Genomic DNA, 288,358 nt, shown 5'->3' with positions numbered 1-288,358 from the left:
AACCCTCTCCAATTTCTACCAGGCTTGGACCAGCACTGCGCAGCTGGGGAGGTGATTGGGCTATTGGGGGTTCAGTGTCTTGCTCAGAGATACTATGACATATAGCCGGGACTGGGGATCAAACCACTGACCCTGTGGTCCGTGGACGACTGCCTTTACCAACTGAGCTACAGTTTAATAGAGGTCACAAACACTGCAAAGACAAAGTTTACAGTATGCTGGCTAATCATAGTGACCACGCATCACTGCAGAAATGCAGTACTTAAACACTTCTTTAAAAAAGGTAATTAGCATTACAATTTAAAACTGGACACTTCATTAGGTACACACCTGTCCAATCTAATGCAATCCTATACAGCAGCTCTACTTTTAAAATTTTTTAAGTAGAAATGTGTTTATTAATGAGGTCATAGTGGGTGTTGAAGTCATATTAAAGTGTATAATATTAAAGTGGTTCTAATGTTTTGGGCCACCTCAATCATTTTTAAAGAGCATGGCCAAAACATCAAAATTGCCTTGTAGTATAATATACTGCAGTACGACTTACTTATAACAAGAATGATCGCTTGACAGTTTCTATCGAAACACCGAAAAATTATAACCTTGTAGAAGTACAATAATAGCACAGGTACTGTACTGAATCGCATAAGATTGTGCTGGCGTACGTGATGTGCCCAGTGAGTGTATGTTGCATGGATATGTACTGTATGTGTTCAGTGGAGTTTAGCTGTGGTTATAGCAAATCAGAGGATGTGGGGAATAAGTGCCATATCAGTATCTCTCTAGATTGTTTGATAATTATCACCATTTTAGTTGGATAACGAATACATGTATGAAGTGGTTTACTGGAGTGCAGTATTTTAAATTAAAGCTGCTCATTAACTTGTTGGTGTGATAGAGTGCAGGAGGCTTAATGTACTTTTTGTACATGCTGCTAGAAGTTTGTAAGTCAGTCTTATATTCCCATTCATTTATCCAACTTATAAAACCGACAACCAAGTCTTCATTCTAACTGCCTGATGGTCCTAAAGATTTAGTATTCTCTGGCGTTTTAACTTTGCCTTATATGGCCTACAGGGCCGTTGCTTTGAGGCTTAGACTTGGGCTGTGACATTGACGCCATCTAACATGTGAGTGCTGTAATTAGCATTTATTTTGGGGTAAACAACGTTGCACCTGGTCTTGACACAGCTACAGGAGATGACCGTGACTTTAAAGACACATGATGAGAGAGACCAATTAAAACCAGGGTTAAAAGTAAAGATCAGAAGATGTGTTACTTAAAATGTCACTTCAAAAATAACACTGCATTCTTCACCAATGGCACAAAAGCTTCAAAGAAATGTTATGTGGGCGGCAAAACCAACTGATAAAGAAAACGTGGTAAAGTACCAATTCAAATAGTAGTTATCAGACTTCCTACTTACACAGTAGATGCAGTTGTGTATATAGAGTCTTACCTGTGCATATATTTCACCAAAAAGAGGATTCTAATAACCTGTATATACATATGCAAATTTTGTTCAGGTTTCTCATAAAAGCATCCCACACTTGGACGTCTGTTCTTTATATTTGGGCTTTCTTCTGTGTGCCTACAGAAATCATTACACATCCCCGTGGGACACGCCGTAGCAAACCATGCTTCAGTTTTTGAAGATGACTCAGCGATAATGTTCCCCCTTTATCGGTTTTTCCTTCGGCGCTATTGGTTAACTTGCACAGGAGTCATTAAAAAACAACTAGGGAGACAAACAGAGGCTCCACGTAGTACTTGGGTTTTGGTATTGTGAAATGAGGAAGGGACAGCTTCTTATTAAATCCACACAAACACATCGAAGCAGAGGGAGTGAACTACTAAAGACGTATTAAATATTTAAGATTATTTCAGTTGGAAATTACAGTGGTGTGGTTTCCAGAAAGAAAACAGGAAAAGAAAGGATAAATATACATTTGGCTCCACTATTCACAGATTGATATGAGATCCAAGGCCATAACTTCGTAAAGATGTTAGTAAATGAAAAGCTTTTTCTGATACAAAGCTGGTCATTTACGTCAGAGTACTATGGGAGCATATGTGCATCAACACCTGTCAAAGACAATAGACAAGCACCTACCTATCTCAATGACATGCTCACAAAAGCGTGCATTAAAGTGAAAATAAGTCCTTCCTGTTGCTTTCCCCACACCTTTTTAACACGTCTTTGTCACACACAAACAAACATGCCTTCCTCAAACGGCCGACTCAGTCGTTCACACGCTTCCTTCATGTGCAACTAAAAGTTACAGAAGCACATAACACACAAACACGGTGGAGTATTTTGGAACTATAGAGTGCCCAAAAAAGACTGTCAAAAGGTATTCATTCATGCTTACTGAAGCGTACAAAGTGCTTTAAACAATGGGTGGAGTATTTTATTAGAAAAAAAATGGGCTGATGAAGGAGAGCACAATTTCCATTTTAACAGTTAAGATGACAAGTATAAATGACCCAGTGATCCATATGAATTGATTAAATGAAGGTATGACCGTAACCTCCACAGGCTCTACTCTTGGTCAACGTGGTCCATCACATGACATCATCTGAACTGAAAAAGACTCCTCCAGATGATGTCATCTGAAGAAGAGGGATAATTTCATACTAGGAGAGCATTTAACTATACTATACTATAATATTAAATTAAAAATATCAAAATAATCAAAGTTCTTTTGTTGTTGCAGTACAAAAACACTTTTTATAAAGAGTAGGGGTTAACCAGAAAAAGTCATTTAAAAGATTAGATTTAGCAAAGACGTCCAATCTCTGGCAAATTTACAGACGTATCAAGATCTGCTTCACCTTGTTTATCATTGATACTTACAGGTTCAGATTCCACAAGGAAACAACGAGAAGGTATGAATACTGTGTGTGTGTGTGTGTGTGTGTGTGTGTGGGGGGGGGGGGGGGGGGTGTTGTTCTTTAATTTAAAAAAGAATGTGGGTGTGGATGCCCTGTTTTTCTTCAGAAGAACTTTATCAGCAGTGATCTGACAGAGTTGGAGGTGTCAAATTACTATCAAGGTCTGCCAACAATAATTAATTTATGGAAATATTTTTCCTTTAATTTTCACTGTTTTAAAGCCCGTTGAAATTCTTGTTACGACAAAGCTTGATTTCAAACACGAAAGTGTCTTTTAGCATCTTTAGCAACTATCACTTTTACTAGCACCCGCACAGACACATAAACAAAATCGTTTTTTAATAGATTTATCAGTTTATATATATTTTTTTTTTTTTTAATCGCCAGAAGTACGTTAACAGACCAAAACCAACCATGTTCCTGTCAAGTTAGACAGGTCTGTCGCTTAACCCACAATCAGCCAAGTCACCTCCTCCACCTACTTCACCATATAAAAAAACAGCAGCCACTCTCATGTGCTGGTCAGGCCTGCTGAGATAACTATTAGCAAAGCTAATAGCTAAGCTAATAGCATACAACCTTGGTGAACTGGTACAAGAATCAACAGGCTAGCTAGCATGCTAGCAGCATACAAAGCTTACCAGCATGCTACCTGAGCAAACTTATAAACCAACCTTATTTTAGTAAAACATCAACAAAGCAAAACAAGTCACTTTTGCAACCTCAGGTTAGAAAGCAAATAGGCCAAAGCACAAGCCTGTTAGCAACAAGCTCTGACACCTTTTACACTCACCATTTTCATCACCCCAGATCCTGGCAGAGGAACTAGCCACCATGTCAGCCATATTTGTCAGTTCCTGTTTTCTTTTTTGATGTTGTTTTAATGTCATTTCCTGCTTTATGCTCCAGCCTTTAATACCCACGCGAGTTTTAAAACAAAATTATAAAAACACCCAGCTCTGTACGGTTTATTTAAATTTCTCGTAGAGTTTGTTTCACATCACAAAACTCAGAATTTGATTCGATTCAAGCTTCAAGGTCACAGCAGAGGACATTTGTTTAAGAATTTTTTTAACCATGATACAATAGTTTGTTGCCTGAATAATACTAAAAATAGATTTTTTTATTTTATTTTGCTATATAGAAAGAACAGTAGAGAGCCAAACCTTCCAATCACAACAGACCTTCAGGAGCTATTTTCATTCACTACAATTTGAATGCTTTTGAAATTTCAAACATATATACAGTGAGCCAAAAATGAATGCAAGTAGTTATTCAAAATCATCTAAAACATTGGTCTGTTCTGTGGCCTGTAAATGGTACTGTAAAAGAAAACTCTCCGAAAGCGAAGCCCTGATAATCACTATTCACTGTCACCTCATTCATTATGACGGCCTTGCCTGATATAAGCCCCGATTGAGTTTGAGCTTAAAGCCCAAAATCAAATTAACGCGTGATAATTAAAGCATGGATTGCAAAGGATTCCCTGCAAATTACAATTAATAAACCTAATTTAATGAGCAAGAAAAATTTTAAAAATTAATACAGAGGACTGTAGCTGACAAGGAATAAGGTGATGCATATTAGGGGTACATCAGTGACCCCTCTGTTTAAAAAGGGGCAACTGAGACACAGGTGCAGCATATGACACACATCACTGCTGTCAGGGAAAACCTGCGAACTCCAGTTGAAGGAACTGATTTTCAGCCTTTACTTAAGACGTCATGTATTTTTTATTACCCGCCTACCAATTTGGTGTTGAGGCTCTTTGTTGTTCCACAAAATATCAAGTTCACCCAATGCTGACATCGCTCATGATTGTAATTCAGAGGTGCAGTCAGACTGCGTTTACCTACACACTAGCTGCCACTGAACGGACAGCACACGTACACACGCACATCTGCTGACGCTGTTAGAGACGCTTTACATTCATAGCGGGGACATAAAACAAACTAAATATTGTGTTTTAGTGTCATCATATTTGCTTTTTTTTTTTTTATTAACATTCCCCCAAAATTTAATAGCCTAAAAAAAAAAAAAAAAAAAACACAGCAAGTTTCAAGTTCAACAAAAGTAATTTTATCAATACAGCTGTGTGTGATTAACACATAAGCACAGAAAAAAACCACACAACTTTATCAGTTTACACAGGCACAAAGCATTGGAAAAGAACTTTTTTGCACTGTAATAAATAAATAAAGCACAAACATACAAACATGGTGCTAAATATACATCAAAATACTGCCAATGTCTTGTCTCATCAGGAAACTACAACAATAATTCTTGCTTTATAGTGAGTGTTAAAAAAAAAAAAAAGATCAAGTGACACTTTAAGCATTGGCACAGGGACTTCTTTTTATAAAAAACATTCATGAGTGGTAGTAAGTAAATATACTATATGAATATTCAAGTGTGATATTTTACTGTTAGGCTGAACAGTATCATAAGACATCTTCATATCAGCCTGAATTTCAGGACATTATTCTCCACATTTTACAGCCTGCATAAAGAAAAGTTGAAAGGATTTGTATGAAGTAATGACGCAGACAAAATTAAAAACACAAAATAAAAAATACCCACTACAGTTACACCAGCTGCTATGCTGTACTAAGCCACAGTTGTGCCTTCAGCTAAATGCTAAAATCAGCTTGCTTACATTGCTCCAAATGCCACATGATGATTTGAGCAGCCATAGTGCTGACATGTTTACCATCTTGGCAGCATGATGGCGCAGTGGTTAGCACTCCTGCCTCGCAGCTGAAAGGTCGCGGCATAGAATCTGCGCTGTGTGGTGTTTACGTGGCCGCATGAGTTTTCTCCCACAATCCAAACACTGTTAGGTAAACTGGTGACACTGAATTGCTCATAGGGTGCCCATGTGAATGTGAGTCTACTATAAATGCTCGTCTGTTTATCAGTCCTGTGATAGACAGGCGATTCTTGCAGGCTGCCCCAATCAATTCCTTGCGAACATCAACAGGCTGAGTATAGATGATAGGTGAATATATGCCATCTGAGCTGAGCACGTTAACGGCAGAGGCGGACGGGAATGCCATCATGTCATCCAGTAGATGTCGAGACATTACACCAAACCAATGGCAACACTGCATGATGGAAACTCGTCCAACCGTTTTGAGACATTTCAGCTTGGACTAAAGCGGTCTGACAGACATTGCCAACCCTAGAACCATGCGCCCAGTGTGTCCAAAAATGAAGCCAATAAAAAGGGAACCAAAACTTTTGGTGATTTATACATTATTGCCTAAAAGTGTTTGAACTAACACAATCATGTCATCAATCTTCCTCCACCACAACTTCCTTTAACAATTGTGCAGGAACAGATGTGCTCGTAAGATGTTCGCTCACGCTTTTGTAGATAGAACTGACATATTAGCACAGCTGCAACATCTTTCTTAAATCCACATCTGTGCTTTTTTCCACTCAACAAGAAAAATGTGCTCCAGATAAAAAGAAATAGATGATGGTTACAGGCAGCAAGTCTGAAAAAGGCAGGCACCTCATCCTTCACTTCTAATGTTGCTTTGCTTTATCCTCAGCTTGTAAGTAAGGAGGGGCTGTTTGCTAAATGGAAAAGGGGGAGATTACTTTATGGCAAGTCAATCCCCTACTAGAGAGATGCAACTTGAGTTGTTTTTTCTGATACTGAGTATATGCGTCTTCTCCCTCTGTGAAAAATTTATAAATATAGTGCTTGAGGGACGAGATATGTGGGACCTGAGAAATGAAGGCAGTGAGTGATGGACAGTAAGTAGCAGAGAGGGGTAAAAAGTGTGGCTGCAGGGGTCCAGGCAGTCAATTATGACGCCCCCCAAACACACACACAAACACACACACACACACATAAAGAGACGTTTAACACACACTGGTGGTTTGAGCTAAGGTGCGTGACACGTTAGATTGAATCTGAAAGGACCACAGTTCCTTTATCTATGCTCCATGTTTCCAGTAACTCTCCACGACAAGGAGACAAAAAATAAAATAAAATAAACGGAACCCAATAAAATCTTGTGAAACATAAAAAAAAAAAACAATGTTTTTGCAGAGAAATGCTTTCTGAAGATGCCCTGATTTAGTTCTGGTTCCGATACATTATGGATGCCTTTATCTTTCTCCAATTGCAGGTTGTGTTCTTAGAGTCTAAAGTGTATCAGCATTCAGAGGTACACAATGGTTTCCTCCCTGTCCTCCTCCCCATCGCTGTCCGTTTCCAAGGAAACCAGTGCACGGAGGTCCAGCTGAGAGTCACTGGGGTGTGGAAGCACCAGATATGGGTCAGCTCCACTTGCCGATGACGACCAGGTCTCCCTGATGTAGCTGTGACTGTTATTATCTGTGTGATCATAAAAAACAAAACAAAAATGTGTATTTAGCTCTGTGTAAAAAAAAAGAAACCAAAAAGGAAATTCCATCATTTGCAGTAGTAACCGCAAATAAATAAATCAACCACAATGGGACTTGGAGCCACTTGTTTCATGAGCTCAGTCTAATTGTTTAGTCCACTCATCTCAGCATATACATCAAATATGCTGAGCAGATAGATTCTCTCCTGAGAATGATCTACAGAAGAATTTCAAGCAACCACTCGTTTCTCCTCCTCTTGAAATATACAATTTTTATCATGATCTTTTGTCAACATAATCACTCATCGTGGGGGGCAACCAATGAGACCGGCCTCTTGATCGTTAAGAAAAGATGATGAAACGAGAGCAGGGGATGAGGAGGGATGAACTATGCTTTCAGCCCCATAATAACAGTTTAACCACTTGAGCTGACAAACATATGCCATGTGACGTGAGAAAACATTAGATCCTCATCATCATTAGAGGAGTTATCTTTATGGCTCAAAGACATTATCATTAAATTAAAGGAGATCTGAAAGACAATGTTTTTATATTGTGATCGCGTTCGTACATTTCTGTGCATGGTGGCTGCTGTCTAGCATTAGGCCAGGTGTGCTATCATGGCAACAGATGGTGTGAACTATAAATTGCCTCATTGTGTCCCTGTAGGAAAGTCTCCCTGTTTGATTAATTATATAAGAGTCTGTTTGAGCAGCTCTGTTAGCCACCATAGACGCCTGGTTTCTGATAGATGAGACAGTGTGAAGCCAGGTGACAACAACACTCAATCCCTGTCTTAGACTTTATCCATGAGGTTATGCGAAGTTAGCATTATGATTAGAGTCCTGAGCCAGTGCGGAGGATCTCTATTAGAGAGACATGGACTTATTTTAATGGATCATCATTGGCTAAAACACAGCTAATGAAAGTCTGACGGGTCTTTACAGTACTCTAATGGTTTGTTTGTCTCAACCTGCTACCAGTGCCTTACTGCCGCTGTCCTTCACAGCCGGGCTCCAGAGTGCATCATCCTGCTGCACAGAAGTAATTTAGGCACAGCAGTGACTTACTCTGACACTGGGGTTGGCAAAACACATGGATACACTTAAAGTCTGAAGCTATTTCTCATTAGCAAACGGCAGTGTACAAGGCATTCAGCTTGCAGCTTATCCTTTTAACCTGACCATTGCACTAATGGTCAAAATGATAAACGCTGTCAGCGGCAGGTCATTTTGGCTGCCACTAATGAACATTAATTGGGGGGAAATTGTTGAAGTGCTCTCAGCAGCTAGTGTCTGTACACAGCTAAAGATTGTTAGTGCGTATTAGACTGTGCCATAGAATTTTAAAAGACAAAGATAAATAAATAAAAAAAAAATCAGTGACACGGCAGCGTAAGGTGACATGTTTCTTCCTTGTGAATGTGACCAGAGTTTACAGTAGAAAAGAAGCTCCAAAGGCTGAGACCGGCCAGCCGCTGGCAGCTCAGACAGCTAAACTCAGGCTCTAATTCCTTGTACTTATTTTCCCAGTATCGAGTGTGTAAGTGAAACGACCATTAGAATGTTTTAAGCCCAGTGTTTTGTTACAGTCACGAAGCCGGTTTGCGCATCATGCAGTATCTTAAGCGAGGTGTGAATGAATCTGCGTGCTGTGAAGAGCACCAGTTTCATCTCTCTTTTCTTCTTCAGCCTACTCACAATGCTCTCATCCTTTGTATGGAAAGGTGAGCAACAAAAACCTGATACGACTCATCAGATGAGAAGTCATTTCAAAAACATTCCAACCAACTGGTTTCCCTAGATTACATTGTGCAGGAACAAATTATGGAAATCCACAGGATGAAAGGAGGGTGAGGGAGGGTGTGTGTGTGTGTGTGTGAGAAGAATTTTTCACATGCTCAGGTGCGGATGAGAAGTGAGGTCATATTATGTACAATGGAATACTTTACATTTCAAAGAGTTTTCGTTTCTTTTTACATGAAAGAAGAAGAAATACCAGGTCCCTCTACATACCAGGCATCACATGATCCACTACGAATTTGCCTTTAAAATCTGGGACTGCACATAAAACACAAAACACGGCTCCTTAAGACGGTTTAAATTCAGTGGGAACAGTATGTGATAATTGGGAATTTTATTCTTCGTCCATGGTCATTTCATCGCAGCGCCGTCATGGGATCCACTTAGGAATGCACTGTGGGTAGATGTCTGCTGGAACACACCCAGTGTTATAGGTTGCAGCCAAGTATACACCCCAAGCTTGTTAACAAGTGACTCAGATTTCACAGGGGCTGGTGTGTGCTCAATAAGGAGGAAAGGTTAATAAGCTCATCAATGAGGAAGAGGCTGTGCAGCCTGCGTTTGCTGGCAAGCAATACCACAAAGTCAATATTACAGTGACCCCATTTTCGCAAGGGCTGAGGGACAAGTCACATGTAACCTGTAATTTTCCCCGCCTGGCCTGAATATCAAATTAAGCGCGCGCACGAACGGATTAGGAACGAGGACGGTCAAACACGAGAATACATGCCTGCGTCTCTCGTTCCTCTCCCCCGGTCACCTGATGCGATGACAAGTCATGCTGTAATGAGTTTTGTAAAGATTTTTTAGATCAATGTCCCAATCAGTCAGCCATCGCCTGTGAACTGTGATTCACATGGTGTCGTCTGCCCTCCCTGTCGATAAATAGAGAAACCATTGATTTTCTTTTCCTTTGGCAGGCTCAGGCTCCCTGCTGGTGCAGGTGGAGGTGGTGGGAAGAGGGGGACAATGATTAACTGTGAGGAAGGACATACATGGTTCACCAGGGACACAGCCTTGACACAAGCTTAAGTGTGTGTGTGTGTGTGTGTGTGTGTGTGTGTGTGTGTGTGTGTGTACAGTAGGGTCTCACATGCATGAGTGAAACCAGTGCAGAAGGTTTTGTTTACATTCTCACAGATTTTTCAGTTCTGTGGAGCAGCAGGGACAGTATGACAGCACCACACTACTGTCCAATCTCAGCACTTTAGATGTGCCGCTATTCTTTGTGTTTCCAAACCTGGGGTGTTAAAAATCACTTCACAAGAGGCTTAAGGGAACAACCAAAAAGAGAAACTCTCCAGTGTTTCCTCTTTTGCTGTAGCTTTTTAGCAATTCAGAAACGTATCTCGAATCTAAATGAGAAACTAAGTCAAAATTTGAATATTTTTAGGCTTATCAAGCCTGCAGTAGATACTTTTTTTAATTTTTGAAGGTCACAAGCATTTCTCTCTTTCTTCTTATTTAACAGACTGTAATTCTTACCAGTGGGCATGTGCTGCAGTCCCAGGCTTCGTGCTGGGCTGTAGAGGTATTCTGTCCCCATCTTCCATCCCTGGGACTCAAAGTGTGGATTGTGGGGTGCGTTAGCTACGGGGTGCTGTTGGTTGTTGGATCTGGCCAGCAGGGTGTTGAGACAGTTGTGTGCACTGGGGTCACTTCGTTTGTGGTGGATATGGCGGTTGTTGGTGCTGGCGCTATCGAACGCAGCCTCGTTCACAAACACGGAGCCGTGGTCCACAGACTGACTCAGTGCAGAGTCCTAAGGGAGGGAGAAAGCATCACAGTGGTCACTGACTTTATAGGTGGGAGCTGAAAAACAGGCATGTTCAGCTCACATTTTTGCACAAATTAACATCTACAGAAACGATCAACATTGATAATTGGTTGGTTTCTACACCGATGATACCTTAAAAATGAGACTATATAAAATTAGAGGTTACGTGGTGAAAGTCATTTGGGGGAACTGAAAAATGTCACATCCTCTTCTAACACCTCTCTCTCCTGACACAACTTCACATCAACATGGCCTTTCCTATGCTGGGCTGGGGCAGCACAGCCAATTAGAGTGGACCCGATAGCTGGTGTGTGTGTGTGTGTGTGTCATTCAATCTGTCTCTGACCCTGTGAACCGCTGCCTCGGGCCAAAACATTAGATAGAGGGACAATAGGACCTCTGCTGCCTCCGCGTGCCTTTGTCAGACCTGAGTTGTTAATGCAACATCCATACTGACTGGAAAAAAAATAATGAATGTGAGGAGAGCCTCATCACATCTTCCTGTAAAAGTCCAAGGTGGTGTGTAAATTAATGAGGGAGACAGGGAATATTGTAACGCGAGTCTTCTCATTTGTCCGTCCATTCGAGTGCTCGGTGTACATCGTTAGAGTAGTCACACCTGCTCAAAGCAGGGGCTCACATACTGTAGATGTATGTGCTGAATTAATTTCACCCCTGCCTCTTTTCCATCTTTATGTCCACTGGGGCTTAAAGGCCACGGAGAACAGTGCACCCTTTATCTTCCAACCCCTACAGCTGCAGGGGACATTTACTTCAGTGCTTTTCAAACAAACTGTCCATAAGTTAAGTCCTTTCGGACACGATTGATTATGTACTTGGGCTGCCTGCCTGTGGTTTTAATTATTTTGTTGGAGCTTTTATTTGCAACGGTTTAATTATCATCAATCATTAAGATGTTTATTGGTGAGTTGAGCTGCTGGAGCAATAAGACAAATGATGCCGAAATTGCTCTCATTATCGCAGGTCACATATCAAGAGAGGATTGAAGTGCCCTGTGTAAATGAGTGAAGCAGCGTAACTCAGGCTGACAACTGTCTGAGAAAAGCTTTTCATTAATGACTTTATCTAAGGAATACTCCACAGCATAAACACAGCACAGCTACATTTCACTAGAGCCTTAAGTCAGGAGCATTATTGAGTCCTTGGTTAAGGCTTTGGATTGGAAAATATCCGTAGACATAAAAAAAAAAAAAAAAAAAAAAGAGAGAGAGAGAAAGAAAATTGTGTGCCCCAGCACTACCTGCTTTCCATCTAGAGGGATGACCATGTGAGGAATGACAGCTGGCGGGCTCCTCTGTCTGCCATGCGTCAAGCTCTGGAGCAGCCTCTTCTGGTCCTCCAGGTGCTCACGCTCCATCTCCACACTCCTCTGACCCTCCCTGAGCCGCTCCATGCTTTGCTGGTACTCCTCCATTTGTTCGTCCAGCTCTCCCCTCTGACGCCGCAGCTTCCCGGCCTCCAGGTGGCACTGCCTCTCCCTCTCCTCCAACTTGCTCTCCTGCACCTCCTGCTGGATTTCCTTGGCCTGGCAGTCTCTCTCCCAGCGCTCCTTCTCTTGGTGCAATCGGTCATGGAGCTGTTGAGCCAGGTTACGTTGCTTCTCCTGTTCTTGTAGGGTGCTGCCCCGGATGCTTGAAAGGTGCGGTCGCCGTGGGCCAGAGAAAGGGCGCCCGGTCTCTTGGAGGAGGAGCCTCTGGACCTCATAGCAGCTGTCCTGAAGAGTCACAGCAGCCTACACACAGACAGAAATAAACAGAGATCAGGTCCATGAAAATGCAAAGGCTCAACCACCACTTTAACTACATGTGCCTTCTCACAACAGTCGGTGAGAGAAGGTAATTTGAATGGCAAAATGTGGTGGAATTTATAAACAGCCGCTGCTGGGTTCCCTGATTTTTCCTATATAAGGACAACAACATCCCTTTGATCCCACCACCATCCCCTGGAGGGTGGGGGGGCAGTGGTTTTTCAGATTCATATGTGAGAAAGATGCAGAAATTTGAATATGAAAATGGCAATGTGATCAGTACCCCTCACACTGACGATAAGCAACATCCCCTGCGCCAAAATTTACATTTTATGTGTGTGTGTATATAGTGAAACAAAAGACCCCTTTATGTCTCTCATCAGCAAACACATGAGAAGGATCCTCTTTCCTCTAGTTTGGTATCTTTACCTTCAAACAGCAGAGCAGTGTGTGGGCTCTGTGTTTGACTGATGCTGGAGCATGCAGGTATATGAAAACCTTCATCTCAACTGCAGATGATAACAACATTGCAAGCATTTGTTCATCTTGGGAACAGTGAAAATAAAAGTAGCTGGCGGTGGTTCTGCGAATGATGTACATACCTGCAGACTGAAGAGTAAACGGGTCAAGTTTTGGACACTTTGAGCAACCTGTTAACAAAAGGAATAAATAAATGAGCACAGAGACAGAGCGAACAGCCTGCTAATGAGCCCACTGTGTTTTTATGCACACTTCTGAAGATTTCATTTTGTTCAATTAGGAGTTACACAGGGAACTCCTGTGATGGCAAAGGACAGATCTGAAGTTGCATTCATGCAGTGTTAGCGCCCTCTTGAGGCAGCATGGTGCCCTGCACTATTTGGAGGGTTGAACTACTTGCAAAAATGATTTCCTCTATCACAGCCATTTACCTCACAGGTCACAAAAAGCCACAAATGGTAGCACAGCCGCATGGTAATTGGAATAAGTCTCCAAATCCATTTTTAATGGTGCATTACTTTCAGGAGCTAAATAGACTTCTTCCTTTATTATGAGCTTATCAATAATTCATCACATTGAGAGTGAAGTGTAATTCTAATAGACTGTGTTGAATTATTAAAACAACTGTTGGCTATCTTGAGCCACGGGGTGGTGAAGAAATGGAAAGAGATGATGTTCACACCCAGCCTATGGGAAGCTATAATAACCTATAATACCTCTGCAGCAACACAGAATCTCCACCATCACAACAATAGTAATTGGAAAAACATAAAATCATATTGCTGCATAAATATTTAAGTAAGAAAACACCCATTTGATGTATTTCATTTTACTGTATATCTTGAAGTAAAGCCAGCAGGGCCATAAACTTAATACATTTTACACAGCAGATTGTGTTGTACCTTGGATTCAATGTCAGTGGTGTCAGTTTTTTGTGAATCAGTTGCAGACGGAAGAACTGGTCCATCAGTCAAACCATCCTCATTGGCCTCCGGAATTTCAGGTGAGGCCTCAGAAGAATCTGAGAGGGGCTCTACAAGTGGAGCGAGGCTCACAGGAAACACGCAGTCTTTTTCAGAGTCCAGGCTCTGGCTGAATGGAGAACAGGTCTTAGATGACAGCGTGGCTTTCAGGTTCTCAGCTGGGAAACAAAAACAACACGAGTGTGAAACTGTGACTGTGGATTGGATTTTGTTGCTAAAATGTTATGCACGCATGTGGATTTCAAGTTTTAATCTAATTAGAAAAACACACACGATTTTGTAACTGAAATTCCAAAATTGCAATTCCCATACAATATAAAGACAATGACCTTAATACTACGACACCTAAGAAACAATATATACAATTTCATTAATTACTTCGCTGCATAACAAACATTTAATAAATATTCTAAAACCCAATATACTGTCACTGTAAGCAGATGTAGCCTCAGTGTAACAATTTATTCAGTCAGCTGCTGTACATAAACAGATAGAAAATTCATATATATAGTAAAATACAGTTTTAATACTGTAATATACAGCTTCACACTGTAAGATTTATGATTGTTATAATAAATAAATGTGTAAAATGTCTTTATATGTGCTTGCAAGTTACATTTTACTATATAGTTTAAATGAAAAAAAAACCCATTTAATAGAGTAAACTATTGTTCGACTCAGAAAAAAACACAAACAAAACTTCACAGCTACTTTCTGTGTTTGTTTCTACAGTATGCAGTATTCATAAAAGCTCTCACCCTCGTGCAGAGCTGCAGCCAGCAGTGCTCCAGCTTGAGGTGGCTCTTCTGACTGCGGCTGAACAAGCAGACACGGTTCGACCAGCGAAGCATCCATCCTCCCACTCAGAGCAGAGAGCTCTGTGTAAATCTGCAGCTTCTCCTCCAGGCTGGAGCAGATCCGCTGGTCCTGGCTCATCAGGCTCTCTGATACACAAAGTCCAAGCATGGTAAAAATGTTAATGCGGGGTAATAAACATTCAAGTGTGGGGGGGGAAGTGTGACATCACACGGTTCAAATTACCTTGTAACTTATAAATCTTGTGGATACGGGCCTCAGCAGCTCGCTTCTCCTCTTCAGATTCACTTGTGGATTCCTCTACTTCCTCCGGACAGCTAATCAGTGAAAGCAGTGAACAAAAGTTAGTCAACAAATACAATGAAGTCTGAAAATTTTGTGTTGACTTTCCTTCTTTTCCTCGTGTAGACACACACATAAAATACAGACATGCACACACACCTCTCCACTGCCTCCCTAATGAGCCTCATCCAGGTATTCCTCTCCTCTTTGGATGACGTGTGGACCTCGTACATTTCTGGCCCGGCGGCTGATGCACTGATCAAAAACATTCCTTTCTCCTCATTTGCAACTTCTCGCACTATTAACTTCTGCAGTGCAATGACTGGAGGCTTCTGGTCCTGGAGCATTTTAAAGGGGGAAACGTGTTATTTTAAATACGATGATAATGGCCCAACATGAAAAAGTAGGTAACAGGCTGAAACTTTCAAAACAGGGTAACAGCCACCCGACACAAATATTTAGTTCATACCACAGTGGCAAACGTATATTTCTGGTCTTTTTCTTGCAGGAGGATGAGAGCGTCTGTGAGAAGGAGTGCCATGACATCTGTGGAAGTGAGGATAAGTAGAAAAACACTGTCATGCACCTTTTTGTAAATTTCTGTCATGTAATAATAAAAACTCCAGCCCCAATTCAAAAGAAAGTTGGGAAGATGAGTAAAAATAAATTATAAGTCTATTTGAAATATTAGCTCATTTTGAATTTGATGGCAGCAGCATCAATATCTGATATTTTATCTGAGATAATTAAAACAAGAGCACGTCGACCGTAAGTCTGACCTTTTAATCGACCAGTCGCAGTCTTCCAGAGCAGTGGCCCCTGGTATTTGAGCATTTGACCGGGCCCCATAATGTCCTGCTTGCGAAAGGTGTATCCATTCTTCAGTTTGGCTGAGCTGCGGTTTTCCATGCGGTTCCACACCTCTTGCAACTTCTGGTGCAGCTCATTCTCGCTGACCCTCGAGTCCACAGCTGCTATCACCTCCCGGATCTGAGCCAGTGCTTTGGAGAGGGTGGCATGCTCCTCGGTTCCCTCTGAGGATTCAAGAAGGAGACACACATAAAGACTGAAAGACATGTATATGTTTAACTGAAATCTTGTCCTGTTATTGACAAAAATCACTGGGCTTTGGTTGCTATGTAACCGTGTTGCCAGCAGAGGGAAGCAGACAACCTACCTTCAGTATACTGAAGGATCCTCTCCAGTAACACTGGGTACTTTGTGATCCTCTGGGTTACCAACAAGATGCACTCTGGGATCTCCCTCCGTCTCACTAAAGAATTATTGCTCTGTTGCTTGAAAAAGAAAGGAGAAACATTGAAGGCCACCTCCGAGTTGGTCGAGACGTTCGTTTAAAGATATCAAAATGTGAAGTACCTTAATAAAGTTCTGAAATCTCTTGTTATGGTGCTGGAGCTCTTTGAAATAGCTGACTGCTTCGTTGTGACGACTGCAGAATTCTCCATATACCTGCTTTATTTTCTCGCCATTCTCCTCTGAAAACTGCAAAGAGGAAAAAAGTAACTGGCACCCTCTTTAGCTAATATCAATTACACCTAAAAGAAAGTCCCACGAAGATCAGCCAACCTGTTGCAGCAAGACGTCTCCAATTTGCTGGATGACGTAGTTCCTGTTTCCTTGTGGCAGTGCTGAGCTCTGCCGCCGCTCCTTCATAGCTGCGAAGAAGGCATGATGGAGGACAAGCAGCTGGTCCAGACAGGGGAAGACTCGCTCCACCGCTTCTGTGTCGAGCTGAACTTCCTCCCTCATACCTCGCCGGAAAACCTCGGCCATGATGTGGAGTGTTTGTAGGTGGTGAAGCTCGGTCTGCATCAGTTCTGCATTACAAGTTCAACAAGAAGTGCCTTAATGTGTGTTTCACATTAAAGCATGAGCTGCGTCTATTACACAATCGTAGCTAATTTCTAACAACTGTGTGTGGTTGGAGTAATTTTATATGTAATACTGATGCTTGCAAAAGAAAAAATATAACACATTCAAGTGGTTCTGTTTCACAACTCCAACATCTGCTTACCATAGATAACATCCTGCCTCTTGACAGCTTGTTTGTCCTGCTTCTTGCAGAACTTGTGCTCCACTGTGAGACTCCACGACTCGGCCTCATAATGCGCAGCATCAGCTGAGATGTCACTGAGGATACACGCATCCACACAGTCTATGGAGAAAAATATTACGCTTATTCAGAAATGCCAGCATTCAGTCTGGCTCACAGGGTCACGTGGAGAGAAAGTTGTACTGGTATGCGTTTGGTATGTGGTGTGTGTTTTTCCTAGCCTCTGATTCACAATGTTTCCTTGGGTACTGGTGGAAAACATGAACACCTGTTTTTCCCATCGCATACATGCAGAGCTTGAAAGGATTAAAGACGTCGCTCCCAAACACACAATAGCTTGTTTCGCTTTTATCTGACAATATGGAACTTGTATTTACATGGAATATTCAGGTGCTATTTGACTTCAGTTTTAGTAACATTAAATTCACTGACTGTACCGTTATGGTCAAACTAAGCACATTTCTTTAATCAGAGGTGTAGATGAGATTTTCAGAGTAACAATTTTAAAGAAATTCCAGACTGTTTTTCAAGCTTTTCCTGTTTTGTCGCTTACAGAAGATAGAGGGACTGTGACGCATTCGCATTTTCTTCACATTGTTTCTGTTCCTTTCCAATATTGGAAAATTTTCTAAGCTATGCTGGTTGCAAAGGGACCTCATAGTACAACACTTGTTGGTTGCATGGGGACATAAAATCTATGAAAAGGTGGGAACTAATCTTTTTCCAACACAAAAGACCAAACCAAATGAGGCCTATTCATCTCATACCTTCTCCAAAGGATGAGTCAGTGGAGGTGGAGGACAATGGAGTCGGCACGAGCTCTTCTGATGGGCTTGTCACCTTCAAGACATCAGACTCCATCTCTGAACTCTCACTGAGCCGACTGTAACCACAGAGAAGAACAAGAGAAGAATAAGCACTATACCGTTTTCCTACTAATAATTAACATATCATATTAGGTATTATCTAAACTCTGGGAACTTTCCAACCTGTCACTGTTGGGGAAACTTCCAGAGAGAGGTGATGACTGGGTCACAGTGTCTTTCTTCTCCTTTGGGGTCATGATGGGCAGAGATGTGGAAATGGGGATCACACGCTGAGGAGCACTGTCTCTCACTGTGAAATCTATGTAAAAAAAAAAACGAGTATTATTTAAAAGGACAGGCACTGGTTAAAGATTTCCTGCATGTCATTAAGAGTTCAACAATCAGGGCTTAAATAACAAGATTAAAGTCTGCTAGGAAATAATAGGTGATGCTTTTTACGTATGTGCGGGACAAAAGGCTGCAGAGCAGAGCATAGCGAATGGCTCAAAGGAGCGATGTGAAGCAACTTCCTTTTGATATCAAAGTCTCCCCAAAGGACAGCTTAAACAAACTAACACGACATGCCATGTAGAAGTCTAACTAAATAACTTTTCAATTCAGTTAGTTTGCACTATAACTGCCCGTTTTTTACTCAGCCCCACAACACAGCAAAAAAAAGCATCAGCAGGAACCGTTTTGTCACTATCCTCAGTGCAAGTTCCTAAACACAGTCAAGGAAACGGTCGGTGACGATTGATTCTTGTCTTGTGAACTCACTCTGTGGGAGGGATGCTGTCCTGTTCTTAACCATGGAAACGGCGTATTTATCCTGAAGTTTCTAAGTAATTGAAATAGAGGCTGGTTAGAGGGTATACACAAGCGATGCGAGGACAGATTCTTTGTCCAAATGAGCTCAGGACAGCGCTCACCTTCAAACACGGGGGCACAGATTCCTTACAACCTTTATGGACAATGACAGTGCAACCTAGGAAAGATTTTTGCAAAGAAAAATCAATGTAAGTTTTTATTTTGGTCATTTTTATAAACTAATTGTATTGTCCACAATCACTCTATACAGAAACTAATGCAAACACTGAGCCTTGCAGCCTGCAGCCTGAATCCACTCATTTGTTGATGCCATAGAACGCTGTTGTACTCGGTGATGTGTTTCTTCATTCCAAAAAGCAACATCCTTGTAAATATTGTCCACACTTTTAGGAGTCACTGGGATTGTGCCTTGTATGCCCGAAATACAAGGAATTGGCAAACTGAAGTGCTATGTTTGTTAAAAATAATGTCACCAATGTTGGAATAAAGAAATATGTAATCCAGTGGAGATGTGTGTCTGGCTGATGTTTTTTTTATATATATATATATATTTAATATTATATATTTAATATTTGTTAAACAGCAAAGGCCTACAGCAAAATTGAGTCCGGGCTGCAGGCCGACAACTAACCAAAGCGAGTAGAGAAGATTCAGTGTCAGCTTTAGTGTCTGAGTGGTGACTGTGGACAATAGCGTTGATTTAGAAAATGACCCAAATTTGTCTTTTAACAATTACTTACTAGAACAATGAAGCAACTCCCTCCCAGATGCTGATTTATCACACACCACGCACACAGTGGGGCCTAAACAGGACCCTGTCGCAAACCGATGTCCATTTGGCTGCTTATCCTTGGCTTCTCGGTCCTTCCCCTTCCCCTTCGAAAACCATGTCAGAGACATAGGCATAAACAAATAGCCGACAAAAGCAGAGGAAAAAAATGTCGTTGACAACTACGCCTAAGACATCTAAGCAAAGTATAGCACATTCATATTTCCATAAACCAGAAAAAAGATCTATTGACAGAGTGAAGTCCCCCACATGCAAGCACATAAATGATCCTGGAAGGAATCCCCAGCTTTTTTCGGAATCGTAAGAAAAGCCCGCTGACAAGGAAATGGAGCGTGGCATAAACAACAGATGCAGGTCGGGGAGGGCTTCCTTCTCTGTGCTGACTCAACACCAGGGGATTAATTATTAAAAGGAAAAAGGCTGGACAGCATGTTTGGTCTGTCACTCTGACCTTGGGTTATTCCCACAAACATTTCCTGGTTGTGTCTCCCGGAGAACAGAAAGACACAGTCACATGCACAAATATACAAAACATACACATACAGAGAAAAAGTATTTCAATATTCAATACCACAAATATTTTTATAGTAACCGACAATAAACTTCAGTCAGCCTGTACATAAACACCTGCATCTACAGAGCACGCAGTGTCTAAAATTAGGTTTAAGTTTAAATGGGTGCAGCAGCAGAGGCGTGGGCTGTTCGTGGTTTGGGATTACCTTTGACTTGTTGCGTGTGCTGGACATCCTGCTCTTGAGGAAACTGAAGGTGCGTATGACTTTGTACTTCTCTGACTCCGCCTTCGTTGGGATGTTGTAATTATCCAGCTCCTCTTCTTCAATTCTGCAGAAACGTTTAAGAAATGTGAGTGTAATTTATGACATTGCATTCTGTAACATACAGAACTAAAAAAAAACAACAAAAAAACAAAAAATAAGCTGTTGGGATGCTGATGTGTTAGTCATGCCATCTCCATTTTCTTCTTTCAGAGTCTACAAGACAACAAAAGCAAGTATCACAGGCTTGTGTAGAGGCAGGCAGAGTGTTCGTACTGTAAAGTGCACGGCTGTACGTGGGCAAGTGGTGAAGTTGTGGTTAGTAGACAAACATCATCCAAAAATATCATTTGTCTGATGTTCTTTCACAAGGAATTGTGTTTGTTCTCCACAACTCTGTAGAAAGTAGAAAAACATGCACATTGGACGTTTTGTTCGTGTTGTTCTGCTGTTAGAGGAAACAAGGAGACATGAGAGGAGACGGGAGGGGGCAAGGAAAGACGAGGAGAGGTGACCACACAAGAGCAGAGGGAAAAAAAACAACAGATAGGATAGGAAAGAGAAATATGCAGGGAGGGAAAAGAAGGAGGGCCAACTACAGAGAGCAGAGAAGAAAAGGTTTGTGGTTGGTTGTCATTACATAAATGCGACTGTATGTAGAGCTGTAGAGCTTTTAGGGTTAGTTTCATTGTTTCGGACAATTGAGGAAGGTCACAGCGGACAGAGCTACACCCCACCCCCACATACTCTTTGAGGAACTCAGACAAGGTGAGATGTTGGAGGGACTCTGCCAGCTCCATGCTGCCCTCATCATCAGCAGACTGGGCACGCCTGCGGAACCTAATCTCCCTGTAAGGAACGGCACACACGGACACGCTAATGTTTCCCTCCAAATGCTACAAGAGATACAAAGGATGCAAATCTGGTCGTGTGATGTGGTGCACGACTACACTACAAAACAAGCACAAAAGCTGAGGAACATTTTATTTTGTGTCTTTTGAAAAAGAATTGAATCTGTTTTGTGTCTTCCACTAGGGGGCGCTGGGGGGGGAAATGAAGCGCTTCAATTAGGGTTTATTTGCGGTGAAATGTCAGCTGACATTGTTCCTGATGGAACAAAAGTTAAAAGGCTGAGTGAATCAATAGAGTAAAGAACATTCGGTTTGTCCTCTTGGAGCTGAGTGAGGCCATATAAAGCTTCAACGCTGCATCTGCATCAAATCAGGAACCATAACCCAAAACGACTATTTCTAATGCATTGTGACACATGCACCCACAATGCAGCTGGTCATATGCAAAAATAAAATGCACAGGCCTGAGATGACAATGCAAGTCTGAGAGATGAAAAGCTAGGAAAATCGGCAAAGAAATATTGATTAGCCCCCCCACACACAAAAAAAAGGGCAAAAACATAGTTAATTATATTTGTACTGTACGTCACTACTTCTGTTTAAATAAAAGGATCCAAACAGCAGTAACACAGTCCTACTGCTTCACAAGCAGAAAAGAGCTTCATAAAAGACAGCGGCAAACTTCAGAGAGCAGTCACCAAGCAGCCTGGTAGTCATGGCTACCCACATACGTTGCTGCTGGAGCCGGGGATTGCATATGTGATGAAACACGCTGTCATTTTAATTAAGTGAGCCCGACGAAAAAAGGCTGAGTCATTCAGAATTCGGACAGACTGAGGACCACCGAGAAGACAGGAAGAAGCATCAGGAAGACAATGTAATCCAAGTAGGACTGAACCAATGAAAGGTAAAGGATACACACCTTTTCTCAAGTGACTGCTCTGATACAGCGGAAGCTCTTTGCTCTGTGAACATAAAGAACAGAAACAACGGGTTAAACGTGCTGCCCGACTAATACAGAGGAGCTGAACGGGTTTAATCAAAGCATCATATTGGCAAAGGGACAGAGATAATATTTGGTACAGAGCAATATGTATGAAGGCTGAGAAAGAGATGCAAAGTGATAAACCCCTCGGAGATGCGTCCTATCCCTCACCAGGCTGCAAAGCAATTAGTCGGCTTCTGATTTCATCACAGAGAATCTGATTTCTTCATGCACTCCCACTGTACAGACAATCATGCAAACACATGCCAAAGTAATTACAGTTCCATGACTCTAATTTAGCCCAATCCCCCCCTTTCTAATACCAACTTGTACTTTTGCTTTCTCAAATAAATATTTGCAGATCTGTGCGCGCAGACACACACACACACACACACACACACACGCACACACAGAAGCGCTGTGCTGAGCCTTAGCGCAGTGCGACGGCTGCAGGTGACCAGTACTTACTACCAGGGTGGAGCAGAGACAGAGATTTAGACAGAGAGAGGGCCTGAAGGAGAGATCGGCTGTGGTTGACACTGTGGAGGGCGGCATCTACAGGGCACAGTGCACAGACGGCTGCTCACACATAAATTACAGAGGGTGGCAGCTATCACCACGTACAGAACTGTTAAACTATAACTTCATGCCGTGCATGCATGTGGTTCAGGTTTACGGCCAAAATCAAGCAAACGAGAAACTATTTCAATTTGGAGAAAAGTGTTAAAGAAACAGTTTGACATTTTGGGACGCACACTTATTCGCTCTTTGGGAAGATTGGAAGTGAAGAGTGACACCACTCTCATATGTCTGCCTTTCCGATACAAACGTGAGCCAGAAGCCAGTTAGCAGAGCTTGGCATAAAGACAAGAAACAGCTACTGCAGTTCGGTCTAAAGCTCATTACTTCCACTGCATGTCATTTATTTATACCATTCAAAAAGCCGTTTAAAAACAATAACCAGTGTTTTTCTCCCGGAGTTATGCCAGACTATTTTTTGCAAGGCCTAGCAAATCTAATGGAGTAACAACAGTCCCAAGAAGCCACTGCTTCGAAGTAAGAAAGAGTCTGACACAACACGTCGAACCCTGACTTGCCATTGCAACAGTTCTTTATTTGCAAGGAAATAAATTCACGGGATATAAAGTGTTTATTTGCAGTGTTGGGCTTGTTACTCAAAAACATATTAGTCTTTTTCTAGCTGCTCTGTTAAAAATGTAGATTACATCAGATTTAACTCGCTATCAAAAGTAACTGCATTAATTTACTGCAAGCGTTGGGGGCGTGACAGTTGGACAGAGTGTCGGTAGCAGAAACGGGCGACATTTCATCCCTCACATATGCAGCCACAAGCAAGAATCTCACCACGACACGCACACAATGTACGTTTTACAATGTTCTTTTCCTTATTCATAATAGTCGGAACCTTCCCATCTGCTGAATATCCATCTTCCTCGCCAGTTTACTGCTTATGGTGCTGCTAATACTAATGTATGCAAGCGCGACGACGGCGAATACTAAATGTGGGATTTTTAAATCCACATTTGATGTGGTGAAAACAAAAGTAATGTTGTAACTAGTTGTTTTCGAGGCGATTAACTGTAATATTATTACTGAAATTTCATTTGTAACTTTTTTAATTACTTGTTACTGGGGAAAGTATTGTTATTAGAGTAACATGTTTGGCTCAACACTGGTTAACATATCAAGTGCTCCTAGGTGAACCAGTGCAGCTCTTTCAATCTTTATACTGGTCTAAAGTAACTGACTGTAAACACACACACACTCAAGTGGTCAAGAAAGCGAATAAGTATATGTCCCATATAGTCAAATTATGGCTTTGAGCACATACATACACTGGGAGTTGACTATACTTAATATTAGCAGAATGTAAAATACAATCAGCAGTTGCACCAACCAATCATGTGAGGCAGCTTTATTAGTGACACACAAAATGTGTTAGTAATGTTACCATTGTTAGTGGTGTGTTAGATTGAAATTCTAATAATGCAAAAGAGTAAAAAAATAAATAATTGACTGTTACTGACCAGGGCTGACATCTGAAGTTTGACCGACTCTGGCAAATCGTGCAGGAAGCAAATTGATTTTAGGGGAAGAGTAGGAATAGGAACGCAGTCGAATGCCCGGGTCACCCAATTCCTACACGGGACAAAAAGCAACACATCCGAATCATACACTTGAAAAGGAGAAGTGGAAATATTTATATCAATATATCAATGTTGACTTTTGTCTACTTTTGTAGTGGCTTCGCATGTGGAGGAGGCAGATTGGCTGCGAGCGCAAGTAAGGTCAGGCAATGGATGCGTGGCGTCCATTTTGTCTTCATTTTTCTCAACATCTGATGACAGTGGGGAAAGTGGAGACTTCAGCTCAGCGCTCTCCTCTCCACTGTCCACTTCCAGATCCACCAGACTGGGACTGGGAGTATGAAAATGCTTCATTAGACACAACCAAAACACTGGCCTGCAATAGGGAGAAAAACTGGAACCATATTTAATACCTAAGGTCGCAGGTGTCCATGGGCGGACTGTCTCTGCGATTGGTCTTGTCAAAAGAGGTACGACGATTCAGCCTGGCAAGGGCCTGATCTGCAGGTGAGAGAGGGTGAGAGCAGGCTTCATGAGGAAGGCGGACGTCTCCTGGAATGGGTGGAGGAGTGTCAGTTGCTAGCAGGAGATCATCCGAGTCCACTGTGTCCCATAATCCGCTGTCAGCCCCTGTGCTGTCCCTTGTCACTCCACTGACACTGTATTTGATGTCAACATCGTCTACCTGAGGCAAAAACACACAGAAGGGGAAAAGTGCACAGGAAAGGTAAGGAACTGAAAAAAGGAAATGTTCAATTCTAAACTTGAAGAGAATGGGTGGTGCAAAACCTGAGTGTGCTGGGTGAGGGTCTGAGTCCCACTGTTGATCACAGAGACCGGGGGGTCCGTAGCGCAGAGGGTGAACTGGCTCCGAAGTCCACCAGCATGCACTGGATGTCCATTTACTGAGGTAAACATACAGCACAATCGGAGAATATCTTAACACAGCTTAGACTACTTTAGGTTTTTTTTTCTTTTCTATGCTTTACAGATCTGTAATGTTTAGGAGACAGATGTCTGCTAAGAATTCATTTTCATCCTGCTGATCGTTGCTGAACTCAAGGAGAAGTCGCTTTTGATCGCTTTTATTCCTTCTGACATCAGCCAGATACCGGGCCTTGCTGTATACAGAGAGGAGCTCACACACATCTTAACCAGAAGACAAAAACACATCAACAACCAGTAATTTGGGACTTTTTTTTTTACCATAATTCATTGATCTTTCATTGCTTAAATGTCAAGGCTTAGAGTCCTTTGAAGGTCTGTTTTTGTATAAATCCGTCCACATAGCCCACTGGTGGGGTGCTATCTTTTGTCAAGACGATGTCCTGCATTCACAACGCTAATTAAAGTCCCAGTGAATAGCTCAAAAAGTAAAAGCTCATCACGTTAAAAAAAAACTTTATCATGTTTTAAATCTAAATAATGAATTACTTTAGCTACTGCTGGGGAGCTTGTGAACTGACTGTATTTTGGTATATTAATCTGAATCTAAAAAGTAAACAGTCCCTGTATTTATCAAATTAATGTGCTGAAGTTAAAGTAGAATATTTGTCTCTGAAATGTAGTGAAGTCAAACTATGAGGTGATGACATAGAGGTTGTGAACATTACCTGCAAAAACACACAGCATTATAACCTTATTTGTGGCCCTGTGATGAGGACGAGTGCCATGAAACCTTTGTTTGAGTTGAATTAGGCTTTGTGTACCAGGTTCTGTCAGCACTGTGGTAAAACCCCAAACTGCACTAACAGTCAAGTCCTTTAAATACTATAATAATTGACATCAAACTGTCATTTGTGCAAAATAAAAAAACAAAAAAGCAAAAAAAAAAAACATGCTACGCAAGAGAAGTTAACGTCTTTTTGGTCTGGGACGTCTGGCCAAGTTTCCAGTTGACAGAACCTCTATGCCATTGCTCTACATCTCCTTCATCGTTGCTTTGCTTTCTCTCACTATTAAATAAAAAGGCTCATTAGTAAAATCATTTGTACTCAAGTAAGCAGCCTTTCTGACCCCCATCAAATACAGCTAGTAAACAACGACGGTCCATCCTGTCTGACAGCCCCCGGGGTCTCTCTTTAGGCAGCCACTGGCCAGAACCTACAGATGTAAACAGTCTTTTCTACCTGCTGCTATCACAATAGGGAATTTAGAGGAAATGGTGATGCAACATCAAACCTGTTTTCTCATGTTCTCTATGTTAGATGGATTGTCTGTGTCTTTGTGTCCCTCTACAAAAACAATTGCCCTTTGAGGATAATAACAAATGATTCTGAGGTCTTTATATCTACAACAGGGCTCAATGGTGATTGTGGTAGTGGATGGAAAATTACTTCTCTTGATGAGATGCTATTTTCATAGCACTCTGTACACTTTCCGAGCAGACTTTGATGTCTGGACCAGCCATGCGTGCACTAATGTAAGGGAAATCCTGGGCATCACAGAGGCATTTCCTCTGAGTAGCTCTCACACAGTCAAGTTTTCTTCCTCTGCTCGCTGTACTTCTCTCTCTTTTTTTTTTTTCTCTCTATACGTGTCTGCCTGCTTGGATTTTTATCGCCTTAAATCAAACCGTCAGTGTGAAGCACTAGACTCAGCCGTTAGAATAATTGTCACACTGCTCTTCTCCAACAAAAACTAACACTGACGAGTTATGTTAGTGAAACCAGAGAAATATTTAAAATCAATTTGACAGATCTGGAAAAAAAAAAGAAAAGTAAGTCTGCCTGACAACTTTGCACCACAGCAGACTTGAGGCACTGTCATCACAACCAAAGTATTTAGCTCAACAGCGAGTTTGAGGGCTTACACGCAAATACAGAAGAAATCTGTAACATTCTTAAGTGGGAAACAATGTGGGAGATCAATGTCCGTGTGTTGTCACTCATAAGTACTTCACCAAGACACACACTTTAGTTTATAGTCACAACATTTACAAGCTCCAACCAGTCTCCACACTAATTCTGTCACAGAAAAACACAGGAAATTAGCATTTACAGTAACCATGGCAACGGCCAAGACCGCTTAGCATCCTCCTCAAGGTTTTTACTAACCAGTGATTGTGTGTGCTTGACACCCTTATACAATCCTTTGTGCATGTGTGTGTTCACAGAGAATCCAAGGTTAATATATGTGGCTCACCTAAAATGTCAGCTTTTATAGGCCGGAGACATTCGAGCGTGTTAGCATTCCCCCCTTTTGTTTTAAGTACCCCGCCCCACTGTATGACCCAGCAGATCTGGGGGAGGGGCTGGGAGGGCAACAAGCCGGAGGGGGAGGCATCTCCCAGTTCAGACAGAAGTTTTAGTGGGACAAGCCTGACCCCATTCCTGCCTTTGTCCCAGTGACAGGGCAGATTCCTGGATCTGGATTCAGACTGAGTCAGAGTGGGGGCCAGTTACCTTGTTAGGAAAGTCCGTGAGGATAATATGCTCTTTTAATCAAAGAAAACTGCATCTCTACCTCAGACAGAAGTGCATCTGTCTGTGTCTGTGAAGCGGCATTGATTTCCTATGATGTGACTCAAATTAGGGGTCTGCATATTGTGTCAGCATCATGTCACAAAGGATTTCAGTCGGGACTTCTCAAGCAGCTTATTATCCATTGTTCCCACACCCTGCTGCTGAGTACAGCCACAAATATGTTGTTGTGTTTTTTTTTTTTTTTTAATGGATTATACATTCATCATTTAAACCAGATGCCAGAGTATTATTGCCATAATATTAAAATGGAAACAGTATTTCAGTTGGGAAAAGCTGCTATTGTGTTGGCAGGGGACACAATGTTGAACAAATAAATCTTTCAACTAGAGAAGAGAAGAGAAGAGACGAGACGGAAAGAGGTTACCGGCTATTGAAGATGGGTACTCTTCATCATCATCATCATCATCCAAAGTCAGAACAAGCTTTTCTTCAAAAACCTTCAAACAAACGATACAAAAACACACAAAGTGAGCATGTTTTCCGAGAAATTCAAATATTGCTTACTTAAAAACAAGACAAATACACACAGTTGCATATGAGCAATGTTTTTAAGAGGCAGAACTATAAACATTTACAGCACATAACACACCCTGTCCCACTCTGACACGTGTGTATACACAGTATGCCTGGATGTATACTTACATTGTCCAACAGCACTTGCTCTTCGGCCTGTAGCTCCTTGCTGAGGCCTGTGCAAAACACAAAATATTTAAGTAAGCAGAGTCATGTGGATGGCACGACAACCCAGGAACAGAGAAGCACCCAGTGAGATGTTGTGCTCGTCCGAAGCAGCAGGTCCAGAAGAAAAGGACAGGCTCCCTGCTGTGAGGTTGTTATTCTAAGATTAATAGATGACAGCGGAAGTGGGGACAGGGTTGGGGTCAATACTGAGGTCCACGTCCTACTTCCCTTCATGAGGCAATAACACCATCTGCCATCTCTATGGTTACCAAAAGCAGAAGCCACAGGTTAAGCGAGAGCTACAGAATGTGTTTGTGCGTGTGTGTGAGAGAGTGAAACAGACAGAAAAAAAAAAGGTAGCGGCAGCACTGAACATCTACAAGGACCTTTGTTTTCTGTGTGTGGCTGCATGCCAGTCTGAGCATGTCAGCCCAGGGAAGAAAAAGTTCTCAGGGGGGACAAAAATACACTCATGCACAAGAGTGTGGTCCTTCTATGGAGCCTGTTGGAAGTGTGTTCTTAGCATCTTTAGGTATTAGTGATGTTTGCGTGAGTGAATGCATGATGGGCTGTTTCCCCCAGTCTTCACCTTTGTACAACGCCATAGACACACACACACACACAGGCAGCAAATATGAGCTGTTTGTACATGCAGAGACCCGGTGTGATGGCAACACCTCGGCTGCAACTAATGGTTATTTTTATTGTTGCGTAATCTGTTGGATTATTATTGTTTGATGAATCAAAGAGCATTCAGTTTCCATGGGCATCCCAGTTTCCCAGAACCCAGTGTGACATCTTTAAATTGCTCGTTTCATCTGACAAAACTGCTCAAAAATACTCGAATCAACAGAGGCTGTTTCATAGGTTTGAGTAAGAGACTAATTGTTGTCAATCAATTTCCTGTTTCTGTTGATGTCACTCTGTCTGTGTACATGTTTGCGTGGGTGTCCGGCTCCGTACGTCAGCTCATGTTACACAGCTGGAACATCAATGTGACGCGGAACATTAGATCACGAGGAACAACGCAGACAATGCATGTGCTTCTCATTAAGCTCATACATCTCCCATGTACAACAGGTGTACTGCAGGTAACCACACACTTGATTACAAATACTCTTTTTCAAGACCTGTTTCATTCTTGGCTAAAACCTCTTGTGATACATCAGTTTAGTTCAGAACGTTGCCTTACCTTCCGTAAGAGAAGGGACTTCATCTTTGTTTCTCTCGTCAACCCCTGAATCACCTCTGAGCACACTGATCTGAAAAAAAAATCAGATCCTCTGTCAATTTTACTAAAAAACCATCAGGTCATATGTCTAGAATTATTGGCATTTCAAAAACACCCACACATGCTAAAATCAGTACAATCTGACCTGCCCTTTTCATGTTACCCTAGCCTGCCCTCTGATTTACTGGCAACGGTACTTTTAAGTGTTCACTGTTACTTGCCTGATTCTTATCAAAAGGTCTGACTGCATGCGAAACAGCGTGAGAGTCAAGAACTTGGTGTTTACATAAGTACAAAAAAAAAACCTGTGCAAATGCCCTAATCTCAACAGCATTGACACATTACTTCATATTTATTAGTCCCGTATTCAGCTACAACAAATATTTTCCCCACGGTCTGCCCTCACCAGTTCGCAGACTTTGGGGTCTCCCAGTCGGTCTCGAAGGATCGCGATGCCATCCTCGGGCCGACTGTTGGGACCCTGGCGCATAGTGAGGCTCAGAGAGTCTGCGCTGGAACAAAACCTCAGCATGCGGTAGCTGTCGGACCACACACGCCACACACCTGGAACAGGGCTGACGACAGGAGCTGGAGGACTGATGAGGAGCAAGAACACAAAGTGAGGTTAACAGCAGCAGAAGAACAGAATCAGCCTTATCGCAAGTCTTCATTAGTCATCACATACTCTGCTCTCCCACTGGTGTATCAGTCTCCACGGAGCGGTTCTCAAGCTCTATCACTACAACTAATCAGTCTAGGTGGAAAAGTTGAGTAAGGCTTATCATACATCAGCCAGATTTTAGTGGTTTAAATGAACCTTTTATGAACATTTCAGTAGTTCCCAGTGCTGCATACATCTCCTGTTACCCTCTAACGGCAGCTGTCATGGTTTAAAGTATGAACACCTGCTGCTTGAACGGATTTCAGTCATAACTGTCTATCTTACCCTTAAAAGGCAGTTTTTCATGTAAAACTGTGAAATGTCATAGTTGTACTGGCTGCTGTATTTGGAGTCTACAGTTCCTAGCGTAAGCTTATTAAGATCCCTGCTGTATTTTGTCGTACCCGCTTTTGCCAAACACCTTCAATTACAATAGCAAGTTCTTATCATACAGTATCTGAAGTAAGGATCTCCATGTGCCAGAGTCTAAAGTCTAATTGTTTTCTGCATCACAAATGAACAACTTAACGAACAAAAAGGTAAAACAAACTCTTGGCCTTACGCTGCTAGCACCATGAACATGGCATGCTGTCCAGCGTTCTCAGCCAGCTGGAGCGGTGTTTCTCCTTCCTGATTGGGCGAGGTTAATGCCCTTAGACCTCTTGGCTGGTGAATTAAGAAACGAGCCAGATGGGGCAAACCTAAACGCACTGCCAAGTGAAGCAGGGTCTCCTTTGGGTGAAGCTCAGCAGCTAAATGGATATGAAGATATAGGAGAAGCAATCAGAGATACAGTATAAAATGCAGGCAACAAGATGTTTCACCTTGAAACTGCTGTAGAACATCAATCCCTCTGTCCTAAGTATGTAAAAGTAAAGCTTTCCATCAACACTGCGGGCGATGCCACATGCACACATGCAAACTTCCCTCTGTGCAGCTCATCGGCTGATTACTGTGTGGAATGACTGTATCAGAATGTGTCGAAAGGGCTCTGCTTTACGTAAGGGCTGCAATAAAACAATGATATTACAAACTAGAAAAACTGGATTTGTAAGCGAGCTAACACCTGCTGTCAACCAGCTGCCATGCGATCACTGGAGTATAAGCGAGCATAAACAAGAAGTATGGGGGTACATAAACAATTCGGCTTCGCTGAGACTCTGCATAATGATATAACACACTCTACAAGTGAAAGCAGCAGCACAGGGTGGTAACAGCTTGGCAACAATTATGCTGACTAACCACTGCTTAGGAAAATCCTCCATATACACCCTTGTTGTTTTGTAAGCACAGAATGAAGGAGTTTAAAAAAAAAAAAAAAAAAAAAGGAACAGAGGCCCTCTATCCTTGGGCATTCCCCCTTAAGCGTGGCGCCAACTTTCACACCTAAAAACATTGTGTAGAAAACTTGAAATTATGTTGTCTTCTTTCCCGGGAGCCCTGAGGTGAAATAAAACTGAAATTTTCACATCAGCGACGTCAACTGTGACCCAGCGTCACTGCAAAGAGTGAACGCTGAACGTGCTCTTCGCGAGGAGTTCAACAAACAAGAACATCTTTATCAAACTGACCACAAATATGGAGCATAGGAGGATGGATGGCTAACATCTAGTTTGCATACACACCACACCCATGTTCATGTTTTGCATGAATATTTGTTTTTGGCTTTTTTTTTTCTTAAGCAAGCTATGCAGTATATGCTGCTGGATAGTGAGATGACACACAATAAGGGCCTTTTTGTAACCACACAACTAAAAGTGCAAATAGGTGGGTCTTGGGTGCACAGACTGTGTGGGTATCAATACCCCTGATAGGTCTGGGGGTATGTCAATTAATAAACATCCTCTTAGTCGCTAACGTCCAATATCTCATTGCTCTGGAAAAAACTGTGCCACAGCTCAACAAATACTTCAAAACTAAACTAAACTTCAAATACCACGACTTAAAAAAGGAGACAATGATGCACAGAATCCCACATCCATCACCCACCAAACAGAATGCTAAGTCACAGTGCAGCAGTCCTGCGCATGTGTAGTCGATATGGAGTCGCACTTTTTTGCACATGATGTGAAAAACACATGGACCATTGTACGTGACGACACTGCGCTCTAGTACGGCATCTGCTGAATCGGAGGCTGCAGCTTTATCAAGCTACAGCTGCCACCCTGAGACAGGTGCCGGAATTTAAAGAACTAAAGGAGAAGTTGTGTTTGTGAAGGAGAAGCCTTTCACAGCTGTGAGGACAACCGAAACTAAAAGAGCCGCTCAGTTATAGATACATTCAGACTGATCAGACCAGAGCTCCTGCTTTAAACAAAATGAATTATCATTTTTTCCACAATTCAAACGGCCGACCGGAAAGTTTCTTCATTTACATTTTCGACGGAGTTCTGTCATTGCCGCACATTATCTTGCCAGGTTCAACTTAATTTTCTTGGAAAGAAAATTATGAAATCAAAAGATTGACATTATGCCAGAGATGGATGCGTGTCTGACAGCTTTAATCTCTGTGCAAAGTTTAGGACACATCCCCCACCAAAGTACTCCCTGCCTCATTTGAACAAACCTCAAGCCTGTTCTCACACCTGTGCACCAAGCCCTGTGTGACAGGCACCAAAGTACTGTGGAGATACACAAAGCAAAGGGTTTCACGGGCTGTATACAAGTGGCTTCGGGCAGAGTGCCAAACAGGACATGTGCATTTGTTGTGGGCTCCACGTCTGTCTATGGCCTCAGCTCCCTTTTTCGTCCAACGCTGAATGCAAAACAGTCTATGAAACAACTATATGTAGAAATCAATAAGCTCTGCAGTATGGGGGGAGACATCACTGCTTTAAGCTAAAGAAACATTAATAAAATCTGAGGCCAGATGGCAGAAGCAACTCTGACACAGCTGTCAGATAAAGGAGCTAAAGTGTGGTGCAGAGGAGGATGATTTAATAGACACAGAGGTCTGCAAGACAACTCCAATCTGACTGGGGAGGAATAATGGCAGTAATTGCTCCATCTTTGGAGCACACCACTCTCTGCCTGGCTGGCTGGTCCTGCACATCATGTGATTAAAGATTTGGACTGTACAGTCCGATCTCGTGCTGGCTTTAAAACCTGCTGAGGAGCAGAACGACATGTCAATAGTTCTAACCTGTTTGTTGTGTTAACAAGTCTGATCAACAAATTACAAAAAAATTGTAACTTTCCTTTTGTGGCTTTAAACTATGAAGATGGTTTTAATTAATTTTGATAAGGTGTTGAGTTATACAGAAGCTTCAGAAGGTATCTGGCACACTTTTAGTAATTGAAGCACTTTTAAAAGTATATTACTGTTTTCGCAGTATGTATGAGTGTCAAAACTGTATTTAGATTGTTTTTGCTTATTTATCCAAAAATTTTAAAAGATCCTAGTAGACAGAATTCTTCGCTATACTGCAAAAGCAAAGTAGTTCTTCCTATGGGTTTAAGCAACCCTTTAGGCTTTAGAAACATCTCATACAAAACTGCTACAACAACAAAATATGTAAAAACCTTGGGAAATTGCAGCGTTGCAGACTTTTTGCAACTTGTCCAAAAGGTTTCCTCATGTCTGCTGAGCAGAGCAGAATCCCTGACATTTGACCTCTATGGACGATCCAGGAAGCACGAAAAACAAAGTAAGACAAGTGAGCTGAGACCTGTCGAGGCCTCTCGGATTTAAGGTTTAACATCGACTGAGAAGCTCAAATTAATCCACACAGACACAGGCAGGTTTGGATTTGGAAGTTAAAATTATTTGTCCAGCAAAAAATATAAAAAATAGAATTTGGTTTGGTTTCATTTTTGGTTTGGAAGTGTCACAAAGCATCAGTGACACATTGTCGACAAAATTACCTCTGGCAAAAAAAAAAGCCCAATGAGACTTACACTCTCACTTCCTTGTTCCATTACCTTCTCTTGGCTGACTGTCAGTGAATTTCCACTGCTGAGGGTAATCCATATTGGCCAAGGCCTGTGTGATCTTCACATCCAGCTGCCTGAGACCAGAGTCATCGCCCGAACGCTGCCTGAACCGCACATCCTCCTCGACGTGGTCTGACTGTCCAGCAGAGAGCTCCTCATCTGCTCCCCGTGCCAACATGGGAAATCTCTTCACGACCTCCAGGTAGCTCTGTGCATCAAGCTTGTCGCTGTGTGCACTGATGTACTCTGCTACTTCCTGAGCATCATCCCTAAGGTACTCGAGACATGCATCGCCCACACCTGGCTTGACATTGTCGTCTTTGTAATAGTAGGATGTGACAAAGACATCTTCCACAAGGTCATGGCCTGTGAGGGATAGAGGAAACTGTAACAGACTACGGAAGGTAGTGAGGCAATAAAACAAAGAAAGAGAAACCTGACTGAAGGACCTACCGGGAACTGTGAAGCAGAGGGTGAGCCCATCATCTCCTCTTTTTGCTGCCGTCACATGTGTAAGCCTAGAGCCTTGCACGGCAACATAAAGCTCTGCGTCTTCAGGAGCAATGGCTTGTAATCTTACACAAGCCTCCATCTGTCCCTGAGAGAAGGAAAAGAAAATCCATAAATATCATCTTCTTTCATCTCAATGACTCACACCAGAATTGAGGCATCCTTCAATCATTTTTTTTTACGGTCATCATGCATTGAATTATGATATTGTAATGGCTCTGGTTTAAGGTGCACTAAGGAGCCTTTCCTTGGTAGGAAGATGTCTGATTTCCAATTATCCTGCTGATGCCTTCTATTCTTCAGTCAGATTCCCAAAGTTTGCTGTACTTATACTGGATGGAAGCAGGAACAATAGGCAGCAGGGAAAAACGAAGCAGGAAGAAATACAACCGTCATTTTCCCACAGTGGGAGAGTTGAGTGTCTCTTTAATAAATCTTCATAATGAGATTCATTATTTCTGTTATATCACTGACCTTGTTTCTTTATTCTTTTAACTGACCTCATGTACACTCAGATTTTCCCTGCATTGCCCCAAAGACCCACTCAGGACAAATCAGACAGAAAAATCTTGTGTATGTCTTCTCAACATTAATTGGTTTTAGCAAACACCAGAAGCCCCAAGCTTTAACTCAGCTCCTGACTGACATTTACAAGAGGGTGAGTACTAGCTTTCCAGTTCAAGAGGGACTGCATACTTGAGGTTCCATGCTTGTGCAATATGCCTATGTTTTCTTCTGCTCACTGCCCAGCTGGGGTTGGATACACAGGCGGGTTAGTTTGTAATCATCCCTAGTATTTATTAAGGCTAAGGGAAGGGGGCCCTGGTGGATCAGTGGGTTGGGATGCAGAAGACCGCGCGCTCAAATCCTCACCCCACCAGGTGTGGCCCTGCCCAGCCACCAAGGGCCACCTTGGTGCCGGTCCCGAGCCCGGATAAAATGGGAGCAATTGATCTTCGACTTATTAGGGCCAAGGCCATTGTGTTCAAACGTACCGTATTTGGGGGCATAGAAATCCGTTGTTCTTAATTACTGTAACATTTTAGTAAGATAGATGTACATACAAAATGCATCTTTTTTTATATAATTACAGGGGAAAGCTCTCTCTGCACAACCTCATAAATAGAAGCCACATTGTCCATGACCAAACAGTAAAAAAAAATTGGGCTAGAATGGGGTCAAAGAGTAAAACTGATATCAAATCCTTTTTTTATTAACTTCATCGTTTAAACTCTTGTAGCTTTCAAGAGGCGCTATTTGAGTCGAGTCAAATGGTTTGGAGATAGAAATACTTCTGGCCCCTTGTGTTTGCAGGCTATTGCTTTAGACTGATAATGGCTCGAGCGGCAGTTTCCCAGCTTGCTGTGCACACTAAGTGGTCGGCTACAGTGCCACACACTGAACACTTACCATTGTTAGTGTTATCGCCGACTGTTTTTCCACATAATGAAAGATAAGAGGTCGACCTGCGGTTTGTGCAGCCTTCCTGATATCTCACAAACCAATATAGCTAGAAACAGTGATTTTAAAAGCTGCAGAATTTAATTTACTTTATTAAAATTTGACAATTCCACTGGGAGGACTTTGCTCTCTTATGTTTTGGAATAAATTTAGACCTATTATAAGCTGTTGAGGCCAACAATTATCCACTCAAAACACAACATTTATTAAATTCCACATTTCTCAAGTTAGCAGATAACGGACTTAGTCTATGATACACATTTACGAATAGTAATTTCACAAACACATTCACCAATCAGTTCCATCAAAGTGATTCCTAAATCCACAGAACACGGTAAGAAACCGTGAGCCTCCCTGGCTACACACTGAACCTGTCAGTCCTACCTTGTTGCAGTCGCCACTGTCTTGTAGTCAGTTCCTTTGCTCCAGTTACCGTCTCTATCGTTGTCCACGTCTGTTCCTTTCAATAACGCTCTGGTATCAAGCCAATATTATGCACTGTTACCTTGACAACTGATTAGATGAACTATAAAGGCAAACATCAAAGCCATATGCTGTCATTAATGACATCATCAGTACGCTTATACATACACGTCTTAATCTAACTAACCTCAAAATACACAACATAAACCAAACCAGAGGGAAACCCTGCTTGGCTCATACATGCCCATTCTTCCATATTTTGTCCAATTGCCTGTCACATGATAAGTCATATTCTGATGAAACAGACATGATATGAAGCTTTATTTATTCCCCAAATTTGCTGTGTAATGTTTTGGGGATTGACCATAAAGAAACATGCCTGTGCCATTTTAATATCTTTTAATATTGCTTTCACTCCACCGAGTAGGCTGTAGTTCGACCTTATTCGTCCAAACAATTTGCGGCATCCTCCGAAAATATTGCTTCACAGAGGCACAATCTAATAGACAGAATTTGTTTGCGCCCAACTGTGTCTCCTCTGCCCTGGGGATGAGGAAGGAGGAAGCTGGGCTGTGATATTACATCAGACTGATGTGATCTACGGCCGTTTTTATTTATGGCGTTATCATGGCATGGCATCCAGTAACAATAAAATATTCAACAGCTCGTGGTTTTACCTCATGTATCCCATATGGGCGGCTTCTGTTCAGGTATAATGTTTCAATTATGGAACATAAACATGAGGTTTATCTCATATGTAACAGCAAATAAAAGGCAACTGTGAGCTGTAAGAATTACTCTACATTATTATAAAAAAAATTGTAACTGGTGGGTATTTTTTCCAATATTTGTTCTCATTACAACATGCCATCCCATGATGCAGTGAGCTTTTTTTCTAATCTCTATCATGTTGTTGTCAAATCAGTGGGGAACAAAATCACACTGCAGCTGGTGGTCTCCTGGAAACCAGCAGTCCTCAGCTCCAGAGTCCTTTCCCACAATCTCCCGAGTGCAACGCGTGTGACGTCAGGGGAGCAAGATCACTGCCACAACAACACCAAAAACAGCTCAAAGTCGATCCTCCTACTGAGAAGACCTCCTGAAGTCAACGGGGACACCATACGCAGGGTAGTGTACACTTTGTCTCATTCGGCCATTACGTGCTCAAATCCTTCTGTTGCAGTTACTACAATTAATTAGAACTTAATGGTTTGGCTTTGATCAAAACCCAACTGGAGGGCCAAGAACGATTACACAAACTCAGTCCATTTCATAAACATTCAAACATCAAGCATGAAATATTTCTATACACGAACATGTAAGCTAGTGAAATCTGATCTAAAAGAAACTCAGCACATCAGAATCTCACTGGAGTCCCAGGATGACAACTAGCACTGGACTCGAGCTTTTTTCTCATACTCAGCTGAGGCACATACCTCTGATTTAACGTGCTGTGCAAATGATACTAATAACTAGTACACGTCATACAAAAAGTGGGATGGTGCCACAAAGAATTCCTGTCAAAGAACAGGACTGAGCTGCCAAGTATAGAATCCCTGTTACGTAATGACACAAACGAGGTCCTGGATTTTCTGCCTGTTTACTAAAACTGGTAATTAGATGGATGTTGACATTTCACGTCTCTAATATTTATGAAAGCTGTTGTAATAAGAGGAAATATTTATTTAGGTCTTCTTATGATTAACTGGCTTTTCAATAAATGCCTGGCAGGGTGAGGCTTGGTATTGGTTTATATGACAAAAACACAACAAACACAATCACCACAGCAGCCTTTAAATGAGAACGACGTCAAACACCTGCCGGAAAACACGGTACAGCAAATCCATTGGTCAACACAAAGCTATAATGTACAGAGAAATTAGCTGTTTAAAAGAGTCTGTGATGCCATTGTTTAGTATGTCATTATGTTAACACTGGTAAATTAGAATTACGTACAAAGATGGAAATGTCCTTTTTGCTGGTGTTTAGGCTCAAACCAATGAGCTGGGGCATCCTAATAGCTGCGGCCATAAGCGCAACATATCCAGTCCAACAGCGGCTCATTTAAAAGATAATACCTAATTTATCAAATAGTCGGAGCTATATTTAATTGTTGGTGTTCCATAAAAAGGAACCAAATCTATCGTGTATATCTCACTTAAGATTTTGACTTGTCACATTTCGTTCACCAACATAAGCACAGGCTTCCTGCAAGGCCATCGGTTTTACTCACACATACACACCTGGAAGAAAAAAAAAAATCACTTTGGCAAAAAGTCCTGAAGTGGAGCTAAATAAAACCTCTTTAAGCACAGGAACTCCCACACTTGCTGCCCGTGCAGCCATTTATCCATTGACCTGGTCTAATGGTATCTGCCAAGGGCCTGACACAGTGGTGTATGTGTGGAGGTGTGCAATAAAACTTTACTGACCATGTGACAATAACAGCCTTTATATCGCAGCAGTGTGCCGCAGCTTGCCTATACAAAGCCCAGCATTGAAATCTGGATCTCATTCAACACCGAGAGTCGCCCCTGTTGAGCTGTGACCTTAGAGGGTGGAGACGCAACTTCCTCTTAATGTAGAGGTGTATGTGTAAACGGTAGAGCCTGTAATGACTCCCATGCCTCGGTTTGGGATGGGTCCTCAATCAGCCTCGATGAGTGGGGGTGGACTGGAACAAGCCCCCTTTACCCTGTGTAGAACTTCTGACACAGCAAAACAGAAATCTGGCAACGCTTCAGTGACTGGCCCACCCACGCTTCCACACAAACAGGAGAATAGAGAATGAGACTGAACGAGAGAGACGGCAGATATGGAGGATTGATGGGGGCAAGTAAGACGCAAGGAAGAAGTGCGAGGAACAGGCAGAAACAAAGTCCTACTATGTCTAAAAGGATTTTGAAACCATATTTCAAACACAGCTGCACACGCTTTCCAACACAAATAAGGTGCATTTATTTAATTCATAAAAAGGAGTCCAATGAGCAAAAAGCCAATGACCAAATATTCTTCTCTTATTGCGGCTCCCGTGATCACTGTGGAAGCTTTCAGTGGGCCTTGTCATTTGGTGAACGGGCTGTGTAAGGTCTGGCTTCCCCAGGGACTAAAGTCTTCCTGACTTGAGTTTCACCTATGAAACAAGGCTTGCCAGTAACCCACCGGACAGAGGAAGAGCCAAAACTAAGAAAGTAGAGGAATAGGAGAGGGAAAGGTTAAAGTGCCCTAATTCTGGGGAAAACACACAAACACGTGCATATACGCATTGGTCAAAATGTGGGAGACTGATCTAGATCGACCCCCCTTATTATAACACCAATGCATCAGAGAATCAAAATGTGTAAACACTTACATATAGAGGCACCACTCTTCTGTTCACCTCCATTTTCTCTCCATTCACCAAATGCCTGCAGAGGAATACTTATGTTATTCTGATATCATGGTAAAATCAAACAAATCCCTCAGAATTGTGTCCGTTTTGGTCAAAAGATGTGAATATTTGCAAAGTTTAACATATAAAACAGATATAAGTTGAAACTGCTACAGGAGTAAATATTCCACAATTTAATATATCTTGTAATATTTTATTTGGGACAGTTTAAAAAGTCTACAACATTTCTCAATGCCTTTATAGCCAGAGACAGGAGGAGCACATGTGTTGCAGCCTGAATAAGTTCTGATGCAAAAGGTGTAAAGCTCCTCTTGTCGCGCTTTCGGAACATCAAGATCAACATGGGAGACACTGTGCCAGCTACTACACAGTCCGACTATTCAGGCTGGCTGCAGCAGCAGAGGAACGAGTAACTGTATCGTCAGTACACACACCTGATCCTCTGTGACTTCACGCTCAGCTGTGAATAGTGCATGACTTTAACGCTGCACAGTGTCATCAGCTCTGCGGGCTGCACTTTCCCCTGGCTGTGCCACTCCACCATGCCTCTTCGTTACGCTTTTGTTTTCACATAAACTGTGTAATGCATAAACAATAAACTAGTCATAAAAATAGTTTCCAATTAGTCTTCCATCAACCCACGAATCCATTAATGGGGCAGTCTCTACGATTTTAATGCCAACGCATACATTAAAGAAATACAGCAAAATCAAGGCTTTGAATTGTTTGCGCTCACCGCAGAAACAGTATACGACATCAAAAATCATAATTGTAACGCCAGTAGGCACCATCCACTGAATTTGCGTTAATATGCTATTCTATGAAACCTAACAGGCAAACATCAAGAGCAGGATTCAGAGCTTTAACAGTGAAACACTCACTAACTGATATCCTTAGGGTTTAAACAGTCATATCACTATCATGTTTGTGTAGTATAATATTTTGTCTAAACACGTCTCATCAAATGCGAAGTGCGATGCCAGAGGCCTGGGTGTCTGTCTTTGTTTTTAATTCTACACACATCAATGGGGGTCACACTATTGAAATGTGGAACAAAAGAAGGTTTATGTGTCGCAACGTAGGATACACATTGTCCCATGTTAGCAGGTCACATCCCAGTATCTCAACCAACACATCCAGCATATTCTGATATCCTTTAATCCAAATCTACACGAAGAAAGGAATAAAACAGAGTAAGGTTTGAGTTCCCTACATACAAACACGAATTTTGAATCACCTGGGAGCAAAAATAACCACAAGTTGACCAGGCCACCAACATTAGGACACCTCGAATAGAAAGCATGCAATTTGAAATCCTGTAGGTTTTTTTTTTTTTTTTGGCCTACGGTGAATTTGATGTCAGTCATTGTCCTCAGCTTGACTTTAGCCTCTGACAAGTTCATTGTGAATACGAAACCTGAGCTGGCTGGTGGCCACGCACTTTAGAGCAGAGCGTGAGAAAAGAGATTGCACATAACAAGAGAACACAGGCTGTCAAAAAGGATTTGTGAAACTAATCAATGGGATGGCAATATGTTTATACGCCAGCCAGCTGATTTTGATTTGTTTTAAGATGATGCATGATTGAACATTGTAATTCCTCACACATAGGAATTCATCGGGTTGTGTGTAAAAGGTGTTTTTTTTTAAATCTTTCAGCCTGTGATTACTCCACTTACTTGGTGTAAAGAGATAAATAGGACGACACTGCTGAGAAGAAGATACTAAAACTAATGTAGGAAAACAGTGACGTGATGACGTGGGATGCTGCGGTGTGAAAACATCCATAACACAAATGTGAATAAGGACGTGTTTGTCAAGGGCAGGGATCAACACAGGCTGCAAACAATGAACTACAGCCTCTTTTTCAATAAGACTTCATGGGAAACCAGACACAGGACGGACGTGTGGATAAACCATAGGCTACACAAAGAAGTGAAGACAAGTTTTTTTTTTTTTTTTATAATAAGTATTAGGAGCACCCAAACATGTCATTGAGGGAACAATACGTGACCTCTACCGCTTTAACCGGGAAGTGAAAAAGCTCCACACAACAGTCAAATGAATATTGAGCGGATCCATCAGAGCAAACTTCACTTTTAAACAGCGAGAGAGGGTGAAAAAGGTTTGGATTCCAAACGCCGGGCTGGAAACAGTTTTACAGTTTGCCTGTGAACACACCAGCGGATCAAGTCAAGATGCCAAATTAAAAACGACCATGCGCGGTACTGTTTACACTCGAGGCTTTTGCCATTCAGTTCTCAGCTTTCCATTACCTGCTGCCGTTGCCCTCTCAGCTTTCAGTCGTGGCTCCGGGCTGTGCTGAACTCAAGACTATCGTGCACCTTTAAACCTGCTTAAACTTCCTCTGGTGCTGGAGACTCGATGATAACAATGATGGTCGTGACCGGTAAAGCTTTTCTCATCCCGGAGCCGCGTACAGTCACAGCTTCATGCGCGTCCTGGTTCCAGGAGAGTTTGGGAGTTTTGCAGTCTTTGCAGGTGTCGCTGGAGTTGTCTCCACTCTCTGCCGCTGCTGCAGCCTGATCCTCAGGTCCAGCCCCCTCACGCACCGGGGAGCGTGAAAGGAAAAAAAAAACAACGTCGTATTATGGTTGTATTTTCACTTCAACTTCATGCTCCGGCTTTATATATACTTCACAGTTTTACTAAAGGCTTTGTGTATTTCCGTGGACACTTTGTAATTCAGTTTTAACGCAGTTCTAATTTAAACTTCCTCCAATCAGAAGCGAGCGGTAGTTACGTCACTATCACGTTTGGAGCGTTGCATGTTGTTGCTGCTGGCAACACAAAGTTTGTGCAGTGGTGGAAACAAAGAGCAAATTTCAGGCACTTGACCATTATTTTTACTATTCCCATTATATAGTACTAAATACTACATTTTAGAGGGAAAGATTACACCTTATGTATCAGCACTTGCACAGAAAACACGTGACCATCAAATAACAGGCTATATAAGGTATCCATTTAAATTAAATATCGGACATTTAGATTTTAGCTGTAAAAAATCAATAATTAGATAAAATAATATAACATATACAACAAAGCTATGATTCTGTCTAGTGAATACTGAATTATATTTTTCTGATACCTAACGACTTTACTTGAGTTATAGAACTGCATTTCAATTTCTACAGTAGGAAATGTTAGACACAGATAATAATAGTATAGACACAGAGATGTTTGAGGCTGGGAGTTGTCACTATGTGTATTTAGGCTGTCACAGTAAAATAATTTATGAGTAATAAGATTTGCATGTGTCAGGAAAGTTCACTAGGCTGGAGAATTCACAAGAGACAGAGTGTTTTAACAAATGTCCAAACTGAAGCAGAAGAGCCTGAGATGCTGGTCAAGCTCCACTAATACTGAATCCTACATTTCCCAAAATTCATCTTGAACCTGAACATTTCTATCAACCACACCACCAAGATAGTAACATTTGTAACCTTGTATGGTAACATCAGTAAATCTGTGACATTTTTTGAAGATTATTATCAAAATGTAAAAATTAGTATACTGAAAGAAGGAAACAAGTGTGTGTGTGTGTGTGTGTGTGTGTGTGTGTGTGTGTGTGTGTGGGGGGGGGGGGGGGGGGGGGGGGGGGGGGGAAGCTGTGCTGTCTTTCATGTGTCAGTTGGACTGTAACCACAATGAGACAATGATACAGGAAAGAAGGTTTTCTTACCCGGCTCCCACACGTATGCTGCTGACCAAAAATGTCCAACGGACTAGATGTCTCCAAAGAAGCCAGGGCTGACAGGCTGCAATAATAGTCTCTTTCACACAGTCAGCAATCTCAGTTCATTTTACAGCCCCCCCCCCCCACACACACACACAGTTTTGCTTAACTAAGGAGCAGAGAGGATTACGGATCATTTAGGGGAAGAACATCAGTCAGATCAGTCTCCCAGAAGGCTGTTACACTAAGAGTAGTCTGATTCCTCACCAATGACATTGTGGTGTGTTACTTTTTCTGTTGACAAGAGTAAAAAGGAAACTGAAAAGTGACAGAAGCTACAATAGGGCCACCTTGTGGAATGATTCCATATTACATCCCAGGTATATTTAAATAACACATTTGCTTTTAAAAAATAACTTGCAAGGTAAACCACTGAGTGGTGGACACACACATATAATATAGTGCATAATCTGGTGAAGTCCTTTCATTTCACTCAGAAGAAGATGGCAAAGGCAACACACTGTGGATTTCACTGCACACACTGCGACTACCGTGCTGCCAGAACAAGGCATCTGAGACTGAGCCCAGAGTTGCATGTGATCTCTAAGTCAAGACAACTTCCTCAATGCAACTGACCTGGAATCTTTTCATCCCCGAGACCCCCTGTTGTCATCAGAGCGGTGTGGACGAGCCATGGCCTATGACCTCCTTACTAAAGACTCAAACAAACAAACAAACAAACAAACAAACAAACAAGTAAACAACAACTGCGCACAAAGAGGCCCCAGAACAAACATTCTTGTCTTTTTTCACAGTGGCTGGTGTTGTGATGAGGCATCAAAAAGCAAGAAACCAAATCACTAATATGAGAGATATAAAGGACGCACAGAAAGGTCTTTATCCCAGCACAGCTTAAACAGTTTCATTCTGAAGAGGCAGTGCATACACTGGCCAAGAATAACAACTTATGAATGACTGTGTGTACATTTTTACTAGAACAAACTCCCCCTCTATAACACCTCTTGTACCCTCAAACACATCATAAAAAATCTCTGCTTAACTAGAGATTGAGGATTTTGAATTCTGCTAATTTACTCATATTTTTTGTGTTCTTTGTACATTTTTGTCACAAAAACAAGTGCTTGCAAAGTGGTGTCCTTATGTATATTGTCCTTGGATTAACAGTTACACTATTCCCATATCCTTGTGCACATTCTGCACCAGAACATATTGTCATGCATAATATCATGAAAGTTTAGCTTGTTTTTCTCCCATTCAGCATTTCAGACCTTTTTTTAAGAGCATGTTTTCTCTCTCGAAGGCTGCTGCAGCCCACAAGCTTGACTAATATATGCCAGGATAAAAACAACCCTATTATTGATTTTTATAAAAACTGTTTTTCGGGTGTAAAGATGTATATATATGCAATGTTTCATAGTTCTACAGTTGAACCAAGTGATAAGCAAAGAGATTGAGAGCACTGAAGTGTATCCCCCTGAGGGACACTGAGAATAATCACGTGCTGAAGTTAATTTGTGTGTGTGGGTTAGGTAAAAATGATAGATGAGTGAGAATTTCACAGGCTTCAAAAGCATTATTTGCTTCAATAGCCGGCTAATAAATGGGAGCCTTTAGGTGCAAAACAGGATAGAATAAACAATAAATAAGATAACATAAATAAATAACAAAGGGCGCAACACACAGCCCCATGGGAAGCCGGTGCTGAGGCTGAGGGCCGTGGTGATGTGAGAGCCAACTCTTACCCTTTGGATGCGACCAGACAGGAAACTTTTTATTCACTGACAGGTGGACTATGGAACTCCAAGAACCATCAGTTTGGCTACCAGTCTGTGGGGAAGGATGGTATTAAAAGCAGAGCTGTAATCCACAAACACACATACCTCCCCTGCTGCTCCAGGTGGGACAGCGCAGCAGGGAGGGCAGTAGCCACAGTAGCCTCTGTTGTTGTTCTTGTGTGGGTCAGGACTTTGTGGGAGCCTTGCAGTTATGTGACTTTGGACCAGCTTTTCAAAACCCTTGATCACCACCCGTCAATAAGGCTGGAGATGTGTTTCTCAGGCAGAGGGACTATAGGTGAAACTTGTTGTCCCTGTGGTCTAATCGATAAAGGTCCTGTGCTCATACGCTTTCTCACAATAAAATGTTGAATTGTAAATGCTAAGGCGGTGCAGATTCATTCATTCTAACCACACTGACGTTTTTAAAACAGCGTGTAAAGAAGTGTGTCGAGAAAAAACACTAATCATTAATGCTATTGATATCGTTTTAGATAATTAAATAAGCACGTCTGTTTGGACGTTTGCTGGAACTAGATACGAAAACAGAGGGACATTAAAAGTGGATGCACACCGTTGCGGACGCGACGCATTGCGCATGCACGGAGCAATGACAACACCGAAATGAGATTGATGACTATGTGAACATGTTTAAGGAAAACGAAGTTTTATCTAGTAGGAAATGCTTTTGTTTTATGAAAATGGTCTTAATTGGTGTTTATATTTAATGTATTAACGTGATTAGATTTACGACTTACCGTTATTTAGTCTGGCTAACGAAAGGTTATGATAACAATAGGTAGCATGCTAGCTAACTGATAGCTAAGATACACAGACGTTGAAGGGTAATAAGCATCAGTACCTGCTGTGCTGAGCTTAGTGTGTATCCAGTTAACACTCAGCGAAAAATGATACGTGTTATATACATAAATGCTACATTATGTTGAAAGTCTCACTATTCCTTTTGTTTTTTAGGTGTGCAATGGCTTTAGTTTAACCTCAGTGTGACAGCTTAGTGATCAGACTAAGGACAACGTTGCAATGTCCGCTTCAGATGGGTCAGCGGCGTGTCCTCTTGTTTCTGAGGACATGGAGGGCATCTGTGTAATGCCAGATTTGAGTGCCATCAAGACTGAGCAGTCGGTAAGCGCAAGCCCAGATGACACAAGCACCCAAAATGTGGCCATGGGCATCAAGTTCATCCTGCCCAACCGCTTTGACATGAATGTTTGCTCAAGATTTGTCAAGTCGCTCAACGAGGAGGACAGCAAGAACATCCAGGACCAGGTGAACTCTGATCTGGAGGTTGCTTCGGTTTTATTTAAAGGTGAGAATTATGTTTATGTAGCAAAAATATATTCTGTTCATATTTTAATTAGGTTACCTTGCAGTGATGTCTGCTCCTAGTAACGTGATGCAACAAATACTGTGCCTCTCTTTCAGCCGAGTGCAATATCCAGACTTCACCCTCCCCAGGTATACAAGTGCGTCACGTTTACACACCATCCACCACCAAACATTTCTCCCCTATCAAACAGTCCACCACGCTCACTAATAAACACCGTGGTAATGAGGTTTCTTCCACACCTCTTTTGGTTCATTGTAAGTAGCACAGTTATTCTAACTCCCATTTGTCATCATGAGTCATTAAGTTGAGATTGTCAGTACTATTCTTGCATGTTTGGTCTTTCAGCATTGTCCATTCACCAACTAGCAGCCCAGGGAGAAATGGTGTTTCTGGCCAGCAGGATTGAACAAGGTAGCAAACCCATCCAGCAAATGTTTGGGATAAATCACTCAGATAAATCACAAGATGTGGTACCTTATATATATTAAGAGCAGTATAGATGTTAATGCAGTAAATATGTGCCATACCTTTTTCTAAACGTTAAGAAAAGTAGCACTGTGTATAAATGATGGATGGTGGTAAACATTTAGGTTGCGATAGTGTATTGACTTATTTTTATATGTGTCTTTTTTTTATAGAGACTGTGATCAATCTCCAAGATGAGGAAGGCTTCACCCCCTTAATGTGGGCAGCTGCACATGGACAAATTGCTGTTGTTGAGTTTCTGCTCCAAAATGTATGTATACAATTACTTTCTGTGTTATTTGGAGCTCGTGTTTTTCCCCAGTATTGGAGAATTCTTAAGTAGTAGTTGTGCGTCTTTATTTGCTGTAGGGTGCTGACCCCAACCTCCTTGCCAAAGGGAGGGAAAGCGCTTTGTCCTTGGCCTGCAGTAAGGGATACACTGATATTGTAAAGATGCTCATTGACTGTGGTGTTGATGTCAATGAGTATGACTGGGTAAGAGTATTGAGAGTTAATGTTTTCTGGACAAGTAGAAAATTGATATAGGGGAGATACTCCCCTCACTTTGTACTCACTTTGTAATCCCTGTGTACATGATAATCTGTGTGATTTGTTGTGACGTTACCTCTGTGGGCTTCAGAACGGAGGAGCCCCTCTGCTGTACGCTGTCCATGGAAACCACGTGCGGTGTGTCGAACTCTTACTAGGTGAGAGCAGGGCCTTGACTGAAAACTACAACTATCGTCAGATACTGCATATAGTTTATATGCTTATGTGTTTAGGAAATGTTCTGTATTGTGTCTAACATCAATAAGTACAGAGGTTATATGTGTGCTTCTGTGGCCTACAGAGAGTGGTGCCGATCCAACCATAGAGTCAGATTCTGGATTTAATGCAATGGACATGGCCGTGGCTATGGGCCACCGGAATGGTATGTCAAAAATAAACAAATGAGTTTACATTTAGGGCTAAAGTACATGCCGGTACTCATAGGCTAAATAATGTTGTTTTTTTTTTTTTTGATAATATGAACAAAATGAATTTTTATTTAAATTGAGTAATCTTTGTAAGAAAGTCATGTCTACTCAGGACCCCTCACCAGTTTGTGTATACAGATGCAATACTTTAGTGGTGCAGTGATAATTTTGGATGGTTATAAAGTATCTTAGAAAGACTTCATTAAAATAATCCAATTGTTTCTTTCTGTCCCTTGAAGTGTAAAGGATGGTCCCTTTGGAAGGCAGATATTTTCATGTGATTCTATGCAGCATCGTACGATGAATTACAGTACATTTATCTGTTTAGTTCAACAGGTGATGGAGGGACACTTACTGAAGCTACTGATGGGAATCCGAGAATAAACTGTGACACTTCGTAAAAAAATACTTGAGGGACAGCGCTAGGTTCTGGACAATCACGTAGCACTCCCAGGCTGTCGGCCAACAAGACACTTTGTTCCGTTTGCTGATATTTCAGCAGCATCCTGTCATTATCGTCGTGGCTTCATATTAACACTTTGTCATTGTGATGCACACAAAGGTTTTTGCTGTGTGGATTTTCAATTTTACCACTCTTGGAAACTATTTTAAGCTGCACTTTTTCACGTTGAATGTGGAGTAGCACATTTTATCAAGATACACATTTTAAAACTGAAAGGTTGAGTTCTTCAATATGCACTGCTCTCCACCTCTGTACTTCAACTAATCACAGAGGTTCTGTTTTTACTTTTAATGTCCTCCATTGCATTACTGTCATTAGCCGTTACATCCATTTCTTTTAATTCAGGTGTGCTTTAAACCAACCTAACCATAATTAACCGTTTAAAGCAATTTTAATATAATCTGTGGAACTGCTCCACGTTCATAGTGTCTGGTCCTCATAGTGAGCACATTTTGTTCCACTGCAGAAGACAGTAAGTTTTTTTAAAACAAGTTCAAAGCAAAAAGCACAGATCCTGTGCCACAAACTGTTGACTTCGACGTGTGGTGGTCAAAGAACATTGTGTTAGTTGCATTCAGTTTACTGTAGTAATTTAGATGTTTTGTAAAGTGACAAAATCCTCACTGATTTACTCCATTTTATTCCTTTGTATAGTGCTAATGTCCACACAATTATTTAAATGTCCCACATGGTTATTGTGGTGCTCTTTGCATGGTGTATCAAGAAAATAACTTGTACTGACCTCATTATCCGTCATCATTTTGTACAGATATTTATCTGATTGCGAGTCAAAAGCTCAAACCACTGTTTACTGAATACTCAATGAAATGAAGCTGTAATTTAATTAAAAAAGTTTTTAAACTGCCTACGACGAGTCCTTGCTAATATCTGTCCTTAAAATGATGGAAAATGCACTTTGTCTCCTTTTTAATTGAAAAGTTTTTTCAAATAAATGTCAGTTGTTGAAAGTAATAAAATTAGCGAATTGCAAAAACTGCGTACTGTAACTATGCAGCAGTGAAATATTGTTACTTATTCTAAGACATGGTTATGATGAAGCTTTGTTTCGCCGCTTATTTTCAGGTACATTTTATTTCCAGCAATTTCCAAAGCAATATTTTTATTTAGATTGCTTTTCTAAAGTCTTTAAAAACTTAAGCCAATTAAACCTCTTGAATTTTACAATGAAAAGTTGCATTATGATACAAAACCAGTATGGGACAAAAAAAAAATACAACTTTGAAATATGATGAAGCCTTGACGAAAAAATAAATGACCAGCAATAATTTGGCAATGTAAGTAAGATTTTCCAAAAATACTTTTTGATGCTAGCAGTTCTGTGCCATCCTTAAGCAGTGGCGATAGTATTTTAGTAAAACTGCAAGTACTTGCTTAAAAACAAAAACAAAACAAAAAAACACTACAAGTAGTACTACCCTTTCAAATTCTTTACTCAAGTTGAAATTCATGCTCTAAAATCTACCTTAAGTATAAAAGTACGAGTACAAAATGTTGGCTATTGATTCTTTTGGTGTTGGTAACACATAACTCCAGTCCAGGTCGGTTTAAACAACGAAGGATGAATATTATGACAAACATAAATTCCTTTACTTAAGACTTTGTGTAAAACAAAACAGCAACTGGTAAAGGTGGAGCTGCCTGTAACCACTTTGTGTGTACGGATGGTGTTAATCCATAATGACGCATCTTAATTTTTGATTGCCTTTAGTATCAAAGACGGGTGAAATGTACAATATAATGGAGTAACTTAATGTCAATGCAAAAAGACATTGCATTTCTCCACAATTCCATATGTTTTAATGTCTGATGTCAACTAATGTATAGTGCTTCATCTGTAGAATTCATACTTTAGTGACAAAATAAAACAAATTTTGTTCGCTATTTCTTGACAGTAGCAAAGGTTTATTCCAGAAAAGACTGTTTAGCGAGGCCACATCGAATGAAGGTTCAGTAACTGATGAAGACAGGAGCCTTCAACACATTTTACACAATCTCTTACTAACCGGACATAGAGCACAGAGCACAACAAGCACTTAAAGAGTCTGGTGACAAAAAAAAGAGGTGGGAGTGAATACTAAAATACCTCATGTTTAAATACCTCAACTGCAGTTTTAATACTTTAGTAAGTACTAGTCTACAAAATTACTCAAAAATAATTCATTCAAGAGTATGTCAGTACTTTGTTCAGGTGTTGCCCATATTAAAGATTGCTCACAGGCAAACGTTGATAGATGCATCCATCTTCTCAGGTACATTAACTTTCCACCTCTCAAAACAGACATTAAAACATCTTGCGCACATGGTCCTGTCAAGTTTGGACACTCCAGGGCGTCCCATTTACTCTAGTTTGCCTCATCCTTGGATGCTTCATCAAAATTCTCCACCAGATCTGAAACAACAAAAGATTCGGCAGTAAATTGACTGAGCTGGGGAGAAAGGAATGTCCATATGCACAAATGACTCTCAGAGGTGCTGGACATTATTCAGGAAAAGCGTGTTTATCTCAAACATAATACCACATGTAATACAACCCCAATTCGTTGCTCATCTTTCCCATTCCTATAGTCTACAATGTCCTTAACATGAGGCCCTCATAACTACTGCAAGCAGCTGTAAAAATTATACCGTCAAGCATAAAAAAAAGATGGCTTCAATTACTCTCTGAAATGTGAGAAATCTGCCCCTCTAAGTTTTGGCCCAGAGGGTCGAGGGTTAAAATGGGAACAATTCAAAAGGTCTGAGTAAACATGTACCTTCACTGGGAGAACAAAATGGAATCTTAATTCCAATAACAACATGATAGCAACGGCTGTTAACCCCACGCCATCAGGCTTCAAGTGCTCCTATTGCTGAATACATGTGTAATCATTTGTTATATCAGTAAGGACTGGGGGCTAAAAGCAAGACATGTCCTGGGAAAACAGCTCAGATTGTTGTAATGACAACCTCATGTGTTTGGTCTATTTTCATGACAAAGAAAAGCAAACTGAGTCTTAAGATCTTATAAACGGTGAATGAAATTCATATACAATACCCTGCAGTGCACTATGACCAAAAGTAACATACATTCCCTCCAAGGCCCCTTTGACAAGCCCCCAAAAAGGCAAAACCGTCATAGTAATTTAACAGAGAAAGCATTTTAAAAAACTGCATCAATGTGGTATTTCCACATAAAACGACAAAGCGGTTCGATGCCAGACAAACAGATTTTCTTGAGAAACAAGCTGTTGTGCATGAACAGTTAATGTGAAATTGAACATTTTAGCACCCACCTGGAACATCGTCATCTTCTTCTTCTACTGCTGCAATTGGTGCTTTTCCATCTGCGGCTGGAAGAATGCAAAACAAAATCTGTGAGATGCTTGCAAAGCCGTTTAAGCTCTCAGAAACAATCTGCGTGGAGACCTGAGGACGATAATCATCTCTCTTAACAAGTCAGCTACTTAGAGATGTGAGATATGCCACATCTTAACTTAATTCAACCTATACAGTAAGTTTTAATTTTTAAAGGTTACTGACTCTGTTTTGGCAGAGCCTCAGCGAGTCTCCTGAGGCTCGTCAGGCTGTCAGCTCCCAGCTGGTTCAGGATCCCAGGCAGCATCTCGGTCAACTGCTTGGTCTCTGCGTGGCCAGTGATAGTGAAGGTGTTGGCTGCGAGGGAGGCCTGCACTTTGGGGTTGTTGAAGTGGATGACTGTCCCTTGATTTGTGAACATGTTGACCTGTACGAGCGACGTGAACTATTAATGACAGATTTAAACTTTTAAATTACAGTGTTGAAAACTGGAGTGCAAGATTGCTGTGTACCTCCTCAATACCAGAGATGTTGTTGACGCCAAGTTTCTTTAAGGAGAACTGTAGCTTCTTGTCATCTGCAGTTGCTGTTCTGTGAACAACCTTCTTCTTTCTGCGAGCACTTCCCTATGTGGACATTCAAACAGTTTATAATATTAAATAGTCTCTTCAGTAATTTGTGACGTCCCTGAAGTATTAACACAAAGTTGCTCATTTCACATGTGAAGATGCTCTTATCGTGTCAGTTACCTTTCCGCCAATGCGGACTTGTGCCTGTAGTTTAGCTAGTTTTTCTTGATTCATAATTGCTTCTTTCATCTGAAAAGGAAAAGAACATTACATGATCTATGTACTGCAGACAAATTTATCATATTTAGCAATTAACTTCCATTACTGCATTTCACAAACGCATACCAAGTCCTGATGAAATCAACTACAATGAATTAACAAAAACAGCAAAGCCAAAAACAGTAAGATATGTTGTGTGTGACGTACTAGAGTTCATTCGGTTTCTGAAAACACGGCACACAGCATGCTCTGACCACACCATCTAGCTGAATAGGCAAAATTATAATACAACGATTGCAATACGACGATTATTTCTGTACAAAAACTTATTGAGAACAAATAAAGCCATAATATCACTACGGCTTATTTCTCCATTCAAAATGTATTGAATTAAAAAGAAAAAAAGGACACACCATATGTTATTTAATGTAGATTAAATTAACCTTTAGAACACTCATTATGGTTACACCACTTTTGCCCACAACCCAGCGATCTTACGCCCTGGCAGAAACAGTCATGTTATAAGTGAACACAAATTAATAATTCTAGCTGTACAGCTAGACTATTATCAAACCAACTCGCACACACTTGCCTCACTTGAGAACTGTTTAATAGACTGGTGAACACACATAGTTTCCTCTGGTAGAACCCAGAAGGTACTATGGTGATATAACATCAGGTACATTTCTCACATGTTGAATGAAGGGAATACATGCATAAGGTGTGCTGATAATTTTAACAAACAGGGTTGATATTGCAGTTTGTGTTGTTTTTTTTGGACACTGGATTACTTTACTCTAACACTGCACTAGATGTCCTCAGGAACCATCATCACTACTCAATTACAAAGTAACAGTGGGTTCCACATTTGCCACTTAATCATTTAACAAGTGTAGTGTGTACACAGCCTTGTGTTTAGGATACAGGGGACAGTACTGGTGGACCAGCGAACACCTTGCCTGTCAGCCGCTGCCATTTCAGAGTGAGTGTGTATGTGAATGAAAAGCAACGATATAAGCACGAATAGGCTAACAGCAGACATTACTACGGTGCTTGTACACATAACTTCACAGAAGACAGAGGAAGCATTTAAGAACATTTGTAGTTTTTACCTTATTTATTATATCTATATTTCAAAAGACTATTGAATCTCCCTTTAAATTATATTAAAAAACAATTAAGTCTACTGCTACATGTCACATTTTAAGCAAATCACGAACATTCATTGAATTTGTAATTTGTCCACGAGAATAAACCATTTTCTCATTTCATCAGCTCTAATATTTACGTCTAGACTTTGATATTACTGTGAAACTCGGCTAACACATCGCACTGTGTCTCTTTGGCAACAAGACAAATGATATGCACAGTGCATGCAAACGATGACAGGTTAGGAAATGCTACTTCACACACACACACACACACACACACACACGGGGGGGGGGGGGGGGGAGCAGAGATGTAGGTGTGGCAACATTAATTGACATTGCAGTCAAATACAGGTAGGTGACTACAGTTTGAAATAAACTTAAGTAAGGAGTTTTGTCATCATAGTTAAAACAAATGCACAAGTTAGGTTAGCTAGCAAGTGAGAGCTAATGGTTCCCTTATTTGTTACTCTTGTCTGTTATTAGGCTACGGACGAGAAGACAAAACAGCCAAGTGACAAGGGGCCGGAGGAAGCCCACCAAAATAAGCCACGGGAGCAGGTAACATCCACTCGTTTTAAGTTAGCGTTAGCTGTGCAATGTAGCCCACTGCTCCACCAAACAAGGTGTGGTTTAGCTTTTGTGCGAGAACTTGTAGGCTAACTGCGGCTAGCTTCTAAGCTAACTGCCAGATTGTGGAGAGGACGGCCCGTCACTTTCAGCCACACTCCGTAAGTAATATTAGTTTCTAACCCCGGCAGATTTCAGCCATCTAATCGAAAAAGGCTTCCGTTTACCTCTTGCCTTCGAGTCGGGGGAAAACAGTGCAGAGAAGAAGGTATTTAAAGCTCCTCACTGACCTGTAAACTAACGGCAGACACATGCGGGGAGCAAGATGGAAGCGAGAGAGGAAAGAGGAAGTGACGTACGGAACAAGTGCGTTGGCGGCGGCGTGTTTTTCCTGCCCCAAGTGCAGCTTTGCAGGCAACGCTTAACAAACTTTCCAGATCCCTTTAGCGTTAGGGCAAAAGGCTGATCCAGATTGAGAATGCTATTGTGGCAAATTCGGATGTATATAATAATGTTTTTTTTTTATCCTTCTAGAGGATACATTGTCATTTTCCAAAACAATAAAACCAGCGTGGGCACTCTGTCCGCGTCACTGTGTGTTCTGACACCTGACCTCCAGTCAGCGTTTACATTCTTACTGGTTTCGTGCTAAACCAGCTTTTCCGAGGGACTGGACCAGACGACTAACCCTTCCATGCACATCAGTGACTTGTGAGGCCCTGATGTTTTTTATGCTTCAAACATTTCAACTTTACAACCTGATTATTTACTTCCCGTTTAAATTTGTGTCACGACTTGAAATTGGCCTTTGTGCCATAATGCAGCAAGATTTTTTCAATCCCGATGGGATTTAATGTTCGATGTAGGATGCAGGAAGGGAACCAATATACACATTTACTTAGGTTTAACTAGTCAGTAGCTTAATTATCCAATACCATCTGACATGTGTATGTGGCGAAAAATGTTGAACAGCTTGATTGTAAAGCAGCAAGGAAAGTTTTAATCAGCATATTTTCTTTTAAAAATCAAGGATTAATCGACCAGCTTTTTTTAATTCTACTGTTCAGTTGCAAAATGTAGGAAGAAGCATTAGTGACGTGTATGAGGGAAGCTGCCTGCAAAGCTCAGTTGTAAGTGTTTCACAGTAAATTCACACCTATTATGTTTCATGACACTCTAAATTTTAAATTGTAAAAATAAATTGTATAAGCGCATCAACTCGAATGAGGTCCATCAAATTTAAATAGCCACCTGGCACTGACCCTCCCTCCAAAAACTTTCACCTGCACAACTCAAACAAAAATTACCCTCAGATCAGCTGTATTTTTTAAAGCAACCCTTTGCAAAGTTTCACTGAGCTGTATTTTAAAATTAAAAAAGCTCATCCAGCTCCGTTTGCCCTTCAGGTAGCCACTGGAGGTCCCTGCATGACTTTAAAAAAACACCTCATACGAACCTCTAGCACTGAAGAAGCAGAAGACAAATGCTGAAAGGCAAAATCTGGGTCTTTGTGACTGAATTGCAAACTCGTCTTTAATTGTGCTGATAACTGTGTAGAGTTAAAGACGAGATGGCAGTGGAAACTAACCTTTTCTCTTTGATTTTGTTTGTCCCCTTTGGTCTCTAAAGCAGACCTCATAACCTCAGAATCACTAAATGTATGCAAACTTTAACTACATTTAAAGAATTAGTAAGCAATATTTTCCTTTCTGTTCAAAGTACAAACAAACTATAACCTTAAACATATTTTTTACAGGTCGTATTAACAGTGAAGGTTAAGGGGTGTTTAATACATCAATAAAATAAGCATGTTCATTTATGCGAAGTCTACAGATTTGCAGAGGGCATATTAAACGACATTAATAATTAATTCGTAAATACAAATGCAAACACCTTTAAACACCTTTTTAAACGAGTGTGTTTGCCTGTGGTGCTTTCCCATGATGATCACATGCTTTCTTCCCTGGCTGAACAGAGCCGAGGCTGTACGGAGCCTTTGCTGCAGGTTCGTGTCGGACATTGTTTCTGAATATTTGTCGATACTTTACCCCCACGTAAAGTCTAGATTTGACACAGTCGTAGCCAAATGAATTATTAAATATCAGTCAAAATTGCATTCATATTTATATACCGTCACGCAAACGAACTTTCCCAAGATGCACAACTTTGAAGTGTTGGAGCGCCACTGCATAATTTGCTATAATCAATCGATTAAAAAGCGAAGAACTGAAACTGAAACAGAGGCAAGTGACACAGGTGACTGTACAGAAATCAGAAACTAACAGGAATATAAAACATTTTAAAATTTGTTTACGCGTATTTTGAAAATCTTTGCCTCAAAATATTTTGTAAGTAAACTGCAACGTGAGCGTCTGTTTGTATTACCGTAAAGACTGTAGCTTATTGCATGTAAAAACGTATTTCAAAATATGTATTTATTTAACCAGCTGTTCCAGAGACGCAGGCTTTTCTTTACTCCGCAGCTCGCGTATTTGTTGGTACCTTGTTTCGCCTCGTCTGCATGTGATTCACATTGATCACATGCTTCACAGACTCTCTCAGAAGGACCGTTTTGGTGACTTTTGATGATTTTTTTCTTCTTTTCCGTCTAAAGCAGGAGCCAGGCAGCCAGGGATCGCATCCCTTAAAGTGTTTTCTTGGTACCCCGTGGCACGGAGACAAACCCCGGAGAGCAGAGGAGGGAATTTAGGAAGACTTTGGAGGTGGTTTAGGACACAGGAGAGCGCTGCTGTTGTGTCAGGTCGAGTAAACTAGAAACCGAGAGAGAAAGAAAGAAAGATGCCAGACGGTGCATAAATAAAGAAAAAAGAAAGTGCACTTAAATAAATCTTAAATCTTTTTTTCTTTGCACTTTCAGTTGCATCATGCAGAAATGCATTTGGTTTCATTTTTTAATTTCGAATAACTCATTCAACAATTAAAATAACTAAGACATTACTCAGGGACCTTGTTGAAATATGTATTTCTGCATTCACCATGATAAAGTGTGACTCCCATCCACATACATCCACATCTTTTATTTGAATTAATGGTGGACAGTGCATACGGTCTGGTTATTGATTATCTATAATAGTGTATTCTTTTGTCCTGTCGGTTCAGGGTCGGCACAGCAGATCATTTGTCCGCATGTTGATTTGGCACAGTTTTTACGCCGGATGCCCTTCCTGATGCAACGCACCCCAATTTCTGCAGGCTTTGGACCTGCACTGCACGGCTGGGGATGAGGATGGGCTGTTTGGGGCTCAGTGTCTTGCCCAGAGACACTAGTGTGTGTAATGATCAATATCATTGAGACCACTAGCTACAAGTGTTCAGACAAATGTGCTGGATCCGTATAAATGAACAATAAACACATATTCATAAGCAATACTTTTTGTTGTTACAAAAACTCCTCAACTTTTATGAACAATAATGATTCATTCATGTCCATTCATTGAATTTCAAATAAGGCAAATAACTCGTTTAAAGCGTTTGTACGCTTGTCTTAGATTTTTTTTCTTCATATTTTGTCACCTATTAAAAGTCAGTAACGAAAGTTGTTTATTAAATAGTAAAGTGATAAATATTAAATAAACGGCAAAATGAATGCATGAATAATAATGACAATCCAAGCAGAAATTACAAAGAATTGTTTGTTTTTCCCTCCCTAACAATTTCCTTGTTAATTCCACAGCGCAACACTATCATGCTCAATAGAAAATTATTAATTATGAGATGAAGGCTGGAGCTTTGTGCCAGAGTTGTGAGTCAGAATTATTCTAAAACGCTAAGGTAAAATTGTTCATGGATTTGAAGGGAATACGCGCAAATGTGGTTGTTCCTCAGTTGATAACTTTCATCTTTTATGGGACAGAAATGTTTCATTTGTGAGACAAGTTCACCGCTAGATGGCGGTGGGCAAAGGTGAAGCTGTGAGAGTCACTGAGTGGCCGCACAGTTTGTGTGGGAAATAAAGTCGTTAAAAATACTTACAATATCACTGCAATGATTTTTATTAGAGGCCAAAATGTGTTTTAGCTCAACTGCATTAGGGACATTTTTCTGATAACCCATTTTGTTTTTAATCAGAGAAAATAAATTATAGGCTAAAGAAATTGAAAAGTTGTTTTTCTTTTGATAATTTCATTAAAACTCCCCGGAGTGCAGTTTTTTTTGCGAGTATAGCCCCTGTATTTGATTTATTTAGCTTCTGTTAAGGACTGTGTCTCCCACTATACCTGACCACAATAGAAACAAGTGAGAAAATAATTTGAAGTCTCACATCTACGGTCACATTTGAAGGCAAAGCTAAAGTGCAGCGAGTTGATCGAACCGGAGTAAAACACCATGAGTAGGCCGATGCATACTTCTGTAATTCCTCCCTTTAACCCATCTTGTTCTGTCTAATATTTGCTGTAAACACACTAAATAATTTCAAATTATTAACCGACGTTGGTTTAATATATATGCTAACGCGTTTTTGCTTTCATGTATACTTTATATTTTCAGTAGTTATGGGGCGGGTCAACACAAATAAACTAGTACGCATATTAATGTCACCCTCACAGCTCTTAAAAAAATGCAAGTAATAACATTATTGAGTATAATAATAATTATATTAATGGAATTAAAACAAAGCAGTACCATGCTCCAGACGCACGGTAGAGGCCTTATATCTGGGGCTTGCATGCTCTGCATGACCCGTGACTGATTCGACTTAACAGCTGACTCTTTTCCATTATAAATGGCTCGCGGATAATCTAGATAACTACCGGATCACGCAAACCGAGCGGCTTGGATACTAGCAGGGCCTTCAAAATAGCATATGGTTCGTGTTACTTGGTTGACTATAGTTATTTTCACGGTGCTGTTCTAGTCATATTTTTTTTTAAATTTTAAATTTTCTGCCGTGATTGGAGGCATTGTTGTTAAAAAATAAAAACGGAAATGTGCATGTGCGCTGTTAAAGTGGACTTTGACACACAGACCTAAGCCTATATAAATAAAATATCTGCTTCAGACCACACATGTATAATTAGCCTAAAGATTTTTTTTATCTTGTATCATGTATTTTTACACAAAACGCACGGGTGAAATAAAAGCTCCACATTAGTCATGTGCGGACTTCTCTATAGGCCGTTAAAAGAGATGCAGGCCACACCAAACTTCTTATAAGCCACTCACAGTTAATTTTCAAAGACCTTTTTTGTTCATTTTGTCTTTTCTTCTTTTTTTTTTCCTTCTTGCGCCTCGGTGACGTCTCCTCGCCACGTGACCGGGGCAGCGGTATAAATAACAAGGGAAGATCCGCCCCCTCTGTGATTCAGGTTTGGCCCCTTTGCAGGTTTGCCTACGCGTTTGTCAGCCTGGCATCGATGGGACCGTTCGCTAGTCGGAGATAAAACCTGAAAACATATGGAAGCAGCGAGCAAACGAGGGGGCATCTACCACTGGCGGCGACACGTGCTCCTCTCCTCTCCCCCTCCTCATATGAGTTTTTGAAGAGGGAGGGCAGAGCTGCTTGTGCATCTCATCGTCTTCCTCATCTGGCGTTGGAGGGCACAGCCGTGTGTTGAGCCATGACTCTGAGCTCAGAGATGTCGGATGCCTCCATCCTTTCGGAAGAGACCGACATAGATGTGGTCGGCGAAGGGGAGGATGGGGAGAACCAGACGCGCTCTTACGTGGACGAGGTGGCGCAGATGCACGACGGCATCCTCCTGGCTGGCTCTCCTCCTCCGTGCCTGGACAGCTCCACCTCCTCGAGGGATACCTACAAGCCGGCGGGCAAGAACACCCTGGTGAAGCCCCCTTACTCCTACATCGCCTTAATCACCATGGCCATTCTGCAGAGTCCAAAAAAGAGGCTCACTCTCAGCGAGATCTGCGACTTCATCAGCAACCGCTTCCCCTACTACCGGGAGAAGTTCCCGGCGTGGCAGAACTCCATTAGACACAATTTATCCCTCAATGACTGCTTCGTCAAGATACCGAGGGAGCCTGGCAACCCCGGGAAAGGAAACTACTGGACCTTGGACCCGGAGTCTGCTGACATGTTTGACAACGGCAGCTTTCTGAGGCGCAGGAAACGCTTCAAGCGGCAGCAGACGCAGGACTTGCTGCGGGAACACAACAGCTTTATCCCAGCCGGTGCTGCGTATGGGTACGGACCGTACAGCTGCGGAGGATACGGCATCCAGCTCCAGACCTACCACACACACTCTGCGCTTTTTGCTTTTCAGCAGCAGCACCAACAGCAGCAGCAGCACTCCAGGCATACACACACGGGAACCATTATCCCTGCACCGTCTCTGATGCCCACCACCACGGACTTAGCCAGGACTAGGTTTTATCCCCAGCTCAGCTCCAGCCTGGGCTCACCCACCGTGCAGGCTGCAGCCCCGGCGCAGAAGTCCAGCTCTCCGGTGCAGCGGTCCCCCTTCTCCATAGAGAGCATCATCGGGGGATCATTGAGCCCCTCCAGGACTTCTCCGGTCGTTGTCCCAGTCGTACCGTCCTCTCTGGGGTCTCCAGCGTCCAGCCAGCCGCGAACCGTCCACCCTGGAGCTGTTTTACACCCGGCTGAGAACTTTCCTAACAGAGTTGTCAGCGGTTCTAGCGGCTGTTAAAAGTCTTAACCACAAACTTTTCAAGAGTCTAAAAAACAGAAACAGCAACAAAAACAAAAAACGCCCCTCTTTGAAGGTAGGATTATTTTTGTATGTTTATTTGATAGCACGCAGCTGAATGACGGACGTAAAGACAAACACTATTTGTGCCTATATTCATGCTGTTTAAAAAGTTTTATTTATGTTCTTTTTTTTTTTTTTTTTTTTTTTTGTTCGGTGTGAATCAGACTTTTGACCACGAACTTTCCTTGTATTTCCCATGAAGTGATTCGCTTCTGTCACTGTTTAGGGCGTCTCAGGATAACTACTTAATGAACAGGTTATACATGATCACATGACCTATTTGTGCCAAACACATCCATGTTTTTGTTTATTAGTTTGGCAAATCAAAACGTTTTGAAGGTTTTGATTTGAGCTTTGTATTAAAAGACACAGAGAGCAAAGTCATACATTTATAATGATAATGATAATAATAATAATAATAATTATAATATGCAGTGTGTGTTTATTTCAGTAATAAAACATTGTACATTTTTGGCAAGTATTGTGTAATTGAAGTGTGATATTTTTACACAGTTTGTTTTTCAACAAGAATAAATTTCGTTTTGCAAAAAAAAAAGGTAATTTGTTTGGAAATAAATTCATGAACTAATCTCACGCGTCATGGCCTTAGTGTGACACTCAGGGGATTGTAGCCTGCTTAAACAGAAATTAGGGCAAATAATGTTGCCAAGAAACATTAAGATGGAATTGGTTAGGATTTCGTTGGCTCCCTACATTGTGGTAGTGTATTAATTGGCTAATAATAATAAGTGTAACTGGCTTTGAGTGAAGGGGAAAAAAGTGGTTGCTTTATTTTTTAAAAAGCGCGCGTGCACGTCATGGGCCACAAAAAGTGCTTCTAAATGAATTCGTTTTTAGTGTACAGTTGTAGGCTGCAGCTTGTTTTGCTGTTGCACGTTGGGACATGCGCACACGGGCTCTGCGTGTGTGTCTGACCTCTCTCACACTCATCCTCGTAATTACGGTGAGCGGACGGGAAGGTGTCAGCCGGGTGAGACAGGGGCTGTATTTTGCCTGCGTCAGGTCGGTGATTATACCGGTGCTGATGTGGACTCTTGAGAAAACACTCCTGATCCAGTATTTCATTATCTGCTCTTATTTGACATAGTTTTCCCAGAGAAAATGAAACGTTGCTGCACAAGGCACAGGAGCCAGCGGGGCTCGGGAACAGGAGGGGTTTTAAGGTTGAAAACCACCTTATTCCGCGCGCTGTTTCCTTGTGTTGATGCACTTTTATCTTGACATTTATTTGCCACACATAGGAAAGAACGTGCAATTAGTAGCGTGCGAGTAGCCGCTGACACAAAAAGCCAAACAGAGTTCCGGTTTTTACGCAAAACTGAAGAGAAATGTGCAGGTAATTAGACAGCGTCAAGAAATGTCAAAAGCTAAGACTAAGATTTGACTCTAAGTCGATTTCTTACTATCTCTAATCGATTTGCACCCATTATTTATCCGCCAACCACATACCAGCACTCAGCAGGTGCTGAAGCTGTGGACTGCAACACTCGCGTTTCCGCGATGCTGCAGCGTTGTGACTCGACTCCCGTTTGAATTTCCATGGGCTTCCATGTGTGTAGCCTATAGTGCGCAGCCCCGTTGCATCCGCGACTGGATGTGTGCGCCCGTGTCCCCCTGCGTGTGTCTGCCTCCCCTGATTCAAAGCAGCGTGTGCGTAGTAGATAAAATTGGTGCAGCGCTTAGACCCAGTTCACTAGGCCACGGTGGGACAGCTATTGCGTGATGATGTAACACGCAATGAGAGTCAGACAGGCACACACACACACACACACACACACACACACGCAGCAGGAAAGGAGGTCAGTTGTAGTCTACTGTATGAAGTTGTTTACAAATAGAGGAGCTAAACGTGGAAAAGGGTTATTAATGCAGTGACACATTAGGCTGTTATTATAGGTTTTGTCACAATAAGAGTCCGGTGGCTTTTGTCTCTCTGTCTGTATTGAATTCTAAATAGTGATACGCAATTTTCATGCTATATATAAAATCTGAGCATTCCACATAGTTTGATCCACCAAGAGTGTGTATTTCAATATTTGCACTCTTACCTACCTTGTGGTGTATGTTTGCTATTTTTATTACTTTCTAGCTTATAATGAGTTTCTGATCTCTAAAGGGTTTTAAACGTGGATCGTACTCAGAGTGATTTTAGGCCCAGAATTGGTAACGGCAGATGAAAAATAATAATAACAGGTCATAGCTGGGGTTTGTCAGTGCTAATGCGCACAGATACAGGCCACATTAAAATGCGCATCAATTGATAGACCTCTGTCCTCTTAGAAATTATTTTATGTCAGCGCTTTTATGCTGCCATTTTGACCCGGCGTCTCCTGTAACGGATGGCCCATAGCCTAAATCTCTGTTACTGCGTAACACTGAATGTTTAACCGATAACTGTTTAATCACAATAGTTAATTGACCAGTTAAATTCATTTTTTTATTATTATTATCAGACTTCTTTAGTAAATATTTTTTTACATTAGATATATTTAGATCAAACAGAGGCTATGGCCATCTTATTAAAATAACAATTAAAGCAGGCAGTGTTTAAGAGCACTGATTTTAAGTTCAAGTCAAAAAACACAAGTCCTTTTATTTCTTTTTCCTTTTCTTTTTCTTTCTTTTTTTTTTTTCAGCTAACGATTTTGGTTTATTGTTGTTAGGTTGTCGGATCCAAACAGTAAAATATAGGTATAACCACAGTTGGTTAAAAAAAAAAAAAAAAAAGAGTCTTTTTATGAAATGTCACGGATCATGTGGCCATCAGCCTCCCTGAGCATGACTGAAGCTCAGTTAGCAGTTTATCATGCCAGGTCACAGGTCATGAGGAGAGGGGATGAAGCACAACACTCAGCCCATAAAAGACATCAGGCTTTGGCTAAAGTGTGTTCATTCAAGACTGTGAGAATAATCTGTATTTCAAAGTTAGTCATAAAGACTGGTTACTTCAATTTCTCATCAAAGCCAATCTTAGACTGACCTTTTACACTTCATTTATCATTTGACACAGAATTAGAGAGGAAGAAGTACCAACACACACTTTGAATGAATTTCATACTGGTGACAATAAAAATCCAACAGCGTTTATTGAAAGTGGGATTTATACCTGTTGTATGGTGAAAAATATGCTCATGAACCAAATCTGAACAAATAGTTATATGGAAATTCAGGCTTTTTAAAAAAAATATTTTAAATTTATGACCGCATGAGGTAAAATAGGATTTTTTTTTCATGAGTAGTATTTCAAAAAACAAAAAGACAATAACTCTGTTAGTGCACAAACAGCAATTTAAAAAAAAACCTTCTTATAATTAATGAACGTTGATCGTTGTTAAGGTTTAGAATTTTTTTCTGTCTAGCTGGAAAAGTGTTTTTTGGCCGGGTCATGCCTCTCTAAAATGTTAGGATACGATTTAAATACTTATATTTTAAAACTAAACTTTGAATTCAAACATCAGTAAAAATCCTTTTTTTTATTTTTAATATACACACAATACAAGTTATGTTTTGATTTTAAAAAGAAGTTATCCTAACCATTAATTTTTCTACACTGATGCCAAAATATACAAAATTTAGTTTAACCTCAACTTTTTGTAACTATTAATCAAACTATTATATTTATTTATCTGTGGCCGTTGGATCATTTTATTTAGATTTAAAGGAAAAATTCTGTGTCTAAATCCCCAAACATCCAGTGAAGTTGAAGTGAATAGAAAATACAAGAGACATGTAAAAAGAAGAAAAAGAAAAGAAAAAGAAAAAAGAGAGCAATTGGAAATTGAGAGAGAGAGTACAAGGACAGAAATTTGACCAAAAAAAAAAAAAAATGAATAAAAAGAGTGAATAGCTCCCAGGGAGGTGCAGAATCTCTCCATGTGCTATTCAGTGTATGGAACCGTTGCTACACTTATCCCCTCTCTCTAAAAGGAGCTCCGCTTTCCACCCCATTAAAAAGTTTGGGAACTAATGCCACCCCTGAATGCTACCCTAATTAGAGGCTGCTCAGAATTGCAAGGACCTGCTACACAAGAGTGGCTTTGGGATAGTCTCTGCTTTTTCCCTTTTGTTATGCTATAGTTTTGCTTTTTTTCGGACCCATTACACCTTTCTATCTTTCTATCTTTCTATCTTTCTTTCTTTCTTTCTTTTTAACAAAAAGCCGAACAAAACGTGCGTGTTTTTATTTTATTTTTTTAGCACTTTTGATTCACGCCTATGGAGACAGAGTGATGGTGAAAGTTTAGTGCCTGAGCAGTGATGAGTACACATGATGAGTCTTACAGTTACAGCTGTAGAGATGCATGTTGTGCTGTTTGACAGAGGAATTAAAGAGTCTGGCTCCAGGCCACCTCACTCCAGACAGGCCGCGGGAGAAACACTGTGCTTTCACCACTTCATGAAGTGCAAACGTATGCGTCCTTGCACATAATTTATTTAGCCAAAGACTTTGAGGGGTGTTTTTATTTGTTCTACATTTTGCCTGTCTCACCTCAGTGTGAACCCACAGATCCGGGATCTGCTGCAGAATTATGTTGCTGCTTCTCACTGCATTTTTCACTTTCTTTTTTTTTTTTTAGCCCCGCACGTGTTTGCTTTGGCATGCTATCCACTCATACAAACAACTGGGGCCCATAGCTTATCCATCACGCTTGTGCAGAATGTGATGATAAAATAACAGGCGGCTTGAAACAAACCATTTGTTACAGCAGAATTTATTATCCTGTCCACTTGAAACAAAGTACAGAGGTCACCTACATCTCCTACTTAGGTTACAACAATAAATAGAACAAAAATTGGCTGCACATAGCCTCAGCATCACAGCCAGATGGAAAGTCCCACTAAGTCCTGGTCACTCCAAAGACTTCTGAGTCCAGCAGCTGTGTGATGTCACTGCAACATCCGCCGACCGTTTTGCATCCTACACATCATTAAGCATCATCACATTGACGTTAAGAAGGCTCCTGCCAAGGAAGCACTGCTTGTGCGTACCAGCTTCAGGCCTGATCAGTTACATGCAACAACGCCTTTTGGTCATAAACACTTCATCGTGCTCCAGCAGCCCGTTCATCATCGTGACACCCACAGGTAATCCACACCACCGGCTGCGGCTGACAGAAGGCAGAACCCAAACATTTCCTCGGAGCGGTACCCACTTCTAAACACAGACTGCCAGCAATCTATACAGCGAACACAGAGCATTACACAACATAAAACATATTCAGCACAATAGTCTGTGTGTGTGTTTGTGTGTGCGTGTGCGTGCGCGTGTGTGTGTTTCTGTAAATGGGTGAGGTGGGGAGCAGCTCAAATCTGGTTTCTTCAAACAGCTTCCAAGTTTGTAATTTCAGTCTGTATCCTCTGCATTATGTCATTGACTTCTCAGTGACGATGGCCTTGTCACTCAGAAGGCAAAAAACCCCAAAAAACACACACATAAAAACTGGAAGCCATCCATGTAGGCCCATTCACTCCTCAGTTTTTCCTGCCCTAAATATCCTTCCCCTCCCTGAACATCCCCTCGTGTTTGTATGTTTCTTTCTTTCCACCCTCCTCTCTCTCCGGCTCTTTGCCTCATTGACTCGACCACAAAGTGTCTATGGCAGATGACTCGGATCTCCAAAAGAAACCGGGAGAGACGCTAGAGCCTGAGCATTTAAGTGGTTGGATCAAGCCACCCCACCTCTTTCTGTGTCACTGTGCCTTCTCCGGCTTTTGGAGGTCTGCCCAAACGTGTCTCCATGTTTGATAGACATGCTCCTCTCACACAGCAACAGATTGACCCACAATTAGATCCAGAGGTTTTAGGATGCGCGCACACACACACACACACACACACACACACACACACACACACACACGCCACGAACTCTTGAATATAGCCTTTGCCAAAAAGTGAGCCACATGAAAGGCAAAACTATGACCCTCTGCAACGTATTAAGGCTCTGAGCTTTAAATTCTTCATCACACACTGCATGGTTGTGTATGACATTGTCGGGGTGAGGAAAATCTCTTAGAAAGACCCGTTCTTACACTGTCAACTGCTCTTTGAGTCATGACGGTGATGCCTGAAAAAGATAATAGATTAGCACGTTTGTTACATTGCCTGCAGCATGTTTGCAGCTAACGGCAACCCGCAGTCCCTCGTATGTCTCGTCTTAACTTTCTGGGGACTGACTGAAGTTAAGGATGTCCTGTCAGCAAACCCTTCTCCATTCCTTTGTTTTGCCTGCACACATTTGACAAACCAATGGAGGTGAACACACACAGTGTGCAACATATATCTCTCAAGCAGGAATAAACTGTGACGCTGAAATTCTGCCTTTGTCTTCAGTGCCAGTGATAAAACTCACTGTAGAAAACGTCGAACTGCCAAAAGCTCACCAAAGTGGAAAATAGATGCTCTTTTATTTGATACTTCCTCCCAAGGCGATAGGCACTTCCTGCTCCCTGTCACAACATTTTGAGGGGCCTCTATCAAAGTATAACTTCGCTGTAGGGGGTGCCCAGTGGCCCCTGTGCTTCGGGGTGGTCAAGCTCGCCAATTCTGAGCAGATCTCTGTCGAACATGTGAAGTGGCTCCACCGGCAGGTAACAGGATACATATTCAGGCGCACAGCAGGGTGCAGAAGACCTGCTGAAACGTTGTCTGGCTCTAGCGTTGGCAAAGACTCAATTCACCAGCTGAATTTTAATGTAATCCATTGCTAACATAAGCTGAATATCCCTGAATAGGACCAAAAAGCTACCCTAGCACTCAATTCACACAAATTGCAACAGTTCACAAAGTGGTAAACAGGTCCAGCTCGTGTGTTTACTGAATTACCATAATGTGAACTGGCTCCGTGTACCCCAGTTGAATCTGCGATCACTCTAGTTAGGGGTGGTTTTCATATCCTTATCTCCAATGTTTAGAGTGCCTCACTTATGCTTCCATTTTGCCCTCTCATACACAGCAAAGCTGGAAAAGTGGCTTTTACACACCCACATACCCTCAGTGCACACACACTCTTAGATGTGAACACCAAGACTAATTACCACCATCCAATAGTGGTAATTCAGTGCAATCATTAAGCCGACTACTCCAAACAGCAAAATATCTGTTTCACTGTAGAGAAATTTGAATTCTTTTCTGCATTTCATAGTTATAGTTATTAGATATTTACATTTTAGCATAGGAATGTTGGATTCCCTAAAAAGGGGGGCTGGTGGCTCAGGTGGTTGGGCCTGGTGGTTCCCTCAAGGAAAAGTCAGTGGGATTTTTACAGAGTAGGGACTAGATGAGTCTTCGTGTCCGACATGATGAGGTCTGAAAACCTCAGTAGGTCTCATTTAGCCACTTGTTAGCAACCACCATTTTGAGACACATAAGAGCTCCAACAAAGCACGAGTGCTCTATTTACTGATTACGTTTATGGAGGAGAACAAAATGTATTCTCTCTTCTTTCAGGTCTTTCACCAAAAACCCATTTCAGATATTTTTTAATATGGGCATAACAAAGGGTTAACGGTGCAAACTAGAACCAAAGTAATTACGTTGAAAATGAGTGAGGTCGGCCATTAAAGTTATGTGTGTAATTCAATCTTTGACATGTGGGATATTCTTTTTCACTTATTTATTTAGAAATATACAAACATTAACTGGCTTTGACTCAAAAATTATTTGATGATTTGCATTTCACATATGGCAAAATGTAACATTTTCACTTTGCTTTAAGGTTTTTCCTCTCACATTGCAGGTGCTGATGATATAGATTTGCAATCCTGGTGGTATAGAGAGAAGATCTTATGAAGATTAAATTAAAGTGATTATCAAAATTAAAACCAAAAAATAGATGACATGATAATATTTTTGTATTTTTTCAGGATCGGTTTTATACGTGTGGAATTGTTTTTGTTACTTTACTGTCTCTGAAAATGAGGCTATGTCACTGAGTTAACCATTTAAACAGGTCGGTTTTGGTGTCTCGTCCAGAAACTAAGCATACGTAAAATGAAAAATAAGCATAAATCAGCTTTGGTCCTTAATGTGCACTGTTTTATCAGGTGTTCATGCATAGGCTATTGTACGTGCAGCTCTCTACTGTATCTGCCTTATGTCTTTCAATCAAGCAACCAAATATAAAAATGTCAAATGAATGACAACAATGTGAAGCCTACCTCTAAATGGCACTTAAAACATTTCGATACACTCTCATCTTTCTCTACCAATGTTTTGGAGGGGTAATGCTGAACATGTGCAGTGCTTCCCTAATTGTGGTTGGCTGTGTGTAAAGCCTAAGATAACAATATCTAAATTTGCCTAAAACCGTTGTTTGTTTCTTTAGTGTCGGACGTTTCTCAAATAGTGGCCTGGATGGTCTTCGGGGGTTGATTCGTGTACAGCACTGCAGTCTATGCATCCAACTCAAACATGGTAGAATAATACATTTGGAAACTTTCAACGAAACTGGATTATGGATTGAGTTCTTGGTGGAAAGGCAAATGCCAGATAAACACAGCTTAGAATTTTAGTAAGAGTCAGAGAACTTATAGTGTCAATGCTTTTAAAATGTCCCAAAAAAACTGGAAAACAAACACTAAACTCAAGATGAAGCTCGGACAGCTGTGACTTCTCAGATTGCCTGTGTGGTTCATTGTTTTAAATTATTTAATTAATTCGCTGGCCACATTTCTTTCCCCTTCGTGCTTTCTCCATCCTCCTCTGTCACTCTGCATTCAGGTGGAACAATGTGGTAGGGGGTACATGACGTGGTCTCAGTGTGAGCACATATGCTACACAGATCAGTCGGTTTCCATTTCCCTGCCCATCACCAGAGGCAATAGGATTACTTGTGTGCCGATGAGGGACTGTGGGTGAAGTGCAGTGCTGGCTGAAAGGATGTCTCAGAGCAAACACATAAATCTGTGCACGTGGACGCTGGTGCATTGTTAGTTGAGGAACTCCCTCTCCTCTGTATACCCCTCACTTCTCTCCAACCCTCGGACAGCTGTTGAATCGGATAGCTCAGTTTTAACAGAAGTTGTTTTCTCTTTTTGCACAGAGTCAGACGAATTCATCAGTGCGTTTCCTCTGGTTCTGTGCAGCTGAAAAGAACAGCAGTAAAAGTTTTGACTTGCTTGATTTACGGAAGAGCCAACTCCCATTTTTGAGTTCGAAAAGCACCAACACCAAGTGTCTAAAAACCGTATTCCTCACGTAAGTAACCTTATTGTGGAGTAGAAATAAAAACAGCCATAGCAATGTGTATGTTGCTGTGAAAAAAAAAAAAAAACTTGGAACCGCACCCAGAATATGAGATGTGGAAATTGAGGATTCTCTGAAACAGATTATGTATCAACATGTTGCACATTTCAGCATAGCTAAAGCTACAATATGTAAATTAAGATGGCGTGAGCATGGGGCTCTAAATCAATCAACCCTGCTCTGCCCTGCCCCACCCCCTCCACTGCTCTTCTATCATCTAGTTCTCATTCCGAGTAAATGGCAACAACGACAAACCACTAATGAAGCAGAAGGTATTTTAATATCTCTGATGGGTTAGAAGGCCGAGCTTTGCTCGCAAACATTTGGAAGTGAAACTCTCCGCACTGCCATCACTGCACCTCTGTGATCCTGGATCACAAGAGCCTTTGACAGAACCCCTGCGTATTAAGACTGGAAATATGCTCCAAAACCTTGAAGCATATTTCAAATATTTACTATTTGCTTTCAATTTTAAACAAAGCCACAGTTGTATCTGCTGACTTGCTGGAAAGAGAGCAGATATGATACATATGTCACAGGAACAGCAGACAGTTTAGCTCTCCTGTACTTTGTGTATTCCTACTGCATGTGAGTCACAGTCCTGAGCCTCCAAACACTGGAAAGACATTTAACCCGCTATTTCTGAACAAACATTTGCAACATTTCGCAAGACTTCTCTTGTCAAAACTTGATATATATATTTTCTAGCATATACATGTAGGAACCCTCAGGGATTTTCAGTGATCAGTTATTTATTTATTTTTTTTTATGTTATCTTTAATTTCACTGAGGCTACAACTCCTGGAAATGGATGAAACAGATACTGTTGTTTAGTTCTGTTCAGAAGTTTCAGAAGTAACCTCACTCTCTCATCCTTACGCTCTCATATCTGAGTATGATCTAGCTCACTCTCTGCAAAAAATGAATAATTAGATACATCAAAGTGTCCGTAAGTATCACATCAACAAACGGCATAAAGTATTAGATAAAGCTGAATTGTGCATCTATCCTCTGTCACGTTTTATCCTTGCTGGCAGTTGTCGAAGAGTTTGCGTTTAACACATTTACAAACACACACAAGTTCTTGTATTAAAGAAAGTAAGTTTTCCTTCTGCCTATACACACGCCACCTGATTTCCAGTTCAGATCAACTCAAGCTTGCAGCTGAATAGCCTGACAGATTGATACTCTCTCGTTAATACTTCCCGACTTTCCCAGTCTAAACAAATAATCAGTGGTCAGTAGCGGGGTGGGGGGATTGATGAGGCTATCACTTTGCTCTTTAGGGATGCACAAGGGAGGGATGGAGAGAAGAAGGGCTGATGGCAGCAGAGCAGTAATGAAGGGCTTCACCAAGGAGTTTTCATCTTCATCTGGTGCTGCTTCGAGGCCAGCCAGTGTGGTGACCTCTCCCCAGTAGGAGGGGTCCACTGGTGACCCCTGTATTCCCTCGCATCCCCTTGCAGCCCCGTCTCAATGCAGTCCATTCATGAGTGTGTGTTTATCCTAGTGATGCTCCGCAGGGACGAACTGCTATCCACTACCATTTTATGGAGCCTGAGGGGCAGAGGGAGAGAGAAAGAGCGAGCAATGGAAGCATTTAACTACTCTACTCACACTTCCACACAATAACATTTCTATTCGCCTATTTGTTACTTGTTTGTTATTCTTCTCCTTGCTCTACAATGTTCATCATAATACAGCCAATATTATTTGTTTCAGCAAGACAATGTTTGGCTGCATAAATGTAGAAGGATTGATATGCACGGAAGACTAACAAAAACTTTCACTCTCTCACACTGCCTTAGACAAACATACAGCGGAGGCGAAGCCACCAGGAGTGAGGGGGAGAGGGTGAAGGAAGTGTTGAAGTAAGTCTTACGATGCTCAACCAAGTGAACCTTGAAGTTATTTAGCTTCTTTCGAACCAAGCATCTGGATCTCCCCCTCGCCAACATCAGCCTCCAGGGATCTACCGTAGGATAGGGCGCGGAGGAGGAGATGCATGCGCTCTGTTTTTACAGCTGAGGTCATTATAGTTGTACGTGCAGGATTAGACAAAGAGCAAAACGAGGTCGGTTGCATTTTTAGGCACATGCGCTTTCGTAAGAAAGAATTTGCAAACTCATGCCACGTCCCACAAGTGAACGACTGCTCTGCATCATGCTGCGAGTAACGTACAGCACGTGTGCCATCGCTGGCACGTATGCAGCTCTCTTTGTCCGATCTTTATTCAAAGGGAATGTGCTGGATGGAGGCAATGTCTCCACACAGCACCGCAGGCAATTCAACCAATCCAGCAGCACTACCATCACTAAGATGGGTCAAAGGTCGGGAGAAAGTAGATCTAAGTATGATCTAAGTATCAACTCTCGTTGACTAGCATGTGTCTGTTGAATGCAGAATTTAAGCTTAAACCATCAACCAGACAGTGATGGAAATGAGTGATGTGTTCAAACTGACCAGTACTGCATGCACATTGTAATACATTTAGTACTGCACTTTAAAAACGTATTGTAAATATAAAAAAAAAAAGAAGCAAAGAATGACCTAGTCTTATATAAAGGGAAAGTGTGGCAGTGTTACATACTATTCTTGGGGACTACTATATAAAATAAGTTGTATAAAACCTTTTGTAGCTCCAGAATTAGATGCGTAGTAGTTTGGTAGAGTGTGGTAAATAGTCTCAAGTGATGAAATTTGAGGAAAACCGGTTCCTTTTTCGCCACTGGAGGCTTTAGCAGGACACATCTGAAAAGTCTCTTATATAGCACTTTTGTTGTGTTGTGGATGATGTAGGTACCAGGTTTGACAAGAACGATGAATGTATGGAATAAATATTATTTTCAGAAATACATGAGGGACGTGCCCTTGATTCATAATGCATCACACTGATTTGTACATTTTGGATTCTGTTGTCCCAGCACTTGGCTGTGTTGCCTGCAAACCACAAGGTCAGTGGTTCAACTCCTGGTTCCTCCTGGCCGTGTGTCCAAGTGTCTTTGGCCAAGACACTGGTGTCCATTCCTTCATTTTTTATTAAAAGGTGTCTGATAAATGACTAATTGTAGTTGTTGGACAGGGGGACAAATCTTTCATCATAAGGCTTTAATTGTTTAAATTTCTGTCCCGGTTGGTTGGTGACCGTAGTGGGTTATCTTGCTGAGGTTTGAAGTGCGCAGCCAGTTGCCTACAACTCTCCATCTAACAGCTCACCTTCCGTGGTTGCTACTCCGAAGGAGAAAAAAAAAGTAAAGTAAAGGAAATGATGATTTTCTTGTTATGCACATGCACATTTGAAGAACAGCTGTTGTCAGCAAAAACCGCCGTGTTCAAACACACAGAGTAGCTGCATCTCAATAAACGCTGACCAGTGTTTCACCAGTTGAATGTGCTTACAGTAATGTGAAGACGCATGATGGTAAGTTATGTTTGCTCTCGTCATCGATTAGTTAAAATTGGGCTGGATTACATGGTGCATGTTTTCCTGAATGTTTACTCTGGATAGTGTCACTTTTCTAAAGTCTGCACAACCTGCAGGATTCAAATTCTTCACTGTGTCTCTCTGTGCTGCACTGATCAATTTAGCTTTAGTTCGACGGGATCAGTGCTGCCCACATAGAACACATAACACAATAAATCCTCTTCACCGAACAAGTAGTATTTTGTCATTTCCAGTCAAGGTCGTGCGTGTTAGTGGTTGTTGTCCAGCCCATTACACTGTGCGTGTTGTTACATTGAAACGAAAGGTTGTAATGGATTTAGTTTTTTTCAGGGGGGTGGGGGGGGCTTATCTCTGATGGACATCATTTGCCGTGCATGTGGACTGGAGATTGCAAACAAACAAATATTAGTCAGCCTTATTACACTGGCGCCCACTTCACATTAAAACCAGACATAAAACTTAAATCATATCAAGTACCATTTCTCAGCAAAGCCCTAAAGAATGTTCTGTCTGTGGTCACCTGACTAAGAACCGTCTCACCAACTACATTTAAATAAAAAGGACACAGAGTTGCCCCTAAACTGGGAATCCAGTGAATTGGGTTAAAATTTAGTGGGCATTTATTTTGAAAAGTCACTTGTGTTCTTTGGCCATGTTGCTTTAACATCTGTTTATTGCCCCTAATTTTATTTCGATTGATTGGGCGTTATGTTCAAACACTAGCTTATGGAGTGGTTAAAAAAGTAGTAAAGACATGAGAATTCAAAAGAAAAGATGTGTCGCAATAAAATTTTTATTTGTGTTATGATTATTTTTCTCCATGGTAGTTGAAGAAATTGTTGTTGTTGTAGTCATGTTGCCATGTTATTAATGCAATATTAAAAGAAATAATAAAAATATTGGTGTAGGTCTGCTCTGTAGAGTCATCAAGACACACAACCTTCCACACACCTGAGGAAGATCTTTCTATCATTGAGAAAGTGCACTAATAAAACTAACAGGTCATTGAAGGAACTGCATGTGATCGTTTCCCACACTGCCTCCTAAAATCACAGAAACACTGCTGTGGACTACAGTTAAGAGACAGGGCGCACATGAAGGTGCGGTGGTTAAAACGCTGCCCCAGGACGTTTGTTTTAAAAGCCCCAAAAGTGAAGTTGTTGGACAAAGTGGAACCGCAAGCAAAGCAACGGAACCTGTAGTTTAAGGATGTTAAAAACCAGATGCAGCGCGATGGAAATGCCCAACTTCCCACCATCGTACGCTGCTATCATAACCAGCCGAGTGTAAAGTTTGGAATTTTCTTTAACGTCCAACAAGAATTGGAGAACAGGGAGGATTTTTTTTTTTCTCTCCCTCTTTGGTGTTTTCTACTTGTCTTCACAATATACAATTTATGCAACACCACAACCATTTTGCAAGGTCGCATAATTAGAAGGCGAACGCCCGTGATTGTAAAAACAATGCAACAGATTTGATATTTTAGGTGCATAACTGAACAAACTGAAACTTGTAAGGCAGTACATATATGTGCACGTCCTTCATGCACATAAGCATCTATGTGTACAGCCATGCTATCTTTAGCTCCTTGGGAATATCACAAGAATGCCCAAACCATCCGTTTCCATAAAACGCTACTGGTTGTAGTCCTCCCATTTTGAGGTTTCTGGCTCTGACATACTTCAGTAAATATAATTTACTTCAATTTTTATTATTATTTCTATACCAAGCTACACTCTTCAAAGGTCTTTTTGCTTTTATTCTTAGTTTTTGAGTTCACTGCATCGTGCTGAAATGTTACTTTAAAACTACCACTGACTAATAGTTCATTTTTTGACCTTCACTTCCTCTAAAGTACAGACTGCACGTGTTGTCACAGTCGTCAGAGATCGTTGGGTTGGGTTTTCTCTGTACATCTTTATTGTCTTGACTGTATTCTGTAAAGTGCCTTGAGATTTCTTTGTTGTGAATTTGCGCTACACAAATAAAGCTGAATTGAAAAAAAAAAAAAGCTTAATAGTATATTCTGCTGCAAATCTGCTGCCGGAGAATAAAATAGAATTTTAGTGCCAAGAGTGGACACAGGTGATGGATGTAGTCCGGCTCTGACAAAATCACCTTAAATAAAATGAATAACATGTGGTGCCCGACTGGTTTAATCAGCAGAGTAAAGGTTCAGTATTTCGTTATGCACGGTTTTCATTTCTATACAAATTTTAGTTTACTGGTTCGTTTCCTTACTTATTTCTGCTTATTGTTTACAGACTCTGTAAATGAAATTAGTTGAAAAAAAAGTTTAATTTGCTGCACATTGATATTTTTGTCTTTCTGTGGGTAATGAGAAAAGATGGACCAAACCTAAATTCAACATTTCCAAGAGCAGTGAACAGAAAGATGTGAAACATAGTGTAAAAAATAAAGCAGCTAAGCTTATTTCCCAGACTAGTGAACATTTGCTTTAACTAAGTGAACAGGTCAATAACACTGATCTACAAAAATAGTGCAATTTGGCGGGTGAGTAGAGCATTTTATGTATGTTTCCTGCTTCACAAGCCACACTGAAAAAAGGAGGTGGTTTACTATCCTGGCACAGACGAGGAGGAGGGTGGTCTCATCAGAGCTGTGAGGTGTGTGAGTAGAAGTCTGGGTGTCATTCCGCTGTAACTGATTCAGTTGTAATGAATCCGCTGTTTGGGCAAGGTGCCAGTGAGAGCAAAGGGCCACCAGCAAATCATCCCCTCTGAACCTCCGGCCTGTTGTCCCAATGTGCCAAAAGAAAACATTTCCTCATTTTTAAGACACGTACTCCATCAAACATTTCACTATCCTGTTGCCTATGATTTCAGGAACCTAATGAGCATCCACTGTTCCCCTCTGTGCAGTGTTGTTGCAGAGGTGTGATTCTTGTCCAGGGTTAAACAGAGGACTCTCACTGAAAGGCGGCTCACAAGTCAACACTCCCCATCTCTTCTCACTGCAAGACAACCAGGTCTTCTCACCTCGTCTTCCTCCCCAATCACATCTGTAATAGTGTCTCCTTGGCTGTTTCCATTTCAAACACACACACACACACACACACACACACACAGTGAATGACACAACCCTCCTCCCTCTGCTTCTTTTCAACAGTGGGTCCTCCTCTCCCAAATCCATTCATCTCAATCCTTTGTCACAGCTATTTCTCATGCTGTCCGTCCACTCATCCAACACATCAGGTGATATTTCAAAGCTTGTATCGTGTGAAAGTCCCTTCAACATGAGTGAATGTGTCTGCATATAAGGAAAGACAAGTGATGAAAGTCTATGCGAATGCTGCAGCGGAGGAGTATTGAAGCTGAAGGGATGATTATGTATGTGTGCAGTAGGATGGTTTGGGCATATGGTGAGCCCTATATGAGGCATGTCGTGCGTAGAGCAGTCAGAGACACTGCAGCCACACACAGCGTTTGTGAGGGATTATTAGAGCGAAAGATATTGAGTCTGTCGCTCTGGGAGGAGGTTCCTCGAAAGATTGGACCAATGGCTGGAGAGCCAGTGCGTGTATGTGCACCATAGGGCTGAAGCATGGAGGGGGGAGGGTCCCTATTAGTAAAACAACTGGCTTTAAGATACATGGCAGTAACTGCACACATGTTTCCATTGTGACAATACTATGGCATTGATAGATTTGGTGCCATTATACTATATAAACATTTAGCTGATGCCCTAATAAATCATTTAAGAGCAGAGTAGCTTCTGCGCCGTCAGAACACAGTTTTCCAATTGCATCAATTGCTTTTCAGCTTGGCAGACCAGATTTAGGTAGCAAATCATTGTGAAATACTAACCGTTACATTCAATTTGATGTGGCCATACTGTAGGTCCATTGCTAGATTAACAAAGAGACCCACTGGACACAGGCCCTGGGTCCCAAAAGATGGCGGCGGCCCTTGACCAGAAATTTGTATAAAGGGAATGCGATTATTTCTTGATCCAAACACCAAAAGTTTACCATACACAGATAGAAAATGCACAAAATGGCCATAAATCAAGGTCAAATCTGTTTTTCCAGAGCTCCCACAGATAACCTCATCTGAACTCCAATTGATGGAAAACTCCTCCTGCTGATGTCACTTGGAGGAATTTTTCAGCTAGAAGCAGAGAAATATTTTCTTATATGGAAGTCAGGGGAAGGTTTTAGAGCATTGATGTACATTTCCAACCCTAAACTAAAGCCACAGAAAGGAAGTTGAGAATTTGTGAAGCAATAATAGACTTAACATGCAGCTAATGTGTTCACAATCAAAATATTCTATATGTCAAACATGACGTTTTGAATGGCATTTTAAACCCTCCCCTCGTTATGAGGAGTCACATTTTTGTAAAACAAAAATGTATCCACAGTTATTTATCTTTCTAGTTTTCTACACGTTGTCAGATTCAGATTTACTGTTTCAGCCTTTTGTTTGAGCAGCTCTTTGCAGGATGTAAGTGCAACGTTTGGCACTTGGAAAAAATGCTTTTAAAACTCTTGCTTAAGTGATGACTTTTAAGAATATTTAATGAGGTAATGAATCAGTTTTGTGGAAAACTATATCAGACACAAATTATTATTCCAAAGTGAAATTAGTAATAATTGTATATGTCTACAAATGTATTTCTCGAAGGTATTTCAAAGTATAGTGATGCTAAACAATCCTGTCATCAGCCAGAAATTACCCACATCACCTTATTTTTCACAATGTCAAAAATTTCCAAAATTTTGTTTTGTCCTTAGTGGTGCGTTAAAAGCCAAAAGTATTATACATTCCACATAATGGCTCTGTTATATTATTCTATTTACTGTATACAATGTTGATCAAATGTTTAACTACGTTATATACTGCTCTATATACTACTTTAACATAATGATGTCAGAAAAAAAAAATTTTTTTAGTTCAACCAACAAGGCTCTTCATCTATAAGAGAGCATTGTTTTTATAAGTTTTATATTTAAAATCAGAATCTACCAATTTTATAAATTATGACTGTCAATGAGAGGAGGAAAAAGAACAGTATTTGTGATGATGTATAAATAGACAGTGGCATAAGAACAATACTAAAAGTGAATGGAATGGGTTACAAAGTGGATGTTTACCTGCGAGTGCACGTGAAGAAGCACCGCGGTCAGATTTTTCAACTAAAAAAGTGTCTCAGCAGGCAGTTGTTACCCCAGCTGGGAGACTGGACAAGCAACACTGCCAAGCCCAAGGCAAAAGTACATCAAAAACACAGCTAAACATACAGAAAACAGCCTTTGTCTCTCTCTCTCTCTCACACACACGCACACGCGCACGCACACACAACACACGCAGCGCTGTCCACACTGTTCTACTTTCGTTAACCTCGATCGTTTTGTTAAAACGATTGTTTCTCTTGCGTAAAATAGGAGGTGGATTTGAAAGTGGATATGCAGCCTGGAGGAACTCGGACACCAGAGCCAAATAAACTTGGGGGACTGGTTGAAGGTGGACAGGTGGGGGTCATATGAGTGAAGGTAACAGACATTGGAAAGCTGAGTCTGATTCCAAGTGCCTCTACTCAGAAAGTTTGCGTGAGGCAGCTTAACGGAACGTCGGGTTGTTTTTCCGCTCCGCTGCTTTCTGGACTGAACTATAAACTAAAGACGACATCCTCTCATTAGTCTGCCCTCTGTAGCAAAGCCAGGCCATTTAGTGTACCCAAAATCCTATTGTTTAATTGTGCGGGCCAAGTCAAAGGTCAACCAAAATATTGATGAACTTTTTTAAGAAAGGAGGGGGAGGCAGTGAGGCCTGAAGTGGCGGGGAGGCAGGCGAGGGCAGAGGTGCAAGGGCCACAAACACAGCTGTACTGAAGCACACACGGAGCTGTGCAAGACTGTGCACCGGGACAAAAACCGAACAGTCACATTTTCATACTGACGTTTATCGTGCGTCTGCGTGGCTCGCAGGGCAATTACACGAGCGACACCCTCCCAGATACAGGTCGCTCACTTAAACCGGATGCTACTGCAGGGAATTGCACATGAAATTACAGCGAGAAGCCGCTCCTGCTGCCAGAGGACAATAAAGTCCCTGAGACAAATCACCCACTCAAAGCAACACAGTCATAACAGCAGCAGGGCTCATAACCTGAAGGAGATGGTGCGCAACGGCTGAGCGTTCTGGATTACACTGTTTGTTTAAATCCATGTTTGGTGGATTATGCTGCTTCACTAAAGGGGGCTGGCTGGGGTCAAAGGCCAGTGAGGCAAAGGCTGCTAAGAAGGTCCTCAAAATACAGCTTTGTCTCTGACCTGAGGGAATTCCTGTGCTCACGACTTGGGCTTGCTGCAACTTAAAAAAAAAGAGGTGTTTGTCCAAGGTAAAGAAAATTAATTCCTACAAATCTGCTGGTCGTCAAACTCATAGGAGGCTACTGCAAACCAAAAGTTTTGTCTTAGTATGTTGTTATTGTTGATGCTTTTTGTCTTCTGTCTCCTCCGAATTCACTGGGGGAATTAAACTCTTCCAAATTAGGGTCCTGTGTGCACTCAACATGACATTACAGGGATGAAAAAAGTCATTTAACATTTGGAGTTACAGAGGAAAATAAAAAGGACTTAGGGTCAAACCTTGGGTTTTATTCTACAAAACTAAATAAATAAATACATAAATAAACATGTTGGTGTCATTTGGCAGTTTGGTAAAGATTTGAACTAATATACAATATTGAGGGATTTGTTTGAGTCGTCTGCACTACACTGATGGCCCTGCGTTATCGTTGCAACTGGGACAGATTGAAGCACACAGCACAAAAACAAAGTGGTCACTTTCTGCCCCCGGGCGCGTTTCTGGTGACATTTAACAGCAAGGGAAGCTATTTCCTTTCCCATTCAAAGCCAAACGCTCCTAATTGCTCAAGAAGTCTGCTGCAGTTCGGAAAACACTTTGTGATACTCCGTGAGCTTGATCTTTGCGGTTCACTTGGGCCTGTGTTTATTCCTGCGTGGAGAAAATTGGTTTACTCGAGTTGCAATTTTGATATGACACTAAAATATTCCCTTGAACGCGCACCATTTGGAAACCTTTGTAGGTCTAATGGCCATTCATTATGGGTTTCAAGATAAGTTTATGTTGTCATTAAATCTGACTAAACACAGAAACAAACGCTTCCCAAACGCACCTTATCTTTTCAGTGGAGTGCAGCCGGCAACGTTGCTATTTGGCTGCAGAAACGGGTGAGATGGCCTGAAGTCCTGATCTGTTACCCAGGACTGCATCGACTGGATCATTTCAGCGATAACAATCTTGGGAATGTTTCTCCTTGCAAACTACAGCAGATCGCTTCTGTGAGCAGGCACCCGTGGGCTCCCACAGGGAAAATGGAATTTCCTTAATGCTTTGTCACACAGCCTCCGTGTGCGTATTAAAGAACTGAAGAAAAAACTCTCCCCACTGGATTTACCCACCTCTGAAAACCCATTTTAGGACAATAAAAAAAAAGTGATCGTTGCTGATGTCATTTTATATGTTCCAGAAATTAGAAACAAGTGTCTGACAAATGACTCCAAAACAGACACATCGCTGCTTTCTGTCAACAAACACCTGGTGACACTTGATGAAAACTCTTAAAACGACTACACGACTGTGTTTTCCGAATTACCCACCATGCAATTAAAGAAAACCTTTAACTTTTAGGACTATTCCTAACTGAACTACCTAATAATCTGAATATTTGAAAGGAACTCGTTAATCTAAATTTAACTGTGTGTTTCTGCAGCAATGTGGTTTTCAAAATAAATTAATATGATTTGAGGTGGTTTTTGCATGTTGCTCCTTTACAGTCCGTCTCTCACTTTTTTTTTTTTCATTTTTAATATTTTGATTAGTCTCCGGAGGTGAAGCCGTCTCAGTACTCCATCCACAACCTCTTTTAGTTCAACTGAGGTAAACCTGCAGACTGGATCGTTTCCAGTTCAAACTCTGCAAACTGGCCTGATTAGAAAGAGTTTAGCAGTTCTTAAAGGGAGTGAAGCCAGGGGAGTTACAGGGCCCCTTTCCTGAAGTTACTCCTGAATGTAGCCTATTTTTATAATGTCTCTAATATTCTGCATGGCTTCATCTTATAAGGATAAACGCTTGTCTTTTTTATTATAAGCCCTCGCCCCTTTAAGCAAACGTGATGAAAAACTGTGGCATTTTCGAAGCAGAGACGTTTCATTTTCAATATCTTATTTTAACTTAAGTTTTTCTATTTTTCACACTAAGAAAAAAAACAACAAAAAAAAAAAACAAGTGCAAGTTGACGCAGGGCAGACTGAAAGTAACTATTTTAAGTATTTGTTTGAGTACTTTGTATTTGGATATTAACTTTAGTAGTTTTTGTGACTTTATCATGTTGCTATTGAGTGGTAAAATAGCAGCTTTACCTTGAATTAACCCCCAATATTTTTTAGTACTGGACACACAGGGATTATTTTGCTGTGTTAATTACATTTACATTTAATTTGTAAAGTCCTTTTATTTTGATAACATTTTAACACACGACGTACTTTTTGACTGCGTGTGCGTAATTTTTCATCAGTTCTATTGGTACTTTTACCAATAAACCTGTCTTTCTCTATCACTTCTTATAATATGGTCCTAAACTCAGACTTTCTCGGGAAAGCGCCCAGAACTATAGTCAGCATCGCCCATGCGCGACCGGGATTTATTAATAATTGATCGCTCACAGCTGCTTATGGTTTATGGTTTGGCATAAGGCACAAGCTGCACAGTGCAGAACAGGTCTTTTACTGGTGTCCCTTTTAAGCAGGATTGTGTGTTTGGCCTCTAATTATTCCTAATGCCCCATGGGAAAAAAAAAAAGAAACAATGCTTTCCGTGCAAGAGGATTGGCAAAATGTTGCGTTTTAATAAATCGACGGAACAGATTTATTTTCACTCAGCCTCATATGCTCAGAAGCAAACATATCTGACTCACTGGTCTAAACTGTGTTGCTTGGCTTTCGCATCACAAGTAAAATATTAATGCCGAACAGTCAAGTTGATGAAAAATCTGTTTAAAAATGGATGTTTTGTTTTCCCATGAACTGAACGAAATATGTTTTGGGAGAAACTCCATGTGCGGCTTTGTCGTGGTGGGAGGTAGGCTAATTGATGAAAGAGATGAGTGTGCTTTGCCCCAGAGCTAAGGAAGCTGTTCCCCTTTCCTTCACCGCCAAACGCACTATAGCTAAGTTTTTTCCAAATTTTTGTTTTTTTGTTTTTTTGCATCAGATCAAAGTCGCACAAAATGAGAACAAACTCAGTGTTGAGCGGCAAGAGTTAGGTTTTAATTTCTTTTAGGTAAAAGCTAATATTATTTTCAAGGTTTCCCCACAAATGTAGAAATTTATTTATTTATTTATTTACTTATTTACTCACTCACTCACTTATTTATTTATTTATTTATTTATTTATTTAGATTAAAACGCTGGTTTGTTTGTGAGGAAATGTCACTGGCACCACGTTTTGACAACATTTTTCCAATAAGGACATTAGATTCACTGATGGCGCAAATTCAAAACAAGTGGACAAGAGACCAATTTTGCATTTGGCTGAAAAAAAAAACGTGAAAACAGTGAAAAAACTTTAATTATTGTCCGAATTTGCACGTTTCCATACGAGGTGCCTGGTATTTTAGCACTGATCTGTGTTTCACTCATTCAAGACGAGAACTTATGAGCGGGATTTAGTTTGAAAGCCAGCTGTGGTTCAATGTGCATCTTACACAAGTGTGATGTGGAGACCTCCCGCGCACAAGTGGAGACATCGTGTGTCTGTAATTAAACTTTTGGAAATGAACACGTAGGTTCCCGCGGTGAGGGCGAGGGAATAGACGGTCTTTCATAAGAATATTTCACTTGCTTTTATTTGATTTTTGAGAATAATATCAGCATTTTTCAAAACATTTAGGCAAAATGACCAAAACGTCTATTTTGGTGCAATATGTTCAAATGAGTGTGGCGTGTTGCTTAGTATAATATAATATAATATAATATAATATAATATAATATAATATAATATAATATAATATAATATAATATAATATTGCAGAATAACATCTGATAAACACAGATTGAAAGTAAAATCCATTGCCCAGTAGGTTAGTGCGTTAATGCACTGAGTATACTACTTAAACGTAATGATTCAGCTCATCCTGTAGCTCACTGTCCGCCATGACTCCCCTCTGGTGAGGAGGGAGGTGCACAACATCGCCCCCTACGAAACAGTCGAGGCCTTAAAGCTTCTTAAAAAAAATAGACAGGATATTTATAAAAATGTGACAATACTTCAAACAGGCTGGATGTCTAATTTCCACTTCCTTCTTAAACTGCTAGATGATACAAACCGTAACCGAACTGATCCAGGATGGACAAGAGTCTGCAAACAAACAGGAAGTGGCACAGCTAACATCCTGATGCACAGTTGGAGAGACCGAAGTTACTTGGCAACACCATCTCCAATGTTCTTAAATGGGACATTAATGTAGATTTTAAAAAAGCCTAACAGAGGATGTTCTTCCTGAGGCAGGTGAAGAAGCACAACCTGCCTCAGGCAGTGCTGACCCAGTTCTGCACTGCCAAAGTGGGGTCCATCCTCACATCATCCATCACTGTCTGGTACAATGCAGCAGCCAAACAGGACGTTCAGAGGCTGCAGTGCCTCATCGGCTCAGACTGTAGATCACTGCTTGCATACTTCCCCCCATTGATCAGCAGCCCTCTTTTAAAGCCAAACAACATGCAAGCAAAGTCATATGTGACCCCTCCCACCTTGGACACTCAGTCTTTGAACTACTCCCCTCAGGAAAGAGAGGACGAGCAATCAAAACCTCCAGCAGCAGACATAGACACAGCTTCTCTGTCCAGAAACGGTTCCTCTCCTAGACCGTCGAACACTGTACATTGTTTACAGAATTCAGAAACAGAATTCCACAATTATTCCACATCAAAAACTATAATATTGTCAGAAAACGCAAAGTTTGTGCTGTTTGAACTCTCACACATCACTGTGGTAAAATCAAATTGTCTGTGAGCAAAACAAATACGAAGGCAAATGGTTCTTTAACCTCCTGAATGGGGTTGAAAACATGATGTCAGACTTCACATCCAAATTAACCTCCAGCAATGTGCATTGATTTGCAAATTGCTGCCATATAAACCTCCAGTGACTCTTTGTGCTATTCAGTACATCGAAAGTTCAAAAAGCGCTGGTGCTCACCTGCTACAGCTTTGGCTGCTGCCAGCTGCCAATTAACACCTATGGCATGTTAACTAGGTGGCAGAGTCTACCACTTCAGGAGACTTTTCAGACCCTTCACCACAAGTGCTTTTATTTTCACAAGAGCTCATGTGCAATCTGCATTTGCATCTTGCATGGCGAATCAGGAGGAAGCCTCAGTCTCGTAGCTGCAACCTGGACTAAAACTATGTGGAGTTCAAATAATATGAAACACTTTGAGTGTTTAGGAGACTTCATATTGAGTTCAAATCTTTTCGAATGAATATTTTTCTACAGAAGCCATTAGAGTACATGTTCAAACCTGATGTATAATACCAAAGAAAATCAAAGAAATGTGCTTATGTTTTAAAGGGAACTGTACAATATACACATACTGTTTGGATTCCCCTGCTGCCTCACACTCATGCACACATGGATGAGTAAGACAAATAAACCTTGAAAGAAATTAACAAACCGCTGGCTGTTCTCACGCACAACCTACCGCGATTCATCTCCAGAAATCTGGAACCAGTCAGCTCAGAGTAACGAACAGAACCTGCTGGAGCAAACCCCCGAAGTCCAGAGGCAGAGGAATGCTTCAGAAAATTAGACAAATGCACAACATGGCATCATTAGTGCCAAAGGGGATACTGGAGGTGAAGTGGGTGTTTGGGGGGTGGGGGGAGGTTATGAGTGTGTGTGAGTGTGTGGACAGGGTGTTCATGAAACATTACTCAGAAAAGAAGAAAACCACCTAAAAGGCTGGAGAAACAAAATGACACATCAAAAGGGAGAACCTGAAAACCGTGGTATAATAAGACTCATGAATGAGCTCAGAACCCAGAGGAACAAAGTGTGTTTAAGTGTGTGAAAAGAAATGTGTGTGTGTCTGAAGTTGTTCATCTCTTTTTCCTTTTAAAAGACAGGCCTCAATTCCCTATACAAAATACAACTTGTGCATGTGAGCGTGTGTGTGCGAGCACAATCCCAGAATCTCTCCAACATCGGTGACACACCAGGAGAATGTCCGTTCGCCACATTAATGACAGCACGGCCCAACATAATCCTCTCAGCGCTCGTCTCTGGTCGCAGTTCAAAGATGAGAGATGAGACCTTAGCGGGAACCCGGTGAAATGCGGTGATGAAAAAAAAAAAAAAACGCGTTGCTTTTTAAAGAGGCAAAATGTTTTTTGCTGACTTTGTGAATTGAAGCAAAAGTCAGAGTCAATCAGACCATTTTGGTTTTAGGAGAAAATATTTTACAAGTAAAAGCCACAGTTACTCATTCCAGCTACACACAACCACGAACCTGCGCTGATCTTTTCTTTAAAGCAGCACATTATGTATCACAGGGTTTTTTCACTAGCCGAAATTTACAGTCTACCGACAGAAGCTACATAAATCTTAAAGCTGAAATATTAAACGTTTATCAACGACATCATCAACAGGCCAGCTTAATATGTCACTATTGGCCAGACTGCCATGAACGTTTGTAGAGACAATCGTGATTCCCAGTAGATGAACGCAACTAAATTCCACATGTCCAGCTAAATATTTCTAAATCAATCAAACAGATTGGTGCAATTTTGGTACCAACATTCATGTTTCTCCACAGGGTGAACAGCAAAGGCTCAATAATGGGGTTAAGTTGGTTTATCATTAAATGTGAGCAACGGTTCGATGCCGTGACATTTGGAGCATTCAAATGCTAACATGTTAATGGTAGCATTTAGCGTCAGGAGCAGGTGTGCGGCGGTACAACCTCACAAAAACATGAGCTGACTAAATCTGTAGCAGTATATTAAAGTGTCATGCAATGAAGCATGTGTGCATGATGCACAACAATGTCAATTTGAACTTGTAATAGAAATAACATTAACTGACTGACACCTCTGTAGAGGCTCAAACCTACATGGGCTGTGTGGCAGTTTTGGCATAATGGCCAAACTGTGGTACTGCAACGTCCATGTTTTTCCCATGATGCACCTGACCCAAAATAAATTCTCCCATAGAGAATGTTTGAAAAAGGAGCGGCTGTAAAACGGAGACTACAAGCCTGTGAATTGAGACTTTTTCTTCATCCATGTGGTCCACTACTGTGCTGCCGGATCATTTTGTCCCTATTCTTGTCCAGGGGGCCGAAAGGGACACGCTCTAGGGCCAAAAACATGAAGTTTGTTTTTTTTTTGTTTTTTTACAGCTATACGCTAAGAGACAACTTTCATATGAATGAATGTGCACCATATTTTAATCTCATAACACAAAAAACCATCTACACAGGATCATTTTGGTCTACGTGTCTGGGCTTTGCCCAAAAGCACTTTAGATTAAACCTCAATGCACCAGATGCTCTTGAGAAGTAAACGCAAAGTAAAACAGCACAACCATGGAAAAGAAACAGAGTCATCTGGGTTGTGTATGCTCACACAGCGAGTGTTGGGTTTTGGGGGGGGGGTATCATTTCCCTATTGTAAGGAAATTTCTGCTTTGAATCTAAAGTAAAATGATACTGTGCCAGAAGTTGAGTGATACCACGTCACTCCCTCCAGTAAACAATGAGATTCCAACCTACTATAGCGCAAAACTAACGGCATGTTAGGTGGGAAAAGGCTTTCTGTGTGTGTGTGTGTGTGTGTAAAATCAAACTAAGTGTTCTAAGTGACAAACTCTCGACCGTGTTATTGCATGTGTGCTTTTGTCGAAATGCTCTAGTTTGCGAAATACAGCCAAAAAGGTGAGAGGCACTGAGAAACTGATTGTTTTTAAGAATAAATCTCTAATGGCTTCAACAGTCAAGTGCACCAAAATCAACTCTGCGGTCACACGTTGTCAGCGTTTAGAGTGTTTATAATCAGCTAGTTCTTAGGACTTCAGAGAGACGGCCCCCTTTTGCCCCAGGCTGCAAAGGAGAGGTCCAAATCTCTATAGGTTAAAAGACCTGGGCTGTAGCTTGAAACCAGGGCTGGCTGGGCTTTAGAGGCATCATTTGAAAACCAATTATACAGCTCTGACCAACAAATTGAGCAATTGCCACTGCAATAAAATAAAAATAGGATTTTGGTAATTCTATACCTCATCCTCTAAATGTGTTGCGAAGTGGTATAGAGGCATTTTCATAATGTCACCATTCCAAAAATGTATGCCAGCTGGATTTTAGCACATTTGATCTTCAAATTATAAATACTTTTTTTTTTCTTGAAATTGTTGTTATTGTTACTTAACATGATTAAAGCAAAAACACTGTTGGAAATTGGTTTATGTTACGGTCTAAGCTCTGACAGGAATCGTGGTGTGGAGTTTCCATGTGTATACACACACACACACACACACACGTCTCAAAAGTACAGGACTGGGGACTTAAGTGGCAAACACTCTGCAGGCCTGTCCAATTTTCAAGGCGATTTCCTAACTTGAGAAAGAGCGGGCTGTGAATAATTGTGGTGCTCTTCATGCTTGTGATAATAATGTTATTCTAAAGGGGTGAAAGTGGTACCAATGGTGGAAAAAACACTTAAGACAGAAAAAAAAAACTTAAGGTAGGACCTGTAAAGAAACCACACAACCTGCCAAACTACTCATTTATCATGAGGTTCCATTTACGCTGACAATTAAAGCAACGTAGGGGTTTTAGTAAGACTTTAACGCACAGTCATCAACATAGGCATGGGAGAGAAACCGATTTTTTACATGCAAAAATTATAATTTTAATCATTTTAGACCAGTAATAATAATAATAATAATAATAATAATAAAATATCAAAATATATTTCCTGAGAGTAAAATGTCATTTAGCTGGTTGTCTTGATTCTAAATTAAATGAGGTTAGTTACAGGAGGTAACTACTGATCATTTGCTGAAGCCCTCTCTTAAACAATTATTGTCCAATCATACCTCAGTAACCTGCAGCTCGGTGGACGTCTCCACGTGTGAAACCAGTGGACATGGTATTGCAGCAATACTCTATTTTAAAAGAATTTCAAGGTGATGTTTTTTTCATCACTTTTCCAAAACAAATACAGAAAAGCAAAAATGATTCAACCGTTTGCTCGCCTGTGTGCGGTAACATAATCTGCATGGCTAATTTAGCCAGGTTTCCAGTTTACACCTCTGCAACAGCAGCCCACCTGGTTACAGAGCAAATGTTGTATTACATGTATTTTTTAGCGTGTGTGTGTGTGTGTGTGTGTCTACCTTTGTGTGAGAAGGAGAGAGAGGAAGCATGTGTGTACTCTCAGCCTCTCTCATTCTGTGTGTGTGTGTGTGTGTTTGTGTAATGCCTCAGAGTGCACTGCTGACTGACTGTGTATGAACTGAATAATGCAACAGGAGTTTCCCTTCCCTTCTCTCTCCCTCTTCCACGTTTCTTATCCTTGTCTCCTTAACTCATCATAACCCCTATTCTCTCCATCATATGGTTGTTTTTCTAATATTCACCTAGTTAAATGACCTTTGTTCTGTGTCTCATCCACCGCCATCAATTTCCAGCATCACCCTACCTCCCCCCTCGGCTTTCCTCCCTTCCCTCTATCACTCAGCCCCTCCCAAGCCTACTCATGCGTAAGGCAGTGGGGTGAAAATTCTATGCTCTCGGTGCAGCCTCTGCACGCAATAGTGCTGGGATCATGTGAGAAGGTCGGCAGACGTGATGCAGGCCCACATAGCTGTGGAGTGGAGCCACGGAAGAGATGAACAGTTCAGAGGGGAGGGGTGTAAAAAATCCTTACTGTCGCTGTTACCCACAACCAGGGGACTCAGCTCAGCCGAAACCATGGCAACGTTTCACACTGATGAGGGATTTTTTTCACTGCCATCACCAGGGTCAATCAGGCAGGTCAAGGTGAAATGGCTGCCACTCACGCAATGCCACTCCCAAAAGGAGGGGGGGGGGGGGGGGGGGGAGGGGGGGGGGGGACAGAACGCACTCTGAAAAACAAACAAAACTGAGTGACTTTCCATTCATTTACAGGGAGGGGGTGTATGCAGATCAGAAATCCCTGGGCATATTTCTTTTAAACATTGATTTAAAGGGGTGATTACTGCAAAGACTGATGGTGGAGGAGTGGGTTCAAATCACACCCATCACTCATTCTCTTTTGATTTTCAGGGCTCAATCCTCAAAGGCCGGCCAGCCTTCTCCTTTGACTCCCTCTTTCCCCTCGGGTCCTCCGCAGCCACTCTCCACACCTCTGCTGATGTTGGTCTTACTTCAGGGGCGGGTTGTAATGAAGTCTTCGCCCTCTGATGTATGTTCCTTCGAGGCAGCGGGCCGTGTGGGCCAGGAGGCTGAGCAAGCGAAGGCCTCTCCATTACAGGCGGGTTAACGTCTTGTGTCAAGCTTTGGCTGGTGTGGCTGCAGTTGTGATAACAACATAATGACTTTCTACTTCTGATTACCAAAGAGTCAGAAACATGCAGGATCAAAGTAAATAAAACAGAGTAGCACCTTCAGCTAAAATAATAAACCCCTTTAGAAGTGGTGCATGCTGGGAGGATTACTCATATTTTTACATCTAATTAGGACAATACATCATTTACATTTCACACGGTGGAATGGCGCCAAATGGAGAGGCCCGGCTTACAGAACACGGGGGAAGTTTGAGCTCACGAGGAGCCAAGGAAAATGAATCAAATGCATGAAATATACAGAGTGTGTTCAATTGTTTTAACAGAAACATGACCGTATTTTGTTCATTTGTGTAATTGCAGTTGTAGTTTACATCTTGGGTAATATAAGACGAGAAATCAGTCAAGATCTATTGCAAGTTCCTTCTTTAAATAGACTGGATGTGTGTCATTTTGTTTGAATATAGGTTTCCTAAATTGAGTGTGTGTGTGTGTGTGTGTGTGTGTGCGTGTGTGTGTGTTTCACATGGTGCAGGTGTCAGTGTGTGTGTGGTCCAAAGCGGAGGTGCTGGTAATATAGGCTGGGAAGGGGGTGGGGCTTTGAGTGAGGAGGCCTCTCTCTGGAGAACCATCACTAGCAGGGTTAATATCTGTTTCCCATCTTTTGCAAGTGGCCCTTGAGGAACTGCGGGTTTCCTCCATTTTAGTTTAAAAAAAAGGGGGAGGGGGGGAGAGGGGAAAAAAGACCTCTCTTATAAAATTACAAGTACTTGAAAAGATCTAATGTGGTCTTAATTGTCTCACTGCTTTTGACAATGGGTGTGGAGAGAAGCAGTGGGGATGGTGGAAGGGAGGGTTTGTCAAGTATGTTTCAAATTACAATGGGGAGCTCTACAGAAAATGTGCTGGGCTATAGTGTGGCTTTGTTGTTTTGAGCAGGATAAAGGGATGCAAGGGTTTGCTGAGGCCCTTTTCCAGAAAAAAGGTATAAATGATTGACAGGCTTAAATCTGGAGCTCTGATTGCATGGTGCCACCCTGCAAAGATGAATTCATATTTTCTTGCAGCCTAATTCCATAGTGTCTGAAAAGCATTTGTCATCTGTTAAAAGGTGAGCACTGCAGTACATTTACCTGATGAGGACCTCTAGTGGTCGTACAAATTGTCTCTGTTGACCCTCAGGAACAAAGGCAAAAAAAGTAGGTACATTGTGAAAATAGAGTGTGTGCGTGTGTGTAAATGCTGAGAGACTGTAGCCTATAGTACGTACAGATGTGAATCATTTTTAATAACAAGATGCTTTTAGAAGGCACTGAGACGCAATGCGTTTAATAAACGCGTTTAGAAAAATTTGGTGAAAGGTGAAAAGCAAAGTAAAAGCTGGCACTAAATCTGAGTTGATCAACTAGGTTGAACAATTTCAGTAACATTTCAAAAGGGCCCTAATAGGTAAATATGGACCCATAGGTTGGGGACCACTGCCATTTGTCACCATTTGAAGAATTTAGAGGTAACTTGGTGGCTGTTTCCAGATGTGGAAATACTGTACGTGTGTGTCTTACTAACATTAGATGTTAAAATATAAATGTAAAAAGGAACCAAAACTTTTAAATGCAGCTCAAACACCAACAAGTGTTATTTTTTTTTTTCTCCCAGTACAAGCCTACGGCCACAGAAACCAAGGGGATCCCTGAAAGTGTCTGAGCTGCTCGACTATGTTCGGCCACCCCTGCTGCCGCCCCTGTTTCTCCGCTGCCAGCTGCTGCAGCCTAATTAGCCATTTCACGAATCACCCTGCCAGAAGAGATGTGTTTCTGTGTATGTGAATTTCCCCCTCGCCAGCCATTCACTCGAGCACGTTTCCCACCCTCCACGACTGCAAATCTGCATATGGCCCACATCTGGGCCGTCATTCATGAACACTCAGGGCACTGAGGTGGTTATCTGATGAGAGGAACACACAAGGAAATGTGGCAGGGGTTTTTTGCTTACTGTGTGACAGACGTGATGTTGACAGAGAAACGGTTTGAGAAATAAATGTGTCTCAGACACCACAGAGCTCAGTCAGCTTGGTATACACAAGTGATTGTTATTTTCCTGTTTGACTGTGAAAACTGTCTCTATTGCATCTTGTAGCACAAGCTGGAACGATGGGAACAGTTTTTAGCCTTTGATACTTTTTAAAATGGAATCAGCCTTTGGCCCGCAAGTGATTTGCAGCCTACAAACAAGACATGACACACTCACACACACACACACACACACACACGCAAACAGAATCATCTCTAATTGGATCAGGGCAGCTCTTTTGGGCGGATTCACTGACCATGGAGGCCTTGTCCTCTGATAAGCAGGGATCTAACCAGCACAGCATGTCTGTGTAGTGACCTTCCACAGTCGCTTAGTGTCCACTGACACCTGATGGAGCCAGCTTATTCTCCCCAGTGGAGCCTCATGTCTCTGCTGATGGTGGAGACCACCATCCCCTCTTTAGTTTGGGTGCAGTGAGCCACGTACACACAGGCCGAGCATGTCTGTCACCCTCTACCCACCCACCTCTCATTAGCACGAGACAACCTGTTTTTGTGCAAATGACTCTTGCAGTATTCTATGCGGGTGGTGGTACAAGGGTTTCCCACTCGCTGCGTCTCCCTGGCTGATAGATCATAATTAGGCCCAGGGCTAAAATACCCTCAGAGTCTGGTTCTAGTTGGATTTATACAAGCATTCAACATTATGTGGCTTTTAGAACAATTTAGAAAAATTATACCCCACTGATAGCGGCCTTATGTTGTGGTTTTTCCCATTACATAGAGCATGTGCACGGCAAGAGCGCGGGGCAGCATGAAACCTGCATGATATTAAAAGTATGCAGTGCAGCAAATTTGCCAAGGAAGTGGTTACCTCATAGATGCCACCAAAAGCGCTGCATTTTCCCAGGCTTTATGAAAAGAATATACTTATACTGATTTGTTTCTAATCAGTTGTACATCTGGATTAGCTGTGTACACAATCTAAAATGCAGCTTCACTAGTGAAATAAAGAGGCTCAGGTGGAAGCAGATCTACTGTATATCTGGGATTGGCCTCAGTTCAAATATTTCTATTCATACGCCATTGCACCCTTGACCAATCCAGACAATTGTTTTGCCATGGAGAGGCTCACCACGCCATTCCCGTCCTTGGAGAAGCATCGCTTCAGTGTTTAATCAAAGCTAATCCAACAATCTGACGTCCACAGTTTGAATCCCCCAACTATTAAACGTCCGAAACAGCTTTAACCAACCCGCACTGACAAATCCACGGTGGTAGCTTTCACAGCCACGAAGAGAGACTCATTATGGGAAAATCATCTCACAGTAAGAATGAATGAACCTGATCACACAATCATTTGTACTATTCCTCACCAGTGTCGCAGCTGCTGAATCTTATCACAAACACAGATCACAGTACTGTAGGCGCAAGCTTCGCAACTTGTGATTTAAATCCCCGATCCCACTCCCTAATTAGAAGCTTATCCTGGTAAAATGAACCTGGACTTGTGTGCAGCTAAGCCATTGACAACGCAGAACAGCCAAAGTCTCTCATGTGCGGTGCCGCTCCTCACAAAGACTTCATCAGCTTGAGGGAAATCTTGATGAGCGACAGTAACTTTAGCATCCAGCTGCATGTCAGCACTGCTGATGTTAGCAGCCAATGAAGCTTAACAAGTCCATCAGTTTAGCAGTTTATTCTATTTGGACTTACACCTCTGTGCTTGTTAAACATTATCATTACAGTTTGCTGAAAAACACCTGCTCCTTGATAAAAGGTTGAAATGTCGAGGAAAAAAATGGATGTCCAACCTTAACGCAGATTAAATTATCACAAATGCCAGGAAGAAAGGTGATTGGAAAGTTATGCATTTCCCAGCATGCATCTCTCTTTTGTAGCTTTGAAAAGAAAGCAACCAAATGAAGTACGAATGTACGTATATTTATTTTTGATAAAACATGAAGTTTTGGACCATTGAAAAAAGACAAAAATGTATACTATGACTTTAAAGTGTTATACACAAGCTCAAGGTGTTTTTTTTTTAAATAACCATTCACATCTTCTGAAACGTGAGGTGTAGCACTATATAAAATGAATTTATTGAGTTTAGCACCTTGTTTAAAGCTAAATGGTTTTGTAACAGGAAGAATGACTAAGCAATTATGCGTTGACTGGCTTTAGGATGTAAGAATTATTACAATATTACAGTTAGTCAATAGTCAGTAGGAAAAAAATCTACAATTCTGTTGAGCCAATTGTAACAATGTAAATATGGAGGATGGACAGATGCATGGACACAAAATATTCGAAACATTCATGATCCACAGAGGAATTTTCCAGCGCCCCCCCTTAGTTTGTAGCCTTGAGGGAGATCCCTCAAAAATGATCCGATAGCCTTAAAACTCTGTAGGGGTTTGAATCTTCCCCTCAAAACGAATGTTAATGACAACATCCTCTTCATTCTTCAGCCTCATTAGAAAACTGATGGTACTAGAGAACATCATTGTGCACAGTAGGGCACAATGGTTGTCCTTAAAACATACACTTGACAAATACACGTGACTGTAAAATATCTTTGTACTAGTGGAAACAAAAATATCTTAACGTGGAGAGTTGTTGTCAAAGCTTCCCTCATCCAGACTCAATAAACAGCAGTGCATAGATATTCTCTTCTAAAGGCTTTTGAATGAGGCTCGCCCTTCAAACAGCAGCCCACAGTCCTACTCGAACCACAAGTTTACACGTTTGATTCTTGGTTCCTCCTGACCGCGCGTCTAAGTGGCCTTAAGCAAAACTCCGAACCCTCGGTTGCTTGTTGTGTGTGTGACTTATTTGTAAGCCACTAAATATTAATGTAAGATAGAAAAGCCCGATCATTTCTGATTGACTGGAAGGTTCTGTAGCTTTTCATTTATCCTAATTTCGTTAGACTAGTTCTGATATAACATCTATGCAATGTATCAAGAAATGAAGTGTGTGACCCTGCTTTTGATCATTCATTTTTCTATTAGGACTCAGCACACAACGACATAAAGTGGCTTTGGGCAAGTTGATTTATCACTACAGGAATCGCCGTGATTAACAACTAGGCAAATAATCACCTAATAAATACCTCACAAGAACAAACCTACTGCAAATCTGGTTCATTCCACAAAGTTTGACTCTGGCCCATCACTCCTCACATCTCTGGATGGGATCCAGCAACCAGATGTGAAGGATTTGGGTGGGTTGGACTATCCTGGCTACCTGAGAGTATCTGGTGTCTCTTTCACACAGACACAAACATGCTACAGACTACACACACACACACACACACACACACACAGGCTTGTGTGCACTTCCTACCAAAGTAATGAGTCAATTCCACTGCAGCTGGAATAGTGTGTAGACATATATTTTATGATGCTCAATGGCTCAATGTCACAACTTGAAATATGAAAACAAATAGGAAATGAATGTTGTGAAATACAAAGTTAACCAGCTTTAATGTTTATCAGCTGCCTTGTGTTTGCTTGACACTTTGGTACAAACAAAAAATCGTCAAATGTAATCGAATGCAACAAGATGACAGTATGAAACAGAATCACACGCAGTATAGGGGAGCACAGTGCATCACGTGGTGTAGGGCAGAGTGGGCGCTGTGTCCTGCAAAAAGTGCACAAATTAACAACAAATGTTAGGAGCACGTGTTCTTACAAATGGAAATTAATAATTTTTGCCCTTTCTCCCATACGCACAGCTCACCAGTGAGATGTTAAATAGGATCAGTCTCACTTCTGCACATGCTTATCCTGACATTAGTTCCATCCAATTATGGTTAGAAAAGTGGGGAGATGCTGCTCATTACAATGGGTGGAGAAGCCTTTTTTTTTTCTACTTCTCTCCCTCACTTTTTGACAGATGCTATAATTCATAACGCAAGAGGAATATTGGTGCATGTTAAATGGCGAGCACTCTCATTTGACTTAGCTGGTGGTCCGCCTGAATTATGGTTAAAGAAACGTTTTCTGCGTGTGTGTGTGTGTGTTTTTAACTTTTAAAGGGGACAAAAAGAACCACTCTATCCTAAAAGCTGTCCTAAAAGCATCCATTATGTCCTGCCTCATGTGCCGTCTATGAACACCACATGTTGCCGGTCAACGGCAAGAAAAATACGACTTTCTAAATCACTTGTGGCAAGTTTACAATACACTTCTCCGTCTGCGTGCCTGTCCGACTCTCTATGTGTCCGTCCTCGCACAAACACACACATCAACGCACAGATAAAACCACAAGCACGCATGCTGTATTCAGCAGCCAGTATGAGACATTATCATCCTAGTATTCGGTAGATGAGCATTAGGAAGGGGTCAACACTGTAGTCTTTTTCTTTCCCCCCCGTTTGATGAGAATCATAAAAGCATTTACACACGCACTCACAACGTCAGCTGTCTGTATGACATATATGATGCTGACATCTGTCAAAAGTGAAATGAACAGCACATTTATTTCACCATGAATTCAAATTATGCTCTATAAATTATCTTCATAGTGTATTAAACTATTCTGTAAACAAACTGGAAGACTGAAACTCGAGCAGTGATGGAAGAAGTATTTTAAGATTTAGTAGTATTCTGTACTCAACACAAACACAGCGGTTTCTTTCGAGTTGATCTGAGAGTCATATGTTTTCAGCAGGGTGCCAAGATTATGGTTGAAAATGTTCTTACCCCTGCTTGAGTAACATTTGCCAAAAGCTACAGTGTAGTTTAGCATACTGTACATCTGGTATCTGCCCCCTGGGGAATTTACATTCAGCATTTATTCTCATAGCTGTGTTTTGTTTTCTATTAACTTCTGAGCTAAAAAAAAAAAAAAAAAGAAACTCTTTAATACGGATATACTGTTAGATTGGTGTGAAAATAACTCTAATTTCAATAGGCCTTGGTCTTTTCACACGATTCCAAAAACAAATGCTGCTTAACACAGATGCCAGCGCCTGGTATTAAAGATACAACATTTAATGCACGTTCATAAGACATATGTCAGAAATACTTTGCCCAGGCTACCATTTATGAAATGATAATGCCAACATGTGCTCTGGCTAGTTTTGCACTTTGAATCATTGTAATAGATTTTGTTTCCTGCAAGCAACATGTGTGTGAGGAGACAAATGTGGAGGTCAAGGACCAGTAGGCAGAACTTGACAGGGTTGGTGTAAGAGTGGGGGCCATGTTAAGCATCGTAACACGTGATTACATCAGCACAATCTATGACCCTTTTCTTCGGCTGACTTCATTCAACGTCTTGCGAGGTCCCACCCTGCTTCTCCTCTTCCCTCTTTGAAACAGATGCTTAACTTTCTTCAGTTGGAATCCAGAAAGTAAAACTGAATGTGCGTTTTAGTTTGATTAAGTAACGTCTCGCCTTCCCCATGCGGTCGGCTCAAATTCGTGGAAATGCACACAACAACGTGAAAGGCCTGGATTTGCCAGGACACAAACTGGAATCAGTGTCACTGGAACTGTAAAAAGACATGCTATATGTTAAGCAGGGTTGTGGCTGCCGCTTTTAGCCAGAAGATTAAGCAGGCTTGGCTTTTCTCCCCAGATAAAAAGTTTCTTCTCCCCACAGAATAATTTCACTTTTTTTTTTTTTATGTTAAGTGTGTGCAACCTCAAAATGGGAGCCAGCCCTGCTCGTTAAACCGAAGAATAAAAGTTCCGTAAAAACTGATAATTGTTTTGTTCAGTTTTCCAGCAAAAAAAAATAAAAAAATGTTTTCAATCAATCATATCAAACAAAACACGTCCTCAAGAATCTGTTTGACTGGTCTCTGTCGAAAGAGTCAAAGACCAAAAGGGGATTCAAATCTACGTTGCAGGACCACTGAGCCAGAAAAAAACTGCATCTTAGACATTAGCACGTCCCCTTTAAGACACATTCCCACTGACTGTGCAACAGAAGATTCACTTCTAATATTTAAGTGCAGCAGTTGTGACAGTACTGAGTAGTAGCACTCATCAGAAATGAAGTGTATACACTGACCTTTTAGTCATTTCTCGCTCCCACTTCATGAACATACAAACGACTTTGAGTGAACCAAAACAAAACAGTTAAGGGCCTTAAACTGACAGCTTTTATTTTACACTTTGCAACCAGTGCAGTGGGGAACATTTCATTCACGGGGGAAGGAAAAACAGGAAGAAGCCAGGTGATAAGGTTACAGAGTGACCATGTCGAATCAAGGAGGAGTTCAGAGTGGATGGACGGGTGAACAAAAAACACTGGACTTTATGACAATAGCCTGCGGATTGTTTGCATTTTTCCAACAGACAGTGTCTTTTAAAACATATCTACACTTAGCCAAGTATCTATATTAAAGATCTTTTCTGAAACTTCCCCTTTTTTTGTATGATGTTTTGTGCTAAAACCAAACACACTGTAGCGTATTGTGTTGTTAGGACATTGTCAAACAAATTAATTTCTAATTAGTGACTCTAGCAAATAGTTCAGTAGAAAGGTTGTCATCAGTGTAATAATTGCATCTTTACTGGGCTAAAATGTGGCTCTAGATTTGCATCCAGGACACAATAGGCATCTTAAACCCTTACTGTAATGTAAACTATATTGAAAAATGATTATGGTTATGAATGAAAGGGGTAAGTAGTTTTCTTTGTATTAGCTGAAGACCAAATGTGCTCACACTGCACAGTGGTATAGTGCATATTTCCACTGAAAATGAACTGGAAAATAAAACAATGAGAGAGGGAAAATGAGGAAAAGAGAGACTGATAAAAGAGACAATGTATCCCAGCTGAGTAATGTAAGTGGCAGATGAATTGAAAGCAATATCCCATCCACTACAGGTTTGCCAAATTCAGCTACGGCGTTCGGCTTTAACCTATTGGATCCCCGGAGCTGTTTTGAAGGGAGTGAGCAGGAAAGCAAACAGTATTAATCCTCAAAAAGTTCAAAATATCTTGCTGTCATAACAAAGGATCGAGCCCTTGTTCTGCTTAAAGTCTGCAAAATAATATTAAGTGCAGATGTGAAGGAAGATGGAGGCATAAACACTGGGTCCTGTCTTTTCTAAATGTTTAAAAATGAGTTCTAATGCAGAAGGTCTGTGGGTATTTGCCCAGCTGTTGGATAAATAAGCAGAGAGATTCAAAGGCTGGATAACCTCCTCCAGTGCCCATCAAACCAAACAGATGAGAGACCGTAGTAATCTGCTCCATTCTCCGATGGGACAACACTGACTCCAATTAGCCTTCAGTCACAGATGCACAGGGGGAAGCGGGTGGGGAAATATTCGTCCTTTCGTCTTCCCGAACGCAGTCAAACGTTAATTAAAGTGAATCTTTACAAAGACTCGTGTCATGTTCACACCATTCAGTTTGTAGCATCATGGAGCATCATGCACTGGGACTACACTGCTGTCTGCTGCTCAGCAGATGAACGTCTGTGGCCTCAGTCACATTTGGAGCAGAAAGGCTTTGATGTGCGGCAATAATTGGCAGCAGGATCCTTTTGGAAACATATAGAATATTTTTTCAGGAGATTTCCAGAAATGTTTTCACTACTGTTGAGCTCACTGGTGCCCGTTTTTTGCTACAGCAGATTGGAGAGGACGGGGTGCACAGAGTGGTAATTAAAGCGAGGTGGAAGAAGTGAGGTGACATTCATCAGGGCTGAGGGAGGAAAGCTGATGCTGAGGTCTGCGCCAAGCCAACCTTCTAATTCTTCATCTCTAGTTGGTTTTTTGGCCTTTCCTCTCTCTGAAGTTTGTTTTGCCATACTACAGCCAATTTTTTTAGCCCAATCTCATACTTCCACATTTAATCCTCACCACTGATTGTACAAATACAATTTACAACGTTATTATGCAATTAAATGTATGTTTTGCTGCTGGAAACTTCAAAGGGCCAGCTGTTCCCCAAGACATTGCTTGCTGCTGATGTAATAATTTCCCTGGGATATTTAAAATAAACACATTAGGCCTAAAAGAATTCAAAACCTGTCTCGGACTATAATGCCCTGCCTTTTGATTGGCATGAGGCGTGGAATGCCACTTTTCAGTGGAAACCAACGGCCGGCTTTAACAGCCCGCGTTTCCAAGCTCCCATGCAGTGTAAATTATAGGATAATAGGGTGCAGGCGATTGCAGACTCTGTTTATTCAATCCATTTCTTCACACAAGTTCCCATTGCCTCTTTCCTTCTCTCTGCCGTGTGTGTGGCGGTCCTCTGATCCTGCTGACCCTCGCCATGTGTTTTCACTTTCGGCTCTGATCTCAGCTCTGCGACCAGCAGGGAACCAAATACAAATTGAACAGTAACCAATTCACAGGCCACTCCTTTTCATACTGCTGTTAAACCCACTTTGTCTTCCCCGGGAGGAGCTCGGGGGATAGATGTCCCCGGTTCGGTCACAGGGCCTTGAGTCTGTTCCCCCTTTGCATCCATCAGGTTTTGGAAGGCAGACATTCGACCTAGTCTGCTGCAGTCCGTAGCACAGTTGACATCTTACTAAGTCTAACGTATTATTCCCCTCAAAGAATTGACAGAGGCTTAACGCAGGCTAAATGACAACCTTTAAACGTCCACTGACTCCTCTCAGGGCCTGCAGAATGATGAACCGAGGCCCAGAAAAAACACAACTGAACAAATCACCAGTGTTTGGGTGGTGTGCTTTTTATTATTTCAGTTAAGGTGAAGTTTTCATTAGGCCCATAAGCCCCCCCATCCCAACCCCCTTTTGAAAGCGAGCCCTTTTTCTGTGAAACTCGCTGGACAGCAGCCGCTTGCAAGTGGCAGGCTATGTTTGTTCAGCTTTTATTGGGAGACGCGGTCTGAAGAAGTTAAAAAGAACCTTATTGTTGTTTTTAGGGTTCATATTTTCTCTGGAGCTGCTCCACGTGCACTGTTTGTTCCCCCGGCTGAAAATGAAAAGGGTAAAACCGTAATGCAATAACTCACCTAAAGTGAAGACAAACTCTCAGAAGACTCCACAGATAATCGCTAAGATAAGACATAAATCAAGCCGGGTGAAAACCACGAGCTACGGGCTTTTGCCAGCGTTTGGACTTCACGCTTTTAAATGCCCATCTGAGACTCAGCAAACAATTTTGTGACCTAACATAATGCAACCCACAAAACTGGGACCAGACTTATATCAAAGCCACGTTGTTTTTTTTTTATCAGATGACGTGGCATCGATAAGAGGCTGTTGCTTTAAAATCTGTCACAGCAGGACGAGCTGATGTGCCACAACCAGCGCGTTAAACATCCCTCGGCATAGCTATCAATGATCTTTTCTTAAACACGATTCTCCCCCAGAGCCGCTTTATTAGAGTAAAAAGACATTCATCAGCTGTTTTACATTAAAGTTTCACGCACGCAGCCCCAACCCCTTGTATCTTGTAAACTCTGCTTCGTTTACTTTGCCTGGCTTTCATTGCGGCCATTTTGCAAGGTTTACCTTTGTTTAGTTTATTAACCCAGGGGGTTACTCAGCTTCAACATCCCAGCTGAATGCTTCAGCTTTAGGTTTCAACATTTTTAACAAAACCTCTTTTTTTTTAACACCATTGACAGTGACAGAGGGTGAAGATGATGTGAGTTCATGACGCACACGGACAAATGGTTACTCTTGTCGTGTGGGGGAAGTGAATGGTGGATGACATGTTTATGATTTCTGAAGTCTGATATCTTTTACAGCAAGTCGTACAAATTGAATGACCTTTATCATTATTAGTATTTAATAAAATTTGCTCAAGATTTAAAAAAAAACATTCAGCTTGCATCAGTTTCATCAGCACATGTCTGAAACTCTCAGAGGACTTTCCTTAAACAAATAAAGGCTCAGACGTGCCTTAGACAGAAGGAAGGACTGATAAACGGGTGCATACACTGAAAGTTGAGTGAGCCCTTATTTGCTAAACCAAAAATATCCCCCCCGTTTGAGGAGCAGCCCCACGGCTGATGGCTGCATGGAGCTCGGTTCCCATGCTCGCAGCATTGTGTCTCTTCCAGCTACAGACAGGGAAAATGGGGGAGGCACACTCATGGGTGGTCCACCCCACATGGTCCCACACTCTGTGGTTTGAGCGCTACATCTGATAGCAGTGGCTCTCAGCAGTGCACATTATCTGCGCCGTTGTAGGGCGACAAACTCAAGCTCCGTTGAGGAGACTCGAATTGTTTACCATGCGATATCTTTATCAGAGTGCCACGACGTACGGCTGGCTTCTTACACGCCAATTCTAACTTCCCTTCACCAAAGGAAGTTGTAAAATTCTTCTATGAGTTTGCAAAAGACTTTTACCATCAATCAGATACATAGTGCTTCTTAGTGATTGCAACTTTTTATCCCCCCTAACGCCAGCACGCTGCTTTTCAAATCATACCTCTAGTAATCGACACTTTTATCTACTTTTGTCACGCTCGGTTAGGTGAGCATTATCTACTTATGCTGCACCAGGACCATTACCCTGCGCACATTTGGCTCAAAGAGACTCTCACACACTCTTTGTCGATCATTTGTCAGCCAGAAGGTTTTGCAGTGTTCACACAAATCACGCTGAAATTTCAATAGTGAAGGCCATGCATGTAGGTAATAAGTGTGGGGGCTGTTAGATCGTTTATCTTGAAGTGGATTTATCCTTAAGCCCGCAAATACCACATTTTATTGACTTTCATATGCTGGCAATCTATTCTGAAGTACAGGAGCACAATTAGCTTCATAATAACATTTTATGGAAATGATCAATATGGAACGGAGCTGAGATTTGGGTTGGGGCTTCAAGTGTGGTCTTCAGTGTAGTACAGACTGTGAGACTGTTTTCAACAAAGTTCTCAAAGGCAGAAAAAAACAGCATGCTGCAATTATTTTTAACCCAACCACATGCATTAAGAGGAAAATTGCAACTTTTTTGTTGAGGAAATGGGGCTTTTCAGACACTGAGAGGCTGCATTCATAACATCTTGTCTTCTTCTTTATAGTCATATTCTTATTGTGAGTCTGTTTGATCAATTTCATTATTTAATTGTAGAAAAATAGAATAACAATCTTTTCTAATCTATATGTAAAGTTTGGATGCGATAATGTGTCATAAAATCATATCATAGGTCTTTTTGAAATAGACGTTTTATTGATATGTGCTTTTGCCTCAAAATGTATGTTTCTAGAGCAGGTTTAACCATAAACCACAAACATTGTATGCAGGTCAACTTCCCATCACAGTAGGTGTAGAAACCTCTAGACTAATATTCCCTGGTAGGATAACATGATGCATAGCTATGGTAAAGAGGGTGATGCTTTAGTGAATGCAAGAAAACTCGGATGCATCTGCTCGGCCGAGCGTTTTTCTCATTTATGTATGTGTAAAGCAGATGGGTGGTTATAAATTCTTCTACTTCAGAAGCCGTTTTTCTAAATGTTTTATGGAGAGTGTGTTCCTGAGCGATGTGCTCAACAATGAGCTCCAGAAGATTCACTACACTAAAAATTGGCACCAGTCTTTCTGTACTATGACAGTTGATGTTCATGAAGATGTTTCAGAGCCAGAGGATAAATCTGTTGATGATCAGAGCAGTGAAGTCTGCTGGTGCCACATTGTACTGTTGGCATCAACAAGTATGCAACATGGCAGGAGTCTTGTGGAATGGGCCATTTGAAATGTTGCCGTATGGAGGTGTTTGTATCCAAGCACAGAGTTAAAATTATAGCACACAATAGATATGTCAATATGAAGTGTTGCAAACATGTCAGGTGCAGCAGATGAAACATACATCATAAAACAATGGGATTATATATATATATATATATATATATATATATATATATATATATATATATATATATATATATATATATATATATATATATATATATATATATATATATATATATATATATATATAATAAAAAGCATCAGCTGCTGTGCTCAGAAATTCAAGCTGGACCATCCAGAATCAAGACAACCAAAGGAAACAAGAGACATGTGTTGTCACACAACAAAACAGGGCTTCATGTCTCCCCACGAGGACAGTAAAAGCATCACCATGTGTGTAAAATCTGCAGACACCACACACACACACACACACACACACACACACACACACACACACACACATACAAACACATTCAGGTCATTATTATGTGGAGCAAAGGGTGACAAGCAGCAATAATAATTATAGCCATATAAAACAATATGAAATGTATTCTAATGCTGAATTAGAGATTTGTTTTTTAAAAATTTGTCAAATTTGGTTTCTGATGTTGTCATCAGAAGGTACCGTTTTTTTTTATCTGCACCCTTAAGCTGTGGATTTACATCCTTAAATCCACAGCGTAAGGATGTGATTATAGTTTCACATAGTCAAAAAAACAAAACAAAAAAAAACGCTGTCATAACATGATAGCGTTTGGTTCACGAATCAAACGCTATCATAACATGTTTAAATCCCCCCAAAACAAATGGATTTTATCAATGGTTAGCATGTTTGTAAACTGTAATTTCCTCTTCTCCTGTGGATTAATCTCTTCTGTAACCCTGAATGCATCACTACATCACAAAGAAAACCATGCTGTAATTAAAGGGACGTGCTCGGAAGGCTTCTTAAAAATTTCAACAATAAAGCAGCAGCAAAGGAAGGCCTCCCACTTGCTGACAGGCTAATAAATATCTTCGGTCATGAAAGATGAAATGTTGGCATTGTTACTGGCAGATTCACATGTACTGCACGGATTAAAGTTTTACTGCCTCTACTCCAGTCAGCTCAACAATAATAGTACAGTGTCATAAAATACAGTCTGTATTTGTCATGGTAACAGTAAAACGTCACCTTTTCCTGCAAAATGAATAACACAAAACTGCACGTTGTCTTTTAAACCGACGGTGAGAAATTGAGGCGTTGGTCGAAAATGTGTGAACAGACTGGTTTTTCTACATCTGATAATACTTTGAAAACTGATATTCAACATTTGAGATTATGGCTCTTCGTTTCCTTGCATTCTGGAAACCACGGGAACGCTGAGCAGTATCAGTTTCCTTTGTATTCATCACGTCTTATCATACTTGAACCCTCACTAGCGACTGCCGAGAGGCTGAAAGGTGAATTTTAAGATGTTGCAGCTGATGCAGCCTTTGGAAGGGAAAGTGGCAACTAGCTCCCCTTTCATCCTGAAAGATTTCTGCACTTATCACTTAAATCTGTCCACGGCCTTTAATTCACTGGCACAAGCACAAAAGACGTTCACATGTGGGTTTAGAGTATGTGGGTTTCCAACATGATGATAGTCTGTCACAGTGTTTGTTAACCTCATGAACTCTTGAAGTTCCACTTACATTTTCCCTTGTGTTTCTTTATATTTAGACTGTATGACAGTATAATATCACATATGCAGACTATTCTGCACCTGCTCCTTCTACTAACTGATTGCATAAGCAAATGTCTAATATGCCATACACACCCTGTTTTCTTTATTACTGTGATGTCAGTCTGTGCTGGGAAACTGTGCCAAAAACATCTTACCAACTTTACTGTTTATCACATTATTGCTGTCTTCACATAAAGGACCACAGTGGAAGCGAGGCTTTGATGTTTTTGAGTAATCCTTGACATGCTGCACATGTGTGTGGCCTGGGGTCCTCTCTTTTGCTGTGTCAAATAAACCAACCCCAAAACAAAGGGAAAACAGTCATTAGTAGCTGCTTATTTGGAAAGATAAAGCTGGATGTGACAAGACGGCGTTTCGATTAACATGACTAAATGCGCAGCTGTGCTAGTGGCTCAGTGAGGCTGCGCATAGACACGGCAAACCCAAAAATCAGCATGCTACATGTGGCATGGGCACAGTGATTGAGTTTACATGCACTTAGGGAACCAGGGTGCTCTGAGAACTCTGCTTTCGCTGGTAATTCGGGAACATGCACTTAAGAAACCCCGGTTACATGTAGCAGAAGAGTAATCGGATTTCTCCTCCACCTATAGTGACTTTTCTTTTATTTGTTTGTTTGTGTCACCGCAGAGTGAAAGCGCATTAGGAGAGATTTAAAAAAAAGGGGGGGGGGGGGGGGCACAAAACAAACTGACTGACTTATTTAGACTTCTATGAGGCACTTTGTGTTGGTTAAATATTCTCTCAGACTTTAGGCAGAGGGTTAAAAAAAAAAGTTAATAATCTCTCCTTTCATTCATCTTTTCTCTCAGCTGCTTGTTCCTGTTTACAGCTTTTTTTACGCACATGCCCAGTTGGAGAAAGCCGATTAGAAACCCGGTTATGTGTATGCATGGCAGAAAAATCTGCATTCTCTGAAAAAAAATCTACTTGTGGAAACCAGGTTTCCCTAATTTCCTACCTCGATTTTGTATCGTGGTGACTTAACTCACGTGCTGAAGTTGAGAAGGTAGAATTATGAAGGTTAACAATTGCTAATTAGCGTTAAGGGCACAGCACAGCTGATAGGAGTCCGGGTTTTGCAGGTATTTAGTCCAACGGACTCTGAAATGATGAGGCCTCTAACAATTAAGAGCTGTTTCAAAACTATCCAAAACGTGTCAGTATAATTTAACCTCTACGGCTCTGACAAACCAGCCAAAATCAGGTTCTGGATTCACAGATGCTACAGCGAGTGGATAGGACTCAACTTGGCTTCAGTCGTTTTGTGGGAATTGTTGATACAGAAAGTCACTAGTAATAACTTTTATATTTATAGACATTCAATTTTTGATACAGTTGACCCAAACCATCAAATGTCAACATTACAAAAACAGTAAAGAGAATCGACACGATCATTTTGGAACAGAAAATGCTGAGCTGCTGGGGGTATCACATCAGGAGATCATCACAACCATCAGGATTCAACCTCTGAAAGCAGAGCAGTGAGTACATCCAATTGTTGTTGAGCCATTTCACAAGTCACACTACAACATCAAACCTTCTGAAGGGGCTTCACGAATAGTCAGGGGATCATCAAAGTTAGTAGGATTCATCCTCTGGGGACAATGATTATCTGTTCAGAATTTCACAGCGTCTGTGTTGTAGCTGGTCAAAATTAACAGACCAACAATGCCATCCCTAAAGCCAGTGGGTGGCCAAATGGAACATGCATGAAACCGTGAACTGTATGTGTGCACGTCCTGGATGTGAGGGGACGGGGGCAGACTTACACTCAGTGTACCAAAACACACATACTGTATGTGTTTATGTGTGTCTGTCAGGGGCGGCTTCCTTTCTGGGCGTGAGGGAGGCAGGCGTGTTTGATTTCAAAGCACAGCAAAATGAAACCTAAAACTCAGGAAAAGCTGACAAAACATACCGACCCCAGGTGGTTAATGGGTTGGGAGAAATGACCAGTTGACCAGCATCATAGACCCAGTCCCCCAGCCCCAGTCTGATGTGCCCTCTCGCTGGTTGACCCCCATCTGCTAAATATTACACCTAGAATCTCTTCAGTTGTTCCAACATACAGGTGGGTGGTCTTGACAACACAGCACAAGGCTTGTCGAGTCATTGAGTGACACCTTTCTTCCTCACCATCAGCAGCAGTCTTAAAGAAGGGAGGCTGCCAGTGTGGCAAGTATGACGTCAGGTTGGCGAAGAAGCCCCTGCTCATTACTTCATGATGCCCCTTTGATGCCAGTTGCTACAAAGATGTGAGCTATTTGGGGGAAGGATCTGTTATGTCCTTTCAAGCTATCACGGCAACTCTGAAATCATTGTGTTCCGTCCAAACGCTTGGGAAGGGCACAAAAAGAAGATTGAAAGAGAAATGTGTGCTCAGTGAGACGACTTGAGAAAGGTCCAGGTGTCAGAGGTGAGAGGTTGAATGTCCTGGTAGTGTGGGTGGCTCCGACGAAGCCCTGTGAGCAGTTAATGAGGGCTGAACCGACTCACTGATCACCCCGTGTAATCACTGAATATTCCCTTTGACAAGAGAGATTACACAGTGAGCCCAAAGCTGGACAATAGAGATTTGCCATGTAATGTCTCCACTATAGACTCAGGACACAAGAAAGGGTGGATCAGGCTGTAGGGGACAGGAATTAGAGGAGGGGGAGGCGGTGGGGGTGGATGTGACACCAGCCAAGAGGTGCCACCTTCAGGACAATGATGTGCAGACGGGGAGGAGTGGGTGGCTAAATGGGGGATGGGGAGGGGAGACATTAAGGAGACAAAGCTGAGCGTCACTGTGACCTTAGAGAATGACCATCGCATCTTTAGCATCGGCTATAGAGCCACTGCTTGAAGAGAGTCTGCGCTTGCTTTTGGATTTGGCACTACGGCCTGTAAATGTCCACTGTTTTCACCACTCTCGTCAGCAGTGGCCTGATTTTAGCCGGAAAACCCAAATGAACTCAATGTACCTAACCTCCCCCGCACCCAACATCAAACGTGTGCTATATACCCTCGAACTGATACATTAACACACAATGCCAAGCTAATGAGGTGATGACGTGTGGCCAGAAATGTAGTTAAAATCCGAAGAAAGCTCGTCAGGATTCAAAGATTCGGGGATTTTTTTCACATTCACTAAATAAGAAGTTGCCCTTTTTTTTTTTTTGTGTCTATCAACCACTTGCTCTATTTAAGTGTTTTTGGCTCTGTAGGGAAAAAAATTCAAGGGGAGGACTTAGGTCTCAGTCCATCAAGCACATGGAAAACTCATAACTCAGTGCGGCAGAGCTCGCCTTAGTGGTTTTCAGTGACATAGATGACTTTTACAGAGACAAAATTATTCCACACTAAAAGAAGCATTCGCCTTTACGTGTGTGAATGGACCATATGTACTTGCCCCGGTGGTCCCTGTGATGGACATTACCTTTAGATACTTAGTGTATAATATGACCAAATACTGTATGAGGTAGGTCGGTCTTGACCATATGTGCTAACTTCCATTCGATTGTTTTCATATTTGATGAATTTCTGAGACAGAGACGTGCAAGGCATCGAAGGTATCTGATGATTTTCTTCGGGGTTAAATGAAGCCATAGCTCAATATCAGTCAAATGTATCATTATTTAGTCAAACACTTTACCTTAAGCAAGTTGCAATAAAAAATAAATGTTTGTTCTACATATACATAGTTTTTGTGCTTTGCTTTGAACAATTTATTATTAATTTTGCATCCATTTCATCCATGAGGTGCAAAGAACATCACGATTAATATGACAATGTTTGCGATTCTACAAACCTCAGTAGGCCTACGTCTTTGTTGAATTTGTGCTTCGGAGGCATGAAGAGATTGGTGAACAGGCCCACGGGGGCCAAGACATCAAGGGGCCTCTGTGCCAAAGCGTTTCTATGTGAGTGACATGAGGGTTCATATTTCTTGTTTGAAAGCCACATGGCTCGTTAGAAACACCAAAAAGACCCACACTACCTATGGATACATATTTGGCGTTACCTGATAACAATAAGCAAAGTTTGGGTAATAACGGGGTAACAAGATGAGAATTTAAAAAATGCCCTCGGTGTAAGTGTCTTGTAGTTAAGGGGGTACTTTTTAATCAATACATGATCGGTGAGAATACTTACGGCGTAACTACTGTGAGAAGAAGAAGGTAAGAGGTTCTACTTTCAACCAATCACAGCTATCATGTGACTTTTAATTATTTATCAATACGTGTTAATAACCAATTTAAATTGGTTTTCGGTGTTTTGAGGCAATAAAAATAAAAGCTTGATTGCTATTTAACCCCGGTTCTCTGTTGTTATACAGTAGGTACAACAAATGAGGGCAGTGATTTAAAGTGGAGCCCCTTACCCTCTGCTTCTCTGTCGACATACAACGTAAGTTTTTGCACCTATCATGCAATATTTAATAAGTAGCCCTTAACTACAAAGTACAATCCACTGTAGGTATTTTTGTTTCTCTCTTATTCCCCAGTTGGTTTATTGTTATCAACAACACATCTGGATCCAAAGGTGCGGTGGAGATGCACCGGTACTAATAAGTACACAGTAAGTTCACTGTTCTTACCCCAAAGTTGCGGGTTGTAATGCAAGAGAGAGTCTTTCTATTTTCAACATTGAATTAAATATGAGCAGAGAACAACAGCTCCATCACAAACCCACCAACTAGCTGGTTACTGTAGCTCGGTTGTTAACAGAACAATAAGGTCACACAATAGACATTTGGACCGTAGACGCCTGCTGTCTCAGATGTGATGGATTTACCCCCCACCCCACCCCCAACACACACACACACACACACACACACACACACACACACACACACACACACACACACACACACACACACACACACACATACACACACTAGAAGATTCCACAAAAATTATACACTTTCCCTGTGAAATGAGTTTTAAATGCTGGTGGAATCAGGACTCGACTTGAACAGTCTCAGCAGCAATCGGGCTACAAGATGCTGCAACTGCTTATGAACGTAAGTCCTGTGTTGCCTACAGTGATCAGTTACTTTAAGTCATTTATTGCTTCCTCTTTTGTTTTCTTCCTCCTCTTGACAGCTCTCGTGTCAGTCACATTTGAAATGTGTGGCTTTTTGTTTTGCCAAAACATCCTTTGGGTTTGGCATGTGTGCCGAAACCAAAGGATGCATGCAACATGTTGTACAAGTCTGTGAGTACGGATGGATTTTTCTTTTTTTTTTTTTTCCGGTGCTTTAGAAGCCTGTAAAGACCACCAAGGATGTCAGCTTTAAACTCAAATTAATTACAATCTCGAGGATGATCCAGTGCATCTGACGTCAACTGCATGTTTCGGTTGCTACGTTTCATGTTTGTGTGCATTTACTTCCAAGCTCTATTCTGCATATCTTCACATGCACTAAAAAGAGCTTGAATCCCAGAGGCTCAGTGACGGTCATGGGAATCTGGAGCTGCACATCGAACATAAACTCTCAGTTGCAGCCTGATGAGAATCCTTCAACTCTGAATACGTACAGTATAATTTGTGAATCTGTGGGCAGTGTCGTTGGCACTTCGGAGGGAAAAGTGACCGTTTCACGATCACTTTTACGTTACAAAGGTGAAACTGGCGGCATAGAGGTGAAGATCACAACTGTGTTGCCTTGATTTAACAGCTGAAGTTTGGAAATCCCAGAGCATATAAAAGCCTGCCATCAACGCATATAATCTCTTAGCTGAGCCCATTGAAAGCTGTGTCCCAGGGGTTAATTCTCCCATCACTCCATGTTTGAATCAACTCCTGACTCACATTGAGATGAAAGCCACAGAGTCCCAGGACCAAGCCTGGACTCCGAGGCCTGCTGATCCTGGACGACTGGAGCGGATTATTGCATGTTCGTCTTGTCGGACCTCCATCGGGACAGGGAAACTGAAAAGAAAAACAATAATTAGAGATAATTGCTTGTGTCCAAACACGAGCGTTAAAGCCCTCCTCCCTCCGATCTCCTTTCGTAGTATGTGAAGTGGAATGAAAGGGACACCCCCCCTGTTTTGACAGCTGGGCAGGCGAACATAATTTGTGACAGCTGAACTGAAACGTCTTTAACCGCAGGGAGAGACACAGAGAGAGAGACGGATTTGGGCTGGGAGAGAGAGGGAAGATCAGACAGAGAGGTCCCGGCCAACAGAAAGGAAGAAGATGTCAGAGAAGAAAAGGAGACGGAGAAGAATTGGGGAGAAGTGATTGCCATGTAGAGGGGTGGGATTTCAGCAGAAGAAGATGAGGGAGGTTAAAAGGGGGAAAATTAGTCACACACCATAAACTTTGAAGAGAGGTAGAATTTAAACTAACCCACACACACACACACACACACATACACGCACAAAGACAGGACAAGGGCCGACTTAACATCAAATGCATGAAAGTGGAAAAGAAAGAGAATATTTAAACAACAGAGCTTGGCTGAACATGGTGTCATGCCAGCTTTGACACATTGGGTTAATTTGCTGCTCCCTGGAGGTGACCCTTGAACTTCAGGGGACACGAGGTCGAATTGAACTCAGATTGAGACAGCCAAAATCATGTCAGTCTGAGGAGCCGGGTCATAGGTCACCTCTCAGATTCTTGATATATAGGCCAAAACAAGGACCACATGTGGACGGAAACACATTTGAAACAAAAATAAGTACCGATTTTCCATCCTCACTTTTTTTTTTTCCTACTATCACCTCCCACCTTTAAACTTCTCGACCCGCCAAGGACTTTCTGCCCTAATTCAATAAAGTCATAAATAGCAGCATAACAGCAAATTGACATCATTTTGGCTCCATGCCCTTTAAATTGTCAGTGACAGAAGTTTTCCCAGAGGTGAAACATTAATACAAACACAGGATTTCTTTTCCAAAATACCCAGCTCCCAAATTCTCCCATGTTTACGTTTCTCCTTGCTCCTAATTTCTGTTGGTGTGAAATGTTATACTTACTGTTGTATTTACTGACAAGGGAGGAATGGAAACCTGGAAGCTGGGTGAGTGATCCTCATGGTGCATCATGCAGCCAAATCAGTGGGTCTCAGGCCAGGAGGGCTCCTGTCACCAGTTTTTCACCAGAGTTTGAGTAAATCGCTGATTAATCACCTCTCAAACAGTGAGCAAACTGACCATTAATAACACCTCACTTTTTGTGTTGCATCCACTTTCCCTGCTGCATCAAACATTTCCCCCCTGAATTCCCCAAATTATGTATTAAAATACACTCTGTTTACAGCAGAACTGGATCAGTGTGCTCAGTTTGCTGGGATTAGTGAGGAAAAGGCCATAACATGAGCACAAGAATGAGGTTGTGAGGATTAATGCTGTTATTTTTGCAAATCTGCAGCAGGTTTAAATCTACAGCAGCCTTATTATTCACGTTAAAAAAGGGCCAGTTATGAAAGTTTTTACAGCCTGTTTTGTTTTTTGTTTTTTACAATGACTACTATTATGATTAGTTTCTGTATTTATGATGTTATTTAAGCCTTATGTTGATTTATTTATCAGCATATAAGATACGGCAAAATACATTGTAGTAATGTGAAATTAACATACTGCAACAGCACCGAGAAGAGTTGAGACAAGCAAAGGAGTAATACACCAGATAAAAACTTTTTTAAAAAATATATCTTTAAAATAAAGCTACTGCCTGAATATATAAGGCTGTGCAAATAAAATGTGCATTATGCAAAAGGAATCCTATAGTTGCACTCTGGCAGCCATAAAGCAGTTTAGGCATCGGAATGGACACTTTTATACTTTTAACAACACCATGGTAAAGACTGTACATGCAGTACATGTAATAATCACACACTATAATACTTCATGTTTGTAATTTGTAGCATGTAATTATTAATACAAAAGATGGATAATATATAAATAATATTCTTACAGTTATATATCAATATTTAATTTTAAATTCTATTTGTTATAAGCTCAAGTGGGAATACAGTAAATATACTTGGGACAACATACAGATGTGTTGCTGTCATGCTTGTTAAAATGGGAAACATTGAAGCCAAATGGTGGGTGGTCTGCATATTTACTGCTCTTTGCCAGTTTCTGTCGCTAAACTGTCGGGTCCCAGTTTTTGGTTTCTCCATCAGGATCAGAAAGAGGAATAAGTCATGTCTAAAGGGGGAACTGTTGCTCCCATTAGTGCTCCAATATACGCTAATAATGAGACTGTGATAAAAAAAAAAAAAAGTAATTTTATATGTTGGCATTTAAAAAAAGGCGTCTACATTATTTTACATACCAGTTTACAGACCTCTCTTCAACTCATCCACTGATAAAGAAGGTAAGATGTAGTTCAGAAAGCTGCTGAACATAGAGATGAGTATATTTTGTAAAAAATACAACTGGGCCAGTCCCAAGGTCAAGAATAGATTTTGCATTATTTTGCTGCTGAATGTTTTCAAGATGTCATTAAAAAGTAATATTGCGAAAAAAGAACAAGGCCCATATTAACATAAAATTACTCTGTGGTGCTCAGTACAGTGACACACAGGAGCTGCTGCCTGTGTTATAGAATTCTCACAAGCAGGAGTAAAGCTGCTCTCCTATCATTTACAAAATGAAATATTGTTCATAACTGTAATGACATGTCCTCCTGTGGTGTGACAAAGCACCACGTCATTGCACTCAGAACATACAGTTTATACACCGTATGGTTATTGCTAATAAAGCGCCGCAGATGAAGCTGACCGCACCGTGCTCCCTCTGAATGAGCTGAACACCTGCTCACTGAGGTGAGCCTGAGTTTGAACGTTAAAAAAAAAAAAAACAAGGATGGGAAAGTTATTAGAGAGAGCGAGAGGGAGGGAGGTGGGAGAGGGCGAGACAGAGAGAAGGGAGATGACTTTATCAGGGCCATAAAGAGCTGTCGGCTCGCAGTCAATAAAACGAGGAAAAAAAAAAATAGCTTTAATGTGTTTGCCGTGCACTAAGAGTGTGTTCGAGCATCCGCACATACCTGAAAGTTTAGTCTGTGCATGTGGTTTGTGTTAGAGACAAGAGGAATTGTGTTTTTCTGTGTGTGTGTGTGTGTGTGTGTGTGTGTGTGTAGCTCCATACGAGGATGAGTATGTAAATGGGTTATTATGCTGAGGAGGTCTGCAAATCATTTCCTGTGGGCTGAGTATTTATCAGATCCCCTTGAGGATTAGAAGCTCCTCTCACACACTTGTCTGCTGGCGAATGTGTGCGTGTGTGTGTGTGTGTGTGTGGATATGAGTGAAGAAAATTAACAAAGAGAGACTGTTGTCCCAGTGTCTTAAAGGAAAAGCTGTTAATTTGCATTTTTCACCAACTTCACCACTAGAAGCAGAACAATTAAAGCTGTGAGGACTTTATTGTGAAAAGCAGCCAAAGACTTGCAGAGTGACTATAGCAACACAGTGAGACGACTAACTGCACATGGGCAGTGTGAGTCTCCCGGTGCATCTGAGTTCACTGCACGTGTGTATGCGACCAGTAAACTCTCTACCTTCCATGCACAGACCTGCTCGCTGGGTGGTGACACGGCTGGCGAGCGAACTGAAAACTGCAAACGACAAAAGCTGGAACAACAGGAAGATAATTCAGATTTGATTGGTTTCACGTGTTCTTCATAAACAACAAAGTTTTCCTGTGCCTCAAGCGTGTTTTCCTGCAAACATGGAATCCATTTGTCTCTCGTCTTCATGCCCTGTAGTTGCACAGGCCCTTAAGTACACACACACACACACACACACACACACAATAATCTAAGCAGGCACACACAGTGATCCTGCCACTGTGGCACTGGGATCTTTTGATATACGGTCAGGAACTTATTTTCAAAACAGCCACTTTCAGCTGCTAAAAATAATCAGGAGAGACTGAGATGAATATGTGAATGAGGGTTGCCAGATTTGCTTCTCTCCTCAAAACAGCAAGAAATGTGTTGCAAAGGCATAAATAGTGTAAAGGTTTCTGTAAAAACAGCTGCGTGCACACACGTAAGACATTTAAAGGCTCAGTGCAGCAAAATAAAAAAAGAAAAGCTGCCTTGTTGTATCATGCAGACATTTTGACATTTAAAAAATTCAACATATTTTCCTGAAAATGTTTGTTCATCCTCTCAAAATTATTCAAATGCATTCACTGTTGTAAACATATTGCTTTGTTTTGTATTATAGTGTCAACAACAAAATAGGCTGGTTAACCGCTGCATGTAAATGTTTGTTTTTTGTAATTTGGGTGAATGAGGCCTTTAATACAAACTCAGCTACAGTCGTGGAGACAAGTCACGACAACATGCGGATGGAAGATTATCAAAAAAGCACAAAAATAGACAGATAAAGTCCCAACACAGACACAAAATGACCAACAAGCAAAAAAAACAAAAAACAAAAAAAAAGAATGACCATGAAAATGAAAGTAAAAGACAATGAATGACTGAAAAGAGACACATGCAGGTCAAACAAAAGAACAACATGACTCGAAACTGTTAGAACATGACCACAAAAAAGGCCAAAAGAGAAACAAAATGACAAGGTTCAGGGGAGGGGTGGGGGGGTCTTTGGGCAGCCTTTGTACAAACTGTCTCTTAAAAGAGTTTGCACAAAGATGTAAAACCACACATTTATGCTTATTTGCTGACAAATCAGTTAATAAGTCAGAGAGTTTGTTAGAACTTGAGACATTTCTAACCCCCTCAACAACCAGCCAATCCTTTATAATTGTTCCAAAAATGTGCACATAATGTAAGTTTCCAGGAACTGAACATCATGCAGCCTAAGTGCAGAGTAAAGATATATTGTTTATTATTATAGTCCACTGTCAGAGGGAGTGGAATAAAAATTTTAATCGCATTTACAGCCACAGACGGGGGAACAAAAGGCTGAAAATGGCAACTTTTTTTTTTTTTTTTTAGTGTTTCTTCGTGTGGTCACTGAACGCTTGACCAACTGCCGAAACAAAAGTGACTTTAAACATGTTTGCTAATGGTTTCTACACTGTAAGACATAATAAATGTAATCGCCCTGCTCGTGTGCAGCATTAAAGGAGAATTTCCTCACACAGTGAGATCAATCTCCAAACAGAGCTGCACAGACCCAAAGCCTTCTCAGTGGTATTAGCCTGCACCATATGGGCGGATGGTGGTGTGACACTGCAAACACAATGGCTGGGCCCACTCACTGTCAGCATGCAGAGCAAGGTCAGTGCCAATCACCCCGGTCGAACCGTGATTTCCGGGAGATTACGTGACCCCTTGGTATGTTTGATTTCAAAAGGAAAATACCATCTGAGATGTAGTTTACAAATCTATCCACAAAGGTTTAGGTGGGAGCACATGCTCGCTGAGAGGGGGGGGGGGGGGGGGATCTATAGCTTAGCCCCCTGCTTTAATGGCCTCACAGTACAGGCTCATCCTGGAGAACATGTGACAAAGAAAAGTCAGAGTAAAATAAAGAATCACCTGTTGCCATGAGGAAGCTGTGACTGGCTCAGGTACACGTTGAACGTTTATTGGGCTTTTTGTACACAACTGTAAAAACTGATGGCTGTTATTTGCCTTTAAAACGTTCAACAGGAAATAATAAGCGGTTTCCCTTATTTTTCAACCACTAAATTACTGATAATAAGTGATTCATAACCTTCCAAAGTAATCTCAGGACTCTTTCTGGTGAGGCTCTTCTTGGTAACTATTTCCACTTTCCCCTCTGTCTTTTATTTCTAAGTTGTTGTCGTTCAGCACGTTCCGTAATACTTTCATAAATCGTCTCCAATGCTCCAAAATGGTGAAATAATGGGCCTTGTCGGCCACCCGCATTTTACTGTGCTGTAAAAATAATGAAAGTCATATTGCGCTGCGGTTTCAAATCTGCACAGGCAAACGGCGCAAGTTTGGATGAGGACCTGACATGTTTTCTAAAGTGCAATGATTTCCAATTTTCAGGGATTTTAGAGAGATGCTTCCCGACATGTTCCTTTATTTAGTGTTTTTTAAAAAAAAAAAAAATCTTTATTTTTATTTATTTATTTATTTATTACAGTTACATTAGAGCGATTTGTGCTGGAGAAAGAAATGCATCGAGTCAGTTTCTACCGAGCTGACATCCAGATAAATCCAGATAAACATTTTCTCCTGGTGCCGATCCAGATCCAGTAGCGTCAGTAATAACACAGACAGACCACCAACATTTTTATCAATTTCAGAGCAAGAGAAAATTCCTCTAGGTAACGAGCGTTTCTCCAAATTAGTTTAAACACATTTACTTAAATAAATAATAAGTGTATCTATAACCTAAATATACAAATGCAGTATTCCTTAAGTTTGTGTTAATAATAAAATAAATAACAAACAATAAATGTAGGGGTGATACATAAATAATTAATAATTTATTAAATGTAAATGAATAAATCAAAGTTCAAAGTTACCTTCGTTATGTTAGAATAAACGGGTCTAACGAAAACACAGAGGGGGAAATTCAAAGCTGTGCACAATACAGAGCTTCAGACTTTAAGATTTTTTCAAATAAGAATTATTTAAACTAAGAATGAACAAAAATATAGGATAAAAAAATAAGCTTGAATGTTACACCTTAGCTGCGGTTGACAAATATATAAATAAATGGTACCAAACCTTTTTTTCTTAATTAATTACTTTAAAAATTATAATAGTCTAAAATGCAAAACGAAAGAGTTTTAAGCCTTAACTCCAAAGAACAAAGCTTGTTTTACTTCCAGCAGCATATAGATATTATTATTGTTTCATTGTTGCTGTAATGGAGGGTCTTCCAAACAGGGAAAAGCCTGACCTGACCCTGGGGGGGAAGGTGCAGCCTATTGATTTCCTCCCTGTTTCTGCCCCCATGTGGTGCAGAAACACTTGTGTTTATCCCACAAACACAAGCGACTCCTTGCTGCTGGAAAACAGATATAGACTCAAAATTCAGCCTAATCTGAGCAAACTGCTGGGCCAAGGTCATCATTATTATTATTATTAGTAGTAAGTAGTTTTGTCACATTATAACCACAAATGTAAATGTATTTTATTGGGATTTTGTGTGATAGACTATCACAAAGTGGTGCACAATTGTGAAGTGGAAGAACAATGATAAATGATGAAATCACATTTTTTACAAATAAATATCTGAAAAGTGTAGCATGCATTTGCATTCAGCCTCCCTGACTCAATACTTATAAAACCACCTTTTGCTGCAATTACAGCTGCTGGTCTTTTGGGGTTTGTCTCGACCATCTTTGCACATTGGATTGAGGTCTGGACTTTGACTGGGTCATTCTAACACATGAACATGCTTTGATCTAAACACATTATAGCTCTGGCTGCATGTTTAGGGTTGTTGTCCTGCTGGAAGTTTGACGTCCTCCCCAGTCTCCAGTCTTTTGCAGACTAACAGGTTTTCTTCTAAGATCGCCCTGTTTTTGGCTCCATCCATCTTCCGTGTCCCTGCTGAAGAAAAGCATCCCCACAACATGATGCTGCCTCCACCATGTTTCAAAGTGGGGATGGTGTGTTCAGGGGATGTGAAGTGTTAGGTTCCAGCCACACACAGCATTTTGCATTTAGGCCAAAAAGTTCAATTTTGGTCTCATCTGATCAGAGAACCTTCTTCCACATGTTCCTTGAACTTCATGATGCTGTTTGTTCACTAATGTTCTCTAACAAACCTCTGAGGGCTTCACAGAACAGCTGTATTTATACTGCGATGTAAATTACACACAGGTGGACTGTTTTTACTAATTAGGTGACTTCTGATGCCAATTGGTTCCACTGGGTTTTAGTTAGTGGTATCAGAGTAAAGGGGGCTGAATACAAATGCACACAACACTTTTCAGATATTTCTGACTTTCCTTTCACATCACAATTATGCACCACTTTGTGTTGGTCTATCACATAAAATCCCAATAAAATACATTTACATTTTTATGGTTGTAACATGACAAAATGTGGAAAATTTCAAGGAGTATTAATACTTTTTCAAGGCACTGTATATGTGTACACTTGATGCTGAGTTTAAATATAGAATAGCAATGCTTTAAAATTTTGGAGGGCTCAGACTGGGCTGAGTTTTATTCATAAATCTTCTCTGTAATGAGACCTTCTCCCATATGGGTAGATTTTATGACTTCATACATAATTATTATGGTAGCTCTACATGATAGCAGCTGCGACAGCAAAGGGAAACCTAGGCTGAGTTAAAAGTGTGCAAAAAAAAACCTGGGGCACTGAAGTCAATTCACTTTGACACCATCCTTGATCTTATTAACATGTAAGAGGGAGCATGTAAGCTAATAAAAAGTATGAAGGTCCCAACATGCTTTCAGGAGATGTTCTTGACAGATTGGGTTCGTTAGGGGAAGGGTGGATGTCCACATATGCAGGTGGATGTGACCAGGTGCCGCCACATCCTATTTTATTCTCTGCCTCCTCAATCCTGCGGAAAATTAAAAGACAAAACATTTAAGAGAACAGCTGGACTATATCCAGATGTTTACAAGCCAAGTCAGTGTTGCTTAGGGAGCCTGGGGCTGAGCATTTCCTCCTTACGATCATTCTCCTGTGGAAGCACGATGAAGCAGGTCCGAAGTTGTGACAACCCAAGTGAGAACTGGTGAGCTGAGCGTGTGTTCATGTGATGAGTTAAACTACAGTCGGTGCACTGTACAGGATAATTCCTCCTGTCTGTTCTTATTAAAGGAAATGACTTTCCTGGAAACCTGCTGGGAACAATTGTCTAAAAACAACAAAAGAAAGTGAAAACTTGTATCTTTTCACTAAGGAAAAGCAGCTTTTTGATTGTTAGGACGTTTTGGTTGGATTTGAAATAAACGGGGCTCTGCAATTACTGGTTTAAGATTAGCTTGGAAAATGAAAAAAGTGGAAACTCAAACAATAGCCGTTTCCCTGAAAAGTCCCCTTTAAACTCTAAAATAACTTTGATAGAAATGATACCTCAGATGGGTTGTTATATGAGCAGATGGGGACCTATTTTGGTCCTAATTGTTCCCATTTTACTAACATAAAGTTTGTTTTACTTAAGGCTGAGGGTTTATTAAACTGACTATCTCTTTGCAACATTTCCCCTCTAGGTTAAATAATGAAAGTTTAATTTTCTTTTCAAAGTGACAATAACCAGATGACAGGGGACTCATTGCTCACAGCACATTGTCCTACATGAATCGCTTCAAGTGTGCTTAAACTTAATTGCATCAGATTTGGCAGAGAAAGTCCTTCCACACAAGCGGCAACATGATTTGGTGGTTAATAAGACGCTAACGTTGGTACACGTTGTCCAAATCAATGAGCACTGTAAGACACTGTGCTTTTAAACACACTCACATGTGACTTAAAATTCAATGTGTCTGCTGGTCTTACCTGTTCTAGAATACTGGGTAAAAAGCCTCAAGACTAATTTATTACCTGGGGATGTTTCATTATAATTTAAACCATGGCTGCATGTACTTGTGCCCAAAAACCAGCAGTTTATCATAACAGCATGATTAAATAATGGAGGAAGCCAGTATGTAAGTACTGTTTCCCACCTGCTTCCTCTGTGTTCTGCTCCTGTGCTGTGAGCTGCCACTTATCGTAAAACAACAGCCCCTTGAAGTTTGCTCCATCACGGCCACTGCAAGCGCCTCTTCGTCCCACTGCTGACAGGAGCTGCAGGAGATGATGCTAAATTTGCAAAAACTGGTTAGTGCAAAGGCACCTCCAGCAGAGATCAGGATGGGGCCCAGCAGCTCCGTCCACTCAAATCTGACACTGGCTTGGTAATATTGCCAACCTGTGGTGATGTAAGTTATACCCACCAGAGCCAGGGTGACTCCACAGAACAGCAGGGTGCCTCCAATCTTCTGGCCATCCAGAATGTTGTCAGACTGATGAGGACTTGGGGCAGGTGTCACCATCTGAGTCGAGTCACTTATGACCGCTGGTGGATTTCTAGCCCTGCTGGACTCCATTCCAGGCCTCTTTTCCGTTTAGAGACTCGGCCAAGAGCCACACTACATCTGTAGGTGAGTGAACTCTCAAGACGCTTAACTGAGGGAACAAGTTTTAATTTAACCTGAATGTCGTTCAGTTAATCATCTCATTTGGACAATGTGCTACAAATGTATGTCTGTAAGCACAAAGCAGTGCTGGTTTGTGGAACGTTTGGCTGAAAAGTTGGTGCAAATTCGAAAACAATTTCCTTTTGGTGTGGTAATGGTCTGTCCGCGAGGCCAAGGAACAGGGAGAAGAGGACTAGCTGCACCTTTAAATGCATAACTGCACTGTTATGCATAACGTATTTGCAATAGCTCATCCTGCTACAGTCCTGAACAACCCAGTCAAGCGTGGCAAGTGGAAAGGCTTAACAACACGGGTCACGTGTGAAATGGGCCGCGCACAAAGTGAAGCCAACGCGGACGGTATCATGCAGGTGTCCCCCTGAAAGAGCCTCAAACACCAGGGTGACGGAGGAGGGTCACAAAGTTGCACATGTACACTGTAATCCTTCGCTAAAATCTCATCGTGTATCTGTCAGCGGAGCAGACTTCATTAGTGTGTGTGTGTGTGCTACAGTAAAAACACCCAGTTTCATGAATTCTTAACTCTTACTGGAAACACGGTGACGTCCAAACATGTTTCTCAGTTGAATTTCATCACAGTCTGCTGTTCTCCCAGGGGACAGTTTGCATTTGACCACGTGGAAAAACACAAGGTCCTCTGATGGAAACACTGGACTTAAACACAATGTCAGTGGCTCATCAAACCCAACCTGTGGGTCCTTGACTGTGTGTCTCTTTCTATTTACCACAGCCTCAGTTCATTTCACTTGGCACCGATGAACAAAGGAGCAGATATCTCCACAAAGAATCCATACGAGGGGCAGTGTTTAAAGAACCTCCCAGGATTGAAGCTGCACACATTCTTTCAATTAGCAAACTCCAAATATTTATGGACTGAACATTTCCTCTTTGGAAGGAAGGAGGGTTCTGTGTGTGTGTGTGTGTGTGTGTGTCTCCTGTTGATTCACAATGGGGTGTATTGATCCCCTGGGCTTATGCTTCATTTCACTTGAGCTCTGCCATTATCCTTTATAGCCAAAAGTCACATCTACCTTAGTGTATGTTTTAATCCGAAACAGTCATAAAGCAGCGGCATGTCGAACTTTACACAGTGTGAGAGTTCAGATGGCGACTGGTTGGCACTAAATGATGCCACTTCACAGTTGAAAGAACCATAACTGCTCTCATCACCTGGTGGAGCCTGAAGCTGTTATTAGTGCAGAAAATGTGCTCAGCCTCACTTGTTGTCTCTCTGTGAACCGTTTCTCCATCTCTTCTTCTTCCACGGGCACTGTGTCCTCATCTCTGTCCATATGCGTGAATGGTGTCCCCCTCTATATTGCTTAGGTGTGTAAATGGCGTCTTCATAATGCGTCCTTCCCCATATTTTAATGTTGTGGCTGATCTGTGTATTGTCTTTTTTCACTGTATTCTCCTCTTTCTTTTATGCGAATAAAGAAAGGCCACCATGGGAATTAAAATGTGACCATTTCTCAGTCATCCTCTCCCCCAAACACACACACAAACACACACACACACGCTTACCATGACAAATAGCCTGTGACATGCCTCTGTGAACATGGCACGGAAGGGTCCACTCCCACTCCCCAGGGCTGACAAGGCAACAGCGTCAGCCAGTGGATGGGACTCTCACTGGATCTCAGTTTTACCTCCAGTAACCTATTTCACCTTTTTAAGAGAAGTCCCTCCCCCCCCACCCCCCTAAAAAAAACCCCAAATTCCAGCAAAATAGAACACTTCAGTAGTAGCACTTCCTCTGTCTGTCTGTTTGCAGCAACACATTTGTTCCTCACCCGACCCCCCCCCCCCCCCCCCCAGCGTAACACCTCACCTGACACAGCTATGAGACGTCTAAAATTCAGACTGCGCTTGGGTACAATCAAGTAAAAAGGCAGGATGACAGTTCCTTGCAAAGCTTAAGTCATATCTCTGAAATGCCACAGGCTCAGACAGAGCACAAACAACAATAGACACAGCAATTACAGACAGGCATCAAACAACCCTGCACTCCCATGGATACAGCAGAATAAAACACACACACACACACACTGCAATGATTTGTTTAACAGAGATGGTGGGTAGGAGGTCTGCTATACATTCATTTTCATATTCACTGTAGACGACCGCGTCATATTATTCTACTTACCTGCAATATTATTAGAGATTTTGAGTATGTCGAGTGCAGAAAGCAAGAACACTGGGAATTGATTTCTGTTTTAAATATATAATCAGGCCAATGACTCAAAGTATTTACTATTTATTCTAAAACCTATTACTGCATTATTTTTGGATTCCATTCTTATTGATTAAGTGACCTTCGGATGCCACTCACATGAAAGAAATTTGTCGACGATCTTTTATTGAAATAAATTCCTGTCCTGTTTTTTTTTTTTTTTAAAGGCTGGATTAGGTTCATATTTTTATTGCCAGGGGAAAACAGTTGACAGGGTTCGGCTTGCTGAGTGGAAAATGTGACGGATGCTTTTGGACCCGAGTGTGACATGTTCAGAGTTTGAGTTATTCTAAAGAGGTCCTCTGGGATCTGGAGCAAGCAGGAGAAGCAGAGGAGAGGAATCCATATTAATGCAATAAACTTACACCATTCTTGTTTGTTCAGATGGTTTTCCTCACGGTGAGGAGGGAGATCAAATGGGCACATCAATTATAAATTGTCCATAAACGTTACTGATGTGGGGCTCGATCTCGGGATTGTAGAATAACTCAACTCTATGGCTCCATTGGGCCTTTGGACAAACATAACTGTGATGGTAGACAACAAAGACAAAACACTCTCTCTGCCCTGACTGTTTCACGGTGCTTATGCTGAAGCTCAGACTCTCTCAATCGATAGCAGACACAGGCAGCATCCCACTACTCAGCATGTCATCTGTTTTAAATGTGTTTGACATTTCAGAAAAAATGCGATCATCTTCTTTCTCTGCTGAGAGTTTTCTAGTGAATCACCATTGCCTCCTCTGTCCACAGGTAACTAACTCACCTACATGCTCCACTGAACGCTCATTAATCGTGTTTGTTTAACCTGTGCAAAAGTCCATGTGCAGAAACCTCCAAGTTTTACAGGGGGCTTAAGTAGAAAGGTATTTCTTGGCTGTGATCAGTTTTTCTAGTCTTATCACTTTGAGTTCGTCAGCCAGATATCCGAGATTTACTGGCCAAGAAATAGTCCAACATGTAAACTCTCAAAATAATACAACTTGTCATAAGTGTTAGATTGGCTGTGCTGGATTTTATCACCTTTGAGCAAAGCCGGCCCGGCTCATTCCCCCATATCCAGTCTTTATGCTAAGCTAAGATCGCTATCTGCAAATTGTAGCTTCTTCCAACTTTTGGCAAAAAAAGAAGAAGCACGTTTCCCAAAATGTCAAACCATCCAACACGTATTAGATCAAATTTAAATAAAATAAATAGGTGGATTAATAGGCTTTAATATTTTATATTTAGCATTAAAAATGAGACTGGTGTAATTTTATTAAGCAACAAATGTTCCTTTAAACCCACACACATTTTCCTTTATTAGCCTGCTACCTGGATACACACACACACACACACACACACACACACACACACTGCAAATCACAGATCCTCTCAAGCTGTATAAAAAGCATGGCCAGACACACAAAAGTCTACATATGGACCAGCACAGATTTTAGATATGACCTCAGCTCACATATCTCACTTTGGCCTTACAGAGAATAACATCACACTAGAGAGAGAGAGAGAGAGAGAGAGAGAGAGAGAGAGAGAGAGAGAGAGAGAGAGAGAGAAAGAGCGAGCCTAAGATCTCGTCCTCGTCCTCTGAGCGAGGCAGACAAGGAAAAGTAGAGTCAACACTGATGGCTCACACATGTGGCTGCGAAAAGGCAGCTCAGACGGTGTATTTGAAACAGCAAGGAGGAGGTCTTCAAGCCAAAGAACACAAGGCATGACAGAGTGTGTAAATATGCACAAGGTGTTGATGTAGTGCCGAGCGCGTATGCACAGTCATGCATACATCCTCCTAAGCAAAGCACCGCATGAGGTTGTCACAGTGCAAACATCACATTAGTAACATGTGTGGTGGTGTCCTCCAGCTTGGTTTTCAGGCTCCATCATCCTGCATGTTGGTAAAAAGTTTAATACAAACCTTTTGACATGGATTATGGTCATAGAACTGAATTGGTATTATTTCCTGTAGTTGACTTCTGGTCTTCCAGTCTAAAACAATAAGATCTATGAATATACTGTACCAGACCCAGCTCACATTTGGTTTCCCCAGTGCCATCTCTGAATCCAGGATATTTCAGTGTGGTTTTCCCATTTTTAAAGCTTTCCAGTGAGCACAAAACACCTCCCGATTGCCAAGTGTTCACACAAGGCTGGTAGATTAGTGTGGGGTGTTTGTTTTCCTCAGAAAGGTTTAGCTAGTCTTTCAAATCTGTTCTTGCTGCTTTCAGCCGCACTGTACACTATTAGCAAATTATTATTATTATTATTATATTATATCCAAATGGAGATATACAGCAAGTGAGCAGCAAGTGAAGAGCACAATACGCTTTATTGTGCTCAGGAGAACTGAGAATAGAAATGTGAAGTTTTTATTTTGAAGCTAATTTGACCAGTGGTTTCTTATTTTCAGTAAACACAATTAAACGTGCCAAAAAAAAAAAGTGTGAACATTCTTATGAAAGCTAAATATTTATGCTAAATAATGTTCTGACCTATTACTTGTCCCTAAAGTGGGTTATTAAGCCATTTACTTAATAATCTGCACAACCCATCACTATCAACTAGCTGTAAACCTTCATAAACTGGATGTGATGTAGAGTAGAGGGACTATATTGGTAGCAAAGACACCATTACAGTACATCCAGAGAGTAAGATAGCTATTAGCATCGTCTCTGTTCGGTTTGCCATGAAAAAGCACAAAAAACCAAACATCATGCTAAACTGATTTCTACTACTGTCACTCTCCTATAATAATTGTATTTATTTTGACAGTAAAGTGTTTGTTAACCAGCACCAACACCAGCTCTGGGACTGTACGATCATCAATAATTAGTGTTGAGTCGGGCCCTCGAAACCTAGAAGGCTCATCAGCTTCCAGCATCCTGAGAAGACTGAGGAATTTTGCTGAGGAAGATCTTCAGCACGGACTGTAAAAACTCAGCGATTAGACTCTTAAACAGGCAGCCAGAGGTCACAGACTGGCTTCATCCATCCCATAGAGCAGCTGGACTGAATGCTCCATCTCAATTTGTACATGTTGCTGCTGCCATTATCATCATGTCTTTTTAAAAATCAACTTACACACTTGTTACTGTTGTTTTTTCTGACACTAACTTACCATTAACATGTGGTCGCATTTAATTTGCACATCTTACAATGTGCACCACAGTTACTACTTGAAGTTTTACGTCTGTTGCACAAAAGTCATTATTGTACACTGACTTTACATACAGTTTTGCATATTTCTATTCCTATTACTAGTAGTATTATCTATTTTATTATTTTTCTTTTAACTGCTTGTATTTGGGATTTACTGTGGACAGCAAAGGAAGAATTTCATTGTACAGGGAAACAATGAATCCACAACAACCAATTGACTTTGTCTTCCCCCTCTGCACCCACCCTGAGCTAAAATGGTATCTTCCAGCTTCTGATTAACTAAATACACCAAAGCCAAGCAAATAGCAAGTGAGTCCTTGAGAGCCAAGGTTGGGAACCACTGACCTAAAGAGCCAGCCTCCAATGCTTTTACCATATTCCTAGTTTTAAAGAGCTTCTGAGAATCTTCAGCAAATTAACGTGGTTTAATGAGGCCCACTGACAATTAGAAGTTCAAACAGTTTGAAAATATTAAATCTAATAAAAGCTACAAATTAACTTAAGCTACTGCAACTTTAGTGATAGTGACCGTCACTGAAGCCACGCTGCTACTGGTGCCCGCCCCCTCCTGAAAAACCAAAACCAAAAAAGTGAGCCACAACTACTATAGACCTATCATAAGAAGTAAATAACTCACACAGACCACACTTAAAGTATTCATTTTCATATATTTGTATATATTCATATATTACACATTTAATACAGGCACAATGAGAAATCATATAGTAGAGACAAAAAATGGCTGTGATATTGGTAAAATGTACAATTTATGAGAATCATTTACACAATTATGCTCTTTTTAGATTCTGTTTAATACAACATATAAAGAAAGAAGAAAGTAATCTAAGAAAGAGCCTTGGTAATTTTTTTTGAAACTTTTGCAGGGACAGCAAGAACCAGCTTGCTAAATACTGTATAAGAGAAACGCTGTACTTTTTCTTTAATGCAATCGGTTCTTCTGACGCAGAACCACCGATAGATTTAATTATGAAAATGATATTGATTTCTCAATGTACAATTGTCTAATCCTGCAGTTTTAGGATTTTCTGTAAACTCACATTCTGACAAGCTTCTGACATTTGACAGATGTTCAGAGTTGAAGTTCTTCTCTCTTAATTTCTTGTATGCATTTAAGTATCGCATTAAATGATTAATACGTGTTTGAGTCTAAAACCAGGTGTGTAAAAATTATACAAAAGATTAAAAACTGATGATTACAGATAATGACCCAGGCCAGATTATGTGACTGAAATCAACTCAATTATCTAAGTGATTAGATGAATTAAGTATAAATGGAAGTTTAAATCACCTGTGAACCAGTTAAAACTACAGTGAATTATGGTTTATGGATTTATCGCACTGTGGACACAGGCTATTAGGAAAGGTTACTTATCTGAGAGGTCAGCTGGTCACGTGATGCACAGTGCATGAAAAGCCTGACCTAAAAGGTTTAATCGATTTTTAATCACAGCTTGCAGGCAACTTATCGTATCTCTGGACAAGGATGAGGTCAATAAAAAAAAAAAAAAGAAAGAAAAAAAAAAGAAAATCCTACACAACATAAAGTACTCCATCAAGAAGTACAACGGCCCCTACGACATCAGCCCTGAATGAAGCACCAAGTGTCAAAACATGGCAATTTTTCTACTCATGTACGATAACCACTTGTGCTGGTTGTAATTGCAAGGGGCTGAAGCGTATCCCAGCATGCAACGGGTGAGAGACAACACCGCTCATCTTTCACAGGGCAATGGCAGTACTGTGTCACAATATCTGACCATAGTCAACAACACTGGATTATTCGGTGTAAAGTAGCTGAAATAAGGCATTTCACTCATTAATTTGGTGTATTGCACAGTGTATGAGAGGTTAAGGTGAACTGACAAAGATTCAATAGGAAAATATAAAACGGTTCAATCGCAGACTGCCCTAAATGACTTAATAATTTCTGGAAGACAGTTTGGTTGTAAAAACAAGAGATTTTCCTTCAGTATCCAAAAGCAGGAGTAAAAAACAACTGGCACATTGTTGGTGCTATTCTCATTAACTGTGCTGTAGTATAGAAAAGAGTAGAAGAGAAAATTAGGTTCAGGCACATTTCTCTATTAACAGGGCACGAACACGGGATTAAAAACAGCTAACGTTTGACATAAGGTTTTACAGTTAGGGTTGCTGAGCAATTTTGTTTTAGAAAGAATCTAAATTATGGGCTTAATATGTAAAAAAATAAATAACACAAGCCATGAATAAATCAGGAATTTGCATGTAAAAAAATATTTAAAAAAAAAAACTACACAGATCACAGATTCCCTTAGGGGTTTCAACAACTCCATGTTTCTACTGCTTTTTTTTTTTTTTTTTTTTTTAAACTAACCAAATCTGGGTAAAAACACTAAAATAGTTGTGCTGCCTATTGATCCACAGTACATGAGGAGGCACTAAGGTCAGATTTTTGTGTTTTTGCATTTGTTTGAAAGCACTTCAATGTCATTTTAAAGTTCAAGCTTGTGCCACACGTGTGTGAGAGAGGATTCATATCATTAAAGACAGATTTCACCTTCATTGCACATGACAAAAAAAAAAAGAAACTACGAGGAGGTAAGGAGGAAAAAGGAAACAAAAAATATCACACATCAAAGCTGATTCGAGAGTTGAATCAGAGCTGGTTGAGCAGAATATTCAGTGTTAATATTTACAGTTTTTCTTCTTTTCTTCTCCTCCACACACATTTTTTTTTAATAATCTTTATAGGCTCTTAGAAAATGAATGTAAGAAGAAAAAGAGCATCTGAAAGATTGTTAGTGCTTTTTTTATGATTTCAGATACAATATAGATTTATATCTAATCCATAAATTGTTTGACTATACAACATCGAATCGAAAAGAAAGTATTATAAGAATTCATATCTACACATTTCCTGAAAGCGCATCTTAGTATTCTTTTATTTTTAACAGTGTTCAGTACTCAGTGCTGTTTTATTGTAGTGAGATTCTCGCTTCCCGGGCAACTGTGCTCAGATGGATCCAGAAGTTCAGGAGGCTTTGCAAAGTTCTGTATCAATCAAGATTTTTTTCTTTTCATGACAACCAGAGTGATATGTCATCTCAGCAATCTGCCATATAACGTCCTTAAAAAAAAATACAAGAGACCCTGATTGAAGCTTTGATTAATTATACAATTATCAGGTACAGTGGCTTCAGAATGTATTTCAGTCTACGCACACATTGTTGTGTTGTACATTTAATATTAAATGAATAAAAGGTGTCCATCAAACACATGCAATAACCCATAAGCAAATAAAAACATGTTTCTGAAGCAACTGGATGTATAGCATGTCAAGCACAGTACATACCTGTGGCAAATCTCTTCTTGTTGAGAGAAAGTCTGTATCCGGTCCCCTGCAGCTCCATGTCCACTCCTGACAGGGTGCTACCCTCATTCATGAATTGCACAGCCAGAGTGGAAGGGTTTGATGGGCCATTTGACAGGTCAAACTTAGCCCTCAGAGAGCCAGCACCTGGGAAGGGCAAACACACACAAACACACTCTTGCTAATCTCGCTAATCCACCTCTACTCCTCATTATCCACAGTGTCTTTAAAGTAGGATTTGGACAAATTCTCTTCATGAGAAGAACAATTCTTTACCTTCATTTTCAGATTTTTCAGAGATATCACTCAGCCTCCACAGGCACTTATTCTGCTCTGCATTCCTAAGATAAGAGAAAAAAAAATCAACACCTTTCCTCTTCAGTTTAACCGAGTCAGAAATGTTCATCAGCGCTTCCCAATATTTGTGCCAGAACAAGCGCCACATCGTACCAGATGGAGTTGGGCAGAGACTGCATGCTGGTGACGCCTCCGTCCACAGGCACTAAGATCTGTATGTTAGTGAGTGGCCCAGGACAGGCCATCGAGTCCGGGTTGTAGCGGTAGTCTAGCCGCAGGTCTGTTGTAGTCTGCGTACACTTCCAGTATACGGCCAGGTTGAGAGGAGTGGAATGGATCCCATCAGACATCACCTGAACATAGCAGTGCATTGTCCAGGTTTAAACACCAACAAGCTGCTTCAAGTTCAACAAAATCAAGAGACAATGACAATATGACACTGTGCTTCAAAGCGTTTAACCTTGCTAGAACATTATCGGGGTTACTCAAATGATCATAACGTCATTCCTGAAAGTCCTCCAAGTTTTGCAATTTTAGCCCAAAAGCAAAATATTATGGACTGTCAGTGAAAAACAAAGCCTATGCAGGAGTCTTTGTAGAACTGAACCGCTATGAGATGGGCTGGTGTCCTGTTTGCGCCTCAAGCCGTTGTTGGTAGGATGTGCGCAGCAGCACATGCATGCAGTCTGCCATATTCACTTTTCATTACTGGCACGATAAAGAATTATGGGATAGGTTGGAATGCAAAGGATGCAACCAGTGGAAGATTGCACAAGAAAAGAAACAGAACATTACACCTTGATGAGCTTTAACAAACATATTACCATGTTCCTATATGTGTTGATCTATCACTTGTAATCTAAAAGTTGTATTTATTTGTCAAGAGAACGTCATAAAAACGTTGGTGCCTGATTATGGAAGGGCAGGACAGCTTTTAGTGGTTTGAGAAGTTATGCGCCAGCTGGAAAGACAGTTCTTAACGACTGTGGAAGAACCAGCTAAAGAATCGCTACCACGTGAATTATCTACTATACGGCTGCAGCATTTGCTGGATGCAATGTGAAAAAAGGACATTTTCTTTGAGATTACTTGACTAAACTGGAATGTGGGGAACTTTGGCAAATACGTTTTTAGAAAGCTTGTTTAAAACTACAGTAATTTTAACTTTGCTATGTTCCAGGCCTGGTTGACACTGGGTGACTGACCTGGTATTTGAGGATGTCCACATTATAGTAGGAAGCTGAAGGATTCTGATCTGAGGCTTTTCTGAGGTAGGACGTCAGTGCTTGCATGTTGAACCAGAAGTCCTTGGAATTTGAGTCGCTTTGGGAAGGATCGCTACATTCAGGACAAACATTCAGAAAAATGTGTGCACGCAAAGATAAATACTCACACAAAAGGAATAATCAGAGACTCAATTATTCATTGCTCATTTTGGCTTTGTGTGTAAAGCTCCAATAGCTTGGAAAAAATGACCCTGTTATATCCAACCAGCTACTAAATCATGAATTCCATTTGATTCAATTAGTCCAGCCATGTGGTCTTGGGATAACTGAGAGGAACCAGAGCGAGACGCGTTTAAAAAAAGAAGAAAAAAAAAAAAAGATGCCTTTTTTTTTTTTTTGCTTTTTGGGAAAGTATATCAACTAGTTTCATAAAGTTTACTGTAGCAGTTTTATAACAGAGCCAACAAACGGTGGCATTATGAAAACTGCACCGCATTTGAGGTACAATATACTGAACATTAAAAACTCTGACTGAGACTGAAGAGGTGAGAGATAGAAAAATGTACGCATGTGTGTTAAATGAAGCAGCTGTTACGTGATGTTTGCTGTCCTTTACTATTTAAGGGCGTGAAGTATTTCAGAAGAGACATGGGCTGTTGAGAACCTGGCTGTTAAAGTCTGGTGGAAAATACTTCCCTGACAGCTTAATGATAGGTTTATGTCAGATTACTAATTGAATTTCCTCTCACTGACGCAGACTACATTTCCTTGATTCTTAGTCGCATCATCCAAATCCAAATCCCTCTTTCATTTAACCGCAACTCTGACAAGTTATCAACTCATCCACTCCACCAAGGTCTTAATTTGCAATGCAAACACCCTTCTTTGTATTTGAGCCGCTCTGTAATAAACCTTCCCGTACACCTCACCTGTATAGGAGCTGTTGGTTGGGTAGGATCTGCTCCAATGTGCTGGTGTTCTTCAGTTTGAAGGAGAGGACGGCCGGAGAAGGGTTTGTGGTGAACACCCTAATGATGCCCACGGGGAAGGAGAAAGTCATGTCTCCTGTTATTTTCACAATGCACCTGTGAAATGCAGTAAGTGTAAATGTAAATTAGTCCTAAATATGTTAACTGAGAAGAGCTGCAACAAATTATTCACTCATTAGTGGATTCATTTTTTTTAATAACTCCTAACACATTCAACCATAAAAACCAATGTAATAACAGTTTAACACAGAGAGAAAAAAGTTTATTACTACTGCTCTGACTTTATTTTTTGGGGCTGCTGCTTTCAACTTGCTTCCGATTATCGTCTTAAATCTGTTGTCCTTTAAAATTTAAAATGACGCATCTCGCTATAATTTAACTTATTACTTTATTGTCTTTTAATTAGCAGTTCATTAATTGTTATAAAAACAATGTCAGAAAAAGTCCCATCCAGCTTCCCTTAGCCAGTGGAGACATCTTCAAATTCAGAACACGAGTCGGTTACTTTTTGGTCAACAAGCACTGATATAAACAAGGCTACAAATGGTCACATTTGTGAAGCTGAAACTAAGGCCATTTTTTTGAGAAATGACTTGTTCTATTGAGCCATTTGTCTTTCGATCAGTGTAACCAAGCAGAAAGCTACACTTGACATATTTGATCTAATAATGGATTGTACTTTACCCCACTAATCTGCTGGTTATATAAAGTTCCAACAAAGGTCTGCTTATAGCAGATATCTACACTTTTGCAGATTCCTGGTTCAAGCTAACATAATGGCTTCATGTTCTAGGTTTCGCAATTTTTGTCAAAGAGTCTCTCTCCCTCTCTCTCATAGGTAGATGGTAAACAGGAGGTTCTCCACTGAGCCATCTGGGGTATACTCCCATCGGTAGGGTAATAACATGACAGCAGACCCACCAAGGGTGCAGACTGAGTAATACTGGAAAAGCATATGAGATATAACAACAATGCCCAGTGGCTGGGGGACTTGAGAGCAGACCACAGGAATCTTCCTGAACAGGATCCAGTAACCATCACAATTACAGACATTCAAGAGAGGGTCTCAAGTATAAAGAACTAGACAGCACCCAGCCCTGACATGATCCATACCCACTGGTTAAATAAGCTAACCTCACTTTATAAGCGCCTGGCGGCACAAATGAACGAGCTACTAGTGAATGGGACCCACCCTGAATGTTTAACCATAGGTTGCACAGTCCTGATCCTGAAGGACCCCCAGAAGGGAGCAGTCCCATCTAGCTACCACCCAATAATCTGCCTCTGCACCACATGGAAGCTCCTGTCAGGCATCATAGCGGCTACGATGAGCAGGCACATTGGTAATAACACCAGAGTAGCAAAGCATCAGCTACTGGCAAATAAAGCAGTCACTCCAGACTGCAAGACCCAACATACCAACCTTTGCACTGCCTGGATTGATTACAAGAAAGCCTATGACTCAATGCCTCACACATGGATCCTGGAATGCTTGGAACTGTACACATTTAACAGGACTCCGAGAGTCTTCATTGAGAACTCAATGGGGAAATGGAAAAACCTAGAGGCCAACGTCAAGTGTGGCATATATAAAGGAGATGCTCTGTCTCTGCTGCTGTTCTGCATAGGCCTGAACCCCCTTAGCCAGCTAAGGAATGTAGTGACGATCAGCCACCTCCTCTACATGGATGACATAGAGCTATATGCCAGGAGTGAATGAGACAGGGATTCACTGATCCATACCACCAGGATATACAGCCAGGACATCGCAATGTCATTTGGACTGGATAAGTGTAGTCGGATGATAACACGGAGAGGAGAGGTAGTCAGAATTGTACTGCCAGAAGGCAAAATAGCAGATGTTGCATATAGCTACAAATACCATGGGATCCTACTGGCAAATGGAAACCATTTAGAGGCCACAAGGAAAGCAGCTACTACCGAGCACATAGAAGAGTAACGCAAGTCCTGAGAAGTCACCTGAATGGGAAGAACAAAGTCCAGGTGATTAACACCTACAGCCTCCCAGTAATCATCAAAGATGCCCCTGAGACAATCCAGCCCATAACAGCGGGGTGCAAGATTCTATCAGGCAGGGCATACATGGAACAACATAACTAAGTGGCTGGCGTAGTGGAACACACACACACACACACACACACACACACACACACACACACACACACACACACACACACAGGTTTCTATAGGCCGTGGTGGTACCAGCCCACAGTGGGCCTCAACCTCACGCCATGTCTCTATTGGATTGCTTATGAAATGTTCCATTTCCCAATCCCTGCAAAAATAAGCCTTTTGCACAGCAGCAATTTCATGGCAGTTAACCATAAAGGTTGTATGTTTTTTCTGCCCTGGACTATAATCTGCCTCATGTAGGTTCTCCACTTTGAAATAATGGTGTCAAGACTAACGGAAAATATTCCACACATGACGACAGTCTGCAAATGCACAATCTAAGCTCCAGCTTAAATAGTGCATATTGGGCTAGTGACAGTAGTATGAAACATAATGTCATATGTGTTGAAGTTCAAGTTTAAATATGGACATAAATGTGTATGCGTGCAGGCCTATGTCGGGACCTTTGAGCAGCAGTAGGTCATGTGAGACTCACTTAGTGGGATCAGCTCCTTTGAAGTAAGCATTAACGGACTCTGTGAAGGCCACTGCAATGGGCAAAGCATCTTGGGATGCCAGGGTCACAGGGCTGGGACCGCGAGACGTCCCTGAGAATGAGAAAGGCGCAGAGTTTAATGTCTGTTGACTCAGCTGCAGATCAGACTTACATAACAGCAGGGTCCAGAGCTCACATCAGAATTAGGAAGGTTTAACAAGCAAGAACGCATTATACAATTAGGAAAAAGTGTATTATTGTATTTTATGAGGTCAGGCATTCATAAATCACAAATCAGCACATTCTATTATTTTTCAAATAAACAGAAATAAGATACATTATTAGAGCAGCTGCTGCTACAGCTGCTTTAGTTAAAATTAAGTGCTATTAAATCAGTCAGGATGACATCACATGGCATAATAACATTTAAGTCAGTAAAAGATAACAGTAACAGTAAATTCATTAATTACTTCATTATCATAACAAACAAATCATCGTGTTAGGAGGTGATGCCGACAACAGCAAAACCAATGTGAAAAACCGTTTAAAAAGGGTAAAAAGGACGAGCACACAAGACAAAGAAATGCAATCACTGCAAAGGAAGACAATGCAGTTGTCTGTCCATCCAATTTAACAGACAGGTGTTAGTTTAGTTAAATACAGGCACTATTCCTCTTGAAAGAACTTCAACCATACCTGCTGGTGTTTCACATCGCTTCTCAAAGGTAGGCAGCTTCATTATGAACACATCTTCCTCTTTACACCAAATTAAAGGCATACAGAGGGAGGGGGATAAACAAACCAAGAGAGCACAAACGTAAGCATCGATAATCCTGGACAAAGCTTTAAGCCAGTTCCTGTGTGTGTGGTAGTGGCAGGTGAGCCAGTAAGCTGTCAAGACTCACATGCAAAGAGATGAATAAAGAGCTAAAAGGCCCTAATGAGGACATTCTCAGCATCAGTAAAATGTGAGCAGAGTAGAGATCAATGCCAGGGAAAGGAGGATCCCTTAGAGAAATGGGTTTGGAGAGGCACTCACTTTGCCTTAGAAGGGAGAAAGGGGAGAGGGAGAGCAGCTCTGGCTCTGCAGAGAAGAGGGGTAGAGTGAAGGTGTGTTCGGCTCCTGTAGGGAGAGGAGTGAATGGGTGAAAGCAGAAAGGAGAGAAGGGGGAAGTATGAGGGGAAAGGTGAAGGTGAGGGTACATTGTGGTGCAGAGAATATGTCATGTAGGAGGTTGGTGAGAAGGTGAAGAAAAGGAAGATTCAGTCAAAAAAAAAAAAAATCTACAGATTAGGGCGAGGAAGCCTACCAACAGTGGGGGTGTTGCCGGCGCTAAGGGAGGCATTCGAGGACAAGGAGGACGAGCTCTCTGCCCGGGCGAGCGGTGCTGTAGGAGGAGGGCTGGTGGACATTTTGGGTGGGCTAAATGGCCGTACCTGAGTGAAGGGAGTCCATAAGATAAGATTGTATTAAAATGAAAATGTAACTTTTCCAGCAACTGGTGTTGTCTTGTGCACATAGGAATAATACTCACGATCTCATTGATTCCTGTAAGCTTTCCAGCTGGGAGTTTGGGCCTGGATGACGGCCGTGGTGGGGGCACCAGGGCTCCAGCGGTCAGTGGGGTCGTAGGTCGGTTTGGTACTGGCACTAGAAAAACACAGGTTTTACTGGTTAGCGACAGTAAAGGAGCATGGGAATAAGGTAGGGATGGACTGGGTTCTGGATGAATGATAATTAGAACTGAATATTTCCTGTCTACATGCACTCAAAAAAAAACAAAAAAACAAAAAAACCAACATGATTCAAAAATGGTTTTATCTGGCAAAGCTGACACATGCAGACACCTCCAAGGAAAGACTGACAGCTTACATTACCGCCATAACTCCAGAGAATCGCAGGTGCTGGCAGTAATTTAGATTCTCAATTTAAATATATATTTTTTACATAGCTCAAAAACAGAAATTTAAGTTAATGAAATGAATTCGATATATTGCTCAGCCCTAGAACCACGTACGACGAAACATTTACATATGAAGCAAGGTTTCACGCAGGTGGATACAAAACTATCATGCATCAAGGCCTCTACCACAAAAACCATAACAGCAACAAATTAATATAGAAGTACAGTAAACAAAAAGAGGGAAAAACAAAAACATATACACTGCAAAATAAATGTTTGCACACAGAAATTCAAAAAACAAACACATTATGAACCAGGCAATCAGTTAAACAAGCAGCCTTAAAAAGAACCAAACAATCATTGTTAGTTTTAAATTTAAAACAAATGTAAAAGAAATCTAATGTGGCTAAAATGAAATAAAAGACAAAATAAAAAAAAAAACAAACTGCAAACCTCACACATAATACATTATTAATAATGTTACCATTGAATAATTTGCATGATGCAGTTGCTGTGTTCACAGAGAAGACCTGAAAGAAACAGGAGTTGCTGTCCTCTCTGCTACCTGGTGTTTTGCAGTAGGCATCAGTAGAGCCATCAGAGAGGAAGCGACTTGACCTGCCAGTGCTGGTCTGAGGCCTCTGGAGGTCCTTTACAGCCGACCCTAAACCCTGACGTCGAGTTGGAGCAAAATTATCACTGAAGGCGATCCACTGGCTCTGAGACCAGGACACAGAGGTGAAGGCATCTACGCTCTTTGGAGGACTGGCAGCGGCTGGGTTTTTGACAGGGTCGACTGGCTCGGCCGGCAGGGTGATGGGGGCGCTCTGGGCCCTCGCTGGTATGGGATTAAGTGCTTGCAAAGGGTTTTCTGGCGAGTCCCAGGGAGAAGATGTAGATGAAGAGAAAGAGGAGACATCTTTGGATTGTTGGCTTTCGGTCAAAGGGGCGAAACACTCCTGTTGAGGCACCATTTCGGCTGAAGGGGGCAATGTATTTGACAGCGGGGAAACAGCAAATATAGTTACTGACAGTAAACCTTTGAGATGCCAAATGCTTATAGACTAAAACAGAATATTATGCGAGAAAACTGAAGCTAGATGGATCAAGCACCTTGTTGGCATGAATATTTTAACTACTAAGTAAGAATATTCAAAGCCAAGTTATTGTGTGACATAACTGTAGTAGCGTGTCTGCATTTACACACCATTTTAGATGTTTTTAAATATAATTTGTTTCGATTAGATATAGATATAGATAGATACGGTATTGCTGTAAACACTGACTGGTTTGTGCATCAATATAGTACCATGCATATTTGAAACTAAAATGCATTTTGTTAACTAAACAAATGTGCAAAGCAGCTACCTTATATTTTAGATAAACACAGCATCCTTAAAAAAAAAATTTTGTCAGTTTATGATACAAAAAATGGTTCAATCATACATTTCCACGTGCATCAGATGGAATGAATCCACACAAAAAGACAAAATTACAAAGTTACAGTAAATATCATGCACAAACTTTAGCTGAGAAACACCTTGAATTCTTCAAAATATCTTCATTTTTATTGCTGTCTGTCACGTGGGGTACACACATTTTACCTGATGCCTCTGGAAGAAAGACTTCTGATTCATTCATCAGAGAAGATGGAGGTATTGAAAGGAAGATAGAGGCAAGGTCTAACAAGGGCAGGTTAAAAACAAAATCAAACCAATATCAACAACTCACATAAATGCAAAAGTGACATTATAAAAAAAATTAAACAAGAAAAGAAACTGGAAAAGTGTACAAGGATAAACATAACTGAACATAGACTAAACAGAAAAATACAATTAAATGCAGACAAAACGTTTATGACCTTTGCTTCATTTAGTGATAGTTCAGTATTTCTGAGACCTCTTAGACTAGACTTGTTTAATATGTCATGGCCTCATTTTTAGCTGGTAAAGCTGCACTTTACACAGAGAGATTTAACAAGGCTTTAATCTGGGACTTATTTGCCATCACTTTAATTTAATCAGTGGACTTTATGATGCTGTTTTGACTTTTAAGCTCAGACCTTTGACCATAACGAGACACTGTTTGACAACATACGTGCCAGTGGGCTTTAGACCAAACCCTCTGACAGCAACTAGGTGCCAATTAACTGTGGATTATGCTTAGTCTAGGCAATGGGTCAGCGCTAATGTCACTTTGTTTAAACACTGGTGTCATGTATGTTAAGCCATGAGAATTACACTATCACACCCTTTGTGCGAGAAAAACTTCAAACAAAAAGTAAAACAAATCGTTCTTAGAAGCATGACTATTAACAGTGCGGGAAAGATTTTTAAGAAACAAAATATGGAAGACATTGTGTAAAATTGGAGGGAAAATTAAAAAAAAGGAATGGAATGGAAAAGGCCTGCCAGTTCAGTGCAGGGGTCAGTTCGTCCAACTGGGACTGCCCAGCGAGGAAAGGCCTCAAACTGTGTAGCTTGGAAAAATAATTTGAAGGAAAGGGAGAGTATATACATAGTACAGACTGAGCGCAAGCATCAAAATAAAATGTTGTCGTATTACCTGTGGATGAGGACACAGAGGAGGAGCCAGCTGCTACATTTGGGCTGAATGGGTCCAGAGAAAGAAGGTCATTGTTGGTCAGTCTGCCAGACAATTAACATCATTATATTTTAATCAAACTTCAGAACAATGTGCTTTATAATTAAGACTTGCAAAAGATAAACCTACAGATTTAGTGCACAAATCGTGAAAACATAAAGAAAGCTGTGGACTGAGATGAGCTAAATGGAAAAGTAATGCTTGATTTTATTACTCACTCATATGATGGTGGCATCCTGTTTTTTGCCAGTTCATCACCTGCAGTATTGAAAAAAAATTAAATAAATAAAGACGCACAGTCTGGCACAGAGTGATGACAGAACATAAACATTCCCAGCAAGTAAAAAAACAAACAAAAAATACATAAAACCCCAACAGAAGATAGTTTCACCAGCTAGTATTCAAACACATTTGCCAAAAATCAGGTTTCAAATACATCACACCTTAAACCAGAAATATAAACTGAGGTCTGGCCTGAACAAGTGAAAATCATAGAAATACATTTGCAGTGAGATTTAGGTTAGGCATAACACTCTTATTATTACCTTGTAAAATAATACCTTACTGCAGAGGGATTATCTCAATTCAATAACGTGCTTTTAATATGGCGCTAGAATGTTAAAACAGGGGAAGAGGTGATTTGGCAACCAAAAATAGGATTAGGTGTTGCTTTGTTATATTGTGCCCACTGTTTTAATTAGGTATTATGTCACATTGCGCACATCCATATTAACAGCACTTGTCAGAGGATGCCACGGAGAGGACCCAAATTTAAAACCACAAACGTTAAGTAAATTCTTGAAAATTAGATGGCGAAAGTGTGAGAACACGGTGTCAGGGGTGTTAGGTGGTGGCAGCTGTGCAAAAGACTCCTGTCAAGGCACAGAGATGAAGGCTGTGATAGATATTTTGAGGGGCAGGGAAAATAGGGCTGTAGACCAACTGCTGGAGTGAAAACATACTCACCAGGGCCCTGAGCTTTAGAGCCCAATGCAGATTCTCTTGGGACCCCTAAGCGCATGTAGAGTATAGATCTATCAATGCCATTTAACTTTTGTCAATTGTTCCAAACCATGTCAGTGTTTCAGTATTAGAATAGGGATATAATTAGAATTTAGCTTTATACAAATACTGTGTATTAAAGGACAGTTTTACATTTTTTCAAATGTGTCTTAAAGGACACCTACACCAATATGAACTTGCTTCGTTTGGACCTAGTTTGGATAGTACACGTAAATGGATGCCTTTAAACTTCCCTCTGAATTTCCTATATTAAAATATTTCTCCAGATGCCATCACTTGGAGGAACCTTCAGTTCATATTATGTCATCCAGTTGCTCACACTATGGAGGTTGTAATCATTGTCAACCTCCTTTTCCAGAGCTCCTCCAGATGACATCATTTAAACTCCTAATGATGAAAGACTCCTCTGGGGGATGTTTTCTGGAGGAGCACTTTAGCTAGAAGCCAAATATTTTAATATACTGTAGGGAAACCGGAGGGAAGTTTAAAAACCATTAATGTACATATACACGCTAAACTAAAGCCGTAGAAAGCAAGTTAAAAATTGGAGGAGTTGCCCTGTTATTCAGCTGTTTACTATGCAAGTTACTGGTCCCAAAATCTAAAGTCCTATATCATCGTAAAAACATTTTAAAACCTTTGTCTGACACCAAAACAAGGCTTAAACAGTGGCGTCCTCCCAAAGTTGCAGTGTTTTAGTTCAAAATAAGTTTTGTTACTATCCTTTCACTGCAACTCAAAAGACAAATAGAACAAGAGAATTATATCCTTAAAAACAACAAAACGAAACAAAAACCTCGATGTCCAGTATGAACAAGAGGAAGACTTATATCGAGTAAGACCTCTTTCACTCTTCATGTAGGCACCTGACTTGTTTTAAGACACACCCAAAAAAAAAAAAAAAAAAAAAAAATGCAAACCCATTCTTTAAAATTACTGAAATGGGGGAAAACATTGACTTTTAACCCAGTTTCTGGATTAATAATCAGGGCTGTTAGGCCTTTTCACACATTCTTTAAGACCTCCTAAAGCACGATACATGCACAGTTGTATTTAAATCCTGCAGGATGTAAAAATAACTATGCTTAATTGCATGCCTGAAACACTTAGGAAAAACTCAAACAAAGCAAACACACAAAACAATCCCAGTTTGCTGAAGGAAAAAGATAATTTCTGACATATCAAAATATAAACAGCTAATTAGGCAATTTATCTGATTTGTGCCATAGGAGAGAAATATCCTTCAAACTCACATTTACAGAAGGGAACAGTTATTTACTTTTTCTTTGGATATGTTAGTTTTGGCTAACTTTCTGGATTTTCCTTTTTAAAGACAACCTCTTTAAAAACCACTAGAGCCAAGAAAAATGAAGCTGAGAAGTTATACTGTACAGTGGACCCCTTTTTTTGCAGTTATTCAGTAATACATAGACACAGAAAGGTCGGGCAGAGAAAATACTCACTGGACTGGTTCCTCCGCATCTGTCCCTGAAAAGAAGACAGACAATAATTAATGAAACGTGCATGTGACCATGGATTTTTAACTGGAAGAGTTTTTCTCTTTCTTTGTGCATAATAAAAAAGCTAAATTAACAAGAAAATAGAGATCAATCTTCACGCATGCCAATATCAATTCCCTTTTACGAAAGTAATTTATCTCATGGATTATCAAGTTCTCCTCTCTAATTTACTACAGCATATGCAACTTATTAAATATCAAACTTAGGCCTTCAACCTATAATTTACTTATCTATATATACACACATACATTCACATATACATGTAATAATATTATTAATTATTCCCGGTGGCAGAGGAAAGTTTCCACTTCAGAGTTAAAGACAGTAAATCACAGGACTACTCTCGACTCACACATACCAGATGTTAAACCTAGGGTGAAAAATTCAGCAACAGAGAGCGTGCCCCCAACACTTCACCAGCTTCCTTTACAGCACCTTTTCGGGGGGAATAAATCTGCCATGTCATGCTGCGTAACACAAGATATGCAAGATATGCTCTTGAGGGCCAACACCCCAATGGAAACTAGCATCAATTTCAATAAAGAACTTATTCGTACAAGGAGAAAAGGTTAGGGGAGATGTCAAGGGAGGAGGGGAGAAAAGGAAACAAAATGGGTTTAAGGAACATAGCGAAAGCGTTTAACCACCATAGAGCTGTGAGGCCAGAGCTTAGTCCCATAGGCGCTAAGCGGCAAATGGGTTCAATTACAGCTCTTGCTGGCCACACACACGACTTCCATTGCTATTTCAATAAAGGGAACGCTGTGGAGGGGGAAGCAAACAGAAGGAGAAATGAAAAAGACAGAAAAATGAGCGCTGAGAAAAAAAAAAAAATGTCAATAATTCACACCAGATGATGCAACATTTACCAACACCTTAGATGTATAAGTTTTTGACTTTAATCCAAAACCTTTCTTTCTGTTAAACAAGAAAAAGATGCAAAAAATGAATCTGAATAAGGAGGAAGGCAAAATGTTGTCATTACTATTTTGGATTCAAAAACAAATCTGTCTAATACTCAAAGAGCACTTTGTGTTTTTTTGTACTTTTAAGATGAGAAAGTAATTGCGAGTGAGTCTCAACGACGACCAAAACCAAACTACAATATACAAAGTCAAAGGGGAACGTCTTTCCTCATTAATGTGACATTAAATAGAAAAAAAACCCTTATATTTATCATTAATTCCTGTGTGGAAAAAAGAAAACATTTGTAAATCCAGGCAACTAACCCCTTAAAGTATTCATAAATAGCCACAACAGAGTCCCGTCTAGAAGCAAGTGGGCTCCAATAAAACCAAAAAGAGTGAAAGCAAACAAAGAAACAAGAGAGTAAGGGTTCAACACAAACAGTGAGGAGGAACAGTGATGAAAGGGTGAAAGCTGTGGAAGGGAGAAGCTGAGGGAGACAGCCAAAGCTGGGGAGGAAGATGCCGTGACATTCATTTGATGTGCAGCGGAGGAGTTCAGTGGGTGAAAGCCGCTAGACCCACTTGGCGAAAAGGGTGGTAAGGGTGAAGGAGCTGAGTGAAGGGCTCCATGACTGAGGTCATGGATCAGACTGTGCGTGATTGTGTGAGCCGCCTGCCAACCACTGCCACAAAGCAGTCCCTTAAGTGCCTGTAAGGAGGCCTTTGTGCATGTGTGTGAGTCTGTAGTAAAGGCCAACAACATCAGATACTTAACTCAGAAATTATTGTTTCAGAGCTCTTGATATATTATTCTTAAAAAAAAAAAAAAAAAAAATGATCCCAGCCTCGTTCGATAGCAAATTCCAGAATTCCAAGTAAAAACAACATGAAAAGTGTGCAAACAGAAAGCTCACTGAATAAGAAGCCAATCTGGAATATGAAAAAAATTAGACATAACATACATGCATTTCCAACGTAAATAAAGTAAGCCTCAAGAAAAGAGTGACTAATGGCAAACTTCTACAGGGGAGATATTACGGTTAGTTAAACAACATTCCCATCTGCCCCAGCAGAGGTTCCACATTCTCCTGTTGCCATCTAGTGTTGCAGAGGCAGTGCACACTCTTGCCTGAACAGGACAGCACAGCAACAGGTTTTGCATTGGGGTCTTTAATATCTGTACGCCATAAAGCCGTACCGAGGTCGATGGTGACAGAATGATGTTTCCGATGGAGGCTTTAAGCTCGTCAATGGTGGCTCGGCTCTGATGCATGCCATTGTTTGGCTGTACGGGCTTAATTTCTACATGGAACTTTCTCGGTTCTTCATCATCCTCTGAGTCACTGGACGAATAGAAGGAGTTCTCTTTGGCATGTAAGGGAAAAAAAAAGTTAAGGAGGCAACAACAATACAGAATACTTAGAGAGAAATCATCTGCAGTCTGGTTTTATTTGGACCGGGCCTCATACTGCAGACAGAAAAACAAGTGGCGATAAATCCTTGATGTGATCGAAGCTGGACTAAGCCAGAAAGTGTGAATTTAAAAGGATATCGTTTTCATTTAATTCCGGTCTGATGCAGAAACCCTCTTCATCAACTTGGGGAACATTCTAAAAAAAACAAAACCAAAAACAATCACATTGAAATTAGGATAAAGCCAAGTTTTATTCAAAGTACAACTGAGCATATATTATTTTATTTCAAATGTCTTTTCTTTTTAAAGAGCATTTAAGTTCATGTTTTTCAGGTGATTTGAGTGCTTTCATTTTCAAGTTATTTTAAATTGTTCACGATGAAAATGTCCTTTAGAAGTTTACTCTTTTATTTGGCCTTAAGTGCAATAATATTTTATAATCTGATAATCAAAAACTGTTTTGTACTATTAGAAGCCACGTACATACGTATCTTTTACAACCCAAATTCCAAAAACGTAAATAAAAACAAAATGCAATGATTTGCACCCGGACTCTTCTTCTGCAAAGCCGTGCAGTTGTGATGGATGCAGCATGTGGATTAGCATTGTCTTGCTGAAATCTGCTAGGCCTTCCCAGAAGGAGACGTTGGGAGCAGATGTTGCTCCAAAACTTCTATGTACAGTGATGGTCCCTTTCCAGATGTGTAAGCTGCCCACGCCATAGGCACTTATTCACCCCCATACCATCAGAGATGCAGGCTTTTGAACAATCTGCTGATAACAAGCGAGATGGTCCCTCTCCTCTTTAGTCCGCAGGACACAGCGTCCACGGTTTCCAAAAAGAATTTCAAATTTTGACTCATCTGACCACAGAACAGTTTTCCATTTTGTCTCAGACATTTTAAATGAGCTTTGGCCCAGAGAACAAGGCGGCGTTTCTGGTTCGTGTTCACATCTGGCTTCTTCTTTGCATGATACAGCTTTAACTGACATTTGTGGATAGCACAGCAAACTGTGATTTCTGGAAGTGCTCCTGAGCCTATGCAGTGATGTCCAGTTGAGAATCATAGATTAACATAGATTGTTCCACAATTTCTAGATGCAGGTTGTCGCAGATTGGTGAGCCTCTGCCCATCTTTACATTCGAGAGGCTCTGCCTCTCTGAAATGCTCCTTTTATACCCAGTCATGTTACTGACCTGTTGCCAATTAAGATTTGGAGATGTGTTGCTTCAAAATGAGCTCATATTTTCCAGGGAATAATAAAATGTCTCAGTTTCAACATCTGATATGTTGTTTATGTTCTATTGTGAATAAAATATGGGTTGACGAGATTTGCAAATTGTTGCATTCTGATTTATTTTGTTTTACACATCCTCACAACTTTTTGCAATTGGGGTTGTAATTATTATGAACAGCATTGTCATTTGTGTTATGTCTTCTGCTCCGTTTTGACGGCAAATTGTATTCACCCTGTGTACCTATGGGTGTGCATGCTTGAATGTGGATAGAATATGCAACTGTGTGCACCACTTGGGAGTATATGTTATCCCATTTTATTTGTGCAAAATATTCTTTAAAAGCGCTTAGCAAAAAACTCAACAGATGTAATGATACAGACTTCAAAATAGGGCACAAAATTAGCTGTTAACTAAAACCTATTTAATGTTTCAACCATTTCAAAAATTTTAATCCGTCTCATTTTCATTAAGCCTTTCTTTTTACATTTTTAAGCATTTTAATGAAATATATTTAGTTATTTTGAATTACAACAAAAAGAAACAGACTGATAAAATAAAAATGTGTGTTTGCGTTTGCTCACTCACAGCATTCTGGATGTCTATGGCCCCATAGTATCCAGGGGGAGCACCATTGGCAGTGTTCTACAAGCACACACACACACACAAAAAAAATGAATGAACGAATGAGCAAATCTGCAAAACAAACGAAGGAACAGAGACAATGAGTCACATGTTTCAGTAGTAAAGTGCATAATGCATAAACATGAACAAGGATCTTTTCCACCTCCTGCCGTTTGAAATCCAAATAACAGAGCAGGGTTAAAGTAAATACAAAAGTGTCACAGGGAGAGAAAAAAAATTATACTCACAGCAGTTTCAACCTCTGTGGACTCCCTGAAAGCAAATATACTGATGAGTAATTCTTAGAAAGTTTACAGGAGGTAAAACTAAAATAAGCTGAATTATGAACTATGCTGCATGCAAAAGTCTTCACTTACGTGGAGTCTGTGTCTCTGTCTTTCTTACGACCTGGGATGCCAAATGGTTTTCGCTTTCTGGGTTTAGCACCTTAAAAACAAAAATAAACCATATTATACCACAGAAAAAAACAAACAATGAAATTAAACATGTTCTCAATCAAATCCACCATTAGTTACTTACAACAGCTTTATTTCAGTAAAATCTCACTTTTGTATTTGTTGAAACTATCTTGTACGGTGAATCTTTTATTGTGATATTGTAACAAGACCTACCTTCAGTAGCAATAGCTGTATTGCACTCTTCAAACTCAATGGGCCCTAATGAGAGGAAAAAAAATCATTTGGGTTCATTTGGCATGGAAAGGGTCAATGACCCACTGCTGTGAATGCTGTGAATGTACATCACGCAATAATCTCTCTCCCTCTCTCTCTCTCTCTCTCTCTCACACACACATACACACACACAATGCAGTCTAGTCTGCCATAAAAGACATGTGTATAAAAACAGAGCTAGGCTGGTCCCAGAGGGCAGACAGGGTCAATAGTGGAGTCAACTGTGTGTCTGGTGGCCCTCAAAAAGATGGGACACATTCACTCCTGGGGACACAAAACACTATTCCACAGCACGGAGTCTTCCTCACAGAGGCGCATAAAAACCCCACCTGGGACACCTGAATCACCACAGTCATGAACTGATTCTCAACAGAGTCTTGGTATTTATAGCAAACAGCAGCATGGGACACAGAAAGTCACTAACCCTGTTACAAGAGAACAAACAAGTCCAATTTTCACACACAGAGGTGTTTGATGTCAGAGAGACATATCTACTCTCAAGCTTTAAAAAAAAAAAAAAAAAAGGCCAGAAAAAAATTAAAGAATCATTCACATAAATGCATAAAGAGTCTACTGACAACCTTGATTAATAGCTTGAACTAACAAATTGTCACATATGTTCCACATCATAGGAGGACAACCAGTCAAGTTAACAAAAAAAACATTACTTTTGGTAATTTGGAGACCATCATTCATGTGATGACAAACTTAATTTAATACTGATAAATTATGCACATTTACCTATGAGGCCTTGCACTTGATTCGTACCTGTCAATCTCTGTGAATACGCTTGAATTTGAAAAGGGTTGGCACTTTCCTTTTCATGCACACTCACAAAACACACACACATGCACACAGAAGAAAAAAAAAACAGAGCCATCTACACATGCATTGTGTACGTGTGTCAATAAGGGAAATACAGGATGTTGGGGTTTTTTGTGTCTATATTTGTGCCGTTATAAAGAGTGATACTTCAGCTGTGTCAAAAAATACAATTTTAATAATTCAGGCTATGGTAACAGATAGACCAGAGCAGTGTATATGTTTAGACCGTCAAAATAATTTAACACTAACAATACTAATGTTGCAGTTAAGAGATATGTGAGCAGAACTGGCTGCTTGCATCAATATTTAACTGTAAACATTCATCTTAAGATGCATATTCTTATTCTGTGTCTGCTGTGAAACACAACAGACACAGATATACTGCATATAACTTGAAACATTTTTAGCAGCAGGAGAAAGAGAGCAAGAGAGAGAGAGAGCGAGAGAGGAAAAAAAGAGACCAAGAGAGAGCGAGAAAGAGAGAGCGAGAAAGAGAGTGACAGAGCAAGAGAGAGAGATGGGGCAGGACCCTCTGGCAATATTTCTGATACACTAACATTCTTTGACCTGAAAACAACAAAGCTAATGATATTTTAACTCAAAATGCATACAGTAGCAGCGGCCCAGTGCAATCTCTCCAGAGGACGTCAGTCGGAAGCAGAATTGACGCATTGTTAGGCGTGTGTAATGCTGAGTGAAGCGCAGGGAAGCGGCGAGTCACGAGAGGCATGCATCATATCAAGTGAAGTGGATAAAGTACACAAATGAGCGATCTACTCTAATGTGCAATATCAGGCCTCTTGACCGCTGGCGAATACACAAAACCACAATAAGTCTTTTTGTGTATGTGTGCGCACAAGTTTTGTGTCAATCAAGACCAAATTGGCATGCTCATTCAAGATCTCTCTCTTCCGGGAGGAAGTGACAGAGCCAGTAATTTCATCATCTCTATTTGGTCACTACTAGCATAAAACAGGTGTATCTGGACTCATTAAGTGAATGTTTTTCTAGAGAGCAAACTTCTAGTCATCATCTCATTTGACATCATCTTTCTTTAAATGCATCACCTGAGGCCACAAACAAAAGTAATTAAAGCCAAGAAAATGGAACATTTTTGGAAAATTGCACACATACACTGCATTCTTCATTCAAGCTCTGAGATGCTAAACAAATGACGTGGATCTACGTAAGGCCCAGGCAGAGCAGGAACTCTATGCCGCTAGCATCCTGTGATTGCATCTGACAATATCTATGCACACAAACTGCAGAAAAAAGTCTAAACACCAGACACATGAATATGACCTAAATCTGCGCAGACATTAGGAACTGTTTAAACAACTCCTAAACAGACAGATGACTTTGTTTATACAGGGGAAGATGTTTCTTTTCTTTCTACTCTCTGTGAAGGAAGCATGCAGTCACGCATGAGCAGAGAATGGTTTTTTAAATTGCATATGCTTCACATGGCACTGGGAGTGGGAAAGGGGTGGGGGTTTGCGTGTCTGGCTCACTGCCAGTTGACAGCTCAGCTGGATATCGTTGAACACTCCGAACCCCCCTGCCTCGCAGCGTGTCACTTTGGGATTGTTTCCGCAATAGAAAGTTTATTCAACCTCTCTCTCTTTCTAAAGGCACTGGACCGGCCATCCGTTCAGCTATTTAATCAGGGGACAGGCAGGTTATTTTTCTGACAGGCCTGGAGCTGCTGCACCATCCCCAATGAACAGCTTGATACAAGAGGAATTTTGTGACCGTTTTTTAGCCTCAATTAATTCTGCTGTCTAAACAAATGAAGGCCACCACTCCTTGAATCCAGCGTCTGGACACAGGGGTCGCCATTTGTGTACACACAAACACAGCAGAGGTGAACCCTTTGTGATTATGACCTGACGTAATGTAGTACAACTACAGGCGCTAGTGAAGTAACTGGATATTTGCAACATGAATTTCAATTGTTCACATGAATCAGATTCTACAGAGCAAATATTAAGTTAAAGTAAAACAGAGTGTCCAACAATCTTCAGAACTACTATAAGAGCTGAAAGAGTAACACACAAATGAATGGGCTACGAGTGTGTGTGTGTGTGTGTGTGTGGGGGGGTGCGTGCGTGCGTGTGTGTTTGAGTGAAAAAGTGGGAGGCGAGGGTGTAGAGCCAAAGTATTTTGAGGAGTATTCCCTTGATTATTGTGGCATGGCAAAGTTTACACAAGCGTCATTGTTGAGCTCTGACCTCCTGAAAAGGTTGGTTCTGCCTGCTTAGTCTGCGAGCACAGCAAAGCCCCGTGTGTCACATGCTTACTGGAATGCCAAGTCTGCCTACCTTTACAGCAGATTACTATGATTGACTCTGATGGCTTTCTCCTACTTCTAATTGCCCCTCTCTATACCCCCTCTCCTCCCCACAAGGCAACAGGCAGAAGGTCCCCTGACCAATAAATAACAGTCATTTCAGAAAAATACACTCCTTCATTTTTGCACACTTTATGCAGATTTACTTTTAAATTGACAAAATATACATTTTTGTCCACTGATCTACTCTTGATAACCACGGAAGATAGTGACCAAAGACCTTTTTGACATAAAATTTTTTTATCAAAAGTCAAAAGAGTTTTGGTTTGGCAAATTGTGGATTTGGTCCAAACTGTACGTGTAGCAAAGTGACTGACTGAATATAGTCACAAAGGCCCACACCTGTTTATATAAAATCCCAAAATCCACACCACACATCGGCCAAAAAACAAGTCATAGTAAAGGTCTGAAGGTCTCCATAACATAAAATCATACAGATTCCAACAAAACAATTTTTTTTTCAAAAGGTGTCCCAATTTATTTCAAAGGCTTTGATTGTACCCAGAAGCTTAGATTGACCTTAATAATTATGATATAGTAGGAAGCTGGGACAACTAGTGAGACAGCAGATTATGGACATGTTTTGGGACATGTATTGTGTGTCCCCTTCAAGTTCCCAGTGGTCACTACAGTACAGCAGATTACTCTTCAGAACAGACTTGAAAGAGGGGTCAAGGTACCTGAATACATACCACCAGAGACTAAGGTGGTGGTTTTACCTTTTTACACAACAACCCCAAGCACCTGGCTTAGCCAGTGTTAAAGTGGCCATATGGTAAGTGTCTGACTCTGAGTGGCCGAGCCAAAGCCCAGACTTGAACGCCACAGAGCTTCTGTGGAAAGTTCAGACACTTAATAACCTACTCACTACCAGGAAGAACTGGAAAAAACCCAGGTGTGCAAAAGCGTCTATGAAGTACTAGTACAAACATCTAAATACCTTTATAAAATGTGAAATATTGGTCTTATATAATGGATAAATAAGAGAGCACTTCTAATCACGTTGGAACTTTGTCAGTCTGTCACTGAAACACACTTATATAAAAGAAAACATCCAAGATTGTAGTGGCTTACCTGGTCTCTCTTTGCCTGTTCCTTTGCTCTCGGCCAGCTTCTGGATTAAGCTCTCCACCGAGGTGTTTTCAATGTTCCTTACAAATTCTTTGTGGACCTTCAAAATAAATAAATGAATGAACGACATACATACACACTTTATATAGTTCTTGCTTTTGAATTTAAATTGTTCAGGTGTGTGATTTTTTACTACTAAGAATTAGTGTCATGTGCTGACTGTTGGCTGCATTTTGTTTTCAGGTAAACAGGATGGGAGACAAAATACTGTTACTGTAGCTCTGCATGTTATCGGCACAACCTAGTCATTAGTTGATGTTTATTTTGTATTTGGCCTATGGAGGCATATTGTACTTTACTGTCATTCTATCGTGTCAGCTTGGATCATTGTTGTTGGCACTGTGCTCTGCTGATGCCCTTTGGGCAGTATCAGAGGGAAGTGAGTGTTGATGCTTGTTTGTTTTGGATGTGCATGTGTGCTTGTGTGTTTACTGAGGGGGAAGCGAAAGAGATGTATAGGCATGGGGATGAAGAACAGCGGTTGACTGTGCCATCGCAAACCATTTAGATGTGCGTGATACTGTAAGCGCAGAGTGGCTCCACCATCAAACACACACACACACACACACACGTCTGCCACTGGGCCCCTGTGGCGAAGCGGAGTGCATTAGCCTTCAGTGCCATAGCAGGAGAGGATGCGGGGTAGAGAGGGTGATGTGGGTATAGGGAGGGGGGCTGTTTAGGGGGGAGGTGGGGGGCAGGGAAGATGCTACAGTGAGGAAGTATGTTCACTGCAGCACACGCGATCTGTCAGGTGCTGCTGCCATGATGGAGGGCACTAATGACATCAACCTGCATGCCCTGGTTGCCTCTCTCTCACACAAACCTCATCCCGTGGAGACACATCTTTGAAACATGTATCTGCCTTCAAGAGATCCTGACTCGCACACAAATGCTCACTTACAAAAACAAACACAGCACGCACACTGTCAGACACACCTTCCTTTATGTACGGTTAAAGCTCTCTCTGCAGGGGCCAACACGCTGCACTCCTCTTAGATCAAACATACCATGTAAAAAAAAAAAAAAAGAAAAAAAAAAAAGGTCTTTCTCCTTCTCTACACTGTTCACCCTCTCATACTGTCTAAACCCTGTAGCCTTCATGCCTACTGAGCTCATACTGGCTGAGCACTGTTTGAAAGTACATTCACTAGCTGATTTTAGTGAATTTTCATTCATTTAACTTCTCTGACATTTATTCTCTATGATAGATCCAACAAAGCCTTGATAGTCTTATATAACACTAACATTATCCTTAATATGTTTTTTGAATTCATAAAAAAAAACAAAAAAAGAAAAAACTGGCGATTATACATTACCAAGATTTTAGGTGCTTAGAGAAGACGGTTTGTTTATTTGTGTGGAAAAACTCGCATAAATGCACTCTATTCAAGTATGCAGTAGTAATCTGACCAAAGTGTATATATACACAGGTACAATTACTTTATCATAAATCTAAGGAACTGGACAAAGTGTGTGTTTATCAAATTTTTGTCTCAAGGTTATTTAAACCGTATAGCCATTTTTTTGGAAATATCTAACACTGGGGATTTGTTGTATATTATTTCTAACTTTTGAATTTTATAATTTGACAATACACATCTGTGTGTGGTGATTTTGGTCTTGGGTTTACTTCTTTGCATTTAGGCATGTGGGCTTAGTGACTAAGCTGAAACAGGTTTTATCCTCCGTCGTCCTTTGCTTGCATAATAATGGCATTCCCAAAGTTCCTCACAAACTGATTTGGACTGTATTTATCACCAAATCTCGACTTCTTAGACTGCTTCTGATTATCAGGTTTGGAAAGACTGGCCACTTGTCCTCTGGGATTTTTGGTAAGTTGGCTCAGCAGCAGGCAGCGGCACTCCCCATCTCCTGCTCGGGAGCAGGAACCGTGGGGCTAAATAACCGTCAGTGCCTGTTGCTACACAGTGTTTCCAAGTTGCTGCTGAAGCTGCAGGGAGTACTGAGATACTCTTGGTGGAGATGTGTCGCCCTCTGTGGACAATAAAGAATCTACAGCTACAGCAGCATCAGAACGGTGGAGCCACAGAATAATTGGAACAGAGATATCACTGGTTAATGTTAAATACTTATTACAGTTGTGAATCATGTTTTAAAAAAAAAAAAACACCTTCACAATTGGACTTGATGTCATTTTTTTAAAATCTACACACACACACACACACACACTCTTCCAGATAAAAACAGGAGCACTTTTAACTGTCAGACTGGCATGTGTTAGGACTTCTGGAGGTGTTTTAGATAGACTAAGAGGGAGTTCTGATCAGTTTTTAATTGCTTGGCATAAAAGGTTGAATGGAACATTTCCTGCTTCTCAGTTAAATGATTAGTGAGATCAAAGATGACGCTAATTGATATGACACACAGTGAACCCAATGAGCACAGCCTCAAGTCAACACGACACCTACTCCAACCACAGGAATGTCAGAGTGTACGTATGGATGCCGTTTGTGTTTTTGTGTGCAGACGGACACTCACCTCTCCTATTTGGATGTGTGTTTCGTCGACAGACTGAGAGTATGACTGAATGATCTCCTTCATGTGGAGTATGTGGCTTTCTTCAATGTCCTGGAATTTCTGTGAGACGGGGTGAGGGAAGTTAAGACATGGCAACGCAACATATCATCGAGTCACTTGAAATCAAATTAAGGGCATGCCAGCAATTCTGGATCACGGTGTCTGTCTCATTACACAGGCATAAAAACAAAAAGTATGTTAAGTGCAGCCTAGGAAACTTCCCCTAATTTCTTCACTGTCAATTCCTATGGGATGGGAGGTCTACAGCTCAAGCACACACACAGGTCCTAAGATGTCCTTTACTCTCTTCATGTACATTGATGGGGGTTCATTTCTGGCTTTCTGCAGCAGCATGGGGTTCATATCAGTCTTAAATGCGCCTATTTAATTCCATTTGAGTCAAACTCTTGGTTTTAGGGGTAAACCAAGGAGAACGAGTATAAATAATCATAAACTGGAAAATCATAGTGTGGACAGAGAGGAAGATGAGACTTCCTAACCACAAACAGACACCGATAAAGAGCCACTCACTCCTGCATTTACACTACAGAGACTTACACAACTTATTGCAGTGCTTTTGTAATTCACCATGATAACAGTTAGCATACACTCACACACAGACACACCCACCCACAGACACACTCAGACAAAGAGAACACACATGTTGGAGAACCAGTGATGTCAGAGAGCACATGTGTTCAGTGTTTATAACTCATGTCCACATGTGCTGTGTTTGAGATGAGCTGCAGACTGTGATCCTGTGATCCAAAGCTGCAACGCCGCTTTCTCTTGGGCAAAACTAAACTGTTGGGCTAAATGGAACCATTTCTGGTGGTGGAGCTGTTGTGGTGTAGGAAGATGAGGAGGCCAAATTCTGTTGATCTGATTTTAATTTGGAGTTTATCTAATCAGTCTTTCAGATGGATCCAATAAGGTCTTTCCACAATGACTCTGTTGCAGAGGAAAAAACACAATCTGGAGATGATACAGAGCACGGAACACACACACACACACTGCACAATAAATGTGTTACATACCACTGAGATAAACAATAAACAGAGTATTGCGAGCACATATTTCATGTAAGCACATGCACAGAGAATGAGGAAATTAAATTATCACAGTACCTGTGCAGTTTCTGCCATCTTCTGTTCAAATTCTGACTTAGCTGTGGCATATTTTTCCACATATGACTTGTAGGTCTCTGTGGCTTTTTTGGCTTTCACTCCAGCCTGCAAAGTATAAACAGACAGATAAATGGCTATCATCAGTTTATATACTGTAGACAATGGAGCTCTGTTTTCCCAGATCAGCAATCGGCAAGGAAACCAAGCTTCATTTAACATCTGAAGGCAAGAAGCTTTTTGAGGTTAAAGTTTCTGTATAGACTGCAGGGTTAAGGCACTTCATCATGCCTTATTACCATACCATGATTGTGTGTGTGTGTGTGTGTGTGTGTGTGTGTGTGTGTGTGTGTGTGTGTGTGTGTGTGTGTGTTACATGCGAGTGTGACCTCCCACCTTGTCCACATCTCTCTGGGTGGCCCCCTCTTTGCGGAGCCGCTCCTGCTCAACAGTTTTGGCATTGTAGATCTCCTTGGACTTCTGCAGAGCCTGAGATATGGTCTGGATGTTCTGGACGGCCTCCAGGGTGGACGCCACTTCTTCTTTTGTCTAGCCATGCACAAATTTATTTTACCATTACTCAGCAAACAGCTTGATAAACAATATGCCCAAATGTCAACCACTACACTCCAGTTGCATAATGCATAGTCATCATTTATCCTGGAATATCGTTATTTATTAGAGAGCTCGAACAAAGAAGTGTTTTTTCCCAGAGTTCTTTTATTATTCTAGTAAAACATCATTTCACGCCCTCTCTCCATCTCCAGCGTGTCAAATGGTAAATGGCAGATGGCCACTGGATAAAATGGCTTTGGATAAAAGCGCTATATAAGTATATAGCACTTTGTCCATTTTAGTAGCTTTTTATAACAAATACTAGAGTTAGAAGTTGCAAAAACAATATACAATACAATAGGTGGGCTATTTGTTTCACTCATCTTCATCACTTATAGTTATTTATGCATGTCATGGTATATTGTAAACCTCATTGGAGTAAACCTACAAAACTGCTAAATCCTAAATGTTGTGAAAATTGTAAACACATACTTCCAGATAGTACAGGCGTTTGGTTTTAGTTTTATTATTCTCCTGTATTTGTATCTGCAACTCAGCCAAAAAAACAAAAGCAGAGATGTGGCAGCCTTTTTTTTTTTTATGCTCATAGCACAAACTAACCCCACTAATTTCCAGTTCCTATTTGTTTCCTGTGACTTCATGCGTGAGATACGACTTGGTGGTATGTCTCAGCACGAAGAGACATAGAGAAGTGAGGTGTAAAAAAAAAGAAAAAAGAAAGTGTCACAGAATAGAGCGTGCTGCGTTCTCTAAAGATGGCCTCAAATAATCTACTTTCTGTTTGTTGAGTTTTACTTTGAAGATAACTTTTTCACTCTAGAGACAATAACTACAGTGTTGAAACAAAGGGTGAAAATGGATCTATATCTGAACAACACCTTTTCTTGGTGAACACAAAACCTGTGGTAACACTCAAACAGCAAACTATGTGTGATAATTGGGCTAAAGGGAAAGAGTGACAGTGGCGTTTAGAACATCTCTACTCGAGCAACCACAGCAATATATCAATTCATTCTACGTAAATGATATGTTGCTTTTAACTCTGCCCTGCTTCTTTTCTTTAGAAAAACCTTTCAATTTGAGGTAGTGAAACAACTGTGACAGTATTCCTACATAAACTTTGGTACATTATCAGCAGAAGTAGATTTCAAATTACACGCCAACACCTTGATGCAACAATATGTCTAATTCTCCATGTCCTTACCTTTTTGTGTGCTTTGGCCTGCTCCTCCACATACTTCTGAACCTCTTTTATAAGTTCCTGCAGTTTCCTCACTAGCTCCAGGTGACAGCTAGACAGCTTCTCTGTTGAGGTCTTAAACACATCCCACACCGGAGCAAAAGTCCTGGCATAACAGATGGGCAGACAGCTCAGAGGCTAGGACATTGCAACTTAAATCGAAGTATTCGTTTATCTTAGGGCGCTGTTTCCACATACCCAAGCTGAGAAAAGTTGCCAGCCGACTTGGCAAGTTTGGTCATTGACCTTGCATAGGCCTCTTCAATAGTGCTCCTAGAAGAGGGAAACACAAAGTTGAATTAGCTTAGCAAGTTAAACAGCAAAATCCTATGTTGGTAATTTCATGAAAACATGGCCAACTCTAAAGACTTGCATTCTATATAGGTTGTTCCAAAGTATTTGCAACTAGGTTATAAGCTCAGATAGGACACGTCACTGAACAACTTAAGTTTCCAGCAAAAAACATCAACTTAGAACTTGCAACATAAATGTTTGACCATATGCACCATGTATGGGCAAATGCGTGTGCTTCGACTTGTGATTTGTTCATAAACCTCATGTTAAAGTTGACAGGGCATGAAAGTGTTTGAATTTGCTGCTTATCTCTCAATTTCCCTTTCTGTTCCTTCTGCTGTACAGTGACAGGAAGAAAAAAAACAACATAAAAAAAAAAAAAAAACGGCAGCCGTGTTACACTGAAAGCCTGAATTATGCATGTCTCATTTAGCCAGCCTCTCTCTGCAGTCACGTCACAGGAACCAGGTCAGCCAGGGGGAAACAGAACAAGCATGTGTGCATGCACACACACACACACACACACACACACACACACACACACACACAGGCAGACAGACACATCCAACAAAAATGCACATTGGTGCACAAAAACAAACACAATCATCCCATGGAGCAAAAAGCAAACTTAGACATGAACCTCACAAATGATGGAACAGACTAAAAATGCATTGTAGTTTACAATCCCATTTCCAATCTTTGCGTGAGCCAATAACAACTGTTTATTGTCTTCTTATACTGCCAGCAAGTCCTGATGAACTTCTCCCTTCCAACACAATCATAAAAAACATTTTTTTCTATCAAACCTGCATGGGTTGTTCTACTTTGATTTCCTATTCATATTGTCATTCTAAATGCTGACCATAGAAAGTCTTGAAGATGTCACTGATGGACACTATGAAACCGTGGAGCTTATCACAACTGAAAAACAAAATAAATTACATCTTGTGATGAAACAGCAAATATGTCTGTTAAGTCTGACTGACAATAACAGTCATGTGCTCTCCACTGTCAGCAGGAAGCGATAAAGTATGATATATTTTTATACCAACTTAAAAATGCACTGTGATAATTACTGTGAAGAACACGTATGTCAGCAAGGCAGGCAATCATATACACACCTGTCAATCAATAAGCTACACGCAGAGAAACACAGACAGACATGTGGATTGGGTTAGTGGTCATGTGGTTTTAGGAAGAATGTACCTTGTACCTGGCACACGTGACACTATAAATGATCTACAGGTAGGAAAATTCACATGCATGGGGTTGAAACCTAAAAAAACCCAGTGGATGTATATTCAGGTATACGTCCACTACTCATAATGTAAAAATAATTTATGAGGTGCTTATTATTGTAAATGTAAAAGATAAAACTTACAATAAAGTATACAATACAAAATGCAATAAACACGGGGAACAGCAATGAGGAGCATGATAAAACTTTAAAAACACTGGAGACTTAAATATAAAAATGTATTAAGTAAGAAGCTTTCATTTATAAATGTCATATTTTTTAATATGACATTTGACACAAGAAGGTTGTGGATTTGTGTCCCCAAGACATCCATGTTAGGTTAACCAGAAATTGTCTGTAGGTATGAATGTGAGGGTGAATGTTGTCTGTGCATGTCTCTGTGCTGGCCTTGACTGGGCACCTAACCATGATGTTCCCTCTCACCCTGTCACAGCTGGGATACGCTCCAGCCCCCCCTACAACTCTAAACCAGATAAGTGGTTGCAGATGATGGATGTTATACACTCTAAAGGAAAAATAACTAAAACAAAAACAAATAAAATGCTTCTCTTTGTATGTATGTACAAATGCTGGGAATTGAATAACACCATGCACAGAGCTGTGTTGCCCACCAGAGGGAGCCACAATGTAGTTTTTCAGAAAGGAAAAAACTGAAATGTCAACTGACAAAATGAAAGTTTGAAGCTATCGTAGAAGCTGGCTCAGTGTGAACACACAAATTATACCCCTAAGCAATTATGGAGAATCTCCACTTTGGCATCTACCTCTGTCATGATTAATTCCAACCATCACACTGCTACAGATAGAGAGTTCTATTTTAAACAGAGTAAAAAGCTAAGGTGATCATTACAACAAAATTAGGACAAACCGTTTAAAGTGAACTAAACTTTAGAAATGATTGAACAGGCAATAGCAAGAATCATTCAGCAACAACTGCATTTTTAAAAGTAAAATTTAATTACTATCATAATAAGAGGCAAAGAAGCACATTTTATTTTTTATATTAATAGAATGTTCCAAGCATCTTTCAGTGAACAATGTTATCTAAAATATTGCATGATAGATCAAAGCAAATGATTGCATTCCTCTACGACAGGTGGATTCCACTGGTACATTTTTATTTATTTAACCTCTTACCGGGAAAAACCTCATTGAGATTAAACCTCATTGAGATTAAACCTCATTGTGTCTTGGCCAAGACAGGCAGCAACACAATTAGTTCCAGACAAACAATAAAACAAACAGTGGTACACCATACATCATGTACCAGGATATAAATACACAGCTCTTACGTTGTGATACTAATATTTATACAGGTGGGAAGAATTTCAAGATAAGTTATTATTATTTTATCATCAACCGGCAGGCACCGAAGGCATGTATGATGTCAAGTTACAGAAGGGCTCAGGTTTAAGCTCCTTTGACAAAGAGCTTACGTTTGCATAAAACATACTATGCATTTTATGGTTAGGTTTCAACATAAATATAGAGACTTATTTTAATGCTGGAACTAGGACTAAAACTTGGCTACTATTCTCAGTTATTTTTCAAGCAAAAACCATGCTGTGAATTTTACTTACATAGTAAGTACTGATTATCTTTACTTAATAAGCTGAACAATTAACAGACACAGTCATTAATAATGAAATCATTACCTGCAACCATAGATAAAACCTAAGCATCATTCAAGTGAATATTAGTAGCAGTCTAAGCTAAGTATTATTATTATTAATACTACTACAAGCACAATACAAGAGCGTAGAGATGCAGTGTTGACTTGAAAATCCACTTGCATACCAAGAAAACCACAAAACAGGAAAGGCATGTCTTCCACTAAACACTCTATAAATGAGGGCAATGAGTAATGGTATACTTCTAGTTAAAGATAGTAACCATGCAGAAGCCCACATATACAGAACAATCATATGAAGTGCATAGGACCTGTGTGTCTTACCTTTCTCTGATGAAGTCTGTCAGCTCCTTGGAGGATATTAGGCCATGCTTCATGTTATGGTAAAGCACATCAAAGCCATTATTTTTGTCCCCCTGCATACCAAAAAGGACCAAAAGGAATGCAGACAGGTCAGTCAGCAGAGCAGCAACCAAGTCTAACAAATAACAAGGATATTGCAGTTGTTGATCACAAATTACAGTGAAGGCTTTTTCAGCAAGTAGCGTTCTCATAGTCTGTATAGCCTCCAGTTGCATGTGCAGCACCCTCTGGTCAACCATACTCATTTTAGCCATTTCTGAGAGTAACAAATGTTTAAAAATGTTTAAATAGTATTAGTAGACACGTCCAAGGTGCAATCGTACAACGCAGAGTAAGAGGTGGCCTGTAAGATGCCTGCCTTTGTTGCTGGAACCACGCTACTGGGTAACGGTGTCCAGTTCCATCGATGCTTTAAAAATGTGAAGGCACCGCTGAATTATTAATCCGAAAGTAGAAATTGGTTTAAGAACCATTAACACCGTTAATTAATTAGTACACTGACAGATGAATTATCTGCAAAAAAAATTAAGTTTCAGTTCATCAAAAAAACAAAAACAAAAAAACAACACAAATCAATATTGAGGAATTTGACGATGCCGACTCAGTGTTCGGAAACCTGTAAACTAGGTCCGCGCAACTTATCGTTTCTGCGTCGCCATTGCGACGTGCGCGTGCGCAATGTTCACGTCACACAACGAGCAACATCCAAAGAAGCAAATCAATGACGCTTCATGTTGTTATTTCGTAGTGAATGATGTGGACCAAAGATAGTGACTGTATCGATAGTACTTTCATTGTGAGTTAACAATCGTATTAAACTACTTTATTTCTCCCTCCGAAGTCAGCTGTTGTGTTGTTGGTGCGCTACAATTAGTTGCAGAATCAGTGTTGTGCATGGAACCGCGACAGAAGCGTTGTAGATTTTTCAGTGAACGGTCGACTGACTATGCAACTAGAGGAAGTGAACGTGAGTGGCCAACACTTTGTTTACCCAATGTGTGTCCCGATAGCGTCGGGTCAGCGACCAGATCTCCTCCCACTTCCCTGGTGAGGCGTTCAAGGACCGTGCAGAGCAAAAGCAATTTGTGATTCAACTAAAAACATGTCCCCAGTCATAGAATGACCAGTGCTTTCCATATCATGCTCTTCAAGTCATCAGTGTAAATGCCAAAGTTTTTTTTTCCAATATTGTGCAGCTCTATTGTTATTGTAAATTTTCACCCAATAATTATCTTATTTAGGGTCGAGCCTGGACTAGCTATTACAGGGCCATAAGCAGGGTACAGTCTGTCTCCAGGCCAACACAGAGAGACCGACACGCAAAGACAATGCTCACATTCACAACCATGGGCAATTTAGAGTCACCAAATAACCCAATGTACATTTGTCTCTGGGAGGAAAAAGGAGTATCCAGGGGAAACCCATGGAAGCACAGAGAGAACATGCAAACTCTACAAAGGCTGGAGCAGCAGGTATATTTGAACTAGTGACCGTCTGTGGGGGTAGTTAACACCACTCCGCAACTGTGCTGCCCCCATACGGACAAACTGAAAATCAAAAACATCAATGGCAGCTTAATCGAGAACGATCATTAGCTGCAGCCAGAAGGACTTCTTACTACCACCTCTAGTGATAGCAATCGTTTTTAGCTGCTTAAATACGCAGACAACACAGTAATTTAGAGATATATAGCCTGGACCGGGGATCAAACCATTGACCCTGTGGTCCACTTAAATGTGGAGAGGAAATCTCTCACTCTGTTACTTAGCCACCTCCTGTACACTGAAAGACCCTGATAACAAATACAATGACCGTATAGAAAGTTGGCCTATGTAGACTGTAGGTACAGTAGAATAATCAATCAGATTATAATACTGTCCTTCAGCTATTTCACCATTGTGCAGTGCTGGTCCAAGCCCGGTAGAAACTGGGGAGGGTTGCGTCAGGAAGGGCATCCGACGTAAAAAACTGTGCCAAATCAACATGCGGACAGTGATCTAAACTCACGGGATAAGCCGAAAGGACAAAAAGAAAAGAAAAGAAAGACTCCAGGTGACCTTTGCTATAATGACATTGATGGGTTTGATTTTAAAATAGGAGTCCCATTTGTTTAGAAAACAGAGGACACTGACACGGACCTGACACCACCTAAACAGTCTTCAGTAAATAATAGTGCAGGTGACAGGGTCAGAGTTGTTATGCACCAATACTGAAAGTTTCCTAAGGGTCGACCCTTATAAGTTAGCATTTTTGACAATGCGTCAATTCAAATCCTACTTAATTCTTCTTCCATTTTCAGAGAAGTAAAGAATCACATTCTTTCCGCATCACCCTCTGTTAGGTCGTTTCGGCAGTTAGGGAGGAAACATGTGAATCATAGCGTGACGCTAGAAAGTGCTCTATTGTCAAAACATGCACAAACTGAGAACTGAAAATCCATAGACAAACGCAAAACTGAATGTAAACATCCCAGATTACAACAATAGCCGGTGAATTAGTGAAACTGACTATAATAGCACGTCGTGTCCTGAGGACCAAACCACTAGTTTTAGGTGTCAAAGATAAATATGGAAACTACTACACTACACCACTATATAAGAGGGTTTCATTCTTGTTCTTGTCTGTTTCTGAACCAATTAAAGTTATTTCCAGATTCCTGGAGCAACCTTATTTCACAGGATTTTGGTGTACAGACTGCAAAAATCACTTCAGCTGTTCAGTGTGGAGTTTTTGCTCATGGCTTAATCATTGTTTGTTCACATTGACAAAAGATAAAAATTTAGGAAGTTTGCGTGAACCTCCAAGCTACATCCAATAAGACAATACGTACAAAGCAAACACAGGCCTACAGGTTACACCAGTGTGCAGACCATTGAGATGTTGTTCCTGATGTAACAAGATTACGGTTTAAAAAAAGAAACAAACTACAATTTAGCTATGTCCCTGCCTTCAGCAAACAGCATGACATAGAAAATACCGCAAGTATTAGATGTCAAGACAGGAAGGTGAAACAGTCCATAACACTCACCTTGTGTAACACTAGAGCTGCCTGAATTATAAGAACAACACTCACAGCTGGCCAATCAAGTCTACAAAACAGGGAAATGACAAGGGCTCCAAACCCAGCAGAGTGGCAACAAGAAGAGCGGCTATTCTGTTAAAATAAACTGTGCTCATGTGGACTGCGACAGCAGCGAATACAAAGAAAAATACTAAAGGCAGAAAAAACAAAGGCAGGAAACAACTCAAGGTGGTTTTACCATTTTGGCATGTAACAATACTGGAATTAATTCTGATACCACAAAGCTGAAGCAGAAGACTGTAAAGATAAATTAACTACAAATCTCTAATAAGATAATAGAACTAAGGCTGAATAACTACATGTACAGGGCAGAGAGAAGTGATAGAGTACCGCACAGTTTCTCAACATCCTCGTCTAGAGAGTGAGTGATGAAAGCCCTGGTCATTGGGATACTGGAAACACACAGATTTAAAAAAAAAGAAGGTGGTGGGAAACGGGAAACACACATTGTGAAATTCCGAAACACTCATTAAAGTGCTAATATTTGGATTTTTAAAAACATGCTGATACACATATCGATCCCAGTTACTTTGAGAAATAGCACAGTGTGCAGCTGGGACTGCATCCTGCAGACTGATAGAGTTCGCAAAATAGAAAGCAAAAGAAGCGAACAGTGACCATATTCAGCCGGTGTCTAGTGGGTCGGACACATCGCTCTATGTTTACACACTACAGAATGCTACTGGATGGAAAATGTACTGTTGTAGTTGTAGTAGTAGTAGTCCAGAAACTAGACAGCTCGTGTCTCAGTTGTACATGTAGTAATGCTTACACTGGAAAGAGTGGTCTCACTCCTAACCTTATTTTGGCGAGCTTAGATGTTAAAAAAGAAAAAAAAAAAGACTGCAGACTTCAATATACAGCATTAAACTATAACTTCAGGTTATACAGGGATATTTAAATGAAAACTACCTGCTCTTTTCCTGGAAAGAAAAATAAATAATTAGACACAGGTCCAGCCTGTTCGTCTAAGCTCCAGCCAACACTGACTAAGAACTGCTGAAAGTTTGAAGATCTCTCACCTGAAGTTATGCTACAGCTTAACATTAATGAAAATGCTTTGACTTTTGCTTAGTCCACTGGTTTCCTAAAGAAAATTTAATGCACATGTTTCTCATAACACCTGTTCACAGACGTAGAAAAACAGAATTTTGTAAAGGCATGACTGCTGTACAGTTCATACAACTTATTCTCGGAGAGTCTTATGTGGTAACTGATAAAATTACATGTAAATAAAAGTTGAGAGCAATCCATGTAGTCTTAGAGTGCACCCAGAAAGTATTCCAAGCCCACATCACATGTACACACATTTTCATGGCCTTTGCAATGACACTCAAAATTAAGCTCTAGTGCAACCTGTTTCCACTGAGACGTTTCTACAACTTGATTGGAGTCCACCTGTGGGAAATTCAGTTGATTGGACATGATTTGGAAAAGCACACACCTGTCTCTACAAGGTCCCACAGTTAACAGTGCATGTCAGAGCACAAACCAAACCATGAAGTCCAAGGAATTGTCTGTAAACGTCCGAGACAGGTTTGTATAGAGGCACAGAAAAATTTCTGCAGCATTGAAAGTCCCAATGAGCACAGTTGCCTCCATCATCCGTAAATGGAAGACGTTTGGAACCATCAGGACTCTTTTCAGAGCGACCTGGCCAGCAAAACTGAGGATTGAGAGAGAAGGGCCTCAGTCAGGGATGTGACCAAGAACCTGATGGTGACTCTGAAAGAGCCCCAGCATTTCTCTGTAGAGAGAGGGGAGAACCAAACAAAATTCTCTGGTCTGATGAATCAAAGATTGAACTCTTTGGCCTTATTGCCAAGTGTCATGTCTGGAGGAAACCAGGCACCGCTCACCATTTGACCAATACCATCCCTACAGTTAAGCATGGTGGTGGCAGCATCATGCTGTGGGGATGTTTTGCAACTGGAAGACTAGTCAGGAACGAGGGAAAGATGAATGCAGCAATATACAGAGACATTCTTGGTGAAAACCTGTTCCAGAGCGCAGTGGACCTCAGACTGGGGCAACGGTTCATCTTTTAACAGGACAATGACCCTAAGCACACAGCCACGATAACAAAGTAGTGGCTACAGGACAACTTTGTGAACGTCCTTGAGTGGCCCAGCCAGAGCCCATAGTTGAACATGATTGAACGTCTCTGGAGAGATCTGAAAATGGCTGTGCACCGACGCTCCCCATTCAACCTGATGGAGCTTGAGAGGTAGTGCAAAGAAGAATAGGAGAAACAGCCCAAAAAGAGGTTTGCCAAGCTTGTAGCATCATACTCAAAAAGACGTGAGGCTGTAATTGGTGCTAAAGGGGCTTCAACAAAGTATCGAGGGAAGGCGGTGAATACTTATGCATGTGATTTTTTTCCCCCCATTTTTTATTTTTAAAACATTTGCAAAGATTTAAAACACACTTCTTGTACGTAGTCATCATGGGGTATTGTTCGTAAAACTTTGAAAAAAAAAAAGATTTTGAAATAAGGCTGTAACATAACAAAATGTGGAAAAAGTCGAGCGCTGGGAAAACTTTCTGGATGCACTGTATATGAAGATATATATTACATCTAGTACATAGATTTCTCGTCATCTCACAGACTTTAAGATCAATACAAGGTTTAAAAAAAGTAGACGGTGGGAACAGGCAGTAGTATAATCCAATGGCTCTGTTCAATCTGCATATTACAGAGCCAGGACTGCAAAACATACCTCAGACTGCATAATGTTTTCTAACACAACAATAACACTGATGTAATTACAGAGTTAAATCAACACAAAAAGAAACTGTTGGCTTGCCGACACCCTTAATCTTAAATACCACCTTAAAAGACAGATAGACAAAACCACAGCGCTGCAGTTTATCATGTACCATCTGCCAGGCAGAAGAGGACAGGAATTCCCTCTCTGTTCAGTACAAAACCTGTTTCAATTTCCTGTGTGTGGAAAATCAAGTGTTTACTGCCTGACAGGCAGTAACAAAACCCATCACATGGAAATAGCCCCTGATGAGAACTGAATGTTATACTGGTGTATTAGCGAGGTTTACCTAAATTCACAAAGTAGCGACTTCCACGTAAAAGTATGTATGCGTTTGCATCACAGCAAATATGTAACCAATTAAGCTATGCTAATTATGCTACTCAGCAAACAGTAGAGAATAAGTGTGCTTCAGATAGTTGGATCACATATGTTTCAACAAGCACATAAGTAAACCAGGAAACATGAGGAATGATTAGGAGGGTACTAGCTGACATAATGACATCTCAGCATATGCATGTTTTTGGTGACGGCAGTAGAAAAATGTATGACTGTAAGCCTTCAAAACACTTTTAGGAGGTTAGCAGAAACTAAAGAAGACTCACTCTCTCCAGACAGGTGGTAGCCTGGTGGAGTCTCTAGACAGCAGGATGACATCTAGGACATGTGACCAGATAAGTCTGGGAGCGGTGCACTGAGCCTTTGCAACTTATCAGACCAACACACATAGTGAACTGTATATATAGTGTGGAACGCACACACAGCCCAGGATTTGTTTGTTCTGGAAACATAAATGATCAGCGCTTATGGTTAAGGACGTGACATCGAGTCTATGGCCACAGCATAAATACCAGAGCAGGCCAGTGTATCACAAACTACGAGTCACTTAACCACCTCTAAATGCAGTGTTGAAGTTTATGAGAGCTACAACACAAGCAGATGATTGGAGAACAAATCTTTTCACACTTACACAACAGAAATGTAACCACTGTTTTACAAGGCCTTCTTCCAAAGACAAAGATGGAAAACACAAAGAGAGCAGCACTTAAGGTTGGGCTGAACTAAGAGGATAACCGAACAGAAATGCAGACCCCCTGCCCACTTCGTCTTCTAACTTGTCTTGCACAGTGAGTTATGTGAGAGCCTACTAGACCACACACACATCTCAAGACACTTGGGGGAAGAAGGCTGTCCTTAGGCTGTTAGCTTTATCAACACTCTTTGCTAATTACTATGCCATTCATCTTTCCCATGACATGTTATAAGCTTTCAGACTCCAAATCAAACAAACGCTCATCACAAATCCAGGGCTATAACAAGAGCATTAGGTCCCACTAACCGCGACCATACTAATCCACTGACTGAAACATTTCAGTGAATGTGGGGACAGTTTCACATACAGCACTTTTGGAATCAAAAACAATGCTCTGTCTCTGGCTCTGGCTCGCTCTCCCACAGACCAGATTGAACTAACCAACTCTCACACATTCAACATAGAAAAAAGGGAAATGCGATTTGCAAATGCATACAGTGAGCGGAAATGCTGCAGCCAGTGACCAACACAGTGGTGAAAGTTGGACAGTGACACAACATAGCAGTGCTATGTCTGGCCGTTAATTCCTAAAGAACTTGTTTATGCGGCTGAGGAGTTGATATGGTGGATATCAAGAGATTCAAGCCAAAATTGCACAGAGGAAAAATTCCAACAAAAAAAGACTCCAGAATAACACAACAGAATGGAATAAACCTACATAGGTGAACTTTTTTTATGTTGCGCAAAAGGGGAATATACAACCAAATAAGAATGTATGTGTGTCTATGTGTGAAGATTTGTAGTCAAGTCAAAGTGAATTGGGTGCATCTTCTAATGCCAAGTGTCTGTGCATGTGTCCTGCATGTAAAACACACAGCTGATCTTTGCCATCACTGGATTCTCTTGTGGCGAACTGCAGGGCACAAAGGGCAGATTGAAGAATCAGGAGTGTCTCAGCTCTTCTCTTTTACCATTTAGTTAATGAAGAAGTCCTCTTTAAAAAAAAAAAAAAAAAAAAAAAAAAGACTTGAATCTGTTCAGAGGACTGTACTCTAAATAATTCAAAATCTTAGCTTAATGTAATTTTTATTAACTATATTAAATTTGAACATCTTTGTAAACAGGATATTCCCCATAGCAGTCACCGCAAGGACCTGAGGTCAAGTGAGGCTCAAACCTATGTCACCGTTTGTGGGTATGAATAGAGCTAATTTCTAGCTGAAGAATTTGTTGACAAATACACGAATATTACAACAGCCTTGCTGTATACTTCATGATGCCAAAGTTTATGTTAATGCATTGAAAATGGAAAGCAAGAACACCTATCTCTCATATTCTGTAATCACATTTACCGTTTGCTCTTATCCATAACGCCTTGATCTCAAACTGAAAAAAAAGTGGTCAACCATTGAAACCACAGCAATTAATAAGTATAAGACGAAAAACAATACATTAAAAAAATCCAAAACGTGGGCCATGATCGCTGCATTGTAACAGCACAGCCTTGGCTCAGAAAAGAAAAAGGTTTTTACTTTTAATAACTTTGTTTTCATTGCTTTAGAAGTCCGGTGAAACCCGGGATGGTAAAGGCAGAAATGATGACTATCAATAACGAAAACAGGCTCTTCAACCTGCTGCAACATAGCCACGTCAAATATTCAGTAAGAGACGAAAGACCTTTAAGCATTTAATGGTCAACATTTTACACCGTGTAACAGTGGTGAGAGCACTCCAGCACTGGCTTTACAAGTTACAAACAGAAGTAAAAATTCTAAGGTAAAGTATGAGCGTCGATTTGTGTTTTAAAGCTGTTCTCTAACTTAAACATCTGGCCTCTCACTGAAACTTTGCTACGGAAGAAAATGACGCGTGCGGCCAGGGACAGTGACTAACGGCCCGAGCGTCCAATAGGATTCATGGATACGACCATAAACGTTTAAAGCAACTTGTGAGACGACCAATCGGCGAACGCGGAGGGTGGACACAGCGAGGCTTCGTGTTAGATGGCTCTACAGAGGCCCAAACCCCCAGGGTGGCAAAATAATAATGTCCGGAGAAAATTAACGTTAGCCGGTGGCCTGCTGTCCAGCGCGTCTGACGACCCGGGAGACCGCCGCTGTAGCGACAGCAAGCCTGTGAAGTGCACGGCAACGCGAATAAGTGATTCCTGGCTGACATGGACATGATAGGGAGGGAACACTGAAGAGAATAATAAGGAATATCACCGGTGTTACCAGCCTGAATTAAGGGAAAAAACACTTACCCAGAAATTCTCTAGGAAGTAGGGCGTTATCATCTTGCGTTATTCCTGTTCACCGCGTCTTAAATTTGTTGTAATGAAACTCTTAAGGCGTAAATCATCCACCTTCCTCCCCCCGCTTCTGTTCTATCTGCCTTTCCCCGTTTTCCTCCTCTCCCCTTTCTTCTCCCTCCCCACCTTCAGACTCCACCTCCGCCCCCCCCCCCCCGTGGTTTCTTTCCGTACATAGGGAGACGTTTGGTGGACGAAACAGCGCCACCAATGGCGGAGGAAGGTATCGGCACTAACGGCGATCCGCTGCTGGGTGAGACGCTGCTTTCAAATGCTCCGCATGAGCTCCTGAACTTGTGTACACAGAAGCTGTAGCGTCCGAAGACGATAAAATATGAATAGGGGAAAATTAGGAACTGAAATTAGTTAAAACAAGTGAAGGAACCCAAGCGTATGTCAGACAGCATTTACGCTGACAGTACCCCATAATACTAAAGGAAATACGGCGTGTAATTCATCAGTTCTTTACATTTTCTGTTAATAATGACTGATGACTCTCACGTTCCCGAGTGGGATTTCGTACGTTAACGCACCTGTGTCTTACAAATACACTCACTGGCCACTTTATTAGGTACACTTGTGCACTCTAATGCGATCCAGTACAGCAGCTTTGCCACGAATTCTACTTTTACAATGTTATAAACGATACATTCCAAGTTGAAACCGTCAGAAAGGTGATAATTGTACTCAGTTTATTATTGAGGTCAGACTGTAGTGCACAATAAGAAGAGGTGGCTCTAAAGTTTTGGCCAACCCGTTTAAAATGAAAAGGGTTATTATGTACTCCAGTATGACTCCACCACTCACTGTGACTTCAATATTAAACACAGAGTAGAATTGTCCCCTGACAGTTTCAACCTAAAAACTGAGAAAATATAACATTGTAAAAGGAGAATTCATGGCAAAGCTGCTCTATTAGATTTTTTTAGAGTTCAATGTTTGTTCTACCTCAGGCCCCATCTATGTTTAGACACTTTTTCTGAGAAACCGTGACATTTTAGCTTTGTGCTCCCAAGACAACGTCTGCATATTTGCATGTGTTGTTTAATTTCACAAGAACATTTTCAAGAAAACTTATCCCTGCTAGGCTAGAAGATCTACATTAGGCACAATCAAATGCAGTAGTGAAATTTAAGGCTAGAATTTGGTAAAAACTCTGGTAAGGTGACTATGGCCTCAACCACTGCTTGAAAAGATAGAACCTGACAGGGATGGTACTCAACATCTAGATTTCTCTCTCTTCCGTGCTTTGTTTCATGTAAAATAATATGCAACTGCAGAAGGGGAAATTACTTTGCAAAACTGAAAAAGGCCCATAGTAATGTAAACAATTTATTGGAACAATGTACAGATTCAAGCAATGGTAACCAGTCACACCCACTATATCATCTTACAAATATTACAAAATTACTACAGTACAATATAGATTCTTTGCATGATCCAAAATATTTGGTGGCCCCCAAAGTATTATTTTTTTTTTTTAAAATTCAGCAGCTCATTAAAAAAAAAGTGTCTATCAAAATTATGTTTTTGCTTTTAATAGCAAAAATGATGAAGGCAGACAGTCTAATCAAGTTAAAGGCTAAATGAAAATGAGAATACAGGAGTTGTTTGACTAGACATTCCTTAATATTGTTGGGTGCTTTATAAAATACAATTTGTTTAAAATAAAGTATCATAGAAAGTCAAATTATACTTGCAAAACATTGCGTTTATAACATTGTGTTTTAAGTTGTCAATCTATTCCATTGCTTTTAAAGTATGCATTACCTGTTTCTTTAGGTACATTATATCTATTGCAAAGCACCAACAAAACCTCAAAGTATTTGCTCTGAAGGCATTGTGTATACATTACACTAAATCTTTCATCTCTGATCGCTTTGGCAAAAGTTACCATGTTCAAATTTTTCTGTCCCCCTGCTTTGTGACTGTTTGACATTTGACAGCTAGCAGTGTTAAACACATTCCGATAATGTCAATTTGCATTGTTACCCATTTTAATATAAAGGGCAAGTTTGACTAATCTTTGTCTGTTTGGATGAGATGCATAAAGGCGCAGACATTGGGAAAATGATGAAAACCTATGACACTTAACACAGACAACCTGAGGTTTACATTTAGAAAACACATATTCAAGTAGTGACACACATCTACAATGTATAGCAGCAGTCAGAAATACAGCACAGTAATGGTGGGGATTGTTTTGTGCGTGTTGTAGACCTGTGCTTTTTCAATGAAAGAATAACAGGACTGTGCACACACTCCCCCATCAAGCTATGATTACTCCATTTTTGCATGCCAGACAGCTGGAATGTGACAGACAAAATTACTTCAAAACACAAAAGGACACAGCGCGCGCACACACATATATTTGTCTCTGTATTCCATGATGCATTCTATCCTTATTTAGCATTTACATTTATTGAAAATCTACATAACTAGTTGTACAGTTCATATTGTGAAAGTGTATTTGATACTACAACTCCTACTACAACAACAACAACAACAACAGTCTAATAACCCAACTGCATCAACATATTGTATTGGGCAAATATATTTTAGCAGCAATACTTAAATAATGATCTGTGTTTACACTGACATCATATTCTGAGGGGTTTGGCTTCATTATAAATTTGAAGCACTTGTAGTTAAATTTGTAAGTGCATGTCACGTGCGTCGCTACAGATTAAAATACTGCCTCTATTACTCTGGCCAGCAGAGGAAAATGACTGGCTGGGCATATTCAAACAAAGCAATAAAAAAAAATAAAAATTTAAAATAAAATAAAATAAATCTTCCTGTTTCTCAAACACATCATGGAATACATTGAGGCTCTATGTAACTTAAACACTTACACATTTCATAAAATATAACAGCGCAAAACAACCAGAGACAATAACATTGTTGTCGTTTCACAGTATTTAAAAACTATGCATCCAGCTACAGGAAAAAAAAACTTTAGGACACTCCAACGAGACTTCAGTGAAGTTACCTAGTGTTGTAATACATAAATGGTTTTGATGTACTTTTTAGACCTTAAAGCTTCCCTCCCTCCCATTATCCCCTTTCCACTATATGTTGGGGTGTGAGGGGCCACCAACATGCAAGAAATGAAAGCATCCAAGTTTCCCACAAAACACAACCACCCAAAACATTATACAGTCATCCTCAAGATCATGCTTTTAGCACAAGCCAAACAACCAACAACAAAACTTCAATACATTGAGAAATAAACATATTCAACATTGATTTGGTGGATTGCATGGTTCTGACAGCCAAAGTCACAAAAATCACAGAGACAGGATTTGTGTCATTGTGGTTTAAGTCCAAGAAACAAAGATAATGACAGGCTCACAGGACGCTAACCTGTGAGCTTCTCCTTCATCCTTTTTTCACGAGGCTCAGACAATATAAAGGATTGTAAGCATCTTATGTATTGATATGCTTGCTAATGAATGTCTGTGTCACATTCATTTAACAAGACCCAACTGATTCTCTCCAATGTTACATCACATCCAAGATTGTACACTTTTCCTAAATTCAGTGTGTAAACCCAGACATGCTACATAACAGCTGACTGCTGTAACTCTCTGGTAGAGGAAACAAAACTGTAAATAGATAAAGTACAAGGTCAAAGAAGAACCTTATCATAGAGCAATGACAGCTGTCAAATGCAACACACATCACTAAAGTTGTACAGCATGCTACCTATTTCCCAAAAAGCTGCTTGTGAAAGAAAATCCTGTGGCTTCCAGTGACAAAAAACAGACTTTGTCAGCTAAAGTATAGGAACACTGAAATAATCTGATAACCAAGTATGATATGCAGCATTTTAAAATTATCGTCTCCCATGATGGATCCAATGCAGTCTTAGTGTTGGCTGCTATTTCTTAGCTTACAGTTAACAATGCATGAGAGAAAATCTTCCATAATTAACCTTTACGTTAACTCTTCAACTCCACATACCTTTTTTTTTTGTAGCCGACCTCAATTTTCTCAACAAGCCTTTCAATATGTGCAAACTCCATCTAACTAAAATTATGACAAATTGCTTCATAGAGTTTGCAACGTTTCTTCACTTTTGCTAACATTTCTTTTCAATAGTTCAGTAAAAAGAAGATAAGATGTTTAGGGAATAAATGGAGAGAAAAGGTGGTACATGTCATTATTTTTGATGGAGATGTGATTATATGAATTTTCCTCCCATGATAAGGTTGTTCTGCCAGTCCCTTTCCCCCTTGCCAGTGCATAGGGGCTCTGAGCGCTGCAGCTACTACCTCCCTCCCACCCCGTCCACCAGATTGGGGATGGGTCCACACCCCTTCCCACCCCGTCCACCGGATTGGGGATGGGTCCACACCCCTTCCCTCCCCTTAGCAGGCAGACCCTTCCCCCATGTAAAGGGTAACATGTTCCCTGGGTAAAAGAGGTTCCCTATAGTCTTTCATAGCAAGCGTCCTGCACAGAGAAAAACAAGTCTTGTTAGAGCATAAGACATAATACAGAAAAACATCTTTTACACTAAATACTGAAATCAACTTTGTTTTGGTTGGTTTATATAAGTATAATATATACGTATATTAAAAAGGAAACTGACCCCAGTGATGAGGCAGTGCTGTGGAAGCATTTACACCCCATAAAAGGTTGCCAGCCGTTCCTTCAGTGGCATGGGGAACTGATCTGAGAAGCGCCTCCAGTTGTCGTCTCCCACCTGATTCTTAAATCCGTGGAGGATCTGAAATAAAACACCAGGGGAAGTTCACACCAAGTGACCGCTGCCTTTCAAAACAGATTTTGTGCATGACAGTTTTATCATCAAAGTGCCATTCGTCTATTTGGGCACTGGAGCACCTAGGGTGACTTTGTGAATGAACAAATGAATGTAGGACGAAATGAACCATGCAAATGGATCTACTGCCAAACTGCACCGTCCATTCCAAATGTTTTAAGTCAAAATTAAGGGGTCACTTCAATTTCAACTGTTCATTTAAATGTAAATGTCCAGTTTTTACCTTGTAGAACATGTCTCTGAGATCATCCTTTGGATTTACCCAGGAGGCCACTGCATCACAGAAGAATATAAAATCCTGTTCCAGAGAAGAGAGGTGAGGAAACATTTCAACTTCTAGAGCGATCAATAACACAGTGACCACACAACTGACTTACTGCTGTATCTCACCTGCACTACACCTCCTGGATTTACACTGATCATAGTGCAAATTCCTCTGAATGCAGAGTCTTTCTCTTCATTGTCTCTTATATTTCGTAGAGAGGTGCACCTGACAAAAAGGAAGGGCAAATTAAGGATCATATATCAATAGAATCATCAGGTAACAATTTTAGAAAACTATATATCCCTACCAACTGCCACTATGAATAACTAATGCAAATATATCTTTCTTAACTATTTTCCATTCTAAATACAGCTCTAATGTTTACGCTTGTTCTTATCATCCATACTTTTCTTATTAGTAAATACATTGCCTTGCAAAAGTATTTATACCCCTTGAAGTTTTTTACAATTTGTCACAAATGTAAATGTATTTTATTGGGATGTTGTGTGATAGACTATCACAAAGTGGTGCACAATTGTGAAGTGGAAGAACAATGATAAATGATTTTAAAATTGTTTACAAACAAATATCTGAAAAGTGTAGCGTGCATTGGTATTCAGCCTCCCTGACTCAATACTTATAAAACCACCTTTTGCTGCAATTACAGCTGCTGGTCTTTTGGGGTTTGTCTCGACCATCTTTGCACATTTAGAGAGTGAGACTTTTCCCCCGTTCTTCTTCTTCAGCTCAGTCAGATTGGATGGAGAGCGTCTGTGAACAGCAATTTTCAATTCTTGCCACAGATTCTCAATTGGATTGAGGTCTGGACTTTGACTGGGTCATTCTAACACATGAACATGCTTTGATCTAAACACATTGTAGCTCTGGCTGCATGTTTAGGGTTGTTGTCCTGCTGGAAGTTTAACCTCCTCCCTAGTCGCAAGTCTTTTGCAGACTAACAGGTTTTCTTCTAAGATCACCCTGTTTTTGGCTCCATCCATCTTCCGTGTCCCTGCTGAAGAAAAGCATCCCCACAACATGATGCTGCCTCCACCATGTTTCACGGTGGGGATGGTGTGTTCAGGGGGATGTGCAGTATTAGATTCCAGCCACATACAGCATTTTGCATTTAGGCCAAAAAGTTCAATTTTGGTCTCATCTGATCAGAGAACCTTCTTCCACATGTTCCTTGAACTTCATGATGCTGTTTGTTCACTAATGTTCTCTAACAAACCTCTGAGGGCTTCACAGAACAGCTGTATTTATACTGCGATGTAAATTACACACAGGTGGACTGTTTTTACTAATTAGGTGACTTCTGACGCCAATTGGTTCCACTGGGTTTTAGTTAGTGGTATCAGAGTAAAGGGGGCTGAATACAAATGCACACAACACTTTTCAGATATTATTTGTAAAATATTTTAAAACCTATTTATCATTTTCCTCTCACTTTACAATTATACTTTGCATAGACCACTTTGCATTGGTCTATCGCATAAAATCCCCCAAAACACATTTTCACACTTTGTGGTTGTAACTTATGGGGTATGAATACTTTTGCGAGGCACTGTACATATATTATATGAATACAACCATGTGAGAGTAAAATTATGTCAATACTAGCCCGAAACAATAATTCAAGCATGCACACACACAAAAAAAGTATAATAAAACAAAACATTTCTCATAATTTCACTTTTGCCTTTTGCAGTGTGTTCAGCAAACCTCATGTATAGCACCTTGAAAATTACTTTTGGGTCATTTTGGGACAGGCACATGCAGCTGGGTGACTAGTAAACGAGAAAGGGATTTAGCTAGTAATGCTTTTTTGCAGCAAAGACTGCATCCTTTCTCTGTTGTTAAACCAGCAGGCATGTGACAAATCTGATCCCATGCATCTTTTAGGTTGTTAGCAACAGTTAACAATGACAAAACTAGAAATTAAACAAATTAATGTATAATACATGAAGGTGCTACTGAGGGAAAAAAAACAAAAACAAATCACAAATAGGGCCTAAAAAAGGACAGGGTTAGTCACGTGGCTGGTAATGATTACAAACCCAGAAAAACAAACAACGAAAAAATAACTGAAAAAACTTCTTTTGAGAAGGAAAGTGAGGAGGGAGGAGAGGAGAGCAACAGGGGGGGAGAAGGAGCAACAGGAGATAGACGAGAAGACTGGAAGAAAGCAGAGAGAGATGAATTAAATAAAAGATTGAATAATACACACCAGGGTCTTATAAACTGCTGTAGCATGGGTGCCACCTCTTGAGGACAAACGTAACCAAGACGACCAATTGTTATTGCTAAGGTAATGCAATCACGGTTACACACCACCAAACGCCAACCAAGACATGAGCAATGAGGAGGGGAGGAGAAAAATAAAGAAAAAACAAACAACTCAGAGACATAAATCAACAGAATCTGTGTATGATAATAAACAGAAGATTTTAACTAGTGTTGATTATTACTGCCCCTTAAGTCGTGGGGAGGAATGTAAAATATGACACTCAGAAAAACACAGAACACGTTTAAGGGAGAACACATTGACAGCTTTGACAGGACATTCATAGAAAAAGGCAACCAATGGCATCTGCTTTCAGAAATCATATGTAAAAAAAAGCCTTTAAAATCTAGTACAAAACTTATTAAGATTCATGTGCTTGATTTAAAATGTAGGTCTTAATGCTAAGAAAAAGATTAACAAAGGCGTAGCACGTATGTATGACTGGCCTGAACAGGAGCAGATCACTTGGGTGTTTTAGAGATTTCTCCCTTAAACTCACAAATGTTAATTTTCGATAAGAAAAAGAATATTTTTTTTTTTCGTTCTTTGGAAAAGAAATGACAGATTACTCCAAGCCAACTACATGGAGGGAGACTAGTATCCAGCACAGCCGGTTCTTATGAGGCAGAGAGGAGGGAGGACCTAAGTTTAAGAGACACAAAACTATGCAACATTCTCATTAACAAACGGGCATTTATGAACAGTCCAATGAAACATGCAGAAAGCAGATGATATGCTCATTAGAGTAAAGTTCAGTGCAGGATCAGCTGATGAGACAAAATGAAGAGTGCCACCATGGACCTCCGAGAATTTACTGCCACACCCACTGTTTATTGTGGTATTTACATGGCTGTCTATTTTAAATTTAGCTGGTTCTCTCCTAAGTATCTACAACAAACATACAATACCTGATTTAGCCCAACAATTTAGTTTCTTTGGGGTCGCTGTTGTGTTTTCAATTCATACATTGAAAACAGGCAACACATGATTAAAAAAATTCATTGGTCAGATGCAAACATTGAGAATTTCGTACAAAACAAGACTGGCATGGAAATGCTATCATTGTGTATCCTGCATCAAACATAGGCCATTCTTAACAACATTTAACATCTATTGGCAGATATGCATTCACATTTAAAGAACAGTAAATAAAAGCAACAAATAAACTGACAGCAAACAAACAGGAACACATCTACAGAGTTCTTAGTTTGTATTTTATTTTAGCAGGTTCCACTTTAGCCCTGCATACATTTTTAAACTTTTTTTTTTTTTAATGAGATGATTGCTTTGACTCACCAAATCATAATAACCAATTCAAAGGATAGGAAGCAAGAGCAAAGTATAAGCTTTTTCTAAGAATACGATAGGCTGGGTGCCCTCCATTTAGACAGTTTAGGTTTTCTCTCAAGCAATCAATGATCATAGTTATTGTTTAAGTGTTTAGTATATACATATGGTATCAGTAAACTGTGGCGAACACACTGCCTGTGTTTTGCATTTTTGTATGGTTATAATATTCTGCCTCACCTGATTGTGTACAGTCAGTCCACATTAATTCGTTCCAAGACTGGGCTCTTACATGCCTCGCTCAGTCCAAGAGTGTCAAGAATTTCACACCAGGTATTTACCAGGGCTTCATTTACTTTATCATTTACAGGCCATGCTGCAAAGCTGCAAATCACTAGCTTAAATATTTTGCATACTTTAGAGAAACCAGCGAAACCTGTAAGGCTCATGGCTTGGGAAGGGCTCTTAAACAGAGTTTAATGGGCAGGACAGGCATACTAGTGAGTGTGATAATTCCTGGCTGAATGGAGATGAGTGTGTGAGCACCTCCCTGTGTGTGTGGTGACTTGGCTGGCTGGCTCAGCCCTGCCACCGAGTGGTACCTGTGTTCTCCAGTAGAGTCTTTGGGGTATTGGGCCTGTTAATGATCTCCACCAGCTGGTGCAGAACCATGGCAATGTACGGCTGCATTTCAGGCCCTAGGAGAGCAGACGGAACAAGAAGTGATTGAAACAAAGCTGCTGGATGTTCATTTTGGTAACTGTTTTTTTTTTTAAATACACATTATACAATATAGTGTCAATTGTAATAAACTGTTTTGTGAAAACGGTCTTAAAATGGAAAAACTCACCCATTTGAATAGATATCTCTCCAATTGCCCAAGTAGCATTGTTGCACACTGATATTAACTCTGGGTTTAAATTAGTACCCAGTATTGGCATAAAATCGGCTGGAAGAAAGAAGGTGAATCCATTTAGCAAGTAACAATGTATTTTCAAACAGCGTTTCAGAGTCAGCTGAACTGACAGGTACATACCAATGCATGGTTGGACATGCTGGAAACAAGCCTTGGTCAGGTCGCCCAGCAGAGCAAAAGAACTCTGACGCACTTCTGGCATTTTGTCCTGAATTGTACAGAAAAAAGAAAAGTTGAACATTTTATAAAGGCTTTATAGGGGACATAAGGTCCCATGCAATACATTTAGAGAGGCCTTTACCTGCATGCACTGGTACATGAGGGTGAGGATGTTGCTACGAGCAACCAGCTGCTCAATGGTGCCTCCTAAACCCTCTGCCAGTCCACTAAGAAGATCCAAAGCTACGATCATGAAGTCTTTGTCAGGGGCCTCATATTGGTCTGGCTGAGACTGGTGAAGCTAGAAGAGCAAAGGACAAAGGGGCAACACGTTGAATTAAATGAACATCACAGGATAGTAAAACTATATTACAAAAGCTATTAAGAATAACTTCTAGGTAATGGAATAAGTTCTCTATCCTGGCACTACATTCCCCATCATTGTGGTGATTAAACATGTAGTTAACCTGTTCATCTGCACATTGTCTACATTTCTCAATTGTTTTCCACAGCACAAGTGGTAAACATGTCACCGACCTCATACAGTTGATATGCCGAACATGTTCAGCAACAGTTACCTATTCACACATCTGTTTGAAATCTTTTTTTCCCCTTTCTGTTTGAGTAGATGATGTACAAATACACATCAGTGTCAAATGTTCCACTTTTTTATTTACAGCTACAACAACAAATAGATGTGTGTGTGTGTGTGTGTAAACAAATGTAAAAGTTCTACATACTCACCATTGCCTGAGCAAGTGTCTTCTGGACCAGGTTGACACAGCGTTGATACACAGGCTCACAGTAGGGCAGGAAACCACTCTGCAGGGCAGTGGCTACTGATGACAAACACTGAGGAAAGCAGGCAGTGGAAAATAGTGTCAGTGATCTGTCCATACAATGTTTTCAACACAGAATCTGGAGAAACAACGGACAACTAACCACACATCCGAAACTCACTTCTAATAATGGGAAGAGATCTTTGTCTTCGTCTTTCAGCTGGTTCCATTTCTGGATCAGTGGAGGCATTAACATCTGGATGTATTCCTAATAAAAACAGATTAAATCAGTCTTCACAGATTAGCTACAAAACTAATCATTACACATGCAGTCACCTATACAGTCAAACAAATACAGCTAGGAAGAATTGGGGACTTGCTTCTTATTTATGTCCTGAATACAATGTCTTTAAGTACAAACTACTACTCGAATTACAAACGTTAAAAGCGGAAGAATCAGAAGATAGTATGTGCTAATTTTACATATGAAATGTGAAGTGAAACTGAGTCCTTGTTTCTGTTCTTCATACCGGTTTATTAAGGTGGTGCCCCACTGAGTCAGCCAGTGTCCCTATGGCATCATAAAGAATGAGCAGGTTTTTATGTTGGTACTTGCTGAAAGCAAACACCAGTGTGTCCAGGATGAAGGCCAGGTAGGGCACCAGTTCTGTACAGGCCTCCTCCTCCAAAGTGGCAAAGGCACTGGTCAGAAGATATTAACAAGGGGAGATGGAAGAAAATTTAGTACCAAAAAAAATAAATAAATCTCAATAACAAACCTATGTGTATATCAACAAAATGTTCAGGTGGGGCCACTCTGATTACACTAGTGCAGAGTTTCTCATATGCTCCAAAATGACTCCACTTTATCAGGACTTCTTGCTCACCTGCAAGCAGCCTCCTGCACACGTTTGTTCCCATCTAGAATTCGCTTCAGCAGCTCCGTCATTAGAGGCTTCAGGTACGTATCTGGGGGCTGGCTAACAACCCAGTGGGCGTAGCGGCTGAGTGTCCAGCAGGTGATTGAACGTACCAGGGCCTTCTTGTCAGACAAACACTGGACGAGATGGGGAATGAGCTCAGGCAGGTATGGAATCATGCCCTGCATACAGCCTGGAGACCCAAACAAGAACAGCGTCATTTCAAGCAGCCATTTCTTCTATTGCCGTTATTTTAAGAGGGACCTTACTCCCTTTGTTCTGTCCCCACTTCTGCCTCTTCTTTTTCTTTCCCTTCTTACCTTCAGCTATAGCCCCCAGCACAAGGATGCCAGACTCTTTAACTACCCACTCAGGATGGAAGAGCAGTTCTTTGAGAAGGGGCAAAATGTGCAGCAAGAGATCGTCCCGGAAGACGTTGGCCAACACGTCCAACGCTGCTGCTGAACACTTACCTAACATTTGTTGTAGAGAGACATACATACAAACAGAAGATACATTACAAGCAAAAACAAATTAAGTAAGTGAAACACTGTACAATGCGTAGCTTTTACTAAATAAACGAGTAAAAAAAAGACCATCTTAAATTTATAAGCAGACAGTTTTGAGTGAGATCTAGACCATGTAGATAGGGACTGAACTCACGCAGATTCCAGTCAGAGATTGTATCATCATCATCATCATCTAGTTCATCATCCTCATCTTCCTCTTCTTCGATGCCATCACCCTCATGCTGCTGGGCAACTGTCCGCGAGCGGTGGAAGCGCGGCCTGATATCTTGATCGTTGTCAGGAATGGCCTCGTCTTCCTCAATGTCACCCTGATGAGACACGTACAGGATGAAAACCCGTCGTGTATGTTGCAATTATACTGTTTTAAGATGGCTGAACTACAACAGTGCGATATGTATATGAAAACAAAAAATAAAGAAAGAAGTTTAAACATTTACACACAAAATCACAAAGAGCAATAAATTCAGTTTGACTGAAATCTGATTTTCCATGACAGTTACATCTGTAATTTAACAACATCTACAAATGTCCACATAATCACCCAAACTACTTATGTGACCTTGTCCTACACTGTCCCTGGGTATTTCACTTAGGTACAAATATTAGAAGTTCTAAATTTACCTTAAGCAGGATAATGTCTATCTCAGAGTACTTCATCCCGTTGACAAGCACTGGAGTGAGTCTGGAGCGGAAACCAGAGGAAAAAAAGATGAGAACAAAGGGCAAGGACAGGTCAGAGCCCACAAGCAATAAGTCACATCGGATTCCTGCTGTGGGGACAATTTAATGTGGCAGTGTTGTGACACATGTTACAACTGAGGTCAACAGCCAGGGCTCTTAATCAGCCATCCTGAGCTGCGGAAGAAGAGTATCATTCTGGGACAAGGTCTTCACTGACTTACTGCCAAGGCTGCTATGAATCAACAGCTTTTCGTATTACTACTGTCATTTTATGTATTGTATGCACGTGTGTATGTGTGTGCGTGAAAGATCTTACTGGGAGAGGTGTCCACACAGCACTTCCTTACACACTGGCTGCTCTGCCAGAGTAAGCCAGAACTCACAAGCCTCCAGGGCAACATTTTCATCCTGGTCCTGTGTTCTCTGTAGCATGTACTACAAAAAAAAAAAAAAGGAGAGACATTTGTTCTTTCAAACTTTATGCTCTCTATTTATTAAACTGACCATGTCATTGGCAACACAGTGCCGTCCGGAACATATGATTAAGGATTATATTCGAAACAAATGCCATAAAAAAACTGAAACCAAACTCTACCCTGCTTGTCGATTTTTCAACCTCATGCCAGTTGATTCCTACTGAAAATGTTCATCTTTAAATCTGGTTATGAAAATCCACTCTTTCAGCTGTTTCTCAGACTATCCTCAGCTTTCTGATTTGGCAGGCAAGGAAGTATTTATAGTACGGGGACAATGTATATAGGGCCCACTCTCGGTTTAGTCTGTGGCAAAGAGGAATAAGCCATCAGGCATCTGCTCCACAGACAGTATGTGCTAATAGGATCAGTTTATTACTGGCTTTGTTCTTTTAGGGGAACTGTTGACAACTAAATAGTCTAAAACACTCCTATTGAGACCGATACTTTAAATATAAAAATATATTCATTATTCTTTATGCCAGTTTTGAACAAAGCTTTACTGTCGCGCTCTTATGTTCTCGGTAAGTTGGCCCTCGAACTCATTTACCTCTATGATGTTATGCATGTGTGGCAGGAGACGGTCCAGGCGAACTTCCAGTAGCATGACTAGAGCTCTGCACACATTTTTTCTCACTTCTGGTTCCTCATCTGTTGCCAGTGCAAAGAGATTCTACAGTGCACAGAAAAACACCAGCATCAAATAACTTCCTTGCACAATGCAAACCATCAGCTACTGTTACTAATTATACCCCTGTAACATACTATACGTCCCAGTGTTATGTTTTATGACAGTGTGCTGTTTGAAGAAGCTTGCTGTAACATTTTGCTATACCTTATTTGTAATTTTCTACATTATTTTCTGTTCAGCTTCTTCACACTTAAATATCATATTAAAAGGATGGTACATGTAGCTATTAAAATCACAAAACATTTTATCCATTTTAATATTTTCCTTTAAATCTTCTACCACAGCTCAATTAAATACATGCAAAGTAAAACTGAATCTCACCTGTCAAAAGGTAATAAATATATGTTAAGTCATTTTAGGGGCAGGCTTCCCAATTCTCTTATGCATTTAGTTATTGTGAAATGGTTATGGTTATTAAATGAAACTTTAATAAATAATCTGACAGGACACATATGGTAAAAGCAAAGACTGATGTGAGATAAGAAACATACTCTATCAGAGAAAGCTGCACAATATGTTAGTTGAGCTGGGGTGTGGTTTGGAACACTGGGAGTGTTTTATGGCATTACAGTCAAACTTGCCTCAATAAAAGGGTCAATGTGCAGCATAAGAGCCTGGGTTCTGCTGATGATGAACTGATTGACGCAGGCAATGGCATGAGACCTGCAACACAACAACCACAACTTAACCACCACGGTCACGCCAACACGCTTTCCCTCATATGTTGCATGCTATAAATGTAGCCTTTGTCTGGCTGGTTGCTAGACCTTAACTAATTTAACCAGGAATATGAAGACTCTTCTTCTGGACATTACAACATATAATATAAGGTATAAAACATAATACATAAAGTTATAATGCATGACTTTTGTCTCTCTGAAATACTCAACTTGGGGGCATAAAAATGTGTTACTGCATAAACCATAATCACTATTGAATAAATTATGAGTTAAAATATGTCCCAGATACTAATGTTCTAAATCATAGAAAAGACTAACAGGTCGGAACTTTATGTAACCAATATAATAAATGTTGGATCTGCGATTAATATTATTTTTAAAAGCAGTGAAAGGCCTGTGCAAGCTTATTCTGTACAATTACCTGATCCATGCATTATAAATGTATAAAAGTTATTATTAAATTACACAGATTTCTTCAATTTCTTGACAAATTTTTAAACAGAAAATGAATCAACCTACAAGTCCAAAGGGCGGGAATGAAAATTAATTTTATAGTCGTCAACAGAAAAGTATAGAAAAAAAACAAATTGAAACCTAATCTTAGGACTGTTGTGCTTGAAAAACTGCAGGAACTTGGGGATCATGATGTTCAGAGGACGATCCAGCATGTCACTGTCCAGGATCTCAGCAGAGTCCTCACAGATCTTCTGCAGGGCTCCAAATGCTCCCTGAGGGACAAGGAAAGAGACAAAAATAAAAAAAAGATAAAAAGACAAAGAAGTTATATAATTATTACTGCTATAGCAAATTATAACGCATGATTTCCCAACTGCCAGGGAATTATTATTATTATTATTATTATTATTTACTACCACTACTACTGGAAAAAAATTTTTCTAACATTAAGCAGACAATGGCATTTGGAGGTGAAATGGATTTACGTTGTAAATGTTCTCATACATTTACCTTTTAGTAAACAAATGTAATTTCATAGGCCGTTCCCTAAGAACCGTGTACGTGGGTCATACAGAGGTTCTGCACAGCACAAGTATTCTAAAATATCTTGAGCTTGTTCGTCACAGATGCACACAATCCCCTTAATACTGGCTGTTTGACAGCTGGTTAGTATGCATGCTCACAATATGCTGCAGATTTCAGCATCTCAAAAAAAAAAGACAGTCTGGGGAGCAGATACAAGAAACAGCACAGCACTAACGCTGTCTGAAATGTGTTTCCATGGAAACTGTTCCCATGTCGGCATTCCTTTCAGGTGACATATACTCAATGATCTCAACTGTGGAGGTGCACAGTGGGTGAAATAAGACGAGGGAGGTAGTGGACTGAGTTGATGTCACAAACAGGAAGTGAGACAAACAATTAAGGTGATTAAAGTCATTTCCCTCATTAGTGCACAGTTCACTCTGACACCTTGCACAGGAGCACTCATCATTAAATTAACAAGAAAATAGCGGCCGTTTTGGAACCAGTATAGCAGATTTAATCAGGAGTCTTGAGATTAAAACTGGTGACTGTTGTTTGGATGACATAAAAATAACTAGAATGCGCTGAAATGGACAAAACCAAAGTGCGGCCGGTGTTGACACTTTGAAATGAAAGTAGCACACGTGACGAAGCAGAAAAGATGTGAAAGCTGGGCCGAAAATCAAGAATTAGTAAAGCGACAAATTTAAATCAACAACTACTTTGTTAATCAATTATGGTTTATTTGAAGCAATGTCACAAAAATACTTGTGACATTACTAATTCTAATTGCTGTCCCCCCCCCCCAATTTTACATCATACTGTAGTGAATGTCTTACATGGTTGGTAGCCCAAAATGTCTGGGGACATTGCCCAGAATTGTGGGAGACTGAATAGATTTTTCACAATGTGGACATTTTACAGTCGTGTCAAGAAAAACATCAATACTCAAACGTGATGTTTTTTTAATATTTGTTTTTGTAATCAAATGAATGAATAATTCATGCAGCGTCCATTTTGAGTTCTGGAACACCGCTTAACTGTAGTTCTACCTTAACTAATTCCATTTGAAAATGTGTTGAGCTGGTCACAGAACTGCTCCTGCTGATTTCATAACGTACTACAGATGTTTGTGTGCCAGTGTGCCGGCAGAGGAGGGCAAAGACGTGGGAGTGGCCTTCAAACTCGTTCTAGTGCTGATGCTGAAGCCTCTGAAGTGTAATCCTCCCTTTGGGTCCTGCTACGGAAGGTCATTAAACCCGAGAATGTAAGTCATTTAGATGACAGTGGAGGCAGGGCAGAAAGATGTATGCATCTCCGTCCAACTGCTGCTCTGGAATAACGTTACAGTTTAAATTAGCCCTGAGGTAACAAAGCATTTTAATACCTGATCATTTATGCTGTCAAAGCAGTATCAAACCTGGCCCTTTGCGAAACCATTACAACTACTTCCTGAGGGCTATTAATTAAAACAGTAAGACTGCTCTCAGTCAAAATCTATAAAAAGCCTTCCACCAACATCGCACTTGGCATCTAAGACACCTGCTTATGTCTTTTTATAGAGCACGCAGAGAAGGGTACAGTGTAGTGACACATGGGAGATTTCCTTCAACTCCTGATCTCGAACTACAGACAAGAGAAGACCTTTTTTGCAGCTCCTGATTTTTTTGAATTATGTTTATGCTATCTTTAATATTTCTGTTAGTGCTTTTACTCTATGTACTGAAAACCTGATTTGTTGACATAAAAAAAATCAAAACAGGGTTATGTACCTTACAGCTTTAGATAACCCATTACTTAAAGCTAAAAATTAAACCCCATTAGAGGATGCATCAACCCCTCCCCGAACATCAGCAGACATGACCTAATGTGGGACAGCTGGGACACTCATTGTGAGGATAATTCAATAATCGAGGGATGGATATCTTGCAGAGGTATTGTATTAACATTTTTCTCATTGCTAAGATTACAAAAATGCATACAACTCCATGATTGTATGCTAGCAACTGCCAGGCATATTCCAAAAATAAATATGAATGTCCTGGTGGCAGCAATGACGTGGCAAGTCAACAACACCTTCAAAGATCAGTTTGGCGTGGCATGGATATCTGCGGCCTCCGACACATTTACGAGGTTTACTGTTAGTATGCGTCCTGGTTAATGGACATCTGCAGGCCCTCGCATTCAATTCAGCTTTTCTGAATATGTTTAAGCAAAAATAAAAATACTAGTAATTACTTCACAAAGCTGCACAGACAAGGTCATCCATAAGGACAAAGAGGGTTGTCTTCCCTTAAACATGCAACAATATTTGAGTGCAAATGGAGAAATTGTGTCAAAATTCTGTTTTAATGGTCTTGACATTAATATAGCTTCCATAAATTTTGCATGTGCACAGTGCTGGAGAAAATAAAACCAGTTTACTTTTACTGTGACATAGAATCACCCACCACTTTATTAGATACACCTGTTTAACTGCTCTGTAAAGTAAATATCTATTCAGCCAATCACATGGCAGCAACTCAATGCATTTAGGTCAACGCGATCTGCTGAGGTTCAAACCAAGCATGAGAATGGGGAAGAAAGCGGATTTCAGTAATCTATGACACAAAGAATTAAGGCAGTTCTGAAGGCAAAAGAGAGACCAACCCGGTACTAACAGAGTGCACCTAAAAAACTGGCCGGTGAGTGTATATCCACAGAAGCAGGACTAAACTGGAACTGTGAAAATTCATTGAACACAAAATGAGTTTCAAACCAGAAGGGAGACAAAAATACATATAGTGATTAGTTTGAAACAAAAAGAGAAACTGCTTTAATACCGCTTTAAATTCAAGTGTCATTCTGTCATTGTTTAAATTATAAAATAATGTGAAGCCTCCCTGGTGGCTCTGTCAGCTTTTAACAATGAAAAACAAGAAAGAGACCCCTATGACATTGCAAAAGGCATCTACCACCCTAGCTCCGCGACCATGGACATAAATATGGCAAACAACTTTTTCTTTTAAATTACCACCTACCTAATAATTAACATCAGACATTAAGGAGCTTTTCAGCCTCCAAGCTGCTGATCAAACACAGCAAATCTTTTGAGAAGTTGCAATAGTAAGTCGCTGTTCAGTGCACACACATACACACTTTAAGATTCTCCGCAGTAAACGGCTGACCTAAATCTCAGCTTCTGAATGAGCTTTATAAGAGAAGCGGACCGTGGTGCTCCAAGGAGAAGCCATTTCTTCTGGTCACACCTCTTCCCCAAAGCTCACTAAAAATCAGACGGACGTTCCTGCTCTAAGTGGTGATGAGTAAACCTGCTAGGATACTTTGCAAACGCCCTTCAACACAGCTGAATTTAGCAGTTTAACACGATGCTTAATTTGTGCGTTTGTGTTCTCCAATGTAATGGATCCACCTTTCCTTCAGTGGCTTGTGTCACCAGCACATGCAGCTGACAGGATATTAATGACCAAGGAGTTTATGAGAGTCTAAGTATGGGTGGGGCACCATTACACAGATCAGTTTTCCGACATCCACTAGAAGCTACAGTATTTTAATTTTAGTGATGCCTGCAATGGAGCATCTATCCACCATTTCAATGCACTAGCTATAAAACTGCTGATATTATCAAGATAACATCATGCAGTTTTACTTAATGCAATCAAGACTTGCTTATATTAGACGAACAATAGGAAAAGTAAGGGCATTTGTAAGATATAAGAAAAAACAACCTGGGATAGAAGACAATACAAGACTAGGTTGTTTTTTCCTGTTATACACATTATAAAATCCATTCTGGGTGATTATGTGTGGTATAAAAAAAAGGATTGAAAGAGAATAAACGATTCCATGCTGACTAATCTGTATTTGTGTTCCAGCTGTGAGACTGCCTTCAGCTCAGCTGGCCTGCAGGATGCTATCCATACTATCCAGATGCTGCTTTATGACTGACCCAGCTCTCAACCTTCCCACAGTGAACGAAGAAAAAGAAAAAATACAAACAGACACACACAAGCATTTAACAAGCCAGCTGATTTTATGTTATATATCCTATTTTTTTGTATACATATTATACATGTTATTTATGGTCTTGTATACCATAGAAAAGCAGTGGCCTGTTTTTGGAATCACCTTTTCTTTAATCGTGTGTCGTAGTCACAAGTTCCAACATCTCTGCTGTTCATGTTTATACTCACCTCACATGTATTGTAGTCCTCAGAATCCAGCAACAGGCAGAGTTTAGGCAGAAGCTCTGGCCAGTTTTGTAGTTCTCCCTTGGAAGCAATCGTGGTGATGAGGATACCTGTTTAGGTTCAAATCGACAATTACTCACTGCGAGCTTGTGTGACAAGAACTACCAAGGTGCAGAGATGGCTTTATCATACAGCGTATCAAATGAATCAAAAAAAAAAAAAATCGAATGCTTTCTATAGAACAACGCTTATTATATTTAGGAATGTGATCCTTGCAAATATGCATTCAGTTATGACTGTCAGACACACGTTTAAACCTTAAGCTCCCATATCTTCAACTTGGATTTATTGGCTATGGGGCTACTTGTTAAACAGTTACTAACAGTGATGAGTGCGGCAGTAATAACACTGAGGTGACTGAGAAACGATTGACAACAAACATGACTGTGTAACCTTTGACTGAGATTTGAGGCACCGAAGCCTAGTCTGGATCATAGTGACAGTGTTAGTGCTCCGTGTTAACAAGGCTATCGACACGCTATTAACATATTAACACTGTGCTGCGCTGTGTTCAATGCTGTGCTCTAATAAGGGACGAAATAAACAATACAAAAAGCCAGATTCCTGTTGTACAACAACAGCAAAAAAACTTTATCTAATACATGTCACCAAAAACATCAATGTCATGTGTACACCATGATGTGATAGGAGCATTCAATATCAGCCAGGTTATTTAACAATTCAGAACTTATTTCAAAAGATGACTTCTTTCTTTGCTATACTCACCTCCCATTATTGTACTTACAAAGCGTCACACTTTCCAAATACTAGATATGAGACTCGTGCGTTTAGGTATAGGTTCATTATGAGTTTTTTTTATGTCAGCAAATCTATATCAGCAAAAAATGCAGAACGCTTCCCCCAAAATTCGGCTTGTATCAGTGCTGCATTACAGCACGGTGAGATATTATCCCTTTGCAGATGAAAATAAGCAAGCTACTCCAAATAGTGACGGGTTCCTCCAGCATCTTCAAAGCACAACAACACAGTGAACCCAAAGGACGCAACTCACCCACAGTGGCCCGGATTAGAGGAGAGGAGTCTCCGATGTTTTGCAGGCACTCACTCTTGATGAATTCAGATACACCATTAGGGAAGTTGTGATAGTGGGCTTTTACATTGTTCTTTAGTATCAGCCCACTCAGGGACCTTGTTGGTTCATCTTGGAGAAGAGGGGGAGAAAATACCAAAGAATAAATTGGGGATAAACAAAAAAAAACCCACTATAGATGAACCCACATAGGCTGGTAAATTCAAGACAAAGGTTTCTATGTGCTGACAGATGGTGACTCATTGATTAATTGATATTAACTCATATTGCATCACAAACCTGTTTTGGGTGAAATATGCAAAGTGTTAAACTAATAGACAAGAAATAAAATAAAGCTATTGGATATTTTCCTTATAAAACCTGTAAATATATTCTCAGACTTGTTCATCTTTTTGTTTCTCTTCACTTGTGGCCTCTTGCATCTGAACTAGTGAAAACAGTGCCACAACATCCTAAAATGTCTTAACGCCGCAAAACATTTGGGTCATCTACTGCCAGACAGTCAAGCCAAGAGTTGAGCGGTGCCAGGAATTAGGTTTAAAATTAGAGTGACCCATATACTGAGAGCCACATCATCTGTGGCAAAGATGCCGTCAGGTCAGTTGAGTCATGGCCAGACAGACCTGTTACTGAGCAGTTACATTACAATGTTCCTACTATCTAGTACCATCAGATGCTCTAGGAACACAGAACCGATACAACCACACAAAATACCGACGGAGACAGATGGAGATCTTACCTTCTGATTTTAACTTTGTCAGAACAAATATCAAATAGTTGTTAAAGTCTGGATACTGGTTCAGCTGCTCGAGTCTCTGAAAAAAGTTGTTGAGGAAGACAACTGTACATTTAGTGTGTAAATGGTTACGAGCACATTACCTGTGCATGGTAGTAGTGGCCAAAACATGTCTAGAAAAAAAGGGAGAGCAGGTGTGTGTGTGTGATCATGTAATGCTTTACTGTAACTTTATATCTGCATGTATGTGGGAGGAGTGAAGTACTGTTGTAGGTGGTCATACATACCATACATACCCAAACAGATGGTATATATAGGGCTCGTCTATGAGTTATGATACAATGCATATGAGGCGTTGCATAAGCGAGTCATACAGGAGATAAGCATGCAGCCAGACAAAAAATCATACAGACCATCAGCAGGAGGCAGCACGTTAAATTGTCCCCTAATGAAACATTTTGTGTGAAATATTTAAAATGAAATGGAGCATGTACAACGGTAAAGGCCTGAACACGTGTAGCATATTACAATTTCTTCTGTGATTTTTTTACAATTAGATCAAAATTCTATTGTTAGATAACTGTCAAATGTAAATGCTGCTGTATTAATATGATCTTGTGATTCCATACTTTTGTAAAGTCCAATGTTCGAACTGGATGTGTGCGGATAACTTTGTTGTCACCATTATTACAATCATCACAACACATATGCTATTAATATCTTTGTGCTATGTGAACATCATTCCTGGTCCATCACATTTATAGCTAACGTTATTTCTATGTCTCGTGAATAACATTGTTGCAGCTAGAACCTCAAACACTGTTTAAAACGAATCAACCTTCTGATTTAACACGGGCGAAATGTGGGTGTAGACACCGAGTGATGAGCGGAGGGTTCAAGCCTACGACCGACGCCTGTTTGCACACTGGCTATTATATTAACCTGTAATATGATACACCGATTTTTTTATGACATCACTGGCCAAACATAAGCCATTCGGCGCTTTTTCTTGTAGTTCACCATAGACAAAAAGCACACAGCCGACCGGTCGCCACCTGCGTACCTGGCTATAACGGTAACCACCCCGGCTAGCAGCGGCTATCGTTAGCCCGCTGAGCCTGTCTGACATATGAAGCAACACACTGCGTTCCGCTCCATGTCTGTCTAGCTTGGGGAAAGGATACTTGCTGGACGGATCTCTGCGTGGACGTGTCTGGAGACTGAGACTCCTTCAGCAGCTGTAAGATCTGCTGAAGTCCTTGCTCGTCTGGCTTCCACTGACACTCCATCTTGCTCCGCTGCTGCAGATAAAGAAGTGACATTAGCTAACGCAGACGTTTTGTCATCAGTCCGCTCGCCGAGGGGCGACAACACTTCGGCGTCGCGTTCGCTTAGTAAACGCCGAAAACTCGTTTCAGATACCGCACGGCTTTTACCTGTTTTGACGTAGTCGAGTGTGACTGACGTTGGGTGAAAAAGGTGGCCGTCCGTCTGGGTTTTCAGACACGGGCCTGTTGCAGAGCGTACATCCGTTTTCGCAACAAGCTGAAAAAGCTGCGGGCCATAAAGGCTCTCGCGTCGCATTTAACTGGCTGCCTCATCGGCCGAGACGGGGCCGACGGGTCCTAGTGCTGGGCGGGCGTTAAAGGGCCACTTCACCCTTTTTCAACTTGCTTTCGGTGGCTTTAGTTTAGGGTGTGACTGCACATTCATGCTTTAAAAAAATGCCTCCTCCAGATGACCTCATCGTTAGGAGTTCAGAGGATGTCGTCTGCAGGAGATCTGGAAAAGCAGCAATGGTTAACAAGATGACAATCTAAATTGAAGTTTCCTCCAACTGATGTCATCTGGAGGCGTTTTACAGCTAGAAGTAGGAAGATATTTGAATATAGGGAAGTTAGAGAAAAGTTTAATGACATTCATTTACATGTACTACCCAAGCTAGAGCCAAAAGAAGCACATTAAATGTCAGTGAAGGCATCCTTTGAGCAAACATGATGACAAACAAGCAGTCTTTTTTTTTATTTCTATTTAACCATTTGATACATGCACAATTTTAAGACCTTCCTGTCTAAGAAGCTGTGATTGTGAGTGAGAAAGGACATGAGGGGAAATGTTCGAAACGCAATTTAGAAATGTTGCATTTTCCCAACTCCACTTTAAGGCATCAGGGCTCACTTGAACGCGCCATGATCTCCGTCTTATTCAACACTTTTAAAATGTGAAACATTTAAAATGGCATCATCTAGCGGTTATTAAAAAGTTTACAATATAATTTTCATCTTAAGTTACTATAGGGTTACGATGTTGTTACAGAAAATTTTACTAATTTACCACTATCAACTCTATTTTATTAGATAGATTTGACCAGCTAAATCTGATATATTAATGTAGGGATTACATAATTCAATACTATTTGACACAATGATGTTATTACATGTCTTGTTTATAGTGTACAATGTGGTCATTTTATAAGCAACATGTGAAATTTGTGCTTTTTCTAGATTCTCAAAATTAAGATTTTTTTTTCTTTTCACACACGATAATGAACTGTGTGTATTTGAAGTTTAGATCAGAATCAACACAACACCTGAAGATGTAACCATGCATTAGAACGGATTTTTGTTTCTTCACAATTGACTGTCATTTCAAAGACAAAAGAAGCAAATGACAACACAACTGCAGATTACAATAGTCACCACCTGTGGCTACAATTCTGCATTTAAACGTACAACTAAATTAAAGTTAATTTACACCCATGCATTGTCCAGATGGGAAGAAAACCCAAACCGTTAAGGGCAAATGCAGACGTGTCTACTAAATAACGGCGACTGTTGTTGCCGTTTTCGCCACTAGATGGCAGCGCACAACAGAACAGCGTATAATGTGCCCGGAGGGTCAGGCGAAGAAGATGCTATTACAGTCAGTACGCTGCTGCCTCTTAGCGTTTAGAGCCGCAGTCAGTGGTGGATTCCTCTGCCTTTTGAAAGATCCTGTTTTCTTTCATGCGATATACTTTGGGTTCATTTCTCTCCCGCTTGTCATAAGTAGATAGTGATAGGTATTTTGTGTCGAGGACCACTTGGGGAAGCTCGACAGGAATCGCGGAAGTGTGACAATTGATTTTGTTTTTGACAATCATTGCCTTTGCTCTGCGTACACTTTCCTTGTTAGCTGTTGGCTAAGAAGAGAAGTTTGTCTGCTGCGGTCCGAGGGAAACATGAGCTTTCTTTTGTGAGTTACAATCTAATTGGGCTATCGATGTATGTCTCGCCTTGTTTATTAGCTAGCCCTGCGTTTGGAACATGTCAATGATGCTAGACGACCAAGCTTGCTAGCTAGCTAGCATAGCAATAGCATAGTACGGGCTCAGGGTAATTCCTGGACTCGCCTCCTAATTTCTGATACGAATTGCGTTGGTTTATTTGTATTTGTAACGTCAAGGTGTCTGAATTAAAGTCGGCGTCGATAACAGATCACGAGTCACTCAAGAATACCTGGTATCATTTATTAATTTTGACACTGAGCCTTTTTAACCAGTAAGGTTGCGGATCCCCGAGCAATTTAAATGAAAGAGCCTCATAGTCCGTCTCTGATATTTGCTGGTGGGATCATTTTGTTGCTACAGGCATATCCACCTCCGCTACCACAGCAAAAACCAGAAATACCCGGAGCTATTATTTATTCAAGGTAACAGGGATATTGCTAATAAGCTAGCTACTTAAAATATGTGGATGACATAACAGGGTGGAGAGGAAACATAATACTAAATACGCCCTCTGATGAGGATGGGAGTGAAGCAATTAAAAACCCAAAGTCAAGTCGAGGAAACCCTCATTTACCGAGCAAGTGTCTGAAGTAAGGAGGGAGTCAGTTGATTTGAAGCTACACGCCACAAACTGCGACATGAGTGTCTAATGTTCATCATGACGATTTACGCCAGATACGAGCCTCCTTAAGCTGCACATTTTCCCTAATGCTTTAAATTGATGAACAAAAAATTGAACCTAAGGTTAGAAGACAACTTGGGTGTTCAGTTCAACCCCTGTCCTGTAGGATAACAGCACGAATATCCTCTTGCCCTGTTAAAATGCCATATTTTAATTTTAATATTCTCTTTAAAAAACAAATGATACCATGACGTGTTGCCTTTTTGTATAGTTTGGGATTTTAGGATACACAGTTGTGATGACTTCTGTTGGTGATGAATTCTTGTTTAATAGGGCAGGCAGAGATTGAACACAGTACTTCTCCAAATGGCCTCATTTTAAACAGTGAGACACTGTTCTGGTCATCCACTTTGATTCTGTCAGGCTTGTCCCTTTAAATGGTGGTCAGTCCTTTTCGTAGCTTCTTCTTTTGATTTGTCTTTTTTTTTTTTTAAATACTGTAACATTTTGTTAGCCTACCTATAGGTCTTAACTCGCGATTAGTCGTCCTGTCTGATTGCCTCATTAAGTATTGCTGTCTTTGTCTTCCTCTTGAAATGTGACTCACAGTGGAAATCGTTCATCCAAGACGTTCAAGCCCAAGAAAAATATCCCAGAGGGCTCTCATCAGTACGAGCTGTTGAAACATGCCGAGGCTACATTGGGAAGTGGAAACCTGCGCATGGCCGTCATGTTGCCTGAGGGTGAAGACTTAAATGAATGGGTTGCAGTCAACAGTAAGCACCAGGTTTACGTTTTTCCCTCTCCCTTGATACACCCTTTACTTACTTTAACAGAGCTTTAAATCTTCTCCCACTCTTCTCAGTGCTGCTACAATTTCAGGTTTGCTCTGTTCTACTATTCCTGAAATCTCAATTACTCAGTTGAGAGTGAAGTACCAGGGTGTGAGATCTTGGCATTTCATTCAAACATCATGAGCAGTCATGCTGGAGAAACCACTGTGAATGTTAAATAGACTTTATTGTGTGTGCTGTGAGAGTCTTGTTTGCTTTCCCCTAAATGGTCCTCTTGCCTTTAAGAGTTGACATAATGTCAAGTGTTTATTAAAAAGCCCTTCTACTTAGTTCAAGCGAAGTGATGAAGATTTGAATTTAGATTTGACAGGTTTTTTTGCACTGGTATATAGGCAGGCAACAAAAGTGTAGGCTATGCATCATAAAATGATTGTTGATTTGACTTGTGCTGTCATTGAAAACTGTTATTAGCTGCATTGTGTTTGAAGGAAGTGGACTTGATGTTTCTTCAAATGTTTTTAGCTAGTTTGAAAACCCTTTAAAGGCCAAGACAAACATGACGTTTAAAGAGAGCGACCATATTTTTGCCCCGTTTTTTACTCTCTTAACAAATATCTCGTGTTTTCTCAAAGGACAGTTTGTTTTTTTTAACTGCACCAGTGAATCTAGATTAGTTAAACTGCAGTGCTTTGATTCTCCTATTTCGTAAAAGTTCAGGCGAAATGAATCAGTGTTGATGTAGGTTTAACTTGCATAATAAAGGGAAGTCAGAAAAAAACTGCTGTGTAGCAACTTCTCCCAATAGCAAGTTTAAATGGCTACACACATGATCTTCGTTCACAAGCACCAGCTCACTTAATTTGTTTAACATTTTTTTCTTTCTTCTTTTTTTAACTTGCAATTGGAATTGACAGCATAGGAAGAGACAAAGGGGCCCCAGACCCAATTCAACTGGGGAGGTTATTTTATATGTAACTTCACTGCAAGGCTTTGTTTTTAATGAATGAATTCTTGCAGCATATTCTTATTACCTGAGGAGCTCTAATGTCTTGTGACTCTGTCTCTTTGCATGCACTCTATTTCATTCTGGGCCCTTCACAAACCTGTCATGGTAACAATGACTTGTTGTGTCAAAGTGGGGATCTTGACTCATGTCTTTTTATGGAGCATTTAAACTTTTGCTTAGTTGCTTAGAAGGATAACAAATTGTTAGAAGTCAGTGATAAGAGACATCAGCTGGGTATTACCTTGAAATATGCAGTATTATTAATGTCAAATCTTCATCCAGACAAGTATCCAAACATTTTAGATTAAAATGTCTTCATGGGAGACTGGGCAAACACTAATCCAACAGTGACGAGCCAGTGTTTCCTAAACAGGACCTCACATATGGCATATGTCACATCAGCTGTTCAATATGTATTTTTTTTTCTCTTGAGATGAGCAAATGGGGCAGACTGCCCCTGCCAACTATTTAAATGGATCTCTCCCACTGATGGAAAGCCAAAGTTGGCTGCGCGCCCCTGGGAATGTACGATAACGGTTTGTGCCAGATAACTGGAGAGTGCACAGTTTGGATTGGGCGGTGAAGTGGGGATGGGTAAAGGGTGTGTGTTTTGCTGATACACATGGCATTTAATCTCATGCATGCTTGAATTAAGCGTGTTCATTTAAGATTTTTCTTTTCCTTCAGCTGTGGATTTCTTTAACCAGATCAACATGTTGTACGGCACGATCACAGACTTCTGCACAGAGGAAAGTTGCCCAGTCATGTCTGCAGGCCCTAAGTAAGTGTATTGTTGTAGGTGTGCAAGTTTCCTAGGTTTAACCAGCCCACAAGTCAGGTTGGGTTTATTTTCAGTGGTTCAGAATTACGTCACAATCGGAAAGACCCACCAAATACAGCACACAGCAAATATAATACATCCTGAGTCTATACTCTCCTGCTGCCAGTCTTAGTGGATTCTCAGTGGACGTTTTACATACTACAGTGGCATCTTGAGCTCACTAGAGTTAGATGGGCTTTGGCAAGGCCCAATGGGGTTTATTTCATGTATTTTTAATCTTCTATATTTCTTGTAGGTATGAGTACCATTGGGCTGATGGAACCAACATTAAGAAGCCCATCAAATGCTCTGCACCCAAGTATATTGATTACCTCATGACCTGGGTACAAGACCAACTGGATGATGAGACACTTTTCCCATCAAAGATTGGTGCGTTTGTGTGTGTGTGGCTTCTATTAGTGCTTAGCTCTAAAGAGGAGCAACTTGTATTTACACCTGCTGAATGTCAAATTATCAGTTATGTGTTGATAGGTTGTAAACCATCAACACACAAAGCTATTGTTAGATGGAAAAGTGGTCCTGCAACTGTTAAAGGGGCTTTTAATACTGAGACGTGAAGGGAGTAGTGTTGTCCTTGTATAATTCAGCTGCTATGCAAAATAAATGGATATTAAAGCTTATAAAATGTAAATCACTCGCACATATCTTAGCAGCAATATAACCAGCCTTGTTACTTATCAAGTGACTTGCCTGGAATGCTAAAGAAATAGAATGTTAAATAACAATAATGCTGCATGAGATGAAGAAAAAGCTCGAATGAGAAGCCGTCTTCAGGTGAAAAATGTAATATGTCATCAGCAAAGTACATTTAATTATCTCTGGTTAGCTTATTTGAGTATCCAGTAATGCAATATTTCAATATTAACTTCCAGCAGACGGTGTTGAGAAATGGAGTTGAACAGGAACCAGCATGTGTTAATGTCTGATGGATACCTCAGTACACCTCAGAGGAAGCAGTCAGTGACCAAAGCTTCTCCTTCGGAGTCACAGAATTGGCTTCATTATTCAAATTCAAGTCACAATTATATTTTACTGGTGTTTATTTTGTAGCAAACAAAATGGGACGGCACTTGTAAAATCATTGTTTCATCGTACTTTCCAAATGAACAAGTATTTGGAAGTGGGCGGATGCACATGCAGCCGTAGCTGCTAGCTTTAATAAGAAACTCTGTATCCTGTCATTTAGGGCTTCTTTTGAATAAATGATGTTTAATCTATGTACAATGCAAGAAGAATGTACTTGGCAGCAGTTCACTGGATCATAGCAGATCTGTGCAATGCAACTGTGTAGAGAAGTGTAGGGAGCCGACCTGTTGTAAAAACATTACGATTTCCTAACTACAGTGTTACAATGAGATGGTTCTGTGTTGCAGTCGTGATTGTTTGCACTTCCTGCATCTCCTGCTGTGACCTGCCTGTGAAAATATTTGCTGTGCAGGAGAACATACTGCAGCTGCACTGAACTTGTTAGGATGACCAGAAGCAGTAGGAAATAAAAAACATTGTTGCATGCAGCTTGAGTAACTGAGAAAACTGCTTTGGTTAATCCTCCCAATGCATGTCTCAAAGAACCAATTAGAGTTTGTAAATGGTGACAGATTATTAGACGTTAAATACCTCCCGGACCAGGCATTGTATTATTGTTGATTTTGTTGAGCTGGTTAATGTAAGTGGTTTTCTTTCTTGCCATCTTGTTCCCAAGGTGTTCCCTTTAAGCGAAACTTTATGTCCGTGGCGAAGACCATCCTGAAGCGCTTGTTCAGGGTCTACGCTCACATCTACCACCAGCACTTTGACTCTGTCATGCAGCTGCAAGAAGAGGCCCACCTCAACACATCATTTAAACACTTCATCTTTTTTGTTCAGGTAAAAATTAAATAAAATTTAAAAAAGACCTATAGAATGTAAGTTGTTTTTTATGGTTGTATTTTTTTTTTTTTTTTTTTAACTGCGCAACAAACAGGGTTTTCCTAAGGTTCCCTGTGAGCTGGACGACACCAGGGCTTATTTCAAACACTAAGTAGTGTTACTTTTGCTGTATGTTTGAAAAGCACACAACGTCAAGTGATTGCACTGTTTACAAAAGGAAACAATAGAAATATCTCAAGCCATGTTGATGGTACAGAGCATTATCCAAACAGTTGCATGCACATAGTTATCTCACCATTATATTTAGTTTTGTTTTGATGTGTCCCCTAAATGCCTTTTTATTTGGCACTTGGCTGTGCTGCACCTAAGCCATTCTGTGGTAGGGAAAGTCCTGTTACACTGTATGTTGGCAAAACGCATGTAGTACACAGTTAATCTCTGACATCATTTGCCTCCTCTCCTTTTGTCTTTTTCAGGAGTTTAACCTCATTGATAGGAAAGAGCTGGTCCCACTACAGGAGCTGATTGAAAAGCTGACGACTAAGGATAGATAAACAGCAATGTAATTCTTATTTTGTCGGTCTTCTAGTTTTTGCACAGATACCCACCCCACCCTGGCTGTATGTATGCAGTATATACTATATTTCCATTTGGGGAAATGTTTTAATAAGACCAGGTAGAAGGAAGGGTCTTGATAGGTTAAAGGCACCAGGACTGATGCTATCAGGGATTACACACTTAATTCAACAAACCACAGATTCAGATATTATAGAAAATGGTTTTAGCTATATAGAAAAATCCCCAGTATTCTGTCACATCGTCCATTGAGGGTAGTATAGACATTAGCTTTCTATTAGACTGCACATTTTTCCCTCTGGGTGAAGTCAACACAACACTTTTTTTCTACCTGACTGCTGGGGAGAATAAGTAAACTGTATGTATGAATGATAATAGGAGGGGATTGTTAGGGTTAAGGCGAGATTTTAAGCCACTTCACCACCAGTAGCTGTAGTTATTTTTCTTCATGAATCTACATCGAAGCTGGATTTCAGGTTGCTACTGTTCATGTCTACAATAGCCCATGTTATGTCAGTAAAAAAAAAAAAGGATCCCAAGTGCCTAGCATGGCTCATAATTGCCCTGTTTCAGCAGTGACTACTGTAAGAAGATAAAGACCATACATCAGTCGCACTACTGACACTACATTCAATTTTCTACCCCACCTCCCTTAAAGTTTCCATGGCTCCAAATTCTCTTGTTACACTGCTTTTATATTTGTTATGTACGTTGGTTCACTCCAACAACGTACAGGTCACCAAGATGATCTCTGTTTAATTAGAAAGTTTCTCTTGGCCATGTTTTCTGTGCAGCTTATGATAAATGAATGTGTTTAAGGATTTAGAAGTGAGGTTAGCTTTTTAGCGGGGACTAAAATGAACTAAACTTTTAGCCCTTTTCTAGTGACCTGTTCCTCCCCCCGCACCCCCCCGTACCTAAACAAGAAACAAATTCTGGAAAAGACATCTCAAATCTTCTAAAACCTTAAATTGTACATAAATGCCCACACACAGACATATAGAAATGTGTGTTTCAAGTCCCAACTCAGTTGAAAAAGTGCAAGCAGTTTGAATTGGATTTTGTTACATCCCTTATCTCAGTAGCCATAAAGCACTTTGAACAAATTTCCTGACCTCTCTTGCCTGAATGTTTAGACCGTGCTTTGGCAGAAGCTGGGTCATATGACCTGACCTGATCACTTGATTCAGCTTCTACGTACCATAGTTGGTTTCCTCCCTCGTATTACCCCCAAATGAATGTTGACTTGCTTAAAACCTCCTCTGAAATCGGCTAAAAGGCACAACAGATATTTCTTACGCTTTTGTATGGTCTCGGTTTTTTTTTTTTTTTTATTGCTGTGCTGCAAACAGCAGATGCATGTACCCTGTCCCCAAATTCAAAGTGTAGTTATACTATGCAATAATTGACACAACACTAAAAAGAACACAAGTTGGCTCGTTCATAATTTCTATCAAATGTTATCATTTCTTTATATTGCTTAAATTCTGCTGTATGACTAAAAAGTGAAATGGCTTTTTATTTGGGTTTGGTTTCACAAAACGGTGGCATGAACATTTTATACATCTTTCTATTTGAAATTTGTCAGAGTGGTGTAATACTTCGACGCACACATGTAAATACAGAAGATTAGACCTGTCTGAAAACAATTTTCAGCAAGCGTGGATTGGTGGCTTTTGGACAAAAGAATGCATTGAGTCTCTTTAGATGCTGCTTCCCCCCCTTTTTCCTTCCTCTAGTTGGATATTAAAACTCTAGTTTGTTTGTTTTTAATGATTGAGTATCCTTGTTTCGCCTTCATTGTTATTATGAATGTTACTGCTCACCAGATATCTCAGTTTAATAGAAAACCAGTCATCTTGAAAGCATTTCATCCTTATGAAATGCTCGTAACATAGCCTATTGCCCACAGTTTTTTCCTCCTTGACTGTAATAATTGATGAAATGTTTGTAAATAATGGCCTGATAGGAGTTTTCAACGCTACTGAATTGATTTATGCTGTTTACAAGGCAAATAAAGGTGGTCTTGACTATTTGAATTGGTTCTACGTTTACTATGAACAGTGAGCTCAGTGCAGTCTGTACTCAACCAGTGTATTTAGGTACAGTTTTCTGGTATTGTAGTATTTTTACTTCTCTCTTCTCTCCTTATAATGAACTGCATTTCAGATTGAAATATTGTACCTTTTCACCCCATTTTGTACTTCACAGCTAGACAGCCTCTTCTCAACTATCCTTTCCATGCTAAATTTATAATTTTTGTAATATTGTGAACAGATTTAAAGTAAAGCCTAAATACATAACTAGCCGAATGCAGTTAGAAGAAACTACAAATTTCAATTCCTACTTCCATATTTCTGCACCCAAAATAACGATTCACTAGTGATACTGAGGAAATATACAACATAAAAGCAAACAAACACATTAAATATTGTGACATGATACTACTGAGATTACATTTCATTACCAATACTTTTGTATATTTTGCAGGATTTTTTTTCTCTTCAATTGCTAAACTGGGAAGGTGGCACTGTTACTTAAAGTGAAGAAATTGGCAAGCGTTTTGATGTAGTTCCCTTTTTGCTACTTTCTTACACCCACTCTACAACCTTTCAGAAGAAAATGCTGCTATTTATCAGTTTTGTTACTGTTTTCCAATAAAATAACACTGAGCCTTTACAGAAAATTCTACAGGTACATCATCTGCTTAAAAAAGGTTTGTTGGGTGTAATAATCAAAATTAAGAGGGGAAGACACCCTGACAATGTTCACTTTCTGTAATAAATAAAAATGTGTTATTTATCTCTCTCTCTCTCTCTCTCTCTCTCTCTCTCTCTCTCTCTCTCTCTCTCTCTCTATATATATATCTATATATATATCTATATATATATATATCTATATATATATCTATATATATATATATATATATATCTATATATATATCTATATATATATATATATATATCTATATATATATATCTATATATATATATATATATCTATATATATATATATATATATATATATATAAAATCTATCTCACTGGAATTGATTGGTTTAGAAAATATGCAATATTATTTAATAAAATACCCAACAGCAGCTGTATAAAATATTTCCACCTTAAGTACTGCTGCTTACTTCAGACTGTTGGTAACATAGTATTGAGACTGATTATTTTACATAAGTACTTTCACTAATGGTCCTTTGCTAATCTTCATATACTTTAACTTAAAGTAAAATGATTAGGGTTGTTGAAAGTAAGGCTTTCACTTCTTATAGCGTCCTCTCGGTACTTTTACTTGAGTAGATGGACGTTTGCATGTAAACACAGCAGACCGGAGCCACAGCTGCTGCTTCCTTCCTGGGCGGAGGCGCGTCACTGTGTCCCGCCGCTTTCTGACGCTTCTTGCCGCCAAACTTTGAAACAACGCGGAGCAAGCAGCAGCTGCAAAATCGGTCTTAAGTAGGAAATAAGACTTTTATTCACCAGCTGAAAATGCCGATTATCCCGAAGAGACCCTGCCCCGATCCACAGGACGGCACGATGAACGACTCGATGGAGGAGAAGAAGATAAAGCGGGTTTCGATCGAGGGAAACATCGGTGAGTAATTTACGTTTCACCTCGCAAGATGCTTAAAGCTTTAAAGGTTTTATCTTCCAATGTTTAGAAGATGGTACATGAGGCTGAATTTGTGTAATCGCAGCGATCATTTTACTGTGTATCGAGGATATTTTTATGATTAAACGTTTAGCGCCAGCTGCTATTTACTGCCACTAAAAAGTAGAAAGTATTATAACTGGTAGCTCATAAAGCTGCACAATGTGCACTGAGCTCGGTATCTTGTACGAATTGATCATGTGTGAATGTTTTCATCCCCTTTGTGCTCAGCCGCGGGCAAATCTACGTTTGTGCGCCTTTTGGAGAAGGAGAGCGCGGACTGGGAGGTGGTGCCGGAGCCGATCGCCAGGTGGTGCAATGTCCAAACGAACGGCAGTGACTTCGAGGTACTGGCACACAGTTTTCCTCCACCTTTGCCTAACCGTTCCAAGTCAGTGGTGACAAGTGGCATCCAAACACAGAGGCATTAAAAAAAAAATGGAACCAAACGGCTCCACATGAGCAAATCTACCAAGTGCTTTGCTGCCAATTTAAGCCAAAATAGTTTTATCAGCAGACATTAGAAATAAGTGGAATAAATGTCATCATTGTCACTCAGATCCTCAGAGACACATGATCACTGCTTACTGATTCAGCATTGCAGGCAGTGCACACCTTAACCTAACTTGGAGAGTCTGCATCTGTATTTAGACTGCAGCTGCCACCTATCTATAAATCCACACTGCCCACTGTTATACCACCACCACCACTAGCACATACCCACAAGAACAGATGGTCCCACTCTGGACATGATGTCACTGGGGGCAAATATCACTAACCTCTCGCTCAGGGGCAGGCTTACAGCTTTGTTTGCAGCATATTGCTGCTGCTGCTGCTGTTTATGCACCAATGAGCTGCACATTCAGATGTTTCCTTAACATATATATGAGACAGTTAAGGCTGTCATGGCGTCTGAGTGTAAAGTCACATGACAAGGCTCAAACAGCTCAAATAATTAAATTAGCAAGTGGAATGAATACGCTGATTGCATTCTGTTTAATTGAAGCATGGCTCTCTTTTAGTAGTGGGTGATTGCTCTTAATGCAAAATGATCCGTTTTATGGTAATCATGATGTTTCTAATTGGATCCAAAACTAATCTTAAGTCTCACAAGAGTAGGAAAGTAAAAGTGGAATCCAAATCATCTCAAATACAGTAGTATTATCTGTACATTACGTTTCTATTACAGTTAAGCGGAACACAACACTACTGTATACACCATAACAGAGAGTAAAATGATAAGGCGGTGATATTATTAGAAAGTATTAATGCAGTATGTAACAGTTATATAGAGTCTCCCAGCAAGGCTTCTTGTTCATCTGCTGTCATGGCTGCAGGGCCATGCGCCCTCTGCTGATCGTGGGATATGGTGAAGTCTGCAGAGCTGTCACAGAAACACAGGGCGACTTCGTTAGGCTTAAAAGCCTTTAAACTGGGTGATATTCAGAAACGGATTGAGGTTTAGGTTTTTCCACTTTTGGGAAAGTTACACTGTGGGGAACAACATTGGCCATCTGTTATTTTGCCGAACAAACAATCAACTGAGAAAGTAATGCGTACATTTGTGATCTTATACGGCAAGTATAGCGTAAGAGAACTATATAAAACACAAAAGGTGTCTTACAAAGCTGCCAGTGCAAACTCAGATGAACAGATTTTACCAGTGCGATTCTTGTATTGCTACATACTTTTTTTTTTCTTTTTTAAATATGTGCTCTTATCTTAAACTCATCTACTCAGGCTCATTTCTTTGAACAAGTCTTGTCCCTATTATAGATTAGATCATATTCAACTTTAATGACATTGTGCAGGTACAAAGCCAATGAAATGCAAATATCAACTAACCACAAGTGGACAGAGAGATACGTGGTGCCATAAATCCTACTAATACTGCAGTACACTGTGTGTGTGCAAAAGAGGGTCAAAGAGTTGGTATGTCGAACAAAAACACCAGCTGGCAAAGGTGAAGCTAATTCAACCACTTTATGTACTTAGAGTTGGATAATCTAAAATACATTAGTATTAGTTATGTTTTTATGATTATTAATCGCTGAGCACTTGCACAAAGTAACTATTAACAGAAGCAGCAAATTACTGTAGTGGAGTAAAAAAGTACAATCATTTTCTTGTAAAGTGAAGTAAAAGAAAGTCACAACTATCTTAAAAATGTACTTGTGTACAGTACTTGAGTATGTGTACTTATGTACTTTCCACTTGGACTATACTGCTGTAACGTATGGATTCAAAATTCAAACAACTTTATTAATCCCAGTGGGAAAATACGCAGCTGCAGCCTTGCTGCAGCTGCGCTAAAAGGAAGGAAAAACACAAAAACAACTTCAACAGCAGCCGGTAGGAAATGAGAGGCCTTCATTTGGATTCACAATATCACTAATGTCATAGGAGCTGACCACATCGCAGAGGAGCGGCGGAAACGTATTGCAGATGATGTATGAGAAACCGGAGAGGTGGGCCTTCACGTTCCAGAGCTACGCCTGCATAAGCAGAATGCGCGCTCAGATCAGGTCAGCCAATGGGAAGCTGCGAGAGGCTGAGAATCCTGTGCAGTTCTTCGAGCGGTCCATCTACAGCGACAGGTAACAACTGTTTATCATTTTACCAAAGCTGCTTTGTGAACTTGTGGCTAGCGAACGCACACAATCATGCAATTTAACAGTCTACTACATTTTGTACATAAATTGTCCTTTTTTTTAAATTTAAGTTTAATATCCTTATGCTTCCTTTTCCTTTAATCCAAATGTGCTAGGTACATTTTTGCAGCCAACCTCTATGAGAGCGAGTGCATGAATGACACTGAGTGGTCTGTGTACCAGGACTGGCACGGGTGGCTGCACAGCCAGTTTGGCAAACAAATTGATCTGGATGGCATCATCTACCTCAGAGCTTCACCGGAGGTACTCAATTGGGTCTCTATTCAGTTTCGTAAATAACATGCACAATGAAATGCAGAGTTTTGCTTTTTGCTACTATTAACCATTGAACAATTGAAATCACATGCAACAAATTTGTTCGTGTGTGTGTGTGTGTGTGTGTGTGTGTGTGTGTGTGTGTGTGTGTGTGTGTGTGTGTGTGTGTGTGTGTGTGTGTGTGTGTGTGTGTGTGTGTGTGTGTGTGTGTGTGTGTGTGTGTGTGTGTGTGCAGAAATGTTTAGAGCGACTGCACCTGAGAGGCAGAACAGAAGAGCAAGACATTCCTCTGGAGTATCTGGAGAAGCTCCACTTTAAGCATGAGAGCTGGCTGCAGCACAAGACTATGACGTGAGCAACCACATGCACAAACACACACACATTGGATGTCTGCACCAGAAGCAGAAGTGTTTCTGTGAGAACAATGAATGAATTTGCACTTTACGTAAATAAAAAAGAGGATCTGCAACTGATCTGAAACACTATGTTACTTAATGTGACTGATCTTGGAGTCTCATGCAATAATGTGAAGGCAGCTGATTCCATGTGATCTGCATCTGCCACATGAATGTGCTTAAGAGATAGATCCATGCTGTTTCCTGGATGCAACTTGTTAAATCAATGTTCCTTCTTCACACAGAATGGAGTATCTTGGTGATGTTCCAATCTTGACCATAGATGTCAACGAGGAGTTTAAGGGAAATGATCTCAAGAGCGCTGACATGATTGAGAAAGTGAGTGAAAATTTAAAAGTGTTAAATTATCTTTTGGATTTGTCTCCTTGATCCATATGTTCCAAAGGAACTTTGAGCTGCAACATATTGAGGTCAAACACCCCCGTTGGCCTTAGCCCACTATAAAACCTACTTTTACTGAAGTATTTTCAGTTTGTGCTGTTTTATACTTAAACTTTGTGAGATAACTGATAAAAATGGTTCACTTTTTAAACACACGAGTTGCTAGATATTTCACAGATTTATTCAATTGTATCAAAAATAATGAAATAACAGAAGCCTTCATAAAAGTCAGCGCTGGTACTGGGCTTCAGATTAGGACCATCTCCACTCCCTTCACCGTCTAAAATGCTTCTTACGAGGTTGCTGTGGATCAGGAGTGGGTGTCTTTACTAATTGCAGGGTTGGCGGTTTGATTCCCACCTCTCCCTGTCTGCGTGCCAAAGTGTTTTTGGACACTAAGTCCCAAGTTGCAAATCACTTTGGGTTAAACCAAAAGACTAAAATTGTAAATATTACATAAGACCTAACAAGGACAGTTTAGTACCACTACCAGCACAAACCAGTCCCGTAAAGGGTTTCGTGGACCTTACTTTTGATTGTTTGTGGCCGAAGATGCCTGGATTACAGACAGTTTGTAAAGTTTGAAGTGAACACTATCACTCAGGGAAACAACCTTTATTTCTCTATTGTGCACAAACCCACATTGGAAGTATTCAAAAAGTTCCTATTTTGGCGTGGAGCTTGCAGGGGTCACTGAGGTTACATATCTGGGTGTAATCTATCATATACTCCACACACATTCACGCACTCTTGTTTCCTCTGTGGGAATGTAACCTGAAGAGTTGCTTATGTAGCAATTTCATGTTTGATGGTAAATACAAGCACTTTTCTCAAAGGTCTATTTAAGTGTCTTTAGTGCAGTAACCCATGCAGTGTTTACACAGATGAACAACTAGTTTTCATCATCTACAATGAATTTCGGAACTAAATAGATCATATTAAATATCTATAATTCTCATGCTAACAGTTTGTTTTTGTTTTTCAGGTGAAAGAGTTCTTGAGCACATTGTAGATCTCCTGATGAAGGGAATTAAAGAGAGTGACCAGAGGAGGAAAGTGTGGATGGAGTGTTACTTTACTTTACTGTACAATAATTAGATGCCCCAACCGTGAACGCTCTTCTTTTACATTTTTGTATAAAATCATTTTAAATATTTTGATCGCTGTTTTCTTGTGTATGCTTTGTATTTATCTGTGTCGGTGTGTGCAAATGCGCATTGTTCTTAAGAGGCAACAATAAAGCTGAAGTGCAGTGCTTGGAACAAATGGATGTTTAAGTTTTCTACCCTACTTAAATCCAGTTTAAACCTAATTGTTGTTTTCCTCATTCAAGTGTCAGAACAGCTCTTATTGTAGAGCACGGCTCCGGTCCAAAACGCACCAGAAGATGTCGCCAGTTGCCACATCAGCACTCCGCTCACCTCTGTTTGACTGATGGAGCCTTTACCAGTTGGCTCCAATAGGATTGGAACAAAGCTTCCTTAAATAGAGGCTTTAATTTATACTTTTAATACCTTTTAATTACAGAAATGAGAGCAGGGTGTGGACCAATGTGAAGCTTTTGGGCTTTTCGGGGCTAAATATTGCTAAAATATTATCCGTTGCAAAAGCCCAAAATAAATGCTTATGCATTGCAGCCTTTATTATAAAAGAATGATGAATTAATGTTTTGGTGACTTTTAACGTGTCTTAAAAGTGAACGAATGTGTAATATAGGTGCGTAATAGACAAAATGGGCCTCACGCATTAATCGTCTGACACTTTGACAGTGTCATTCATTTCAGATTTGCTTCTTTAAAGGAGAAAGTGAGAAACAGACTTATTTGTTCAAGTGTCGGTTGCGCCACCTAACTTTCTGACCCCCCCCCCCCCCCCCCCCCCCTCCCCACACCCCCTACTCCCACCCCACCCCCCCCAGTGGCGTGACGCAGGAGGAGGGATGGCACTTTAAATATGGAAAAACACACGCTGAGCTCCAGGACTCTCTCCATACGCTCCGAGGGAGAATACAAAACGATCCCTTTCTGCAACATGTTAAAGAAACACGAGCTGGCGACGCACGGCGCGATATGAGGACGGTGTGTTGCGTGGTAAATTTGATTTGCCCGAGAGATCCCTCCAGTGAGATAGCTGCGGCTCCGCGGCTTCTTTTACTACTTTATCCACTTGAAGAGCGCGACCGATCAGAGTAGGTGAAGCTTTCCACCGACTGCAGGAGCCACTTGAACAAAGCAGGCGGACTTGCCAGACGCGACACGCTTCTTCTTGAAGAGCAAAGTTAGTCACTATGGCTTCTGAAAAGAGCAAGTAAGTTTGAGTTTTTGTTTTTTTTTAATTTTCTTCAACTGTTGTGTTGGAAGCTTTACTCTCTACAGTACAGTCTCTTGACCGGGTGAAAAAGCGTGAGTCGGAAATGAATTGAGTATTATTTACAAACATCTTGGCACGTTCAGATGTTATCTGTTGTTATTGGTGGATTTTCTGGGCGTAAATGTCATCTGGCTAGAGTTGGACAACAAAGTCGTACCTCTTGTTAAACGTCTGTGGACTGTTTATCACGCTACTAATCACGTATGGAAATGTTTTTATTTGCGTTGCACCCTTGGCCCGATAAGCCACTGTTGCCACTGTCGGTAATCTGTTTTCCAAGAACGTGTCACTCTCAATTAGGGAGACGCGGGCCAAGTGCTGGCGATCGCGTCTCCGGTGCAACTTTATGAATAAGGCAGTGCGTATGCTGCACACACACCATGTGGTCTTTGAGCTGACACCCCGAAAGTCCACATTAAGCAAGGGGTTGGGGGGGTCAGTGTGCGTCCACACGCTGCACAATGACGCGAATGCCAGTGCCGCAACTTATCAAACACTGCCGCCACCCACGGAAATCCGTATGAATCTGGATGCACTTCACAGATATGGAACTGAAGGCTATGAGTTGCTCTGTGATTCGCATCTGCAGCCAGTGTGAGTAAAATGAAGCAGCTTACCCGCCTCAGAACATGTGTGAGGAGGGGGGGGGCAACGGTGCCTCAGGGTTTGGCGGCACCGCCCCAATCGCCAAGTAGTGAAACAAATGGAGGGTTGTCTCATCTTCCCTTTGCAATGACAGCAAAAACCTTAAAAACACAGAGTGATTCCTCATTCCTGTGTCTTTTGTAGACATTATAATGTCTGACTTGCGATTGGGGAATTTCTTCCCGCTCACCTGTAGAACTCCTTCCTCATGGTGCTAACTGGAACCATGAATGCTCCTTTGTGCAGCACTAAGAGGAAATTACAAATGTCAAGGATTGTGCCAGTCAGACAGACACTTGTTTACAGTTATTGCATAAAAAGTTAGTAGCAGGCATATGACATAGATACTTTGTCACTTCTGTCTGACTAATGCAACCTTTAGTGTTTCGTGAAGTACTTTCAAGATTCACAGTTTAAGCATTAACCCCCCAGTGTGAGGTATTATGTACATGGGATGTTCCTCCTTATGTGTCTTGTGAGTGTGAAAGGATCTGATTGATGGACCTGCTCAGACAGAACATGTCATTGGAAGGTGTCACTTTAGTCTGTGACTGACTTTTGATAATTGACGTTTATAGCTTCCATTATTTATAGCTGCACCACGAATCTCCCCTTTCAGTAGCACATCTGTGAGAAATGTAAAATATCCTCAAAACGGTTTCTTTGGAGCTATATTGTAACTGGGTCCAGCTCCCCACAGCCTCCGTTCCCCCTCTATTAGAGTTGACTCAGCATGTTTTACAGCCACTTTAAGGGGGGTTGAGTGTTTTGGTACTTAAAATATTCTGTTTGAGTGTCACAGAAGTTCATAAATCGTGACTGCACTGCTTTTTGCAATTCCTCTACTGGGGGTGCACCTATCCTCACGATGAACCTGGCCGGTGGGGCAAGCTGCGTCATTCTGTTAAGAGATGGGGATGATCCTTGATCCCAAGCAGCTGATCCTGGCTCTGCACGCACCAACAGGTTTATCCTACCTCATGAAGAACGGAAGCAAAGTGAGTAGTCAACCAGCGTGAGATGGATGCAGATTTATATATTTTTATGACGGCCGAAGGAAGTCATTGCAGGAGACCAGATACTTTCCACTTCACATACTTCCCGTTTTGAGTTGGAATGCTGAACTTTTCCTCTACACACTGGACGTCTGTGTACCACCTGTGGCATGTTTCTCGTAAGTGGTCTCCCCTGTTTGAGGCATCAGCATGGAGCGATTAACATGGCTCTACGGACTGGTTGTAGCCAGCAGTAAACCTGCAACGTGAGCTCCCTGCGCTCTCCTGTGTGGTCAATGGCTTTCTCGTTGTGTTGCGTGACCCGCCTCCATCCATCCACGCACACACAAGCATGATCGCTAACATTCAAGCACACGTTGCACAAGTGTGTTAATTAAACTTTTTTATTTGTGCATGTCTCTTTTCTGATAAATTCAGCTTCATTAAGCAGCTCCCTGAAGCTGGAGGTATACTCTGTACTTTCCGTCCAGGGTACAAGCACCATCTAACACATGGCACCGTGTGGGAACTTAACCTTTTCGTTCTTGTTTTTTTTTGTAAGCAATAAAGGGCAACATAAGAAACGTACAGAGGCTAATCACTGAACTAGTACTGCTTGTTAACTTGGCACTGGGCCTCTCTACTCCCCATCACTCGTTTGATCTCATACATCCGCTATCAGAGTTACACCTCTATCTCTCAAGGCCAGATATCACATCAGATGTGCTCTCAGCTCAATTGGAGGAACAAGATGTGTCCTTCCTGATTTAGTTTATTTAGCACAGTGTGTACACTGCTCCCATGTTCCCCCCCCACTCATTTTTTTTTTCCCAAAGTGTGTACTTAGTTGAGGATTGTTCGGTGTCGAATGGAAACTGTAATAAGTGTATTGACATTCTTGATATGCATCCTAAATTAAATATTTATCTTTTGGTGTTATTCCAAACTATTCTCATAAAGTGGATGGCCCACGATCTCCTAATTTGATAATGAAATGCTCTTTTTCTAGTTTCAGAACAGCTTGGAGGACTTCACCGCCTGTTATGTGAATTATAAAGCCTCACTAGGAAGCAGAAATAATTCCAATATTCACAGCCCCTGTTTTTGTTGCCTTTTGTAGCTGATGTGTTGTTTCCTTTGTACCTCACCAGAATGGGGTTTCTAATATGTTGTGCCCTAAACCACCACTTATGGTCTGGCTCAGTCCACACTTTGGTGAATCGGAGGAGTAATGCCAACCCTCCAGAAGGGCTGAGGCTTGATGAAGCTTGTGGTCATGTTAGTACCTGGAAGCCTATAGAGAGGGTCTCTGTCATTAAAATACTAAGCCATTAAAATGCATGTCCATCTCCCTGTGAAAGAGATACAGTCCCCCATTGTACATGCACCGAGAAGCGTTTTTTTTTAAATGTACCAATGCAATGTAGGTGGGGTGGTAGGTGACATTTTAGTTATATGTGGGTGATTGCCATAGCATCAGGAATGCTAATGCACTCAGGTTTGCCAGGGTAACAGATTTTCGAAGCTTTGCTCTGCAGTTATCTGTCATTAAATTCACTTCTTTTTGCAGGCATTTATGATGATTGAAGTCCAGCATTAACTTTTCTTTGAATTGTCGTGTTGTGACACAGCTAGAGGTTGATAGGTCCAAAATAAGAAAGCCTCATTCGATGGCTGAGTGGGACATTTGCTGAAAAGCAATCATTACCAGGATTGCGTTAATGGAAGCCTGAAATAAACTCCACTGGACATAAATGTCAGCGCTGAATAATAAAACACGTCATCTGCTGTAAGTCTGGGGGTTGACAATCAGTCCAGACTTTGGTGGACTGGAGGAGCAACATTCCAACCACCCTTCCAGAAAGGCAGCGGTTTGATCATTACAGTAAAGGAAGTTCCAGTAGATTTTGAAGCCTCGGTATGCAGTGATTTATGTTTTTGTATCTGCTCCCATTCATTGTGATTAAATAACCGAATCAACACCCACTGTAATGTTTCTTTTAAATATAAGTGTACCGTAAGACGGATTTTATGTATCTTTTTTCCCCTTTCGCTTTGTAGAATGGAGGATGAAGCAGTGTTGGACAGAGGAGCATCCTTCGTGAAACATGTCTGCGAAGAGGAAGTCGAAGGTAAGAAGAGTGATGCATATTGGTGGATTGTTTAGCTGATGGCAGCTTTAAACTGGCGAAATTATACCGGTCATTTCCCATAAACTGCTCTGATAAATCTGCCCTTTTGAGAAGTGTAGTTAATAGTCCTGTAATACAAATATAATAATTCAGTGCAGGTAAGTGTCAGGTGATTGTTTTCCCCCATCGTCACTGCCTTTGTCACCTTTATCACAGGCTGCCAATGAGCTTAACATTTCCGCACCTAAAGATGTGTCTTCAAGTCTTCCGATTCTGTCCAGTGTTAAAGCCACAAAAGAATTCATCTGGAGACGCCCACATGGATTTGCTGAGACATTCACATATTTCACAAACCAGTACTTAAGGGTGCATACAAAGAGAACAATGCCAGAGTTTTTTTGGCCTCATTTCCACCTGTTAGTTACAAGAGCCGTTTGTTGAACTGTACAGTACATTGTTCAGTGTGTACCTCAGGTGTACTTTGGTCTCTTCAAGGAGGCAAAGACTGACCACAGCGAGATGTGAAAGATGTCATTAAAACCCACAAGAAATGTTTATGGAATGTATTGTTGAATGGAGAAATACATGGTTGCTTCAAGGCTAATTTGGTCAGCCGACCCCAGTATTTGAGGGTTCTCTCTCTCCCTGTCTGTGTCTCTAATTACTTCCTGGAGACATTAAGTCGTTTCCTGTATGAGTCCTTGTATAGGAAGTAGTTGGCATTTATTAAATTTTGCCATGTGACTGACCGCAAACTGCATCTCTTCCTGATTGAGAATTAAGCAACAAACCAGCAACTGACAATGAGCAGTCAAAGTGAAAGAGGAAAAAGGAAACAAAAAAAGGTCTTTGAAAGCAGCCTTGTGAAAAGCAAGCATGTCATTCTGCACGGCAGCAGATCAGCCAGTCCCTGGTGTTTTTGTTCTGCCGGCGCTGATATAGATTATCTTTGTTCAGGGTTAATGTGAATTCCTTTTAACTGCGAGTGTAATCTGACCCGCAATTCCCTGTGTTGTGGCAGGTCACCACACTGTGTACATTGGTGTGCATGTTCCCAAGAGCTACCACCGGAGGAGACGCCACAGACGCAAGTCTAGCCATAAGGAGAAGCGGGAACGAGCTGAACAGAACACGGAAGGATATAAGTCTGATGGGGAGAACGCAGACGAATCCACTGCAAACATCCTGAAACCTCTCAGTGAGTTCTACCGAAACAAAGTGTTCAAGAAAAAGCATCCAGTGTGCATAACATTATTTATGGGAAGCCCGTTAGTATAGGATACATCTCTCTTGAGATGTGGGTTAAGTCAGTTGGGTGAAGTCCAGCAGCGCACTGCACAGCCTACAGGATATCAGTGCCTCTGAAGCTAAGGAGGCCCTCATTCAAAAACAACAGGGAGGGCTGGGTGGTGGCAGGCCATAAATAAAAGAAATAAAAAGCAGCACACAGAAACCCACACTCAAGTTTAATGGAGTAAGGGAATGGGAACATGTTGAATTCAAATCCGAAAATGACCCTGGATCGACTTAAAGTGTGTGAAGTAAACACAAAGGGGGGTATTAACTGTCGATCTGACGATTAACACTGTACTTTGTGGGATTTGTGAAAAAGTCTTCTCAGAAGGTGAAAAAGTAGGTAGATGGAAAGATATTTACTGTCGAAAATGCAATTTGAGAACCACAGTCTCAACAGTTTTCATCCTACTCAAGCCAAGCAAAGTGCAGGAAGAAGCCTGTGGATGTAGACACCTTTTAGCTTAATGTGGGCTACAGTTGGGTTAAAAGCCGCTTCAGAAACATACAATTATCACTATACCGGAATTCACCTTAAAATGCTGGAGCCTTGGAACCGGCACAATGGGAGGGTGTTTACGCTCTACTGCTGCTGGAGGCAACCATTAAGGTATCACGACAGGTCGGAGATGGGAAAGAGCAGGAGGAAAGACAGGGATTTGCCTCCCGACTCCTCAGGGCATGTGTGAACAGTGACAGCAGCGCCACACATGCGAGCGCCGCTATGATCAAGGTAACCTCATGCAAATTGGGAATTAAATGTTATTGCTGAACTGGTATTTCCTAAAGTGGATGACACGGATAAGTTCAGATAAAACCGGAATCATGTGTATGTTGTACAAACGTTTTCTGTTGTTAAAAAGTGCTTTTGTTTCCACAGTTCTGGATTTGCCCAGATATGCAGCCGTGTACAGATGCTTTATAGATTATTGGTTTGCTATGAGTCGGTTAAAATCTCTGTATGAGTAGAATGGGAAACAGTTGGCCAGGATTTCAGTGAAAGGGGGAGTAAAGGTGGTAATAATGTAAAAATTAAAGCACTGTCAGAATTGATGGGAAGAAAATTTCACCGGTTTCATCTTTAGCACCTTGGATTCTTTTCCGCCTACGATCGCACCTTTTTTCTTTTTTTTTTTTTTTTTTTTTGATCACACCAGCATTGCGTCAACGTGTCAGTTCAGACTCCGCGCTTGGCTCAAACCCTCACGCCGCTGCCTCCCTGGACTCTATAATCCTCCTTTGTTACATCTCACGATCAGGTGTAAACCAGGCGGCGTGCTTAGTCATTCACAGGTGCCACGGAATGATAAGAGTTTTGGCCACATTAATCTCCATCTAGATTTGATTGCTGCATGAGTCATGCAGAGTTTAGTTACAGGGCCGCAGAGTGTAGGTAAACACTTAAAGGAAGGCTGGTTCGTTAAAGGTTAAAGGAAGGCTGGATCGTAATAGGTCATTGTCAGGAAGTACAGCGCTCTTACACAAGGTCATAGAGGAAGAAACGCATTTTAGTTTCAGTGTTGATTTAGATAAGACCTACTTATTGCTCAAATCTGTGAAATAGCACTAAACGTTGGATAATGTTGCCAAACGTATCCTTCAAACATGACATCGGTAAATGCAAACACTGTTGCTTGTTGTCTATCCATAGAATTAATACCAGACTGTACGGTACATCAGCCAGTAGTGGAAGGGAAGTGGAACCAGACAAAACACAGAAGCTGAACTCATGCACTTTAAATAAATACAGTTTATAGCACATGCACACACACCCACTCCTGTCTCATTCGGACTTGTAAAGCTTGAATGAGAGGCCAGACACTACTGAATGATGGAGCTGTAGCTGCTATCGGGATAAACGTGTTTCTCCTGACGAGCACTGTTCATGTTGCATTATCCCCCTTTTACTTAATAATACGGGTATGTTGCCCCTCCCCAACTTGCACTACTGTCCCTGTTAACCTACCTGCTTCCACCATCAGCTCACTATGAATAATTGAAATGCATTATGGGATCTGGATTGGCATATGTCCCTGGGTTTGCAGTCATGTTTAGAGCTCCCTCAGAGCCACATTGCCAAGATGTTGGGTGAGTGCGCACTACAGAAGCACACAGACGTACATTGACGTTGGATGTGCGGGTAGCACTCAGGCTGATGCCAGAAAACAAAAGCCCAGTTCCAAAGACACACAAGCTTCAAGCATACAGGACCGTCCACTTGTCGGATGCTGTGTTAGCCTTTATTTAATCCCCCTTATCCTGTTGATTGTGGCAAGCCCTGTAAAGCTGTCCACTTAAAGTCGTTGTGTGTAACCGCAACAAATGCCTGGATTTTTTTTGATGAGGCCAATTGTGAGACTTAAGAGGCGGTTGGTGTTGTGCACATCGTGCGGGGTTGTTGGTTAATGCCACGTTAAACGGCGGGTTCAGCGTTTTTGCCAGTCAGAGAATCGAATGCGAAACACGGAGAAAACTGAATGATTGTTTGCGTGGCCGTTTTGCATCGTCGGTGGACTATGTCGTTGCCCGTGTGCGCGCCGCACAGTAATGCTGACACACAAAATGGGGTGGCGCCCAACAGTTGCGCATCTTAAAGCCATTTCCAGGACATTGATCTTGACCTTTGTGTTGCTTAACAGTTTTCTCCGACCGTACTATTTTTAAAACCAACCATCCCACATTAAGCGTGTGTTTGTGCTGTGCCAGGATTAAAAGGTTACCGGTGCTGCTGAGCTACCGGCCTGGAGAATCCCGACTGCTAAAGGATATCAGGAGAAAGCTGCATAAATAGCCTCTTGGGTATTACCACTTAAGCTCCGCTTTGCCTCCCTTCACAGTTGCACAACTTTCCTAGAAGTGTTAACGAGAATAAATAGTTCTCGCAATGAATAACCCAAATCCAAGATGTACAACATGTTGGCGATACTGATGTTTACTTAACCCCGTATGAGTGACCAATATTCACAGTCAGTTTGTTGACGCCAACATTGTTCCTCATCAGCATGAAGTTCTTGTGCCACTTATCTTCGATTGCCTTAAACATCAACAAACCAAATCATACCATCACCTTTCAATTTGCAAACCCGGAATGTACAAGGCAAAGTGTCCTCTGTTGAATTTAACATTTCTTAATCCTATAAAACCCATTATTCCCCTTAGAGTGAATTGTCCAATCTACTGTCTTTAATTGATTTTGGGCTCTGTACACAATGGATGAGTGGTACATGTGGCAAAATTCAATGAACTCAGTTTGGGATAGCGACTTGTTTTTACCCTTTTTTCTTCGAGTGATGACAGATGTGTGTCAGAGCTTCTACAACTATTCAAACTGTTATATAATTCTACAACTCGACTTGTCTCAAGCTTCTTCATGCACAGACAGCTTGACAGTTACACAGCAGTCACTAATACAGATCAGCCACAACATTAATACGCCTGATGGCTTTAATTAACACCATGACAGCATGGGCACGCTGACCGATCAGCAGCTGCAGCCCCATACGCAGCAAGCTGCCATGCGATGCGTGTCCTGACACCTGTCCATCACAGCCAGCATTACATTTTGCCCATAAAACTACCAGATGATATTAATGTAGATTTTAAATTACATTTTAGTAGCTTTGGTACAGGACCTGCACTTTAGCTTAAGTATGAAAGTAAGATTCTTGGAGTTTGGGTGTCCTGGGCATCCAATAAAGTTGAGTAGAGGATTGATTAGTTTTCTCCTCACAGTCTCCCCAGCTGAGAGGATCAGATTTATCCTGGGAGAGGAGGACGATGGCCCACCACCTCCTCAGCTCTTCACTGAGCTGGACGAGCTACTGGCAGTCGACGGTCAGGAGATGGAATGGAAGGAGACAGCCAGGTGAGCCTCTGAAGCAAATGTAGTTATTAAACCAGTCATGCAATCCATAACCCCCACCCCACAACCACCACCACCACCACCACCTATTCAGTTCCTGCTTCACAGACCTGGTGCAGTCAGCGGAACACAGTTCCTTATGAATAAGCGGGAATTCTATGCACCGGGAAGTGGGCCGTACTCCACTGAACTTCCAGTGTGCTCTTATCTGATTGAGGGCTGTAGTACCTGCTCCATGAGAGCAGGAAAAAGTAGAGACTCCCATATGGTCAGAACAAGATTTAATGTTAAAGCTAAATTTAGAGCAGGTCCAAAGTGGTGCTTTCATAGGGTCTCCACATGTGAGACCCTATGAATGTCATAAAAAGTAGTGTTATTAAACTAAGTCAGTTTCAGCATTTGTAATCGTATTTTAGAGAGTGAAAGCTGGTCTTACAACAGTGGGAATGTAAGAGAACTCACCGAGTTTCTGCGGCGTCTCCACTGCCAGGCTCCTCACAGGCTGGTCACAGGTGTCTGGGCCATAGCCCAGAATGATACCCTATCCCCAAGGGAAACCTCATCCTCAGGCCTTAGGAGAATGGCTCTTTGTAGTGGCGACATGTGAGGTATTATTGTTTGGAAGAAAAAGAGTCCTTGTCCTCAGTCTTACCTTCAAAGCTAAGCTATGTTAGTCCCGTTTCTCAGACTGAGCCATGTGTGGTCTGAAGGTTGCAGAGTAATGTCACCAGTCACCAGTGTATTTTCTCAAGTGTAGTGATTTGTTTTTTCGTTCCTCTGCTGTTGTGCGTCCCCTATCGTTTCCTTGTGAACTGTGTCCGCTCCAAAACACAGTGAAGATGTTGTGTAAAGAATAAAAATATATGTTCTGCAGCGACCCATACTTTCATAAACACGGATGAGAAGTGGGAGCATTTCAATTATACACTCTCATGTGCAATTTTTCAGTATTGCTAATTTTGTTAGCAAGACCCAGCACAGTATTTCAACGTTCTACCTGCTTCTGTGTCTTTTGTTATCTGCTCAGATGGATCAAGTTTGAAGAGAAGGTGGAGAAGGGCGGCGAACGCTGGAGTAAGCCTCATGTGGCCACGCTGTCCTTGCACAGCTTGATGGAACTTAAAACGTGCATCGAGAAAGGCACAATCATGCTGGACCTGGAGGCCTCCACACTGCCACAGGTTGTTGGTAAGTGGGGCCGACTGTTTCTGGACAAGCTACACGCTCTTGATGGTCTTGAAAAGCCTAAAGACGACTCAGTCTTGACCTTTGTCTCACAGAGATGATCGCAGACAGCCAGATTGAGGCTGGTCAGCTGAAAGCGGAACTGAAGGAGAAGGTCATGTACACGCTGCTACGGAAACATCGTCACCAGACCAAGAAATCCAACTTGCGCTCTCTTGCAGACATTGGCAAAAGTGTTTCCAGTGCAAGTTGGCTTTTTCCCAGCCAGGAGAACGGTAACGCAAAACGTTAATTTTCTGTTCAAAAACTCTGTCATAACCCAAACACTTCCACTTGGATCTCTTTTTTCTTATATCAGTAACTTCTGTCTTTCAAATTCAAGTCTTTCCCCCCGTTGTCCTTTCTCCACTTTTCTTTGCCAACCTGTTTTCCTTATTTTTCTTCTCTTTTGCCTTCTCTGACTTCCTGCATTTGGGCCGTTGTAGCACGCAACCCCCTCGAGCACCCCGTGCCTTGTTTAACCCCTCAAGACTCAGAGGAACCATGTGAGGTCACCAGGAGCTCCAGCATGGGATACCTCTGTAAGTGGGGTCACAGCACTCCTGCGTAAAGCCGCGTCATAACATACTTTCAGGAGTATAAATACAGCAAACACATGAATAGCGGACAGCATTGCACTTAATGTTCTCGACTAGGGTAAAATGTAGCAGACAGTGTTCTCAGTAACAGTGGATAAGTAAATGGACCTCAGCAAACTGAGTTCTGAGGTTTACATTCTCACTCATTTGCCAAAAGTAGTCAGTTGTATAAGCAAGGCTCCTAAGAAGCCCACGTCTCCCTGCTCTCCTCTCTCTGAGGCCATCTATCATTAGTCCTAAGGCTTAAGCCTTTGCCACATTTAGCCTAGGTCCTGATGTTTCTGGCTCTCATTGTGTATCTTTCCTGGTGCTTCTCTTTTCTGGGACTCATCTTCCTTCACTGCCAAAAAATGTCTCTTTTGAAGCTCTACAGTTTAGCCTGCTCTGCATCTTAACACTCACCTTCTGTGCAGGTAGCCCAACTACCACCCATCGAAACCTCACCTCTAACAGCCTGAGTGACTTCTCTGACAAACCGGAGAAGGATCAGGTAATATGTTTGTTTCTCTCTGTGTTACTGTAAAAAGATTCTGCACATGCCATTGTGCAACCTAACAGTTGATACTTGAGGTCTGCGATCACAAAGCAGCATTATGCAGAGTCATGTGTGTGGCTGTGGGTGTATGTGAGCTTGTGAGTTGCGCATACTGGCAGATAAAAGACGCTGGCTCTCTGTCATCTCTGCGCAAACAACAGCCCACTGTTTCCTTCCTTTGTTGTGCGAGTCTCGATCGTCTACACGTGCGGTTTCTCTCACTGTCATCCCTCACAATTGCTGCGCAGAGATAAAAGATCACAGGAGCAGTTAAACAACAAGTTGCGCACCGGCCACAGTACATGGTACACTAGATTTGTATGAATGGTCTGGCCTTTGACGCAACACCAAGGCCTCAGTCAGTCAGGTTTTCTTTACTGTTCACTGTTGATTGACTTACATCTTATGTTGTGCTAAAGTGTGTTGATTGGGTGGCATGAAGTGCATAACTCTGGGAAGTGTAGGCACTACGGTACATGCGCTTACAAGTTTGTAGAGACTTGTAAGAGAGCAGCATGTCAGTCTTTTAAAATCACACTTTAATCACTATATTTTTTATTTTTGTAAATGTCACACACTGCATGTGCCAGAGAAAGAGAACAAGAGTTTGTGTGTGCGTTGTCCTGCTTCCTATAACTGTATCTTGTAACAAATAAGTCACATTCATTGTTACTATTCTCCGTGACATTTTCATGCAGCTTTTCTTTCCCCAAACCGTCTTTGTCCTTACAGCTGAAAAACAAGTTCATGAAAAAATTGCCCCGTGATGCAGAGGCATCAAATGTACTAGTCGGAGAGGTAGATTTCCTGGAAACTTCATTCGTGGCGTTCGTTCGTCTGCAGCAGGCTGTCATGCTCGGCGCTCTCACAGAGGTCCCTGTTCCCACGAGGTAGAGCACACACCCATTGTATCATTAACTGAAAGAAGAAAAAAAATAAAAACCTACTGTCAACTGAGGTTGGAGATTTTTGTTAGCATCAGCTTCTGACTTGCTAAACAAATGTTTCTTTTTTTACGTAGATTTCTCTTTGTGCTGCTGGGCCCAAAAGGTAAAGCAAAGTCCTATCATGAGATTGGTAGAGCCATTGCCACCCTGATGTCAGATGAGGTATGTTATTACTAATATGGGTAAGATATGAGATATAAGTCGGTATTTCAGTATTTACTTTTTTCTTTTTTTTTTAATCTAGGTGTACTTTTATTAAAATGGTTATCTTAATATTGAACAGGTGCTGCTTGGATCCTACATCTACTGTATGTGTTACTACAAATGCTGTTAGTTTAATTGGTTGTCGTCTGGCAAAACAATTAATTCTCACTCAACTCATCCTTTCGAAGCTCTGATTGGATAAATTAAGCCCAGGTTTTAGCATTTTATTTGGTTGCATATGCAACACCATCAGTAGGACCAATCCTCTATGGACTCTAGGAATTTCTGTACCAAAACTTCACAGCAATCTAGTCAGTTTTGCCGGACTATATGACTTAGACGATGGACTCGATGACGAGTAGATGATGGAGGATCAGTCCTGATAATTCTCCCCCCTTTTTCTTCATTTATCTTAGTTTCTTAAAGTCCACTTGCACTGGAGGCCTGCATTGGTTGTTGTCCTGCCAAATCTCAGCGCCCAGGATATTGCTGTATTAATCATCCCAGCAGTTGGTCCAGTCAGGCTGTTGTTGGTGACCAAATTAACAAACAGATTAACAATTAATCTTGTGCTAGACAATTTGTTTTAGCTTAAGCAGAATAAATGTAACACATTAAGACAATACAGTATACGTTTTAAAACGTAGTAAAGGATTTTACATCGACCAGTATTTTCAATTTTGGCTGCTTTTTTTGTCTCTGGTTTGTGTCCCCTGACTGAACCTCTCCGTGTTGTCAGGAATGTTAACAGACAGCTCGTAACGGGTTTGCCCGGACAGCACCTGGCCTGCAAATTCCCACAGGCCCAAACTCCGCCCAGTATATCTTCCATGTCAACATAGGAGGATAGGAAGTGTTTTTTCCTTAAGTTAAACTTTACCCTCTCAGCACTCTCATGACATTTGTGTCACAGGCTTATCAGATGTTTGTGCTTTTGAGTCACCACCCCTAAGCTGCCCAATATTACTTTACCTGCCTGTCGCAGTGCTCCTCTATGTAGAAGATGACTCATTATGCGAATACATTGTCAAATGGTTTTTAAAATTGTTGCTTTTCGTCAGTGACACATAGCACTTTGTATTCGAGCAATCAGAAGTGAGTGGGCAGTGTTCTCCACGGGTTCACTGCAGCTGTGCATGTTGTTGTGTTTTTTCTCCCAAGCCATGGATGAATAATGTTATATTTTTTTATGAGTAGAATGGTTATGTTTATTTGTTGACAGGTTTTCCATGACATCGCCTACAAAGCGAAGGGCAGGCAGGACCTGCTGGCTGGTATCGAGGAGTTTCTGGATGAGGTCATTGTCCTGCCTCCTGGCGAGTGGGACCCTGACATCAGGATCGAGCCACCCAAATCTCTGCCCTCCTCAGACAAGAGGTTTGTCTAATCCACCTTTGTGACTAATCTAGATGAATGAAGTCACTGCACATAAATCTATTACAAATCAACACTGTGTCCTATAATTCACACTTTGCTAAATCAGCATTTGGTCAGAGCATTGGTCTCTGCATCTACAGATAACAATTATTGCGCAATGTAAATGCAGAAGTGTTAAGCATGTAGCCGAAGTGTTTGAAATTGTAAAACAAATATGTGAGTGTATTGGATTAGGAACATTTTTTTTCTAAAGAGTATTTCTGTCTTTTAAGTTACATGAAGACTGGCACAATTGATAATGCCTACATAAGTTTTTTATCTCTTTATATATATATATATATATATATATATATATATATATATATATATATATATATATATATATATATATATATATATATATATATATATATATATATATATATATAGTGGATAAAATACACACTTTACGCACAAAAGTTGTAAAAAAAATAATGTGTTGCTGACAGATTTCATGCTATTTCCCTGCATGCTTGAATTGATTGGTTTTTGTGTATGTCCCTGTGTTTGTCTCCTGTTTGTAGGAAGAACATGTATGCTGGAGTAGAGGCACCTCATATGAATGGGGACACTCCTCATGATGCGGGACATGGAGGGGGAGGGGGACACCAGGTCGGAGAGGAACTGCAGCGCACCAGAAAGTAATCAGAGTCTCGCTTTTTTTTAAACATGAAATTATTTTAGGTCAATTAAACCAGAAATCTGTCCGATATCATGCTGGCTTTTTAGCAATAGAGGCTTTGTTGTCATTATTGAGTACACATACTGTATGTATGTGTGTGTTCTTGTCTATTCATCAAAAACAAATCGCAGTCAGGATAAGTTCTGCACATAAAGAACAATGTAAACATTCTACTATCAGATAACTTTTTCTTTTACTTTTATTCGGAACCCTTTTCCTTCATCTTTCCAGTTATATCGCTGAAATAAACATGAATGATTCTGTCTTTAAGGTTTTGTGGAGGTCTTGTCCTGGATATCAAACGGAAGCTGCCGTTTTTTGCCAGTGACTTCTACGACGCACTACATATCCAGTCTCTGTCAGCCATTTTGTTCATCTATCTGGGCACAGTAACCAATGCCATCACATTTGGAGGCTTACTTGGAGACGCTACAGACAACATGCAGGTAGTGCATCGTTTCTGTTATTGTGCTACAGTTTGTGGTGGGAACACTTAATGATGTCGCACATAACTGACAAAACAAGTCTCCTGTTCAGTTCTATGTGCAGCGACATGCTCAAAACCTGCGTGTATTGACTAGCTGCACACGACATCCTTATATTAGAAGTGCAAATATGCAAAACAGGCTGGAGAGGTTCACAAAGATGAACGCGACCACTGATTTCAACCACTCAGTAAACATGGACCTGAACCCAGTTTGCTTAGGTTTAGGTTGGAAAAAACACAACCTACACAAGTGAATGTCTCTAAATTTAGATTTGGTTAATATCCACACTGATAGATGACGTCTTAAAATTTTACTAAAGCTATGATAAATGTAGTCATGGAGATTCTTTTTAATTGTCTTTAAATCTCAAAACAGCTAATTAAGTTTAATACAATGGTGCTGGTTTCCAAGATCAACAGCTTTTGGCTCATCGCTTCAGGGGTTCCAGGTTGCCCTTGGTGGCTTGGTGGGGCCATGCCAGTGGGGTGGGATTTGAACCCGCAGGCCTTCTGTATCCCACCCCAATGCTCTTCCACTGAGCCACCAGGCCCCCATACAATCATGCTGGTTTATTTATTTGAATAAATGGGTTTGTAGTTGTTTTTTCGTTAGCCTTTAAATACTATTCTGCTTCCCGTTACACATACTTTATCAGTCTTACTGGACCTGGTGCAGGACTCTGATATGGTTTTGTACTGACTAAGGTTCTAGCTCTGGCCTCCTGACAAAGAGCTGCATTCTAGCAGACCTGCATCAGGGATTTGTCCAGGCTGTAAATAACCACAGATCCAGATTACTCAGCCACTGTAGCCTCGTCATTGCTGTGTTTCCGTTGACCCCCCCCCCCCCCCCCCCCCCCACACACACACACACACACACACACACACACACACCACCAGTGATCCTCAGGACTGCATCACTGCCCTTTTTCACTTTGAGAACAGCAGAGGGAATCCCTGTCCTCACTTAACCTTTCTCAGTGCACATCTAACAAGTACAGCTTAGGTGTCTACACTGACACTGTAATTCATACCTGGTGTATTTAAGTATCATTAGGGTTGTAAAACACAAAGTACGGAGCCGCTGACACGACTCAAAATTGAACAGGCCTTTCTTGATGAGCAAGAACTGCAGCCGAATACTGCGAGATGTGCTAAGGGAAAACAAAAGCTTACAGCTGAGTAAGCAGTGATAAAGTAAACTTAACGCTGATGAAGACACTGTATGTGTCGGTATAATTTATTTCTAAAACAGTTCATGCAGAGATGGTCACATTGTGAATGTGTTGTCACATACATTCTGTGTAGTTTCTAGGCCTAACGCGCTTCACGAGTTGTGTGTGTGTGAAGTCTGTGTATGCTGTGCTACAGGGAGTGTTGGAGAGTTTCCTGGGCACAGCACTGACGGGATCAGTGTTCTGTCTTTTGGCTGGGCAGCCCCTGACTATCCTCAGCAGCACAGGCCCGGTGCTCGTCTTTGAGAGACTCCTCTTCAACTTCAGCAAGTGAGTAGTTACTCACCAGACTCATTTCTGTCACTTTAAAGTCCGTGATTATTAACCAAGGTAGAGCTCAAGCGTTTTTGGCGTGAAGACCAGCTCCATACGCATACGTATAGAATCACGTTTGGAAAATTGTGATAAGGTGCAATTGTCCTATTCGTGGGGGAAAGTGAAACGTATTAACATTTTTAAATACATATTAACCAATTAAAATGTTTATATTATACTATATCTGGCAGCACAGTGGTGGAATGGTTAACGCTAAATTGTCCATGGGTGTGAGCGTGAATGGTTGTCTGTCTGTGTATGTCTCTCTGTGTTGGCCCTAAGATAGACCCCGTCTCTGTACCCCGCCTCTCACCCAATGAAAGCTGAGATAAACTCCAGCCCCCTCTGACACTGAACAGGATAAGTGGCTACTGATCATTTATGGATAGATATTATATTATAGAATTTGCATTGTAATTTCTTTTCCTCCCTCCTTCCAGTTTACTCCCTTGGTCTCCCAGAGAGGGTCTTCTGTCATTACCAAATTCCGTGCTGATTGTGTTTCATTATTAATAATTAACTCACAGTGCAAAATGAAAAGAGAGTGAAGAATGTTGTGTTGTCTCTGTCCCCCAAATGTTTCCATGCCTCTCGTCAACAGCTGCTAATTCAGTGGCAGCTGCTGGTGTGTACAGGTGCAAATTTTCCACACCGAAAAAACCTGATGGAAAGTGTTCAGCATCAAAAATGTTTTATTAAATGAGCTTCACAAGTGCATGTTTACATTGTTTGTAATTGCCTTGGAATAACAATGGAAATAATGGAAATGTAGGAAGCCACTTATGAACCACTGTCCCTTCAGAGACAACGGCTTCGACTACCTTGAGTTCCGGCTGTGGATCGGCCTGTGGTCGGCCGTATTCTGTCTGGTGCTGGTCGCCACAGACGCCAGCTTCCTAGTTCAGTACTTCACTCGTTTCACTGAAGAAGGATTCTCTGCGCTCATCAGCTTCATCTTCATCTACGATGCTTTCAAAAAGATGATAAAGCTGGCCCACCACAACCCCATCAACTCGGAATACGATCCCGATCTCGTCACGCAGTACGACTGTCACTGCGTGTCTGGTACGTATAGCCTTTGCTGCAACAGTGCAACGTCCACATTAATATATATAATGTATATTAATAGGAGACACAGTGTCTGACCTCACCACTCAGTAATCATGAACCATCCTTTTCCCAAAATCACTTGGGTGTCGATAGTATCGAGGCGCCATTAGAATCTCCGTATCGCCATTGATACCAGAGAGTGAAAGCTGTAGTTGGTTTCGTCCCCTTTGACTTTGTGTGTTAAACAGAGCCTTCATCGTATTTTTGCTGTTTACAGTGAAGATAACAAATGATGGGATCGAGTATGCGTAGGCCTGCCGACACCACTGTTTACTTTCTCAACAGCACTATCAGTTTCTGTGTCACAAGTAACTCGGCGAGACTGTTTTTCGGGAAAAGAAATGTTCACTTGTGAACAAATGTTCACACGAAATGTTCCAAACGTCAAGGGTGATACTGTGTGTAATGAAAGTTATCTAGTTTTGGTGATTACATTTTTTTTTTTTCACTATATTTTCACTAGGCAACTCCTCAGAGCTCCTTGATTTCTCTGCCTGGACAAACAGTACTGATTTGGTATGTTCTTCTATAAATGTAGTGCCGTGCCACAAACTGTTACTTAGGCTTTTTAACTCCAAATGATAAAGGAACCTCTTTGTCTTCATCTGTCCAGCCAATGAATGCCACCTGGGCATCCCTGACCAAGCAGCAGTGTCTTACGTATGGAGGGCAGCTGGTCGGAGGGGCCTGTGGCTACGTGCCTGACATCACCCTGATGTCCTTCATTTTGTTCCTGGGGACGTACACGTGCTCCATGTGTCTGAAGAAGTTCAAGACAAGCCGCTTCTTTCCCACCACAGTGAGTGATGGCACCTTAATCACCGGGCAGTTTGTTTGACTCGGGCCCGGCTGCAAACAAAACATGCAGGGAATCTGTTGGTTCCTCAAACATAGTAAAGTTTACTGGCAGGTCTCAGTTCAGATGTGGGACTTTGCTCTAACAATACTAATTTTTGTGAAAAAAAGACACGAGGCTCCACTTTAGACCCCTAAATTACACATACTTCATTTGTTATTCAAATCCTCAACTGCACCAATCAGGTAAAGTAGCCAACTTTTCGATTTGAATAGTAAAACTCAGACTCCATGCTAGTGGCAGGAGTCTATGAATGTGATGCTTTGTGTTAAATGCTAATGCAACACCCACAGTGTTAGAAACAGTTAATGACAAAGCTCTGCATCTGTCTATAGCTCTACAGCTATTCCCACATAAACTGTTGGAAAAGTACAACATTTGACATGACGATGATGTATTATACCTCATTCTAAATGAGGGGCTACAAAAAAAACAAACAGTTGCTTGTGTGCCGAATGTTTTGTTATTATTCACAAAGTGCTGGACACCTGCTTACTTACTGTAAAGGACAGATATGCCTGCCCTCGCTGCCTTTGCACACACTCCGCAAGGTGATATCTACCAGTGTTTATCTGCACACGCTGTAGTTCTTTGTCAAACACATGACGAAAATGTTGTTTCCACTGCGGCAAGCTTAAAAAGAATAAAAAAAAAACAAAACCTTTTTCCCCCCTCGCAGGTGAGAAAGCTCATCAGTGACTTTGCCATCATCTTAACCATTCTTCTGTTCTGCGGTGTGGACGCCCTTGTCGGTGTGGAGACTCCAAAGCTCATAGTGCCGAGAGAATTCAAGGTACAATCTACACATGGGAGTAGTCAATGCGATGTACATGCACAAAGGTGTAGTAATAGCTTCCACTAATTCGTTTTTGGTAGAGTGACAATGGCCAACCAGGTGCGGTTTCCTCCGATTACACTGCCAATAACCCATGTTTCTTCTAGAAAGCCTCTGTAATTCTTTAAAATCCTCCTATAATGCTTTCTTTGTCATTTGCTCAGTGGGCCATACGTATTACCTGAAACTAAGACACAGACATTCTTGGAGATTGCCAAGCTCAGATGTTACGCAGCTGATGATAAGAGGAAGGGACTGGGTACCGGCGCCAAATACCTTGATTATGGTTGCTGTGAGAACACAGACGATCTTAACGTTCCAAGTACAGAGACAGCTTTGTTCCACCAGAGAGTCTTGTTTCACAGTTTTTTTTGTCACGGAACGATGCACCAGGACTTTCAGGCTCTGTTCAGTGTGTGTAGTGTGCAGATCCTTTCACATCTTTTGCTGCTTCGTACTTCAGCTTTGCTGTGTTTCAGAGGCAAATATACAATATCACACTTACTACTTACTAGTTGCTGTGTCGACAAAGATCAACATTACAATATACAGTATAACTCTACGGTGGGTCTTCATTGATCCCCAGTGTCTAAACTCACAGGCGATGCATAAAGTAATGCAAATTTACATTAATACATTTAAAACACAGCATTAATCCAAATAGCAAACTTTAAGATAGTGTAAGAAAGCTCCGTCCCTACAGCTGCAGCATAATAATCATTAACTACAATCCAATAATATTGTAATTGCTGATGTGATATGAGCCATAAAAAGTACTTTTGGTATTTTACATATTTTTTAAGCGGATACTTTTGTACCTCCACTTGAGTAGCGTTTTGAATTCAGGACTAGTAACAGAGTCTTTGTACATTGTGCTGCTGTTGCTACTACCCCAGACCGTGTGGGTAAGTTTAACGCCCTTTTTTTTTTCCCTCTATTTCTTTTGTGCAGCCCACAAGTCCACAGAGGGGCTGGTTCATCCCCCCTTTTGGAGGGAACCCTTGGTGGGTGTACCTGGCGGCCGCCCTCCCGGCCCTGCTGGTCACTATTCTGATATTTATGGACCAGCAGATCACTGCTGTGATTGTCAACAGGAAGGAGCATAAACTCAAGGTTAGTGTTCTTCTTCAGCGTGTTTTCATTTTTCTTTATTTCAGGATCAAATTATAAATATACCCACCATTATGGCTGGAGTGTGGTCTCAAAACAATCCATTTTCAGGTTCCAAAGTAAGTGGTTATAAACTAAGGCTATTGATGATGATTGTTTGCTTTATGTGAAGACCCATCAGACCAGTAGGCAAGACAGCAGGAGCTTTACAGATTTTCTGCCACACCCCACGTGTGAGTTAGGGCACATTTTCCTTTTTTAACTACCATGTTTTTCCTGCTCTACGAGCACCAGTAGTTGCAGGGAATCAGTGGAAAAGAAGAACTGTGGGCAAAACTTTAGAACCTTTAAAGATCAAGAGTCCTGAGTACAAATAAAATACTGTAAAAACACACGTGTGACAGAAACTCTAATGTTCGCCTCAATGGGGTTTTAACTGGTTATAAAGTGTGTAAGTAAACTAACTGTTTTCTGCTGTCTTCCCCTCATGTCTCAGAAAGGGGCAGGGTATCACTTGGACCTGTTCTGGGTGGCCATCCTGATATTGATCTGCTCTTTTATGGGTCTGCCGTGGTACGTGGCTGCCACTGTCATCTCCATAGCTCATATTGACTCTTTAAAAATGGAGACTGAGACGTCGGCCCCTGGGGAGCAGCCCAAATTCCTGGGTGTTAGGTAAGTTAACGCAGCTTTTGGACAACAACCACCTCATCTGAGACTAGTTTTTACGTGAGTGACCAGAACATGGTGGAGTAGAAAACTCCTTTCTCTATTTTCCCAGAGTATTGTGACTTTTGATTTTAACAGGTAGTTCATTGGATTCAATTTGCTTTCCCAGGTTGTAATTAAGTCTGTTAACCATGAGCCGTCATGCTAAATGGGAAGCAATCAGCCATTCTGAAGCCCCCACAGCTGTTAAAAGGGTTTGACTGTGGATTATATTCTGCAGTTTTTATGTCGTAGATTCAATATTATCATCATTAAATTGCCTTTGAATGTCTTTATTAAGACCTGTTCTGAGCTGTTTGTTCATTGTGATTCCCATCTACCATCTTTGATGCTGGTGAGAGTTTTGTGATTATGTTTGTTTGTCGTCTGTTTCTTCGGTCCAGGGAGCAAAGAGTCACCGGTATCTTCGTGTTTCTGCTGACAGGACTCTCCGTCTTCATGGCCCCTATCCTCAAGGTAAGCGCTCCAGCTTCTTAATTCTTCCGTGAAAACATGGATTACTGTCGGCCCCCCTCAGAACAATCTCCTGTCACCCCTCTGAAATGTAAAATAATTTCAGATCTTTTATTTATCCGATTAGGAAGTCCCATAGGTGAAGTAATGCGATGTGAAATAAGCATGTTCATCAGAGCTTAAGCTTGACTGCAGCAGGTTCCACTCTTTCATTCAGCTGACAAATAAGAAATGTGAAGTCACTGAGTGGAGATTGGTGGTGCTGCTACGCCACCTGGTGGATATTTTCAGTACCACGCCTCTGGTCTTCACACTGTATTTCCTTTACCATACACGGCACTGTCACCCTGACACACTACAGTGACTTTGGAAGCATTTAAAAAGTGTATTGATGCTGCATTTATCTTTCTAGTGGTTTTTATTCTAATGCATCGAAATAAATTCCGAAAATCTTTGCTTTATACTAAGTATAAAGTAACTATACTATGTGGTTTCCAAACCTGTAACTGGTGATGTGTGGACACCGTAGCTGATTAAAAATATTCTTAGAAAAGCTGCTTGTGATATATTTTGAACTAATGACAACACCCCCCATCCCCAGTCTCAGCATGTGTAAGAGCGCCACCTTTAACTTTAACAGCAGATGTTCCTGCCTCCAGTCACACATCAGGCCATTGACCTGTTTCATTTTGCTGTGTCATGCAGTTTATTCCCATGCCCGTGCTCTATGGCGTGTTCCTCTACATGGGTGTGGCGTCACTCAACGGTGTCCAGGTGAGTCTGTTCAACCTGTTTAGCACCTGATAACTAGCGCCATATATACACATGTATACAGCATATAAATGACTTTCTGAAAGAGCAATTACATTAATACTTACAGACCCTAACAGCACTTTGTCAATCTGCTTTGATTTTACAGTGTTTAAATAGCTTCAGAAGTTCCATTCATGTTATGCTGCCACAACAGCTGCAGAGACATGTGTTCACAGACTGTAGACTTCAGGCCAAACATAAGCAAAGCTACTCAAAGCAAAGGATTATACTTGTAAAAAAGCCTTAGACTGTCTGTACAAACCTTTTACTCGCTTACAATGACTCAAACCACAAAGAGTTTGACTTTACAGTAGTAGATATCTGCAGCATCTTGCATATGCTATGCAGACAATGTTTACCATGTGACAGGAGCATGCCACTTCTGTTAACCTGACCTGCGTTCGTATCAGTTCATGGACCGCCTGCAGCTGCTCCTCATGCCAGCCAAGCACCAGCCAGACCTGATATACCTGCGGCACGTCCCCCAGAGACGCATCCACCTCTTCACTTTCATCCAGGCCCTGTGTTTGGCCCTCCTCTGGATCCTCAAGTCTACCGTGGCTGCCATCATCTTCCCTGTCATGGTGAGAATGGCTGCAGCTTCTGGCACAGTTAAAAAGAGAAGGAAAGAAAGAAAAAAAAAAACGGCACAGAGCTCAATATCGGAAACCTAATGAAACAATTTCTCTGTTTATAGATCTTGGCATTGGTTGCAGTGCGCAAGGCCATGGATTATGTGTTCTCGCAGCATGATCTCAGCTACCTGGATGACATCATCCCGGAGAAAGACAAGAAGAAAAAGGAGGATGAGAAGAAAAAGAAGAGCAAGAAGAAAGGAAGCATCGATAGTGACATTGAATTTGTAAGTGAACCCTTCTCTCGGTCTAAATGTTTAAATGTCCACATGTGTGGATACCGAATTACATACCACCTTATCGCTCTTTACAGCCTCCTGTCTTGTAGATCCTTACCTTAAAACAAATGTTAATGGTCTCCCTCCCTCCTCCCACAGTCTGACTACCCCTACCATGAAAATATCCCCAGTATAAAAATCTCTATGGATATGATGGAACAGGAGCCCATGTTGGGGGTTAAATCTGTGGATAGTGAGTATGAGCCAGGGTTTGCTTCGCTGTAGCTGTTCAAACTTTGCTGCCAAAGGCTTCATGATTCTTGTGACAAATCGGCCTTTCTTGCATGCAGTTTTCAACACATTTTGCACCTTAACAGATCAGAAAAGCTTTTCAGACTGTTGCAAGAGCCTCTCAGTTTGCTCTCAATACCTCTACTCCAGTAGCAGCTCTGTGCTGTGAAGTATGTTTTAAAAATCCCTTTGTTTCTTCGTTTTCCCAGGAGATGAATCCCAGACTTTCCTTAACCCGCATTCACCGTGCTGAGCACTACTTTCAGTCTCCCACAGTGGCCGAGTAAGTGAGTATCAGCTAAATTCTCATCAAATATTTTCTCTGAAAAGAAAATACCCAAACAGTTCACATGAGTTCTATGATTCTGAGCTAACAAGCCAGCGTTTTTATGTTACTGTGTGTCTCCCCCCCTCCTTCAGTCTGGACAGATGTTCGTACACAAAAGGACTGCCCCAGATTCAAATCAACCGGGACTCTGAGAATAACACTTTCTTCTGGAGGAAGGGCTCTGAAACTGATCTGTGAAATGAATTATCCAAAGATACAGCAGGACCAGCACAACGTAACAAACAGAACCACTGTCTTTCATACTCTCCTGCTGCTGTGTAATAGTATTTTTAAATATTATTCTCCACGCGAAGATTTAAATCAAAATGAATGGACGCATTTGTCTTAAAATTGTACACGTCGTCGGCACTGAGCTTTTAAAAAAAAAAGCCTCACGCAAGAGCCAAGCGTTCGTGATCTGCATGGTTATTTTAGCTGGAAACAAAAGGGCTACTCAAGGTCATGTGTATGCAGTTTTTATGGAACACAATATCTTATTAATGTGCATACTAATAATTTATTAATCATCCAGAGGTCCAGGATACAGTAGCTTTGCAGAATACAGATAGCGTCTGCCTATACACACAACAAGTCCCTATTGTTCCCCATTTTCTGTTTTATAGATTTTTCCCAAACATTATCTGACTAGTACTTTTTTCTAGTTGTTTTTTTTTTTTTTAAGTCCTAACAATAACTACTGTAATCTTCAGATTAAAAAGTGTTGGTATTGCGTTTGAAACACCAGCACAGGGGGTACAAAAGGTCATCTGTGTGCATTCATGAGCAGGTATTATTTTTGTATTTATGGGCATGTTAAATATTTATCAAGCATCCGTCTATGGTTGCATATTCATCAAACACAACCAGAAGAATGTGTAAGAATACGATCTGTGTGGTAAGAAGTTCAACAACCGGAGCATTTGTTTCCTAATCCTCCTCTTTTCCGTTTTTTGTTATATTTATTATATTTAAACTCCCAGCAAAACAATTTGCTGTTTGAATCAAACGTATGGCTCTAACATTTAAATTGTGCCAGCTTGACCAGTTTTGCAAATTCGAAGATATTCTATCTGTGGTCTTTGTCCACTCAGTTGTTTTCCCTTTTTTTTAGGGAGATATGAATCCTGTACGTAGCTCTACCTCTTATTTGTCCATACATTAGGGGCAATGCATTACATATTACCAATATCTGTTCTTGGACAATTACGTATTTCTTAAAGGTTCTGTGCTTCAGAACGCGCAATTTGTTTGAAAATCATAGATACTACATTTAAGTGCGGTGTCTCAGCTTTAATTTGAACATATTTTATTCAACATAGCATTCATCTTGTGGGAGATATGGTGCAAATTTGTAAGGGTTATGAAGAAATCAGACACTTGGTTAAACCTAATGGTCAGCTGGATCCCTTCAATATTGGTTCATGCATAGAACAGATTGCATGTGGCCTGTGATGATATAAAGAAAAGCCACGACCAAGACTGTAGCTGTTTTAGCACAATCAACAGTAGGGTACTTACATACACATCTAACTAAAGCTCCAAAATGACCTTGTAGATGGAGCCAAAGTCTTGTGGATGTTTGGAAAACAATTTCCATGGTGCCTGCACAGCAAATCAAGGATGCTCATGGGGATGTAGATGTACATTGTGATTAACTGCAACATGCAAACGCCGGGTACAGCTCAAAAACACAAAGACCAGGTTGCGGTTTGCAAAAACAGACAAAGGAAAACCGACGGAGTTCAGGTCTTTTAGCCTGTAAAACAAAAGTTAGTCTTTATTAAACTGATGAACACAGGAAATTGTGAGAGATAATATGAACTGCTCATAACCCAAAGCATGTCTCATGTTTCAAACATGGTGGTGGTTCCACTGTGTCTCCGGTGGCCCATTTGTGTGCACCACGGCCGCACAGTAGCGTTTACTGACGATTTCTCGGCTGATGGGCGCCACAAAATGAATGCAGAGCTAAACGGGCACATTCGGGTTGGATTAGCTCAATGCATCAAAAGTCAGTGCACAGCACTTCATCATTAGGGAGGATAAGGATCCTAAACGTACGGCCAAAGCAATTAAGCAGCTTTTCAGTGTGAACAGGTAAAAAGAAAGTAAATCACCTAAAGCTGAGACTTGGCAGTGTGATGCAGTATCCACTAATGAATTTCCAGTTAAATATGCCGAAGCACGGAACCCAAGGAAAAAAAAAATAATTATGGTGTGGACTGTATTCATGGGCAAGCTGGGATTTTTATTTCAAGTGGCACCAGAGAGGATCTCAGAATCTTCACTCTGTTGTTCATGTTACGTTCACTCCACCTTTATGTTCTCACACTTATGTGATTTTTGTCAGTATGAAATACGGTCAAGTGTGTGTTTTTTTTTTTTCTTTTCTTTTTCTAGCGTTTTAAATTGATCATTCTGCCAAAATGTCATTACAGGTAGCATTTCCCAACTGCAAAAAAGTGTTGAGAATTGTTACTTTTAATAGTAAAAGCAAAACCAGAAATTGAGTATAATTTTTCTGTTACTCGAAAGTCAATAATGTGAGAATATTACAATCTTTGAGTATATAGTTTTTAATTATGCATGTTTTGTTTTCCTTGTCCTTTTTTTTTTTTTTAACTGAAAATCAAAAACAATCACTGTGAGTCAATGCAATGTTGGGACATCTTCACTATAAAAATAGGTGCTTTGCAAACACTAACTTTATTGAGGCATCATCTAAAATCCATTTAACGACAGTTTGGCGAGTAACATTTTCCCGGTTTTATTGAAAATATTTTGATCAGGCTTCTCTTGCTTGCTGAAGTACACACTGTAACCAATTCAGTAAATGTAAGATATTATTGTGAATCTGAATGTAATACATTTAATTATTTGAAATGTACATGTTTTTCTTTGAAGAAAAGTACATGCACAATCAGTGCTGGGTTGTTGTTTTTTTTTTAGAATTTGTAGAACAAATAAGGGCTTTCATTCATGGTTTCACAATCACATCGATTACAATGCTGTTAAAATGTGAAGCACAAGACTGTTAAAGCTGCTTTGAACCAAAAATCAAACTCATCGTCTTCCACTTTGTTCTGTGATCTGTATATCGTGACTTTATGACTTTATGGTTCTGATTCCACAACTGCTGTAATATATTTTTTGATGCTCTAACCCTGAAATAAATTTTATACAGGCACCTTAGGTGCTCAATAATCATAGATATCAGAAGGAAGCAGATGCCAGTGTTTTTCTTTTTTCTCTCTCTTTTTTTTTTATGTATGGATGAGTTTTAAATAAGAACAGTAAAACAGTCCAAATGATTCTTAAATACATTGTTGTGTGTTTTATCAATTATTATAAGATCTTGGAACATGTAGTTTCCAAAGGGTGGGCTTGAGAAAGGTCCACGTATTTAGTATCCAGGGGATGGAATGGAATTGTTGATACCTACATTCATTTCTGAAAGAATTTGAAACTGACAAATGTAATAAAAGAATGTTGTTGTCAAGGAAAAGTCCACGGAAACAAGATTTATATTTGTGATTAATGTGCATGTTATAAACAAGAAATGGAAATGGCCTGAAGAAATATCATCATAAATAATTGGATAACAGTGATATTTCAAACTAAATCACATGTTTTCAATCTTATAAGCTGTTAGTTATGATATGTAAAAGTAGTCACTCCTTAGAAATACTGCACTCATTTAAAAGTCAAACATGTTGTTTTACTTTTATTATTTTTGTCATTTATAAGTTATATTGGTAAAAGTAGTACTTTTTTGGTCCACATCTGTACAATGTAGCATATGATCTCAGTTAAATGTGAAGTTACTGATAAACTATTGAAAATCCCAAAAGGTATGATATGAGAATCTGGTTTTGGAAATGTAGACATGTGGAGTGCATGTGTGGTTTTAATGAGATGGATTGGGTTGAATTCAAGCTCAGAGCTAAGCCGCAGACACCATCGTCACATCCTGCCGTAAGTGCTCAGTGTCACAGCTCAGATAAGAAAGAAAGAAAGGAAAACCGGCCGCATAGTTTCCACGATCACAGAACTCAAGTTTGCTGTAATGAAACTAATTGGCTCATTACAGTCAGGCACTGTGTTCTCGTGTGTGCCAACAGCAAAAATGTGTATGAACTCTTAACTCCATTTCAAGTGTGGTAGAAAACGTTTTCCCTCGTGTCCAGACGGGTGTTGGCCAAGCGACTGAATGTGGGTGGAGGTGTGTGGCACTCAGGGATTATCTGACTTCAAAACGTCCTAAACCCTCTGCATCTGCTCAATAATGGCAATAAATTCAGTGTTCTATTAACAACTAAGCAAATTCTTTGTCTGGAGACAAATAAATTCTCACACAACTCTGTGTAAAAGTCCAATGATTCAAGCTCACATGTGTTTCTGCATATCTAAGGTTTACAGTGTCCCAGGCACTGCTGTGCTGCCTGGGCAGCAGGCCAGATGAGAGGTGGCACTCCCACACATTACTGTATATTAAATATACCAAATCAGCCTTACATGAACTGTCACTAACAGGGTTAACACTTTTATGCAGACGCCCTACTTAAGTAAAATTCTAACTGCAAGACTATTACTGAAGATTCCTACATTGTTGTTTCCACCGCTGTCAGTCTTCATTCCTTCATTCAAGAGCATAACCAACACCAGTAAAAGTCAGAATGGGGTCACACGTGCACATGTACCTGCATAAAAAGCCGATTCTCAGTATGAGTACAGCAACAATGTTTTTTACTTTTTATCCTGTCTTCAGTATAGATGTTCAGTACATGTGTAGACAAATTACTATCAGCACTGTCAGCACTGTCACTGCCTGTCGGCAGTTTAGTGGAACTAAGCAGAACTTACAGATCAGTCCTGGAGAAGAGAGAGAGAGCTAAAAGTGGGGCGATATGTTCGTGTCTTGGAGCCAATGATGATTTGGTAAACCCACTATATGATGCATCACAGTAATCCAATCGTGAGCTGATAAATGCACGAATCACCTTCTCTAACTCCCCCCTGCTTAAAAAAGGCTTAACCTTTGAGAGCAAATGGAGCTGAAAAAATCTAGACTGATGTGATTTTCCCGGCTTAGATTACTGTCTGAGATGACCCCAAGATTCCTCACAGATTGCTTAATTAGTGAGGAAATTGGGGTCAAATCAGGTTTTTTACCCAATAAAAACATATTCAGTTTTGGTTTCATTTAGAAAAATGCCGTCCGGGATTTATTTTCATTCAAGCAGAGAAAAAGAGATTCTAATGAGCTCTTTTTTGCGCCAAGTGGGAGATAGATTTGAATGTCAGCCATATGACAATGCAAGGAAGCGCAATACTTTTCCAGAATAGAGCCCATTGTGGTATAAATGGTTCCCTAATTCTACAAGAAAACACGTTTTTGAAATAAATTACTACTGCAACCTGTGGAGGGAAAAAAAACCCCCCAAAAACACAGTTCTTCCCTTCCAACCGAGAAGAAAGAAGTCCAGCTGACATGACTCAGCCTTTTGATAACCAGACCTGGATGAATGAGAACCTTCCCTGACACGTCCTCCGAGTTTCATACTTCTCATTCCACCCTGTTTATCTCCAGTGATATAGCTCCCTCTTCTGACCCAGCAGCCAAGTATCACACAAAAACAGGGCTGTCGGCCTAGTGTGTTTGTACTTTTGCAGCTTGATAATGACGGGGATGTTTTGGGTTTTTCTGGCAGGGGGCCCACATAAACAATCAATCACATTTGTAGTTATGAGCAATATGGAAAATATTAACTCCACAGGGACAAAATGCAGCTGGGTACTCAGATTCACCCTAATGATTTTCCTGCTGTGAAGCAACAGTGCTGCTGTCAGTGTTGTGTAGCACGTGTCCCAAGGCGCCCACCTGCATCCCGGATACTCACAGGAGTTACAGCTGGCACACGACTCAAATATTAAAACTGAGAATTTTTGGGAGGGAGAAATTTATGCTCATACACATTTCACAAAACGTGGTGAAACCGCTACACAACTGATTAGGTCGATTCACAACAGGTCGGTATCATGGATGGTTAAAATGGGTTTTTCAGGTGGAGCAAGCTTCACCACCTTGTAAGAGACAACAATGAAAGAATGTTTATGAAGGCAAAATTGCTAAGAATTTGAGGATTTAATTAATTAGTGTAATTATTACATCATTTTGGAAATCATGGACACAGCATTCTCTGATTTAAAAAGGGACCGTCTGGCTACGTATGACTGTAATGAAGACCATTACCCAGAGTTTACACCCTCAAAAGTTCGTTAGGAGAAGGCTAAGGGCAGTTGGGTGGTTCACAAACATCCACCCAAGCTGGATTTACATCATTTGGTCATTGATATTTACCGAATGCATGCTCACGGGCTACACACTCAACGGTCCTTTCAGGGGTCGCCACAGCAGATGCTCTTCCTGCCGCAACCCTCCCATTTTATCCGGGCTCGGGACCGGTGGCTCCGGGGTGGCTCCGGGGTGGCCCTTGGTGGCTGGCCGGGGTCACGCCTGGTTGGGTCCTTCTGCATCCCAACACGATGCTGGACCGATTGAGGCAGCAGGTCCCCCTCACAGGCTACACACTGAACCCGGTAAACACTGTGCCTTGCTTCCTCAGAGCACCACTTTCTCCTGGTGTTTTGTTTACAACCTCCTAGGCTGCCATTTTGGTCTTGGCTCAACAATGGCCCTGAGAGCTGAGGGCACTGCCGTTAATTAGTCTAATCAATCAGTTTTTACCGGGTCTGAATAATTAATTGAACACACACTAAAATGAGGTGAGAGAAGTTGAAAATACAAAGTGACTGGCTTCTACTGACTTTCTATATCCTAGCTGTTTTCTGTGTTTTGCATTCATTCAACATAACAGCCGTTATAAAGTCGAGTGCACCCTGGAAGCTCTAGTCTTAAAGGTCTTCGTGCTCAAACTCTAGCCGACAGTGTTTTTCTTCCCGTTTCTCTCTGTCCACACTGTTTTGACAGGGTTCACGCTAAAGGCATTGAAAACGGTTTAGCCTTATGCGGCAACTGCAGCTACAGTAGCTTGAAGGATTCACTCTGAGTGAGTTTACACTGGCAGTAATGAACTATTTGAACAGATACATTCCTTCCTCCTGCCTTTGATTGTCTTCAAATCAAGTATCAAATGTTTGGTAAATCAAGCGGCCTTCATTACTGGAAACGGCCTAAACTTAAAATATAACCCAATCATGTAATGTCATGAAGTCAGATTGAGACTTGTGTGCACAACTGAGACTCACACATTTTCTCCACTTATGGATGAGGTGTGAGGGGTGAAGGGGCGAGACCTGGTGTTTACAAGACTTTTTACAAGCATTGTGGAGGGCTGATGCTTGATAATTGGAGGGTTGATGCAAGGTGAGCAAAGTCATTCCCTCACAACACAAATTGTCCGAAGGGATGCCAAAGAAGACAGGGGTCTTTGTGTCTTCTTGGCACAGAGTCAGTGCATGGAATATGACTGCTATATATGTTACTTTCAATTCACACGGTGCTACCTCGTACTGCTCCCAGGACTTGCACCTCCCAGCACATCTCTCCTGAATGAATCACATCTCCTCTGTGTCATCTCTAACCCCTCCAGCAGTCTCTGGCTCGCAGGCACACGGAGCAGATGTACAGGATGAGAGTGTGCGGCTTCGTTCCAAATTAGTGGCATTTCTATCAGATGGATGTAGCCCATATGTAAGGACAGGAGAAAGGAAGACAACTCAGACACCGTTTTCTGTAAGGTAAGAAATACGACTATCTAGTGTATAATTATTTGGGAAACTTCATCACTTCTGGCAGAAATTGTTTTGCACCCCATCACCTGGGCTAATAAAATAGAGTGTGGTTTACCCTTGTTAGTACAAATGCAGGATATTAAAGTGCATATTTTGCCGGAAAAAGACTTAAGTCTGTTAGGATCACTTGGCTTTCACTTATCACTAATGCATTGTGATACAAATATAGCTGCCAGCCACTGCAGTACTTGCAAACGCCTGCTGATGAGAGAACAAACAAAAACTGATCTCCTCACATCCACAGAGCGCTTGACTTCTGTGAGTTTGCTTCACTTGTAATGCGTCATTAATGCAAGCCAGCTGCAGCAATGAGCGGCACGTTGAATGTGGTTGTGTGCATAGTCAGATATTCTCCTTTATTCAGATTATTTTTGAAGACATGAAGGTTGCAGACTGAAACTGAGTTAAAATGTCTCAGTGCGACAGTAAGTTTAATGAAATTGTTACTTGACGGAGTTCAGACAAAAAAGCTATTTTTTATGCAAATTGTGTTAGTATATGACATCAGATGGCTGCAGAGTTTTTTTTTATGCAATAACCAATTAAAATAGTTGTTTTTGATTGATTCACCATATAAACACGGTGCAAATATTCCCTGACAAGTCCTGGCAACCTTTCCTGAAAACCACTTTCACATGAAAAATGCAACACTTTCTTTATAGACAGCTGTAGAGTAGGTGTAGTTCTGCAAAAAAAAAAAAAAAAAAAGGATATATTAAGCCTTAATCTGCAGGACCTAATGATAGGAAACACCATTTACCTATCGCAAAATGGATGTTATGTAGAACACATCCGAGGAATTCAGAGACATCATTATTTTGCCGTAAAAGGCAAAGCATGATGCATTGGCATAAACTTGCAGAAAAGTTCAAAGTCCACTGAGATAAAATGTATTAGTCACATAAGTAAGTTGTAATTTCAGGAAGCCACAATGAGATAATAGGGCAAAAAAATTGTCACGCGATCAAACTCACATTCCCACTGCTCTCAGAAGTGACATGCTGCGAACATGCCTTCCTCTGCCTGTCTACACTATATTTGCTGTCTCTCTTACACCCAGATATCATTATGTCCAAGAATCATGCTCTCAATGCTACTTGGGAGGTAGCTCAGGGAAACCTGAACCCATCCAATTCATCAAGCTTGCAGGAAAACCCGTTGACCCACCAGAACATCACCTATGTTGACTTCTACCTCCACAAGCCCCCCGTGGCTGCAGTCTTCACAGTCTCCTACCTCCTAATCTTTGTGGTGTGCATGGTGGGCAACGGGGTGGTGTGCTTCATCGTGCTGCGCAGCAAGACCATGCGCACGGTCACCAACCTGTTCATCCTCAACCTTGCCGTCAGCGACCTGCTAGTGGGCATCTTTTGCATGCCGACCACACTGGTGGACAATATTATAACAGGTCAGAGTATGAAGTTGTGTTTTTTTGTAGTTGTGTGTGCTCTAAATCTAATCTGAAGTATTAAATGAGATTCACAATTTTTGTTCCTGGGGTTTCTGTGTCACGCAGTTGGCTTGTTAAAAAGAGCAGTTGAATAAGTCATGGCGAATTAATTTGTTCCTGTTTCGGTTATAACACACTGTCAGTCAGACTTTTTAACGGTGGGGTAATATTTTGGAAATAACAAAGTAATACAGGGAACATACACCAATCAGGCATGTTTTGGCCACTTTATTAGTTTTAAATAGGGGAGGGGCAAAACATTAGAACCCCCTCTTCTTACACACAGTAGAATTATCACCTTTCTGACAGTTTCAACCTAAAAAGTGGGAAATTATAACCTTGTAAAAATAGAATTCATGGCAGAGCTGCTGTATTGGCTTGCATTAAATTGCACAGGTGGTCAGTAAATCTATATCACGGGGTTTGTGACCTATACAGCAACCATAGCTTAAGATGGCTTCTGCGTCGTTCATCTTTACCACAAAATGAAGTCGGAACGGGAAGTTTTCTTTTGCAGCATTTCACAGCTGTCTTTCGTGGTAATTACACAGAAACCATCACACGTGTTTCCAAATAAAGTTCGGAGCCGTGGTGATAATTTTCCACATTTTAAACCTAGTCACATCCCATCACTTGGTTATTTATTTCATAATTACTTTTATTAATGACAATAAATATTATCACCTATTATTTTCAAGATATTACCCCATTATTCCCCTGCTAATAACGTGCATCATCAATCATTTTCTCTTCTCTGCAGGTTGGCCATTTGGTAGTGTGGTGTGTAAGATAAGTGGAATGGTTCAAGGCATATCTGTCTCGGCATCTGTGTTCACTCTTGTGGCAATAGCTGTTGACAGGTGAGGGATGTAATAGTTTGACTGCTAATTGCACCACTGGATGATGTTTCCGACTCTAAGAAACCTTGTGTTTCCTCCAATCTCCTTTAGGTTCCGCTGCATTGTCTACCCCTTCAAGCAGAAGGTGACGATCGCCTTCTCAAAGCTAATTATCATTATCATATGGGTCCTTGCTGTGTCAATCATGTGTCCCTCGGGGGTCATGCTCCAGGTCACCAAAGAGCAGAGGGTGCGAATAGTCCTCGGCCACAACAATGACACCTTTCCTTTTTACTGGTGCCGGGAAAATTGGCCTAATCAGGCGATGAGGAAAATCTATACTACTGTGCTTTTTGCTAACATCTATCTTGGCCCCCTTACCCTCATTGTCATCATGTACGCTCGCATTGGCTTCACCCTCTTCAAGACCACTATTCCTGCGATGAGGGGCAGTGGAACTGTGTCTAGAGAAGGAAGTGGCACCAACAAATCGAGTGTGGAAGGTCGTCTCACCGTTTCACGGAAAAAGAAGAGGGTGATAATGATGCTGCTGGTGGTGGCTCTGCTCTTCGTTCTTTCCTGGCTGCCCCTGTGGACACTGATGATGCTGAGCGACTACGCCAGCCTGACAGAGCACCAGCACCGTGTCATCAACATCTACGTGTATCCCTTAGCTCACTGGTTGGCCTTCTTCAACAGCAGCGTCAACCCCATCATCTACGGGTTTTTCAACGAGAACTTCCGCAGAGGCTTTCAGGCGGCTTTCAAATTCCAGCTGTGCTCTACTGTCATCGAGCGCCAGAATACCTGCTCCCATCGAATCCGAGGGAATGCGGTGCAACCAGTCGAGCCTGCCGCCCTTAGCAGGTCGGGATCGGCAGTGGTGGAGAATGGGAAGTGGTCATGCAAGGATGGAGAATGCTTGGCTAGTAGAGGTCACGTCAAAGAGCAGGACCTGATCATGGAGGACCTAGAAAATGTGTCCCAGATTTAGATTTAGATTGTGACTTTCACACATTCTGTGGTCTCTGAAAAGTTATTAATGAGTCAAGGACAAATAAAAAAAAACAGGCTTTAAAAACTTAAAAAATGTTTCTCCACAATCCACAAGTTAAAGGGTGGAGAAACATTTTCTGGCTTTATTGTTAAAGTTGTAATACTTAAAAGTTCAGTTTTCAGCTAGTCAATCATACCTGTGACCATAGTGATAGTAAGATTAGAGAGACGTGGCATTAGAATGGCATGTCTCTCAAGGGTGAAGTGCAATGCATTGTGATGAGAACTGCAATAGCTTCCTCAAGTCAAAGTGCGTCGTCCAGCGCCCCAAGGCACCTGGTGCTCAACTGATGATGACTGTGACACGGAGTAGCGGGGGGGCGGTCATTTGGAAAACGTCCATGCACCCTCCTCTTCTTTCTTGCAGGGCACTATGAAGTTTGAAAACTCAACTTATGGCCATGTTAAAAATAAGAAAGTTGCATTAATTAACAGTAGGACTTGAGAAAAATAATGTGATGTAACCAGCGGAGCCTCTTCTAAAAGCAAAAGAGTTAGTTATGGAAGTATAAATACATGATGTGGTAGTGTAAATAAAAATGGTGCACTCAACACAAAAGCTCGGGAGAGACTCACTGTCAGTTGAACAACGTATCAGCAAGTGAAGCATGTTAATATTTGTTTAATAGCTCCAAGGGCTTGTGCTGTGCTGTCATGCGAACATGACTACTTTAAATCACTGTCTGGTCTGAAGAATACACCAAAAGTATGAAATGAAATGTAATGAGAAGATGTGCAGGCATTATCACATTACACTGATGGTATCTTGCTATGGACACAAAGTTAATGTTCATTTAAAGAATAAACATTCCAAGAAGAAAAATATTGTATTTATCGTTTGGTTCCATGCAACTGGAAAAAAACTATTGTAAAAAGGTCAGATAATGAAGTACGACTAAATTATTTAGTAAATCTTACAAGTCACACAGTTATATTGCATTTATTTATTATTTATTATTCTTCCACATTCCTTAAAATATAAATACATGAACAGGGGCGGAAAAAAATACTTAGATCTTAACTAAAAGTAGCATCAGCACAGTGTAGAAATACATTTCAGAGTACAGGAAGGTTACATACTAGATTAATTGTGAAACTACTAAACTTGGTAATTAATTGTTTTTTATTTATTCACTTAACCACATTTAGTGGTCAAAACTTTTTTCGAATCTAATTAAATGTGTTGTGTGGAACAAGTTCCATTAACTAAATACAACATTTTATTTCTGGTGGTCGAGAAGTGAAATTATTAAACAGTTTCAACAATGAAGGTAATATGTAATGCAAACAACACTGAGATTTCATTTTTTTAAAGAGTTAATGTTAAACGTAATGTTCATGACTTAATGACTGGTGTATAATTAACAGTTTCATGAAGACTATAGATGCCTTTCTGTTGTCATATACACATGACGTTTGTTTGGTTGACAGAGCTGGAGGCAGCAGAATTCCCTGAACATGTAATCTTATCCTGGATAGCTAGGATTTGATGGCTTGTATTTTAACAAGGGCTCAAGCAAATACAAGTTCAGTAAATTCTACGTTTAAAGGAAGATCTATGAGATGGCCTCCAGTTCTTCTCTTGTTTTGCCTCCAGTTAACACGTTGACATCATTTTGGGGGTTTTGTGCTCTTTTTGTCACACAGTCATGTTCAAAGCAGATCTACACTTGCATAATTGTGATATTCATTATGTTTGTAAAATGAAATAAACTGGTTAAATTGGTGTCAATTCTTGAGGTCTAAAATTGTTTTGACGTATTATTATTTTTTTATCCTTTTCACCAGAGTTTACTTTACTCTATTATTGCAAAAAAAAATGTTTTTTGGCAGTATATTGTGCACACATTGAATTGTGGTCCTACTGAGCAATTTTCCAAGAAACCAAAATAGTAATACGAGGAAACGCATTGACTTAGTTTGTTAGACATAAAGGTTGCACACAGTGAAAAACTCATTTCAGTCAACAAGAAAACTCCACATTGCAGCGTTAACGCTCTTTAAACCTCTGATGAATCATTAAAGTGATGATGACAGGGGCAGTGTTCTGCAACAACCTGCTGATTAATAAGTATTATGTAATGAAGTGTGCTGCAGGTATGAGTCATTTCTCGACGCTGTGGCACTTCGTGCTTTTCTTGATCACAGCATGTGAGCGAGGATTTTTTCCCCTTTTTTCTGCAAGCAACTCGTTCGTTGAGCAGCCCATTCTGTCAACAAGTGCGCACAGGGAGGAAGATATGTCTAAACAAATTAATATTTACATGAGATTTGATTTGTTTTATCTCATTAAATGATGTCTGTGGCTCCCAAGTCTGAGCCCACTGGGTCCTACAAAAAATGTAATTACAAATTTTACAATAACAATATTACACACTATTACTGCAACCCTTCAATCATTGTGGGCCTGTTATGAACTGCATTACTTTGACATAAAAACAGGAAACTAGCTTTTAGTTGTGCTTTTTGCAGATGGAATAACATTCAGAATAGTCTCTGTTGAAGTTTAACTTGCCTCAGGTTGCCTGAAATGTCACTAATAAAAATGGAAGGGAACATAGTGTTTGCAATGAAACACTAGCACAAGCTGAATAAGACTGCTGGATTAAGCAAATTTGACCTTTGTTAGCAAATTGGAAAGAAGAAGAAGAAAAAGAAGATGAGCGTAAGATCACCATAGAAACAAGCTTTGATCCCCTGGCCTTTATAACAACAAGTGTAATGATTCCTCTACATCATTTGGAGTTTTGATTAATCTACATTTGCACAGCAAAACAGATAATGGACACGACGGGCTAAAACATGGGCTTAGACATTAAAAAAAAGACTATAATATGACCGTTTATTATGCCAGCAGCACAACGATAATGTGCAGCTTGAGTCATACAAATATTTCAAATATTACATTTAAAATTCTGTAGTCTGTATAACCATAAAGTTAATTTCAGTTGTACATCAAGAAGGTAAGTCAGAGTAAACTGCCTCATATTTCCCATCAGTTAGTGCCAGAAAATGGATGTGAAATATTATTTAAAATATTAAAATACATTGCTTTAAACAAAACACCTTATAAAGACTTTTGTAGGAGACTAAAAGTTGATGTCTGAAATTCAATCTGCATTTAAAAATGCTGCCAATCCGATGTGATGATCTGATGCACTTTTTCTCAGATTTTCCTTGATGTTGCAGATTGTATGTGTGTGTGTGTTTATTATTTTAAATAAACTGAAATAGACAAGATTCATATAATCCAAAGATTATATGACGTTGTTCCAGTTTCAGTTGCGTGCATTAAGTAAAAAAAAGAAACAAAAACAAAAAAACAACTATTATGCTCATTGATTTAGCAGGATTTAATGTGTTTTTGCAGCCACAGTTCACCATTAGAAGCTGAAATTTGACACTGACCAGTGTACAGGATGTGTCATACAGCTGGGATGGTGGTAATAAATGATCACATGTGAGCAGGAATATGTGACGGGTTGTCCTGCGATCCCTCTGGGACACATCTGAGACAGCTTGAGAAAAGAAAACAGGTTGTCTCGAGCCGTGTATGGTTGCACGGACGATGATGATGATGTTGTGAAAAATCGAACTTGACTGTTTGCTCCAAATTGCAGAGACCTCTTTCAAAAGGCAACAAATCTTGGTTGGAATTTGACGTTGAGGATAAGTTACATCATTACGCAATGTTGGAGTTTGTTTTATAGTTAACTCATGGATGGATGGTGAGACAATGGGCCCCTGGGCTCAGACAGGTGACAGGCCCCCACCCCACCTACAGGAGCAAGACACATGAATTTTTTTTTTTTTTTTTTTACAGCTTTTTAGTTCTTCATTGTCTATTGCTGGTAGTTTTGCATCTCCTATGAACCACTTTGCATCTCTGTTAATACTATGTCCCTTTCAGTAGCGTTACATCTTTTTGGGTTACTTTGTGTCTCTTTTTAGTTATTTTTAATCTTCAGGGCCCCCAAACCTCTGCCCTTTAGGCCGGTTCAATATCAACTCATGGTTTAACTGCCTTGAAACAGAACTGAGCTTTCATATTGAGACATGTATTTATAATGCAATTTCCATTTTTCTTGTCATCCCATCTAATGTCATTTATCCTGATCATGTCTTATGTCACCAGATTTCATGTCCTAATGTTACTTAATTCAATCTTATGAGCGATGCATAGATGTGAATAAAAATTTGACAAGAAGTAACAAATACTTTTGTGTCCCAGTGAGGGAAGCATAATGTCAAGGCCAGTTGTTTCCAAGACACTGAACTGACTCAGTGAATCAGACACTAGCAACACCAGAAGAGAGAAAACAATTCACTCATTTACTTCACTAGTGTTCAGGTAATTGTTCTTTAAAGTGCTGTATATAATTACTTTATATGATGGTTATGTCCCAAGACAAATGACGTGTGTCATATGTATGAACTAACCTTCCAGCTCTCTGATCCGCTGCATCGATGCCTTGCTGACCAAATGTCATCCTCAGTGAGGGGCTACTGAACGAGGCCAGATAAATGTAATAAATGTCATACACATATTGAGAAATTCAAAAGGAACCAAGGAGGCATAAAACTAAAGAAGAATGATGGAGTTCACATTGTCCGCCAACACTAATAGTCACACAGCAGTAATATCACATGCAATCAGCGGATATTACCGGTGATTAGTGAATGATAAATGTGGATCACGCTGTCTATTTATCTGTGTCCTTTGGGGGAAGACAAAATGGATTGTCTTTGTCTTCTCAACAGATTAAAGTTACCTTCTGGTCCCACTAATCTCTGGAAGCCATTAGCACGTCTACCCTCAGTAATATCTCTCTCCATGCACTTCCATCAGGTTTATGTCATTTTAGATGAGATTTTAATCAGTGGGACACATGGGCCACTTTGTCGCTCAGAGGTGTTTAGTGTATTTACCGGCTCACGCCTCTCATCTGCCCCGCACTTAGAATGCCGTTAATCTGCAAACATCTTTGAGGAGCTTTTTAGTTTTATGCGTGCGTTGGAGCATGTCACAGTGCTAGAAATTTCGTTTTTCTTTTTCTTTTTCGTGATCTTATTTTAACGAGGGAACACTGCAGAAAAACCCTTCTGAACAAAAGGACGTGCACTGTATAATAGACGTGGGACATTTTCTGGGGATTGATGTGGGGATTCAGATGAAAACACTATACCTAAGGAAAATCACTGTCTACTTTTTACTTTGGCAGTTTTAAGAAAATGCCGCCATGCACTTGTAACGTTTACCGTCATCAGCGTAGTTTAGCATGCTACCATTTGCCAAATAATTCTAAACCACAAATAACAGCGTGTTTTGCTCACACTGACAATATTAAAAGCTCAGAAGGTTTTCCATTCACCACTGACACCAACTTATTTAAGTGACTTGCGTGTTGGTGATTGCTAATTCCCACTGAAGTGAAAACAGAGCCGATGCTAATGGTGGAATTTTTTTCGTTTCATACAATTGGAGAGTTTTGGTAAATAAGTTGCAGTAGTTGTTATTACATCTGACAGAAGACGGCCAAGGGAGAACTCTGAACTCAGTGGGTTTTCTGGCCATTTGCAATAGGCGGTGATCAGTTTTTAATATCTTACATGCAAGGGTGGGTCCACAGGGGGGAGCCAGGGCTGGCAATGGGGTGGCCACCTGACCAAATTTAAGGCCGAAATAAATCATTATTACCAATAAATAGAATGCAATTATAATGTAATCTACATTAAGGTACATTCATATATTTTGTCACATTAGAATTTTTTTGGCAGTTGCAACCAGACAGATCGTCCCTGCAGGAGGGGGATTTTTATCTCTCCCCCTCTAATTATTATTATTTGTCAATGACTGTACAGAGGTAAAAATGGTGACTATTAAACGACTATTAAAAAATACAAATTTGTTATTAATATACAGCTCATTATATTAAAACTACATTAAATTAAAGGTTGGCCACCCCAATAAAACATTAGGGTGGCCACACTGGGGCACACACTGAAAATAATTTACAAGGTTTTAGTTTCGAGATCTGCCCCTGTTTGTCATCTATGTGAGATCTTCAAGTCTGTGCATGTCTGTGTGTAGCAATGTTCTCTCTTGTTTATGATGCTCTTCTTCTGCAAATAATGTTGCAGATTCTAGATGCGTTGCTATGAATAAGATAAATCTAATGAGATGTGAAATTTGAGGCATGAGGGGATACTTGTCAAAAATATCTTCACCTTTAATTGTTACTAATAACGTGTACTAAATGTATGTATTTACTTGTACTTGTAAATTACTAGTATGTGTCCTTCAAACGGGCCACAAGTCATATCTGGGAAATATCTAAAGGACAAATTGGATCGATATTGTCAGGATAAGAGTCATAACCAGGGAGTTTCCAGCGTAAATAAGATCAGATTCAAATCATATGTTGAAACACCCAACACCTTAATCAAAGGGGTCCTGAGATTTGATTTATGAGTCATCATGTGATTATTATTTAGATCATGAAGTTTATTTTTTCTGTTCACAGTTTTCATATCTGTGGTTAATTGCAGAGGACATAAAGTATTTTGGAATACTTGGGTCACCTGTGGGTAATTATGGCACTGTACCATAACAGAAACTTTACACTTTGGATGCTTTAGCCAACTCATTGTACTTCATTGTATATTCAACGTAATATTTCTACCATTCATTTTTAGGTCCTGTTCTCAGGCAGCCACTGGTCCCTATTTATTTTAATGTGCAACAAAATATTCTTCCCTTACAGGTAAAACCTCAGTGGTGGTGCACCCAAGGCACTTTTACCTCTGGACGTGTCAGCCAGGTGTCAGACAGCATTGCAGTAATGAGCTGTGTTGTCAAAGTTTCATCGGTGGAATCTCAGCTGTCATTTTGTTCTTGTCTGTCAAGTCTATAGGCTGTAACTAAAACACTGAAACACTGTGCTGATCTCTTGCATCTGTGAAGGTCAGAGAGACAGCAGATGGTAGAGAGAAACTTCTTACAGCAAGTTTAAAAGCTCAATAGCAAATACGTAAAAAACAATGTCATTTGGCATCTGCAGCAAAAATTAAAACTCAAGCCCAGAACAGCTGTTTGTATCAGTAGGCTTTACTGCGTATGGTAGATTCACTCTAATGACTTAATGATACATTTATGTACATAAGGTGGTCTGACATTTACTTTTACTGCCAGCACATTAATAGACAGGTGCCGCCACTTGTTGTCTGCACACTGTTTCTCAGTCACTGCTGGAACAACAAGCGTTCGACGCTCTTTGCTCTTTGAACACTGACTCATCTTCCTCTTGCAAAGTGAAAGCTTTGCTTGAACTGAGAGATTCCACACGAAATGAGCTCAACTGGCAGGTCTCCACGGATTTCTAGCCCCAATGGCTCCCTCCCTACTATTGAACTGTGGGAATTTAATTGGTGGAAATCAATTAAATTCAACATAAGGTAGAAAGACCACTGCAAAGGTGGCTGTGTTTGTTTCGGAGCCACTCTGCCCCCTGGTGGTGAAAAGAAAAACACACTTGAAGGAAAAGTTCAAAGATGGCTTATATGCTTTCTTGTGCTACACAAAAACTAACAATAATTCAAAAAAATAATTCAATACTAATAACCAACAAGTGGAACTTTTTGGTAAAATTTATTTTGCAAGTGTTTTTGTGATACATGTTTCCAGGGATTGTCTTAACAATGACATTTTCCATCCTCTCCAATAACCAGGAGAGCAAATGAAAAAGCAATTTATTTTTTACTTACTCTTCACACAAACTGTACAATATGTGAATATACTATAGCACAAGGGATACAAATAATATGAACATTGCTGCTTGGACCCAAACTTAATCCATCCAAGTATCAGAAACAGACAAAAGGCATAATGTTAGTACTAGATAACTATCTTTGATTTCATTCTGCAACAAACTTCTTTTTTTTTTTTTTTTTGAGTTACAGATGTATCTTTTCTAAAACCAACCAAACTTGTTCGCATTTTCGTAAAAAAAAAGAGCTTCCTGTGTGCTTCAATTCTTTAGACCTGAACACATCAACACTGTCATCAAGGGGGGTTGCTGATCTGGAAGAGCCAGCTTCAGGAGAGATACAGTATACATATCATGCTCCAAGACATATGAAGGCATTTCATACAATCAAATATACTGAATAAAAACAGTCAGTGACATTGGTGTTGGTTCTGAATATCTGCAGAATCTGCAATCACAGCGACTAAGGCAGATAAAATGGGTATTATTATTATTATTATTGTAAAAGACCAGCTAAATTAAAAAGAACAGCACAATGTGCAGCAAAGATGTGTTTGAGTGGCTTGAATTATCTAAAAGAAAAAGCATTGTTCCACGAGTGCCTCTTTTTGAGTGGTCCTTCTCGCGGTATTTTCAAAGACCTTTCTCCCACTCAGAAAATGAAGAAACCAATGAAGAGATGCGGCAGAGAGTCGACATAAATAAGAATACAAAAAAAAAAAAAAAAAAAAAAAAATGGAGGGCCTTTCAGTTCAACCTTCATCTTTTGTGGTGTTATCTTCTAGATCCTCATCACTGTCTATGTCACTGTGGAGCCTCTTGGATATGGTATTTCTGCTTCTCTCCTCCTTAGTCACCTTCTTTAGCTGGATCGGTAGTGGTTTCACTGATAATAAACAGAAAAGGCAAGATGAGTCTCACGAGAAAAAATGTCAGCAGGTAATTCAAAAGTAAGAACAGCCAACATGCAATAATTGATTTTGTTGTGAAGCAATCTCTGTCCTAATCTTCTTTTTGCTTTCACTTGGTCACTCGTGTAAAACACCAGCTCTCCTGATGTTTGTGTTTCAACTCTCACCTGCTGATGGAACAAATTGGTCTTCAGCTCTGCTGCCATTATCGCTGTGACCGGCACTAACCGTCTCTTTCTGTTCCTCGTCTGTGACAATTCTCTGTCTCGCGCTCTCAAAAACAGACTTAATGACAATTGAATCCTCATAGATCTGCAGCGGTAAACAAAGACACATGTGCACGCACACACACAAACACACACACACACACACACATATGCAGACAGCAGGGAGCGCAGATAATCAGAACGCGTCGTTTTTCACCACATCCAGATCCAAACCCATTTATGGCCTAAAATAATAGAATCGAGAGTGTGAAAAACAATTTTGTTGATTTAAAAAGAATGAATTCCTTGGGGTTCACCTGAGATCCCTCCAAGTTATAAGTCTGGGCATTGTGACACAGGAGGAAAATATCCTTTTCCAAGTCCCCCACACTTCTGTACTTGTGATTACGCACACGTTCCTGTGAAGCAGAAGTCAGGGTCCAATAAATAATCAGCTATTTGTAAGCCATTTTACAAACCCCATTTCAAGAAAAGCTGGGGCTTTTTCTGAAACGCTATGAAAAAAAAAGTCTTCAATTTGTTAATTCGCTCCAGCCCTGATTTTCTGACATCAGTACAATAAAGGGTTATATTGTATTTCACTGACAAACGTTTTGTATGTTGTCTGATTTTATTTGATTGTTTTTGTTGCATTTAAAAAACTAAATCCAAACTTTTCTGAAAATGGAGTTAGTAAGAAGTATCAATCCGAGAGTGTAAGCAAAATTTGAATTCCAAAAGACAGAAATACCAAACCCAGACCCTGTGAACAATATGCTAATTCACTTCCTTGCTGAGAGTTACAGCTGAGAATTGAGGAAAAATTCCTGTCTGTTCTCTAAATACGAAACTAGACCTGCCGCTCTCTAAAAATGTGCTATGTCTTGCACTTTTCCACTGCTTGGAAGAGACTTGACTCTACTCTCTTTCGGTACCAGGTACTTCATTTTCCACTGCAGATATAATGTGTTCTCAATCTCAAGCTGGTTGTCATAGCGACACTATATAAAACTGCAGTGGCATCATTTTTAATGTGGCACACACATGAGAACAATGGAGGATATTGGAGGAATGTTGTTCAACACAGGTGATGCTAAAAAAAAAGTACCAGCTACCAGGTACAATCACCAACGAGGGCAAATAGAGTCAAGTCAAGATAAATAGGTATCGTGTGCTCGAAAAGCACTATGGGTCGTTACATCTTAGTTACGTCTGGAAGTGTTTCTTGGCTACAGTGGGCAGGTCAGAGTTGCACTGATCTTCTCGTCTAACTCTCAGTATGAAAGCAAAAAAGCCTTTTCCCCCAAATGTCCAACTATTCTTTTAACCTCTAAGTCAGGTCCCAAATTATAGAGAATGATTTAGAGGAGCACACAAGGTGAAGTCATGTAAGAACGCAAATCACTGCTCCGATCATCACAGACCTCATAACCTCTCGAACTGTTTAGTTTATTGTGAAAGCTAAAGGGGGCCTGGTGGCTCAGTGGGTAGAGCATCGGGTTGGGATGCAGAAGGCCGCTGGATTGAATCCTACACCGCCAGGCATGGCCCCGCCCAGCCATCAAGGGCCATCGAGGGCTCGGGTCCCAAGCCCAGACAAAACAGGAGGGTCGTGACGAAAGGGCAACCGGCGTAAAAGAAAAAAACAGATCAGCGTTCCGCTGCGGCGAACCCTGAAGGGGACACGTCGAAAGCCGTCGACCTTTGATATTGTGAAAGCTATAAAAGTTCAGTCCCAGTTACTGAAATTCCGATTCAGTAGCTTTTCCAAACTGTACTGAACAACTTCGAGTAACGTCGCAGGAGAAAAGTTTGCGGTGTGGACATGCATTTTTCTACGGGTTTTGGGAGTTTGATGTGCTACTGAATCTTAACTTCACAGCTCAGGTTTTTTTGTAGCCAAGCGTGATACTTGAAGCCTTGCTTGTGTTTGCCACCAAATACACCAGACCATCATAAATAAAGCACAAAGATGGAAACATGTCACTGCATAAATAGTATAGATCCTAAAAATCCTTTCCTATGTTTTCACTGCAGTTTTAAAAGATGCACTTGGTGATCTAATTTTTTGAACAAGGCGGAGACAAGCAATACATTTGAGGTTTAGCTCAGGTTAAGGTTGCTGCTTGAGCTCCCAAGGTCCTTTAAAGTCAGATTAGGAGGCCAAGAAAGGTCGGTGACATCCAACACTGAACGTCTAAACATCTGAGGTCTTTGCCTTTTTTTAGCATTGTGTAAATCTCTGTATCATAAATATGAAAATGTATATTACGTTTACATATAACTTGATATAGAGGAAGCAAGCCTTCCTCAAACCACTGCAGTCATTTAGCTTTTCTTTACCTCTGGCACATGTCACACACTTTTTACTAACAGTTGTGAATATATACATACATATATACACACACATACACACATATATATAAAATACATTTTTGTTTGTTTATGTTTTTTTAAAGATAATTCAACACATCCAAATATCCACAACACAAACTTTTTTTTTTACTGGATTTTTACTGCTTTGTGTTTTTCAAACACACAGACCATGTGAACTATTTTTTATTATTTATTATTTAAAAGAAGAACAGACGCGGCCATTTGCTGCACAACACATCTGTTTGAGTTGCGTCTCAGCAGGTAACAGTGATATCGGAGTGTGAGTCATGAGGGTGACACGTACCCTGATCCTTCTGAAGTCCACAGGCTTTCGGATCAGCTCGTAGTATTCAGGGACCTCCTTCTTGGAGGGAAGCTGCACAAAACCTTTGCTGATCTGTCGACCCAGCCTGGAAGCACAATGGGATAAGTCATTATGTCATGTGTGGCTTGTGCCTGCAGATGCTTGAACTTTAGATGAGCCAAAATCCAGCATGACTGCTGATAGTAGCGGAAGACTGAGGCCTTAACTTATCTTCTTAACTTTGGATAAAAATTTCAAATTTTTCAGGCAGTAATTTCAACTCGTTCTCATCCCACGGCCTCGTCGTATTGTCGTACGATATTGACCCTTTGGCGTTACTATGGGACAGGAGTACCACTATTTGACGCCTTGGGAACAGGAAAATGGACTTTAGGTCTTGAATTACACATAACGCATGTATAATGTGAGTGACATTTGCAGTGTAAACAGCTGGACTAGCAGCCTACTGGTTTCGTGATACATGCGCCTCACAAATGCAGCCGCCAAATCGCCAAATCTACAGTCAGCTTTCACATTCACGCTTCCAGTAAAACCTCCTCTGTAACCCTTCTTTAAAATATTTCACCAAGTTCCTCGAACCTATGTAATACTCAATACAACCCCTGGAAGTCGCCCTTGTATTACATGTCTGGAAGGTGGAAAGCTACCCACGGAACATTAAGCATGGGCTGTGTGTTACTTGCTAATGCCCCATTGAATGGTGTGATAACAGTGAAATCAGCTGGTTAAACAACAGGTAAATAGCGTCTTATTTGTATCACAATCCCAGCTTGATTGCTGCACTGATGTTGCAGCATACGGCCTGCACGGCTAAGCTTGACACAAACAATAGTTCAATAGTCCTTCTTGTTTTGCTTGGGAAACTTTTAGACTGTTAAAGCTCAGTTCAATCTAGCAGCGAATGGTGAAAAGGAAAAAAGTTGGTGTTTTTTCACTAGCATGCATCACAACTCTATGATGACACAGGCAGGCCACAAATAATTGGGCAGCCTCACCCGTCCTTGTAGTTGATAACCATGTCCACCAGCGTGTTTAGTGTTCTGGTGAGCTCAGGTGGATTCGGAGGCAGTTTCTCAGCCGGCGGGCGACCTCGCTTCCTTTTGACCTTTTCACCAGAATCTGTCTGCACAGTCTGGAGCTCTTTCTCTCCATGATGATCAACTTTACGCTTCTTCAGAGTGATGTCCTCTTCCATCTCCTCCAGGGAACCGTTCTCATTTGCCTCAGGCTGCAGGAAGAGGGAGGGATGGGTGGGGACATCTAACAAAGTTATAGGGAGTAAGGTATGGTGCATGAAACATTGTATTATAAAAACATGCGCTCTGTGCACCATACGTCCTTCCACTGGCGTTCTATTTGTTCTTCAGCATTACAAGGACAAAAACAAAGAATGGGAGGAAAGAAGAAGAACTGCGACCTTTGACTTTCACGCGACGGTTCTCAGAATCTACACACACAGTATACAGCACGTTTTCAAACATCCTATAGAGTTAAACTGTAAAACTCTTCAATTAAAGATTAAATTCTCCATCACATCAGCAGCACTGGCGAGAGCTAAAGGATTCAGAATTATAGAGTATGGTTGTATATTCAAGTGAATGAGGGTTTGTTTATTCATCACAATGTCTGAATTTGCATGGACCGGAGCGACACAACTGCTGTGCTGTCTCTGCAAATTTAGTACAGATTCTTTTTTTTCTGGACGCTTTGATGTCAGATGATTATCAAGGGGAGGCTGAATTTAGATTTTGAATGCACAGCGAATGGGAATGAATTTGAGCCGGGGAATCTAAGAAATGCAAATAATCGAGTCAATATTAATTCCCATTTTCCCGGTTCACGTTTGTCTTCATGCACAAAGCCGTGATAGAAAACAGGATTTTTGGTGTATGTTGTGTGTATGCTGCATCCTGAGTTATTTTCAAGCATTTTATCACACCATCTCCAATATCTGCAGCAACCACTGTATTTTACACAAAGGCAGTTAAAGGCCAGAAACATGAGTATGCATGCAGCAGGGGCAGCTCGAGCAGCAGCAGCTGCTGCTGCTGCAACAGCAGCTGCAACCGACTGGAGAGAAAAGGGAGGAAACAGAGAAGCCGTGCTGCCCAATCCAAACAGAATATTAATGCATCAGTCATATACAGTACACACACACACACACACACAAAGAGCATGCACGTGAAAATGTATTTCTCAAGGACAGACACGAAAGTGTGCTGAAAACATTTTGCAAACACTTACAGGAGGAACAGGAACAGTAGCATGCGCAGATATTACAGAAAAACAACATTAACAGTTGCCAAGCGTCAGAACACAGGACTGATGGTGACAGACGCTGTGATACAGTAAAAAGCCAAACGCATGCCTGCACTTCCCAAGCACAAGACATGGCAGAGAAGTGAGTTAGAGGAGACAACAACAACACTGGAGAGGCAACAATGGAAATCCTGCTCATCAGTGCTCGGCTCAAACGTGGGCTTTGAAAAAAGCCCCGCCGCTCTCTCTAAGGGGGCTGCAATCGTTCCAGTGGAATACTGGAGGGATAGAGGGTAATCCTCAAAGATGTATAACACAGCTGAGAGCTGCCTGATTGACCGTGCATGTGTGAGCGGAAGGGTGTCAGTGTGTGCATGTGATGCTGCTCCATGCCTGTGCTATCTCCTAACCAGCCTGCCTCTTCCCTGACTAATCTGGCAAAGATTCCCTCTCATCTGTTACAACGCACACCTACACCCCCCCCACCACCACCCCGCACTCGTTCACACACACACACACACACTGCAGACAGACACGAATAAACTCACAGACACTCGCTCTCTTTCCCTGCCCCGCACGCACACACACACGCACGCACACACGCACACGCACACACACACATACAACCGTGACGCGCACGCACACGTTCAAACGCACAAACACACACACACACACATTTTATCCATCTCTTTCTCTCTTCCCATGCGATGTAGCCTGGCTGAATCCTGAGCCTAAGAAGAAAGACATGGAGGAAGATATTTACCTGACTGCAATCTGCAGGCTGGTTATCAGGATCGGCTGCAGCTGTGGGGGAGAGAATTAGCAAGCCAGCATAGCGGCGAGCTGCTAGTCTCTTCATCAGCTGATCACTCAGAAGCAGAGCCCAGAAGGGGGGAGAATAAAAGCGCTATGTTTTCATATACAAATCAATGGGCTGGGGGGAAATACAAATGCCATACCCATCTCCTGTCTGCAGCTCTCCGAAGTCTTTTTCCTGACTCTGGAAGGCCCCGAGCTTGTCTCCCTCTGCATGTTTTTAATATCGACTGTTGCCAGACGGTTTTTTTTTTTCCTCCTCTTGCTCCTACCCTGCTGTTAAAGTTATCGGGTCCATTTTTTTTTTCTCTCGAAATTTATTTATATATTTCTGTATTTGCAATGCATTCTAGAGGAATAAACGGGGTTGCACTGGATCTTGGAGAAACATGAGTCCAGCGTGCAGCAAAACGGACATCCGTGGTCCATGTGAGAGCATGTTTTCTATGTGCAGCTCTAGAATTCCAGCAGGGTGATTAATGCATAAATATTGACTCAGATTACACGTAATCCATTTTCCCGACACGGCAAGGAGAACGACGTGTGCAACACTGAGCTGTAACAATTGCAGTGAAAACAGAGGAGCTTCTTTTAGTTTGGCTTGATAGTCCAACACATCTGGTTTCTGTAAATCAATTAGAGTGTTTTCTTCCAACATGTTATGCAAAGAGACTGCTGGAAAACAGCACACAGCACAGGAAATGAAGGATTCACAAGAAAACAGGACTGAAAGTAAAAAGATGCTGTTCCATGTCCAGATCAGGTCTAAGACATCATCACTGGCCTTTTAGTGTAGAAACTTGGCAACTGTGGGACCTGAGCTGCTGGGGCTGGAATTCGATGCAAACAGAAAGAAACTCATTATGCATATGAACTGAACTGGGATCCCCCCGGCAGTGTGTTCATGCCAACCAGCATGGTTGATCCCCCTGCAGCGGGCCAAGGCCATTTGTCATACTTCACTTTTAGAGAGTGTCCTGCTCTTACAGTCAAACTGATGAAGTTCAAGCCTCCAAAAGACTCTGTAACATTATGATATGTTTAAATGCAGGGAAAATCTTGTATTATTCAGTAATGTTTCAAAACGCCAAAACGTACTCTCTTGCATATTTAGGAGGATCTGCATCAGACTGGCCGTGGCTTAATCACATGTGACTGACAGTGGCTTGGCCACATGTGCAGACCAGCCCACAACAGCTGGCATCACATACTCTATCTTCTTTTGATTTGGATATACAGGCAACTTAGGGGCAGTGGAAGAAATGTGATACAACACTGACATACTGTCACCTTTTCAGATCAACCTTTTCCTGTTTTCACATCCAGCAGACGGAGAGTGACATTGGCATTTATTTGCTTGTCATGTTTCTGTCCACTTGATGAATGCAAGTCCATTAATATCACCCTCTTCTAGCTCTGTTCAAGCTCTCATAGCTGTGTGGGTAGAGGTCCTGCTGCCTGCTACGCCTGAAAGCAAGATCACGAAAGCAGTGAACTGAAACAGTAAATCTGCAGACCTAAAAACTAATGAGCTGAAACATGTCAATAATCATTGTTCTCTGTGGGATCATTGATATATGCAACCCTGTAGACAACACAGAGCCCTTTGATCAATTGTTGTCATGGAAATATTGACAACAGCAGCTCAAAGTTGAATGTGACTTAATCTTAATTACCGCATAGGAATATGAAAATCTCCTTTGCCCAGAGTCCAAATGACCTTTAAGTCTCTGAAAGTGAGATAAGCCACCTACTGTATGTTGATGTTTTCAGAATACCAAAATCAACCAGTTGATAAAATTTTCAGTTTTATGTTCTTACATCATCGCCATCACATATATAATCCTTCTAAATCCTTGTGTATTTTATAATTTGTGTGATTATGACCGAACGTGACACGGTGTAACCAGTTTTGGGAAAAAAGAGGCACATGTTGTGGAGTACAAAACGTTTAAACTGCAAAAGCACACACACACACACACACACACATACACACACACACTCAGACGGGCAGAAACAATAAATCAGCGGGCAAATTTATTTTAGATGTCAACACTGTGAAGAGGAGTCCTGCAGTTGTTGGCATGTACGGATACCGTGTGCAGTGCACTGCAATCTATGTAAATGTACGACTGCGCATTTGTGATGCCAGCTTCATATCGCTTTCATGTTTAAAGAAATTGAACAAATGGAAAAAATTGAATTGAGTGCACCTTTTGCATAATGGCTTTCATGAGTTGCGAGGCAGTTTTCCTGCTCAAACCGTGGGCCAGTGTGAAGTGACTGGATTAGCAGTGAAACAGAGATATCATTTGAGTACTATGTTCCCAAGAACCACTTGCTCAAAACCACTGACTGTTACCATGGCAACAGCAAATTTTGTTGGTAGACCTTGTATATCACTGTATTTTATTGCTGTTGCAGGGAAATGACTCAGAGTGCTCTCAGTCTCGCGCGCGCACACACACACAAGCTCGCAGTAATGGGACACAGTCACACACGAAAACATAATTTTATACATCCACCCTGTGATTTTAGCCGAGCTTTCCACCTTCTTTAGCCGCACTTTTAAAAGCTTTGCAACTAAATTGAATGTAAATCATGTAGCCAGACGCAGAAGACAAAAAGCACAGGCAACCCACTGTGTCACTGCATGTTTTACTAATGTCTAAAAATGGATTTATGATTGAAATTCTGAAATAAAATATATATGTGTTGACGCTTCTACGGAATATTCATTAAAACAGCCGGAACGCTTCCAGGGTCAGGCTATTCCAAATGTTTGATGAATGATTCATAGCTTATTCAAAGCCGAAATTCACCTTTAATTTGCAGTAGTGCAAACAAGGATGGAGCCAAGTTTGCTCTGATCAGTTCTCAAGGCTGTGTGCTGATGTGTCAGGTCATAAAGGCAGCTAACCATAAGTCAGTCATTTACAGCTACCTACTTCTTTTCTGCTTACATTTTAAAGATCCTGGCCGCTTGACATACTCCACGAAAGTTACACATTTCAAAATTGAATTAAGTGGTGGACAGAACACCAGATCACAGAGGACGATACCCGCTGAGCTGATGGACATGGGGAGGTGATAAAGTCCTGTCTTACAGGGAAACTGAGACAGAGGGTGTGAAGAGGTGAATCCAACGGCTGTCTCGGCTGATGACGCACCGAAAGTTTTGTGAAATAGTTTGGGTTACCTCCCTTGCATGGAGGAATGCAGGAAACATGTTGAAATTGATATGTGCTTAATGTAGAACAAATGTTGCAAGCTCCCGTGCACATCTCATAGTCTCTGTGCACCTTTTAGGGATTTCAACTGATTAATGGGGAAATGGACAGGGGGAAAAATAAACAGGGAAACAGGGCACAATTCAGAAACAAACTCGAGAAAACCTTTTTAACCCAGTGTACGAAAAGAAAAGAGCTTGTTTGTCGTGCGTTTAATCGCTCGTGGTGAAATGGATATAGTGTATGTGCCACAAAAAAAATATCCTAAAATATTAGGTTTAACATTTTCTGATAAACCACTGGAAATGTAACAGATAATATGTCCAATTACAACAGAGCACTGCAGTCAGTGATGAGAAGCCACTTTATTATTTACAGGAGAGAAACCGTTCGGCTGTCCAGCCTTCATCAGCATCAGATTATAGCATTATATTGTAGATGCCACTTAAAAAGAGCGATTTTGTTACAGGCCCGTTGTGCATAAAGAGTGGAAATGGGGAAAAAAACTTTTGTGCAAAGGTGAAAAGAAATTCATCTACCAGCATGCTTGAAGCACACAAATTAACATCTCATTTCTGTCATATACAAAAAAAAAAAATGAGCTGGTGTCATATTTAACCACACAGATATGAACATGATTACAGGTATCAGCAAAAACAAAGTAAATATGTGTATTTCTCAAAGGGCTAAAATATTCCTTTACAAGTGATCAGCAACAATCGAATTTTAGCAGCAGAAGCACTTAAATTGGTAAAGTTGTCTAATATATTTACCATGCAGGACGATTCATCTGGCTAAGCAGTACTTACACAGCCAATAATCAGCTTATATTGCAAATGAATCTGTTTTTATGTTGAAATCAAAATGTGAATGTTTTTTTCTCTTATATTTGTAGCTCTTTACTTTCCATTTGATTTTTGTTTTGCAATTATAAAATAATATTCTGCTGCTATAAACAGATGACTGCAGGATACAACGTTATGTATTACCTCTTACAAATATAGTATAATATCACTTTTGCCATGTATACATACTATAAAAGTTATACGGAAAACACTCTGTGCCAAACTGCGTAAATGCTAAAGTCAAATGTGCTGAGAGTAACAAGCATTCTGTCAATGGAATTATGGTTATCGTTCAGACGAATCTGAATTGAAATCGTGTTAAAACCTTGTTTTTGTTGTGGAGGTTCCACTCAGGCTTTGGGACACCACCTCAGTCAGAGATATTTCTAGCCCCAGACGAGGACAGAGACTTGCCACTGTGACGGGCAGCTGCCTGTTAAGACACACACAGACAATAAAAAGTAAAAACAAGCCAATCTGCACACACAGTCAGTTCCGGAGCTGTAAAGCCGTTGACATACCCCTGTCTGTCCTTTGGAGAAGTTTGCATGGGCATAAAGAAGCACTGCAATGTCATTATGTCCTGCATCCAACGCGATGGAGAGGGCTGTGCTTTCATCCTGTAAAAACAGAAGATTACACATATGTATTTATAGAAAACTTCTAACGCCTTTGCTTCCCTGACAAATCTAAGGGACACTCTAAAAAAAGTGTTTGCTTTTTTAATGCAACATGCGAGAAAAACTTGGAAAGCTTCCGCTTCCCAGCTTTAAGCCACCAAGCTTCTAAGCAGCTTCATGGGGCTGCAGCAATGACTCACATACACTATCAGTCAGGGTGGCATCACAGTCTGGCTGTGCCAGCAGTAATTTTACAATGTCAGCGTGGCCATGCTCGCTTGCACACATCAGCGCAGTGGAGCCCTCGTCATCCTGGAGATTGACTTCTGCCCCCTGTGCCAGCAGTGCCTGCACCATGTCCATCCTGCCGTGGCTCACGGCCAGCATCAGAGCTGTCTGACCAGCCTGCACAGCAGAAAGTATCAGGGTCAGACACAGGACACAGGGTTAACGATGCGGAGTCTATACATTTCAAACATTTCACAACTGCCTGCATAACCTCAGGTCCTCTTGGTCTGTGTCAACAAAACACACAAGCTCACAATTTAACACACATTCACAGTAGATTTTCCAATAATGAGGAAAATTCATCTACGATCAGTATCAAATTACAAAAACTAAACTAAATGCCTGCAGGCCAGACTCTTTTCCTTGCACTACTGTTCAGCTGGCTCCTGGTTAGTAGGTTTTTTACCTGTATTTCACTTTTTGGTTTTTTTTTTTCCCCACATATTTATAAAGAAAAAAAAGTCATCTCTGAAATTCAGGCATCAAACGTGTGGGAAAATCTCTCTTTGGAGTATGAAAGAATCTTCAAAAAGCTTTTTTCAGTAGCACCCACACAGCATGATGTGATCAGAGATTATAGAACAGCATCCGGACATCACATCCATTACCTGAGGACACACTGACCTGGCTGGCCTTGGCATTGACGTCTCCTTTTGTGAAGAGCTGCTCCACTACCCTCATGTCCTCTGGACCTTCCACAGCTGCAAGCGCAGCCAGCATGATGGGTGTGTAACCTGCTTTGTTCTGATGATTCACGTTACACACCTCTGTAGTGACGGTGGTCAAATGGCCCACGTGGAAAAAAACAAATGAGCAAAGAGGAAAAGTGTAAGGCAGTAAAAAGGTTACGGTCATTATTCATAAGCGAGACTTTCACACACACACTATGCCAAATTTTAACAGCGTAAAACCTTTTTTAACCGCTTTTTCTTAGATCACACGTTCAGTAATAATCTCACACACACACAAATGTCCGCACTCTCACAGGACATACTTTAATTGCGAAGCAGCAGTGATGAAAACACATTTTAACCTTGCTCTACTGTAAGTGTCCTCAAGTAGCTGTTGTGCAATGAAAGGTCCTCCAGCACTTAGTGCAAAGAGCGAAGCATCAAAATACCTCCGATGAAATCAAATAACAAGATAGAAACTTTTTACATTTCATTTCTGATTCTTACATAGCATTTGGCATTCCACCGACCACAGAGAGAAACACTCAGCTGGGGAGAAGGTCAAAGCAGAGCACTACCTCTCCTCCGTTACGACACCTGTCCAGTGTCTTCCTGTTGTATTTCTTTTGATTGTCTGAATTGACTGGCCCTGAATTAAATGTTTTCAACATTTGCTTCTAAAAAGATCTGTGCACACTTTAAAAAAAAAAAAAATAGAACAGTCACGATACAGGCAACACAAACAAAGCATTTTATGAGCGTGAAAGATGTATTGTGGTAAGTGTGGTGTGATTTGTCATCGGAGCAAAACCAGAGAAAACACTAAGAATCCATGGGCGGGTTATTCTTATAATGTTGTTGTTCTAAGACGACAGGGCGTCTTAAATGTCGACAGGGCGTCTTAAATGTCATTTTTAAATTTGCTGATGTTAAAATGAGCTACAACCGAGCAGTAAACTTGGAGTTGGAGTTACACCGAACTACTGTTAGCCTGTTTTCCTTGAAGCCTGCTACTGGCTTAGGCCACAGCATCAACACACAATGACTAAAATCAATACAGGAAATGTTACGTTACATTCCACTTGTTATTTTAAGACGCAAAATGACCTTTGGGATACACAGAGCAGTAGGGACACCGTTGCCATCTACTGGCTATCGGGAAACAAAGCAGTGCGAGGTTGGGCAACCTATGCTCCTTGACCCCCACAGCCTTGCTTGTTATCTCCACCCTATCCACTGCTGATTACCTGGATCAGGTGTGTGGAGTCAGTCAGACACTGGAGGAGCAGTGGGAAGTGAAGGGATAGTTTGTGGGTTGCCCGTTCCTTGGAGTAATGCTTATAGACAACAAGCTGAAGCCGAGCATTTCACTGACCCTGGGCAGTACTTCTAAACAGTTTACTGTAGGATACCTCACCTCTATTAAAGTAGGTAAGTATTAGTTACTTTGGTACAGTACTGATTTAAAAAGGTGCAGTGAAATGCAGGGGAAGTGCAAACTGCAGAGAAAAAAAAAAACTAAAATACTAAATTCTCGTAGCAACGAAAGATGACGAGGTCCGCATAGAATACGTGGTGAGCCCTAGTGTGCATTGCCGTACCTGCATTGAGCAACTTCTTGACGACGCCAAAGTTGGAGTGAGAGACACTGTAGTGCAAAGCTGTGTTTCCATTGCTGTCAGCCATGTTGGCTATGTGTTGTAATACTGAGGGTGAAATGACCAGAAATGCTGACAAGTAGTCGTCCACTGTGTCAGGAGTAGCCGACTTGTGGCTGGACACAGAGAACCAGTCCTGCTGGATTGTTTCCAAACAGTCATGCTGCAAAGGACAATAGAATACAAAAAAATAAATAAAATAAAATGGAGCCATGCGTTATATATAATTGTGTGTTTTTTCCTCACAAAGGCTTTGCAAGTAGCCATAAATTCTGACTTTGACAACATCTTAAAATTACAGGGCTTTCAACAAACTTTGTAGCATCTTGAGAGCTTAGTCACTATTTATTTATTTTTTGTTTCTTCATTAAAGTTGTCTTTTGAGTTTCCTCTACAGCACATTTTGTCTCATGTACTTCCCATTTCTCTCTCTGTGTATTCGTTCCCCAATGTGAAAATTAGGCCTCTTTCACTGAGGAATGTCACTGTTTTCAAGTTCAAGACATTACAACGGCACAAAATTACAGAGTTGGGTCCGGTTCCTTTTACGTCCACGGCCAAAAATCACATACTTGAACACACCCTGCCCCTGCATGTCTCCACCTTCATCCACTTAACTTGCGCAATCACACACACATATTTGTACACGCTGTAATATTCATAGAATTTCTCTCACGTACCAATTCCCTGCTGGACAAAGCTGTGTCGTCACTCAGGTGCCTCTTTAACCCTCGACATGCAGATAATATCTTTTCGCTTAACTTACACCTGAAAGGAGATTAAATGCCACAGGTCAATAGGCACAAGCTTTTTAAAACTAGGGTTTAATTTCACAAATCTCATTAAACTGTGACATGATGTTGCTTTTAAACCCTTTACATTACCTGTGCTGTGTGGGTGATTTTGCACAAGCCTGTGGCCCCGTTGGCGAGCCGCCTTTGCTCTTTCTCGCTTGAGTTCCATTTTGAGAAAGTTCCCTCACTTTTCTGTTTCCTCTCGTTTCCCCTCCCTCGGAGTTGACCTCACTGGCAGAAAGCTCGTATGATGACACGGGGTCCAATCTAGGGTTAAAACACAGGGAAGCACATGTTGACGCATGACATTGTTGCTCTGAAACGTGAGTTTAGAATTGAGATACTTACCCTGTGGTCACCCTCATAAACTTCATGCTCTTCCTGTTGCTGCTGCAGCCTGGATCGTTATGTTTCTTTGTTACAGCGTTAGTTGACCTGCCTGGGAGCAAATGACAAGGCATCAGCTGCTGCATCTTAACATACAGTATGTGCACAACACTGTCACTGTCCCGTTTTTTGGACTCTAGTTTTCTGTAGCTTTACTTCCTGCTCCAGGCTTTTATTTTGTTAATCCCTCTGCTCCACTTCCCAGTTAGTTTCTTCAGCTTCTTGTTTCTTCTTAACCCTGATTGTTTTCACCTGTGGCCCCTTGTATTTATACCCAGCTCTCCCCACCCTTTGCTGCCAGATCGTCTCTCCTTTCTCCTCCGAGAACATTCCTGTGGTGTTCTACGCTGCTGGACATTCCCCTTCCATGCTCTACCTGACCCTTGTACGTTTTGGTCTGAGGTTTGCTTTCTTGTTATTTTCGGTGTTTAGGTTTTGTCTTTTGTTATCTCCGCTGGGTTTTATGTTTAAGTAATTCTTTTGTTCCCTTCAGTCTGCCAGCGCTTTATGTTCAGTTTGTTCGTATCTGCCTCCCCTTAGTCTCTGCGTTAGTTCCCGTGCTTCCCCAACACCGTTACTTAGTGTCTTTAAGTTCATGTTCTGTTTTACTTTACTTTAGTTTTCCCGCCCTCCTCATGGACTGATTTTCTGTTGTTTGCCTTTAATTTCAATGAACCTTCATTTACTTTAACACCTTCCCTTGGCGTCACCTCCTTTTGGGTCCTGCTCAAATGAACAATTCATCTATCACTGTGACACATCTAGTCTGTTTACTTTCAGCATAAACTTTTATCCAAAATGACTTAAATAAAGGACAGACATAAGAGTAACTTGTGGTTCAGTGTCTTGCTCAAGGACACTTCAAAATCTTGACTGAGGGAACTGGGGATCGTACTGCTGACCTTGCTGTCAGTGTGGCAAGCCAGGTCAATCTGGGAGGGAGTTAGAGAGACTCCAGTTCCTCCTACGAACTCGTTCAATTTTAGCCCCTCAGCCACAAACTGCTATGTGGTATGAGCCTCGTACCAAAACCAGATATCATTCCAAAGATTGTTAGTTTATCCCTCAAAGTCAAGCTGTCAAGCTGAAGGAAGCCACTTCCTCTCGACCTAACGCAAGTTTAAACTGGGGCAACGGGGGAAGTCTGAAAAAAGTGAATATCTTTTAAAATAAAGTGCTTTCACGCAGACAGTGTCCTAATCCAACCATGGCTCTGTGAATGTCCTGAAGAATAACTTGTAACACACTCTCTCTCTCTTACTTACACACACACACACACACACACACACACACACACACACACACACACACACACACACACACACACACACACACACTTACCTTGCAGACATGAGGATGCCTGTTGCTCCAACACTTGTATCATTCTTTTAACCTCGGATTCATTCCCACCCAGTTGGCAGATTCCTGGGTTTTCTTTGTCCCATTTCACTGAGTCAACTGAAAGTTGAGATGGGAGCTGAAAATCTCCGGTGACTGACGAAGAAAGGGAAATAATACGTTTTAAAGTAGTGGCAACCTGACAGATTTGAATGAAAGTATGAAACATTCCATCACTGAAGGCACCTCGCGGTATTGTCCAGCTACGGAGCAATGTAGCAGTAGAGCACATTGATTTCATGCTTTTCCAAAGGCTTAGAATTTATAACCGTAAGATGCCAAGAAATAAAGTGTTGTATCAGCAAACAAAGGGGGGAAAAAAGAAACTTATCACGATATCAGTTCTTCCAAAATGTTTTTACATTTTTCTTGCGAAATGCTGCTTGATGAAATATATTTAATGTATTTTCCAGGCCCAAAGGAAACATATAATGATTTTTAGTCAAAATATGCAAAAGATGAATATTAGCCAAATAGTACCTATGAACAACATATTCTACGTGTTTTACCTGGTGGCTGAGAATCTGAACAATGGGCTTCTGTTACTCCTTGTGCTGGAGCTTTGGTGTTGCACAACAGCTTTGAGCTGCTGCTTCTTCGGCCGCTGTACTGTTCAGTGTGGTCCTCAGTGAGCAGGTCCCCATGCTCCCCGAGCAGCCTCTGCATCTTTTCTATGTAATGGTTCAGCTCTGAGTCCCACTGGGACTGTGTAGGCTGCTGCAAGCTCTGGCCAGGTGTACTCAATGAAACTGACAAATCCCGTATCTTCCCCTCCCCTACACCAATGCTCCTCGTCTTCATGGGGTCAGGTAGATGGGACGGTCCGGAAGCCTTATTTCGGGTTTTCAGACCAACAAGGAAATTCTCATAAATGCTTGTGAACCCAACACCAGTGTCTCGGGTTACCTTGGTTACTGTCCCTGTTGCTTGTTTTAAGGCATTTCCTATCACAGCTGCAGGTCCTACAGCGAGTGCACAGGTCTCTGGAGTAAAGTTGATGTCTCGGACCCTGCTTCCAACAGACACAGTCCTAGTAATCGTTTGAGTAGTGTTGGTGTGCTTGTCTTGGGTACTGAGGAGAGTATTAGTGCTGGAATCAATGTTGAAAGCATGTCTAGTGTTTGTAAATCGAGACACTGAATTGCATATGGTGTTAGTGCACTGGGAAGCTGTAGGGGGGGAGGCCGTGATTCCCACATTAATACCTCGGACTTGATCTGTGGCCATACCTTGAGAAAAAACTTCTTTTGCCTCACAAATGATCACATCAACAGAACAGTCCCCACAAGCCACTGAATGATATTCAATCTTCTTTCTCTTAGACCCCAGATTCTCCAACTGTACTTCTGTATTGGTTTCTGCATTACACAACTGTATCTCCATCCCAACACCTTGTGTGTTTGTAATAACTTGGCTCCCTACACACTTTTCCACAGTCTCTACTCGTTCTCGGATCTCCCAGTGACTCATGGGTACATCTGGTCCTGTGCAAATGTTCTTCAGCTCAGGCCCACAACAAGATACTCCCACATTCTTCACCTCTGTTGCCTCCCCTGTACTGGCATCTCGGGACTCTATGTGATTACCTACTCCCTGGCTTTGGGTGTGAGGCCTCACCTCGACCCCTGTGCAAGCAGTGGATGGCTTTGCAAGAGAGGCTTTATCAGCTCGGTTCCTTGCTCCAGCAACCTGAAGCTCTAGTTTCAGACGGCTGATCTCTGTCTGTAATGCTGATTCTTTCAATTCTGCTTCTAAGTGACAAACTTTCTCTTTCAAGGCATCAAGTGTTAGCTGTTGGACCTCAAGCTCTTCCCAATCTATGCAAATTCCAAGATTAACTTCAGACACTTCTGTTGCAATAGACCTTGTCTCTACCTGATCAGTGTACACATACTTGTTTTCCATTGTGGGTTTGGACGAGGCGATATCCATCTCTTTATCAGTTGCTACTGTAACTGACTTGGTAACTTCATCAACCAGAGGACTATGGCCTTTTCCAAGCCATTCTTGCAAATGTGTGCCCTTGATGTTTTTTTCCGGAGCCTGCGTTCCTTCAGTCACTTGCATGAACTCCCTGGAGTCAGTGCAGCCACTGCCCTCAATCCCTTGCTCAGTATTGACCTTGTTCTCTATACCAGACCTGTCCTTGCTGTACGCTGTCTTCCAAACCACATCATTTATTTCCTCTGTGTCACTTTGGTTGTTGAGCTGAGAGACGAGTTGTCTCTTTTCCTCCTGGAGGACTGAGATTTTCACCTGAAGAATAGGGATGATTTTCACCTGCTCCTCCAGCTCCTTTAGCCTCTGGAGCGCTACAACCATCTGGTCACGGACATGCTGCAGATGCAGAGGAGCAAGCCCTGTAATTGGGGTGGTTCTACCAGAGCTCTGTGGGCTCAACTTAAGACTTCCAGTGCTGCCTCTACTGCCCAGGGACGAGATAAGGTGGATGTCACCCCCTGTGCCAGTAGACCTGTTCCCATTGTTGTTCTGATTGTATGCACCCAGGCCTGTGAAAGGGGAGAATGACCCTGGAGAACTTACTCCTCCGAAGCTGGCCAGTCGTCTACGTGGATGAGGCTGAGGTGGAGTCTGCTTTGTCCCTTCCTGATCCACGTGTGTGAGGGTCTCCACAATAGTCTTTTCAGCCATGGGGCTTTGCCGTTGTAAGCCAACAGGTCTTGCAGCAGGCTTAGGCTTTAACTCATTAGGAATCGGAGAGGTTCCTAGTGTCTCCTTTCTTGTTGACTTATCAGAAGAGGAGCCATGTGGTGGAGGAAGAGGAGGTCGACCTCTGGTTGTAGAAGACATACCCAGTAGTCTTGTATCATCACTGTTCCACATTGGCACGGATTCTACAGAATGCCCATGGCTGGATGAAATGCCACTCTGTGGTTTTTCCACATTTTTGCCGGCCGCTTTGGGCCTCCTCTTAAGACTTAATCGCTTAATGGTTGTGTTGTTTTGGAAGTTATTCATACACGTGAGGTCGTCCACTTCCAAATGACAAGTGTAGTCAGCCCACAGGTACGAAGGGACACAAACTTCGGTGCGTTGAGCTGAAGGACCAACAGGGACACCAGTCACACAATAAACAGTGCAAACATTGTTGGAAAGTGGGACATCTAGAAAGACATACCATAAAGAAGACCCTTTAAATGTCCCAATGGTTATTAAAACATAAAGCATCCAGCATTAAGAGTTTAATTATTATCCTTAGATATTGATTTTACAACCCCATTGATATTTACTATCTAAAATATTCTTATGCGTCATGGAAACAAACAGGCAAAAACACATATGAAAAATACTTTTTTAAAGGCCTTTGCACCACTTTGTGTAATACACTTTCTATCATCACAGATTCACATTTCTTTTCTTACCTCAGTAATACACGCTCATCACCAGTGACCAAGTCTACGCAAGTCTAGAGTCATTCTGTCACCCTCAAATGCTTCTGACTATAATATCTCTGAGCCTGTCCCACAAGCAGAGGAGGGACAGAGGAGGCTTTACTAGCTGTGTTTTCAGTAGTCGCTTCTCTCCAGATGGTATGTCTCTCTACATAGACTAAACCCACTCTATAATTACTGTGCAACTTTCCCTCTAAATGCCCAGCCATACTCTCCGGAGGTTTTTCTCAACCACAGACATATTCCAAACATTTCAGACTAAAAGAAAAACTAACTGAAATCTTTATTTAATTTTATTTTTTCATCAAATGTTTGGTAGAGTTTAAATTGGAAAAGCAGGTAAGTAGATGATTGACAGAAATGTTCTACCCATATAAGCAAAAAGGCAAAGCCCATTTTGTGTATTACAATAAGAAATTATTTTTAAAAAAAAAGTATTAATTACCTGACACCACGGAAAAAATAAGTGAATAATCCAGTAACCACGTTGATTAAATCTAAAAATAAAAGAAAACGGCATTGAGCAACTATGATGTGCTTCATATCTTGAGGCATCACTCATTCAGGCTCTTTCTCTTTCTCAACCAAGGTCCAGCAGTTAATGACGGCTAACCTTACAATGCTTACATAAAGGAAATGTTATACCAGTCATGACATACTATAGTTAATTCTGCAAGTACAGCGAGCAAAGTCTCAGTACAACGGCACTGCAAGGCCGTATCACTTTCTCAGCAGTAAGCACCTTCTGCTCTCAGCATGTGCTAGTTCTGAGGGGGATGTTCTCTTCACAAGGAATGTACACCGGCTTTAGTTTTGCCCCACTCTTTTCTAGCACTGACATCATTATGTCAATACCACTATGTGTTATGCATCATGAAATATTAGTTGTTCCAACTGCAAAAGCCTCTGGATAATGACATATGAAGAAAAAGCTGAGTGTGGCTGAGTTACTACACACATAACTGGCCTGACCCTCAATGTGATCCATGATAGCAGCTGCACCAAGGAGCCACAACATTAATACAACCTGCTGGTTTTAATATAAAAATATAATATGGTTTATAAATACTGATGTATCATTAAAAGGGGTGACCACCTGTTTAGAGGACACCCAAAAAATGAGCAGGCCCTTTACCAACGTTGACCTTATTTCTGTATTATATACACAATGTTTTTTACCATAGTAATCTTTTTTTTTTTTTTTTTTTGTCCTTTAGGCTTATCCCGTGAGTTCAGGGTCGCCACAGCAGATCATTTGTACGCATGTTGATTTGGCACAGTTTTTACGCCAGACGCCCTTCCTGACCCAATTTCTACCAGCGCTGCAATGCTGGAGGTGGGGATGGGCTGTTGGGGGTTCAGTGTCTTGCCCAGGGACACTTTGGGGCACGGACCTCCGACCCTATCTACCAACTGAGCCACTGCTGCCCTCTACGGTTACCATAATCAGTATTGTTTAAAATACTTAGAAAATATTATCAATAGCTGCTGAACTTTACTTTACTACTGTAAAGTCTTAAATACTTGAATGTTAATTGGAAATAATATATCACAAAACCATAATCATTGTTTTCTTCTAGTGAAGTGCTACCAATTCAACTTAAACTTACCATAAAATATATTACACAGATCATAAGTAATTTAAAAACAAGCATCGGGTGGCACATGATCACAGAACAGTCCATCTGACAATTGCTGAAGGTGTCACCCTATTGGAAGACAAATATTTATGGCATAGACATTTGTGAGCAGAGCTGCATGTTGCTTCAGCCTGACACCTTGTGGTCAAACTGACACAGGGAACAAAATTAACCTTGATGCTGTTAAACATGAGGAGAACAATTATTTTCCTGAGGTTTTTTTGTCCTTGTTGTGATGAAACCTTTTAGATTAGTTTTAACTTTCTGTGGGCCAAAAATAACACTTTGAACCAGGAAATCTATATCACATTTATTCTGAAAGATATTTTATATGTTTCTTGGAGACAACTTTTTAAATCATGGGTATATTTCCTGTGAAGGGCTAAATAAGTGTCTTTCTTTGTGTGTATCTTTTCATAACATTCCCTAAATTCCTTTTCCTCACGTGGCACGTTTGGAATATATATCCTGTGAGCATTTTCAAAATTTAAAAAAAAAAAAAACTACAGGGTATTTTATGTTTTGCATGGATTTAACAATATCTGTGCACTTTTTAAATAGCATGAGAGAAAGAAGCTGGTCATTCTTCCATCCTGCAGGATGATACGCTGCTGTGTCAGAGCTTTTTTGATGATGTTTAAATGGTAAAACTACTTGACAGCACAATCAGAAGAAGAAAATGGTACAGTATTCTCCTCATGCATCTTTGCCCAGGCTCCATTCAAATACAACCGCCTTCATACTGCACAGCGACATCATGTGGACACAGTGAAGAACTCCACACTAAGTCCAGACAAACTTAGAAGGAAGTATATTATGGTTTGCTTCCATGGTTCACAGCCTAATTTGCCGGTGGATTTAGACAGGTATCAATTTGCTCATTAAACCAAACATTTCGATACGTTTTTATGCAACTCATTTTTTTTATCTTTAACCTGAAAAGGCCTTGATTAGTGTGATTACCTATCACAAATTACCTCAGAGTGGTCCCTGTTCAAAGTGCAGCTTTTGCTCCCTGTTGTGAAACGGACCGTGTAACGACCTTTAACCTTAGTTAGTTAGTGTCTGAGGTAACCACAAACTAATGCCTGCAGTACACTGAGGTGGCATGCACCACCCCTCCCTTTGAATACTGTTGTATCAGCACCATTAATATTAAAAACAAGTGGGGTGGATACTGATTTGAACTTTAGCCTTCTACCGGATCATGCAGGGAAAGCACATTTAAGCAACGTCAGTGGTGTATCCACTGCAGTACTGAGTTAGTCCATTCCAGTACAAGCTGTCTACCAGTTTTCTAATATGAATAAGGAGAAATGTGTACGAGTGTGTGCTCTCAGCCTAGAACATGTTGAATTAGCAATGGACCCCTCATGAATTGTTTGGCAGTAAATGAATAAAAATAAAAATGAATAAAAAGCCACTTGCTATTTCAAAGAGCAATTGCTGACTGTACAGAAATAGGAATTTGGCTGGATGATTGCTGCTCCGTATAAACACCGTTTGTTTTAAAAGCTTTTGGGATAATTATAACTATACTTTGACACCGAAAACACGATGAAACAAGATTAAGGTGCTTATACTAAGTGCTGTTTCAAGTTGACACTATTTTCATCACTTGTGTGTCCGTGTTCTTTTCAAATGTTTCTTCACATCATGTTTCTGAGCAGATCGTTACAGTGCAGACTGAAAAAAGGGTACACGTAACCTGAAGTCAAAAGTTAGCAGGGATTGAACCAGGCTAAGGCTTTAGTCACTTCAAAACAACAACACAATGTGCACTATCTTTGAACTTTGGTCTCTCAAACCCCCCTGTTACGGATGTGATCAAATCATTCTCCCACTGAGAGACAGGTCACTTGTTATTGGTTAAAACACTTTCACTCCCCCCACCTCTTCCCCTATCTCAGTTCTAGAGTCCGCTTTTTTCACTTTGGAGCAGCGCTCACCTGTTTTTAAGGCATTAGGTCCCAGACCCAGTTTCAGCCCCGACAGCAAAATGTCTGACAAAGGAGCCTTTGATACCAATGTGCTCACCCTCACCAGGTTTGTTCTGGAGGAGGGCAGGAAGGCCCAAGGAACAGGTGAGCTGACAAACCTGCTCAACTCCATCTGCACAGCAGTCAAAGCCATTTCCACTGCTGTCAGGAAGGCTGGGATCGCTAACCTGTGAGTGGTGCTTGCTTTTCTACTTTTTTAGAATTAAGAAAACTGCAGAAATATGCACGTGCCTGAGTATGGATACGTATGCGATTAATGAAGAGGGGAAACAACTGGATGCTAGGTCGCTATTATTTAATGACTTCCACTGTTGCTCATTTAAACATTACTTGTAAGTAGGTCCCGCACTGTCTTTGGGTTCTGTGCATTTGTTTTTTCACATCTGGGTACAGTGTTAAACTTGCTTACATGCAGTATAATATGGGAATCAGTTAGCGGTTTTAACCCGGGGCCATGACCAAAGGTGAAGTGTTCACATGTTGTGTACAGTCCCTAAGGGCAGAGGCCACAGAGATAATGGGCTTTTCACAGTGTGAAAAAAACAACGAGAATTCGACAGGAGCTTAATGTGGCCACATGGATTCTAATCACGTTTTCTTAGCCGTTTTTGTTTTAATCACATAGAAATGGGGTAGCTGTTATTCTGCTTCTCTTTTCTTTCTGGGAAGCTATGGAATTGCTGGAAGCACCAACGTGACCGGAGACCAGGTGAAGAAACTGGATGTCCTGTCCAACGACATGGTCATCAACATGATCAAGTCCTCCTTCTCCTCCTGTGTGCTTGTGTCAGAGGAAGATGAGAAGGCCATCATCGTGGAACAAGACAAGAGCGTATGTGCATCTGATGTCTATATTTAGTAATGCTTAGGTACATTTCTGCCTTTAACAGCATTAAATTTTGACTTTAACAAATCTCTTTTTCTCAACTGACAGGGAAAATACATTGTGTGCTTTGATCCACTGGATGGCTCCTCAAACATCGACTGTCTTGTCTCCATTGGAACAATTTTTGCCATCTACAAAAAGGTTGGTATTTATGATACTGGTCACTAATTCCAAACGCATTAAAACTGTGCATTAAATGTGTTTTTAGCCAGTCAACTATTGGAAAACCAATACATTTTGAACATTGATGCATAGTTCCCGTGGGATAGAGCCAAAAAAAAAACTTAGATTTTTCCTCTAAGACCCCCGAGACATCGTTATTTTTGGTTCTAAATGTCCGAACAGCTGCTGAAACGATTGTCCTGAAATTGGATTCATACATGACTCCCAGGCTCAGGATGAATTCTAATAAATGTAGTGGTCCCTTCACTTTTTATTGAGCGACATGTCATTGTTAATACATCTGAAACTCAGGAACTAACTCAAAAACACAACTAACTAAAAAATTGAATTCTTTCCAGAGCTTTTGGAAAATAAACATGTATAATCCTCCTCACACACAAAGAACCTTTATTCTGATATATTCTTGATACAGTTATATCACTTTATACTGCAAAATGTCTTATAGCAGCACTTTCATGTTAATTCAAGGGAATCCCAGCAGAAAAACAGGTTTTATGCTAAAATGAATTTAGCGTTCTAAATGAATGACAGCTTCAACAGTCCTACTGGTTGCCAATATAGTTTCCTTTTTGCAACACGTTTTTCACCTTGTTGCACAGACAACAAATGATGAGCCATGTGAGAAGGATGCTCTGCAGCCTGGGAGAAACATCGTGGCGGCCGGTTACGCCCTGTATGGCAGTGCCACCATGATGGTCCTGTCCACTGGTCAGGGAGTCAACTGCTTCATGCTTGACCCAGTAAGACCGAGCTTTAAGTATATTAGATGGCATCTCAACTGTTGGCTTTTCCAGCAAATGTTATACATGTGTATGTGACTGCGAGCATGATAATCTGATAATCGGACAAACTGTAAATGTGACAAAGCCTTTCTCTTTCAGGCAATTGGTGAGTTCATCTTGGTGGACCGCGATGTGAAGATTAAAAAAAGGGGAAAAATCTACAGTTTGAATGAGGGATATGCACAGCAGTTTTATCCAGATGTGACAGAGTATCTGCAAAAGAAGAAATACCCAGAGGTAATGGAAATAAATAACTTGCAGTAACAGAAATCATTATCATAGTGCCGTGTAAATGAATCCACGTAAAATGACTGTGTATGTAGGATGGTTCTGCTCCATATGGCAGTCGATACGTTGGTTCAATGGTGGCTGATGTTCATCGTACTTTGGTGTATGGAGGAATCTTTTTATATCCTGCTAATGTCAAGAGTCCGAAAGGCAAGGTGAGCATTCTACAAATGCACCAAAAGCTCTGAATAATTAGACATTTTTAGTTTGTGTATCTGTCATCTATCATTGTATTGTCATTTTTTCTGCACCTTGCCTCTCAGCTGCGGCTGCTGTATGAATGCAACCCCATGGCCTTCATCATGGAGCAGGCAGGAGGCATGGCCACTACAGGGGCCATGAATGTTCTGGATATCCAGCCCACTAGCATCCACCAGCGAGTCCCCGTGGTCCTTGGATCCCCTGATGATGTCCAAGAATATCTTTCCATTTACAAGAAGCATCACAAATGAGGTATTCACTTAAATATAACTACCGAACTGTCTGAGAGAATAAATTATGTGTTGTTTTTTTTCAGTGTTTCTGAATTTACCCGGTTAAGTCTTTTGCAGGGGAACCTACACCAGGACTAATGCTACAACCAAGGGCCAGAACCAGGACATTCATTGTCATGTGCATAAACCTCCCTCAAGTGCACTGATGGAAGAATTCATAGAATGACTGGACCTACAAACTCCACCTCACACAGTGCCACGTCCTGTGTTTTTTTTAAATAAAGACAAACGAAAAGATTCACATGCTCTTCAGTGAGTCCAGTGTACATGTATGGATTAGTCAAGTCTGTCCCGCTTAAAAATTAAAAATAAGCGTTAAAAGCTGCATGCTGTAAGCTGTAATTAGCATGTGGCTGTCATGCAGTTTTTTAGTCCTAAACAACTGCCACCATGACTTTTGGTCTCTAAGAACATTTATTGTTTCTGATTAGACAGAAAACCTTTGCGTTTGCCTAATTTCAAATCCTCCTCCTCCATTCCTTGACCGTCTGCTCGTGTTGTCTTAGAAAGCTGCAAGTAAAACAGAATCCCGTGGACGATTTCTTTCATGTTCATGTATAAAAAATGGTCCTTTTACTTAATAGAGAAATTGTAAATTAACAGTCAAAAAACACTATTAAATGTTTCTCATCACAAAATCAACATTTTCTTCAAAACACATTGTATCCCCCCTCTATCTATACCACATTTGGTGCATTTCCCCAGCACCTGGACTATAAGAGGAGTCCAAATGAGCTGATACAGCTTCGTCAGTTGGTCAGTTCACAGTCTAGATAATAGGTAAGATGAAAAATATTAATCACACAAAAATGTTTCACGAGGGTACAAGAATGTAAGTTTAACAACCAACCTCAGTGTTATCAAGTGGCACCTATTACTACACGGCCCAGTCGCCTGCTGGCTGTGGTGTAGCCAGAAATGTTTTAGCTTTGACAGTTCTAATGGGCCATAAAGACGTACTGAGAAAAACAATAGCACCCAAATGTACGGTACCACAAACGCCTCATTCAATCAATCAAGCTTATTTAGGAGGGCAGTCATTATGGTCAATAGAACAACAAGGCCTTCGAAGTTTGGCGTGAGAAAACTGCATCCTTCTCCATGTTGTGCTGTAGCTTCTAGAAAAGGGGGGAACAAAAAGATTAAAAGCCTGATATGAAAAACATAATGAGATTTTAATAACTTTATAACTAATAATAACACAGTTGTGTGAATCACTGGCTGCTGAAGTCACTCGGAAACTCGGCATTGAGGTGCAAAAGCTCCTCTGAGAGCGCGATGGAATGTTTATTGCCAAAAGGACAAAGGTTCTTATTCCTTTGCAATTTAAAGTGTCCTGATGTGAGGAAATCGTACATGACTCAGACTCCAGGTTCAATTACGTGAAGCAAAAGCAGATGTTTGAGCATGTTGGATGGATGACTTGCCACATGTGACGAACACCTCAGTATGCAGAAAATCATTCATGGAGCTCCAGCGTGCTGGATGGAATCCACTTCCTTTATTCATGTGTGTTTGTCGGTGTCAGCACTCGTGGGCCACAGTGCCCGTGAGACACACAGACACTTACACTTTACAGGCCCATTTGTTTATTTCGATTTTGTTCCGACTGTGTATGATTATAGGTTACTGAGTCAATATTTAGATTTTGCAGGGAAAGCAAAACCAGCCTGTTTATTTTTTCCTTGCTACTGTGTGCGGTGTGTATGTACTGTATACGTGTGCATTCTCATGTATGGAGAGCAGGATGAGTGGAGCTCTGTTGGTTTAGATAACATCATAATGAGTGGATTCATATCACGGTTTGTCCGGTTTTTCGTATTACGTACCTGTTGTTTTCTGCTCTCCACTGACTGACTGACAACCCGCCCATGTCCAGACAGGCTCTGTTTACCTTACAGTCTGATGAAGAGTGTTCGATTTATCTGTGGCGTCTCTCTGCAGCTGACGGCTTACTCGGTCAAAAAGCTTCTCCTCATTCTTCAGGCCTTCTCGGTTTTGCCAGTGGTCTGACTGAGTGTTTATGTTCATCCAGAAATGTATTAAATAAAGGAAAATATTTAAAAAAATAACCTTTTCCCCCCCTGCTAGCAATGTCAGTCAGTCCACCAACTCACTTTGATTCCTAAATCTAAACAGCTTTTGAATGTGTTGCCATGACTTTTGGCTCAGACATTAACGTTTCCTGCAGGCTGAATTGAAATAATAGCTGTTACAATACATTTTCCTGTACACTATTAAACAGCCTTTTTGGCACGTTTAACTGTGTATTCACAGACTCCCAGAGCTGCCTGCAAAGCTGTAATGTTTTATTGTTTTGGGGGCATTTTTATGGAACAGCAGGACAACATGGGAAAGTCATGCAACAAAAGTTGCATGTGGCAGTTCACCAGAGGAAAATCTTAGTGCTAAAAGCTCGCTCTTTTATGTGAACCGTGTCCGATAGGTTTCTCCGTATATTCACTGGGTGAGATATGAGTAATTTTTGAAATATAACGGAGCTGCGAGGGAGAGGGCTCCTTTTTTTTAACTTTAAGTTAATGAGCAATTTTCTTGCCACATAGCACTAAACATTATAATCTATATGAATTTAAAGATGGCATTAGCTTTATCCAGGTGGAACCAGTAAATCAATCCATCCACAATATTAACCAATTATTCGGTGCAGGGTCACACAGAGAGACATATACACAAACATATTCACACTCCATGCATGCATGTTAATTTAACATGCACGCCTTTGGCCTCTGCAAGCACAGGGAGAACATGCAAATTCCACACAGAAAACCCAGGGATTCATACTGGTGACCAGTTCGCTGTGAGAACAGTACTGAATAAATCGGGGAAATGACCCTGACCCTTTCCAGAGGAGAAACGTAGGGGCCATCTACCTAAAGTCTCAAGGATGATCCCAGTTTCACCTATTTGTCCTATGGACGTTTTGGGAAAAACTGGAAACAGACACAACTCGGACGAAACTAGAACTCAAATGAGTCAAATCACAAAAGTAGAAGATAAAGCGGTAAATAAAGATGCGTGTTCTCCTGGTCTGGATGAGCTGACAGTATTTGGATATCCTTGAATATTTTTTCCTCCGTAAACACAGATGCATTAGTTGCAGTGTGCTTGTCCTGAAACAGATTAATTAAACTCCAAATTACGCTGAGAGGTTTTAGAACAATCCAAGAAATACCCCTTAACAGCCGTGTGGCAGCAACGTGGTTCAGTAAAAGTTGAAAAGCCTTAATTTAACCACTGACTCCCATCATAAACATGGGTCTCTCCATCAGATATTAGACCCACCATGGCTTCTTTTGTTTAACTGATGATCAGCATGGTTTTTCTCAGCACAGTGACAGCAGATCCACAGCACCTATGTTTAAATTAAACATAAACTCTGGATCCCAGACCACCCTGACTGAGACTAACTGCTAATCCAAATACTGCCTCAGCCTTCATCCAGTAAGAACCCTTATTTGTACCTGATACTTTATATGTCCGATCCCATCCACCCCACCTCATCAAATACTCTCAAAGCATTGAAAAAGGTTTCTAAAAGGCCGCATTTCACATTTCCACGCAAGAAATATCCCTTTAAGTCGCCACCCAAGGTTTTCTATAGCTTTGTTACTAAGCAACATGAACGCTGGTCGTATGTTGCACCAAGTTTACCTATTCTATTCTAGAATGACTGCTTTATGGAAAGTGTCCATCTGTGCAAATCAAAGCCAAGTATCCGCCTGCAAGATCCTCTAGCTTGTTTCATCTGCGCTGGTTCACATACAGTAGTGGCCACGGCCTCCTGCGCCTTCTGTCTATGGAAGCAGGGAAATGTCCACTCAAATTATCATGATTTATTTCCTGGTGTCAGGGATAGGGACAGTTGGACCAGACCACCGCCGATGCTGTTCCTCGCAAAGGGCGGTATGTTTGGTTTAAAAGCATGCATGCGGTTACTGTCACTGAGCACAGCCTCATCTGAGCTCAGACTCTTCGTAAGCTTGGAGGCAGTGTTTCTTCATGTTGTAGGCTGTGTGTGAATTACAATAACTGTAATACAGATGGAAGGACTCTAACCATCAAATTACAGGCCTCTCTGTCCGCACGAACACAAATATAGTATATCAAAGGACACTCTTGGTTATGTTTGCATTTGTATGTGTTTGGATATTTTTGGATGATGCATGTGCCACTGTTCTTGCGACCGTTCCCATGTAACGCAGTTCAGCAGTTACTGTGTGTCTTGGGCTGGTATGAGCTCTGTAGCCTGTGCATCACAATATGCCGTGAATCAGCCCACATCTTTCCTGTGTCTCGCCTGACATTTTATAAATCTCATTTTATTCAGCTCTTTGGTTCGTAATTCAGACAAACGTCTGAATTATGCAACGCATTAAAGACTGAGCTCAAGATAAGGCCCCTTCTTCGCTCGGGCAGGATGTTACAGAATGTGCCATGGAAATAAATAATGGGTGGTTGTGGACCTTTTTAGCTCTTATCAAAGCATGTTAAGGATTAACATTAGGGGCTAATTACTGAACCCTATATAGCTGTTTGTCCTGTTTCTAGACTTTGTGCCAAGCTGATCTATGTGTCTATACCCTGATTTTGAAATTTAAGAGGTGTCACTCACTCATTCAGCGTGTTGTCTGGATAAAGAATCATCCATAAAAAGCATTTTAGAGTAGCACTGTCTGCATTTGACAGACAAATGATTGCTCCTGGCATCAACCCCAGCACTGTCTCAGTTATTACTCTGTCACATTGGGATTCATCATTCATCATCACTTTGCCCGCTCAAACTGTCTGCAATCATTAAGATGATTAAAATATATTCACAGGAGTCAATGAAGAAGCCTCCGGAGGCTTGAAGTCATTTCCACAGGCTGTGCTTCCTTTTTCCCCTCCAGCCCTTGTAATGTGGCTTCTAGCGAGTCCTTTTCTTCCTTTCAGGTTTCTTGTTAGGGCCTTGATGCAGTGAACAATGACTTGTCTGTGCTGAGATTGTGGTGGCATACCTGCCGCTACTTCCTCTTGGAGAGCTGCACGAACGCGGTTAGGAACAGGTCACCCTCGTTGGCTCCAGAGTCGCTTTTGCCTCTGTAATAGCTATACACCTCCTTCCTTAGACACAGGCAGCCTCTCACTGTGTGTAGTTTTATCTTCTACTCTTTGTACTGAGGAGAAATGATGGCTTTGTTATCTTTACATTGCCTGATCTCTATCATAACGTAGCCCTATAGGCTTTAGACCTAACCAACTCTGAGAGGTTCTAGTGTTCTTTAAAACCCGCATTTTACTGGCTTGTTTATCATCAGTTACCACGAAAACCAGTGTCGGACTCTCACCTTCCAGTATTTTAACAGTTCCACCTGCTTTCCTTAGCAATCTGTGTGTGAAGCAATGACTACAAGAACAGGAATCTTCTTGTAACATTATCCAGCTTCACTCCCTGTTGTGGTGCTAATCTGTTCCGTGAAGCAAGCCAAAGGGACCTGGATATCTTGCTGATGGGAAACCGTTACAACAAAGCACTACTTTATCAGTTCACATTCAACAGTTTAGGCTTTGACCATGATAACTTTAGACTCTGCAAATTTACAAGCAGCATGACCCTCGTTTGAACTGACCCACGTTCCCCCAGAGGGACGTACTTAGCCTTAGAACACGTGGGTGCCGCCCAAAAACACACACACATTACGCACGTTAAACAAGACTAATAGCACATTTCCTTCCCTGGAGCTCTGCAGTACTGTACCTAAGCACATGGCTGCTTGGAGCTTAATGCAAACACCAGCCGGCTGCCATGTTCACTGCCTTGTCCATAAAAAGTAATCACCAAAGTCAATAGGATTTATCTTCTGGGATATTAAATGACGGAGAACATTTCATGGTATACGATCAAGGTAGTCGCTGACTTGAACGAGGAGCTTTTTTGTGCCCTGTCCAGTATTTCATGAGCTTACAGCAATGGTGCTCATTTTATGTATCACAACTTATCCAGCATAAAGTCAAAGTGCTCCTCTCTCTCTATTACTAAAGGCACATGAATTCCTCACTTTTGTATGAGAAGACCAAAAGGGGAAAATATCAACGTATCTAATTCAGACATCTGAGAAGTTTCCATGTGCCACAGAAAAATGAAAAATGCAGGCAGAAAAACGCTTGGCAGCTTTTTAATACTGACTCATTTTCCGCCCTCCCCCCCCCCCCCCCCCCCCCCCCCGTCTCTCTCTGTCTCTCTGTCTCTCTCTGGGCTTGGAAACACTTGAATGCAACGTTCAGTGAATTGTTCTGGCAGTGCAGTTTGTCTGTAATGACTTCTGACAGGAGTGGAGACAAACTGAAGAGCAAGTCTGTCTCTGCATGGGTATTTACACATCTACTCTCGGGAACCGCATTCCAATTCTGGAAACTCTATTATATGCAAGTTGCCGTAAACAACTGCATGTACTGTGCAGGATGCAAATCCAGAGGTTCTCTCTTGATGCAAAGGGAGGACAGGCCTTCAAATGAAACGGGGCTCGCATGCTGTAGAACAATCTGAGCTGTTTGGTATAAAAGTAAAACATGTTAGTGAGGTATTAGAGTGATTTAAGAGGTACAGTTTGGGGGCGAGCAGCTGCCTCCTCCATCATACAGAGCCTCTGGCTCCACTGAATCTGGCCGTTGTTCTTATCTGGCTGACATCCAACACTGATGAGATTGTGGTTCTGCTGTGCATTGTGGACTCCTACTCAAAAGTTAAATGCAATGCATGGATGTGTACGTGGGCTTATTCTCAGTTGTTGGACATGAGCTTTATTTAGGCCTTGTGTATCACAGCATGTGGTTCTGCTAAGGACAAAACGTAGATTAGAAGTAAAAAATCTAGAATGAAGTCCACAGCCCTGACCCACTACCCATATCTACCTCTGCTAAGTCTTTGGTCTTAGCGGCCTCGGCTGATGTCAGCGTCTTTGTTGTTCGTGGAGACCCTTGAGGGGTTCACCATTTGGGCTTTTTCTCACCTCCACTTGGATGTTGCCCTAAATTGAGTCTGCAGTCAGCCTGTTGCTCTGGCACGCCAGCTCAAATGAGGTGGAGGGGGGCAGTTTGACGTTGTTTGGCCAAGAGACCACAACCCTAATGTGCTAAATTGGAAGTGGGGGTGTGAGGGTCCCCTATAGGACCTGCCAGATCACTGCGGCCACACTAAGGTGATCTGACGGGGTCAGAAGAACAGTTATCCAGAAGTGTTTTTGCTTTGTTTTGTCGGCCCGATGGCCCTAAATGTTGCGGTCTGTCCTCATTTTTGGTGGCTTCATGCTTGTTTGTTTGTTTCCTTTCCGTGTGAGTGCAGTTCGAATCCCTCCCCTCACTCTTTAAAGTGTTGTGTGTTATTGTTGGGAAATAGGAAATACCCTTTACCAAAAGGTGCTGGGTCGTTAGGATTTCACACCACTGCTTGCTTACACAGGCATGAGCAGGAATGAGCAGTAAAAAACACCAAATGTGTCTTTTGACAAGGCGACCGCTATTTTCCGAGCTACGTACCGGAAGAATCAGCTCCTCGACCTTTGAAATCATGTCTTCACTGGTGTGTGCAGATGTATTGTCACAGTGTTTGCAGGTCTTGTGTATTGCTTACTATATTTCTCTGTGTGTGTTTTTTCTCCATCTTGAGTCCCAGAGTTTTCCAAAGAGCCTGTGTCTTGGTGCATAACAGTCTCATCACAGTGATGACACAACAGTTATATGATATTTTATAATGTTTTTTTTTTGTAGACAAATCAAGAAATTTATGAATAATATATCATAAATAAGTCAATTCAGCATCTGATTACAATATTTAAAAAAATACGCTGAGGTAATAGAGTTTCCAAACAGCAACTTGCGTCACTGCCTGTTGCGTGACGACACACTCACAACAGTTTACCGGACCAATCAGAAGCTTGCTGCAGTGACCTAATCGGCCCATCACTACACAGCGCTCATCACAAGGCGGCTGAGGTTGGAGCTGAAAGAAGGAAAAGCGCATGAGGGAGTTTACGAACACAGACATGGCTGTGCCCTTGGAGGACTTTTTCATTTACTATTGCCGAGGTGCAAATGCTTGTCATAACTTGTACTCGTTTGTGTGGACGGTGAACAAACGCATGTGAATCCTTTCAAACCGGACTGCGAAACTTTGCAGCAGCATCAGATGTGTACGATCCGAAGACGACTGGCTTGTTTTGGGCATGTTG

General features: G+C 40.9%; 14 protein-coding genes and 1 long non-coding RNA gene across 51 annotated transcripts in view; 9 read left to right on the top strand and 6 right to left on the bottom strand.

The window, feature by feature from the left end:
• Positions 1–5,884: 5,884 nt before the first annotated feature.
• On the bottom strand, positions 5,885–43,707 carry arhgef28a (Rho guanine nucleotide exchange factor (GEF) 28a). Of its 8 annotated transcripts, XM_067485257.1 has the most exons (37): positions 42,436–43,705; positions 40,121–40,175; positions 39,772–39,951; positions 34,828–34,972; positions 34,363–34,740; positions 31,004–31,193; positions 30,187–30,376; positions 29,742–29,811; positions 28,511–28,557; positions 28,233–28,305; positions 25,173–25,288; positions 24,797–25,068; positions 24,531–24,714; positions 24,324–24,435; positions 22,744–22,854; positions 22,213–22,255; positions 21,187–21,288; positions 20,383–20,506; positions 19,614–19,749; positions 18,975–19,030; positions 18,823–18,883; positions 18,229–18,364; positions 18,007–18,122; positions 17,201–17,341; positions 16,753–17,003; positions 16,543–16,668; positions 16,343–16,460; positions 15,945–16,199; positions 15,635–15,711; positions 15,325–15,503; positions 15,109–15,200; positions 14,826–15,011; positions 13,987–14,225; positions 13,207–13,254; positions 12,098–12,589; positions 10,545–10,821; positions 5,885–7,247 (listed from the first exon to the last, which is right to left on the bottom strand). In XM_067485257.1, exons 4-37 carry the CDS (start codon positions 34,964–34,966, stop codon positions 7,072–7,074), a joined length of 5,313 nt encoding a protein of 1,770 aa, XP_067341358.1. In that variant the 5' UTR covers positions 34,967–34,972; positions 39,772–39,951; positions 40,121–40,175; positions 42,436–43,705; the 3' UTR covers positions 5,885–7,071. The 8 variants fall into 8 exon arrangements, with proteins under 8 accessions (XP_067341358.1, XP_067341356.1, XP_067341355.1 ...); XM_067485255.1 differs by lacking the exon at positions 39,772–39,951 and having other exon boundaries at positions 16,343–16,454; positions 42,436–43,707; XM_067485254.1 differs by lacking the exon at positions 39,772–39,951.
• A 2,485-nt stretch (positions 43,708–46,192) lies between these two features.
• On the top strand, positions 46,193–49,774 carry ankra2 (ankyrin repeat, family A (RFXANK-like), 2). Its single transcript, XM_067485263.1, has 9 exons — positions 46,193–46,330; positions 46,631–46,982; positions 47,099–47,257; positions 47,349–47,414; positions 47,642–47,739; positions 47,838–47,963; positions 48,109–48,175; positions 48,319–48,399; positions 48,774–49,774. Exons 2-9 carry the CDS (start codon positions 46,697–46,699, stop codon positions 48,827–48,829), a joined length of 939 nt encoding a protein of 312 aa, XP_067341364.1. The 5' UTR covers positions 46,193–46,330; positions 46,631–46,696; the 3' UTR covers positions 48,830–49,774.
• A 1,036-nt stretch (positions 49,775–50,810) lies between these two features.
• Positions 50,811–55,094, bottom strand: btf3 (basic transcription factor 3). 3 transcript variants are annotated; one of them, XM_067485266.1, is made up of 6 exons: positions 55,020–55,094; positions 52,973–53,041; positions 52,736–52,849; positions 52,449–52,650; positions 52,202–52,258; positions 50,811–51,318 (listed from the first exon to the last, which is right to left on the bottom strand). In XM_067485266.1, exons 2-6 carry the CDS (start codon positions 53,039–53,041, stop codon positions 51,272–51,274), a joined length of 489 nt encoding a protein of 162 aa, XP_067341367.1. In that variant the 5' UTR covers positions 55,020–55,094; the 3' UTR covers positions 50,811–51,271. The 3 variants fall into 3 exon arrangements, with proteins under 3 accessions (XP_067341367.1, XP_067341365.1, XP_067341366.1); XM_067485264.1 differs by having other exon boundaries at positions 54,957–55,092; XM_067485265.1 differs by lacking the exon at positions 55,020–55,094 and adding an exon at positions 53,219–53,241.
• LOC137104295 (uncharacterized) lies at positions 54,453–57,843 on the top strand. The gene is made up of 3 exons (XR_010911660.1): positions 54,453–54,513; positions 54,646–54,720; positions 57,344–57,843. It is a non-coding gene; the product is annotated as an uncharacterized lncRNA (long non-coding RNA).
• Positions 57,844–60,032: 2,189 nt separating this feature from the next.
• On the top strand, positions 60,033–61,948 carry foxd1 (forkhead box D1). The gene has a single exon (XM_067485262.1). It carries the CDS (start codon positions 60,309–60,311, stop codon positions 61,356–61,358), a length of 1,050 nt encoding a protein of 349 aa, XP_067341363.1. The 5' UTR covers positions 60,033–60,308; the 3' UTR covers positions 61,359–61,948.
• A 66,326-nt stretch (positions 61,949–128,274) lies between these two features.
• fcho2 (FCH and mu domain containing endocytic adaptor 2) lies at positions 128,275–170,693 on the bottom strand. Of its 17 annotated transcripts, none has more exons than XM_067483946.1 (30): positions 170,534–170,693; positions 161,349–161,440; positions 158,041–158,115; positions 157,807–157,948; positions 156,423–156,575; positions 156,030–156,134; positions 154,864–154,962; positions 152,305–152,401; positions 147,996–148,040; positions 147,741–147,810; positions 147,612–147,636; positions 147,328–147,384; positions 145,641–145,698; positions 145,287–145,462; positions 143,124–143,148; positions 141,604–141,648; positions 140,856–140,895; positions 140,599–140,681; positions 138,518–139,012; positions 137,665–137,780; positions 137,440–137,566; positions 137,169–137,252; positions 136,826–136,885; positions 136,130–136,241; positions 133,441–133,596; positions 132,491–132,623; positions 131,439–131,638; positions 131,265–131,329; positions 130,971–131,135; positions 128,275–130,745 (listed from the first exon to the last, which is right to left on the bottom strand). In XM_067483946.1, exons 1-30 carry the CDS (start codon positions 170,564–170,566, stop codon positions 130,723–130,725), a joined length of 3,156 nt encoding a protein of 1,051 aa, XP_067340047.1. In that variant the 5' UTR covers positions 170,567–170,693; the 3' UTR covers positions 128,275–130,722. The 17 variants fall into 17 exon arrangements, with proteins under 17 accessions (XP_067340047.1, XP_067340044.1, XP_067340045.1 ...); XM_067483943.1 differs by lacking the exon at positions 170,534–170,693 and adding an exon at positions 161,546–162,005; XM_067483944.1 differs by lacking the exon at positions 170,534–170,693 and adding an exon at positions 161,546–162,005 and having other exon boundaries at positions 140,599–140,642.
• A 1,207-nt stretch (positions 170,694–171,900) lies between these two features.
• Positions 171,901–193,846, bottom strand: tnpo1 (transportin 1). 3 transcript variants are annotated; one of them, XM_067483403.1, is made up of 25 exons: positions 193,493–193,844; positions 193,241–193,354; positions 192,060–192,135; positions 191,282–191,431; positions 190,213–190,319; positions 185,633–185,766; positions 184,940–185,021; positions 184,218–184,340; positions 183,511–183,629; positions 183,135–183,195; positions 182,647–182,821; positions 182,304–182,456; positions 181,951–182,176; positions 181,594–181,765; positions 181,245–181,331; positions 181,029–181,136; positions 180,427–180,585; positions 180,246–180,333; positions 180,060–180,158; positions 179,812–179,907; positions 177,866–177,941; positions 175,761–175,860; positions 175,594–175,668; positions 175,179–175,316; positions 171,901–175,039 (listed from the first exon to the last, which is right to left on the bottom strand). In XM_067483403.1, exons 2-24 carry the CDS (start codon positions 193,343–193,345, stop codon positions 175,209–175,211), a joined length of 2,679 nt encoding a protein of 892 aa, XP_067339504.1. In that variant the 5' UTR covers positions 193,346–193,354; positions 193,493–193,844; the 3' UTR covers positions 171,901–175,039; positions 175,179–175,208. The 3 variants fall into 3 exon arrangements, 2 of the variants coding, with proteins under 2 accessions (XP_067339504.1, XP_067339503.1); XM_067483402.1 differs by having other exon boundaries at positions 193,241–193,357; positions 193,493–193,842; XR_010911435.1 differs by lacking the exons at positions 171,901–175,039; positions 175,179–175,316; positions 177,866–177,941 and having other exon boundaries at positions 193,241–193,357; positions 193,493–193,846.
• Positions 193,847–194,977: 1,131 nt separating this feature from the next.
• mob1bb (MOB kinase activator 1Bb) lies at positions 194,978–203,071 on the top strand. The gene is made up of 6 exons (XM_067483404.1): positions 194,978–195,290; positions 196,556–196,722; positions 198,434–198,527; positions 198,823–198,956; positions 200,290–200,453; positions 200,933–203,071. The coding sequence occupies exons 1-6, from the start codon at positions 195,277–195,279 to the stop codon at positions 201,008–201,010; spliced, it is 651 nt and encodes a 216-aa protein (XP_067339505.1). The 5' UTR covers positions 194,978–195,276; the 3' UTR covers positions 201,011–203,071.
• Positions 203,072–204,291: 1,220 nt separating this feature from the next.
• Positions 204,292–209,685, top strand: dck (deoxycytidine kinase). The gene is made up of 7 exons (XM_067483881.1): positions 204,292–204,634; positions 204,923–205,038; positions 207,095–207,288; positions 207,459–207,606; positions 207,854–207,969; positions 208,259–208,352; positions 209,401–209,685. Exons 1-7 carry the CDS (start codon positions 204,529–204,531, stop codon positions 209,425–209,427), a joined length of 801 nt encoding a protein of 266 aa, XP_067339982.1. The 5' UTR covers positions 204,292–204,528; the 3' UTR covers positions 209,428–209,685.
• Positions 209,686–210,375: 690 nt separating this feature from the next.
• LOC137103481 (electrogenic sodium bicarbonate cotransporter 1-like) lies at positions 210,376–237,726 on the top strand. Of its 3 annotated transcripts, none has more exons than XM_067483878.1 (26): positions 210,378–210,722; positions 214,487–214,557; positions 215,579–215,755; positions 219,583–219,715; positions 220,740–220,900; positions 220,993–221,172; positions 221,949–222,025; positions 222,803–222,960; positions 223,092–223,179; positions 224,444–224,598; positions 225,162–225,278; positions 225,591–225,765; positions 227,178–227,311; positions 228,159–228,421; positions 228,930–228,982; positions 229,080–229,265; positions 230,002–230,115; positions 231,109–231,270; positions 231,764–231,942; positions 232,380–232,452; positions 233,155–233,223; positions 233,673–233,846; positions 233,960–234,124; positions 234,275–234,368; positions 234,616–234,689; positions 234,827–237,726. In XM_067483878.1, exons 1-25 carry the CDS (start codon positions 210,703–210,705, stop codon positions 234,657–234,659), a joined length of 3,222 nt encoding a protein of 1,073 aa, XP_067339979.1. In that variant the 5' UTR covers positions 210,378–210,702; the 3' UTR covers positions 234,660–234,689; positions 234,827–237,726. The 3 variants fall into 3 exon arrangements, with proteins under 3 accessions (XP_067339980.1, XP_067339979.1, XP_067339978.1); XM_067483877.1 differs by having other exon boundaries at positions 234,616–234,693; XM_067483879.1 differs by lacking the exon at positions 234,275–234,368 and having other exon boundaries at positions 210,376–210,722.
• Positions 237,727–242,359: 4,633 nt separating this feature from the next.
• LOC137103483 (neuropeptide FF receptor 2-like) lies at positions 242,360–247,557 on the top strand. Its single transcript, XM_067483880.1, has 4 exons — positions 242,360–242,495; positions 243,610–243,957; positions 244,760–244,859; positions 244,950–247,557. Exons 2-4 carry the CDS (start codon positions 243,618–243,620, stop codon positions 245,830–245,832), a joined length of 1,323 nt encoding a protein of 440 aa, XP_067339981.1. The 5' UTR covers positions 242,360–242,495; positions 243,610–243,617; the 3' UTR covers positions 245,833–247,557.
• A 5,969-nt stretch (positions 247,558–253,526) lies between these two features.
• LOC137104017 (probable global transcription activator SNF2L2) lies at positions 253,527–262,866 on the bottom strand. 4 transcript variants are annotated; one of them, XM_067484816.1, is made up of 6 exons: positions 260,697–262,866; positions 258,474–258,706; positions 257,458–257,563; positions 255,095–255,196; positions 254,739–254,883; positions 253,527–254,546 (listed from the first exon to the last, which is right to left on the bottom strand). In XM_067484816.1, the coding sequence occupies exons 2-6, from the start codon at positions 258,671–258,673 to the stop codon at positions 254,413–254,415; spliced, it is 687 nt and encodes a 228-aa protein (XP_067340917.1). In that variant the 5' UTR covers positions 258,674–258,706; positions 260,697–262,866; the 3' UTR covers positions 253,527–254,412. The 4 variants fall into 4 exon arrangements, with proteins under 4 accessions (XP_067340917.1, XP_067340916.1, XP_067340918.1 ...); XM_067484815.1 differs by having other exon boundaries at positions 260,501–262,864; XM_067484817.1 differs by lacking the exon at positions 260,697–262,866 and adding an exon at positions 259,723–260,199.
• A 1,267-nt stretch (positions 262,867–264,133) lies between these two features.
• On the bottom strand, positions 264,134–274,885 carry LOC137103666 (KN motif and ankyrin repeat domain-containing protein 1-like). 4 transcript variants are annotated; one of them, XM_067484207.1, is made up of 11 exons: positions 274,303–274,883; positions 270,954–273,503; positions 270,388–270,540; positions 269,008–269,098; positions 268,750–268,926; positions 268,546–268,633; positions 267,809–268,028; positions 266,161–266,303; positions 265,453–265,653; positions 265,150–265,248; positions 264,134–265,061 (listed from the first exon to the last, which is right to left on the bottom strand). In XM_067484207.1, exons 2-11 carry the CDS (start codon positions 273,421–273,423, stop codon positions 264,999–265,001), a joined length of 3,705 nt encoding a protein of 1,234 aa, XP_067340308.1. In that variant the 5' UTR covers positions 273,424–273,503; positions 274,303–274,883; the 3' UTR covers positions 264,134–264,998. The 4 variants fall into 4 exon arrangements, with proteins under 4 accessions (XP_067340308.1, XP_067340309.1, XP_067340310.1 ...); XM_067484208.1 differs by lacking the exon at positions 274,303–274,883 and adding an exon at positions 273,828–274,211 and having other exon boundaries at positions 270,954–273,569; XM_067484209.1 differs by lacking the exon at positions 274,303–274,883 and adding an exon at positions 273,828–274,211.
• A 2,528-nt stretch (positions 274,886–277,413) lies between these two features.
• On the top strand, positions 277,414–280,367 carry fbp1b (fructose-1,6-bisphosphatase 1b). 2 transcript variants are annotated; one of them, XM_067484211.1, is made up of 8 exons: positions 277,414–277,666; positions 278,167–278,329; positions 278,432–278,524; positions 279,166–279,306; positions 279,448–279,585; positions 279,672–279,791; positions 279,900–280,089; positions 280,178–280,367. In XM_067484211.1, the coding sequence occupies exons 1-7, from the start codon at positions 277,497–277,499 to the stop codon at positions 280,086–280,088; spliced, it is 1,014 nt and encodes a 337-aa protein (XP_067340312.1). In that variant the 5' UTR covers positions 277,414–277,496; the 3' UTR covers position 280,089; positions 280,178–280,367. The 2 variants fall into 2 exon arrangements, with proteins under 2 accessions (XP_067340312.1, XP_067340313.1); XM_067484212.1 differs by having other exon boundaries at positions 277,415–277,666; positions 280,188–280,367.
• Positions 280,368–288,095: 7,728 nt separating this feature from the next.
• Positions 288,096–288,358, top strand: part of gas1b (growth arrest-specific 1b) — a 1,991-nt gene continuing 1,728 nt past the window's right edge. The window contains exon 1 of the mRNA XM_067484206.1: positions 288,096–288,358. This exon is cut by the window's right edge and continues 1,728 nt beyond it. The gene's annotated coding sequence lies outside the window, so the exon portion shown is untranslated.

Source organism: Channa argus, chromosome 18 (assembly GCF_033026475.1).
Source record: "Channa argus isolate prfri chromosome 18, Channa argus male v1.0, whole genome shotgun sequence".
In the NCBI taxonomy this organism is placed as follows: domain Eukaryota; kingdom Metazoa; phylum Chordata; class Actinopteri; order Anabantiformes; family Channidae; genus Channa; species Channa argus.
Note: the sequence above shows the minus strand (reverse complement) of the source record. Positions and strands in the feature narration are given on the sequence as shown.

Excerpts from the sequence above, each read along its gene's own strand:
- arhgef28a (XM_067485254.1), bottom strand. The coding sequence starts at position 40,153 with ATGGAGGTGAACAGAAGAGTGGTGCCTCTATAT. Across the intron at positions 34,741-34,827 it reads CCTCTGCTTCACAGTTCCCG|GCCATGACCTTGTGGAAGAT; the intron begins GTAGGTCCTTCA and ends TATCCCTCACAG. Across the intron at positions 16,669-16,752 it reads GAGACGTCTTGCTGCAACAG|TTTTCAGAGGAGAATGGCGA; the intron begins GTTGGCTGATCT and ends TCCTCTTTGCAG.
- ankra2 (XM_067485263.1), top strand. The coding sequence starts at position 46,697 with ATGTCCGCTTCAGATGGGTCAGCGGCGTGTCCTCTTGTTTCTGAGGAC. Across the intron at positions 48,176-48,318 it reads GTGTGTCGAACTCTTACTAG|AGAGTGGTGCCGATCCAACC; the intron begins GTGAGAGCAGGG and ends TGTGGCCTACAG. Across the intron at positions 48,400-48,773 it reads GGCTATGGGCCACCGGAATG|TTCAACAGGTGATGGAGGGA; the intron begins GTATGTCAAAAA and ends TTATCTGTTTAG.
- btf3 (XM_067485266.1), bottom strand. The coding sequence starts at position 53,041 with ATGAAAGAAGCAATTATGAATCAAGAAAAACTAGCTAAACTACAGGCA. Across the intron at positions 52,850-52,972 it reads AAGTCCGCATTGGCGGAAAG|GGAAGTGCTCGCAGAAAGAA; the intron begins GTAACTGACACG and ends ATGTCCACATAG. Across the intron at positions 52,651-52,735 it reads ACATCTCTGGTATTGAGGAG|GTCAACATGTTCACAAATCA; the intron begins GTACACAGCAAT and ends TCGCTCGTACAG.
- foxd1 (XM_067485262.1), top strand. The coding sequence starts at position 60,309 with ATGACTCTGAGCTCAGAGATGTCGGATGCCTCCATCCTTTCGGAAGAG.
- fcho2 (XM_067483943.1), bottom strand. The coding sequence starts at position 161,641 with ATGGCTAAAATGAGTATGGTTGACCAGAGGGTGCTGCACATGCAACTG. Across the intron at positions 157,949-158,040 it reads GGCAACTTTTCTCAGCTTGG|GACTTTTGCTCCGGTGTGGG; the intron begins GTATGTGGAAAC and ends CTGTTATGCCAG. Across the intron at positions 136,242-136,825 it reads GCGATGTGAAACACCAGCAG|GGACGTCTCGCGGTCCCAGC; the intron begins GTATGGTTGAAG and ends TCTCATTCTCAG.
- tnpo1 (XM_067483403.1), bottom strand. The coding sequence starts at position 193,345 with ATGGAGTGTCAGTGGAAGCCAGACGAGCAAGGACTTCAGCAGATCTTA. Across the intron at positions 185,767-190,212 it reads AGGACTACAATACATGTGAG|GGAGCATTTGGAGCCCTGCA; the intron begins GTGAGTATAAAC and ends CTTGTCCCTCAG. Across the intron at positions 184,341-184,939 it reads ACATTGACCCTTTTATTGAG|AATCTCTTTGCACTGGCAAC; the intron begins GCAAGTTTGACT and ends TGTGCACTGTAG.
- mob1bb (XM_067483404.1), top strand. Across the intron at positions 198,957-200,289 it reads ACTTTTCCCATCAAAGATTG|GTGTTCCCTTTAAGCGAAAC; the intron begins GTGCGTTTGTGT and ends CTTGTTCCCAAG. Across the intron at positions 200,454-200,932 it reads ACTTCATCTTTTTTGTTCAG|GAGTTTAACCTCATTGATAG; the intron begins GTAAAAATTAAA and ends TGTCTTTTTCAG.
- dck (XM_067483881.1), top strand. The coding sequence starts at position 204,529 with ATGCCGATTATCCCGAAGAGACCCTGCCCCGATCCACAGGACGGCACG. Across the intron at positions 204,635-204,922 it reads TTCGATCGAGGGAAACATCG|CCGCGGGCAAATCTACGTTT; the intron begins GTGAGTAATTTA and ends CTTTGTGCTCAG. Across the intron at positions 207,607-207,853 it reads ACCTCAGAGCTTCACCGGAG|AAATGTTTAGAGCGACTGCA; the intron begins GTACTCAATTGG and ends GTGTGTGTGCAG.
- LOC137103481 (XM_067483879.1), top strand. The coding sequence starts at position 210,703 with ATGGCTTCTGAAAAGAGCAA. Across the intron at positions 232,453-233,154 it reads TCATGGCCCCTATCCTCAAG|TTTATTCCCATGCCCGTGCT; the intron begins GTAAGCGCTCCA and ends TGTGTCATGCAG. Across the intron at positions 234,125-234,615 it reads TCGATAGTGACATTGAATTT|GAGATGAATCCCAGACTTTC; the intron begins GTAAGTGAACCC and ends TCGTTTTCCCAG.
- LOC137103483 (XM_067483880.1), top strand. The coding sequence starts at position 243,618 with ATGTCCAAGAATCATGCTCTCAATGCTACTTGGGAGGTAGCTCAGGGA. Across the intron at positions 243,958-244,759 it reads GGTGGACAATATTATAACAG|GTTGGCCATTTGGTAGTGTG; the intron begins GTCAGAGTATGA and ends TCTTCTCTGCAG. Across the intron at positions 244,860-244,949 it reads GTGGCAATAGCTGTTGACAG|GTTCCGCTGCATTGTCTACC; the intron begins GTGAGGGATGTA and ends AATCTCCTTTAG.
- LOC137104017 (XM_067484815.1), bottom strand. The coding sequence starts at position 260,596 with ATGAAGAGACTAGCAGCTCGCCGCTATGCTGGCTTGCTAATTCTCTCC. Across the intron at positions 255,197-257,457 it reads TGGACTTCAGAAGGATCAGG|GAACGTGTGCGTAATCACAA; the intron begins GTACGTGTCACC and ends TCTGCTTCACAG. Across the intron at positions 254,884-255,094 it reads ATAACTTGGAGGGATCTCAG|ATCTATGAGGATTCAATTGT; the intron begins GTGAACCCCAAG and ends TTACCGCTGCAG.
- LOC137103666 (XM_067484207.1), bottom strand. The coding sequence starts at position 273,423 with ATGAATAACTTCCAAAACAACACAACCATTAAGCGATTAAGTCTTAAG. Across the intron at positions 268,927-269,007 it reads TTTATGAGGGTGACCACAGG|ATTGGACCCCGTGTCATCAT; the intron begins GTAAGTATCTCA and ends TTTTAACCCTAG. Across the intron at positions 265,062-265,149 it reads TCTCCAAAGGACAGACAGGG|GCAGCTGCCCGTCACAGTGG; the intron begins GTATGTCAACGG and ends GTGTCTTAACAG.
- fbp1b (XM_067484211.1), top strand. The coding sequence starts at position 277,497 with ATGTCTGACAAAGGAGCCTTTGATACCAATGTGCTCACCCTCACCAGG. Across the intron at positions 278,330-278,431 it reads TCGTGGAACAAGACAAGAGC|GGAAAATACATTGTGTGCTT; the intron begins GTATGTGCATCT and ends CTCAACTGACAG. Across the intron at positions 278,525-279,165 it reads TTTTTGCCATCTACAAAAAG|ACAACAAATGATGAGCCATG; the intron begins GTTGGTATTTAT and ends CTTGTTGCACAG.